The 249,368-nt window shown below is 34.4% G+C and overlaps 1 protein-coding gene and 1 long non-coding RNA gene across 3 annotated transcripts; one reads left to right on the forward strand and one right to left on the reverse strand.

Moving 5' to 3' along the window:
* Positions 1–53,067: 53,067 nt before the first annotated feature.
* LOC141405345 (uncharacterized) lies at positions 53,068–221,048 on the reverse strand. Of its 2 annotated transcripts, none has more exons than XR_012413185.1 (6): positions 220,893–221,048; positions 220,021–220,455; positions 146,879–146,930; positions 106,608–106,643; positions 53,509–53,933; positions 53,068–53,426 (listed from the first exon to the last, which is right to left on the reverse strand). It is a non-coding gene; the product is annotated as an uncharacterized lncRNA (long non-coding RNA). The 2 variants fall into 2 exon arrangements; XR_012413186.1 differs by having other exon boundaries at positions 53,129–53,451; positions 220,893–221,032.
* Positions 221,049–240,648: 19,600 nt separating this feature from the next.
* On the forward strand, positions 240,649–242,130 carry LOC141386646 (uncharacterized). Its single transcript, XM_073955563.1, has one exon. It carries the CDS (start codon positions 240,649–240,651, stop codon positions 242,128–242,130), a length of 1,482 nt encoding a protein of 493 aa, XP_073811664.1.
* Positions 242,131–249,368: the final 7,238 nt, after the last annotated feature.

The raw sequence follows: 249,368 nt of genomic DNA on the forward strand, positions 1-249,368 counted from the left end.
AAACAAAATCGACCGATTACGAAAAGCCTTCATATATGGGATGGACCCATTGAGGGGCCTCCTAGGCAAAATCTGTGGGGGGTAGGAATATTTGGCGTATGCAGCTATTTAGAGCATTAGGTTGGCTTCCAGAAAGTGCTGATAACTAATCATTTGATTTGATTTTGTTTAACTTTCTACAATCAAATGATTAGCTATCAGCACTTTCTAGTAGCCGACCCAATCCTCTAAATAGCTGCATACGCCAAATATTCCTACCCCCCACAGATTTCGCCTAGGAGGCCCCTCAATGGGTCCATCCCATATATGAAGGCATTTCGTAATCGGTCGATTTTGTTTAACTTTCTACAATCAAATGATTAGTTATCAGCACTTTCTAGTAGCCGACCCAATCCTCTAAATAGCTGCATACGCCAAATATTCCTACCCCCCACGGATTTCGCCTAGGAGGCCCCTCAATGGGTCCATCCCATATATGAAGGACTTTCATAATCGGTCGATTTTGTTTAACTTTCTACAATCAAGTGATTAGCTATCAGCACTTTCTAGTAGCCGACCCAATCCTCTAAATAGGTGCATACGCCAAATATTCCTACCCCCCACAGATTTCGCCTAGGAGGCACCTCAATGGGTCCATCCCATATATGAAGGCATTTCGTAATCGGTCGATTTTGTTTAACTTTCTACAATCAAATGATTAGTTATCAGCACTTTCTGGTAGCCAACCTAATGCTCTAAATAGCTGCATACGCCAAATATTCCTACCCCCCACAGATTTCGCCTAGGAGGCCCCTCAATGGGTCCATCCAATATATGAAGATATTTGGTCATAGGTCGATATTTCAAAATTTTCACAATTAAGCAATATGAACCAGTTTCATTTGAGGAAAGTGGACAAATTCAGCTGTCCAACGCTACTTTTCGTGTTTGCACATCTTTTCTAGATCCTGAGCAATATTCTGAAACATATACGTATACTTCAAAAACGATTTTGACAAAATCTATAATCCTCAAAAACGATTTTGTCAAAATCGTTTTTAGCAAGTTGTTCTTAAACTGTAATAAAATGTGTGAGAATGTGTCTTGGCTAAGTGTGGTTGTGGTAGTGGTGGTGGTTTTTCAAAATCGATTTTATCTTCACACCCATTTAGCGAGTGCCGTATCTAGCCAGACTGATGTTTTAAACATTTGGAAACAGTCGAACCTAAAATATTTAAAACAATTAGCCAGGAAAATTTTGGCTATACCCGTCAGCTCAGCAACGAGCGAGAGATTTTTTTCCACATCTGGAAATATTCTCAACGAAAGACGAACTAGACTTTTGAGCTCTAACTTGGACAAAATAATGTTTTTAAATAAGAATATGTAAATGTTTGTTTATAAGTAATTTTGTAATATGTATATTTTAGAACATATGCATTTTTTGAACAAATAAATGTACAACTATATCGATATATCTTTTTTTTTAATTTCGTGCGTGAGTGTGCGTGTTCGTGCCTTCTCGAAAAACGCCGTGTTTGTGCGTGAAAGTGCATAAAAATTTTGGTCCGTGTTCGTGCATGTTCGTGCCTAATTTTTTAGGCACGCGCCCATCTCTAATTGCGATATCTCTATTTTTTTACTACCTACGATGGGATTTTCAACATTCTTAGTCAGGCTTTACTTTTAGAAGGTCCTTAACCAAAGGTGTGATATCCGTCATTATTATTAAAATCGCAAAAATGAAAAGTTGGGTTCTATTAGCGACTATTGCGATATCTTCGTTGTTTGACCACCTACGACAAACTGTGTTACATCGTTGTAAAGGTGATATTTTCTACTTTCATTGCCAGGTTTTGCTTTTTGAACATCACTTATAGATGCTGAGATATTTCCTTTGGAATAAAATGTTGACTTTTTCTCCAAAATCAATAGGCTTCTTCCTCCGTGAGACCTCCATTAACCCTCGAAATTTCGTGGCGATCCGATCAAAATTGCGACATGTAGCGTGATTACAAAGTTTAGATGGACAGACGGACGGACATTAGCCAGATCGATTCAGCTCCTCGAGACATTCATTTTGGTACATATTAGTATGGGTCTACGACCATTATTTCGATGCGTTACACTACATAGTGGTGTAGGGTATATAAATAAGAGCGGGATGTATCTGGGTGGCCCTCCATTTGATACCACGCACCATACCCCCTAGACACAAGTTTTATATGATTAAGTCTCTTTGTTTAAGTTAGAAACCCTCTATCGTTATTTTCACTGCAAATCTGCCGGGAGCCTTTGTTCGCCAAGTTCGGAACGCAGATGGAGCTACCTTCCTTAGGTATTCTCGTCGAAAACTAAAAATAAGCGGGGTACCAGCACACTCAAAAGGAAATTGTAAATACTGTTCCCAAAAATAGGTTTTTAGATAAAATATCGCACTAAATTTTGGCCTTTGGCAGTAGATTACTGTGACGCTGTGTGGGCTACATAGTCAATATACATATCAAATTATGCGTTATGCGAGTACTTTAATCCTATGATTGGTTTTTTGCGCGTCCAAGTTAAATCAAGAATACAAAAAAACAACTAAAATCCGGCTTCAACATGTCGGCATCCATAAAAGGTGGATGTAGTGGAGATTTTGAAAAGTGATACATTAGAAGTGTAATCTTTATTTTGTATTTAGTTATTGGTAAACTACAATAGTTTGCGTAATATACTTTCATATATTTCTTACCCTTCAACACTACATTAACAATCTGATTTGAGTGATTTTAAAGCTAGAAAGATGTGGAATTAACAATAAAACTAATATTGAACAAAATGCAATGTAATAGAAGGTTAATTACAAAGATAAGAAAAGTAAAAAGTAGAGTCGCAAGTAGTTGCCAACTGAAAAGTCACTCCATATGACGTACATACGCACATAGACTAACACAAATGGTGCTGGTGCAAATCTCGTTTTAATGGTTCTGGTCAGCACAAATCATTGCAACTGTCATTTCATTTTTCCCTCTCCTTTATATTTTTCAACATTGGATATTGACACAGCAGTTTCAAGTATCATTTAACTATCACACAGAAGATTAGAAGTTGAAATGATTGTAAGTATGTATATACTAATATGTAACTAGAATGTGTGTTAATACCAAATTTTAGGACAGATCTTTTATGGTTTGTACTGAGAAAGTTTGGTTTAGTTTAGTAATATTTCTAAAATTATAACATTGAGAAAATTGGTGAACTAAGAAGCTAAGAATTCCAATGGTGACCTAAGAATTTCCAATGCCAAACTACAGTAATTAGATCTGAAAATGTAGCTAAAAACCTCGAAATACCCGAAATCGGGTGATACCGTTATACGGGGCTATTCCAAAACATGGACTCATTTATGTCTACACGTTATGTTTATATCCACCCTTTTTGGCAGATACGTTTTTGACCACAAACAAATTTGTACAATTTTTTTTAATTCGAGGACGAGTCCATACTCACTGAGATAATGACTGATGAGCACGATAACAAAGGAATTGAAGACTCGATTAGATCAAAACTTGATATAGCGTAGAAACTGACATCAAGTTCGAAGCGGAACTATATCGGTCAGCTCTTTCGGATATCTCTCCCACAATCGTTCAACATTTTTCGCTTTAGTGGAGTTTAAGACTGGTGAGAGGATAATTTTGAAAATCTTAACGCATGGAATCCTTGTAGTCTCGATTACAACGAAATATTGTGTCTCTAGAAAACCCATACATCTTAGGGTTATGGTTTTAAATCTCTAAAAATTCTATCGAAATTAACTAAAACAAGTAAAAAAGTATCAGTCGGCTTTGCCGACAGAGATATACCCTCAGCCTGGGCAAATGGAAACACTTTTTTCACAAAAAACTTATGTATTTAGGGGGTTTCAAAATTTTGGTCGTATGAACCGACAAAAATGTTGATTAGGATTAAAGTTAAAAAATTTTGCGGAAAAGGTACTTAAAGGAATGGACCGACATAGACCATGGGGGTGCCATTGGGGTTTTTACACCCTTCGGGCTGTTTTCTCAAGAAGTATGGACTTGCCCCTGAAACAACATTTACTATCGTAATTGAAGCAGCGAATGTAAGTTGCTTCAACAAAAATCAAAGTGATTCAATAGCAGGTCTTAAAGTGAACTTATCGAAAATTTTGTGGGGTAGGTACCTGAAGGAGTGGACCGATATGGCTTATCTACGAACTTAAAGTAAGTTTAGAAACAATATTACGAAGGCCAAATTTTGGCCGGAATCGGCATTTCCGTTCGAGAATTATCTTGCGCTTCCACCCATAAACATGGTGTCATAGGGTTTGTTTTTCAACTTTCAGGCTATTTTTTCAGGAAGTATGGACTTGCCTTGTACCTTCATATAGGGGACAGTGAATACAAGATGTTACAACAAAATCCAAGGCGATTCGAGAGCAGGTCCTAAACTGAACTTTCCCGAAATTTTGTGTGGGAGGTACTCGAAGGAGTTTACCGATTGAGTGCATATTGGAACCTCATCTAAGTCTGGTAGAAATTTCATAATGTGCAAAGTATGGACCAAATTGGTTACTCCCTTCAAGAGTTATCGTACGCACAAATTTTCCGAACATTTTCGAACTTTTGTGGGGGAGGTACCGGAAGGAGTGGACCGATATAATCCATCTTTGAACTTGAACTAAGTTTGGACAGAATATTACGAAAGCCAAATTTTGGACCGAATCGGCAGATCCGTTCGAGAGTTATCTTGCTCTCCAACCACTACACACGGTGTCATAGGGTTTTTTGGGACTTTCAGGCTATTTTTCAGGAAGTATGGACTTATGAAACTTACAGCGTCGTATAGAGGACAGCGAACACAACTTGCGTAAACTAAAATCAAAGCGATTCGAGACCAGGTCCTAAACTGAACTTTTCCGAAATTTTGTGTGGTAGGTACCCGAAGGAGTAGACCGATTGAGTCCATATTGGAACCTCATCTAAGTTTGGTAGAAATTACACGATGTGCAAAGTATGGACCAAATTGGTTATTCCCTTCGAGTTATCGTGCGCACAAGTTTTGCGACAATTTTTGAACATTTGTGGGGGAGGTACCTGAAGGAGTGGACCTATATGGCCCATCTTCGAACTTAAATCGAATCTGAACAAAATATTTCAATACCCAAAATTTGAACCGAATCGATTGATCCGTTCGAAAGTTATCGTACGCGCCAGCCTGCCAGACAGACAGACAGACAGACGGACGGACATTGCTAGATCTACTCAAAATTGTCTGAAACGGAAATCGTACAAACATACTTGGGGTCTAAAACCATTATTTCGATGAGGCACATATTTGGTCGTATCAAAGTGTAAATACCCTCTTTAGCCTAAAGGCTGAGGGTATAATCACTGACAAGCAACGTAAATCTGGAAAGGATTTACTTGCATTGTCCAAACATTGCACATTTTAATTTTTCTTGCAAACATAGAACTAATTTTAGGATAGACTATACCCGTCCATTTCTTTAAGTACCTTCCCCGTATAAATTTAAGGGTTAAATTCTGTAAATACAACTTCTCGAATCGTGTTGTTGTTTTTTAGCGCACATATTATTTTAAATGCGATAATGTATTTTGTCAATTTAAATTCTGTCCACCATATTAAACAATAACTAAATAAATAAAAAATCAGGAAATATGATAGTATACTAATAACGTTCATTTGGTCGAACCGACCACAGTCTACTTAACACAGTTTGACAACTGTTCACTGGCAAAACCAAAAGTTCTCTCATTATTGTTCAGTTGCTGAGTAATACTTCAAAAATTGTACTATAGAATATGATATATTGTTACCATGTATCTATAATATATCGTTTTCTTTCAAAATATGGTGACATGAATCATATCTTATCTATGCGTGATAGTTTTATCCACACTTCCTACTTCCCGGATTCTCGGATTGTTGATAAGAATTTGCAAACAAAACAGTCAAGCCCTCATTATACCCTACGCCACCATGTGGAAAGGGTATTATAAGTTTGTTTTGCTCAAAATGCATGTAACACCGCGAAATATTGTTCGTATACCCCTTGTGGTATACCAAAATTTCTATCTCGACGAGATAAAGTGATTTGAGATGTGGCCATTAAATATTGTAATCAAACTCCAGGCCGTAATTATGGTCCAAACTTCAAGAAATTTTATCTGCACCCAAAAACAAAATTTGTATACGACTTGTCGCAATTCTTGACCTGTCCCTTAATGCAGACTACATCAATGTAGAGGTAAGGTAATGGAACTACTGTCTGACATATACATGTGTGGGCTTTTTAGTGTGTTGGTTTGTTTGTAAAGAACTACATTTACCTTCCATTCTACAAAATATCGCAGTAATTGCACTATGCAACACTGAAAATGCAAACAACTTCTTGCATGCATTATTTGAAAATAATTATTGAGACTGTCAGATCCAGTTCGGATTTTATGGCCTTATCTAAACCGGGCTAAATCTACACTTTTTTGCATTTATCAGGCCTTTTCTCAGAAACGAATGGGAATTTGGCCTTGCTGTCTTTAGCAATATTTCAGCCCTTAACTAGCAGAACTTATCTTTTGAAGAAACCACATAAGAAAAACTCCATCTAGGGCATCAAAATCTATAAAATATAGAAAATTTTACATACATAATTGCTGAAATTCTGGTCAGTATCGGCTAAAATAATGGAAGTTGAACCAAGTAACCTTTTGCAAAAATCTTCCAAATAAAGTTCTCAACAATTCTTTAGAACGTTCTGAAACTCTAAAGTGTTTACTTCGTGTTGTTTCAGCGGTATTTTGCATCATATCTTTTACAACACGTATTTCAAACACAGTTCACACCAACAGTTTATTCTCGAATTTCGGATTTCACTACATTATTGGCAACGGCATAGAGGCATTTTACAACAATGGCATGTTCTGAAGAGTTGTATATTACATGCCAGGGAATATTTTTCCAAAAGAATATATTCAGAAAAATTAACGGTTTTGGAGATAAGGTGCGACATGTATAAAAATTGTGGAATTCTTGCATAAATGTTGAAATTTGAACCAATAAATGTAGTTTTTCGAGTTCATTATCTCTCCAAATATTTTATTCTTGTCCTTATTTACAAATTTGCTTCAGAGGTCAGAAGAAGATTCGCATTAGTTTCAGAGATATAGCCCAGAATTTCTTCAAAAACTCAATAATTAACCATGTTTAGATGGGGCCATAAAATCCCTGCTGGATCTGACACAACAAAACTCAACTAGGGTTTGCTGTCGTTTGTGTTTGTACTTTCAAAAAAATTCTCAGTTCGAATTGTTTGCACAAGATCACCTTGAAAATGTCGCACAGTGTTATAGTAGTTTTCAAATCAAGATAGAGAAATTCCCAGTATTTAAATTGATGCAAATTCCAATGATGTGCGGGGTCTTGATGTTTTTGTGAACAGTAATGTAATGCCTCGAAATATTGGTCTTTTTTATAGGTCCATTCGGTAAAAATCACCGAAAGCTATTTTTTAATGCAAATTTTAATTTTTTGAAGGAACCTGTATGTATCTTTTGTCAAAAGAGTTTGTCTGTCCATTATAAAATAAGTAAAAATTTTACGTTTCCAGTAATGACGTGTGCTATGTGCTATACCTCTGGTATGTTATCGTGTATATCAATTTATGTATGCCCTGACGCCTAAAACATTAGAGTTGTGTAGTTCCGGAACGAACTAGTTCCAAGGAACTATTCCGGACAAGGAACTATTGGAACTACATCCGGCTCTTTCGTTTGTATAGTTCCTTTAGTTCATATAGTTTCAGCCGTGCATATAATTCCATTCATTTGTATAATTCATTTTCTTTATTTAATAGCACACACACTTCGATCTTTCTTACAATAAACGTAAATCACATCCTCGTTACATCGCTGCAATTTATTTACTTTTATGTCAATTCATCCACCAAAAGATGAAAACAAAAAGAGAGATTCGTTAAACTACTTCACTCTCGGAAGGAAATAAAAAGAACGATGAAAGAGAAAGATTCATTGAACTATATCGGTCTCGGAACTATTTTGAACGAAGGAAATAGAAAGAACGATGAAAGAGAAAGATTCACTGAACTATATCGCTCTCAGAACTATTTGGAACTATATTAAGGAACTGTTTCCTTTTGGCAAAAGGATCTAGAAAGATCGATCCGCTTCTGGAACTAGATTGCCCAAATTTAAAAAACATGCATGTCGTAATCATATAAAAGAAATTCCGTGGAAAACTAGTGGCCAGAGATAATAGAGTCGGATATCACATGGTCGGTGCCGGCCGACTATAGCCCTTAATTTTTAAGCTATTTTAAGGATTTTAGTCACATTTTCTTATGGAATTCTCTGAAAATTCTTATTTTGTGTTTCCAAAGGGTAGAAAATGTCCCCATCAACAAATGTCAATATACACTCCGATTCATCTGAATAGAACAAACTAATTTTGTATACCGATAGAGGAATTGTAAATTAAATTTTTGTGGACATTTGGAGTATATAGTATACGAAATATTCAATACCTAACATCTTTCACATGTGCGTTATAACGGTAGTTTTTACTAGCTTTATGAAAAAATATGTATGTATATCTATTATCATGTTTTAATGATTCACCAGGATAGAACCACCCTGGTAAAATTTTACAAAAAATACTTATAATTATTAAAAAGGCCGTGAGTGTCCATTGTCATCAAAAATAGGCCAAAAAATATGTATTAGGGTCTTGGAATATGAGGAAGATCGAACCTAAGTGCTCAAAAAAGTATTCCTAGCAAGAAATCGTTAGAAACAAAATTTATGAAGCCAACATTATACACAATATTGTATTTAAAACGTTAAAGACCACATCAAATCACATTTTATAGGATTATAGGTACAAAACAAACCTCCAGTTTGAGCTATTTGGAAAGTTTTAAATACATTTTCCTACGGAATTGGCTCTGGCTTGGATGAATTTATTAAGGAGATGATTTATATTGGTTTCGTTCCACCCTACAATATTGATTGTAAATTGTAATTTTGGTTCCTAGAAGGTACAACATAGCCCTACACAAATCAGGTTTTAGTATAACCACCCTTATTACGGTTTGACCCAATTAAAGGTGGGTTTTTCTTACCACATTGGTTGTAAATTGCAACTTACAACGTTTAATGTGAGTTGTTGTTGTTTTTAAATACATAATTTGTATGACTGTGGCTTCAAAACCTCAGAGTTGAAGTTACACATTCAGTGTGGCATACATAAATTTCAAATACTCTCAAATAACTATATAATAGAAAAAATGTATATAAGAAATAAGAACGGCAAATAACAAACAATTTAAACATTTTGCTTTGAAAACTAGTAAGATTAGGGTCACATACGTTCACAATTTATGCAACACTACATGTTGACAACAATAGTATGTATTTACTACATATTGCTTGAAAAAGCACGGTAGCATACATTCATATCCCTTTCATCAATAAAAAATTATTCAATTGTAACAAAGTTTGTGGAAGCAATGTACAGTTTCATGTGCTGTGACACTGAGAAGGGACAAATGAAATCTCATTTAAAATATTCTATTGGAAATTATCTTAACGTTGTAAACTGAAAACATTTTTTCCCAATTTTTGTAACTGAACCGAAAACAATTTATATATAGGAGGGTGTGTTTGAAAATTGTATTTGGACATTGATGACAAAACTATGGCTGTAGTTTGTGTTTCAAAACAATTCATGCATTCTTGTTTGAGATTTGTTGATGACCTATCAAATAGTAGGTATTTTTCCCTTTTCTGTTGTCTTCCCTATGTAAAGATGTGAGGGTGGCAATAGGTTCGAAAACAAAACTACTTATCATCATACGTAGTTACGTTTGCACTATGATTACAATGTTGAGAATTGAAATAAGTACGAAAAAAACGTTTTAAACTTTTCTTGCATAAATGTATCCTGTCCATGCAGGGCTCAAATGCTTACACATAGATCGGTTGAAAAATACATTGGCTAATATTAGAGCTTTGCAGACAGTGCGATGGAACAAGGAGGACATTACAGGAATGCCTTTAGCTGCCACAAAAGAAGACATATTTCGCATATAGGCAAATTCTTCACATGAACAGGAGAATATTTTTGGTCGCTATGGAAGGCACTCACCGAGTGTGTTGGAAGACAATTCCAGGAAAAAAACTGGACACGACTAATTTTTTAGTGGCAGACAAGGCAGAATGAATTTGTTAGCGTCTAAATACAGTTGAATGACTGTCACACTGTTTGCACACCCACACGTAATTGTGTACATCACGTAAAATTTGTTTCCCAAAAACAGAATGCTACAACAGTTTTTTCTTCTTTCTGTAAAAACCCAACGGAAGCAACTCTAATACTCCTACCGAACGAACAAATTTCAAATCTAGGGGCAAAGTCCAAAGGAACGGAAGATGGAGAAATAAGGCAGAAACATTGTTTTCAAAGATGATGACATAGGAACTCTTACATTAAAATTGAACCTGCATTTGTAACATGAAAAAGTACGGACATCAAGTAGCTTCAGAACGAATCACAAATAAGTAGAAGTAGAAAAAAAACATGTGACGAACGACAACACGATGTAGCAATGAAGCTGGCTTAATGATAGTGGTAGTATTGGGCCAGTAGTAGACCCAGTGTTCAGTAAATTTACTCGGAAAATAAGGACACACATAACTAAAAAATTTGCGTTCCTTTTTTTGGTATGTGTGCATGTAATTCCGTCTGGTTTTTCATTTGTATGTACTTAAGTACAGAAAAGTCTTCGTCCTCTATGGGTATTTCGACCACCATCTCATGGGATTCATTCAACTGTCCACTCATGTGCTACCCAGTTATCTGTCCATACCAAATGGATATGCTTTACATCATCATCAACTGCATTGTTATCCTTGACGTTGTCTCAATCATCATAGTAATGGTTCATCAATATCAATGTGGGTACCACTTAAAATCCATTAGGGCTGACAGTATATTTGGATTAGGGATTTTATGGCATGAAATTTTTAGTACATTTTAAACAAGCTTTTAACGAAATCACAGATTTATACTCAAATATGTTATGGACCAGAATAAATTGAAGTTGTATGCACGAATGTCGGGTGGTTGTACAACCAGATTTAATTTGGAATAAACAGCAGTGTGAAAAGAAGTAAAACGGTATCATGTTTGTTTTAGCTAATTATTTCATACCGTCCCTAATCTAAAACACAAAACAAAAATAAAATCCACGTTTATTGGTCTGATGGCCATTTAAAAAATACTCTTTAAAAATCCGGGTTTATTTATTAAAAAAATCTTCAAAATCCACTGGTGGCGGTGGTGGATTATTTTAAATCCATGCATATCAAAAATATTCTTTAAAATACTCGTTTATTTATCTGAAGGCCCTTGAACAAATATTCTTTAGAAGTGCACATTTAATGGTCGTATATTGAAATAAGTAAAAAAGTGTCAGTCGGCTTTGCCGACAGATAGATACCTTCAGCCAATGTGAAGCGAAACTTTCACCTCCGGACAGATCTAATGTATTTGAGGTCTCTTTAGAATTTTGTGAACCTTTTTGGACATTTGAACTTGCCGACAAAAATGTGTATTAGGAATTAACTGCACTAAGACACAAATGTTGGACTTTCGTAGGGCAGATACCTTTAGGGAGGACCGATATGGGCCATTTTAGAAGTTAAACTAGAAGTTAAACAAAGTTTGGACCAAATTGGTTGCCCATTCAAGTGACATCGTCCTAGCATTTTAGTGACATTTTTTAAATATTTGGGAGAAGTACCGAAAGTTGTGGACCGGTATGGCCCATGAAACTAAGTTTGGATATAATATGACGAAAACCAAATGTTGGACCAAATCGGTTGAACAGTTCTAGAGTTATCGTGCTCTCCGACCGCCACATATGGAGACGTAGGGGTTTTTTACACCATTCGGGTTGTTTTCCCAGAAATATGGACTTGCCCCTGCAAAAACCTTTACCATCGTAATGCAAGTAGCGAATGCAAATCGCTTAACAAAAATCAAAGTGATTCGAGAGCAGGTCTTAAAGTGAACTTATCCGAAATTTTGTGTGTACCAGAAGGAGTAGACAAATATAGTCCATATTCGAACCTGATCTATATCTGGTAGATATATTAGGATGTGCAAAGTATGGATTTTGTCGGTCACTCCCTTCAAGAGTTACCGTACGAACAATTTTTCCAAACATTTTAGAACTTTTGGGGGGGGGGAGGTACCTGAAGGAGTAGACCGATATGGCTTATCTTCAAACATCTATACTTATAAAAGAGTTCAGTAATGATGACTCACTGACTCACTGACTCACTGACTGACTGATTCATAATCAACGCCCAGGCTAAACGGCTGGAGTTAGAATCTTGAAATTTTGAGGGAGTGTCACTCTTGGTCCCAAGGTGTCAGATAAGGCTGGATTTTTGGAAATTCGAACTAGAACGGTACGAAAAGTACTAAAAGGTACTAAATATGGTACCCTTAGTATTAGGCAAACGCGAAGAGCTAGAATTCTGAAATTTGGAATGAGGTTCACTTATGGAGAGTTAGAAAGGTGTACCAAAGGGTTTTTGGAAATTCGAACTATAAGTGTACGAAAAGTACTAAAAGTTACTAAATTTAGTACCATTTGGTATTACGTGAACGGATAGAGCTAAAATCTTGAAATTTGGAATGAAAATCAAGGTTTAGAAGATGAGTTGATATATGGAGGTGGTTTTGAAAATGTGTACTCATGTGTACGAATAGTACTAAATGGTACTAAATTTAGTACCATTTGGTATTACGTGAACGGATAGAGCTAAAATCTTGAAATTCGGAATGAAAATCAAGGTTTTGAAGATGAGTTGATATATGGAGGAGGTTTTGAAAATATGTACTCATGTGTACGAATAGTACTAAATGGTACTTATTTGGTACAATTTGATTTTGGGCGAACCGATAAAGTCGGAATTCTGAAATTTGGAATTACTATTACTGTTGGAGTGTAGGTTTGAGATATCGAGGTAGTTTTCGAAATTCGTACATATGGGTACGAAAGGTACTAAATAGTACCACATAAGGTACAATTTGGATTTGGGGGAACGGATGGAGCTGCAATTCTGAAATTTAGAATTAGGATTACAGTCGGAGTGTTGGATAGAGGTATTTTGGAAATTCGTACTTTTGGGTACGAAAAGTACTAAATGGTACCAAATTTGGTACAATATGAATTTAAGTGATCGGATAGAGCTGGAATAGTGAAATTTGGAATAAGATTACTATTGGAGTGTGGGATTGGGATACTTTTGGAAATTCGTACTTATGGCAACGAAAAGTACTAAAGTCGTACTTATGGGTACAAAAGGTACTGAGTGGTACTAAATTTGGTACAATAGGGATTTGGGTGAACGAATCGAGCTGGAAACCTGAAATTTGGAATTGAGATTACAGTTGGAGTGTAGGATTGGGGAAGTTTCGGAAATTCGTATTTATGTGTATGAAAAGTACTAAATGGTACTAAATTTGGTACAATGGGGATTTGGATGAACGAAAAGAGCTGGAATCTTCAATTTTGGAATTAAGATTACTGTTGGAGTGTAAGATTGAGATAAGTTTGGAAATTCGTACTTATGGGTGGTAAAAGTACTAAATAGTACTAAATTTGGATTTGGACGAACAGGAAGAGTTGGAATTCTGAAATTTGGAATTAAGATTACTGTTGGAGAGTAGAATTGAGGTGATTTTGGAAATTCGTGTTTATGTGTACGAAATGTACTAAATGGTACGAAATTTGGTACAGTTGAGATTTGGGTTAACATATAGAGCTGAAATCCTGAAATATGATATTACAATTACTGTTGGAGAATAGGAATAAATGAATGGTAGTTTTGGAAATTCGTGCTTATGGGATCAAAGAGTACAAAATGGTAGAATTTGCATTTGGAAGAACGGATTGAGCTGGAATCCTGAAATTTGGAATTAAGATTACTTTTGAAGTGTAGGATTGAGGTAGTGTGGGAAATTCGTAATTATTGATACGGAAAGCACTAAATGGTACAGAATTTAGTACAATTTGGGTTTGGGTGAACGGATAAAGCTTGATTCCTCAAATTTGGACTGAGGGTGAGAAAAGGGTTTTTATAAACTATGAGTGTACGAAAAGTACTAAATAATACTAAATTTAGTACAATTTGGATTAGGGTAAACGGATAGAGCTGGTATCCTTAAATTTGGAATTGATATTACTAGGAATAAAGTAGTTTTGCCAATTCGTACTTAGGGTACAAAAGGTACGAAATGGTACAATAGAGATTTAGGTAAACGGATAGAGCTGGAATCCTGAGATTTCTGTTGGAGTGTAGGATTGAGGTAGTTTTGGAAATTCGTACTTATGGGAACGAAAAGTTCTAAATGTTTCTAAATTTGGTACAATGGGGATTTGGGTGAACGAGCTGGAATCCCGAAATTTGGAACTGAGATTACTGTTGGAGTGTAAGATTGAAGTAGTTTCGGAAATTCGTACTTATGTGAACGAAAAGTACTAAATTTGGTACAACGGGGAATTGGAAGCCTGAAGTTTGGAATTGAGATTATTGTTGAAGTGTACGATTGAGGTAGTTTTGGAAATTTGTATTTATGGGTACTAAATGGTATAAATTTGGTACAATTTGGATTTGGGCTAACGTATAGAGTTGGAATCCTGATATTTGGAATTAGGATCACTGTACGAACAGTAATAATGGTACGAAATGTAGTACAATTTGGATATGGGTGAACGGATAGAGCTTATTTCCTCAAATTTTTACTGAGGGTCACTGATAAAGAGTAAAACAGATGTACCAAAGGGTTTTTGAAACTATGAGTGTGCGAAAAGTCTAAATGGTACTAGATTTGGTAAAATTTGAGTGAACAAATAGACCTGGAATCTTTAAACTTGGAATTGAGATTGCAGTTGGAGTGTAGGATAAAGGTAGTTTTGGAAATTAGTACTTATGGTGAGCGGATAGCGCTTGAGGCCTGAAATATGAAATTAGGATTACTGTTGGATTTTAGGACTGAGGTAGTTTTGGAAATTCATAATTATGGGTATGAAAAGTATTAAGTGGTACTAAATTTGGTACAATTTGCATTTGTGGGACGGATAGAGCTAGAATCCTTGGATTTGGTAAAACTACTGTTGGAGTGTGGGATTGAGACATGGAGGTAGTTTGTGAAATTCGAATTTTACCAACTGGTACTAAATAGTACAATTTTGATTTGAGTGCACGAATAAAGCTGGAATCCTGTTATTTGGAGTTAAGGTTACTGTTGAAGTGAATGATTGAGGTAGTTTTGATACAATTTTTTATTGGGCGAACGGATAGATGTGAAATCCTAAATATTTCGAAATAATATTACTGTTATTATTTGGTATTAATGTCAGTGTAGGATTGGTATATGTGGTTGCCAGGATGAGTGTTGGTGTGTAGCGTATATGGAGGTGGTTTAAAAAGTACGTGCATACCATATATACACGAAAAGTTCTAAATCGTTCTAAATTTGGTATCGGGTGTAGCGTCATACCATGAAAAGTACTAATTGCTACAAAATTTAGTACAATTTGCTTTTGTGTAAAGGGGTTTTTGGAAAGCCGTCCTAGAAAAGTACGAAAAATACTAAAGGGTACTAAATATGGAAGTTCGTACTTATGTGTACGATAATTACTAAATGATACTAAATTTGGTACAATTTGGATTTGAGTAAATGAATAGAGCTGGACACTTGAAATTTGGTATTAAGATTACTGTTCGACTGCAGGATTGAGGAAGTTTTGGAAATTCGTATATATGGGTAAGAGAAGTACTAAATGGTACTAATTATGGTACAATATGGATTTGGGGTGAAAGGATAGAGGTGGAATCCTGAAATTTGGAATTAATGTTGTTGTTATTTATTGTTGAACTGTAATATGGTCATTTATATTTGATGTATATTTCGGGTAAAGGTCAGTGAAAAGACGTTGTTTATGTTTAGTTTTAAATTTTTATTTTTATTCCAATATTTTGGTTGACTTCGTTAATTAATATAACTGTAGAAGTGTAGGATTCAGGTAGTTTTGGAAAGTCATACAATTTGGATTTGGGTGAATTAATAGAGCTGGAATCCTGAAATTTGGAATTACGATTACAGTTTACGATTACGAAGGGTAGAATTCAGGTAGTTTTGAAAAATCGTACTTATGGTTACAAAAAGTACTAAATTTGGTACAATATGGATTTAGGTGAACGGATAGCGGTAGAATCCTGCAATTTGAAATTATGATTATTGTAGGCCTGTTGAATTGAGGAAAGACAATTCGTACATATGGGTACGAAATTTCTAAATTTGGTACAATTTGGATTTGGTTTAACGAATAGGGCTTGAGTCTTGAAATTCGGAATTAAGATTACTGTTAAAGTGAAGGATTGAAAATCCGAAAATCTTACATATGGGTACGAAGAATACGAAATGGTACTAAGTTTGGTACAATTTGGAATTGCACGAACGGATACAGCTGGAATCTTGAGATTTGGAATTACGATTACTGTTATTATTTTGTATTAATACCAATGTAGGGTTGGGATATGTCGTCGAAATACGTACCATAAGTATACGAAAAGTACTTAATGGTACTCAATTTGTTGTTGGGTGTAGGGACAGTGCTGGAATCTGTATTTTTCGTATTTAGGGTGAGTATTGGCATGCAACGCTGGTCTCGCTGTTAATGTGTAAGGGTGATATACGGCTAATATTTTTGAAAATCAAATAAAGGGGTACGAAAAGTACTAAAATAAAAAAAATATTGATTAAAACTGGTATTAGTACAACAAAATTTTCAGTGTTCGTCATTTCCATATTATATATTGTTTATTTTTGTTTTATATCCTTTCCGCATACGAAGTAGCGGGCACTTTGCTAGTAAACTATGTTTGGACAAAATATTACGAAGGCCATATTTTGGTTGGTAAAAGTTTTTTTGCAACTTTCATGCTATTTTCTCAGGAAGTATGGGCTTGCCCCTGATGAAACTTGTACCGTCGTTTGGAGGGCAATGAATATAAGTTGCTAAGACAAAAATCAAAGCGATTCGAGAGATGGCCCAAAACTGAAGTTTTCCGAAATTTTGTGTGTGAGGTACCCGAAGGAGTGGACCTATTGAGACCATATTAGAACCTCATATTACTCTGGTAGAAAGTTTACGCTATACAAAGTATGGACCAAATCGTTAACTCCCTTCCAGAGTTATCGTGCGCACAAACTTTCCGAACATTTTCGAACTTTTGTTGGGGAGGTACCGGAAGGACTGGACCGATGTAGCTCATCTTCGATCTTAAAATAAGTTTGGGCAAAATATTACGAAAGCCAAAATTTGAACCGAATTGGTTCATCCGTTCGAGAGTTATCGTGCGCTCCAGCCAGCAGGACAGACAGACAAACAGACAGACAGACGGACGGACATGGTTAGATCGACTCCAAATTGTCTCAAACACATTTCGTCCAAACATACTTGGGGTCTAAAACCATTATTTCGATGACGCACATTTTCATCGTATCAAAGTGTATATACCCTCCTTAGCCTAAAGGCTGAGGGTATAAAAATAGTCTTTAAAAATCCAAGTTTATGTTGGTCTTTAAAAAATATTGTTTAAAAATCCACATTCATCATTACGGGGGCCCTCGAAAAAACATTCTTTGAAAATCCACATTTATTAATACGATGGCCCTTGTAAAATATTCTTTAAAAATCCATGTTTATTGATTGATTAAAAATCCAGGTTAATTAGTGCGATGGCCCATGAAAAAATATTCTTTAAAAATCCAGGTTAAATAGTGCGATGGCCCATGAAAAAATATTCTTTAAAAGTCCACGTTTATTGGTCCGACGACCCTTGAAAAACTATTCCTTAAAAAATCCACTTTTATTGTTCTGATGGCACTTGAAAATATATCCTTTAAAAATCCACGTTTATTGGTCTGGCCTTTGAAAAAATATTCTTTAAAAATTCATTAAAAAAATATTCTTTAAAAATCCACGTTTATTGGTCTGGCCTTTGAAAAAATATTCTTTAAAAATTCATTAAAAAAATATTCTTTAAAAAATCCACGTTTAATGGTTTGATGACCCGTGAAAAATATTCTTTCAAAATCCACTTTTGTTGGTCTGATGGCCCTTGAAAAAATATTCTTTAAAAAATACACGTTTTTTGGTCTGATGGCCCTTGAAAAAAATTATTTAACAATATACATGCTTGGGCTCATAGTTATTGAAAGAATATTTATTAAAGTTCAAAGTTCCTGTGTCTGAAAATATGTGAACTTTACATTTTTGAAAGTCTTATTTGTTATACATTAAACATTTCCGTAGCCTTAAATTTTTTAAAATTAACAATTTACTGACAAGTTTAGACAACATCGTATCTCTTATCACACAAAATATTATTATTCATTTTTAAAAACTTTCAAGATTAATATTACAAATCATCTCCTTTTTTACTTCTCTGTTGTTCAAACTCTTTTGAATTTGCATTTTAATATGTTCAGATGACTACGCTTTGATAACTCTTCTATCCTTAACCTTGCCTTTTGCTGTTGCGTTCTCTAACAAAAGTTACACTTACTTTTCTATGCATAGTTCTGAACACTTGCAGCAGGAAATCTTGGATGCATGTGCAAAGCCTTATCGACCAGACTTAACAACATTTAATTGACAAAACTATGCTTGTAAATACATTTTGCGAAAATCTTTTGGCAGTTGTCGGCTTCACTCTTGAGTGCGCCTTTTGGCAAGGAAATAATGATGAGTATAAAAAATAAAAGAATTTTACTATCAAGATTTCGTACTGTACAGACGGCTTTGGTTAACTTTAAATAGATTCTTGTTTTATCAGCCAATGCCAAACAAAGTCGATGAATGTCGAAAGGATAAACCAGCAAACACCTGTAAGGAATGCATTTTACGTAAGATAAGAACGTTTCAAAGTTCTTATAAAATGTTATTATTTTATATTTTAAGTATGCTATAGTCTATGAACAAAACACAAGAAAATGGGTTTAATTGATTAAACCCTTGGTAGAGGAAACAAAATTCACTTCAATTTAAAAATGGATATAATGTGACAAGTTTTTTTATAATAAATATTATAACAGTAAATAAGTAATAACACCACTTTTAGTGAATTTTAGCCTCCAAATTTAGTCAATCAGTGCACTTTAGTCAATATTGCACTACAACAGAACCTTGTTTTTGTAGATCAGTACTACAAAATTTTGAAATCTACAATGAAAAATGAAGGCTAGGGTGGTTTTTTGTCAAGACCACAACTCCGACTTATTATGATTTCCCATTCTTAAAGTCTCTCTATATGAAACCTGCTAATAAAGGTAAACATTTCGATGGAATGCTAACGGAAGGATGTCACCTCCAAGGTTGGAGAAGCACATAAACCATTCGGCTAGCGGAAGAATGTCACCTCAAAGTTTGGAGAAGCACCGAAACCATTCGGCTTCATGAACAAACGTAATACCAACATATACCCAGCGAAAAGTTTGCCTCCAAAGAGGCAGTTAAATGATATGTACAAGTGATTTGGAAGTGCATCAAATTATGCATTTTCATTCATGATTTTTACAAGGGAGTGACCCCGGAAAGAGGCACCCCATTTTAACTGACCCTTTGGCATTAAATTTTAACTGAATCTTTGGCACTGCACTTTAACTGACCCTTTGGCATTGCATTTTAACTGACCCTTTGGGGTAGAATAGGAGGCAGTCCAGAGCACGTGTTTTGAATAACAAAATAAAATGCATTTATTTTTTGTGTAAAACAAAAATATTCATAACTTTATTTAAATTAACACAAATTATGAAAATTCTCTATTGAATTCAATCGCAAACATGTGTGTTTCCTCCGCTCTTCATTTAATCCAAACTTAAGTGCTTTTGCTTCATCTGCTAAATGGGTTTGATATTGTCTTCCCATCGCCAGTTAAGATTTCGACATGTACTTCAACAGCACTCCATTGGGAAATTTTCTTCTCGTGAGTTACCGGAAAAATTTTCACCAATTAAATATTTAGTTTGTATTAAAAATTTTTGGAAATGTTAACACGATTATCTCTTGTTGGAAATATATTCCGCTGCGTGTAGAGATGTACAAACTGATTTATTTACATGTAGGGATCTCTAACAACTGCTAATAGAATGTAGTGAACGGAGTGCCTTTTTCACGACTCCATTTGCACTGCATCCGGATGCTGTTAAATTGTGAGGAATTGGAGTGCCTTTTTCACGACTCCGTTGAACTGCCTCCAGATGTTGTTAAAATGTGACAAATGGATGTGATTCTTTGGATTGCATCCAAATGCGGTTAAAATGTGAGGAATGGAGTGCCTTTTTCACGACTCCGTTTGAACTGTATAAAAACATGCCGTGAAAGAACTAGTCTACATTGCACTACTTCCAATTTATTTTGCTGGGTATAAAAAAATTTAAATAAAATTGAAAAAAAAAACAAGCAAGCAAAGGCTACAGTCGGACGGGGCCGACCATGTGATACCCTACACCACAACCTGTAGGAATTAGCTATGTGCAACCGCCTTGCACGCTGAATGTCCGGGTTTGATTTCCATCAAATTGTCTACGGTGACAAAATACCCCTTAGTAATGTTGGCGATATTTCCTGAGTATTTCAGCCATGAAAAACGTCTCTACAAGTGGCAACTTAGGACACGCCGTTCGGACTAGGCGATAAAAACTATGTCACATATCAATAACTTAATATGAATCCATTGATATAAGAGAAGCCTCCCTTGTCTTTACTGGGATATTTGTGGAAAAATATATAAATTTTACATTTCTAAAAATATTCGAAAATTGGAAAATTCAAATTGATTAGCCCCTCCTGCTACATCTTCAAATTGTCTTGAATATCAGGTTCCTTTTTGGAATACACCTAAAATAAATACATATACCATGAAATTTGGTATATTTGATAATTGGGAAAATTGCGAGTTTATTAAACATCTATCGTCCAAAAATGGTGCACTTGTACCTCACATATGCTTCGAAAATAGTTCATTGTGATATCAAAAATATATTTTATACCGGTAGAAATAACTAACAATGAATAGAAATTCAAAAACATGCATGTAAACAAATTTATAAATCCCAAAATTATTCATGTTCAATTATACAGTAAAGAAGATAGTATAAGTCAGCTGCGCTAACGGTGATATACCTTCAGCCTCTAAAAATATATTTAGTTTGTAACACGAGTTTGCTTCAAACTACGTGGAATCTGTAGGTATCGTAATATGGGGCTATACCAAATCAATTTTAGGAAGCTAACTTCTGAGTTTTGGAAAAGTTTGAGAATTATTTTTTCAGATTTGTAATTTTAGTTGGAGCCGGCAGGGGATTTTGGAACTTCTGGACTATAATCTCAGGAAGTATGACTTACCCCGGAAAAGGGACCAGAATAGGGACCGTAAAAAGAGCATTCTTCTTCAAAAAAGGAAATAATGATCAGATAGATCCGATACGGGTCCTCAAACTGCACTTTTCCCAAATTTTGTGTGGGAGATCCTCGAAGGACGGACCGATATAGTCCATATTCCGACCTGACACATGACTGGATGAAATAATCCGATGTGTAAAGTTTCGACCAATCAGAAAATCCCCTTGAGAGTTAACTTGCGGATTTGCGGCGCAAGTACAATCTGCTGAAGAATATTCAAAACGATTCGAGAGGACTCTTAAATTTCCCTTTTCCGAATTTTGTGTGGGAGGCACACTAATAACCGATATAGTCTTATCCGATCTATATCTGGAAGGAATAATAATATATGGAAAGTTTGGAGAAAATCGATTGCTCAGTTCGCCAGGTATCGTTGGGGGAGGTGTGGACCGACATAGCCTATATTCGAACTTAAACAAAGTTTGGGCAAAATATTACGTTGTATAAAATTTGGTTCTAATCGGTAGATATGTTCGAGAGTTATCGTGCGCACCAGCCAGTTAGACATTAAGAGAGACAGATGAACGGACAGCTCTAAATAGACTCCAAATTGTCTGATACGAATTTCGTCCAAATATACTTGGGGTCTAAAACCAATATTTCGTTGAGACACATATTTGGTCGTATTTTGTTTGTATCCCCTTTACCCTAAATCCTGAGGTATAAAATAGGCCCCATGTTGCAATATTTGTATAAAAATCCAATTTGACAACTGAACTAAAAATGTCTCTGTCATGATAGAGACAATTTGTAGCATGGGAGGAAATTGTGGTTCTCTGCACAAAACACATTATATATCAGGCACTAGGTGCGTTATCTAGCAGACACATTATTGCAATTTGCATCAGGGGAAAGGTCAGTAGTTATTATTCCATATGTAGGCTACTTTGCCGGTATATGCCCTCCAGGAATCAAAATATGAACCAAAAATAAAATTTGTATATTTTTCATACAAAAGTACTGGTGTATGTCATCCGCTAAATAATATCAGATCATCATGCAAAATTATAGGCATTTTTTCAGCGTAAACTCTTACCTCGTGCAAAATTTCGTGACTATTGAGCTATAATTGCGACCTCTAGCGGGTTTCTGATTACACTACAAACAAAAAACTGGATATATTAGGCTGTAACTCTGTTATCTGATCACGTACATCAACATAATTGACAGCAATTGAAAGGTGAAGAGATCGTCTTCCAGATATAACTCACGAGTGGGGAATGTGTCTTTCAGGAACAAAGATATAAGCTGTTTATTAAAAATTTTCACAATTTTCACACAAAAGTTGTGGTCCATTTAACCCTCTAAATATTATCTGATCGCCATCTCAAATTGCAAACTTCTTCTTTGTCATATACTCTTATCTTATTTAAAATTTCGAGCGATCGGACTATTATTGCGACCTACAGAGCAGCTACAAAATCGGATAAAAATTATGTTTTTGGTCCATTTCACCCGCTAAGTATTTCACGATCATCACCAATTAAAATAGCGATCTATTCTGATGTGAAACCGACCTCCATACCAAATTTCGTGACGATCGGTCCATAATTGCGGCCTGGAGTTTGATTACAATTTATAATGGACAGACGGACACACGGACGGACGGACGGACGGACGGACGGACGGACGGACACACATCTCAAAATCGCTTTATCTCGCCGAGATATGAAGATTGGTATACCACATTGGGGGTCTCCGACGAATATTTCGCGGTGTTACATGAATTTTTCCCAAAACAAACTTATAATACCCTTTCCACATAGTGGTGTAGGGTATAAAAACATAAACTTTACTACAAAACCTACGGAGTAGCATTTTTTTACCCAATTACATACCACGCGTGAAGATTTTCGCTTCATTTCGTTAACAAAAGGAACAAAACACTATCACTTGGAATTGCTATAATTTATAAAAATGTCATATCAAGGATATGCACAGAATTCTCACCTTTAAAAAAAGGGTAAAGAACAAAAAATCGAAACATGTTTGCTCCCTGTCTAAAGCTGAAAATCATGGAAACAAATGTTCGAGCAAACCTATGGAATACTTGTATGCATCAAATGTGAATAGCTTAATATTCGTTGAATATGAGTTTCCTTTTCACGGGAGCTTGCGACAGCGGATATACGTTAGTGACAATATGTTGTTGTTGGGTTTTTATATTTGATATTTCCGCTAACACCAATCATATGCTTTTGAGAGAGAAAAAACGAATTTACTATGAAACAAAGTAGAAGAAGGAGGAGTAAAAATAAACATTACGGGAGGCGATGAACATTTTTGAGTACGTAGAATACAATATAATAAAAGCTTATGTAATTGCAGTATGATTGCAATTAAATGCTCTAATGGCGGTCATCATGCATTTTCCTTCAATAATTGTGGATGACGATTTTCGTATTTTTAACACCACATTTATTGCTTAAAAATCCTTCTAAATGTCTGAAACTTATATATGCAAGTAGAACCAATATAAACAAAATATACATAAAGGATATTAAAAACACAACATTACCGGCAGAGGTAAAATTGGTGTTCGTTAGGACCTAAATTTTACTCTTTTATTTACTTTTATTATCTCGATAAACTTTGTTCTTTATTAAGAACAAAGTGTTTTCACATTCGGTATGAGTGCATACCTTCTGAATTGTGTGTAGCCAAACGCAATGCGCAGCAAGGCCTTCACTTTTAATAATTTTAAAAAATTGTTTGTATTAAAAGTGAGTTTTTATAATAAACATTTTTAAATTTTTTTCTTATATCTTTGTGTTTATTTCAGCTCGAGTCCATATTTTGTTGTATTCAAGTATTTGAATAACAACAAAATGTTTTACAGTGGATATGAAATTGATTAGTTGCGGGCGGAGGGTAGGGAATACTATAGTTTCAGTTGTCACCAAACAACTTCATCAGTTCCCTTTTCCGCCGACTCTGTATCGATAAACAGGTCAATAAGCCCATCCAGCAAATTAAACAAAATGAGAAAATTGCTGTATGGCCCTAAAGCTGATTACCCTACAATTTGAGTCGAACTAAAGAATTTCATATCCACCACTGTTTTTATGTCGTCTTTGCTTTGCAAAAAATGCGAACATATGAATGTTGCTTCAATAAGCGGGGGTAAAACAACGAGAAAGTTGTTGTTTTTGCATTACGCATTGATCAACAAGGCCGTGCTGATGCCTATTATTGTTGTTGGCGTTTTTTTTTTCTTATCTTAAAATTTCTATAGCTAAATTTCAATGCAGCCAATTAGTATTACCATTATGTAGAAGCATTGAAAGCTAAAATGTTCTACTTGTCCATATTTTTTAGGGCGGGGAAACGTAGGAGTACTTGAATATTATTTTCTATTTCGTTGCTTTCAATTTGTGGTTTTGTGCTGCAGCACAACATCCGGTTATAGTTTCTGTTTCTAACAGAGAATTTGCGAAGAGAGTGGTTACGTTTAAATAGAATATGTATATCTATAATGTGGTTTATATTTGTAGGTTTATATTTATTTGGTAATGGAAGCCTGATGGACACGATGCATTTTGTGGATACAATTGTGCTTATACTCTCAGCTGTATAACTGAAGAGGGTAAATATATTTTGAAAAGGATGTCTACAAGTTAGCAAGTGCAAATGTTTCTGAACTGGTGGGTGGCTGCTTGTTGCACCTCTTTGCCTAGTTCACAGAGACATACATATGTATGTATATACGTCAGTATTTCGGTTGCCGCTTCCGAGGTAGTTAAATTCGCTCCTTAACTCAAGTCTACTTCCTAGATTCTTTTTTAAAATTTTCGAACTTGACGTTTGCTCCTTCATTTTTTCATTTCTGATGATTTCTTATTGTTGTTCCGTTGAAGTTCACCATTTAAGGCAACTTGTAAATATATATTTTATCTCCGAAATTCATGCCTACGTGTACCACGGCACATTCCAGAAAATTTTATGAAAATGGGTTCGTTAGTTTTCGAGATATATCATATAAAAAGTCGGAACTTCGGGCCCCATCCAAGAACAATTGATGGCAACACATCCCCTGTTATCTCGTTAATTAATTTACAATTTGGAATCATAAAGTTAGAAAATATATCGTTTAAACAAACAATAGGCACATCCGAAATTCATTAACAAATATGTAGCCTATGTATTTCCACCGCGGCAAATTCCTTAACATTTTGTGAAAATTGCATGAAATTTGGTTCAGTAGGTTTGGATGTATAACGTATTCAAAAACGTGGGAGTGGTCGTGTATTTTGGCACCAAAAATGTACGTATGGTCGCAAAACAAACACACTGTCTCGCCAAATTAATGCTCAAATCGATATGGTCATAAGTTTTGCATATACAAGGTTTAAAAAACGAGGCATGGGGAAAAATACATTATCTCGGAAAACCTTGAACATTTCCTGCAAGTTTCATGAAAAACGCTTTAATAGTTTGGGAGATATAACACTGTTACAAAAAGTAGGGGTGGTCTGGCAACAAAGAAATACCTAGATTCTAAGATGCAACAACCATGTTTTCACATATTAAATTTAAAGCCGATACGCTCATCATTTTTCCAAATACAGCGTAATAAGATAAGAGCGTAAGGTTGATGACACAACCACCATTAAAATAAGTAAGTTTCAAACCGATAATTTTTTACAAAAAAAGTTCTACATTTCCTGAAAATTTCAAGAAATTCGTTTTAATAGATATATTTAAAAAATGGACATTAAGTTTGGTGTGGTCAATTTTCTTCCCATAAAAACCTATGCTGGATTATGACAAACATTTAGAAAAAAAATCTCAACTTAACTATCACTCCATTAAATGTTACCCCATTCGACTGTGCAATCGATGCTATGTATTTTAAATTACCTCAATTTTAAGCTGAGGACACAAATAAAATTTCAAATGTTTTTCGCAGTTAATATCTAATGTATACTTCCCAAACATACATCAAAATACCCAATTAAAACATATTTTATATTTACATTGTTTTGATAAAGTTAAAAACAGATACAGGAAATAGGATATGCACCTAAACTTTTGGGGATTGTGAGTTGTTCAAAAGGTTTTTTTTTGTTAAGAGCATAGAACTATTTCTAGAATCACAAAATAATTTTTATATATGTATAAACAACTGCACTACTATCAACAAACTTCTTTGCTGCTTCACAAAACACTAACAATCAAAAGGAAATATCCCAGAAAACTTGAATAATACACTGTGTGCATTCTAAAGTTAATTCATTGCTGGTATTTGTTGTTATTTTTCTGTCAGGTAGTTTGTTTTTGAATTTTCTATTATTTTGTTATTGTACAAAGTAGAATGAGATGTTGAAATAATATCACAAAACTAAATAAGGATGCGAATATACATAAATCTTTACAAAAATATGCAAATCTGATATTTTATTAAATAACTGGTTGTGTTAATAGCTACAACACGTATCCACTCCCTATGAAACAAGTAAAAAAGTATCAGTCAGCTTTGCTGACAGAGATATACCCACAGCCTGTGTATATTGAAACAATTTTTCCCAAAAACGTATGTATTTATGGGGTTTTAAAAATTTTTTTGATGTTGATTAGGATTAAAGATCAAAAGTTTTGCGGAGGAGATACTTAAAGGAATGGATTGACATTGACCATTATGGATGTGGGTCTCCAGCCCCTATATATGGTGGCATAGGGGGTTTTTACAACCATCAAGCTGCTTGCTCAAGAAGTATGGACTTGCCCTTGAAAAAAAATTTTACCATCGCAAAGTGATTCGATTGCAGGTCTTAAAGTGAACTTATCCGAAATTTTGTGTGGGAGGTACTGGATGGAGTGGACAAATGTAGTCCATATTTGAACCTGATCTATATCTGTATGTGTAAAGTATGGGCCAATTCGGCCACTCCCTTCAAGAGTTATCGTGCGCACAATTTTTCCGAAAATTTTTGAACTTTTGTGGGGAGGTACCAGAAGCAGTACGCCGATATGGCTTATCTTCGAACATAACTATGTTTGGACAAAATATTACTAAGGCCAAATTTTGGACTGAATCGGCAGATCCGTTAGAGAGTTATCTTGCGCTCCAACCAACTCGCACGGTGTCATATGGTTAAACTAAGTTTGGGCAAAATATTACGAATTTGAACCGAATCGATTCATCCGTTCGAGAGTTATCGTGCGCTCCAGCCAGCCAGCCAGACAGACCGATGGACGGACATTGCTTAATCGACTCCAAATTGTCTGAAACACATTTCGTCCAAACATACACGCAGAGAAAAAATATTGTTGGAACAATCATATTCAAAGAGCAAAATAGTGTATTTTAAAATTCTTAAAATATGTATTGTTGGCGCAACAATATATTTTGTGTCATCATGTTTCCTAATAAAATATATATGGTCAGATTTTTAAAATACACTATTTTGCTCTTAGAATATGATTGTTCCAACAATATATCTTCTCTGTGTGTACTTGGGGTCTAAAACCATTATTTCGATGAGGCACATTTTGCCCGTATGAAAGTGTATATACCCTCGTTAGCATAAATGCTGAGGGTATAAAAATGCTTTCTAACGATCGTCTTTAGAGAGTAAACGTTCCAAAGGCCTTTTTCAAACAGAAAACCATTCCAGTCTCCTATAGAGAGAAGGCTTTCTAAAGGTATCTATAGACAGACGACCTTTAAAAGGTCTTCCGTAGCCAGAAGACAGAAGGGCTTTTAAATGTCTTACGTCGACAGAAGGCTATCTAAAGATGTTAAATGGACACAAAATCTACCACGGATCTTTTTTTGACAGAATACCTTCCAAAACTCTTCTATGAACAGAAGACCTTGCAAAGATTTCTGGAGAGCTTCCAAGTGTCTTTCATATACAGAAGACCTTCAAAAAGTCTTCCATGGCCAGAAGACTGTCTAATGAGGCCCATTTCTGGCTTAATGGGTATGTAAGCAAGGAAAGTAGCCGCTTTTAGGTTAAGATAAACCAAAACAGATTCAATATGTGTCACTTCATTAAAAAACAACGATTCGTGTGGTTTGTCTGCTGGTAGAACCATCAGCCCACATTTTTTCAAAAATGATGTCGGTGAGAACGTAACCTTCAATAGCGACCATGATAGCCGACTATTTAATGCTTGAAAATGAAGCTCGTGATCTCGGCTACATTTTGGTTTCAACAAGACGACGCTTCTTCCACACATGACATCAATCAATGGATTTATAAAGAGAACACTTCAATGAGCAGATAATTTCAGGTTTTGGGATGGCCGATTGGCCACCAAGATCGTGTGATATCACACCGTTAGAGTTTTTCCTGTGGGGATATGTAATGTCTAAAGTGTATGCGGACAACCAAAATCACGCGTGTCATTCGTCTGTTACCAGTCGAAATGTTCGAACGATTCAGCTAAAATTGGACTCTACGGTCTGACCGTCAAATATACTTTCTGCCCATTTAATATACTTTCCATTTCATAGGAGTTCCAAACTCAAGCATGACATGGAAAACCTTTGATCATGCTGGACTATCAAATGCGACCTAATGTAGTGGAATTTGTGGATATTTTGGTATGTGTTCCGCCAACTGAACTTTGCTGCTGATCAGGTGATGCATACTCTTTAGCAGAGTTTGTACCGGCCCTGAACAGTTTCGTGGCCACATACAGCTCCTGCCGTTCAGATCTCACTTTTCCTTTGTTGTAGGTATTTAATAGTTTTGGACCATCGCACAGTGGATCCACCCATTGGCCAAAAATAAAAAACATAATTTTAAAATTTTGGTACAACATCTGGCAACACTGACAGCTAGGACATGGACCTTTTTAAAAATATATTAGTTTTTGTTTCATTCGAACGCGATCTTCTTAAGAATAGCTTCAAAAATCGGAACATTTGACTAATATTTTTTGTTGTGTGTACAACCTATGTTTTAAGCGCATGTAAATGTATTCACAATATCGCGAAACTAATACGTATACCAAAATATTATAGTGGATTTTGAAAAAGGAAGTAATAGCTTAATTTTCATTAAAAAATAGTGTTATAGCGTGTTGTGGAATCCTAGTTAGCTGCATATTTTCTTAGTGTGTTTTGTAATGCCAATTCGATCATATACTTAAATTTGACCTAAGGTTTTAGTCATGATGCCCACCAGTGCCCACCTCGGAAATAATTTTCCAAAGTAGGTCATGGGTTTAAGATTATTCAGTATTAAAATCAGCTGCCATCTAGTGTCAGACTATAAATGGTGGGTCGCTGACTAAAGCTACCCTAGAAGAGGTTTTCTATGGATATATTGGCGTATAACTCTGTTATCTGACCACGAACATTCACATAATTGGCATCAGTGGCAAGATGAAGAAATCTTCTTCCAAATTTGTCTTTCGTTGGAGGTACGTGCCTTCCAGGAAGAACGCTATAAGATCTATATTTAAAGATTTACCAATTTTCGGACAAAAATGTTGATTTTTTTAATCCAGTAAATTGTTTGGATTTTATGTTGTTTTGAAGATTGTTTTGTTTCCCCAAGTCTATTTTTGCATCATAAGATAATCGGGACCTTTGTTCATGTCATTTTGTATTAATAGCATAAATCAATTCTCACCGTATACCCCCTCCAGAGGGGAAAGAGGGGAGAATCTTACGCACATGGTTTCTTAAAACACTCTTCGCAGCAGCACAAAGCTGTAACCGGCACATTGGCTTGATTTTTACACTCTAAATATTTTTGGCCACTTTCTCCAAACAAGTGGATCCACTGTGCATCGTCTTATTAAATCTAAAATTGCTGTCTACAATTTTGTGTTGCTACTAAAAACTGGATCCCCGATATGTCAAGTTTGCGCCAGTAGCATTGATGCACTCATGATCGTATAATGTGTTTTACGAGTCTATAATGATACGTTGCTTAATTTGGTAATATGAAAAATGTTATCTTATGTATGTGAAAAATCTTTCAGAATACGCCACAATAATGTCAGTGACAAGTTAAGACGAATAAGACACCAAACACAGTCGATAGAGTTTCTGGGTGTCTTCCATTCCTACACCTTTTAGTCCATCAAATGGATACTTTACATGTCAATAATTCTCAATAGACAATAGCCAAGATACTTTTGACTATGTTGGTGTTAAACTCATATTTCAACTCGTCTTAACATTTTATAACATTTTGGAAAAACCCTAGATTTAGATGTCCTGATTTTAACTACATACAAAGAGTTATTTTTCCCTTAGAGTTTGAGCCTTGGTTTTCATATTTCACCACAAATCATCTTAAGGGATTAAAAACAAACTTTTACAGAAAAGTGCAGAATACGTGATTTGGTTGTTGCACATACTTTATGTATGTATGTACATATGTATGTTAACATGTACGTAAGTGTTTTGTGACACTTGTGTCAGATTTTGTGTTCTTTTTTCCTTTCTCTTTTCCTTTAATAACTAGGTAATGGTGATACTTTGTATAATCCGAAACCAGAGTTCTTTGGTTACATATTTAAATGTTTTCAGATTCTAGTTTCTAAATAAGCCCACAAAAAGTTAACTTTTACTTGAAACCGACATGATTGTTGAAAATTCTTGAAGTTTTCTGTACATGGAAATGGATTAAAAAGAAGGTTTAAATTATTACGAAATTACGAAATGCAAAATTGAAAATCACATGCATAAATGGTTGATGTGAAAAGTTAAGAAAACACTGGATAGGTTTTGTTATTCCAAATACATTTATTATGCTGATTGGGTCTAAAATTTTGTCTTCTATGTTGTCTAAATTTAGTTTAAGTTCGAAATTTGGCCATACCTGTCCACGCCCCCACAAAAATTAAAATATTTTGGCTTAAATGGTGCACACGGTCAATCTAAAATGGGGTAACAGATTTGGTCCAAACTTAACAGAGAATATCGGTCCATTCTTTCGAGTACCTCCTACATACAATTTCGGAAATATGCAGTTTTATCGCATCGCTTAGATATTTTTGCAACAACTTGTAGTCGCTTTCCCCATTACGAAAGGGTATAACGATGGTATACGAAGTCTGATCAAAAATCGTATTGTTTTATTTTCAATTTTTTAAATTTTAAAAATATTAATTTTTTTATTATTTTTTATTGCTTTCTGAGCAAAAACCACGTCGCCTGGACATCGCTCAGGATTTTTTAAATATAGACACCGACGATCCGGATTTCCACAAAAAGGTCATAACTGGTGACGAATATCCGATTTGAGATCTTAAACTTTCTTCCAAATGGACGTCAATCCTAGAGGGTCTATATCGGACAACATCTTTGGATACCTCCCTCACAAAAGTTCAATATTTCGCATTAGTGCTGTTTAAGACAAACATGTTTAAATGCATGCTTATCCACTTTCAAGCGGCGGGAAAGGCTTTTAGACTCCGAGAGTCAGAATCGTGGCGGAGTTCACACTTCCAACATGTGAAATTTCTCGATTTATATAAATGATCTTTTCGACTGCATATCGTATATAGATGGCCATATGTACGCAGACGACTTGCAACTGGTCGCTTGTGGATTAAATAATTCAGATGTGTATTTTCAGTATTTGGTTAATGCTGAATTGGAAAAAAATAATGAATGGAGTGAACAAAACATTATATTTCTATCCGAAATTTACAGCAAAATGTATTTAATAATTCACTATCTGAACCCGAATGCGCTTTGCTACCCCGACTAAAATAAAATATAAAGGAATGACTATAATTATATTAACTTAAAGGTTAATATTAATTAAATATTTAAATACAGAATATACGAATGCGTTTTCAGTACGTTATGTGCTGTGAAGGATTTTATAAGGTACTAGCAAATGCCCGCTACTTCGTATGCGGAAAGGGCATAAAATATATATGAACAATATTTAATATGGAAGTGGTGAACGCTGACGATTCTGTTGTATTAAAACCTATTTTTAATACCAACATTTAATCGATTTAATTCCTTTAATCAGTGACCTTTATTCAAAATTCCAAGATTCCTGCTCTATCCGTACTAAATTAAAGTAAGTACTAAAATTAAGTACCATTTAGTACTTTTCGTACACTTATAGTTCGAATTTCCAAAAACCTTTCTTTGTTACTCTCCATCAGTGACCCCTCATTCCAAATTTCAGGATTCCAACCCTATCCGTCCACCCGAATCCAAATTGTACTAAATTTAGTATCATTTAGTACTGTTGTTAATCTCCATCCGTAACTCTCATTCCAAATTTCAGGATTCCAGCTCAATCCGTTCACCCAAATCCAAATTGTACTAAATTTAGTACCATTTAGTACTTTTTGTGCGCTTATAGTTCGAATTTTCTAAAACCTTTCTTTGTTACTTTCCATCAGTGACCCCCATTCCAAATGTTTGTATTCCAGTCCTATCCGTTCACCCAAATCCAAATTGTACTAAATTTAGTACCATTTAGTACTTTTCGTACCCTTGTAGTTCGAATTTCCAAAAACCCTTTGGTACATCTTTCTAAATCTCCATCAGTTACCCTCATTCCAAATTTCAGAATTCTAGCTCTTCCCGTTTGCCTAATACCAAGGGTACCATATTTAGTACCTTTTAGTACTTTTCGTACACTTCTAAGTCGAATTTCCAAAAACCCAGCCTTATCTCACCCCTACACACCAACAGCAACCTACACCCAAAATTTCAAGTTTCTAGCTTCAGCCGTTTCGTTTGGGCGGTGATGAATCAGTCAGTCAATCAGTCAGTCACTCACCTCACTACTCTTTTATATATATAGATATCGCAGGATGTAACACTCCTTTTATATCCTTTCCGACTATAAGTACTCCTATGTAGGTCACATTTAAAAAATGTTTATACTCTTACACTCCTGAGTAAACTCTCCCCTTTAAAGGAGAGAATTAAATTAGAAACAACACTAAGTTTGGGCACCATATTTTTGATGGCACTTGTAATTTATTTAATTCATGTGATTAATTTCTTCCATATATATGGGATCTATATTTAAATCTGAACCGATTCCGATACAATTTGGTAAATCTATTTCTAGGCCAAATTTCGTCGCATATTCAAACATTTTTTGAAATCAGATATATGTAGCGTTTTTGATGCATTAAAAACTTGAAATCGTTCGAAAATATATATGGGAGCTATATCTAAATCTGAACCGATTTCCATATATATACTTTTTTAATCCGAGTAGTAGTAAAGTAGAAACATGAAATATTCCATAGTTTTCACCATAACATTTAATGAGTTTAATGACCCTCAACCTAATATTGATTCAAATATACAATATTCGATATTATCATATCAAGGGGATGGCTGCTCTACCTGACCCCAACCCCTTTTTGGAAGAGATAGAGTATACTTGCTTCCCACTTATTTTTTACAAAATTTGGAAAATTGAAAAATAAATATATTCCCATTGGAAATCAACATTTTTAAGTGGTACCTTTACTTCTGATGCTATATCGCAGTATCAACGCGGAATTTCAAAAAATATTATAGGTCATTATGGAGTACATTTCCCATGTGACCACCCATTTACTTTTTATTTTGTGATATTATAGACTATACCATGGTATAATTCTAAATACGATAAAAAGGAAATATTAATTTTAATAATTTGATCCTATGGCGTTACTTCTCCGCCATTGCCGACCCGCATTTTGTGCTCGAGTCACATTAGATTGGTTTGACCATAACCTCTAATAATTTTAAAGTCTTTGAAGCCTAAAGTTACTCAAATAGATGATATTTGATATTAGCAGCTCAAAGAGAGAACTGCTCCCTGAGTCCCAACCCGTTTGTTTTGTAAGAGACGACGCACAGTGTTCCCGCTTCCATACAAAAGTGGACAAAAAAAGGAGGAGTTGACCTAGGTTGATGAATTTTTGCACAAGTACTTATAAGGGCATATGAATGTAAAATTCCAACTTTGGTACATATCGGTTCAGATTTGGATATAGCCCCCATATCTATCTTTCCCCGATTTTGCTATAACTCGATCAATTTTGATCGTATAGCCTTCAAATTTAATATGTAATATCCAAATCTGAACCGATTTTTGCTAAAATCGGTGTAGTTATTCAGGGGCTTAAGAAAATAACACGTATTAAATTTGAAGGCTATTCGATCAAAATTGAACAAGTTGTAGCAAAATCGGGAAAAGATATATATGGGGCTACATAAAATCTGAACCGATATATCTCAGAAGATTGCAGGGATGGGCTGAATGTTTGTACACATTTCGCTTCGGTAGAGATGTCCAATCAATAGCCAAGGTGGCAATAGGTGGCAATCAAAACATATATAGTCTACGAAATATTAAGAATTTATATTTTTTTTATCAAATTTAAATTTTTAATTCTTGATAACGCTACTTTGCGCATGTGTAGTTGATGTCAACTTTTTGTACTAAAATTTTATATTTATAGCCCACCCATCAAATCCCCATCCAGAACTTTTAATATTATCAACAAACTTTTCAGAAAATGTTATTTTAAATGTCGTCTAATTTTCATATGATTATCGCTTTAGATTACCTGGGAAATATTTTCCATATTTAAAGAGCTATAACTTCATTATGGATGCACATATCGACAAAATTCTTTCAGATTCGTTGTATCGGATGTGTTTACTGTAAGATAAAAACATAAACATATGTAAAAGTTAACATCACATTTGTTTATTTTTGTCCACGCGGCAACACTTTGCGACGTGTACAACTTCACACATAATTTGACAAAATTTTGGCACAGTATCTGTTACCATTCTAAAGATATCAGCTTAGCAAATCGAAATTTTTAAAAGGTACCTCAACTTATGATGCTATATCTCCGCATCAGCGCCGAAATTTAAAACTTATCATAGCCTATGTTATTTTCAGTCGATGCTGTAATATACTCTCAAAATTTCAAGAAATTCGGTCAGCGGTTTAGAGTTATTAAGGCACAAAAAACAAACGTACAAACATTTTTCTGTTTTATATTTAGATCAATATTAATTTTAAAAATAAGTTTTTTAAGATACTTATGATTAGTTATAAGAAAAATATTGTAATTAAAAATATAATACTAATGTCTCTATTTTATTCCTGCATAATCGATCTGGCCATGCAAGGCTTTTGATTAATGCATATAAATAAAAATGAAATGAAAATCTTATATACATGAAAGACAGCTAGATTAAATGTCAGGTGTTGCGTAAGCGATTATTTGCCCATCTTTTTCAGGTTTGGCCCTTAATCTAGTATCTTTTCAAGTAGTAATACATGGACTACAGCCCATGAACAATCTAGCAATAAATACATATGGTTGCACCTGCTCTTGCTCGAACAGTACAATCGTAGAACGACCTTCCTCCTCTCACTCGAAAAGTTAGGGATGAAAATACCGATGGCACTTATAAAGGGTTACTGCAGAGTGATATCTCTAACTTTGTAATGTCTTTCAAATAGACAAGATTAATAGAAACACAACTGTTGTGGTCAAAGTCCAAGTTATAATAATTCTTTATTTTTGTTTACAAATGAGAACGATATTCAATAACAGCAACTGTTATACAAACCAGTTGTGTTTGATTGCAGTTCATAAACAAAGAGTAAAAGAGAATAGGAGAGTAAGTGAGAGTGTACTAAACAGTGATAATACAGTGGGTGTTGCATATAATAGAATAGACAGTAGGTACTTGATATATGTAATACTCTACATGCTCCTCCTAAAGTTGTTATATACATAATCAAATTCAAATATTTAATTTAAAAAAAAAAAATTAAATGACAATTTTACAAAAAGAAAAGAAAAATTAAATGAATATTTACATGAAGAAGAATAACATTTTTTTTTTTTTGAATAAAAGTATTGAAAAACGATGGTTTAAGTTTTTTTAACGACTTTACCTCCTGCTCGTGGTCTGAGATTTCTTGTAGTGTGTGAAGTATCTTCAGTTGTTGATGGAGGTGTGACTATAGCATTGTTGTCGTTGTTGTTATTTGACGGAATCATGATGTTGTTGGATTGTTGTTGTTGTACAGGTTGACCTCTGATTTGATCTAAGTGACGTTTGATGATGTTGTTGTTGTGACTTAATGTGCACGAGTACGATTGAGGTCCAAGTTGATGTGTAATTGTAGCTTGTGTCCAACTAGGTTTATTAGGATTTCGGTAATCTCGAACCATAACCTTTTGACCTTCGCGAAAAGTTGTGTTGCGATTTCCTTTATGATGAAAGATGTTTTTCTCTTGCGAACGCATTATTTTTTCTTTTATGGCAGGGGGTTTGAGTTTGCTGAATCTAGTTTTGAGCTCTCTTCCGAAAAATATTTTTGCTGGTGACTCACCAGTGCTGCAGTGGATCATATTCCGATAATCCATTAAGAATCGGCATAAAATTTGATCAATATTGGCATCTTTGTTTTGATCCAAATTTGCATAAATAGATTTTTTAAAGGTTTTGACAAAATTTTCGGCTTGTCCATTTGTGGATGGATGTCCAGGCGCAGTTAAACTGTGTTTAATTCCATTTAAGGATAAAAATGTCTGAAAATCAGATGAAGTGAATTGTGATCCATTATCACTAACAAGGGTGTCCACTAATCCGTACCTGGAAAACAGTTCTCTTAGTTTTCTTATTGTAAAAGAAGATGTTATATCTTTAGTTTTAAAGACTTCGACAAATTTCGAATACGAATCGATGACAATCAAAAAATGAAAGTTCTTAATTGGACCAGCAAAATCGACATGGATACGTTTCCATACTGAACCACAAGGCTCCCAGGGTATTAAAATGCCTTTCTCAGGGCTGGGCTGCAATTTTTGACAGGATAAACAGTTTTTTATAAGACTTTCTATGTCTTTATCAATACCTGGCCACCATATGTACGATCTAGCCAAGGCTTTTGTTTTGACTATTCCTAAATGTGAGGAATGTAAATCTTCCAAAATTTTGGATCTTAATTTTTGAGGAACAACTGTTCTGTAGCCCCATAGAACACAACCATACTCTACAGTTAGTTCAATATACTTTTCACGAAATGTTGAAAATATGGGATCTTTTAAACTTAGAAGTGTCCCGTCCATAATACTGGCTGCAACCTTCGATAAAATTGGGTCTCTTCGGGTTTCCCGGCTGATATCTTTGAAATTCAACGGAAATTCTTTTTGTGATTCAACAAAATTGATGTAAGAGTTTTCATTATGATCACTCTCAAAATTTATTTGAGGTAATCTGGATATGGAATCAGCTTCATTCTTACATCCTTTCACATATTCAATGGTATAATTAAAACCAGAAAGAATCAAGGGCCAACGCTGCATTCTCGCTGACGCCATTGTTGGTAACCCTTTGTTACTTCCAAAAATTGTTAAAAGTGGACGATGATCAGTCTTCAAAATGAACGTATTTCCAATCAAATATTGTTTAAGTTTTGTAACACAAAACACAATAGCAAGGGCTTCCTTTTCCAAAGTGCTATAATTCTTTTCACTTTTGGTTAAAGCTCGTGAAACAAACGAAATTGGTTTACAACCATCGGAAAATTTATGTGATAGAACACCAGCAACAGCATTATTCGACGCATCAGTAGTCAAAATCAGCGGCAATTTAGGGTTAAAGTGGACCAGAACCTGATCAGATGTAACTTCATGTTTAATTTTATCATATGCCTCTTGACATTTGTCAGACCATAAAAACGGAACATCCTTACTCAATAAAGTATACAGGGGAGACATAATATTTGCAAAATTATTGATGAATTTTGAATAATAATTTGCCATTCCAACAAAAGCTCTGACTTCGGAAATATTGCAGGGTATAGGTGCAGACATAATGCTTGAAATCCTTTCATCATTTTTACGCAATCCATTTCTATCAATATTAAATCCCAAATAGGAAATTTCATTTCGGAAAAAGGTAGACTTTTTAATGTTAAGTTTCAACCCCGAAGACTGTAGCTTTTCTAAAACACGCCTTAATGTCAAAATATGCTCACTCATATTCTTTCCAGTGATAGTTATGTCGTCTTGATACACCACAACATACGGTATATCTCTTAACAAGTTTTCAATTGTCTTTTGAAAAATTGCTGCCGCTGTTTTTACGCCAAAAGGTAAACGTTTTACTTTTAAAGTTCCAATGTGTGTACTCCATGCACACAAAAGTTGAGAATCATCATCGAGAACAAGCTGATTATAAGCATTCGAAAGATCTAGCTTTGTAAAAACTTCACCACCTTCCAATGAAGCAAAAATTTCATCAATCCTAGGTAGAGGATACTTGAAATCGACCAAAAACTTGTTTAACGTGACCTTATAATCACCGCAAATCCTCAAATCACCATTCGGTTTCAAAATAGGAACAAGGGGAGTACCCCAATCCGAGTTATCTACCAGTTCTAAAACATCTGAAGCAATTAAATGACGTAATTGCTTTTCAACCTTCTCTTTCCAAGCCAGTGGCAATGGTCTTGGTTTACAAAATACTGGTACTGCGTCATCAAAAACTTTTAGCGAAATCGTACATCCTTTAAACTTTCCCAATTTATCATCAAAAACCTCATGAAATTCACTCTTCAACTGATTGACAATTGTCATGTTCATTTCAGGGACTTGAATGTTGTTAACTTGTAACAGCTCAAAATTAAAAGCTCGTAAAAACGATCGACCAAGCAACGGAGGATTTTTTGAATCAACAACAACAACTACAACTGATTTGGTATTACCTTGATATGTCACATCTGCATTATATTCACCAGCCAATTTCAGCTTAACACCATTGTAATCAACATATGGTACCTTACACGATCTCAATTTCCTCTTAATTCCGTTCTCTTCCAAAAAAGATATCGGCAACAACGTACATGGTGCACCTGTATCACACACTGCCTTCAGTTCCACACCATCAACAACAACATTCAGAGAATACACATCACCATTTTCCTTCTCAGCCACACTAAAAATGGAATAATTGAAAACATTATTATAATCATGATCATCACTATCAACATCATTAACTTCATTCGATACATAATTAATACTCTTTTTCTTGTTGTAGCAGACCGATGCCAAATGACCAATTTTTCCACAAGAATGACACTTGCTCTCTTTATATTTGCATGATTGAGAGCTATGATTTCTCCAGCCACAATGAGAACATGCATATTTCTTGCCACCATCACTTTTGCTGTCTCTGCTATTGTTGTTGCGTCTGCTGTTACGACCACCATCTCTATTACTGCTGCCGCCACCACTATCTCTATTACCGCTGCTAGCGCTGCCGCTGCCTCTGCCACTACCACCACCACCATAACCACAATTATGTTTTGCAAACTTTTGACCATGAACTAAATTCACAGTGCATTGACTTTTCTCCTCTGCCTTTGTCATATGCTTCGTCTCTAAAATCATCGCCTTTCTTAATGCACTTTGTACTGTTAGGGTTTCATCTTCTTCACACAAACGCTCAAATATAAAATTTGGCAAACCCATAACAAATTGGTTAAGAACAAACGCATCCAGACTTACACCAAATTTGCAATTGAGGGCTAATGTTTTCACACGGGCATACCATTCAGCAACCGACTCATTTTCTCCCTTAGTAGACAAATGAAACCTCTTCCGTTCACTAAATATAATGGTTGGTGGGGTATATTGTGTATCCAAAATCTCACACAGATCCTTATATGACTTGGATACTGGAGATTCCGGACTGCATAAACTATGCAAAACTCTGTACGGCACGGTACCAACTGATTTCAGCAAAATTGATTTTTTTGTGTTCTCATCCGAACAATTTATTTCACAAAAATGAATGTCCAGTCTCTCCTTCCACACATTCCACGACTCCAAATTAGGATTAAATTCCGGCACATTTGATGATTGGAGGACTGTTACTGGAGCAACATTAAAACTTTGGTTGGCAGTTTCTTCCATCTTAGGAGGCATTCACTTGTTGTTGTTTTATAAAATTTCCTTAAATTTCAGCAAAACTGATTGTTGTTGTTGTTTTTATTTATTTCCACAAAATGGATTGATATTCACTTATTATGTGTATTTACACAAACAACAACTTTAAACTTTTTTCCTCGTCGCCAATGTAATGTCTTTCAAATAGACAAGATTAATAGAAACACAACTGTTGTGGTCAAAGTCCAAGTTATAATAATTCTTTATTTTTGTTTACAAATGAGAACGATATTCAATAACAGCAACTGTTATACAAACCAGTTGTGTTTGATTGCAGTTCATAAACAAAGAGTAAAAGAGAATAGGAGAGTAAGTGAGAGTGTACTAAACAGTGATAATACAGTGGGTGTTGCATATAATAGAATAGACAGTAGGTACTTGATATATGTAATACTCTACAAACTTCAAGTTGGGATGACAGTGACAATAACTTCTGCAGGCTATGTGAAGGTGCAGAAGAGATAGAGACTGTCGAACATCTATTTTGTAGGTGACCCTTGTTGCGAATACTAGGTAAAAATGTGATTCATACTCTCGCCTTCCTATCTAATATAACTTTAACATTGCCAAAGGTCTGTAACTACTAAAATGTTTTCTTCGATCAACAACACTGCTACACTCTAACCCAACGGCCAATATCCACAAACCTTATCATCATCACTGCCTCATCTCTACATCATCTTCAATTCATCGAGCAATAACTCTTAGTGCTCTATCGCTACCTTTACCTGATAATCATCTTTACCACATTTCACTAAGTTCAAAACTTTTTTACTTCACCATCGCCATAACATCATTTTTACCATTTTTAACCCATCCTGAATAAACACAATTAACGATCAGTCTTCGAGTGAAGAAGTCGGTGTCCGGACATAACTCCCAAAATGATTTTGGGATTTGTTCTTAATTTATTAATTATTTCTTTGCTTAATTTTGAAATTTATAGTTATACATTTTTTTAAATTTTAGAGTAGAAGTTAGAATGTAAGCGGAATTATACATTTGAGAAAGCCTAAGTGCCAACCAATACCGAAGTATCCACAAAATCCTCCTGATTTCATAAAATTAGTTAAAAACGAAATTATGCCCGAAATTATGTAAGTAGCAGTTAGGAGAAGTTTTAAATTGTAAAAATATTTGTTAAGAAAATCACGCTATTTATTCAAAAATATTTTCGTTTTTCAGAAAGTATTTGAATATTTGTACACACACTTTTCATCTTCTTAAATTGTGAACATATTTTTCTAAAAAATCGCGCGATTTTTTTCAAAAATATTTTCGACTTTTTACCTCCTTAAATTGTGAAAATATTTTTGAATACTTTTACAAAAACTTTTTATTTTCTTAAATTGTGAAAATATTTTTGTAAAAAATCGCGAATATTTTTATAAAAACTTTTTATCTTCTTAAATTGTGCAAATATTTTTGTAAAAAATCGCGCGATTTTTTACTATTTTTGCCTTCGGCGCACAGTGTGTCCAAAATGGTTTTTTTTGTGTCAAAAATCTATATTTTCTAAACGGATAAAGATAGAGCTGTGAAATTTGGAGGAGATGTTGATCAGACATGGATCTTTTATTCCACCTGGTAACAAGTCATTCGTTCAACGTCTTCTATAGAATTTGAATGAATAAAAAAAGGTTTTTCGAAATTTTAAAGTTTGTGTAATATAGATACATTTAAATAAGAATTGATAATTTCTTAGAGTTATTTAAAACACGTTTTTGAGTTATAGAGACATAAAACGCTATATTCTCAAATACAGAATTGTGTTTTAAGAACATAAAATAATTCAAGTAATATGCATACTATAACAAAAATTTAACTAATTAAATTCATGGAGGAATATTTACTTAGCGTAAAAATGGTAATATTTCGGTGTTTAAATTATGTTTTTTTGTTTATGGGTGCTATTCAAAAGCGTGGGACTATGTTAACGATAGCTGATTTACATACCGCAGCTGATCGTCAGTATCGCAAACTGAGGGCCATTATCAATGAATAGTCATTGTTGTCATAAATAAAAGAATGTCAACAGTAAAACTATTTTCATCATTTCATTTTGTTAAATATTAGCAAATTATATTTGCAAATATTAAACAATATATAATTCGGTCGGAAAATGTATCTTTGAACTCCAAAATACCAAAAATCGGGGGTACCGTTATATGAGAGTTCTATAATAAAGTGGACCTATGCCCACAATATTGTGTGTGCAAGTTTATTGACCACTAGGAACCCTAAATGCAAAATTGTAGCAACTTCGATTCGAAAATGTATTTAAAATACCTGAAATCGGGCGGTTCCCTTATATGGGGGTTACACCAAAACGTGGACCTATATATACAATTTTTAGTAAGGAGATAGTTTACTCATAGGAAACGTTATATTTAAATTTTTGCTAGATCGGTTGATTATTGTAGGTAATATCCTCAAAACACGTAAGATCGGGTGGTAACGTTATAAAGGGCCTATTTTCCGGCGTCGCAATTTCTATATTGAAAAATTGATAGTCCGAGAGCTCCTCTATATTTGGGTACCATTACAACAGTGGAGCCCCGTAGAACTTTTTAGTTATATCCCATTAAAAAAGAACTTTTTAAAAATATACACGTAAAAATGTTTAAAACAAATCAGGTTATTATACAGAACGGGAACACAAATACATTTACCTCTAAGCACAGTTTAATTCGTCAGGTTTCGTATTACACTGTGCAACATTTTTAAGGTGATCTTGTGCAAACAATTCGAGCTGAGGATTTTTGAAAGTACAGACCCAAACGACAAGAAATCCTAGTTAAGTTTTGTTGTGTCAGATCCAGCTCGGATTTTATGGCCCCATCTAAACATGGTTAAATATTGAGTTTTTAAAGAAATTAGGGGCTATATCTCTGAAACCAATGCGAATCTTCTTCTGACCTCTGAAGCAAATTTGTAGATAAGGACAAGAATAAAATATCTGGAGAAATAATGAACTCGAAAAACTACATTTATTGCATCAAATTTCAAAATATATGCAAAAATTCCACAATTTTTATACATTTCGCACCGTATCTCCAAAACCGTTAATTTTTTCTTAATATTTTCTTTTGGAAAAATATTCCCTGGAATGTTATACACAACACTTCAGAACATGTCATTGTTGTAAAATGCCTCTATGCTGTTGTTTTTAGTACAGTTTTCAACGACGATTTAATAAAAATGTCAATAATGTAGTGAAATCCGAAATGCGAGAATAAACTGTTGGTGTGAACTGTATTTGAAATACGTGTTGTAAAAGATATGATGCAAAATACCGCTGAAACAACATGAAGTAAGCATTTTAGAGTTTCAGAATGTTCTAAAGAATTGTTGTTTGGAAGATTTTTGCAAAAGGTTACTTGGTTCAACTCCCAATAGTTTAGCCGATACTGACCAGAATTTCAGCAATTATGTAAAATTTTCTATATTTTATAGATTTTGATGCCCTAGATGGAGTTTTTCTTATATGGTTTTTTCTAAAGATAAGTTCTACTAGTTTAGGGCTACAATATTGCTAACGACAGCAAGGCCAAATACCTATTCGTTTCTGAGATAAAGGCCTGATAAATGCAAAAAAGTATAGATTTAGCCCGGTTTAGATAAGGCCATAAAATCCGAACTGGATCTGACAGGACAAAACCCTACTAGGGTTTTTGTAGTCTAAATATGTACTTTCAAAAAATCCACACTAGAAGTTGTTTGCATTTTCAGTGTTGCATAGTGTTATCGGATAGTAAAAAGATCCATTAAAAAATTCCAATAACTCGTGATAATATGGTCCTCACAAAATCGACGAATTTCCTTGCGTATTTGTTTTAACGAAAATAAGATTATGTTATAGGTACCGTTACTTCAATTATAACGGTACAACTAACGAAATTTTTCTTTTTATTTTTTAGCTAGCATGTTTTCTATCCCTTCATATACAATTTTTGGGAATTTTCGACAATTTGTTTTTTGCATTTTTGGCACAAAATATAAAATTTGGACACACTGTACGGCGCTTTTCGTTTTTCAGAAAGTATTTGAATATTTTTACAATAACTTTTTATTTTCTTAAATTGCGAAAATAATTTTGTAAAAAATCGCGCGATTTTTTTCAAAAATATTTTCTGCTGCGGCGCTTTCCGTTTTTCAGAATGTATTTGAATATTTTTTACAAAAAACTTTTTATCTTCTTAAACTGTGAAAATATTTTTGTAAAAAATCGCGCGATTTTTTCAAAAATATTTTCGCCTGCGGAGCTTTTCGTGTTTCAGAAAGTATTTGAATATTTTTGCAAAAAAATTTTATTTTCTTAAGTTGTAAAAATATTTTTGTAAAAAATCGCGCGATTTTTTTCAAAAATATTTTCGCCTGCGGCGCTTTTCGTTTTTCAGAAAGTATTTAAATATTTTTAAAAAAAAAATTTTTGTCTTCTTAAATTGTAAAAATATTTTTGTAAAAACTCGCGCTATTTTTTAAAAATATTTTCGCCAGCGGCGCTTATCTTTTTTCAGAAAGTATCTGCGAATTTTAACAAAAACTTTTTATTTTCCTGTAGGCAGCATTTTTCGTTTAGATTTGAAGGCAAATTTATATTCAAAATTTTGAAAATTTCGATTTGAGATGGCTACTATTTATTTTGTACTTAACTTTCTTAAAAATTTTAAATCAATTATAAATAATTTTATGAAATGAAAAATGTATATGAACTTAAAGTTAATTTTTTATTTTTTTCTTATACATTTGAAATAAAAATTGTATTTAAATAAAAATCACTTAAATTTTAAAAACGGACATAACTCCCATTGGGACTTATGTCCGCAAAGGGGGTCGGACATAGCTCCCAAAAAATTTGGGAGTTATGTCCGCAAACCAAGGCGGACATAAGTCCCAAAATCGTTTTGGGAGTTATGTCACGGCACCGAAGAAGTCACCTATTAAATAGTTGCGCATGCTCGACCTAAACATTTAAACATGTTGCACCTGCTCTTGCTCCAACTTTAACAAATGTTTCACACTGTATTGACAAATTTTAAAAAATAAGTAAAAATAGTGATCGTTCGAAATAGAACTTAAAATTGTTGTAATTTTTAGTAGTTTTATACGAAGAAGTTTCAAGAAATTCGAACAGTGCAATCGTTGATAAAAATTGATTTAAAATCGAGAAAATTGCATCCAAGCCCACTATTCAATTTCTTAAGATAGCTGATAAAACAACACAACATAAACAAGTAAAAAAGCATTAAGTTCGGCCGGGCCGAACTTTTCATACCCTCCACCATAAAATATTCATTCCTGTCCCCAACTTTAAGTGAGTACGTTAAAATGTCAGATAATGTACATAAAATGCTTCATTCGGGAGGCCCTTTTTTATGGTGCCTATATCTAACTGTTGACAATTTTTGGTGGGCTAGAAATTGGGAGGTACTGTTATATAGGGGTTATAATAAAACATGGGCCTATGTTGACAGTTTTTGATGGGAGCCTTTAATGTCAAATAACTCCTAATTCGGTTAAAAAATTTAGCTAGAATCCTCAAAATATCGAAAATCGGTACATAAGGTGGGAACTTCAAATGTCATTAACAGCTAGTTCGGAGGTATCTGGGCTATACGAAAATATGAACTTAAATGAACAATTTTTGTTGCAGAATTTTTGTTGACTTTTAAATTTCAAATTACAGAAAGTTCGTCCAAAAAATAAAGCTAAGGTACGGAAAATCGGGAGGTTTGTTTTGGGGCTATACAAAAACATGGACCTACATTCGGTTAAACATTTTAAGTAAAATCCTCAAAGTACCGAAAATCGGGAAGTATCGTTATATTGGGGCTATGTTGAAAATTGTTGATGCAGATGTGTGGTGACCACTACAACCTTCAAATGTCAAATTACAGTTAGTTCTGTTAAAAATTGTAGCTAAAATTGCCAAATTACTGAAAATTGGGAGGTACCGTTACATGGGAGCTATATCCGAACATGGACCTATGTTGACAATTTTTGATGGAGAGGTGTTGTAACTACTAAGAACTTCAAATGTCAAATTACTGCTAGTTCGGTTTAATATTGTAGCTAAAATCATCAAATTACTGAAAATCGGAGGTACCGTTATATGGGGGCTTTCTTGTCAATTTTTGGTGGAGAGGTGTGGTGACCAAATGTTCAAATTACAGATAATTCGGTTAAAACTTGTTGGTAAAATTCTCAAAACACCTGAAATCGGGCGGTAACGTTATATGGGGGCTATTCCAAAACATGGACCTATGTCCACTAGTTATATAAGTTTATTGACATTTAAGAACCCTAAATGTCAATTGATAGCTAAATCGGTCTGAAAATGTAGATAAAAACGTCACAATACCGTAAATCGGGGGTACTGTTATATGGGGGCTATACCAAAACGTGGACCTAGGTCCCCAACTTTTGTTATATAGGTTTAGTTACACTTAAGAACCCTAAATGTCAAATTATAGCTATATCGGTCTGAAAATGTAGCTAAAAACGTCAAAATACCGTAAATCGGGAGGTACCGTTATATGGGGGCTATACCAAAACGTGGACCTATGTCCACAACTTTTGTTATATAAGTTTATTGATACTTAAGAACCCTAAATGTCATATTATAGCTAAATCGGTCAAAAAATGTAGCAAAAAACGTCAAAATACCGCAAATCGGGGGTACCGTTATATGGAGGCTATACCAAAACGTGGACCTATGTCCACAAGTTTTGTTATATATGTTTACTAACACTTAAGAACCCTAAATGTCAAATTATAGCAAAATCGGTCTGAAAATGTAGCTAAACCGTCAAAATACCGTAAATCGGGGGGTACCGTTATATGTGGGCTATACCAAAACGTGGACCTATGTCCACAACTTCTAATATATAAGTTTATTAACACTTAAGAACCCTAAATGTCAAATAATAGCTATATCGGTCTGATAATGTAGCTAAAAACGTCAAAATACCGTATATCGGGAGGTACCGTTATATGGGGGCTATACCAAAACGTGGACCTATGTCCACAACTTTTGTTATATAAGTTTATTGATACCTAAGAACCCTAAATGTCAAATTATAGCTAAATCGGTCTAAAAATGTAGCTAAAAACGTCAAAATACCGCAAATCGGGGGGTACCGTTATATGGGGGCTATGTCCACAAGTTTTGTTATATAAGTTTATTGATACTTAAGAACATTAAATGTCAAATTATAGCTAAATCGGTCTAAAAATGTAGCAAAAAACGTCAAAATACCGCAAATCGGAGGGTACCGTTATATGGGGGCTATACCAAAACGTGGACCTATGTCCACAACTTTTGTTATATAAGTTTATTGATACTTAAAAACCCTAAATGTCAAATTATAGCTAAAGCGGTCGGAAAATGTAGCTAAAAACGTCGAAATACCGCAAATCGGGGGGTACCGTTATATGGGGGCTATACCAAAACGTGGACCTATGTCCGCAAGTTTTGTTATATATGTTTACCGACACTTAAGAACCCTAAATATCAAATTATAGCCAAATCGGTCTGAAAATGTAGCTAAAAACGTCAAAATACCGTAAATCGGGGGGTACCGTTATATGGGGGCTATACCAAAACGTGGACCGATATAGCCCATCATCGAACTTGACCAGCCTGCAAACAAAAGACGCATTTTCCCAAAATTTCAGCGTCCTATCTCCATTTTTGTGGATGCTAGAGTGATTACCACAGACGGACGGACGGACGGACGTGCTCAGATCGACTTAGAATTTTACCCTGATCAAGAATATATATACTTTATAGGGTCGCAAATGAGTATTTCAATGCGTTACAAACGGAAAAACAAACTTAATATACCCTCCATGCTATGGTGGAGGGTATAAAAACATTTCTTTTTTCAAATTGGACCAATATTAGAGAAGTTATGAGTATTTCTTTGCATACAGTTTTTACAGAATTTCTCAACAAAAAAATCTGAAAATATACAGAAATATTTTGCTGATGAACAGTGTCATCTTGAAAAAGTGTCCGATTTCACCCAGAAATCCTCATATACTTCATGTAGTATTAATGTCTTAACGAATTGTATTTGAAAATTATAAGCAGCCGTATTGAACTTTCTCTGCATTGAAAATCTCGTGTATTGGTTTAACAGGTCTTTTCATTCAAGTACATTGCCCTTTTAACGCTTTCATGTTATTGACTTGCAGTACATGTTAACGAAGTTTTTTTCATGCTGCCAACTTTTGCCACAAGTTTTCAAAACAAAAAAATTGTACGGATATGATGTGTCAAAAGTTACTCTGATAGGCTGAAAGTTTTTCATTTTTCTTGGCGTTTTTATTAGGAATCGTAGTTGCCAAATGGAAATGTGGAGGCATTATTAAATGGTATTTGTATAAAAATATGTTACTGAGTAGAATGCTTTCGATCAGAGAAGGGCAGATCTCGCCGCACAATTGGTTGTTATGTTAGAAAGATATTCCAGTGAGTTAATTTCCATTTATGTTGTTTAGTGTGTTCTAAAAATATTGACGGCAAAGTTATAAACAATTGACAGCCACAAAATGTGTATAAATAGAGCCAGAACTCAATGGATTTAACTCCCACAATAGTAATACAAATAATATATTCTCGTGTATTCCAATACAGAAACATTGATAAATTAAAATATTCTGCACCTCTCTGCATTGTTTCTTGAACTGTTTGTTTACATAACATTTTTGTGTGGAAAAGAATAAGTTATCAGTTACAAATTTCTACTTTTTGTGTTGTTCAACTTTCTGTGGCTTTACGTACTCTGCAGAGTAGAATCACATCAACATCAACAACACTATGTTTTCGAGTAAATAAATGACGGAATGACAAAGCGGATATGGAACATTGATGTCTTTCGAGTGCAGAACCACACTTTTTCATGGTAACACATATGTACATACATACACACTCACAGATTAAATCTATTCCTAATTTTATCTTCAGCTACAACTTGCAGACCTATCAAGCTCGAAATAGTTTGTCCGTTTTTTATTTCTTTTTGGGTGTGAATGTAAGACAAAATAATTTATAAAGGCCATTTCACTAAATGGGGCTGTTTGAAAATGCAATGGTGTTTAAATTAATATAACCCCAATCAAGAATATATGAATATAATACATTATGAATGTAGAGCTAAAAATATGAGACACGTGTATTGGCGTTTTTAAAGTTTACATCGGAAAGTAACCAAAGTAGGAGGGGCAAGTTCCGCCCATTTCTAGTTTTTTTTTTTTTTTTGAAACATTCATGTTAAGATATCTTGGATTCCTTGCATTTTAGGTACATAGTGTCTTTGGCAACTTTACAGAGGAGAATATGGGGAATACTTTTGTTTTAACCCTCAAGCAGTTCACCCAAGGGGTCTTTTTGGTCCTTTTTTCGAAAATCTTTCAAAAACTCCTTTAAAATGTGATCATATCAAATCCAAATCATCCAAAAAAATTTCATCAAAAAAATTGGGAATTTTTTTCATCTTTTTAAGAAGAATATTTTTGCCTTTGACGTAAAATCTCTAAAATGTTGGTTTGAGGGACAATTTTGAATAAACTCAGATGAAGTCCGACTTTAACCCTAAAACGAGTTTTTCATTTTTAGAGATTTCTGGCGATTAGATAAGATTTACAGGTTTAGTGTATTCTGAGACCTATAGTAACATCCCAGCAAAATGTTCGGTGTCAAAGATGCCATTCAATCATGGGTGTAAGTGATCTGGCATGTCATCTTTTTACCATCTTCATCGATGAATTTTATATGAGTGTGGACCCAAAAGATGCTATTCATTTTTGGATCCAAAGCATATCATTTACGCCAATGCTTTGAAATGTCATTTTCACTAATGCTTTGGCATGCCATTTCCACCAATGCTTTGGTATGTCATTATCACCAATCCATTGCAATGGCATTATCATTACGACGAGAGTTTTAACAACGTTAGTTGTGATTTCGAGTCCCCGACAACGTCAAGCCTATTGTAAATAATTAATCTTATATACAGTATAGTCTCGATAATCCGGACACCACATGTTTTAGTAAGGTAAACGAATTCATATTAAGCAAATATCACGGGTTGCGACCATTTTTAGCAGATTTCCTTGTTACCATATTTACTTCTTAATGTTACTCCTCCAGCGTAATTTAGATAACCTTTCCTGTGTATTTTTGTAGTCTGAAACTTCTCTACAGTTTGTGTACTGGTATATTTATTAATATTTTATTCAAGGATGTAAACATTGTTGTCCATGTGCACATACACTGTGTGTAATTTTTTGAGTATTTTTGAGTATATTCTGACACCGCAGCGTGATAGAAAACCAAAAATAAGAAGATACGTGTCCCCGCGTTTTTCCCTATCACTTCAACTTTCGCGGACCCAAGGCCTTGGTGTCAAAATGGATCATTTTGTCAAGCACATATCTTCTAAACCGCTAAGAGTTTTTATTTACTCGTAGAGGAAAAGTTGTAGCTCTCGTCTTAAAGAATAATAATTGTGAGCATATAAAATCCATTCAACCTCACCTTCAAAGTCAAAATCGTCAAAGTCAAATTTCCCATTTTAATTTTTTTTCGGATTTTAGTCTACAGATATCAAAACGATCAAAATTGAAGCAAACAACCAACTAGAAAAAATGTTCCTTAGATCTTAGTCAACAACTTTCAAGAGCATACGATCTCTGTGAAACGGTTCTTAATGGTCAAAATAGCAAATCAAATTCGATTTTTATCCTCTTTTCTCGGTTCTTACTCCATAGATACTAAATTCAAGAAAACATTTGAACACAATAATGTAGCAAAGATATCAGCAAACAACTTTCTGGAACATACGAAATGTCTACTACCAGTCCTTAAATGTGGAAATAGCCAAAAACTTTTGAAAATATTCGATTTTTACCGAACAGCCCAACAATTAAGTATACAATCAACTTCAAAAATATACCTAAGATTTCAGTAAACAACTTTCTAGACAATAAAAAAATTCTAGCAACGGTTTTAGACAGTTCTAGGTAAAATATCGTTGGAATAAATTACACAGTTCCAAGGGACTTTCTTACTAATCGGAGGAACACTCAACATGGATTTTTAAGGAATCTTGGCTACCCCACACTAGGTTTCAAATACTGTTGCTTATCATAGTCAGCTATCGATGGTTGAAGGATAGAAAAATCATTCGACAGTTTCAAATAGTTAATTCCATATTGATTGTATAACTGAGTCAACAGTGGCTAGCCCAAAACGACGAGATGTGGACCGAAAACTTTGAAAAACTTAATTTTTCTTATTTATGCAACAATTGCTATTGCTAAGAAAGAAAACGTCACTAAAATAAATAAAAAATTAATGCCTAAGATAGGAAAAAAATGTTGATGTCCGGATTATCGAGGTACAAAAAATATGAGATGTCCGCGTCTGCAATGTAAATAGTTTTAGTGTGCGGATTACCACGCTGTCCGGATTTACGAGTGTCCGGATTATCAAGACTATACTGTATTTAGAAAAATCTGTATAAATAAAAACGCAAAATTCATCTCTATGGGATCGATGGACTGGGTTCAAATGCTGATGAAAAGATGGGATCTTTCGCGACTTCCTTTTTATTGGTTCAAATGCTACTGAAAAGATTGGATCTTTCACGACTTCGTTTGAACCAATGAAAAAGGTGCCATGAAATCACGTCATCGCATGGCGAACAATTTTGTAGAATATTTGGATTTGGTATGATGACATTTTAAAGGAGTTTTTAAAAGATTTTCGAAAGAAGGACCAAAAGACCCCTTTGGTGAACCGCATGAGGGTTAACATTTTTACTTTACTCTGTAAAGTTACCAAAGACAATATATACCTAAAATGCAAGGATTCCAAGATATCTTAACTCGAATATTTCGTTAAAACTAGAAAATTTGGTGACTTTCCGATGTAAACTTTAAAAACACCGATACACGTGTCACATATTTTTAGCTCTACTTTCATATTCTACGCGGTTTTTTCATCATTTTGAAAAAAAATGAATTTTGTTGCACAGTGTTATTAAAAACGTTTGACGGACTTAAAGAAATGATTAATTTACCAAAGTATTTACCAATTTGGTCTGCACAAACTGTGTCCAAAGATCCTAATTATAAACTGTTAATATGGATATGAATTATTTCATAGGCGTATTTGAACCAATGTCCAGAACGAAAGTTTTTAAAGAGTGTATACTTATGTAAATGCGAATTCATTGTAATATAAGTTAGGGTGAATATATTTGGTAAAACTGTGGAAAATTAAAAAGGTTGTACGATCAAACCAAAGACCATACATCGATGCCGATCACTGCCTTCATGTAGGAAAGCTACGAAACCGATTGAAGATAACGAAGAGTATGACAGATCACAATACGAATGCTTCCATTACTTGTAATGTAGATCATTATTTCGAATGGACTACTTACACGTTTTAGCATATAAACCTTCCTTATGAACCCAAGATTATAGATTGAATCCATTATGGCTAAATTTTTATTCAATTTTATTTCAGGAGAAAAATAAAACACTTTTTTATATTTCATGAAAATCAGTTTTTATTATTTTTTTTTAATATTTTTGTTTCTTCAGACTTTATATTTTTAAAATCCAATTTCTGAATTTATTCTTCAATAAAATGACATTGAAATTAATCATTTTTGTGTGAAATCGTTACATTCTAAATAGAAATAAGGCAAACAAATTAAAAATTCCAATTTTCTCAATCTCCTTTACACAAACTTCACATTTGACTTGACAACACCGTAGGAACTTGCCGTGGCATCACTCTCGCACCACAATAATTTTGACATTGTAATCTCGACTGCAGCACAGAAAACCACAGCCATCTTAACCAAACGGTGAGTTTTTACAATTCGGTCATGAATTCCTTTGAAAGAGAAGAAGAAAACACGCTACAAATAATACGGTTTTTTTTGCATATAGAAAGGATTTTTAAATGATACACTTACCATGCCATTGTCGTTGTTTGTTACTCCAACAACAATCTGGATTGATCGGACATATATTCTGGACCGCCCATTTCTCTCTACAATTGGTCTTTTAATTTTTGTAGCTGCATAAATCGAGCAATCATTAGTTGTGTCAACGATCATGATCACTTCGTCTAACTATCAACAATTGCCAATGTTATCTTTTTCGATCTCTTTGGCATTATTTGTTTCAGCTTCTTTTTCTTTTTTCTATCACATCATAATTATTGTTACAAACGACCAATGCGCTGTTAGGTATTTGAATTGTTGCCATCTCTTGATTGTCCATCGCCATAATTATTCGAAACACAGAGACATAAACCACCCACTGCACATTTCCTCTATGTATCCAAGTAGTTCAGCATTTTAACGTTCGCTTTCTTCGCGTAATTGTATGAGGAAATCTGTAATAAAAAGAAATGTTAAACTTACTGTTATTCAATTTTACACATGTTACGTAAAAACTATGGAAAACAAAGACATTAGTTTACAATTCTCATTCTTATGCAAAAAATGAGGAAACTTGATGTTTTGGAAATCCAATAAAATAAAAGCACTTTATAAATTGTATCCAATTCTCTGGAAATTGAAAAGATTATTTGAGTATTCTAATTTTTTTTAATCCTCTGTAAGCCATAATTGAAGATCGTTTTATTTGTTTTATTAATGATATTTCAATATTATTGCAATATTATTTCAATATAAAGACTTTCTTGTCTTCTAAAAGTGGTCCCGTTGTTCTTCTATGGGAACAACTTCAGAGTTTCTATAAGAAGATCTTCTGGTCTTCTATGAAAATAACTTCTGAGATAATCTTCTAACATTCTGTATGAGAATATGAGAGGATCTTGCTTTCCATCAGAAGATCGTGTGGTCTTCTATGAGAAGAAGGAGATAACTATAAGAAGGCCCTCAGAATTTCTATGGGAGACCTTCTGCTCCTGGAGTCTAAGAAACATTTATTCTTCCATGGGAATTCACTTGGTCTTCTACGAGAAGGTATTCTGCTCCTCTATGAGAAGGTCTTCTGGTCAAGTATGGGAAAACCTTAATGTCTTATTGTGGCTTCCTATGAGCAGACCTTGTGTTCTCCTATTAGAAGACGTTCTGATATCCCTTGAGAAGAAGTTCTGTTCATCTGTACGAACACCTTGAAGTCTAACTGGTCCTTTTCGCTTTGTTTGAGAGAACCTAGTGGAGCGTTATGAGAAAACCTTCTGGTAGCCTAGTCTATTATGGGAAGATTTTTGGTCCTCTTCTGTGATTACTTGTTCAGACCTTCCATGGACTTCAATGGTAACATATTAACATCGTTATTGTGATCGCAATTGGCTAGGGTTTAGGAAAATAGGATATTGCATGAACTCAATCTGTTTTAATGGCAATGATGGACAAGGCAACGACTCATTTACGGCGGTGCTCATAACTTTCACCTGTTAAAATACTTGTAGTTTCAAATGGTGCATTTTGTAAAACAGTTCCATGCGCAGTTATCCCTTAATACTGTGATTTTTGTTTTCTACAAAAAAAATTAAATACTGTGTTTTACGATCCTGTATTTTAAAATACAGTCGAAATCGCTTATAACGTCGGTCAAGGGACCGGCCAAAATAGGACGCTATGAGCGATAGTCGTTATAAACGATATTTATAAAAGAGGTAACATTATATTATGTATAGTGACTTTTTGGTATAAATACGTTGTTTTATCAAGTAAATAAATAAAATCAATTAAATTTTTTACATTTTCTTTCTATATACATACCTAAGTATAAATGACTAAAAACAAAATAATAAATAACGATACTAAATTCATTCTTCAGCAGATATATCACCTTAAAATAGGATATGATTCTATTTCTAATAGTCTGTTATACCAGTTTGTGCTTTCGAGTTCTGACATTAATTTAAAATTTAACTCAGATTTTGAAAGGGTTTCCAAAACACATTTTTGTTTGTAACATCTTCTGAGTAAATAAATTGTTGAAAAGTTTCTAAATCTAGACACGCCTCTGACACTGACGGCATTTGAAATTCTGTCTCTGTAGTATCCGCAATTTCTTTGTTAGGCTTGCCTCCACCTAAAACTTCTAACATTATGTCGTGACATTGGGTGGCAAAAATTCAAACTTAATTGACTTGAGACCGCCATCTTCGAGCATGTTGTGCATAAGTTTGGTATTTTGTTGTTGCTTGAGTTTGAAAAAATATACATAAAAAAATTATTGAGAGAAAAATTTCTTGTTCGTATGAATTGACGTTATAACCGATAGCAAAATTCAGATATTTCACAAAAAGCCGACGTTACAACCGATATGACGTTATAAGCGATGACGTTATAAGCGATATTATTTTGTGTGGAATATAAAGGGCAGAAATTCGGGACTTTTGGATTTCGTCGCTATAAGCGATATAACGTTATAAACGACGACGTTATAAGCGATTTCGACTGTAAATTAATTTGAAATTGTTGGCAGGAAATCGTGGTTATTTTTTACTTTCACTTAAAATAACGGTATTACGACTAATTTATTTTCCCGTCTTCATAACAATATTAATTAAAATCGATATATAGGATATGGACATCATTTTTAATGTTTTAGCATCTACATCTGTGTTTCTATTCTGCGAATATGTACTTGTTTTTTGGCCCACCCATACTTCCTCTTGTTTGCTGATGCATACTGTGCGTATACTTTATTTTTATTTCCTTTTAGTTTTACCCCTCAATAATATTCAAACGCCACAGGGTCATTACGAATGCATGACATGCATGGCGTAAACACAGTTTGTTTCACAGTTTGTGCTAAAGTACAGAGGAGCGAAATTACAATTTTATACAGAACTAGCAAAATACCCGCTACTTTGTATGCGGAAAAGGAATAATATACAAATAAACAATATTTAATATGGAGAACACTGAGAATTTTGATGTACTAATACCTATTTGAATTAATATTTAATTTCCTTCAAGTACCGCTCGTACAAGTTTTGTTCGAATTTAAAAAAAGACCTCTATACTTCAACAGCGGCCTACATTTTAAATTCCAATCCATGCTTTATTAGAACGGTATGGGTATTTTAAAGATTTAATCCACATTTTCAAACCTAATTTTGGAATTTGTGATATAAAAATGTAGAATACCATTATTCAGAAAATGTTACCCTAACAGTTAATTTTTGAGATATTTTATTTTAGGCCTTTTTTCTCAGGATGTAAAAATATTCAGTACATTATTTAGAAACCGAATCGTTTTAACTTAGAAACAATAGTACATTATACTGTACAATTTTTAAAATCCAGGACCTTAGCTCAAACGTTCCAGTTTTAGCTCTACTTGTTCACCCAATGTCAATGGTATTACATGTAGAAACCTTTCATACATTTAAAGGCTGATTTAAATAAATTTTCTGATCCAATCTCAACGGTGATCCTCATAACAAATTTTATTTATCGATTCACATAATACCAGTGCCTCAATATTTAGTATTATTTAATACTTCTAGTACACTTATTGTACGACCACCTCTACCAATGAATCTGACAAATCAATAATATATCAGAATTTCACTTCTATTCCTTAACCCAATACCAAATTTATTGCAATTTTGTACTTTTCACGCACTAATATAATATACATTAGTACGCATTTCCAAAACTTCCTCTCTATCTCCACTCTAAACGTCAACTGCTATGCTAATACCAAATTTCACAATTTCAGCTCTACGCCTTAGCACAATAACAATTTGGACCAAATTCTGTGCCACTTAGTAGTTTAGTATTGTACGTATATCCACAACCACATCCATATCTCAACCCTACATACCAACAGCGGCTATAATACCAAATTTCCTAATTCCACCTCTATTCATGATACCATTAATACTTTTAGTATGAAAGTACGAATTTCAATAACTATCTCCAATCCGTTCTCCCAAATCCAAATTCTACCAAATTTAGTACCATTTAGTACTTTTCGTACACATAAGTACGAATTTCCAAAACTACCTCAATCCTATACTGCAACAGTAAACATAACTCCAAATTTCAGGATTCCAGCTCTATCCGTGCAACCAAATCCAAATTGTACCAAATTTAGTACTTTTCGTACACATAAGTACGAATTTCCAAAACTACCCCATATATCAATCCTACACTTCAATAGTAATTTCAATTCCAAATTTCAGGTTTCCAGCTCTATCCTTTCACCCAAATACAAAGTGTACCAAATTTAGTACCATTTAGTACTTTTCGTTCTCATAAGTACGAATTTCCAAAACTACCTCAATCCTATACTACAACAGTAAACATAACTCCAAATTTAAGGATTCCAGCTCTTTCCGTTCTCCCAAATCCAAATTGTACCAAATTTAGTACTTTTCGTACACATAAGTACGAATTTCCAAACCTACCTCAATCCTATACTCCAACAGTAACCGTAACTTGAAATTTCAGGATTCCAGCTGTTTCCGTTCTCCCAAATCCAAATTGTACCAAATTTAGTACTTTTCGTACACATAAGTACGAATTTCCAAACCTACCTCAATCCTATACTCCAACAGTAACCGTAACTTGAAATTTCAGGATTCCAGCTGTTTCCGTTCTCCCAAATCCAAATTGTACCAAATTTAGTAACTTTTCGTACACTTATAGGTCGAATTTCCAAAAACCCTTTGGTACATCTTTCTAACTCTCCATCAGTTACCCTCATTCCAAATTTCAGAATTCTAGCTCTTCCCGTCTGCCTAATACAAAGGGTACCATATTTAGTACCTTTTAGTACTTTTCGTACCCTTCTAGGTCGAATTTCCAAAAACCCAGCCTTATCTCACCCCTACACACCGACAGCAACCCACAGTAAAAATTTCAGCTTTCTAGCTTCAGCTGTTTCGTCTGGGCGATGATATGTCAGTCACTCACTCAGTCACTCACTCAGTCACTCAGTCACTCACTAAGCTCTTTTATATATATAGATTAAATTTCACAGTCTTATAAAACATAAATATTTAATTAAAACTTTAGTTTAGTACAAATAAAACGGACAAAACAACAACAATAATAATACCAACACAAAACAGAAGCACGAACAAAATTTAATACAACTTCCTACTTTTTTTTTAGCAAAATAAACATCTGCATTGCAATTAGATAAACAACGCAATTTTCTGTTTTTATTTAGTTTTAAGGCAAACCAAAAAAATAACAAAACACAATCAACAGCGGCAGAATTAACATGAAAAATACACAACAATAACCATAATAGTGACCGAAACAACAACAACAACTAAAATGTGCATAAAGTAACTAAACTTATTTTTAGTAGAAAGTTATCTGGATTGACTCCAGCAGCAACAGCATTGTATCTAGGAATAAGTTTGTAATTGTGCTATTTAAGTTCTTTGGCTTATTCAACTACTTATATAGCAATTACTTGTAGAACTGAAGGCATATGAACTTCAATTAAAGTAATAACTATGCAATTGAGGGCTATATTAGGAATTTAACCATAAAAACTTTTTTCAAATTAAGTTTTTTTTTAGTTTTAGTTATTACCGATACCGTTAAAAGTTAATGAACTTATTTAATTTGGTTAATTAGAAAAATTGGTAACATGGCTAAATCGGTTCAAAATTATTTGAAATTTATATTGTTCTGCTTATTACAGCAAAAACCAAACATACAACCGTGTCAGTGTTTCTCAATTAAAACATTGGTGGCACTTTTATTGGGACAGCTGCTGCCATTTTGTTGTTTTTAGTAGTCTGGCTTAATCGCATTGTTGTTCTTTAGTTTTATTTTTATAAAACAATAAATTTATTAGTGGAGAAAAATTGGCATTGTTCGCCATGGGTAAGACAAGGAAGACTATAGTTTCGATCCAATGACACATAACTTTCTTGTTTTGCAAAACTTACGTTGAGTTTGTATGAGGTCGCCTAGGAAAAAATTATTATTGAGGTTTTTTTTGGTGACTCTTATATTTCGTACCGCTAGTTGGTGTTTGGGTATAAAAAGTCGTATGTTGAATAAGTTATTTAAAATTCAAGAAAGATAGGGCTATATTCGGACAGGATCGACCATGTGGTATCCTACACCAAAGACGTAGTCAGATATGCATATCCAGACCATTTCTGGGGCCCAATGGACAAATTTAAACGTTTGTTAAGTTGGTGTCCTACACCACATCCTCTGGGCACTGTTTTCTAAGGAATTTATTTCATATGATTGTAACACGTTAAGCTATTGATAAAATTATTAATCGATATTTTGCACCATTAATTATTGATACAATTTGTATCAAAAGAGAGACCAAGGGTTGGTTTTCAAGTTTCGTTTTCGTAATTTGTCGGAATATGGTACCAGAATTAAAAATTTGGACCAAAAATTAAATTTGGATATTTTCCCACAATTTATTATTTTTATTATTTACTTATTAAACGATTGACATTTTCCTCTTACTTCGTGCAAAAATGTGTCAGTATTAAAAGATTACTGCGAGCTGTAGCATGATTATGGTTACATTAATTAAAACTGTGGGATCCCTGTACATACTACGCTGTAACTATGTTATCTGGCCACGTACAGCAGCATAATTGGCATAAATGAAAATGTCAGGATATCCTCCTCTATCTTGGAACTTATCTTGCACGAATAAAGATACAGCCATTATATTAAAAACTTTTCTTATTTTCACACAAAACTGTTGGTTTCACCCGCTAAATATTATCTGGTCATTATGTTAAATTGCAGGCTTCTTCTTTCTCGTAAACTCAAACCTTACTTAAAAGTTCGCGTAAATCAGACCATCACTGCAACCTACAGAGTCGCTACAATATCGTATAACAATTTTGTTTTTCGTCCATTTTACCCCTTAAATATTTCACGACCACCACCAAAAATTATTCATTCTATTCTGGTGGGAATCCGACCGCCTTGCAGTTTCCATGACCATATTTGCGGCTTGGAGTTTGAGTACAATTCTTAATGGACTAACGGACCGACACACATCTACAAATCGCTTTACCTCGACGAGACATGAATATTAGTATACCAAAAAAGAGGGTCTACAATGAATATTTCGCGGTGGTTACATGAATTTTCGAAAAAAAAACAAACTTATAATGATGTAGTGTATAAAAATGTTATTTCTTTCTCTAGAAATTTGCCAAAATTACATATCTTCCAAAATGGGGAAAAATTGTCGTCTTTAGGAGCAGGCCGCGCCCACACCTTCCAATTTTTTGGCCTACTTTTTTGGTTTCCGTAGTTTTAATATGTTTACTATCGAATCTCATAAAGAAATTAATAGCTAACGAGAAACTTTGCGTCGTTGTAATTTGTGTCAACTTAAAAAACCAGGAATTTCTTCTGATTCCGACATTTTATAGCATGGCAGGTAAATGCAGTTCTACAAACAAAGCAAAACGATAAAGCAACCCTTTTATATGTTAGGGGTAGTTTACACTATATGTAAATGTCATATGACATGAAATTTTACATCGTTATATATTCGCTAATATGTATAATATTGGAGATTTTCCTTGCGCCATTTACTCGTCCACACCAGCAAAAATGTAAAAAACTTACTTCTCCACATTGCCTCCGTGGGTAAATATGGAATGTTTTTATTTCGTGTCATATGACATTGATGGATAGTGTAAACTACCTCTTAGACAGTAGTTTCGTACTTTAACCACTACCTTGATATAATTTGCATCAAAGGAGAGGCAAACATTTGTTTTTTTTTAAGTAAATAAAAATGATCTTTACGGACAAAGAATATCTAAAATCATTTTTCGAAAACCTTTTTAAATAAACCTCGTAGCCTTTATTTATAGAGAAAAAAAATTTATTCCACAAAGTTTGCACTATCATAACCTTATTTATTTGTTGTTTTAATGACAACCTCTTCTATAGTCACAGCAAGTATTTTCAACGACCAAAATAGTTTCGTTTGCCTATAGAAAGAATTGAAATTAGATACAACCTACACAATAAATATTTGTTGTGACATTTTGCGATACTTCATGGCATCAAATAGTGCCAAATGATGCCATTTATTTGCCTTAATCATCGAACCATTTTGAGGAAATGAAACATGTGTGTGGGAATTCTGTTGCCCGCTGTGTTGTGTTTGGCCACACAAAAAAGTTTTCATCACGGTATTATTGTATCAAATCTATGTTCATCCTCCATGTTTATTGGAATAATGGTATTTTTCGGTTTGGAGAATGGTGAATATGTATAAGAAATTACCCATATTATATTAAAAATTCATGTCAGTAGAGTTGCTCTGGAGTGTCCTAATGGAATCAAGAGGCAACAACGCGTTTTGACTTTCATGCAAAAACCAAAAAACAAGAATGTAATACCCATTAAACAATTCACATTGGCAGGAAACACGATCAGCACTAGCATCAACACAAAACGAAATGTATTTCACATTCGAAATGGCGCAAACAGAAATCAGAGCAGTGCGGAATGCCGTTTTTTTTTGTATTTTTTTAAGAATTCATTTAACTTTTAAGGTATGAAACGAAACGCTACAAAGTTTCTGCTACTTAACGCCCAAGTAGGCTTAAATCCATTTCGAAACTCTTGTTTTGTGTATATTTTGAATGAAAAATAGCGTAAAACATAAATAAAATAAGTCCCAGTTATGTTTTCGCAGATGCAAAATAAATTAAATTAATATACACTCCACGTCAGTAGAATAGAACACCTACATTTCTGTTAATGTTAGTTTATTTATCCCGAAGATAATGAATCTACGCTTTTAATCTTGTGGGGATTTAAAGTCTATGATGTTCCGTATCAAACACAGAAAAAATTAAGTTTCTAGTTCTTCGCGAAATGATTTTCTGATCATTTTTCCGATAGTACTATGAAAAATAGGCATTTATTTTTGGTCATCAGGATAGAACAGTCATTTTATTTTCCCGATTTTTTAAGATATTAACTCCGAATTTCCCTTCAGTCGATAAAGCAAGGCTTTCTAATCATTTTTCATCAAAGAAAACCTATAAATAAATCCGCGAACACCGAAATAACAGCGGTAAGGGGTTTAAATTGACAGATATTTGAAACATCTCGGAATATCAATAGGAGTCGCGCAGTTATGTCATATTTCTTCACAATAAGATAGAATATGACACAGACAACCTCGACGGATACAATCGAGTGCTTCGGATGCTGATAAGATGGAACATTTTCAAAATAATTATGAAAAACGTCAAAATTTCTTATAAAAACCCTGATGTTTTGTTCAATAAAACGGGTTTTCCGCGAACAAGTCTGCCGTTCAACGGTTTGGAAATATGCTCCAGATTTAGAAGAAGATAATCTGATACGAAAACAACCGTTATTTTAATACAATTAGAGACATTTTAGTACTTTTTAAAACAACATACGAAACCTAAAATCTCAATTTCCATGACTGTGTTTTTCCGCGAAAACGGGGCTTTTACATTTGCGAAAAAAAAACTACAAATTCGTAAAATCCGGTATGGAGAGCATTACCTGGTCCATTTATATTGGAGCATAATACTGTTGAGAACAGTCGCGGACACCGAAATAAGAACACATATAAAATTCAAAGTCTAAAGGATGTGTTCAATTTGAAAATGTGCTAAAATTTTCCTCAGTGTATTAAAATAGCCGTTGTTTTGATATCAGATTATTTTCCTCTAAATGTGGAGCATATTACCAAACCTTTAAACGGCAGACTTGTTCGCGGAAAAACCATTTTATTGAACAAAACATCAGGGTTTTTATAAGAAATTTTGACGTTTTTCATAATTATTTTGAAAATGTTCCATCTTATCAGCATCCGAAGCACTCGATTGTATCCGTCGAGGTTGTCTGTGTCATATTCTATCTTATTGTGAAGACATATGACATAACTGCGCGACTCCTATTGATATTCCGAGATGTTTCAAATATCTGTCAATTTAAACCCCTTACCGCTGTTATTTCGGTGTTCGCGGAATTATTTATAGGTTTTCTTTAATGAAAAATGATTAGAAAGCCTTGGTTTATCGACTGAAGGGAAATTCGGCGTTAATATCTCAAAAAATCGGGAAAATAAAATGACTGTTCTATCCTGATGACCAAAAATAAATGTCTATTTTTCATAGTACTATCGGAAAAATGATCAGAAAATCATTTCGCCAAGAACTAGAAACTTAATTTTTTCTGTGTTTGATACGGAACATCATAGACTTTAAATCCCCACAAGATTAAAAACGCAGATTCATTATCTTCGGAATAAATAAACTAACATTAACAGAAATGTAGGTGTTCTATTCTACTGACGTGGAGTGTATTTATATGAAATTTCTGTAAGAATACTTATGGTATTGATGCTACCAAGTTAAGCATTTTGCAACCTTTATGGAATTAGAGTAGGTCAGTTGTGCGTATAAGTATTTTATTATAAGAATCATACGCCACACCGTGTGAATTGCGTTGCCAAAAACTGGTGAAATTTTTACATTTTTATACCCTATACCACAATGTGGAAAAGGGTATTATATGTTTGTTTTGGTAAAAATTTATGTAACACCGCGAAATATTCGTCGGAGACGCCCAATGTGGTATACCATTTTTCATATCTCGACGAGATAAAGCGATTTTGTGATGTGTGTCCGTCCGTCAGTCCGTCCGTCCGTCCATCCGTCTGTCCATTATAAATTGTAAACACGCTCCAGGCCGCAATTATGGACCGATCGTCACGAAATTTTGTGTGGAGGTCGGGTTCAGATCAGAATAGATCCCTATTCTTATTTGTGATGATCGTGAAATATTTAGCGGGTGAAATGGACCAAAAACATAATATTTATCCAATTTTGTAGCGGTTCTGTAGGTCTCAATAATAGTCCGATCAACGCCTAATTTTAAATAAGGTAAGAGTATATCACAAAGGAGAAGCTTGCAATTTGAGATGGCGATCGGATAATATTTAGAGGGTTAAATGGACCAAAACTTTTGTGTGAAAATTGTGATAAAATTTTAATATACAGCTTATATCTTAATTCCTGGAAGTGACATTCCGGACAAGTGAGATATACTTGAAAGTGGAACGCTTGACTTTTCAATTGATGCCAATTATGTTGGTGTGCATGATCAGATAACAGAGTTACAGCCTAATATATCCCGTTATTTGTTTGTAGTGTAATAATAAACCTGCTAGAAGTCGCAATTATACATCAATAGTCACGAAATTTTGCACCGGGTATGAGCATAGGTCGAAAAAGATGCCTATAATTTAGAATGATGATCTGATATTCATTAGCGGGTGAAATGGACCATTACTTTTATATGAAAAATATAAATATTTTATTTTTGGTCGATATTTTAATTCCTTGAGGACATATATATTTCGTAAAGTAGCCCACATATGGAAAAAAACTACTGACCTTTCCTCTGATGTAAATTGCAATAAAGTGTTTGCTAGATAACGGGCCTACTGTCTAATATATATTGGGTTCTGTGTAGAGAACCACATTTTTATACCATGCTACATATTGTCTCTCCAATAGTTTATGTAACATCACGAAATATTCGTCCTAGACCCCTTATTTGGTATGCCAAAATTCATATCTCGACGAGATAAAGCGATTTAGCGGTGTGTGTCCGTCCATTAAAAATTGTAAACAAGCTTAAGGCAATTTGAACTTCAATAACAAATTTTTTAAGGAGATTGTGTTCGGGCCAGAATAGAAATGATTAGTTTTTGGTGATGATCGTGAAATGTTCAGGGGGTGAAATGGACCAAAAACAAAATTTTAACCAATTTTATAGCGGCTCTGTAGGTCAAAGTAATAACCCGCAAAATTTTAAACAAAGTTTGAGTTTATGATGAAGAAGAAGCGTACAAACCAACGTGAAGATCAGATAATACTTAGCGGGTTAAATGGACTGAAACTTTTGTGTGAAATTGGTAAAAATTTCAATAACGTAGCGGTTAAACAACGGATGTAGTAGTACTACATAAGTGGGTTTCATTACATTTTAGTTTGTGTGAACTAAATTTTCCTTTCCTGCTACAAAAATGTCTTTGTCATGCTAGATAACTTTTTGGTTTTGGTCATAAGTATTATACATTACATCTCTGATATTTGATAATTAAATTTTCACAATCATTGAAAAGAAGTTCCGTGGAGAGCGATTGTCCAGAGATAGTGGTATAGGGTATCCCATGGTCGGCTCCGTCCGACTATAGACTTTTGTTACTTGTTTTTATTTTATGAAAGTCTCCATCATTACACAAAATATACATTATTGTCTTGCGGGAGAAAAGTTTTTGTAAACTGACATCCCTAATTGTTCCGTACGACATTTGTCAACTATCAGATACAGTTTGAACGGATTCTTCTGGTCCGTGCTCAGATATAAGTATTTTATTATAAGAATCATATGCCACACCGTGTGAAATGCGTTGCCAAAAACTGTTGAAATTTTTTTAATTTTATGAAAGTCTCCATTATTACACAAAATATACATTATTGTCTTGCGGGAGAAAGGTTTTTGTAAACTGACATCCCATATTGTTCCGTACGACATTTGTCAACTATCAGATACAGTTTGAACGGATTCTTCTGGTCCGTGCTCAAATAGAGAATAAACCTAGGCCCTGCTCCGTTTGACACAGTCTTATTCACCATAAATCGTGAAGTGTATACCATAAATCGGTATTCAGCTGTATAAATTCAGTTTTGTGGGAGTCCATGGAAGGCAAAAATATCATTGGTGTTTTTTGGTCAATTCGCTTTTTTTAATTTATAACGGCAAATGTAGTGATAAACAGGGTTTCTTAAACTGTCATCTTTATATAGACACTAGCTGAACCCGGTGCGCTTTGCTGCCCCGACTACGATAAAATATAATGGAATGCCATACTTATATTAACGTTTTTAATATTTTAACGAATAAATATAGGAGACATGAATGCGTTATATACCTATTCAGGGTTGTTATGGAGCTACTATGGTATTTTTGTATGTTTCAGGAGGTAACACTCTTCCGAAAGCCTTTCCGCCAATAAGTATCCCTAATGATTTAGATATATATCATAATAAAACATACCTCTTAAGAAGTCTCTCAAAGATATGATACTTAATAGCTGTAGCCTTGGTCAATTCCTTCCCAACTATAATTACTTGTGTAAATAATGATGACTTCTACTGACTGCTAAGTCTTCAAAATTTCATTGAAATTGAACATATGTAACAAAAACATGAAATCGACCGAAAATATGTATGGGAGCTATATTCCTATATGAACCGATATCGATATAATTTGTCAAATTTATTTTTAGACCAAATCCCGTCTCTCATTCCAAATTTCATTGAAATTGAACATACATAGCGTGTTTTGTGCATAAAATACAGAAAATCAGCAGAAAATATATATGGGAGTTATATTCAAATCTGAACCGATTTCGATATAATTTGGCACATTTATGTCTACACCAAAACCCGTTACGCATTTCAATTTTCAGCGAAATTGGACATATATAGCGAGTTTGGTGCATAAAATACAGGAAATCGGCCGAAAATATATACAGGAGCTACATCCAAATCTAAACCGATTTCGATATAATTTGGCACATTTATTTCTAGACCAAGTTCTGTAACACATTCCAAATTTCAGCGAAATTGGACATATATAACGTGCTTGGTGCATAAAAAATAGGAAATCGGCCGAAAATATATATAAGAGCTATATCCAAACCTGAACCGATCACGATATAATTTAACACATTTATTTCTAGAACAAATTCCGTCAGACCCTCTAAATTTCAGCGAAATTGGAGCGTGTTTGGTGCATAAAATGTGGAAAATCGGCCGAAAATATATATTGGAGCTATATCCAAATCTGAACCGATTTCAATATAATTCGGCACATTTATGTCTAGACCAAATTCCGTTACACATTCCAAATTTCAGCGAAATTGGACATATATAGCGTGTTTGGTGCATAAAATGCGGAAAATCGGCCGAAAATATATATGGGAGCTATATCCAAATCTGAACCGATTTTTATATAATTTGTCACATTTATTTCTAGACCAAGTTCTGTAACACATTCCAAATTTCAGCGAATTTAGACATATACAGCGTGTTTGGTGCATCAAATTCGAAATTCGGCCGAAAATATATATGGGAGCTATATCCAAATCTGAACCGATTTCGATATAATTTGGCACATTTATTTCTAGACCAAGTTCTGTAACTCATTCCAAATTTCAGCGAATTTGGACACATATAGCGTGTTTGGTGCCTCAAATACATGAAATCGACAGAAAGTATATATAGGAACTATATCCAAATCTGAACCGATTTCGATAAAAATTGGCACATATATTTCTAGGCCAAGTTCTGTAACACATTCCAAATTTCAGCGAATTTGGACATATATAGCGTGTTTGGTGCATCAAATGCGGAAAATCGGCCGAAAATATATATGGGAGCTATATCCAAATCTGAACCGATTTCGATACAAATTGGCACATATATTTCTAGGCCAATATCCATCGCACAGTCTAAATTTCAGCGAAATTGGACATATATAGCGTGTTTGGCGCATAAAGTAAGGAAATCGTCCGAAAATATATGTGTATGGGAGCTATATCCAAATCTGAACCGATTTCGATATAATTTGTCACATTTATTTCTAGACCAAGTTCTGTAACACATTCCAAATTTCAGCGAATTTGGACATATATAGCGTGTTTGGTGCATCAAATTCGGAAAATCGGCCGAAAATATATATGGGAGCTATATCCAAATCTGAACCGATTTCGATATAAATTGGCACATATATTTCGAGGCCAAGTTCTGTAACTCATTCTAAATTTCAGCGAAATTGGACATATATAGCGTGTTTGGTGCATAAAATGCGGAAAATCGGCCGAAAATATATATGGGAGCTATATCCAAATCTGAACCGATTTCGATATAATTTGGCACATTTATTTCTAGACCAAGTTCTGTAACTCATTTCAAATTTCAGCGAATTTGGACATATATAGCGTGTTTGGTGCCTCAAATACCTGAAATCGGCAGAAAGTATATATAGGAACTATATCCAAATCTGAACCGATTTCGATATAAATTGGCACATATATTTCTTGGCCAAGTTCTGTAACACATTCCAAATTTCAGCGAATTTGGACATATATAGCGTGTTTGGTGCATCAAATGCGGAAAATCGGCCGAAAATATATATGGGAGCTATATCCAAATCTGAACCGATTTCGATATAAATTGTCACATTTATTTCTAGACCAAGTTGTGTAACACATTCCAAATTTCCGCGAATTTGGACATATATAGCGTGTTTGGTGCATCAAATTCGGAAAATCGGCCGAAAATATATATGGGAGCTATATCCAAATCTGAACCGATTTCGATATAATTTGGCACATTTATTTCTAGACCAAGTTCTGTAACTCATTCTAAATTTCAGCGAAATTGGACATATATAGCGTGTTTGGTGCATAAAATGCGGAAAATCGGCCGAAAATATATATGGGAGCTATATCCAAATCTGAACCGATTTCGATATAATTTGGCACATTTATTTCTAGACCAAGTTCTGTAACTCATTTCAAATTTCAGCGCATTTGGACATATATAGCGTGTTTGGTGCCTCAAATACCTGAAATCGGCAGAAAGTATATATAGGAACTATAACCAAATCTGAACCGATTTCGATATAAATTGGCACATATATTTCTAAGCCAAGTTCTGTAACACATTCCAAATTTCAGCGAATTTGGACATATATAGCGTGTTTGGTGCATCAAATGCGGAAAATCGGCCGAAAATATATATGGGAGCTATATCCAAATCTGAACCGATTTCGATATAAAATGGCACATATATTTCTAGGCCAATATCCAACAACGGTCTAAATTTCAGCGAAATTGGGCATATATAGCGTGTTTGGCGCATAAAATAAGGAAATCGTCCGAAAATATATGTGTATGGGAGCCAAATCTGAACCGATTTGAATATAATTTGGTAAATTTATTTCTACGTCAAATTCCGTCACACATACAAAATTTGGAGATTGTATCTGTAATAGTTTCAAAGATATTTGCATACAAAAACTAAATTTTTTGGAGGTACCTTCGGTTTTGATGGTATATCTCCAGATCAACGCGAAATTTCAAAAAATGATATAGCCTATTTTCATTCCAGGCCATGTAGCAATGTACCCTAAACATTTCAGTAAGATCTGTTTAGCGGTTTTCGAGTCTATAAGGCACAAACAAACAAACAAACAAACAAACGTACAAACAAATTTCAATTTTATATATATAGATAACTTCTTTTTTCATAGGTTTTATATCATTATTGTTTCTTCCTAAGTGTCAAAAACGCTTTACTAAACATATTTTTTTCGTACTCTAGGCTGTCTTCTCAGTAGCCGAGTTTTGGTAGAGGGTATAAGAAGTTCAGCCCGGCCAAACTTAACGCAGTTTTACTTATTCTTCTTGGTTTAGGTGGGGGCATGCAAATGAAAACCAATTTCAAACTACATCAATAGTTTGAGAGAAAAATAAGTAAAAGAGGGTTATAGCGGGAGAGGGCCGACCATGTTATATTTGACATTTGACATTTCTTTTGGAAAGTTTGACATACGACCATGTTTTGGGTTGTTTTCAGTGGCTTGATTGATACACCTCCAAAACATGGCTTTTGAACGCTTTTACAGCATCTTCCTGCGACGAAAATGGTTGACCACGCCTTTTTCCTTGATGTGCTGGAATCACATGAAGTCATTGGGGGCTGTACGGCGCATGTCCCATCAATTCCACGTTTTGCTCGGTCAAACAGGCGCTGGTTTGAATCGATGTGTGAGAGCTCGCATTGTCATGATGCAGAATGAATCGCTTTTTCTTGTTCGTTTTTCGAATTTCTCAGGAGACTTCAGGCAAACAAATTGCAGTGTAACACTCCGAATTAACTGCCCTACGCATCTCAAACCGTATAGTCGCCGCACGGTTAGTTTTACCGAAGAAACAGGGAACCATTTGCTTCGATGGTCTTCTTCCATGAACATCTTTCGCTAGATTGGGTTCGCTTTCGAAGGTCCAAATGGTCGATTCCTGCTTTGTTTCGGGCTCCTAAGCATAGATCCAAGATTCGTCGTCTGTGACGATCTTATAAATGTCATTAGAAGCACCGCGAACGTTTTCATACACAATTTTTTTGCACAAATCCACAAAAGCCTTTTTTGAGCGATTGACCAATTTTGCAAGACCCACGAGAAAAATCCATTTTTGCGGCCAGGTGTTCATGCAATATCAAATCTTAGTTGGTGGAAGAAATGTCTCTATCTCTCGGTATATAACATGGCGATCTGCCATTATCCGTTCACGCACGACTTAATTTTTTTCTGGCAAAACGGCCGATTTTGGGCGACCATCACGACCTTCGTTTTTTGCAAGTGTCAGCCTAGATTGAATTCATTACGCCAGTTTTTCATAGTGATATAGGATGGCCCTTTATTCACATACACACTTTCATTTCGATCGATGCGCTCTTGCCGTGACTATCCATGTCGAAATGTGTGAACACTTATAGGACGAAAATGTTCACAAGTAAATTCCATTTTTTTACAAAATGATTTTTTCAATTCACTGTAAACAACGCAACACATGGTCGTATGTCAAACTGTCCTGATTACGTTTAAGCTAAAAACTGTAAAACTTTCAAAAAAAGTCAAATGAGCCAGAAGGTTTTTAGTGCCCCTCGTAGGCTACTCCACTACCCCTGGGCAAAAGTTTTTCACGGAATATGATTGCGACATATTTCAGCTGTCCCGTCATACATACGTAAGTTTATAGACATGATAACATACCAGAGATATAGCACAGCGTCTTTGCTGGAAACGTAAGATTTTAATTTCCTCTTTATATAATGTACAATTGGACCTTTTATGACTACATATCATTAAAAACATATTAAAAGACTTTTGGTAATAGTTTTTGGTAACCGATCAATGAAAAAAGACCAATATCTCGAGGTATTACATTACTTTTTTCAAAGCTAGCACATAAAGTCCAAGACCCCGTACATCATTGTAATTTGCATAAATTTAAAAACCTGGGAATTTTTCCGTCATGATTGCGACATTTTGTAGCATGAAAACTAAATGTAGTTCTGTACAAAATAATCAAAACAATAAACGATACCACTTATACGGTATGCAGTAGTTCAGTCATCCAATCACTACATTGATGTATTTTTCATCAAGGGAGAGGTAGAGAGCTGATTTTCAAGTTTCGTTTTCGTAATTTGCCGGAATATATATTCTCTAAGAAATAATATATAGACCAAAAATTAAATTTGGACCCCGCTAAATTATTGGCATATTCCCTGACCAAAATTCTTACCTCGCGCAAACATTTGTCAGCATTAAACTATAACTGCAAACTCTAGCGTGCTTAGGTTACACTACACAATTAAAACTGTGGGATCCCTGTATATACTAGACTGTTACTCTATTATTTGAGTACCTACATCAGCATAATTGGAATCTATGAAAAGGTCGAGAGATCGTCTTCCTAAAATGACTCACGTGGGTGAAAGGGGTCTACCAAGAATAAAGATATAAGATATATATTAAAATAATTACCAATTTTCACACAAAAGTTTTCGTCCATTTTAGCAGCTAAATAGTATCTGATCATCGTGTTAAAGTACAAGCTTCTTCTCTGTCTGTCACTCAAAACTTATTTAATATTTCGCGCTAATCGGACAATTATAGCGACATACAGAGCAACTACAAAATCGGATAAAAATTTTGATTTTGGTCCATTTCAACCCCTAAATATTTCACGATCATCACCAATAAGAATGTCTATTCTAGACCGACCTCCATATAAAATTTCGTGACGATAGGTCCATAATTGCGGCCTGGAGTTTAATTACAATTTTTAGTGGACGGACGGACACACATCTTTAATCGCTTTATCTCTTCGAGATATGAATTTTGGTATACATGTGGGGACTGGGACGAATATTTGCGGTGTTACATGAATTTTCGGAAAAACTAACTTATGTGGAGTAGGGTATAAATACCACCAGCTATCGTTGATACATAAATCTTTATTCATATTACAAAGCATTATGTTAACTAGCGTCACATGAGGAAAAAATATGGCTCAAGGTTTCCGTCATAATATTTTTTATCTTATGATATGTTTCCACAGTTTTCTTCCACGAAATGTAATACGTATTTATCCCACATACGTGCATTATTAACTTCCTTAGATCTTACACACACAAGACTATGTGCATATATTTTGAACATATGTAGCTCATATTTATCGCAATTTACTTTGTAAACATCCTTTACACGTAAAATTTATGCTTAAATAAGGATCTCACGAGGATATTTACATCCTTTGACTTGGGTAGACGGAAGACAATTATAGTAAGAAGATGGTTGTCAACGTCAGCAGTCACTGACATATCATCTTAACAAGGTGTCAAGTAGGTTAGTTTGTTATTTTTAAATTTTTTCTGCGTTTTACTTTTAATCTTTATTATTAGGATTAGAGACTCAGTCTAACATTATTAAATGAGGAAACATATGAAAACGGAGAAGGGTAGAAAAAATTAAAGTAAGGTAAAGAAAAGTAATTTCACTCCAAACAAGTTTACAAATGATGTATGTTTCATATAATAGAGTTGTTGAAAATGTTGCCTTTATTCGTGTCCAACATCGTATTATTTCAAAATTGCTACACACTTCAGAGATTACTCTAAATCCATGGTTAATTTGTTAGTTTTTACAGGAGTACAGGTGTTACACCTTTATATATGCGCATAACCTAGATAATCCATGAAATAGGATTTTGCTAATGTATCATTTCTTCTCACTTTCTTTTCTATCTTGTAATAGGCTTTACTTCTTTTTATCGTCTATGGTGTCTTTCATACGATTCCATATGCTTTTGATTGCTGTTTTTGGTCTTTAAAATGTTCAGTATTATTGTTTTTATTTTGATTATATTTTGAGGAAGATTGCGATGTTAACAAGCGGAAGAAGGGCCCACACTAACCAGCAAACATACAAAATTACGTATATATGTACGTCAGCCTCGGTATAATTGCAAGGAAACATTATGGTTTATAATTAAACGAACGAAGAGATGAAGACAAGTAGATGATGTCGTGATAAATGGAATTTGACATAGCAATTGCTTGCATGAAACGCTTGTCGAAATGGGAAAGCAGTTTTCATTGTGGCTGAAAAAATATACACGACAAGGATATAAGTTCTTATTATTTTGGTAACGTAATGACGGAAATATTTCCCTTTTGATATTAAAAAATGAAAGTACCTTTTAAAAGTCTGGCCTAAAAGTCAACCTTGTTCATTTATATTTTGGAATGTAAAAAGGGCGCACTATGTGATATCCTGGCACAATTTTGTGTTTTTGAAATAAGTGAGAACATAAACATTAACCCTCACAGTTTTACAATGTTGAGCAATGTTGTAGTTCTTTGCCTTTATATGCTCGTCATTATTTCAATTTCCTAGCCTAGGTACCAATGCCATTTACAATATTTATTCTCTGATGTTTTTTGTTTAATTTCCAAAGAAATTCAACATTTAATTATTTTAACAAAGACAAGGACTTTTAATATTTATCTGTAACTTTATTGGGGTTCTCTTAAAAAATTTCAAACGCACTTTCATCATCAGTAGACATCGGATTTTAGCATGTTTTTTATTTCTTATCCGATTGGACTCAATTTTGGATCTAGGCGTTTTGAGGGTCAATTTTTCGATATTTGGGGTCATATCAAAAATATGCAAAAAATATGCAAAATATATGCAAAAAATATGCAAAATATATGCAAAAAATATGCAAAATATGCCAAAAATATGCTAAATAGGCAAGTGTTTTTTTGACGAAAATCGTCAATTAAATTTGGAAAATCATCAAAAAAGGATTCTAAATTAAGTTTTGTGCCGTTTAACATAGTTTTTTGCAGATTATTATGTTATTGAGACTCTCCAGATGTTCCGCCGCAGCAATAAATCTGGACTAATAAGACTTAAATCAGTTTTCACAAGGTGAGAAAATGTCAAATAACCAGCATTCCTATTACAACATAAGTTGCTTCCTATACAAATGTAGGTAATGGAAAAACTCAATCAGAAATGTGAAAATCAACGTGTCCAAATATAGTGATAGTTTCTACTCGGCCAAAATTGTCTAGCAGAAAAACAAAGGAGCTAGAATTAGTCATCGCAATTTTTGTTTAGATAAAAGCGGAATTTTTTTTTGTTTTTGGAAAAAGGGTTCGTTTTTTAGCACAAAATGGGAAAAAGTACTGGAGTAATATTTACGATTCCAGGTTCTGGAATATAACTATAATTAGAAATATACGATTTTTATATCCACATGTTAAATTTGAATATACTTTATAGCGTTTAGTCCTTTATTCAGTATATGTGGTCAAAATGCTTCTTTGGAATAATATTCTAACTGCCGCTTTAATATTGATGACATGGTTTTAGTTTAATGCACTAAAAATACATAATTTTATATGTATATTGTACGCATACAACCGCTTAAGGCAGAATTGGTAAATGTTCACTCCTCGGCGAAAAGTAATGCATTATTGTTATACCCATCCACGATGAATAATAAGCAGAATGAGGAACACCCAATGATTAGTGCAAAATAACATCACTCAGAAAAACCACACAATAGCGTGGTAGTGGTAAAATAAGTCAAAAACCTTCGAATTATCTTTAACATGACAAAACCACTCACATATTTCTGCTAGAAAAGCATTTGGAATGCTAAAAAATATAGTTCATTCATTCCTGCTATAGGAAAACAATTTAGATAACACAGTCGAAAAGTCATAACCCTTTTGTATATACAATTAATTAACTTATATCTGACCGTGTACTCGATAATTTGTACTAATCATTACAAATGCTTCGAATTTTGACAGTTGTTTAATAGAGAAGTTGCTGTAAAAATTGTTTCAGCAACATTTAGTAAAAATTATCGAGTACAAGTATATAACACCTTTTACAACACCTTAGTCTTGTTGTCTAGGATATAAATAAATATATTTAGAAAAATATTCTCCGCAATATTGTCATTAAAGTTGCCAAAGGCACTATACACCTAAAAGGCAAAGATTTCAAGGAATCTTAATTTCCAAAACAAAATGAAATTTCACATCTGTCCCGTGTTTTGCTTACATCCTGATGTAAACTTTAAAAAGTCATATTTCCAGCTATTCTTTAACAATCTGATTGGCTTTTCTGTAATTTGGTAAAATTGAGCCTTGTTGCATGGTAAATTGGTAAAAAGTAAGGAAAGGAACAAATACGGGCAATGCCAATAAAAATGTCCGGATTGTCTTATAGAAAAATCTCACTATTTTTTACACGTAGAGCACTTTTAACTTCTTTATTTAATTGCTAAGTCTGGAGTTTCCCCCATTGGCTTAACTTCATCACTTTCCTCTTTGCAGAGAAAAATGTTTACAAAACGCACTGACAGCTTGCAAAATATACTGATCGCTACCAATATCATGATTTCATCCCGGCGAAGGGAATTATCAATTGGCTTTTCAGTTTTTGAAATGATGATTTTTTAGTGAAAACCTGAACTCTTTAAGCATCGAGTATTCTCATGTTAATGAGAATGATGCTCACTTTTCGGCTTTCCCAAAAAAACACCAGAACAAAATATTTGCAAGCTGACAGCACGATTCAACTAAGAAATCATCGATTTCTGTTAAGTTGAAATAACATCAACACAGTTACCTGTGAGTATGTCGTTGGAATTTTATTTACAAAATTCCGTTCTTCAACTAAAACAAAACAAACAAAAAACAGCGAAGGCACGCGCAAAACGGAATTTTGTAAATAAAATTCCAACGACATACTCACAGGTAACTGTGTTGATGTTATTTCAACTTAACAGAAATCGATGATTTCTTAGTTGAATCGTGCTGTCAGCTTGCAAATATTTTGTTCTGGTGTTTTTTTGGGAAAGCCGAAAAGTGAGCATCATTCTCATTAACATGAGAATACTCGATGCTTAAAGAGTTCAGGTTTTCACTAAAAAATCATCATTTCAAAAACTGAAAAGCCAATTGACAATTCCCTTCGCCGGGATGAAATCATGATATTGGTAGCGATCAGTATATTTTGCAAGCTGTCAGCAAAGACATAAATACAACAAGATAAGACATTTCTTTTGCTATCATTCTTCAGTGAATGGTTTTTGAATTTAACATAATGTTATGTTACGATATGGTGATATAACATTTTTTTCTTTTATACATTTTTACGTATTTAACCGAATTTACCGATCCAATTGACATGGAATTATTCTTGAATAGATCCTTGAATTCATATATTTCGTTTCTGATGCCATTACGTGAAATGTTCCTCCTTGGTTGCGATTTTGAATTAACTGCAACCTGTTAAGGGGAATGTTTCTATACAAAGTTTCGTAAACATTTTTTTGTTGCATGCATTTTGTCAGGTCTTTATTACTTTATGTCTTTGCTGTCAGTGCGTTTTGTAAACATTTTTCTCTGCAAAGAGGAAAGTGATGAAGTTAAGCCAATGGGGGAAACTCCAGACTTAGCAATCATATGATTGAATCTTCAACTAAAACAAAACAAACTTCTTTATTTAATTTAAAAGTTGGCAATTAGAATTTAAAAAAGTATTATTAAATAACTACCACGAGTGATTTAATCATAGAAAATAATTTATTTTCTATACTATTCGTTAATCCGGACAATTTGATAATTCGGATACCGTCGAAACCTGTGGTGTAGGGATTATCGAGATTATACTGTATATATGTGGGCAATATCCAAATCTGAATCGATTCTTACCAAAATAAACAGGGATCGCGCTAGGGCCAAAAAATCTCCAATTTTTATGCGAAATAGTCTATAAATGTGACCTGTACTTTGTTTTCAAAAAGACATGGCCAGATGGATAAGTGCCAATCTATGCAGATCAGCAGAAGGAACTGTGGGTCTATTTCGTTTCCTTTTGCATGTTGCAAACTCATTCACTAAGACATAATACTCTTAGGGCCATTATTACATGTGTTCTTTTACTATCTGATGGATTTGAAAACGCAAAATAAACCAATTTGGAGGCATTAAAAATATAATTTTTACATTGAAAGTTAATTTTAAGAAGTTCCTCCTTGAAATTCAATGATCACTTTTAACTTTAAGTTAACCGGAACGCTATAAATCTGTTCGGTAAATCCAATCTATAACAAAAGAATACTTATAATAATGGGGGTATGGGTATTAAAATATAGTTATCAGAGCAATCATGAATAAAAATTCCGTGCGGAATTTGTTTCAATTCCACAATTTTTTATTTCCATATTTATGCCCAAAAAGGGAATATTTTTGTCATTCGGCTAGAATATTCCATAATAAAGCGAATCTAGTAGTTTTCAATTTTTAACAAATATTGATTTTAAAATAATTGAGCTACAAATTAAGACTACACTTTCTAAAATTATTATCCGTGAGGAAAATTCAGAGATTCATGATTGCCCTGTATATGTTTTTATATGTTGTATGTTTTTAGTAAAATATGAAAGATTTTATGTAGTCTTAATTTCTAGCTCATTTGTTATTCTGTCAGACAATTTTGGCCGAGCAGAAACTATCAACATATTTGGATACGTTCATTTTGACATTTCTGATTGAGTTTTTGAACAAATTTGTATTAGAAAGCAACTTATATTGTAATAAGAAGGCTGGGTTATAGGAAATTTTCTAATAGGCCGTTTACATATAAAAGGGTTAACCCAGTGAGTCTGGGTTTCAAATGTCATTTCCATTGTGTATACTTCAAATAAATCCTCATAAAGAAGGTTAACCCTGCAAAAAACTATAATCTAAACGCCGTATTAGTCTTTTAGTCAAGATTTATTGCTGTGGCGGAATAATAATTAATAACATAATAATATGCTAAGAAATCGACGTTTAACGACAATAAACTTAATTTGAAACACTTTTTAATGACTTTCAAGATTTAATTTGACGATTTTCGTCAAAAAAATTAGTTGCATATTTTGCATATTTTTTGCATATTCTGCATATTTTTTGCATATTTTGCATATTTTTTGCATATTTTGCATATTTTTTGCATATTTTGCATATTTTGTGCATATGCAAAATATGCAAATATGCAAAAAAATAAAAAATATGAGCCTGTCATTGCATTCAGTTTTCTTCAAAACGAATTTTGGTCCAATCAGAATTTTCGTATCTTTATTAATAAAAAATATGCAAATATGCAAAATCCGATGTCTAATCATCAGATATAAACTTTAAGAAAGCCATATTTAAAAGGAACACAGTAAACTTTTATATCTTAATTTAATTTAGTTTTTAAGATTTGCAAATTTTCTCGAAGTATATACATACCGTGCATATAACAAAAGTGTCATCGAATAAATTACCAAACCGTACTCCAAACACATTTCCGTTTGTACAGAATTTCCTCAAAAGCACTAACTAAAATGTGAAAAATGAAATCCGTAGATTTTTCCACCCTCTGTAATTTGTTGGATTAGTATTCTAATCAGATTTTACATGTTACATAAAATCATTTTAATGGGGTACACAGGTACGCTATTTAACTGAAGAAGAGCACTTTCTTTTAAACAGGTTTTAATACCAATGAGACGTCCACATTTTTTACCCATTCAGAAACCGAAATACCATGTTACAGTCATTTCATTTGGACGATGACTTTTCAACCTTCAAACTTTCATATTGGGAATATACCAAACAACGATTTTCCGAAATACCAAGTAACAGTCGCTACAGTGACATCGAGCGGTATCGCTGTACCTTCCAATCTAGGAAACCACAATACCTCTTTTATGGGGTCTATATAAAAACATAGATATGTATCGATCATTCGCAGCGGAAACATTTTGTACTCCCAACGAAAATTAAAAATCTAATTTCAGCCATTTTGGTAAGAAAATGTAGCAAAAACCTTCAAAGAACCGAAAATAAGGAGATACCGTTCTGTGGGGGCTATATCAAACCGTAGACCCATACCAAAAATTCTCCGCAGGAATGTTATATCCACAACGCAGACTATATACTGAATCCTTTTCCTCTAGGATATTTTGGTTAAATATTGAAAACAACAAAAAACAGCGGTACCATTCTATGGGAGCATTGACAAAATAAAGTTTTATATCCTAACAAAAACTAAGTACTAAATTCCAGCTATTTCGATGGGATATTGAGACAACAAACTTCAAATTACTCCGAAAATTTTCAGGTGGAAATTTTAATACTCCCAACGAAGACCAATTACCAACTTTCAGCATTTTCGGTGGGGAATAGGGACCACAACCTTCAAAATATTGAATATCGGCAGGGAACCTAAAATTTCAAATGACGTGTAGTTGAGTCAAAAAATGTTGCCAAAAAGCCTCAAAATACCGAATATCGGGAGGCGCCGTTATATGTGGCTATACAAAATCCTAGACCTAAGTTTACAATTACACCACCGTAGTGCAATGGTATGCACACCCGCCTGCACGCAGAAGGTCGTGGGATCGATCCCCGGCCAGGCAACATCAAAATTTTCAACGGTGGCAAAATGCCCCTCAGTAATGTTGGCGACATTTCCTGAGTATTTGAGCCATGTAAAACTTATCTATAAAGAGGTGTCGTAAGACACGCCGTTCGGACTCGGCGATAAAAGGTAGGTCCCATATCATTGAGCTAATATGAATCGGGGTGCACTCATTGATATGAGAGAAGTCTCCCTTGTCCCGTCTGGGATGTTTGTGGAACAATTATATATATATATATATATATATATATATATACTAGCTTAACCCGGTGCGCTTCGCTACCCCGACTAAGTGAAAAATAAATGAATGATTCCTACGTAGGTCACATTTACAAATTGTATATACTCTAACACTCCTGAGTCCACTCTCTCCTTTAAATAAGATAATTAAATTAGGAACAACACTAAAATTGAGTACCTTAAGTTTGAGGATACTTGTAATTTATTCAGCCTATTGGGACATCTTAAATTACTCTTAGGATAACTGCTTCTGTTATTGATAATTTTTACTCCAATATTGATATAGATATGTCAATAATGATACAAATTTCATTGAAATGGAACGTATATATCAAATCAAATACATAAAATCGGCCGAAAATATACATGGGAGCTATATCTAAATCTGAACCGATTTCGAAGTATTTTGGCACAATTATTTCTAGGCCAAATTCAGTCGCACATTACGAATGTCATTGAAATCGGACATATACAGCGTGATTGGTGCATAAAATAAATGAAATCGGCCGAAAATATATATGGGCGCTACATCCAAATCTGAACCGATTTCGATATAATTTTGAACATCTATTTCCAGACCAATATTCGTCATAAATTCCAAATGTCATTGAAATCGTACATATACAGCGTTTTTGGTGCAGTAAGTTCATCAAATCGGACGAAAATATATATGGGAGCTATACCTAAATCTAAACCGATTTCGATATCATTTGGCACATATATTTCTAGGCTAATATCCGTCACACGTTAAAAATTTCATTGAAATCAGACATATATAGCGTGTTTGGAGCATCAAATACATGAAATCGGCCGAAAATATATATGAGCGCTATATCCAAATCTGAACCGATTTCGATATAATTTGGCACATTTATTTCTAGACCAAGTTCTGTAACACATTCCAAATTTCAGTGAATTTGGACATATATAGTGTGTTTGGTGCATCAAATATATGAAATCGGCAGAAAATATATATAGGAGCTATATCCAAATCCGAACCGATTTCTATATAAATTGGCACATATATTTCTAGGCCAATATCCATCACACATTCTAAATTTCAGCGAAATTAGACATATATAGCGTGTTTGGTGCATAAAATATAGAAATCGGCCGAAAATGTATTTATATGGGAGCTATATCCAAATCTGAACCAAACTCGATATAATTTGGCACATTTATTTCTAAAACAAATTCCGCCACACATTCCAAATTTCATTGAAATTGGACATATATAGCATGTTTGGTACATAAAATAAGGAAATCGGCCGAAAATATATATGAGCGCTATATACAAATCTGAACCGATTTCGATATAATTTGGCACATGTATTTCTAGACCAAGTTCCGTCACACGTTCCAAATTTTATTGAAATTGGATATAAATACGGTGTTTGGTGCCTCAAAAAAATATATAGAGGAGCTATATCCAAATCTGAACCGATTTCGATATATATTGGCACATATATTTCTAGGCCAACATCCATCACACATTTCAAATTTCAGCGCAATTGGATATATATAGCGTGCTTGGTGCATAAAATACAGGAAATCGGCCGAAAATATATATGGGAGCTATATTCAAATCTGAACCGATTTCGATATAATTCGGCACATTTATATCTAGACCAAATTCCGTTACACATTCAAAATTTCAGCGAAATTGTACATATATAGCGTGTTTGGTGCATCAAATGCGGAACATGGAAGCTATATCCATATCTGAACCGATTTCGATATAATTTGGCACATTTATTTTTAGACCAAGTTCTGTAACACAATCCAAATTTCAGCGCATTTGGACATATATAGTGTGTTTGGTGCATCAAATACATGAAATCGGCAGAAAATATATATAGGAGCTATATCCAAATCTGAACCGATTTCAAAATAAATTGGCACATATATTTCTAGGCCAATATCCATAACACATTTTAAATTTCAGCGAAATTGGACACATATAGCGTGTTTGGTGCATAAAATAAGGAAATCGGCCGAAAATATATGTAGATGGGAGCTATATCCAAATCTGAACCAAACTCGATATAATTTGGCACATTTATTTCTATAACAAATTCCGCCACACATTTCAAATTTCATTGAAATTGGACATAAATAGCATGTTTGGTACATAAAATAAGGAAATCGGCCGAAAATATATGTATGTGGGAGCTATATCCAAATCTGAACCGATTTGAATATAATTTGGTAAATTTATTGCTACATCAAATTCCGTCACACATACAAAATTTGGAGATTGCATCGGTTATAGTTCTAAAGATATTTGCCTACAAAATCGAAATTTTTTGGAGGTACTTCCGGTTTTGATGCTATATCTCCAGATCAACGTGAAATTTCAAAAAATGATATAGCCTATTTTCGTTCCAGGCCATGTAGCAGTGTACCCTAAACATTTCAGTAAGATCTGTTCAGCGGTTTTCGAGTCTATAAGGCACAAACAAACAAACAAACAAACAAACGTACAAACAAATTTCAATTTTATATATATAGATATAATTAATTCTCTTTCGAGTTGAGCTTATTAGACCTATTATATACATTGACAAATTAAGAGTCTACCGAAGTCCCACACATTCAACCTTTACGCTACGTTTCACGGTTGGTTAAGCCGATCTTCAGGCGTATTGAATGTTGTTTTTGTGGCAGACGAAGGCAAAGCTTGGGAACTAGTATATATATCGCACTTCATTAGATAAATGTATATGGAAAAACAAAAATTTTTTAAAATCGATGAATCCGACTTTCACCCTTTCATAATTCGCGAACTGTTAACATATTCTATATAGTATGATATACATTCTTTAAACTGAAGTGTTTTAAGAGGAATCCCATAAGGTCGACCATTAAAATTAATTTACGTGGAAGCTGTGTTGGCATCAATGTAAAAAAATAGGTAAATATGGGTTGAAGCCAACAAGTTTTTTTATGCTCCCTTCCGATTTTAGGCTTAACCTTACATTTTATAGACATATGCCCAAAGAAAGACTCAAAGAATACTTCATGGGCAATATGATACTAGTGTATCATTTTTCGATATATCCACTGCATCCACCTAAAATTGATGCTGACATTTTGAAGCCAGAATTTCGGGGTTTTTTGAATTGTTTTAATAATTCGGACGCGCAACAAGATAATATTCAAAACTCACATTAGGATTATAAAACTCGTGATTCTACGTCGTTTAATGCATATCTCATGAGTGTGCTCCTTACAGCATCCTAGTAATTGGAGTCTAAAGGCCAATATTTGATGCGTGATTTTTTTTAAAAAACCTATTTTTTGCGTTTAAAATTTACAAGTGCCATTCAATTTCCTCTGTACCCCGCGTGAATTTAGTTTTTTTACGCGACGGATCTAATGAGACCTTCCGCGATCGAATCCATCCACTAAAACCGCGGATATAAATACCCTGAAAATAGGAAAAGCAGCAAAAAATTATTTCGACAAATCCGCGTACTAAACCGCGATTTTCTTGAAATTTTTTTACGTAAATGGAATCCTTTATACGCGATTATAATATTTGCGAAAACGCGTGTCATAAATTACAGAGATTCGCGTGTAATATGGGTTTTTCACCAAAAATTGAATGTGGAGGCACATCCGCGGTTCTTGAAGAATCTAATTAAAATTGGTATATTTGGACGTATTTTTGATAGGCGCTGACGAAACCGGATGCGCATCAAAATCGTATGCACATTGCGCGACTTTTACCAACTTTAAGGTTTTTTGCAGTGTATGATGCAACTGGTGGCACACAATGGCCCCTGAGTGAAACATCGAAATATGCATAAATTTTGACAGAGATTGATTCGCTGTATCCAAAAACGGATGCGCATCAACCGACTTTAACTAATTCGCGAATAACAGGCTTTTTAATTATAATATTAATTGAATGATTGTAATTTCAATATTACTCTTAATTTCCTACCCTTATAAGTTATCATAGTAATCAGTTAAACTCTCGCGATGGTAAACCATATGTTTTGATGAAGTTTTAACTGTATACATTCATTATTCTATGGGATTTTAGCAAAATAGTTGGAGAACTCCCAAATATTTTTTTCTAATTTTTAGAATCAAACCAAAAAAATATTTGCAACAATATTTTCCAACAATAAGTGTTTCTCTTTTGTTGTTGCTATAATATGCAATTTATGTACCCAATCTCTATAAATTTGGTATCATATTTTTCTACGCATTGTCTAGATTCCGCATATATTCTTTAATTTATTTTTGAGGGTTTGTACGGATTCTGGGACAGGATAATTTGGATTTACTTCAAAATTTTTTTATTATTTGTTGACTTTCCGCGAAAATAATAATAAATTTAATAACTATTTAAACATCTACGAATAGATATGGACTGCTGTTAACGATTTATGCATACATTTTCTCATAACAACAAAAAAGATATTTTTAAATATTTTTTCTTTATATGAGAATAAAAACCGCTATAACTTTTGCGCGCATTGGTCAATTTCGTGAACGCGAGCAGATTTGAAACCGGATTTTTTTTTCTTTACCTCTGTACCAAAAATCGTAGATGTGCTCGTAAAAAAATTTTTTATTTTTTTTCAAATGGAATTGTAAAGGAATTTTGCTATTCGCCATATGCGAAATTATGTCAGTTAATTGAAACTCCAAATTTTTCCTATAGTCCTGCTTGGTAATCCCACGTAGCGTAACGTAGCGTAATGGTTGAATGTGTGGGACTTCGGTAGACTCTTAATTATTCAATGTATATAATAGGTCTAATAAGCTCAACTCGAAAGAGAATTAATTAAATATCACTATAAATGACCTTCGCCTTAATAAGGCAAAAATAAAAAATAATTTCAGCATGAGCCAGGCTGGGATTCGAACCTGCGTCTCCGACAACTGAGTGTCAAAGTTGCCAACGTCTTAGCGTTCTGAGCCACCATCAACTTGTCAAAACTTTAGTAGACAATAATTGATGATCAAAAATCTTCTGATATAGGAGAGCAATACTAATGACGTAGGAATAAAACTTACCATAGTATTTGTGAACATTGAAAAATGGGATTACCAAGCAGGACTATAGGAAAAGTTTGGAGTTTCAATTAACTGACATAATTTCGCATATACATTTATCTAATGAAGTGCGATATATATACTAGTGCCCAAGCTTTGCCTTCGTCTGCCACAAAAACAACATTCAATACGCCTGAAGATCGGCTTAACCAACCGTGAAACGTAGCGTAATGGTTGAATGTGTGGGACTTCGGTAGACTCTTAATTTTTCAATGTATATAATGGTCTAATAAGCTCAAATCGAAAGAGAATTAATTAAATATCACTATAAATGACCTTCGCCTTAATAAGGCAAAAAGAAAAAAAATATATATATATGGTAATATTCAAAAAAGTTTTACAATCGTTGAAGTTGAGGTTCACCATTTAATAAGTCGCGAACTGTTAATATATTTTATGCAATATGAATATAGTTATATTAATTGAAGGGTTTTAGCCGGGGTCGCATAAAATGAACCATAACAAATAATCTATGTGGAAGCTGTGTTGGTGGTTATATTAAAAAATGGGTAAAAATGTGTTGAAGTTTACAAGTTTTTTAGTGTTCTTTCTTGATTTCTGGTCAAACCATGGAAAATTCAGAGCTAAGCTCAAAGAAAGAATTGAAGAATACCCCTTGGGCAACATGGTTCTAATGTATGACTTTTCGATATATACACTGCATCCCCCTAAAATCGACGCTGACATTTTGAAGTTTTGAAATCTGGGTTTTTTGAATTGTTCTTATAATTGGAGGGCGCAACCAGATAATAACACAGACTATTTATTGGATTGTAGAACTCGTGATTCCACGTCGTTTGATGTATATCTCATGAGTGTGCTTCATACAGCTCCCTAGTAATAGGAGTCCAAAGTCGAAATTTTGGTGCGTAAATTTTCTTTAAAAACCTATTTTTTGGCTTCCAAATTTACAGCTGTGACTCAGGTACTCTTGAACCCCGCGTGATTTTAGTTTTTTTACGCGCCGGATCTAATGAAACCTTCCGCTTTCAAATCCATCCACTAAAACGGCGGTTATAGATACCTTGAAAGTTTGAAATTCTGCAAAATTATATCTTGATGATTCCGCGCATTGAACCTCGATTTTCTTTAGTTATTTTTACATAAATGGAATCCTTTATATGCGATTATATTATTTTCCAAAACCGTGTGGCACAAATTACCGAGATTCTGGAGTAATATTCGTATTTCGTATAAAATAGAATTTGGTAGCACATCCGCGGTTCATGAAAAATTTGTTTAAAATTTGTTATAATGACGTATTTTTTATAGGCGGTCACTGAAATTGGATGCGCCTTATAATCTTATGTACATCGCGCAATTTTTACCCACATAAAGGTTTTTTGAACAGTAAGATGCAGCTGACGGCACACATTGGCCGCTGAATGAAAAGTGGAAAAATCGCTACATATTGACAGAGATGCACTCGCTGTATCTGAAAAGCGCATGCGCCTTAACTGATTTTAACAAATTCGCGAATTATACGTTTTTTAACTTTTGTGTTTTTTCTTTGGTTGTAATTTCAATGTAACTTTCTATTTCATAATCCTATGGTTTATCAAAGTAAGCAAATACACTTTCGGGGTTGTCATCGCATTTTCCCTGAAGAAGTTTCAGCGAAGTCCGTCAGTCCTTGCATCGAAATTTAGCGAAATAGTAGAATAACTCCCAAAAATGTTTTTTCTATTTTTCGTATTATACAAAAAAATATATTTTTGAAATTATATTCCAACAATAAGTTTTCGTCATTTGTTGTTGCTGTAATATGGCAGTTATAAATCCTATCGTTAAAATGTTGGTCTCATATTTTTCTACGCGATGTCTAGAATCTGTACGTATTTTTAATTTATTTTTTTTGAGTTTTATTTGGACTTTAAATTAGAATAAATTAAATTTACTCCAAGAGTTTTTCAGTATTTCTTTATTTTCCGCGAAAATAGAAATACATTTAGTAAATATTTAGGCATCTATGGATAGATATTAAATGCTGTTAACGCTTTATATATACATTTTCTTATTACAGCAAAAATGGAATTTTTAAATATTTGTTCTTTATAAGGCAATAAAACCCCTCATAACTTTGGAGCACAGCATCCAATTTTGTGAACGCGAACAGAGTTAAAACCACGACTTTGTTCTTAATCTATGTTCCAAAAATTGCGGATGTGCTCGCAAAAAATTTTTTAACATTTCTTCCAATGGAATTGCAAAATAAATTTGAAATTTACCATATATATGTATATAAGTTTACAATTTTTGGTCAAGACCTTTCGTGACTGCAGGGAACCTCAAATGTCAAATTACCGCTAGTTCAATTAAAAATTGTAGGTAAATTCTTTGGAAACTTCAAGTGTAAATTACACTGTGCAACAAAATGGAGCTCAAAGTCTGGGGGGTGGAAAATTCCTATTGGAGATGAAAGCCCTTGTTGAGTATATACAGAACCCCGAAGGACAGATTCGCCGTGAGTCAAACTTTCGCGATATGGCGTGGTGAATATTTTGCTGGAGACCCTAAAAGCCATCTGGAATCAGCGTTATATCCTTGTTCGCTTATATTTAAGATGACATGTCTTCAGTCAAATCAAATGAGGATTTTTTTCGTAGAACATTTCGACCATCTAACTCGCTTCCTTCAGTGTCCTTTTCGTCCTTTATTTCAAGAACCGTAATAAAAGTGGTACAAGAAGACATTTTTCCGCTTCGAAATATTCTACAAAAATGTGGCTCGGAAGATTTTAGGTACGGTTCCCAAAGACATAAAATCGATAAAATCTTGTTTAAGCGGTTGTTTTTCACTTTTACCCGAATCTTGCTCAGACAGCCCTATATCTATTTATTTCAATATATTATTGTTAACCTATTGGTGACCGAGAATTCTTGGAGTCATTTAAACTGTTGCATCTCGTTTTGCTAAGCACGTTAATTTAATAATTTTTTGGAATAAAGATCCGGATATCCGAATTATGGAACCGGTTATTCTGATATTAAAACCGAATTTTTATCCGGGTTTTATGAACCGATTAACCGTATATGTATATCATTAGAAACCTATTAAAATTGTCAATCAGATATGATTAATATGCATTAGACATTTTAAGTGGTTTTGGTGCCGGAACAAAAAAACCGTATTTTCGAACCGTTTCTTAACGTTTGTGAGGATACATTTCTGTGCGTGAAAAAAATTATGATCATGACCTGGGCGGTGGAAAATTCGTTTTGGAGGTGAAAGCTCTTTGTGAGGACATACAGAATCCTGAAGGACAGATCCGCCGTGAGTCCAACATTTGAGTTATGGCGGGTTGAATTCTGGAATGGTGACCCATTATTGCAAGTGAAAAAAGTTACGTGACCCATTATTGCAAGTGTAAAAAGTTAAGTAACTGAATTTCAAGTGGGTTTAGGGTTCTACTGGGACAATATGTGCTATGTCGGCGTAAGATTATTTTCGTGATATGCCCTAGCCAAATCGGATGAATTTTTTAAGTATATTTTTATACCTTTTTCAACAACAAGGACATAAACAACAAGCCAGGATAAGAGTAAGACACAAAATATTCTACAGAAATCGTCTTAAATCGATTTGACTTAGCACATACTGTCCCAGTAGAACCCTAAACCCACTTGAAATTCAGTTACGTAACTGTTTACACTTGCAATATGGGTCATCATCCCAGAATTCAACCCGCCATAACTCAAAGGTTGGACTCACGGCGGATCTACCCTTCAGGATTCTGTATGTCCTCACCAAGAGCTTTCACCTCCAAAAAGAATTTTCCACCCCCCAGGCCATGATCATAAATTTTTTTCACGCACAGAAATGTATCCTCACAAACGTTAAGAAACGGTTCGAAAATACGATTTTTTTGTTCCAGCACCAAAGCCGCTTAAAATGTATAATGCATATTAATCATATCTGATTGACTATTTTAATAGCTTTCTAATGATATACATATACGGTTAATCGGTTCATAAAAACCGGATAAAAATTCGGTTTTAATATCAGAATAACCGGTTCCATAATTCGGATATCCGGATCTTTATTCCAAAAAATTATTAAATTAACGTGCTTAGCAAAACGAGATGCAACAGTTTTAATGACTCCGAGAATTCTCGGTCATCAATAGGTTAACAATAATATATTGAAATAAATAGATATAGGGCTGTCTGAGCAAGATTCGGGTAAAAGTGAAAAACAACCGCTTAAACAAGATTTTATCGATTTTATGTCTTTGGGAACAGTACCTAAAATCTTCCGAGCCACATTTTTGTAGAATATTTCGAAGCGGAAAAATGCCATCTTGTACCACTTTTATTACGGTTCTTGAAATAAAGGACGAAAAGGACATTGAAGGAAGCGAGTTAGAAGGTCGAAATGTTCTACGAAAAAAATCCTCATTTGATTTGTCTGAAGACATGTCATCTTAAATATAAGCTTAAACAACAGCGAACAAAGATATAACGCTGATTTCAGATGGCTTTTAGGGTCTCCAGCAAAATATTCATCACGCCATATCGCGAAAGTTCGACTCACGGCGAACCTGTCCTTCGGGGTTCTGTATATACTCAACAAGGGCTTTCATCTCCAATAGGAATTTTCCACCCCCCAAAATTTCGGTTCACAGTGTTATGGTTGAGAAGTTTTGTGAGCAGTGGGAACCTAAACCAAATTACTGGTTGTTCGGTCAACAAATGTAGCTCAAAACCTCCAAATACCGAAAAATGGGAGGTATCGTTATATTGGAGCTATACAAAAATATTTACCTATGTTGACAGTTTTTGGTGGATATATATTGTGACCACTGGGAACCTCAAATGTTACATTACAAGTAGGTCGGTACAAAATTATAGCTAACATCCGCACAATACCGAAAATAGGGACGTACCCTTATGTGGGAGATATACCAAAGCATTAACCTATGTTAGCAATTTTTAGTGGAGAAGTTGTGTGAGTTCTTTCAAAAAATGTATCTTAAATCCTTAAAATACCGAAAATCGAGAGATATCGTTATATGGGGGCAATACCAAAGCATAAACCTATGTTGGCAATTTGTAATGGAGAAGTCTTGAGAGTTCTGTAAAAACGTTGCTAAAAACCTCAAAATACCGAAAATCAGGAGGTACCGTTATATGTGGGATATACCATAACATGGGCCGATATAGTCCATCTTCGAACTTGACCTGGCTATGGAAAAAAGAAACTCGGCTGCAAAAATATAGCGTTGTAGCTCAATTATTGCGGTCGTTAGAGTGATTACCACAGACGGACATGGCCAAATCTACTCAGAATTTTGTCCTGATCAAGAATATATATAATTTATATGGTTGCAAATGATTATTTCAATGCGTTACAAACGCAAGCTTATGTATGGATCAGAAGCATAGGTACAGTCACAATTGCTAATAACGTCGGTCAAGGGACCGACCAAAATCGGACGCTATAAGCGACAGTCGTTATAAACGATATTTATAAAAGAGGTGAAATTATATTATGTATAGTGACTTTTGGGTATAAATACGTTGTTTTATTAAGTAAGTAAATAAATTCAATTAAATTTTTCATTCTATATACATACACTAGCTGAACCCGGTGTGCTTCGCTACCCCGACTAAGATAATATACGAAGGAATGACTATATTTTTATTAACATTTAATGTTACCAATTTTTTAATATTTTAAATTATTTTATTCATGGTAATATTTTTTTCCAAGTGCATATTCCATCTATGGTATTGATTATTTTTACTTCAATAATGATTTAGATATGCCATAAGTAAAATATATGCTTTGTTCCACTACTACGATAACATTATAGTTATCGGAAAAAATATTACAAATTAGTAGACTCTTGCAGTTTTGGAACAGACCAACAGTTTCTGTTTCCTATTCACCCATTCACCTAATTACTTCGATGACAATGTGTTCGGGTTAATGCCTTTAGCATTGGTTAAGTCATTCCCAAATATAATTGCACGCTTATTATAATTACGATTTCTTTTGACTTCGAAGTTTTTACCTTTAATAATGCAATTGTTAAAAGGACAACTTCGAATGATTCCTCAGAAATAGTGATCAACAAATACAATATTGAAGATTAGTGTCCCCTCGCGGTACCTACCACTGCAACTTCCGCTTTGCCTATTGCAGAAGTTAAGAAGTTAAAACCGATCTAATAGTGCTGATTCATAAAATATTGCATTTAATATTTGGGTTCTTTGAGAGTCATTGCTTCCCCCGAATCTGCCCGTCCAATTTTTTCGTGTCTATATACATATATCAACATAAAATTGCTCTAACCAACATTGACATTTCTCACTCTTATATTGAGTCAAATATAAGATCCTGTAGGGGACCTTCGCCATATGATAAACCGCTTACCATACCCGGAAGCGACATTGTAGAAATAGAAATCCGCGAAGTACCACGCACCTAACTATATATATGCTACGATCGATTCGCTGGTGGGTTAGTTCAGCATCTCGAAGCTAATAATAATCGAAAACTAATCGAAGCTAATAATAATCACTTACAATTTAGATCAATCTCACGTTTTTTAAACTATTTTTCGCATAAGTTTACACACGATTGTTTGAATAAAATGGAAACTAAAATCTATTAAAATAAAAATTGACATAGAGATAAATGAAAAAGTCAATCGCAGCTGGTGCTTATAGAATGTTCGTTGATACTACATAATGCAAACACGAAAGCGCGGTAGAAATATGCGGAGAAATATAGTTTAATTTTGCATATTTCTCGCGGATTTTCTGCCATGAAATTATTTCGTAAACTAAATTTCAAACCGATACGTTCTTATTTTTTGCAAATATTAAGTTTTTACAAAACAACATCTCTTCACCCCGCCTCTCCGAAGTTCAAAGAAATCTGTAACTTATTTTCACCATCCGCCATCCCCGCATATTCCTTGAAATTTTCAGGATAATCGTTTTTGTCGTTTTTGAGTCTATACAGAACATGGCCATGATACGGAACAAATATCGATTTTTACGTATACCAAGAAAAATATGAATATCATCTAAAAATTTAACTGTTTCAAAAAATAAAATATGTCTAATCCTTCCTTGGATTAATACAAACATTTTAAAACAAACGCGAGACAAATCAGTAGTAGATTGTTCGAGGTTTTTAATTCACGTACGCCATTTGAGTTTTATATAACAGAAGAAGATTTCATAACACATTCCAAATTTAAAATACATTAAATCGTCCGAAAATATGTTAGGGAGCTCTATTCTAATCTGAACCGATTTCAATATAACTTGGCATACTTCTTTCTATACCAAATTTCGTCACACATTCAAAATTTTAATGATATTGGACATACATTGCGTGTTTGACAGCTATATACAAATCTGAATCGATTTCAATATAACTTGCTATGGTAAATTTCAAATTTCTTTTGCAATTCCATTGGAAGAAATGTTAAAAAATTTTTGCGAGCACATCCGCAATTTTTGGCACATAGAATTAAAAAAAAATTGGATGCTGCTCTCCAAAGTTATGGGGGGTTTTATTACCTTATAAAGAAAAAATATTTAAAAATTCCATTTTTGCTGTAATAAGAAAATGTATATATAAAACGTTAACAGCATTTAATATCTGTCCGTAGATGCCTTAATATTTACTAAATGTATTTCTATTTTCGCGGAAAATCAAAAAATACTGAAAAAATCGTGGAGTATATTTAATTTATTCTAGTTTAGAGTCCAAATAAAACCCGAAAAAATAAATTAAAAATACATACAGATTCTAGACAACGCGTAGAAAAATATGAGACCAAAATTTTAAAGATAGAATTTAGAACAGCCATATTACAGCAACAACAAAACACGAAAACGTATTTTTGGAATATTATTTCAAAAATATATTTTTTGTTAAATACGAAAAATAGAAAAAAACATTTTTGGGAGTTATTCTACTCTTTCGCTAAATTTCGATGCAAGGACTGACGGACTTTGCTGAAACTTCTTCAGGGAAAATGCGATGACAAACCCGAAAGTGTATTTGCATACTTTGATAAACAATAGGATTATGAAATAGAAAGTAATATTGAAATTACAACCAAAGAAAAAACGGATAATTCGCGAATTCGTTAAAATCAGTTAAGTTAAGTGCATCTCTATCAATACGTAGAGATTTTTCCACTTTTCACTCCGCGGCCAAAGTGTGCCTTCAGCTGCATCTTACTGTTCAAAAAGCATTTATGTGGGAAAAATTGGGCGATGTACATAAGATTATAAGGCGCATACGATTTCAGTGACCGCATATAAAAAATACGTCATTATAACAAATTTTAAACAAATTCGTCAAGAACCGCGGATGTGCTACCAAATTCTATTTTATACGAAATTCGAATATTACTCCAGAATCTCGGTAATTTATGCCACACGGTTTTGGAAAATAATAAAATCGCGTAAAAAGGATTCCATTTATGTAAAAATAACCAAAGAAAATCGCGGTTCAATGCGCGGAATCATCAAAATATAATTTTGCAGAATATAATTTTCCGAGGTTCAAGGGTGAGTCACAGTTGTAAATTTTGAAGCCAAAAAATAGGTTTTTTAGGAAAATTTACGCACCAAAATTTCGACTTTCGAAACCTATTACTAAGAAGCTGTATGGAGCACACTTATGAGATATACATCAAACGACGTGGAATCACGAGTTCTACAATCCAATAAATAGTTTGGGTTATTATCTAATTGCGCCCTCCAATTATAAGAAAAATTCAAAAAACACAGATTTCGAAACTTCGAAATGTTAGCATCGATTTTAGGGGGATGCAGTGTATAAATCGAAAAGTCATACATTAGAATCATGTTACCCAAGGGCTGTTATCCAATTCTTTCTTTGAGTTCAGGTCTGAATTTTCCGTGGTTTGACCAGAAATCAAGAAAGAACACAAAAAAACTTGTAAACTTCAACACATTTTTACCTTTTTTTTAATATTGCCACCAACACAGCTTCCACATAAATTATTTGTTATGGTTCATTTTATGCCACCCCAGCTAAAACACTTCAATTAATATAAATGTATTCATATTGTATAAAATATATTGACAGTTCGCGACTTATTAAATGGTGAACCTCAACTTCAACGATTGTAAAATATTTTTGAATATTACCATATACACAACTTTTACATTTTTTGGAGATACCTCCGATCCCGATGCTATATCTCCAGATCAACGTGGAATTTCAATGATTTATATATTCAATGCCACTTTCAAGCGACGCAGCATTATTCTCTGAAAATCCTTCTTCAAAATAGATTTTTGCAAATTTTCGCGGATTTTTCGCGATATTTCAAAAATAAAATACGTCAGATCCTTCCTTGGATAAATACGAACATTTTGAGACAATTTTGTCTGACAATCTTTCTTCAAAATATATTTTTGCAAATTCTCGCGAATTTTTCGCGATATTTCAAAAATAAAATACATCAGATCTTTCCTTGGATAAATACGAATATTTTGAGACAATATCCTCTGACAATCTTTCTTTAAAATATTTTTTTGCAAATTTTCGCGGATTCTTCGCGATATCTCAAAAATAAAATACGTCAGATCCTTCCTTGGATAAAAGCGAACATTTTAAGATAAACGCGAAACAAATCGGTTGTAAATTGTTCGAGTTTTTGATTCACGTACGAACGTCATTTGAGTTTTATATATACACTAGCTGAACCCGGTGCGCTTTGCTTCCCCGACTACGATAAAATATAATGGAATGCATAATTATATTAAAGTTTTTAATATTTTAATGAATAAATATAGGAGATATGAGGGCGTTATATATCTATTCAGGGTTGTTATGGAGCTACTATAGTATTTTTGTATGTTTCAGGAGTAACACTCCTCCGAAAGCCTTTCCGCCTATAAGTATTCCTAATGATTTAGATATATCATAATAAAACATAAATCTTAAGAGGTCTCCCAAAGATATGATACTTAATAGCTCTAGCCTTGGTCAATTCCTTCCCAACTATAAGTTGTTGTGTAAATAATGATAACTTCTATGTCTTCAAAATTTCATTGAAATTGAACATACGTAACAAAAACATGAAATCGACCGAAAATATATATGGGAGCTATATTCCTATATGAACCGATCTGGATATAATTTGTCAAATTCATTTTTAGACCATTCATTGAAATTTAACATACATAGCGTGTTTTGTGCATAAAATACAGAAAATCAGCAGAAAATATATATGGGAGCTATAGTCAAATCTGAACCGATTTCGATATAATTTGTCCCATTTATTTCTAGAACGAATTCCGTCACGCTTTCCAAATTTCAGTGAAATTGGACATATATAGTGTGTCCAAATCTTAACCGGTCTCGATATAATTTGGCACATTTATTTTTGGAACAAATTCCGTCAGACATCCCAAAGATCAGCGACATTGGACACATATAGCGTGTTTGATGCATCAAATACAGAAAATCGGCCGAAAATATATACAGGAGCAATATCCAAATCAGAACCGATTTCGATATAATTTGGCACATTTATGTCTAGACCAAATCCCGTTACGCATTCCAAATTTCAGCGAAATTGGACATATATAGCGAGTATGGTGCATAAAATACAGGAAATCGGCCGAAAATATATACGGGAGCTACATATATCCAAATCTAACCGATTTCGAGATAATTTGGCACATTTATTTCTAAACCAAGTTCTGTAACACATTCCAAATTTCAGCGAAAATGGACATATATATCGTGCTTGGTGCATAAAATACAGCAAATCGGCCGAAAATATATATTCGAGCTATATTCAAATCTGAACCGATCTCTATATAATTTAGCACGTTTATTTCTAGAACAAATTCCGTCAGACCCTCCAAATTTCAGCGAAATTGAACATATACAGCGTGTTTGGTGCATCAAATGCGGAAAATCGGCCGAAAATATATATGGAAGCTATATCCAAATATGAACCGATTTGAATATAATTAGGCACATTTATTTCTATACCAAGTTCTGTAACACATTCCAAATTTCAGTGAATTTGGAAATATATAGCGTGTTTGGTGCATCAAATTCGGAAAATCGGCCGAAAATATATATGGGAGCAACATCCAAATCTGAACCAATTTCGATATAATTTGGCACATGTGATTCTAGATCAATTTTAGTCACACGTTCCAAATTTTATTGAAATTGGATATAAATAGCGTGTTTGGTGCCTCAAATACATGAAATCGGCAGAAAATATATATAGGAACTATATCCAAATCTGAACCGATTTCGATATAAATTGGCACATATATTTCTAGTCCAATATCCATTACACATTCTAAATTTCAGCGAAATTGGACATATATATCGTGTTTGGTGCATAAAATAAGGAAATCGGCCGAAAATATATGTATATGGAAGCTATATCCAAATCTGAACCGATTTTGATATAATTCGGCACGTTTTTTTCCAGACCAAGTTCCGTCACTCATTCTAAATTTCAGCGAAATTGGACATATATATCGTGTTTGGTGCATAAAATAAGGAAATCGGCCGAAAATATATGTATGTGAGAGCTATATCCAAATCTGAACCGATTTGAATATAATTAGGTAAATTTATTTCTACATCAAATTCCGTCACACATACAAAATTTGGAGATTGTATCTGTAATAGTTCTAAAGATATTTGCATACAAAATCTAAATTTTTAGGAGGTACCTCCGGTTTTGATGCTATATCTCCAGATCAACGCGAAATTTCAAAAAATTATATAGCCTATTTTCATTCCAGGCCATGTAGCAATGTACCCTAAACATTTCAGTAAGATCTGTTCAGCGGTTTTCGAGTCTATAAGGCACAAATAAACGAACAAACAAACAAACAAACGTACAAACAAATTTCAATTTTATATATATAGATACGTATAAATTATTTAAAAACAAAATAATAAAAAATAACGATATTCAATTTATTATTCAGCAGATATATTACGTGAATATAGTTTACGGATCTATTTAAAATAGACCGTTATTTTAGTTTGGGATTTTGAATTCCAAAATATGTTTTAAATTTAACTCAGATCTGAGTTTAGAAAGGGTTTACAAAACCTATTACTTGCTTGTAACATTTTCTGACTAAAAAAATTTTGAAAAATTTCTAAAGCTAGACACGCCTCTGACCCTGACGGTAATTGTAATTCTGGTTCTGTAGTATCCTCAATTTCTTCTTTAGAATTGCCTTTGCGTATGTTTGGTATTTTATTGTTGTTTGATATACAAACAAAATATTGAGAGAATTTTTTTTCTTCGTATGGTTCGACGTTAGCAAAATTCAAATATTTCGCAAAAATCCGACGTTACAACAGATATGACGTTATAAGCGATAACGTTTTAAGCGATATTTATTTGTGTGGATTTCGTCGTTATAAATTTTTGTAGGATTCGTTTTTTAGACACAACAATGAACTGGTAAAGTTTTTTCATCGATTGGAAAATAATTGTGGCCTGTAGAGCGATTTCCTGAACATTCGCCTTTGGCCCCTACACAAGGTATTATGGAAGTGAAGATCGAAGGGGGCAAAGGTTATCGTTTACCGATCATCAAAAACTTACTTATGTAGACATCTTTTTTAGCCACAATAATGAACTGGTAAAGTTTTTTCATCGATTGGACCACAAATGCGGCCTTTACAGCATTTTCGTGAAAATTGACCTTTAGTTCCATACAAATTATTATTGAAACAAAGATCCCCCCGTGGGCACGGGCTAACGTTAAGCGTTCGCCATAAAATTGCATATATAAAGTTTTTGAATCAAATGGAAAAAACTTAGGGGGTAGGCGTTTCAATTTTGTCATTTTTGAGCAGCCCTAATGCACACACATACATATATAGGTACAAGACATATGTACATATGTGAATTTTCTTGGCGACATTTTAATAAAACGTTATTGGGAAATTATCTCGTTAGTCGACCACTTGAGCAGTGTGGTAGGATGCAATCTATTCAAATGTGAGGTATCAATAACCACACATGTGTATGTCACTAAGTCATATACATAATTATTACGGCTCTGTCAGTTGCATTATCATTGCAAATCCGAGGTGATACACTCCTATTATAGCCCAAAAACTTATCACCAAAATAATTGGAACATTTGATTTTTTTTCTCTATGATCAACAAATTTTGGTTTTTGTTATAGCTGTACTATTTTACCCTGTCATTATTGTCGTTTCATTTCAAGTGATGTGTATGTGATGAGGGCGATGTCAAAAAATATAGTCAAATAGTTCTCGTCCTTCCTTCAATGCGGTCATATAACAATCTATTTGATATTTGGGTCAGTTTGTGGCCAAATTTGGCGCAGTGGGAGTAGGAGTGGTCTGTTGCTCTGTTGGAATGTAGCGAATGGTGGTATTATGTTTTGTACTGACAAAAAAGAAAAATGCCGCATAGACATGTGCGACATATGAAAGCTTGCTTAAATTTGTCAGAGTGAAGATTAGGCCGGGGCGATTTGTGTGGAAGGAAAAAAAAAACCTTAATAGGCCCTTCGCGTTTCTGATTCCTGGGATTGAAATGAGCAAAAAAGTCTACTGGACCATATGTCTACGATGAAAATCCTCCCGATTTTGACTTTAAGTTTTTTATCTACGTTTTTTTTGACATCTTGGCATATAACAGCCAAACCATTGAGATTTTCGAGCCAACACAAAGACAAAAATTGTTGCCAAGGTAGTAATTAAGAACTCTCTAATACATCGCTAAATCATTGGAACACTTTTTCAGGCAGTTTTGATCTTGCAAAAAATAAGATATGCCCGCTTAAATTTGAAAATATAAGAAACCCAGATTTTCACTACTTTTACCGTTATAAAACAAGTAAGCAAAGGCAATAGTCGGACGGGGCCGACCATGTGATACCCTACACCACAACCTGTAGGAATTAGCTATGTGCAACAGCCTTACACGCTGAATGTCCAGGTTCGATTCCCACCTAATTGTCTACGGTGGAAAAATACTCCTTAGTAATGTTGGCGATATTTCCTGAGTATTTCAGCCATGAAAAACGTCTCTACAAGTGGCAACTTAGGACACGCCGTTCGGACTCGGCGATCAAAACTAGGTCACATGTCAATAACATAATATGAATCCATTGATATAATAGAAACCTCTCTTGTCTTTACTGGGATGTTTGTGGAAAAATATATAAATTATACATATCTAAAAAACATTCGAAAATTGGAAAATTCACATTGATTAGCCCCTCCTGCTACATCTTCATCATCTTCATTCATCATCAGGTTCCTTTTTGGAATATATAATAAATAAATATATATACCATGCAATTTGGAATATTTGCGAGTTTATTGAAGATCTATCGTCAATTCGTCAATTATGCACTTGTACCTCACATATGCTTCGAAAATAGTTCATTGTGGGCTTATATTGTGATATCTAAAATATATTTTATACCGGTAGAAATAACTAACAATGAATCAAAATTCAAAAATGTTGCATGCAAACAAATTTATAAATCCCAAAATTATTCATATTCAATTATACAGCAAAGAAGATAGTATAAGTCAGCTGCGCTAACGGTGATATACCTTCAGCCTCTAAAAATATATTTATTTTATAACACGAGTTTGCTTCAAAACACGTAGAATCTGTAGGTATCGCAATATGGGGCTATACCAAATCAATTTCAGTAAGCTAAATTCTGAGTTTTGGAAATATTTTAGAATTATTTTTTCAGATTTGTAATTTTAGTTGAAGCCGGCAGGGGTATTTTCAACTTCTGGACTGTTATCTCAGGAAGTATGACTTACCCCGGGAAGGGGACCAGAATAGGGATCGTAAAAAGAACCTTCTTCAAAAAAAAAAATAATAATAATAATAATCAAATATAGATATAGTCCATATTCCGACTTGACACATGAGTGGATGAAATAATACGATGTGTAAAGTTTCGACCAATCAGAAAATCCCCTTGAGAGTTAACTTGCGGATTTGCGGCGCAAGTACAATCTGCTGAAAAAAAATCAAAACGATTCGAGAGGACTCTTAAATTTCCCTTTTCCCAATTTTGTGTGGGAGGTACCCTAAGGACCAAGATATAGAAGGAACAATAACATATGGAAAGTTTGGAGCAAATCGATTGCTCACTTCGCCAGTTATCGTTCACACAATTTTTCGAAAACAATTTTGAACTTTTTTGGCGTAGGTGTGGACCAACATAGCCTACATTCGAACTTCAACAAAGTTTGGGCAAAATATTACATTGTATAATATTTGGTTCTAATCGGTAGATCCGTTCAAGAGTTATCGTGCGCACCAGCCAGCTAGACATTGAGAGAGACATATGAACAAACAGCGCTAAATAGACTCCAAATTGTCTGAAACCAATTTCCACCAAATATACTTGCGGTCTAAAACCAATATTTCTATGTTTGTATCTCCTAAATCCTGAGGTATAAAATAGGTGGCGAGGCGACCCCATGTTGCAATATTTGTATAAAAATCCAATTTGACAACTGAACTGAGGAAATTGTGGTTCTCTACACAAAACACATTATATATAAGGCAGTAGGTGCGTTATTTAGCAGACACATTATTGCAATTGTCATCAGGGGAAAGATCAGTAGTTATTTTTCCATATGTAGGCTACTTTGCCGGTATATGCCCTCCAGGAATGAAAAAATGGACCAAAAATAAAATTTGTATATTTTTCATACAAAACTAATGCTCTATGTCAACCGTCAAAAAATATAAGATCATCATTCAAATTTATAGACATTTTCTTCAACCTAAACTCTTACCTTGTGCAAAATTTCGAGACTATTGAGCTATAATTGCGACCTCTAGAGTGTTAATTACTACACTACAAACAAAAAACTGGATATATTAGGCTGTAACTGTGTTATCTGATCACGTACATCAACATAATTGACATCAATTGAAAGGTCAAGAGATCGTCTTCCAAATATAACTCACGAGTGGGGAATGTGTCTTTCAGGAACAAAGATATAAGCTGTTTATTAAAAATTTTCACAATTTTCACACAAAAGTTGTCTGATCGCCATCTCAAATTGCAAGGTTCTTCTCTGTCATATACTCTTACCTTTTTTAAAGGAGTCTCCGACGAATATTTCGCGGTGTTACATGAATTTTTCCCAAAACAAACTTATAATACCCTTTCCACATAGTGGTGTAGGGTATAAAAATAAAACGAAGTGACCCAAACGAAGTAAAGGCATTTTCGTTGTCCATGGATCCCAACACGATAGAATTTTGCATCAGAACGCTTGAATATTTTTCTGGTCAACTTTTGTAGCACAGGGCCATTTATCGACATCCGAAAAGTTTGCACCTTCTCAAGGCCAAAACTGCCTGAAGGAGCGTTCCAATGCTTTTGCGATGTATTACAGAGTTCTTAATCACTGTCTTGGCTGGAAAAAAACTTAAAGTCAAAATCGGGAGGCTCGATTTTCGCAGTAGACCTATGGTCTAGTGGACTTTGCTCAGTTCAATCCCAGGAATCAGAATCGCGAAGAGCTCATTATGATCTTCAAATCGCCCCGGCCTAGTGAAGATATTAAATATTCCATTTGTAGCAATCAAAAGCGAACAGCATAAAGGAGTTCTTTGCCATGCATATGTATTAAAATTAAGATAGTTTTTTGGTTTTTTTCTTATTTTGTAGTTGATTGAATTTTGTTGATTGAGAATGTGCATCAACCACGGGTACGTATAGGTACGAAGTTACATAAAGATAAGTTCGACCATGAGTATGAGGTTTGATGGTACCGGCATACAAGGAATGTAGCTATGTTTGATGAGAATATATATTTATTCATTGACCACATATCACAGAGTATTGCATAAGAATGAATAAGAATCCATGTTTCTGTTTGGTCAATACAAGGTTTCCATAGTCAATGAAATTTTAAAAAAATGATAATCTTATAGATATTTTTAATACATTTTACTCGAAGTGATACCGAAATATATTGCATTTTACTTCGGTGCGTGATTGATCCCAGGTTGGCTTCTCTCCTTCAGATCTGCCGAACAAACCTCGTTAAGACACTCGCAGAGGGCGACAAAGTGCGCTTACAGAGGACCAAAAAGTGAGCTCGAGACCGACTACAGAAAAGAAATCAGAGAGGTATCTATATCAAAGAGACGGAAACAATAACCTTCTCCGATCCTTCAGGCGGAAGTCGGAACGATTGCAGAGTGTCTGAACTACTCTAACGCTATCACGAAGCCAATCCCCGTAAACATCCTAACTTACAGCAAAACAACAATTGAAACTATAACAAACAAGACAGTTAAATTAAAAGATGTCTTGGAGTGTAAAAACTCAATTAACGACTAGTCCCATCATGATTCGGTGAACATTATAACTCTTTGCCAAATAAACCTTCAAGAAAATAATGTCCACATACCCCCTGTAATAATAAAACCCTACGGGGAAAACAAAGGACCTACTTTAATGAGTAAATGTACCATTATTAGACTGACAGACACCCTTACAAGACACATGTGTTGAGAATAGTGAATGGAGAGCATGCGGAGAGGACAACGCGACTGTCGCGACGGAGCGTTGGAACACTATATCTGTCATTGCCCAGCTTTCGCGACCCTAAGAACCCACCTCCTGGGAAACAATACAATACAAGAACTACACCAAGGTAGGGAAAATCATTTGGGATTTTTGCCCAATAATTTTATATCGACTACCCTATGTCAGTCTACTCCTTTTGGTGCCCAACCTAAAAATGGCAAGATACCATGAACCATGAACTTCGATAGCAAACTGATCCACTTACATCTCTTTTTTAACTCTTCACATATTTTACTGAAATAATTCCAACAGCCACTTTCCGTCAACATCAAATTTCCACATCCATCGCTAAATTCCCAATGTATACCCTATTTGAAAACGTAAACCTCGTTAATCCGCTTTTATGCACTGCTAACAACTATTAATTTGTATGTAAATTTTTCGCTTTAAAAATCATTAATATTTTAATTTCAAAATTATGTGTGTGTGTAATTTATATTGCTTAAGGCCCGCCCTCCCATGGCGGTAGCCATTTCTTATGGGGAAAAACGTAAACATAGCTGGCAACAACACACCACATACGCCATCATATATACATACATACATAAATACTCACAATCCTTCATTGTATATTTTTATAAACTGGGCACAAAGAAAACTATAACAACAAACACCTACACACACTCACTAACACTTGCACTTGAACACTTCGCAAAATAAAGACACATGCATGTGCAGATGAAAGAATACAGGCGGGCTGCAATATATATTTCTAAACAACAGTAGTTCACACTGACATCGTTATACGATATTGCCACCAACATCCAGGCGGCCTAAAAAAGAACACTAAACTAATACCACAAAAATTCCAAAATAGGCTCTCTTTTTAAATTGACGATTTATTTTGGAAAGCTTTGCCATATGTTAAAATGAATATGATTCTTCCCGTTTTTAAATTCCACAGTTATTTCATTTATTTTTCTTTCACTCGTTTGGGGCAAGGATAATTGAAAGCGGCATAACGCACACGCAAACACACCAATAAAATTGTGACCGTCTTTTTTTGTTTATGTGTGAAACACGACGAAGAGAAAGAGAGAGAGCACCGAAACGGAATGTGTTATTTATAGAATATCCGGCAATAGACTGAAGTAAAAACCATGGCGCACGTCTATGCCAAGCGATGTTATCAGTCCTTGGCATCGGACTGATAATAACGTAGTGTCAAGTATATGCTGCTGACGTCATAACAATAGAAAACTACAAAACAAAAACATAAGTTTTTCTCAAATTGAGAGCGATTCAATGCAGTTGAAAAGTATAAAGAGAATCGTCATAGTGAAAAAGGAACATGTTATGGTGAAATAAGAGAATGTAAGGGAACTAAAGAGTACTCGTGTGGTGAAATTTGAATAAGGATACAAGGTTATATGCAGAGTTGCCGTTGTTGTTGGGTATTTTATAACAAAAGTGGTCTTAAAACTGAACGCAAACGAAGGTGTTAATAACTCTTTTTTATAACAACAGAAATTTATAAAATCACAACAATATCAAACAAATAATCAAACCGAAACACGTCAAATTTTTTGGATTTAGAAATTTACAAATATTTTAAGTTTTCAGTGGTCACAGAGTTTGACACATCTTTCATACCAGGACCGCATTTTTATGAAATTAAAAAAAAAACAACAACAAAAGCATTAGTCGACTTTGCCTACAGATATATACGCTCAGCCTGTGTGAATTGAAACTTTCAACTATTGATATTATCCCCAATAGTTACGTATTAGAGGGTTTTCAGATTTTGTGGTCGTTTTTTGGAAGCTCAAAGGTGTTGCGGAGGTAACTAAAGGAATATGCCGACATAGTCTATTTTGGAAGTCATTCCTTTCAATAGCTATAGCGCCCAAAAGTGATTTACGTGTATTACCGTATAACTTAGAGGTTTTGGACCACTACCTAATGAGGCATGGACTTGCCCACGAGAAACATAATATCGCTGTAAACAGGACCAAAAGGAGTAACATCGGTATACATTTCCAGAGCATCTTCGAACAGACCCTAAACTGCACTTAAACAAAAATATGGAACTTTTGTGAGAAATATTACGATGTGCAAAGTATGGACCAACTCGATTACTGTCTTCAATAGTTATCGTGCTCACAATTTCAGTGAAAAGTATTGAACTTTTCTGGGGGGTACCCGATGGAGTGGGACTATATGGCCCGTCCTCACACTTAAACTAAGTATGCGCAAAATTTATTTCGGCTGATCGTGCCCTCCAGCGACTACACATAGTGCCATATGAGTTTTTTACAGCTTTACGGCTACTTTCTCAGGAAGTATGGACTTGCTCCTGAAAGAAAACCTATACCATGGTAATGGGGGCAGAAAATAAAAGTTGTTCCAGCAAAAATCAAAGGGATTGGAGAGAGAGAGATTTTCGATGTGGAGTGCATCGATCAAATGTAATCTTTGTATGTCGATAAAGGACCATCCTATAGCACTATGAAAAAACAGTTTAATGAATTCAGTCGTGGCAGACACTCTCTAAAAAAAGAAGATGGTGGTACACTACAATTTGTTTGCCTGAAACATGAGAATACGAATCATTGTGTACCCTGCCTAGGCGCCCAAGGACTTCATTTGATTCCCGAACATGAAGAAAACAATATATACTTCAAGCTGACGATTGATGTTTGGGCTAGGATCGAAACTAGTCTTCGCTGCCTTACCCCTTGGCTAACAATGCCAAGCTTTCTCCACTAATAAATTAGTTGTTTTAAAATATTAAAACAAACAGACTATTTTGAAGAAAAAGCAAAAAAAAAAAAAACAAATATTTTTTAGAAATACTGTTAACGATTTATTCATATATTTTCTAATTACAACTAAAATTGATTTCTTAGTCACTTTTTCTACAAAAGTGATAAAGAACCCCATAACTTTTGGGCGCAGCATCAAATTAGGTAAACGCGAACACAATTGAAAACCATTATTTTTTTCATAAACATTTTTAAATTTGTTTTCAATAAAATTGTTAAAGAAATTTGAAAATTACCATATTTTCCTATACCATAACTGCTGAGGGTATAAAAACACGACATTTCAAATTGGAGAAGTAAAGCAACAAATAGAGAAGAATGGAAATGGATTCTAAGTTCGACTTATAGGACAAATATTCTGTAGAAGGCCAATAAATATTGATGAAGAAGATCGTGATGAAAAGGACTGTTACATGTTTTATAGAAGATAAGCTGGTCTTAAAATCAAAAAATTTAAAATGTTATTATTCGAAAATAGTATTATCAACGATGTTTCTTTCTTGTTAAAAAATCTCGTTAATTGCCAACAATTACCAATACACTTATATCGAAGTCGTATAATAGAATACAACAATGATACGTTTAAAATTATCTACTTATTTCAATTAAGAATAAGGAATTCTATTTATGTCATCCAACAGCAAAAATTTAATATTGTTCTTTTGTAGTTATTTTTTGGTTTAAACATATTTTATGTCATATTTGTATTAAATATATGCTTACCAATATACACTAACTGTATCAAATAATAGCGAAGTCCTGAAAGCGAAAAGAGAGCAATTAGTTGAAATATTGCAAATGAAATATCATAACATACAAATCTATTAACAAACTGAACTGTACATTTAGTGCAAGTGAATTGAATTTGCAAACGTAGTCTTAACTTAACTTAAAACCATTGGTTGTATTTACCAGCCAATTCGTCGGTGTCATGCTTAAGTGTTCCATACGCCATTTTTTACTTTTTGAGATACAGATGGTTTCTAGGGTTTTCGGGTATGCTCTTTCTGAATATCTAGTCGGCTTTCTTCTATCTGCTCTAGTTTCCGAAATATCCACGCCTCGACGGGAAAGCATAAACTTTTTTCAGTTATGAAATTAATATTTTAAAAAAATAGGTAAAAAAACTTTTTAAGTTAAACGGTTTTATGTTAAACATACATTGCAATGTTTAAGATTAATGTACTAAAAACCAAAAAATAATAAAATAGATACAGTCGTGGGAATTATAAACATATGCATATACTAGACTAAAATAAAACCGTGGGGCACGTCAATTGTCTACAATCGTTGATTAAAATGTTTGTTACACTATAATTAGGCAGTTGTTCAACCGACAACGATGGACGTGTGATAAGTAGGGCTAGAATGTGGAAACAAGCTAGCAAGCTCGATTATAAGCGAGTTTTAGGGTTTCATAGTGGTGAGCGAGTAGTACTTTGTCGATTAAAGACAAACTACTAGCAGTGAAACGCTTCCTCGCCAGGCAGCAGTGTGAATGTGCAACGATAAACTAGTTGAAACATCTCTTTTATTTACATGGAGTGTATAACTATTGGAATTTCCATGAGCAAGAAAATAGTAAGTAATTTCCTCACCGTCTGCGGGCCAACTGCCTAACGACGAATTAAACGATTCTTCTATCGCACATTAAGTCGATAATTTGTAGACAATTGACGTGCCCCACGGTTTTATTTTAGTCTAGTCTATGCATATGTTTATAATTCCCACGACTGTATCTATTTTATTACTCTTTTGGTTTTTAGTACATTTATCTTAAACATTGCAATGTGTGTTTAACATAAAACCGTTTAACTTAAAAAGTTTTTTTACCTATTTTTATTTTCTAGTTTTTAGTTTTTATTTCGCATTCTGTTTAATTCATTTAGTGCTTCATTATTGCAAGGTTTCTTGCCCGTTAGTTTATTGCAGTCCAACTCCTCTATACGTAGTCCCTGCAAAGATCTTACTCTACTAAGAGCCACGTAGGCTGGACCTTCTTCAAACAGTTTCGCACCTAAGTATACGACTGCGTGATCCACAGTGCTGCCCTGCATTTTATGTATTGTAGAAGCCCATGATAGTATTAAAGGCAACATTCTTCTTTCAGCAGTCCCGTAATTGTACTTAGCTAGAAACTGTATGGCTTTCGGGTGCATAAAATGTACTGTATAGTGCACTGTATTCTTTTTGTCAAGCCCTTTTATTTGATACCCATATTAGAGGGATTGATAAAAAATTGTTGTCAGCCATTTGGTAGCGGCGGCCATCTTAGATTTCAATTTTGCATAGTAAATTGTATTCTAATTGTTGAGACCTTTCATTTGATACCCATGTTTATGGGATTGATAAAACCTAAGTTATCCGCCATTTTGTAGAGGCCGCAATCTTGGATTTTAATTTTATATAGTACATTGTATTCTACTGGTTGAGCACTTTCATTTGATACCCATATTGATGGGATTGATAAAACCTACGTTAACCGCCATTTTGTAGCGGCCGCCATCTTGGATTTCAATTTTTTATAGTATATTGTATTCTGCTTGTTGAGCCCTTTCATTTGATACCCATATTGATGGGATTGATAAAACCTACGTTATCCGCCATTTTGTAGCGGCCGCCATCTTGAATTTATAATGATAATGAATAAACATAATTGTATTGTCACCAAAATCCAAAGTGTATACAAAATTTCAGATTAATCGGTTGACAGTAAGAGGGTGAAATTTGAATTACTAAATTTGACCCAAGAATAAATAATAAATAAAACAAACGGGGTAAGCTAAATAAAACCTTTTAAAAACTTCCAAGTGTAAAAACACATTTCAACAATCAGAATTTTAATTTTCGATTTAGAAGTATTTAATTTATTGAGGCGAAGATGAAAAAATTTTTTGTCACTTTGTTCCATGTGATTTACAGTATTTCACATTTGTATCATAAGCAGAGATGGCCTGTCGGAAACTGTGACGTATATGACATACATTTCCGACGTATAATACATACGTCAGAAACGTCTTAAACCTACCCAAAAAACATAGGTTTATGACAGAATTAAAACATTTACATCGACAAATTATTTATTTCAACCTTATTTGATCTTTTTTCTTGAATTTTTAAGACTATGTCTTATCAGGCTAAAAGGTCATTCTTTAGTGAAAATACAGATTATTTATTTAATTTTCTTATCCGACGTTTCGCTGGTATTTGCCAGATTCTTCAGGGATAATAATTTATTAAATAGTTAATCTTTTGTCAAGTTTTACATTTAATTGTATAAATTTGAAGGTTTTTTAAACAACACAACAAATAAACTATTAAATAATTGCAAAAATAATAAAAAATTAATGTAAATATTTTAATTATTATCCCTGAAGAAGCTGGCAAATACCAGCGAAACGTCGGATCAGAAAATGAAATAAATAATCTGTATTTTCACTGAAGAATGACCTTTTATTTCAAGTAAAACATTTATAATTTCAACAATATTTGTTTTTAATCCAATTCAATAACATTTTATATTTTCTTGAGATCTTATTTTATTTCAACAAAAAGAACAACACATTTAAAAGATATTAATTTCATTGATTTTGCTTCCATTGAAAGTGTCTTTTATTCCTTGAAATAGAAAAAATATTAACATTTCATATTTCTGTAATGTACTGTTCACATGATATGAAAGATGGAGTTTGAATTGGGCTATATCGTTAAATTAAATCGTTAAATTTCAAACTTTTTGAATATTCTTGTAATATAATTGAATATATATTTGTTATTTTAATATTCATATGTATAGGACACAATACATTTATAACAACGGGTGGGAATTATTTTACAAATTTAATTTCATATTAAATAAATGTCCAATTTTTTGTACAACCACTACAATACATTGCAACTGACACATGCTAAACAATCTTGAATAGCAAAATATTTACTAAAAATTGAAAAAATATCAGTCGGCTTTGCCGACAGAGATATACACTCAACCCGTGCGAGTTCAAACCTTCATCAACTAAAATCCTTCTCCCCAATAATTAAGTATTAGGGAGGTTGTGGCCAATTTGGGCGTATGAACTAAAGCTCGCTAATAATGTGGAGGAGGTACCTGAAGAAATGGGTCGACATACTCCATTTTGAAGTAGATCTTAGGAGTAATTTCAGTCGTTCACCGTATAACTTAAAGGTTTTGTGGCAGTATGTCAGGAAGCATGTACTTACCCAGGAAAAACATAATACCGCTATAAAAAGGAGCAAAAAGAGTAGCATCGGTATAATTGTCCAAATGCTCTTGGAACAGATCCTGAACTGTACTTAAAAAAAATTTGAACTTTTGTGTGGAAGGAACCAAAAGAGAGGGCCTATATGGACCATTTTCAAAGTTAAACTACAATTGGACAAAATATTAGGAGATCCAAAGTTTGGTTGATCGAGAGTTATCGTGCTCTCCAGCCACTACATATGGTGCCATAGGTGTTTTTACGCCCTTCGGCCTGTTTTTTCAAGAAGTATGGACTTGCTTCTGAAAAACTTTTACTGTCGTAATTGAGACAGCGAATGCAAGTTGCTTCAACAAAAATCAAAGTTATTCGAGAGCAGGTCTTAAAGTGAACTTATCCGAAATGTTGTTTCGGAGGTAACCGAAGGAGTGGACAAATATAACCCATATTCGATCTTGATCTATGTATATCTGGAAGATATATTATATATTAGGATGTGTAAACTATGGACCAAATTGTACCCACCCTTCAAGAGTTGTTGTGAACACAATTTTCCGACCATTTTTTAACCTTTGTGGGGGTGGTACCTGAAGGAGTGGACCGACTTGGTTTATCTTCGAACTTAAACTAAGTTTCGACAAATATTACGAATGTCAAATTTTGGACCGAATAGGGAGATCCGTTCGAGAGTTATCTTGCACTGCAAATACTACACACGGTGCCAGAGGGTTTTTTTTCATCTTTCAGGCTATTTTCTCAGGAAGTATGGACTTGCCCCTGATGAAACTTGTACCATCGTATAGGGGGCATTGAATACTCTTTGTTACAACAGAAATCAAAGCGATTCGAGAGGTGGTCCTAAACTGAACATTTCCAAAATTTTGTGTGGGAGGTACCAGAAGAAATGGACCAATTGAATCCATATTGGAATTTCATATAAGACTGGTATAAATTTCATGATGTGCAACGCATGAACCAAATCTGTTACTCCCTTCAGGAGTTAACGTGGACACAAATTTTCCGAACATTTTCGAATTTTGTGGGGGAGGTACCGGAAGATGTGGACCGATATAACCCATCTTCGAACTTAAACTATATATTGTGGGCAAAATATTACGCAAGCGACATTTTGGACCGAATCAGTTGATCCGTTCAAGAATTATCGTACGCTTAAACCAGACAGACGGATCAACTCAAAATTGTCTGAAACGGATTTCGTCCAATCAGTTGATCCGTTCAATAATTATCGTACGCTTAAGCCAGACAGACGGAGTGACGGATCAACTCAAAATTGTCTGAAAGGGATTTCGTCCAAACATACTTGGTGTCTAAAACCATTATTTCAATAAGGCACATTTTTTCCGTATGAAATTGTATATACCCTCGTTAGCATAAATGCTGAGGGTATAAAAAGGGTTAAATATAATTAAAATTTGCAAATATAACACCAAATAACCCTTATAGTAGAGGTAATAAATGTGTAACAATAATTTTAATTAGAAATTATATAGAGAACGTAGAAATTGTTAGGTTTATGACGTAAACGACTTTTTATACGTTTCATACAGGTATGTGACGTTTCCGACGTTTACGACTTTACGACCGTAGAAAACCCAAAAAATCGTCAAACAGACCATCTCTGGTCATAAGTGCGGATATGGAACAAATAGACAAAAATTCTTTTTTAAAAAAAATATCTATAACTTTTATATTCTAATACATATTCCTCTAAATTTTTGCAAATATGTTCTATACACTATTATTAATATTTCAAGTCAAAAATGTAAACATTTGCTTTAGCTAGCTCCACACAGTTGTGACGTAAAACATTAAAATGCGATTATCTCAAAACAGGAAAATGGCGTATGGAACACTAAAGCATGGCACCGACGAATTATTAACTTATTTTATAGTTAACTATAAAAATAAGGAATTTTTATACCCTCCACCATAGGATGGGGGTATATTAAGTTTGTCACTACGCTTGTAACTACTCGAAATAATCATTGTAGACCCCACAAACTATATATATTCTTGATTAGCGTGCAATTCTACATCGATAAAGCCATGTCCGTCCGTCTGTGGAAATCACTCTAGCGTCCGAACGGATTGACGTAGGTGGATGAAATTTTGGGAAAATCTATTATTTTTACGTATATAGCCCCCATACAAAATGACGCGTGACGCGTCGTCGTTTTAAGGAATTTTTAAGATATTCGTCCCATTTTACCACCGAATTGGTTGTAATTTGGTCAAAAAACATTCCTACCAAAGTTGGTTTATATAGGTCCACGGTTTGGTATAACCCCCATATAACGCCCCATATAAAGTACGCGTCATTTTAATATATTTTGAATGTATTAGTCCCATTTTACAACAGAACCACGTTTTGATATAGCCCCTATAGGACGATATCTCCCGATTTTCGGTATTTTGAGGGTTTTGGCCTCATTATCACACCGAGATGGCTGAAATTTGGTATTTAGTCTTCGTTGGGGGTATAAACTTTCCCCCAGAAATTTATAGGTATAGGTCCACGCCATCATATTGCCCCTTCCGATTTTCGGTATTTTGAAGGTTGTGGCCACATTAATCCACCGAAATGGCTGAAATTTGTGGTGGAGGGTATAAAAAGTTCGGCCCGACCGAATTTAACGCTTTTCCTACTTGATAATTTTCAATTTCATTACTTGTATAATTTCAAACTTCTACCAACACTATTTTATACTATACTAGCTGAACCCGGTGCGCTTTGCTGCCCCGACTACGATAAAATATAATGGAATGCATAATTATATTAAAGTTTTTAATATTTTAATGAATAAATATAGGAGATATGAGGGCGTTATATATCTATTCAGGGTTGTTATGGAGCTACTATAGTATTTTTGTATGTTTCAGGAGTAACACTCCTCCGAAAGCCTTTCCGCCTATAAGTATTCCTAATGATTTAGATATATCATAATAAAACATAAATCTTAAGAGGTCTCCCAAAGATATGATACTTAATAGCTCTAGCCTTGGACAATTCCTTCCCAACTATAAGTTGTTGTGTAAATAATGATAACTTCTATGTCTTCAAAATTTCATTGAAATTGAACATACGTAACAAAAACATGAAATCGACCGAAAATATATATGGGAGCTATATTCCTATATGAACCGATCTGGATATAATTTGTCAAATTCATTTTTAGACCATTCATTGAAATTTAACATACATAGCGTGTTTTGTGCATAAAATACAGAAAATCAGCAGAAAATATATATGGGAGCTATAGTCAAATCTGAACCGATTTCGATATAATTTGTCCCATTTATTTCTAGAACGAATTCCGTCACGCTTTCCAAATTTCAGTGAAATTGGACATATATAGTGTGTCCAAATCTTAACCGGTCTCGATATAATTTGGCACATTTATTTTTGGAACAAATTCCGTCAGACATCCCAAAGATCAGCGACATTGGACACATATAGCGTGTTTGATTCATCAAATACAGAAAATCGGCCGAAAATATATACAGGAGCAATATCCAAATCAGAACCGATTTCGATATAATTTGGCACATTTATGTCTAGACCAAATCCCGTTACGCATTCCAAATTTCAGCGAAATTGGACATATATAGCGAGTATGGTGCATAAAATACAGGAAATCGGCCGAAAATATATACGGGAGCTACATATATCCAAATCTAACCGATTTCGAGATAATTTGGCACATTTATTTCTAAACCAAGTTCTGTAACACATTCCAAATTTCAGCGAAAATGGACATATATATCGTGCTTGGTGCATAAAATACAGCAAATCGGCCGAAAATATATATTCGAGCTATATTCAAATCTGAACCGATCTCTATATAATTTAGCACGTTTATTTCTAGAACAAATTCCGTCAGACCCTCCAAATTTCAGCGAAATTGAACATATACAGCGTGTTTGGTGCATCAAATGCGGAAAATCGGCCGAAAATATATATGGAAGCTATATCCAAATATGAACCGATGTCGATATAATTCGGCACATTTATGTCTAGACCAAATTCCGTTACACATTCCAAATTTCAGCGAAATTGGACATATATAGCGTGTTTGGTGCATCAAATGCGGAAAGTCGGCCGAAAATATATATGGGAGCTATATCCAAATCTGAACCGATTTGAATATAATTAGGCACATTTATTTCTATACCAAGTTCTGTAACACATTCCAAATTTCAGTGAATTTGGACATATATAGCGTGTTTGGTGCATCAAATTCGGAAAATCGGCCGAAAATATATATAGGAGCAACATCCAAATCTGAACCAATTTCGATATAATTTGGCACATGTGATTCTAGATCAATTTTAGTCACACGTTCCAAATTTTATTGAAATTGGATATAAATAGCGTGTTTGGTGCCTCAAATACATGAAATCGGCAGAAAATATATATAGGAACTATATCCAAATCTGAACCGATTTCGATATAAAATGGCACATATATTTCTAGTCCAATATCCATTACACATTCTAAATTTCAGCGAAATTGGACATATATATCGTGTTTGGTGCATAAAATAAGGAAATCGGCCGAAAATATATGTATATGGAAGCTATATCCAAATCTGAACCGATTTTGATATAATTCGGCACGTTTTTTTCCAGACCAAGTTCCGTCACTCATTCTAAATTTCTGCGAAATTGGACATATATATCGTGTTTGGTGCATAAAATAAGGAAATCGGCCGAAAATATATGTATGTGAGAGCTATATCCAAATCTGAACCGATTTGAATATAATTAGGTAAATTTATTTCTACATCAAATTCCGTCACACATACAAAATTTGGAGATTGTATCTGTAATAGTTCTAAAGATATTTGCATACAAAATCTAAATTTTTAGGAGGTACCTCCGGTTTTGATGCTATATCTCCAGATCAACGCGAAATTTCAAAAAATTATATTGCCTATTTTCATTCCAGGCCATGTAGCAATGTACCCTAAACATTTCAGTAAGATCTGTTCAGCGGTTTTCGAGTCTATAAGGCACAAACAAACGAACAAACAAACAAACAAACGTACAAACAAATTTCAATTTTATATATATAGATGTCTATATGTCTTATTAGAAACTGAATATGCCACAATCATCTATTACTTTTCTGATTTTCTGTAGTTGCATACATTCTTTACCCCATTTTAACTATAAACTCTCTACACGTTTCGATTATACATTTTTTATTGCAAAGCACTTAACATATTTTTGAAAAAAAAAAACTATTCATTTTGACGCCAGCATATTTGTTGACTTACATTTGTATTTTTTAGCACAAAAGTAGAAAAATAAAAACAACAGATATGAAAATAATATTTCAACTATTGTTACAAGTATGATGTACCATTTCATTTCTAACATATTATGGCGTCGTACAATGGAAGGATATTATTTGAATAAAGGAGGGTTGTAGAAAAGGTTGAGACTCCAATCCTAAGTAATGACATTTTAAATTTTTGGGAATGAATATCACCAATTTTGTATTATGACAGCGTCAAAGTTATGAGTTATTCATTTATATACACTTCCATACGGGCAAAATTTGCCTCATCGAAATATTGGTTTTAGACCCAAGTATGTTTGGACAAAATCCGTTCCAGACAATTCAGAGTTGATTTAGCGATGTCCGTCCATCTGTCTGGCTGGAGCGCACGATAACTCTCGAAAGGACCAACCGATTCGGTCTGAAATTTGGTGTTCAAAAGTTCAAAAATTTTTGGTCCTGTTTACAGCCATATTATGTTTTCCGTGGACAGGTCCATACTTCCTGGTATACTAATCCAAAAGTTATACGATGACCCACTGAAATGACAACTGGGCGCGATATCTATCAACTACACGCAGAAAAATTTATGTTAGAAATATGTTTGGGACCGGTTGCAAACAAATATATGTTTGGATCCAAACATAATATGTTTGTGTCCTAACAAATATATGTTTGCAACATTTTGTAACATATCTCAATTTGATATGTTTGGGTAAAACATATTTTTTATGTTAGAACATTTTTTTCATGGGTGGAGAGAGAGGATGTTTGTCAACGAGAGTAATAACAGTGCTCTCGCGGCTGTGGAATGCTTCTTTATAATGAAGAGTTGTGTGTATTGTATAATAGAAGACGTAGAAGCGAAGAAGGGGGCTTTGGTGGCATGTATGCGTCAAACTCGTGTGTTTCTTGTTTTGTTGTTAACCAAATTAGCAGGAGAAGAAGAAAAGAAGAAATAATATGAATTATATTTATTTTCTTTCTTCAGTGTTTTAGATGCCTTTGTAGAGCCAAGACGGTAAAGTGATTGAATAAATCAGTGTTTTGTTTTTCTTAAAGAAATTGTGCTTTTTAGCAAATTAAATGCCCAATACATTTTATAATTGATTCGGAAAGTTGAATGGAATTATTTTATTGGACAAGGAAGAAATCGCATTTAATATTGGTAATTATATACATATTTATGTATATTTGAAATATGGCATATCCATATTTATTTATTACATTACATAATCATTTGATTCTGGATGCCGATTCCCCGCTGATGATTTTAACTATGAGGACAATTTGTTTTATTTCACAACTAAGGAGAAGCGTTCAACTACGTTTCTATATATTTTTCCTTTTTAAAAGTGTGCCTTTTTACAAATTATTTCAATCAGTTTTTCTTTTATTAAAGTGTGTTATGTATTTCTTTGGAATTTTGTATGTACCTATGTGTTTGTTGTTCTTTTGCCTTTTAATAAAAACCCTCAACATTTGTGTGTATACTATAGTGAGAGCCAGTGAGTTCTTACTGAGAGCAAGTGAGCACACATTTCAAAGTGTTTTACATTCAATTTTACGCTCCCTTGCTCTCAGTAAGCGCCCACTGGTGCATGTGTTTGTTTTTTTTTTGTGCCTTTTGGGTTTGTATTTTTTTGCACCCAAACATTTAAAATGTTTGCATCCAAACATAAAATTGTTTCCACCCAAACATATCTTTGTTTGCACCCAAACATATATATCTTTGCACCCAAACATAAATATCTTTGCACCCAAACATATATTTGTTTCCACCCAAACATATATTTGTTTGTAGACCCAAACATATATTATGTTTGGGACTGTTGCAAACATATATATGTTTGCTGCACTATATGTTTGGGACATATGTTAGAGAGGCTGTTTTTTTTTGCGTGTAGATATGACTCCCAAAATAAGATCCAGTTCCATAATGGGCTATGTCGGTCCATTCCGTCATGTAACTCCTTTTGAACACTTTTGAAATTTAGTCCTAATCCACATGTTTGTCGGCAAGTTCAAATGCCCACAAAGGTCCACAAAATTCTGAAAAGACCCTAAATAAATTCGATCTGTCCGCAGATGAAAGTTTAATTTCACATAGGCTGAGAGTATATCTCTTTTTTACTTGTTATCTATAAAATGGAGAGTATAATTAACTTTGTTATTACGTTGGTAACACAACGAAAAATTACTTAAATACAACTGGTGGTGGAAGGTATAAAAAGTTCGGCCCGGCCGAAGTTAACTCCGTCTTTACTAGTCTTTATTGTAGGATTCTTATTTCATATTCATATATACATAGTCCTGGTTTGGTGCATATCAATAAAAGTGGACAATGTTAAAGAAGATTATCAAAACTTTAAATCTGTACTAGTTTTGAAAATATACTTGATCAAATGTCGGAGGTACAACAAAAACGTTTTGAATATCTCTGTTTTTCTTATACGTAGGAGTATTTCAACAGAAAAAATGATTCTGAAATTAGACATTTGAGCTTTAAATCGATAAAATTGTCATTTTAGATTTTAAAGCGAAAACATTTAATAAAAATCTGTCTATCAGTTGCAAAATTAGTTATTATCTACAATTTTAAAATTTGTAATAAATGAATATTCCAGTAATTTGAGAGCTCGAAGAGATATCAAGTGTAAAACAATAAAATTTATTATAATTGTGACAAATTAACTTGTTATTCTAACGCCTATATGAAACCACAAACGTTTAGTATAATACACAACCTTTGTATTTGTTGTCCAAAAGTACAAAGTGACAGATAGGCCACGCCCAAAAGGTTTGTTTTAATTAAAACACTTAAATGAATGAATTAAATTCTAATTAGGGGTCTAATAACAACGAATGATTAATTTGTGGTTTAACCATTGAATAATGTTGTTCATTAAAGGTAGGCCGAAAGAATATTGAAACCTCAACCGTTTTCAAGGTTATAAGAAACAATTATAGTTTAAGATTTAATTTCTTTAAATAAAACACTAACATTTTCCTGTTACGACAAGAGTTTCCTTTTTCTGTTTTGTTCTGTTATTCTACTTTTATCATTTCAAACTTAAAGTCGTAAACTTATCTTGTGGAAAACCCAAGGTAAAGAAAATAATGAAATGAAGAAAACAAGGGGCCATTATGATATTAATTCCTGGTATTTTCCTCCGTTGCTCTTCATCCATTTTCATTTAAATTTCCATTATAATTACCAAATTTCAAGCAGAGCACAGTGACAATTGCAGGATGTGTTTTGCTTAAAGAATATTTATCTGATTTTTTTAAATAGGAACCTGGAGACATTACATCCAATGAGGTAAGGAAAAAAATATAAGAGATGATAAGACTGTCACTTTAAGTCTTCGCATTTTTGAAATACATATTCAATAACTCTTTTCTATTGGTGGTTCTTGAAAGAATGGACCGATTCAGTCCTTATTCTCACTTTTTCGCAGATTGAAAGATATCTTATATCTGGAACATATGGATTATTAATATCGAGAGTCGGGGTGGTGCTTGCCAAACATTTTGTTGGCGGCCATGCGGTTTTTGTAGTTGTCAGGTCAATGTATCAGGAAGTATAAACTTTCCTACGAAAAAATACGTTTTTTAAATAGGAAGCACAAGGACTACTTGTAACAAAAATGTCAAAATCATCCACGAACAACACTTTTACGAATATGTTAGAACTTTCGTAGGGCAGCTATCAGAGGTAATGGACCGAACCTGATAAATTTTTTTCAAGGTGCAAAGCTTGATGATATCGTCGTGCCATAATGCAATTGTCAGGTTACCCAGGAATCGCATTTGGTTTTAACATATTTGGGCATAAACACTTTTAGCGCAGTCTTCGGAATTTATGAGTTTGGCACTGCACGCTGACACGCCGTGATAACACTTTTTTCATATGTTTTGCAAAGACGTGGGTTCAAACCCCAGCCAGGCTCAAGCTGATTTATATTTATTTGAAAATTTTTCCTATTACGGGGAATTTCATTTTAATATTAATTTTAATTAACAACTTAAGGCTTTTTGAAAGTGAATAAGGAACCCACGTCCTTGAAAAACATATGAAAACAGTGTTATCACGGCGTGTTAGCGTTCAGAGCCAACCTCATAACTTCCGAAGAACGTGCTAAGAGCGTATGTGGTGGAAGGCATGCAGGTTGAATGAGAAAAAAACTCATCACTGTAAGAAAAAACAAACTTGCATATAAGAAATGAAAAGTTCGATGACAGAGAAGCTGCACCAAAACCGATATGCCTGATGAGCTGCTACCAACAGAGTAACCGGTCACATAATGGTGGTTGTGTGGGTTCGAATCTTCGGTTTTCCTTTTTCACTTATAAAAAACTTTTTGGTCATTAAGCTCGACTCCAACGAGAAATTAATTAAAGTTAATATTAAAATGATCTTAGCCCTAATAGAAAAAATTTCAAATATGTTAAATTGTTTTGTTTTTAAATTAAAAGTCGAAATATGCACGGGCCTTAACGCTTGTATATAAACAAATGCCTGCTAAGCGCTCACAATCTCCTGCGGTTGTCGTCCGGAATTTGAGACTTTAACAGATGTCAACCCCAGTTGAGAGTACAAAATCTTCTTTGTCATACCTATAACATTTTTAAACGCTATAAAATGATGATAGGTGATGTATGTATGTGAATTCGGCCACGATTTGGGACTCTAACTAAACCTTTGGCAGAAGCAAAAACCGGCTATGTGTAAACATAATTTCGAAACATTGTGGGAGTTTTGTCCACAAATATACAGAGGCACAACCCTCAGCAAATTTTGGGAGTAACTTCCGAAATGATCACTGAACATTTTTAATACAAAATAGTGGGAATATTGTATATTTGTTTTTTTTAAGTTTCTAACAAAATAGTTTGTTAGAAGTTGTAAAGGTAATAAAAAACTTCTATTGGAATTTTCTGTAATTTCTTCTCCTCGCTTCTATCCGAGGCATTCGTATTTATTTTTATGCTTATAAATTTTGTAGAGTATGGCTAAAATCACTTAAATGCAAAAATATAAATAAAAGAATATTTTAATTATTTTTTTCATTCCTTTTTTATTTCTTCAATTCGTTGTGGCCCTAAAGGTCTCAACATTAGTGTTAATGTCAGATGTAACAGCATGGTAGACAATGTAGATTATATTTCACTAGCTAACCAAGCTATTTGAATTTACTACATTGTTTTTTTTTTTTTTTCTTTTCTTTTCTTAGTCGTGTTTTTTTCTCTTTAACACGGCCAGACCGAAAGCGGTATGGGTTAGCCACTATACGAGTATATGTGTTGAATTAGGCCGCAAGTGGTACGTACTTTCATACCACCGATATAAATTTACATATTTCTGTGTTGTGGGTGTTCTTACATATTTGACAGTGTGAAGATTATTGTAATACTCCCACATTCATGCATATACATTTGCCTTTGGTAAATTTGTACCAGTAAGCTACTTAAGGTTGAGAAATTCGAAAGATTTACTAAGGCACCCTAAACAGTTGTTATTTTGATAAAATCCACATTCCCAATATAAAGTCTTATAAGTCAAACGAAATTAAATTAATTTATAAATGACGCACTTTAACATGTAGTAATTTAAAGAGTTTAAACGGCAGTTGAAGTTATTGTTATTGTTGAAGTTACTTGTCCGCCAAGGAAATATTCATATTTATGTTTAATATTCTATTTTTTCAACACAAAAACTTCCGTTTTCTTATGGTGAGTCCTAAAAAAACAAGGGTGGGTTTAGTGCTGTAATATTTCACACCTTTGTATACAAATTATTATTATATACATCATATTTAGAAAACCGCTTATAATTTTTATAAGAAAATATTGACATAAATTTTCTAAAACTGTTAATGAATTCTTGGCACGCTAAATAAGGTTAATTTGTAACATAATGCAAACAAGGATTCCTTGAATCAAATTTAAATGGAAGGTGCTTACACCTAGGATGTTTTTGCGGATTCTGAAACTACAATGTTCATAGATGAAAAAAACCAAAAAAACAAAAAAATCTCCGGAGCGCTTTTTAAATAAATCGCGATTCAAGTTGACATTTTTAGGGGTTGTTTAGGTTTTCACGATTTTGTTTAGAAACCGCAATTCCTATCAAGATGAGACTGAAAAAAATGTTGTAGCTATGCAAATTTTCTACAAGATTGACTTTTACGGTATTTTCGTAGGTTTTATCATTTTTGAGATATTGAAGTTCAAATTGGGACAATTCAAATTCAATTCAATTCGGTATCGTCTCCTTATAAAACAATGCCATGATTGCAATTTCCCCATCATACCAGTGTTCATTGGTTTCTCATAATTTAAGTGAAACATTTAAAAATAAATGCTATTTCATTGTATATGTCCTATAGACCAACAAATTAATTGCTATATTCCGTTTTTGGTGACGTAGGGGGTGGAAGATGCCATAAAACGTGGATTTAGCCGTTGGGTTTAGTAACTCACACCTAATAAATAACCGCTCTACTAAGAAAAACAGACGAATGAACCTTCCTAAAGTAGCGACTCCCTCAATATTTATGGACCATGCTCGGCAAATCTGCACGTCGAATGGTTAGACTCTTTAAAGAGAATTTGGGGTTTAAGCACTGGCAGATGTAATGGAAAAATCCAAGGACATATTCCCTACTTTCAGGAAATGGAATTGAATACTCGTAGAGGCAGCAACACTATTAGGCGAGGCACTGTATTGTAGCTTTCACGAAATTAGACGTTTGTTGAATGTGGGGTTGCAGTTAGCCGAAGACTGCAACATCTAGTCTCCAGAACACAGGAATTAAGTAGTCGATTGGCCTTTTATCGAAAGAGAAAAAGAAACAAGTCCAGAACACCTACATATATTACTAGCGGACCCGGCGAACTTCGTCTCGCTATTAAGAAATAAAATTTCATACAAAAACTCAATTTTCGATTTTTCCAATTTTCCGACTTTTCCAGAGAGATTTTCCAAAGACCTTCTCCTCGAAAATACAAATAACTGACAAAAAATTTTACAGAAATCGGCCTAGCCGTTCTCATTTTATGAATTACTATACATTTTTTACACCATTTTTATATATATAAGATAACTCTTATATATGCTATTTGATTTATTATTTTTAAATGGAATATTCAAAATTCGAATGAAACCTTAAACGCAACTTTTGAATGATGGTATAATTTGCATTAATCTTTTTTCATGTGATTTTAATTAATTTAATTAATCGAGCTTTTATGACCTAAGGAGATTACATTGAAAAATGTATATCTAGCGAAGTCTTACACACATGAACCGCTATGCGACGATCGTTTCGTTAGCTGGTTAGGCTAACATCCTCAGGCATATTAGATGTTGTTGTTGCTAAATTTCAAATTGAAGCTTTTTATTTCCAAAGACGACTCATTTGTCTCCCTTCTATTCCAGAAATCAATTTTTCAATGTTACATTCATATTACAGCCAATGTTTTTTTTTCCACCCTAGACTGTATATGTCTTTCACATCGAAAGATTTTTTAAGTGGATTGTGGTTTAGAACGCTAGGACGTCATCAACATTGTCTGTTAGTTGGTGACGACCCAGGTTCGAATACCAGCCGGGCTCAGCTGAAGTTTTATTTTTAAGTTTTTGCCTTTCTAGGGGCGAAGGCCATTATTTGTGAGATTTTAGTTAATTTAATTAATCGAGCTTTTATGACCTAAGGAGATTACATTGAAAAATTGATATCTAGAGAAGTCCTACACACACATGCACCGCTAAGCGACGATCGTTTCGTTAGCTGGTTAGGCTATCTTCAGGCATATTAGATGTTGTTGTTGCTAGACAATTTTTGCAGGACGTGACTTCAAACCCCCGTATACGGAGAGAATTTGGTAAATTTAGTGGATTTAAATTGTCAAATCCATTACAGAGTACATATCCATCAATAATATCAAATGTCAATATTTCATTGTAGTCAGGACATCTAGACCACTAACACTGCACTGCTTTACACTACATTAGCGAAAATTGACATGAGTTTTTATTCAATGTGGGAAAAATTCTGGTATATACGGGGGATAGAATCGATGGTTATCGATAGTTTTAATGGAAGTACCGAAACTATCAAATGTTGCGTATATCGATAGTTTTCTATAATAGTTTACTATGGGTATCCATCTTTCAGAATAGACCCCTATAGTTATTGGTGATGATCGTCAAATATTTAGTGGGTGATATGGACCAAAAACAATATGTTTATCCAATTTTGCAGTGGCTCTGTAGATCACAATAGTAGTCTGATCAGCGCGAAGTTTTATGTAAGGTTAAACAAATAAGTAGCTTGTAATTTAGCGTGATGATCAGATAATATTTAGCGGGTTAAATGGACCATAACTTTTGTTAGAATATTGGTAACGTTTTTAGTATAATGACTTTAACTTTACTCCTGGAAGATATGTTCCACACATGTAAATTATATTCAGAAGAGGAACTCTAGACCTTTCCATTGAAGCCAATTATGTTGATGTACATGGTCAGATAACAGCCTTAATTGTGGGAAGTGTAAACATAATCAAGTTAGATATCGCAGATATATTTTAATACTGACAACATTTTGAACGAGATAAGAGGTTTGGTCAAGGAAAATGCCAATAACTTTGGATAGTATTTAGCGGGTGAAATTGACTATAATTTGTTGTCGAAAAAATATCTAACCCTAGTTTTTGGTGCATATTTAATTTTCTGTTTGTCATATTCCAAAAAATTAGGAACGTGAAACTTGAAAACCTTCTTTTGACGTCTCTATTGATGAAGATTATGTCAATGTAAATATTAGATGATGGAATTACTGCCTAACACATACATAAGTAGGTTCCTTCATCGTTTTGGTTTGTATGTAAAGAACTATATTTAGTTTCCATGCTACAGAATATCGCAATCATTATAGAAAAGTTTTTCAATCATGCTAGAGAAATTCCATTTTTTACATTTTGCAAATTACAAAGCTTTACGAGGTTTTGAAATTTTTGTTGTACCTTTGGTAAAAAGTAATGTAATAATGATCGATTCACACGGAATTTTAAAGGGGAATTAAAAGACCTAACATTCCAGGGTATGATAAGCTTATGTTAGTATATTCTGTAATTTCTTCCGCTTGCTTGTATCCGATGCATTCGTATTGCTAAATTCACATAAGTGCTAAAGAATACATCTATATCTATATATATAAAACTAGCTGAACCCGGTGCGCTTTGCTGCCCCGACTACGATAAAATATAATGGAATGCATAATTATATTAAAGTTTTTAATATTTTAATGAATAAATATAGGAGATATGAGGGCGTTATATATCTATTCAGGGTTGTTATGGAGCTACTATAGTATTTTTGTATGTTTCAGGAGTAACACTCCTCCGAAAGCCTTTCCGCCTATAAGTATTCCTAATGATTTAGATATATCATAATAAAACATAAATCTTAAGAGGTCTCCCAAAGATATGATACTTAATAGCTCTAGCCTTGGACAATTCCTTCCCAACTATAAGTTGTTGTGTAAATAATGATAACTTCTACTGACTGCTATGTCTTCAAAATTTCATTGAAATTGAACATACGTAACAAAAACATGAAATCGACCGAAAAAATATATGGGAGCTATATTCCTATATGAACCGATCTGGATATAATTTGTCAAATTCATTTTTAGACCATTCATTGAAATTTAACATACATAGCGTGTTTTGTGCATAAAATACAGAAAATCAGCAGAAAATATATATGGGAGCTATAGTCAAATCTGAACCGATTTCGATATAATTTGTCCCATTTATTTCTAGAACGAATTCCGTCACGCTTTCCAAATTTCAGTGAAATTGGACATATATAGTGTGTCCAAATCTTAACCGGTCTCGATATAATTTGGCACATTTATTTTTGGAACAAATTCCGTCAGACATCCCAAAGATCAGCGACATTGGACACATATAGCGTGTTTGATGCATCAAATACAGAAAATCGGCCGAAAATATATACAGGAGCAATATCCAAATCAGAACCGATTTCGATATAATTTGGCACATTTATGTCTAGACCAAATCCCGTTACGCATTCCAAATTTCAGCGAAATTGGACATATATAGCGAGTATGGTGCATAAAATACAGGAAATCGGCCGAAAATATATACGGGAGCTACATATATCCAAATCTAACCGATTTCGAGATAATTTGGCACATTTATTTCTAAACCAAGTTCTGTAACACATTCCAAATTTCAGCGAAAATGGACATATATATCGTGCTTGGTGCATAAAATACAGCAAATCGGCCGAAAATATATATTCGAGCTATATTCAAATCTGAACCGATCTCTATATAATTTAGCACGTTTATTTCTAGAACAAATTCCGTCAGACCCTCCAAATTTCAGCGAAATTGAACATATACAGCGTGTTTGGTGCATCAAATGCGGAAAATCGGCCGAAAATATATATGGAAGCTATATCCAAATATGAACCGATGTCGATATAATTCGGCACATTTATGTCTAGACCAAATTCCGTTACACATTCCAAATTTCAGCGAAATTGGACATATATAGCGTGTTTGGTGCATCAAATGCGGAAAGTCGGCCGAAAATATATATGGGAGCTATATCCAAATCTGAACCGATTTGAATATAATTAGGCACATTTATTTCTATACCAAGTTCTGTAACACATTCCAAATTTCAGTGAATTTGGACATATATAGCGTGTTTGGTGCATCAAATTCGGAAAATCGGCCGAAAATATATATGGGAGCAACATCCAAATCTGAACCAATTTCGATATAATTTGGCACATGTGATTCTAGATCAATTTTAGTCACACGTTCCAAATTTTATTGAAATTGGATATAAATAGCGTGTTTGGTGCCTCAAATACATGAAATCGGCAGAAAATATATATAGGAACTATATCCAAATCTGAACCGATTTCGATATAAATTGGCACATATATTTCTAGTCCAATATCCATTACACATTCTAAATTTCAGCGAAATTGGACATATATATCGTGTTTGGTGCATAAAATAAGGAAATCGGCCGAAAATATATGTATATGGAAGCTATATCCAAATCTGAACCGATTTTGATATAATTCGGCACGTTTTTTTCCAGACCAAGTTCCGTCACTCATTCTAAATTTCAGCGAAATTGGACATATATATCGTGTTTGGTGCATAAAATAAGGAAATCGGCCGAAAATATATGTATGTGAGAGCTATATCCAAATCTGAACCGATTTGAATATAATTAGGTAAATTTATTTCTACATCAAATTCCGTCACACATACAAAATTTGGAGATTGTATCTGTAATAGTTCTAAAGATATTTGCATACAAAATCTAAATTTTTAGGAGGTACCTCCGGTTTTGATGCTATATCTCCAGATCAACGCGAAATTTCAAAAAATTATATAGCCTATTTTCATTCCAGGCCATGTAGCAATGTACCCTAAACATTTCAGTAAGATCTGTTCAGCGGTTTTCGAGTCTATAAGGCACAAACAAACGAACAAACAAACAAACGTACAAACAAATTTCAATCTATATATGGCGAATAACAAAATTCCTTTACAATTCCATTTGCAAAAAATTAAAAATTTTTTTTGCGAGCACATCTACTATTTTTGGTATAGAGGTAAAAGAAAAAAATCCGGTTTCAAATCTACTCGCGTTCACGAAATTGGCCAATGCGCGCAAAAGTTATAGCGGTTTTTATTCTCATATAAAGAAAAAATATTTAAAAATATCTTTTTTGTTGTTATGAGAAAATGTATGCATAAATCGTTAACAGCATTCCATATCTATTCGTGGATGTTTAAAAAGTTATTAAATTTATTATTATTTTCGCGGAAAATCAACAAATAATAAAAAATTTTGAAGTAAATCCAAATTATCCTTTCCCAGAATCCGTACAAACCCTCAAAAAATAAATTAAAAAATATATGCGGAATCTAGACAATGCGTAGAAAAATATGATACCAAATTTATGGAGATTGGGTACATAAATTGCATATTATAGCAACAACAAAAGAGAAAAACTTATTGTTGGAAAATATTGTTGCAAATATTTTTTTGGTTTGATTCTAAAAATTCGAAAAAAATATTTGGGAGTTCTCCAACTATTTTGCTAAAATCCCATAGAATAATGAATGTATACTGTTAAAACTTCATCAAAAAATATGGTTTACAATCGCGAGAGTTTAACTGATTACTGTGATAACTTATATGTGTAGGAAATTAAGAATAATATTGAAATTACAATCATTCAATTAATATTAAAATTAAAAAGCCCGTTATTCGCGAGTTAGTTAAAGTCGGTTGATGCGCATTCGTTTCTGGATACAGCGAATCAATCTCTTTCAAAATTTATGCATATTTCGATGTTTCACTCAGGGGCCATTGTGTGCCGCCAGTTGCATCATACACTGCAAAAAACCTTAAAGTTGGTAAAAGTCGCGCAATGTGCATACGATTTTGATGCGCATCCGGTTTCATCAGCGCCTATCAAAAATACGTCAAAATATAACAATTTTAATTAGATTCTTCAAGAACCGCGGATGTGCCTCCATATTCAATTTATTGTGAAAGACCCATATTACTCGCGTATCTCTTTTCTTTTATGACACGCGTTTTCGCAAATATTATAATCGCAAGTAAAGGATTCCATTTATGTAGAAAATTTTAAAGAAAATCGCGGTTTAGTACGCGGATTTGTCAAAATATATTTTTGCTGATTTTCCGATTTTCAAGGTATCTATATCCGCGGTTTTAGTAGATGGACTCTATCGCGGAAGGCTTCATTAGAACCGTCGCGTAAAAAAACTAAATTCACGCGGGTTTCAAAGGAAATGGAATGACAGTTGTAAATTTTACACGCAAAAAATAGGTTTTGTAAGAAAATTCACACATCAAATTTTGGCCTTTCGACTCCAATTACTAGGATGCTGTAAGAAGCACACTCATGAGATATGCATCAAACGACGTAGAATCACGAGTTCTATAACCGTGTTAAGAGTTTGGAATATTATCTTCTTGCGCGTCCGGATTATTAAAAAAATTCAAAAAACCCCGAAATTCCGGCTTCAAAATGTCAGCATCAATTTTAGGTGGATGCAGTGGATATATCGAAAAATCATACACTACAATCTTGTTGCCCATGGAGTATTCTGTGATTCTTTCTTTAGGGATATGTCTATAAAATGTAAGGTTAAGCCAAAAATCGTATGGGAAAATAAAAAAACTTGTTGGCTTCAACCCATTTTTACTCATTTTTCTACATTGATGCCAACACAGCTTCCACGAAAATTAATTTTAATGGTCGACATTATGGGATCCCTCCTAAAACACTTCATTTTAAAGAATTGTAGTCATACTTTATATAATAAATTAACAGTTCGCGAATTCTGATAGGGTGAAACTCGGATTCATCGATTGCAAAACATTTTTGTTATTCGCCATATATAAAATTGAAATTTGTTTGTACGTTTGTTTGTTTGTTTGTTTGTTTGTGCCTTATAGACTCGAAAACCGCTGAACAGATCTTACTGAAATGTTTAGGGTACACTGCTACATGGCCTGGAACGAAAATAGGCTATATCATTTTTTGAAATTTCACGTTGATCTGGAGATATAGCATCAAAACCGGAAGTACCTCCAAAAAATTTCGATTTTGTAGGCAAATATCTTTAGAACTATAACCGATGCAATCTCCAAATTTTGTATGTGTGACGGAATTTGATGTAGCAATAAATTTACCAAATTATATTCAAATCGGTTCAGATTTGGATATAGCTCCCACATACATATATTTTCGGCCGATTTCCTTATTTTATGTACCAAACATGCTATTTATGTCCAATTTCAATGAAATTTGAAATGTGTGGCGGAATTTGTTATAGAAATAAATGTGCCAAATTATATCGAGTTTGGTTCAGATTTGGATATAGCTCCCATCTACATATATTTTCGGCCGATTTCCTTATTTTATGCACCAAACACGCTATATGTGTCCAATTTCGCTGAAATTTAAAATGTGTTATGGATATTGGCCTAGAAATATATGTGCCAATTTATTTTGAAATCGGTTCAGATTTGGATATAGCTCCTATATATATTTTCTGCCGATTTCATGTATTTGATGCACCAAACACACTATATATGTCCAAATGCGCTGAAATTTGGATTGTGTTACAGAACTTGGTCTAAAAATAAATGTGCCAAATTATATCGAAATCGGTTCAGATATGGATATAGCTTCCATGTTCCGCATTTGATGCACCAAACACGCTATATATGTACAATTTCGCTGAAATTTTGAATGTGTAACGGAATTTGGTCTAGATATAAATGTGCCGAATTATATCGAAATCGGTTCAGATTTGAATATAGCTCCCATATATATTTTCGGCCGATTTCCTGTATTTTATGCACCAAGCACGCTATATATATCCAATTGCGCTGAAATTTGAAATGTGTGATGGATGTTGGCCTAGAAATATATGTGCCAATATATATCGAAATCGGTTCAGATTTGGATATAGCTCCTCTATATATTTTTTTGAGGCACCAAACACCGTATTTATATCCAATTTCAATAAAATTTGGAACGTGTGACGGAACTTGGTCTAGAAATACATGTGCCAAATTATATCGAAATCGGTTCAGATTTGTATATAGCGCTCATATATATTTTCGGCCGATTTCCTTATTTTATGTACCAAACATGCTATATATGTCCAATTTCAATGAAATTTGGAATGTGTGGCGGAATTTGTTTTAGAAATAAATGTGCCAAATTATATCGAGTTTGGTTCAGATTTGGATATAGCTCCCATATAAATACATTTTCGGCCGATTTCTATATTTTATGCACCAAACACGCTATATATGTCTAATTTCGCTGAAATTTAGAATGTGTGATGGATATTGGCCTAGAAATATATGTACATACATATGTTCCCACAACATCCCTGAAGGGACAAGGGAGACTTCTCTCATATCAATGAGTGCACGCCGATTCATATTGGCTCAATGATATGGGACCTACTTTTTATTGCCGAGTCCGAACGGCGTGTCTTACGACACCACTTGTAGAGAAGTTTTTCATGGCTTAAATACTCAGGAAATGTCGCCGGCATTACTGAGGGGAATTTTGCCACCGTTGAAAATTTGATGTTGCTTGGTCTGGGATTCGAACCGCAGACCTTCTGAGTGCAAGGCGGACGTGCTAACCATTGCACCACGGTGGCCCCCGAAATATATGTGCCAATTTATATAGAAATCGGTTCGGATTTGGATATAGCTCCTATATATATTTTCTGCCGATTTCATATATTTGATGCACCAAACACACTATATATGTCCAAATTCACTGAAATTTGGAATGTGTTACAGAACTTGGTCTAGAAATAAATGTGCCAAATTATATCGAAATCGGTTCAGATTTGGATATAGCGCTCATATATATTTTCGGCCGATTTCATGTATTTGATGCTCCAAACACGCTATATATGTCTGATTTCAATGAAATTTTTAACGTGTGACGGATATTAGCCTAGAAATATATGTGCCAAATGATATCGAAATCGGTTTAGATTTAGGTATAGCTCCCATATATATTTTCGTCCGATTTGATGAACTTACTGCACCAAAAACGCTGTATATGTACGATTTCAATGACATTTGGAATTTATGACGAATATTGGTCTGGAAATAGATGTTCAAAATTATATCGAAATCGGTTCAGATTTGGATGTAGCGCCCATATATATTTTCGGCCGATTTCATTTATTTTATGCACCAATCACGCTGTATATGTCCGATTTCAATGACATTCGTAATGTGCGACTGAATTTGGCCTAGAAATAATTGTGCCAAAATACTTCGAAATCGGTTCAGATTTAGATATAGCTCCCATGTATATTTTCGGCCGATTTTATGTATTTGATTTGATATATACGTTCCATTTCAATGAAATTTGTATCATTATTGACATATCTATATCAATATTGGAGTAAAAATTATCAATAACAGAAGCAGTTATCCTAAGAGTAATTTAAGATGTCCCAATAGGCTGAATAAATTACAAGTATCCTCAAACTTAAGGTACTCAATTTTAGTGTTGTTCCTAATTTAATTATCTTATTTAAAGGAGAGAGTGGACTCAGGAGTGTTAGAGTATATACAATTTGTAAATGTGACCTACGTAGGAATCATTCATTTATTTTTCACTTAGTCGGGGTAGCGAAGCGCACCGGGTTAAGCTAGTTTTATATATATAGAAGATTGAAATTTGTTTGTACGTTTGTTTGTTTGTTTGTTCGTTTGTTTGTGCCTTATAGACTCGAAAACCGCTGAACAGATCTTACTGAAATGTTTAGGGTACATTGCTACATGGCCTGGAATGAAAATAGGCTATATCATTTTTTGAAATTTCGCGTTGATCTGGAGATATAGCATCAAAACCGGAGGTACCTCCTAAAAATTTAGATTTTGTATGCAAATATCTTTAGAACTATTACAGATACAATCTCCAAATTTTGTATGTGTGACGGAATTTGATGTAGAAATAAATTTACCTAATTATATTCAAATCGGTTCAGATTTGGATATAGCTCTCACATACATATATTTTCGGCCGATTTCCTTATTTTATGCACCAAACACGATATATATGTCCAATTTCGCTGAAATTTAGAATGAGTGACGGAACTTGGTCTGGAAAAAAACGTGCCGAATTATATCAAAATCGGTTCAGATTTGGATATAGCTTCCATATACATATATTTTCGGCCGATTTCCTTATTTTATGCACCAAACACGATATATATGTCCAATTTCGCTGAAATTTAGAATGTGTAATGGATATTGGACTAGAAATATATGTGCCAATTTATATCGAAATCGGTTCAGATTTGGATATAGTTCCTATATATATTTTCTGCCGATTTCATGTATTTGAGGCACCAAACACGCTATTTATATCCAATTTCAATAAAATTTGGAACGTGTGACTAAAATTGATCTAGAATCACATGTGCCAAATTATATCGAAATTGGTTCAGATTTGGATGTTGCTCCCATATATATTTTCGGCCGATTTTCCGAATTTGATGCACCAAACAGGCTATATATGTCCAAATTCACTGAAATTTGGAATGTGTTACAGAACTTGGTATAGAAATAAATGTGCCTAATTATATTCAAATCGGTTCAGATTTGGATATAGCTCCCATATATATTTTCGGCCGACTTTCCGCATTTGATGCACCAAACACGCTATATATGTCCAATTTCGCTGAAATTTGGAATGTGTAACGGAATTTGGTCTAGACATAAATGTGCCGAATTATATCGACATCGGTTCATATTTGGATATAGCTTCCATATATATTTTCGGCCGATTTTCCGCATTTGATGCACCAAACACGCTGTATATGTTCAATTTCGCTGAAATTTGGAGGGTCTGACGGAATTTGTTCTAGAAATAAACGTGCTAAATTATATAGAGATCGGTTCAGATTTGAATATAGCTCGAATATATATTTTCGGCCGATTTGCTGTATTTTATGCACCAAGCACGATATATATGTCCATTTTCGCTGAAATTTGGAATGTGTTACAGAACTTGGTTTAGAAATAAATGTGCCAAATTATCTCGAAATCGGTTAGATTTGGATATATGTAGCTCCCGTATATATTTTCGGCCGATTTCCTGTATTTTATGCACCATACTCGCTATATATGTCCAATTTCGCTGAAATTTGGAATGCGTAACGGGATTTGGTCTAGACATAAATGTGCCAAATTATATCGAAATCGGTTCTGATTTGGATATTGCTCCTGTATATATTTTCGGCCGATTTTCTGTATTTGATGCATCAAACACGCTATATGTGTCCAATGTCGCTGATCTTTGGGATGTCTGACGGAATTTGTTCCAAAAATAAATGCGCCAAATTATATCGAGACCGGTTAAGATTTGGACACACTATATATGTCCAATTTCACTGAAATTTGGAAAGCGTGACGGAATTCGTTCTAGAAATAAATGGGACAAATTATATCGAAATCGGTTCAGATTTGACTATAGCTCCCATATATATTTTCTGCTGATTTTCTGTATTTTATGCACAAAACACGCTATGTATGTTAAATTTCAATGAATGGTCTAAAAATGAATTTGACAAATTATATCCAGATCGGTTCATATAGGAATATAGCTCCCATATATATTTTCGGTCGATTTCATGTTTTTGTTACGTATGTTCAATTTCAATGAAATTTTGAAGACATAGCAGTCAGTAGAAGTTATCATTATTTACACAACAACTTATAGTTGGGAAGGAATTGTCCAAGGCTAGAGCTATTAAGTATCATATCTTTGGGAGACCTCTTAAGATTTATGTTTTATTATGATATATCTAAATCATTAGGAATACTTATAGGCGGAAAGGCTTTCGGAGGAGTGTTACTCCTGAAACATACAAAAATACTATAGTAGCTCCATAACAACCCTGAATAGATATATAACGCCCTCATATCTCCTATATTTATTCATTAAAATATTAAAAACTTTAATATAATTATGCATTCCATTATATTTTATCGTAGTCGGGGCAGCAAAGCGCACCGGGTTCAGCTAGTGTATATATAAAATTGAAATTTGTTTGTCTGTTTGTTTGTTTGTTTGTTTGTGCCTTATAGACTCGAAAACCGCTGAACAGATCCTACTGAAATGTTAAGGGTACATTGCTACATGGCCTGGAATGAAAATAGGCTATATAATTTTTTGAAATTTCGCGTTGATCTGGAGATATAGCATCAAAACCGGAGGCACCTCCAAAAAATTTAGATTTTGTATGCAAATATCTTTAGAACTATTACAGATACAATCTCCAAATTTTGTATGTGTGACGGAATTTGGTGTAGAAATAAATTTACTAAATTTTATTCAAATCGGTTCAGATTTGGATATAGCTCCCACATACATATATTTTCGGCCGATTTCCTTATTTTGTGTACCAAACATGCTAAACACACAACACAAATTTCCAATTTCAATGAAATTTGGAATGTGTGGCGGAATTTGTTTTAGAAATAAATGTGCCAAATTATATCGAGTTTGGTTCAGATTTGGATATAGCTCCCATCTACATATATATTCGGCCGATTTCTTTTTTATCCACCAAACACGCTATATATGTCAAATTTCGCTGAAATTTAGAATGTGCGATGGATATTGGCCTAGAAATATATGTGCAAATTTATTTTGAAATCGGTTCAGATTTGTATATAGCTCCTATATATATTTTTTGCCGATTTCATGTATTTGATGCACCAAACACACTATATATGTCCAAATTCACTGAAATTTGGAATGTGTTACAGAACTTGGTCTAGAAATAAATGTGCCAAATTATATTGAAATCGGTTCAGATTTGGATATAGCTCCCACATATATTTTCGGCAGATTTTCTGCATTTGATGCACCAAACACGCTATATATGTCCAATTTCGCTGAAATTTGGAATTTGTAACGGAATTTCGTCTAGACATAAATGTGCCTAATTATATCGAAATCGGTTCAGATTTGGATATAGCTCCAATATATATTTTCGGCCGATTTTCCACATTTGATGCACCAAACATGCTATATATGCCCAATTTCGCTGAAATTTGGAGGGTCTGACGGAATTTGTTCTAGAAATAAATGTGTTAAAGTATATCGAGATCGGTTCAGATTTGAATATAGCTCCCATATATATTTTCGGCCGATTTCCTGTATTTTATGCGCCAAGCACGCTATATATATCCAATTGCGCTGAAATTTGAAATGTGTGATGGATATTGGCATAGAAATATATGTGCCAATTTATATAGAAATCGGTTCAGATTTGGATATAGCTCCTATATATATTTTCTGCCGATTTCATGTATTTGAGGCATCAAACACGGTATTTATATCCAATTTCAATAAAATTTGGAACGTGTGACTGAACTTTGTCTAGAAATACATGTGCCAAATTATATCGAAATCGGTTCAGGTTTGGATATTGCTCCTATATATATTTTCGGCCGATTTCCTTATTTTATGTACCAAACATGCTATTTATGTCCAATTTCAATGAAATTTGGAATATGTGTCGGAATTTGTTGTAGAAATAAATGTGCCAAATTATATTGAGTTTGGTTCAGATTTGGATATAGCTCCCATATACCTACATTTTCGGCCGATTTCTTTATTTTATTCACCAAACACGCTATATATGTCTAATTTCGCTGAAATTTAGAATGTGTGATGGATATTGGCCTAGAAATATATGTGCCAATTTATATGGAAATCGGTTCGGATTTGGATATAGCTCCTATATATACTTTCTACCGATTTCATGTGTTTGAAACACAAAACACGATATTTGTATCCAATTTCAATAAAATTTGAAACGTGCGACTGAACTTGGTCTAGAAATAAATGTGCCAAATTATATCGAAATCGGTTCAGATTTGGATATAGCTCCAATATATATTTTCGGGCGATTTGCCACATTTGATGCACCAAACATGCTATATATGCCTAATTTCGCTGAAATTTGGAGGGTCTGACGGAATTTGTTCTAGAAATAAATGTGCTAAATTATATCGAGATCGGTTCAGATTTGAATATAGCTCCCATATATATTATCGGCCGATTTCCTGTATTTTATGCACCAAACACGCTATTATGTCCAATTTCGTTGAAATTTGGAATATGTGACGGATATTGGCCTAGAAATAGATGTTCCAAATTATATCGAAATCGGTTCAGATTTGGATATAGCGCTCATATATATTTTCGGCCGATTTCATGTATTTGATGCTCCAAACACGCTATATATGTCTGATTTCAATGAAATTTTTAACGTGTGACGAATATTAGCCTAGAAATATATGTGCCGAATGATATCGAAATCGGTTTAGATTTAGGTATAGCTCCCATATATATTTTCGTCCGATTTGATGAACTTAATGCACCAAAAACGCTGTATATGTACGATTTCAATGACATTTGAAATTTATGACGAATATTGGCCTGGAAATAGATGTTCAAAATTATATCGAAATCGGTTCAGATTTGGATATAGCGCCCATATATATTTTCGGCCGATTTCATTTATTTGATGCACCAATCACGCTGTATATGTCCGATTTCAATGACATTCGTAATGTGCGACGGAATTTGGCCTAAAAATAATTGTGCCAAAATATTTCGAAATCGGTTCAGATTTAGATATAGCTCCCATGTATATTTTCGGCCGATTTCATGTATTTGATTTGATATATATGTACGTCCTATTTCAATGAAATTTGTATCATTATTGACATATCTCTATCAATATTGGAGTAAAAATTATCAATAACAGAAGCAGTTACCCTAAGAATAATTTAAGATGTCCCAATAGGCTGAATAAATTACAAGTATCCTCAAACTTAAGGTACTCAATTTTAGTGTTGTTCCTAATTTAATTATCTTCTCCAAAGGAGAGAGTGGACTCAGGAGTGTTAGAGTATAAAAAATTTGTAAATGTGACCTACGTAGGACTCATTCATTTATTTTTCACTTAGTCGGGGTAGCGAAGCGCACCGGGTTAAGCTAGTAAAAAATAAAATTTCACATCAAACCTTAAACGTATTTTTTGCGCAATTTGTATAAATAAGGGTATATTTATTTGTTCACCAATCTACTTATCTTCATCCGTTTATTAGCATATCCTAGAGAATTATTACTTTACAATTTATGGGCTATTCTTTTGAGGGGAAAATACCCAACCAACTTCAGTTTCTCCTTTTTATTTATTAGCTGAATTTCTAGATACAATATCTGCATATACAGTACGAATTGTGATGGTATATCATTATTGTAAAAAAATTCGAATTTCAATTAAATATAATTCAAACAGGTTGCAGGTTGTTTGAATAATATTTCATTGAAATTCGAATTTTGTTTACAATAATGATATTTGTACCATCACAAAGGTATACTGTATGTACATACATATATTTATCTAGAAATTCAACTAAAAAAAGCATACATATGATTGTATGTATGGGTGACGTAGGGGATGAATGATACCAAGCAATGGTCTTGACTGGCTTTAACATGGCAAAGCCCAGGATCTATCTTGGTCCCTCTTTCATCTCAAGTGGACACTGACCTCCCCGTGGTGTCACCTGGGGAACTGCCTTTAACACCCGTTAAAGGTAGTGAGCTAACATGTGCCGCGCGTTCACCCATAAGAACGTTAAAAACTTGGGTTTGGGCGTCGGGTTAGTAACCCTCCCCTAGAAATTCAACTAAAAAAAGCATACATATGATTGTATGTATGGGTGACGTAGGGGATGAATGATACCAAGCAATGGTCTTGACTGTCTTTAACATGGCAAAGCCCAGGATTTATCTTGGTCCCTCTTTCATCTCAAGTGGACACTGACCTCCCCGTGGTGTCACCTGGGGAACTGCCTTTAACACCCGTTAAAGGTAGTGAGCTAACATGTGCCGCGCGTTCACCCATAAGAACGTTAAAAACTTGGGTTTGGGCGTCGGGTTAGTAACCCTCCCCTAGAAAAAACATCCTACTATGAAAAAACGAAAGAAAAGAAAAACAAACCCCTCTAAAGTTGACGAACCCCGCAAACGTTTTAAGGACCATGATCTGCGAATCTGGACCTGGAATGTTCGCACTCTTTATAGAGAAGGTGCAGTCTTCGCATTGGCAGACGTACTTGAAAAGTACAAGGCCGATATTACTGCCATACAGGAAATACGATGGATTGGGAAAGGCGTCACAACAACACCTAAAGGTGACGCACTGTATTATAGCTGCCATGACGTAAAGCATGAATTTGGTTGCGGATTCGTAGTTAGTCGGAGACTAAAACATCTGGTATCCAGCTTCACCCCAGTGAATGAAAGACTTGCTGCAATTCGAATAAAAGCTAAATTCTTCAACATCAGCTTTATTTGTGCTCATGCTCCCACTGAAGAAAAGGACGAACAGACCAAAGATATATTTTACGAGCGCTTAGAAGAAACATATGACCGTTGCCCTGCCCATGACATTAAAATCATTCTAGGCGATTTTAATGCCAAAATTGGAAAGGAGAATATCTTTGGCCCAACAGTCGGGAAATTCAGTCTCCACAGTGAAACATCTGACAATGGTATGAGGCTGATAGACTTTGCAGCTGCAAAAAACATGGTAGTTAGCAGTACCAGATTTAATCATCTCGATATTCATAAGGGCACCTGGCTGTCCCCAGATCAAAGAACAAGTAATCAAATTGATCATGTTGTGATAGATGGAAGGCATTCATCCAGCGTGTTGGATGTACGATCGTTCCGAGGCGCAAACATTGATTCGGACCACTATCTTGTTGCAGCAAAGGTACGTACCCGTCTAAACGTTGCAAATAAAGCACGAACAGACACAACGCGGAAGTTGGACATCGATAGGCTGCAAACACAACAGATAGCCACAGCATATTCCACTCAACTAGCCCAATTGCTTAACGCGAGCACTCCTTGTCCCGATAACATAACAACACAATGGCAAAATATTGCCCACTCCATGCAAACAGCCGCAAAATCCATACTTGGATTCCAGAGACCTCCACAAAGGAATTCATGGTATGACCAGGAGTGCCGTGCTGCTACCGAAGATAAAAATGCGGCATATAGAGCTACTTTACAATCAGTAGCAACGCGTAGCGCACGAGAGAGATATCGGGAGAAAAGGAGAGAAGAGAAACGTCTTTTCCGCAAGAAAAAGAGAGAGATGGAAAAGCGGGAGTGTGAAAAAATCGAGATGTACAAGAGCCAGAATGAAGTCCGAAAATTCTACCAAAGAGTGAAACATCAAACAGATGGCTTTGGTACAGGCACATCCTCCTGTAGAGACCAGCAAGGTAATCTGGTAACAGATACAGATAGCGTGCTCAGGATATGGAAGGAACATTTCTCCAATCTGCTGGTGTCCAATAGTGGCGAAGACGATGATACCGCAGATCCAATCCCAGAAGATGGTATAGAATGTATACCACCCGGCCAAGATGAGGTAAAAACAGCAATCAACCGGCTGAAGAATAATAAAGCAGCAGGAGCCGATGGCTTACCAGCCGTGCTGTTTAAAACCGGAGGCGACGCGCTGATAATGTGTATGCATCAGCTAGTTAGCACCATCTGGCAGGAAGAACGCGTACCCGACGATTGGAACCTGAGCATCCTATGTCCCGTCCACAAAAAAGGAGATAAGACTGTATGCTCCAATTATAGGGGCATAAGTCTACTCCCTATTGCCTATAAGATAGTGTCAGGGATACTGTGCGAACGAATAAAGCCTATGGTCAACGAGATAATTGGACCATACCAATGTGGCTTTAGACCTGGCAAGTCCACCATTGACCAGATATTTACCCTGCGGCAAATCCTAGAGAAGACCCAAGAGATGCAGATCGACACATTTCATCTTTTTGTCGATTATAAAGCAGCATTCGACAGTCCCCTCCGATCAAAGGTATTCCATGCAATGTCTGAATTTGGTATTCCCGCAAAGCTCATCCGGCTTTGTAAGATGACTCTAACTGATACTAGGTCCTCAGTTAAAATTGGAAAGAACCTCTCCGAAGAATTTTGTACCAAAAGAGGTTTCAGACAAGGAGACAGCCTTTCGTGTGACCTATTCAACATTTTGCTGGAAAAGGTAATACGAGATGCAAATGTCAAAAGAAATGGCACAATTTACACCAATAGCCACATGTTACTTGCCTATGCTGATGACATAGACATCATGGGACGATCAGTAAAGGAAGTAACTGATACCTTTAGGAAGGTCGAAGCAGAATCTGCGAAAGTGGGTCTGGCGGTAAACGGCGAAAAGACCAAATTGATGGTGTCGATGCGCAAAGCGTCCATAGAGCTCGGACCAACCGTAGAAGTTGGTACCTACAATTTTGAGGTAGTTAAAGACTTCGTCTACCTCGGCACTGCCATAAACACAACAAACAACATCAGTTGTGAAATAAGAAGAAGAATTGTATTGGCCAACAGATGCTACTATGGATTAAGTAAGCAATTTAAAAACAAAGCCACATCTCGTCAAACAAAAATAACACTATACAAAACGCTGATACTACCCGTGCTAATGTATGGCTCCGAAGCATGGGTACTTGCGCAAGCAGATAAGGCAGTGCTTGGTGTGTTTGAGAGGAAAATTCTCCGAAAGATCTACGGGCCGATTTGCGTTGACGGTGAATATAGACGTCGTATGAACCACGAGCTATATAAGCTATACAAAGACATGCATATAGTTAAACGTATCGAGATGCAACGATTGCGTTGGCTAGGCCATATCATGAGAATGAGCGATGATGAACCCGCTAAAAAGGCGTATGAATACATGCCACATGGCGGTGCACGCAGAATCGGCAGGCCTAAGCTTCGATGGAGCAAGCAAGTGGATGAAGAAATGGAAAGGCGCGGTATTCCAAAAAGTCAAGCGAAAAACAGAGAGGAATGGAGATCTTTTCTTAGTTCGGTCTATAGAACAAATGTTCTGTAATGGGCCAACTAAGTAAGTAAGTAAGTATGATTGTATGTATGGATTGTGTAAAAAATATGATTCCTACCCGTTTTTGATATACCATGTCATATGTGTGTAAACAAAAGACCTTTTGATCGTATTATAGCACAAAGGATAAGAAAAATCCCCTATAAGCTGTACCACAACAAAAGAAAAACAAAAAAATTTATGATTTTTTAAGGTTTATTAGAAAAATTTCAAACTTCAATTTAAAGATTGGCTCTATTTAAGGACAAATATTTATAGGTTTCCTATCAGATGTATTATTTCGTGAATACAAATGATAATCATATATAATCATAAACAAAAGGAAGTTATGGAAGGGGAAATATATTATTAACATTACCAAACGTACATTATAGAAAAACAGGAAATTTAAAAGTTCTATAATAGACAAAAGTCCCTTTGAATTTGTTCTACAGACAGATGGTGTTCTTTCACTTCTAAAAATCTTCTATAGATATAAGACCATCTAAAAGTCTTCTGTGGGCAGAGAACTTTCCAGAAGTATATGGCCAGGAAAGCATCTGAAGCTCTTCAATAAAGTTTTTCTGAACACTTTCCCAGCTCGGTGTCCTCTATTACTTTCTCGATGACTTTCTTAAGGTGTATTTATGGCCTGAATATCCTCTCTGGTTTTCTTCATACCAATGGCCTTCATAAGGTCCTCTATAGATAGAATACATTCTTAATGTTTTCTATAGATAGACAACCTTCTAAAAGTCTTCCATAGACAGATCTTCTTAGGGTATTTTATGGACAGACGACATTTTAAAGGTCTTCTAGCGACAGAATAATCTCTACAGATCATTTGAAAATATTCTGTACACAGAAAACCTTAGAAAGATTTTCTATATAAAGATGACCTAAAAACCTTCTATAGATCGAAAAACTTCTAAATGTTTTCTATAGACAGGAGAATTTCCCTAGGTTCTCTATAGACAGAAGACATTCTTAACGTCTTCTACAAACAGAAGACCTTTGAAAAGTCTTCTCTAGACAGAAGACTTTCAAGGGTCTTCTATTGACAGAAGACCTTCTAAAGGTCTTCTATTGATATAATACCTTCTTAAGGTCTTTTATAGACAGCGGACCTTTATAAGGTCTTCTATAAATATAAGTCTACCTAAAGGTTTCTATAGCCAGAAAGCTTTGAAAGGTATTTTATAGATCGAAGACCTTCCAAAGGTCTTCTATAGACAGAATACCTTCTTAATGTCTTCTGTAGACAGAAGACATTTTTAAGGTCTCTATAGACAGAAGCCCATTTAAGGGATTCTATAGACAGAAGGCCTCTACAAGGTCTACACAGAAAACCATCGAAAGGTCTTCTATGCATAGAGACCTTCTATAGGTCTTCTATAAACAGAAGACCTGCTAAAGTTCTACTATAGACAGAGTGCTTTTTAATGGTATTCTATTTCGGAATACCTCGTAAAGATCTTCTGTTGACAGAAGACCTTGACTAGAATGATCTTCTAGTAAGGTATTGTATAGACAAAAGTTCATCTTAAGTGTTTTATAGACAGAAAGCCTTTAAAAGGTCTACATAGAGGACCTTCTAAAGGTCTTCTATAGATAGAATGCCTTCTAAATGTCTTCTATTGACAGAAGACCTTCTAAAGGTCTTCTACAGATAGACGACCTTCTAAAGATTTTATATTGACAGAGGACTTCCTAAAGGTCTTCTATAGACATAGGACCTTTGAATGGTCTTCTAGTAAGGGCTTGTATAGACAAAAGTCCATCTTAAGGTTTTTATAGACAGAAAGCCTTTAAAATGTCTACACAGAAGACCTTCATAAGGTCTTCTATAGACAGAAGACCTTCTAAAGGTCCTCTATAGATAGAAGACCTTTTAAAGGTCCTCTATAGATAGAAGACCTTTTAAAGGTCCTCTATAGATAGAAGACCTTTTAAAGGTGTTCTATAGATAGAAAACCTTTTAAAGGTCTTCTATAGATAGAAGACCTTCTAACGTCCTTCTAAAGGTCTTCTATAGTTAGAAGAGCTTCTAAAGGTCTTCTATAGATAGAAGACCTTCTAAAGGTCTTCTATAGATTGAAGGCCTGCTAAAGGTCTTCTATAGATAGAAGACCTTATAAAGATCTTCTATAGATAGAAGACCTTATAAAGATCTTCTATAGATAGAAGACCTTTTAAAGGTCTTCTATAGATAGAAGGCTTTCTAAAGGACTTCTACAGATAGAAATGTAGGACTTTTAATGGTCTTCTAGATAGAAGACCTTCTAAATGTCTTCTATAGATAGAAGACCTTCTAAAGGTCTTCTAGAGACATATGACTTTTTAATGGACTTCTAGTAACGGAAGACCTTCTAAACGTATTCTATTGACAGAAGACCTTCTAAAGGTTTTCTATAGACAGACGACTTTCTTAAGGTGTTTTGAAGGTAGAAGATCTGCAAAGGCCTTCTAAAGACAGAGGACTTTCTAAAGGTCTTCTATTGACGGAAGACCTTCTAAAGGTTTTCTTAGGACCGAAGGCCTTCTAAAGGTCTTCTATAGACAGATGATCTTTTAAATATCTTCTATAGAGACAAGACTAGAGAAAAAGCTTTCTATGGGTGTTCCCTTTTTTCTGCATATACCTTCTAACGGTCTTGTATGAAAAGAGAATAACGTATAACGGTTTTCTATAGACAGATCCTCTATCTTCTATCACTCTGAGTGATAGAAGATCTGTCTATAGAAATGACAATATTGGTCCGATATTTTCCGGTATGTAAATATGTCGAATATTTTTAATTAAGTAATGTCAATTTTCAATTATGTTATTTGTGCCATTTCAACATATCCTTTCAGAAATGCCATCTGTTTCTGCGTAAGCATCATTTTGTATTTTAAATGAATCCAATTGACTGAAGCAAATTAACAGATGTTATCACATGAATTGCTTGTCCTCGCCTAACCTACTTCACCTTATGGCGGCTGTTACAACAAAATGTCATTGACATAGTTAGCCTAGTGTGGTTAACTGGCTGGCTGGTTGGCTCACTGACGGGTTGTATTCAGTTTTTCTATTTCATTCCATATATGACACATTTACATGTAAACGGTCCAGTTGTTTGTAATGCTCTTAAGTTAGCTTCAAGGGAGAAGAAAAACACTCTTTCAATGAATCACATTAGAACGTAGCTACATAGATATTCATTTTTACTACTAAAAGCGAGTGTGTGGTTGGGTGTGTATGTGCATCTTGTTGTATGTACAAAGATGACTGTTTATATTAAAAAATCACATTGGGGTTTGGAAGGCGTAAAGGATAACGATTTCTTAGGTTTTATTTTCTTCGGTTTTCTACTTTTATACGTGTTCGTCTTTGTTTTGCAGGGTATGTGGAACACTTTCAATTGAAAACATATTTATATAAAAACAATATTATAATAATAGTCTTATAATCTATTTTCTATGCATCCTTATGACACACTGTGACACTTTGGCCACATCAAACAATGCGGTGAAAGCATTGACATACATGTTGTAAAAATTATGCAAATAACAACAATCTCCGCTCTTATGTAAAATACTTTTATTGTAATGTGTAAAACAATAAATATTTTAAAATAATCCAATGTAAATATCAATCGAACGAAGCTGAGTATGCTATTTAATAAAATCTTATATATAACAAGTAAGAAAGGGCTATAGTCGGACGGGCCGACCATGTGATACCCTACACAAATTCATCTTGGCATTAGTTTTCCACGGAATAGATTTCATATGATTGCGACACGTTATGTGTTATATTCTTTGTTTCATATTGGACAGACGGTCCCTTTTGGCAACAAATACATACATATTTCATCAAAAAATTAATTTTAAAACAAGTAGAGAAGTTCTTCATGGCTGAAGTACTCATGAAACGTCGCCTTCTTATCCATAGGGGAGTTGCCAACGCCGAATATTTTGATGTCCTGGTCACTGATTGAACTGAAGAAATTCCGAGTGCAAGGCGGACGTGCATACCACTGCACCTTGTTGGCTTGACGCTTTCGAGGCATTCCCTTACTTTAAGACCCTGAACTGCATTGTTGGTTTTCAAGTTTCGTTTTCATAATTTCTATATAAATTGGATTTGAATACGAATGAATTACTAAGTTTACACAAAACACATAAAACCAAATATAATAAACCGTTAACACTTCATATCTTGCATAAGTCGGGAAAAATTGGGGTTGAAAAAATGTTGTAGGGGGGTCTATTCCAGTGAGCGGCAGTGTATCAAAATGGTCCTAAGGGCTTTATGTAGTCAAACGCTCCTTAAGACATTGGGCTTTCAGGTGTTGTGATATATTCCCTTGTGATATATTTCCTATAGCATTTTTGTATCGAGAAAAAAAATCTCTTATGATCTAAACTGGTCGTAAGAAAATGTAAATTCACGTTAAGGCGCGTATAACGTGCGTATGGGAGTTAGATATGTTCCTTTTAATTCGACCTCATATGCACCATTGCACTGAAAACAAATCCAATAATGGTCATTTTCCAAATAGTATCGGTTACCAAAAGTAGTTCTTGCTTTAAAAAGAAATGTAATATCCTTGTTTATATATCTGCATATCTATTTAGGTTGTCATCAAATACAAAAAAGTTTGCATTTAGTTTTAGAACAATTTCCAAAATGTAATATGAAAATATACGACACTGCACGGCAGGACTTCGAGTTTTGGTAGTTGGAAAAGTTTTCTTTCAAATAAATTGTGTTATATTACTTTCCTTCAGTTACACTTTGGTTACTTTAAGAAAGTGTTTTTGTGTGTTGATTTGTGGTGATAGTTCATTTGTTTAGGAACTACAGTTATAGTATTTTGTTTCTGCCTCATGGCATACCAGCTGACCCCAATGTAGTTTTTTGTAGTAATGTTTTCTCTCTTTTCGTTGGTCGTATGTAATGATGATGGAGGTGGTTCCATATTTTTCTGCGTTTTGATGAAGATGTTATTGTGCCTTCTTAGATTTTAAGTTGGTAATGGGAAAAAGTTGTAAACGAACCCATCACCCAAATACCAGTGATATTAGAAGTAAAGGAAATGTAAATGGAAAAGAAAAATGTTCTTTCAACGTAACGAAATATAGCTGTAAAACTTGAATCTATTTTATGATGATTTATTTTTGAAAGTAGATAAATAAAACATCTGCTTCGGCAATGTAGGTGTAGGTCTAAAAAATGACTTTGCAGAAAAAATTAAGTTTGTGGAATTCCTTTGGTTGGTTCATAATAGAAGACAAGCGTTCAAGCAATGTTTATGTAGGAAACAACAAAATTTAGTCGCCTTGTTGTGAAAAATGATGGTATAATCATTTGCTGTTGTTTAATAAATAAAGTCTGCTTCGAAGGTTCTCTGTGACAAATATTTCTATGAACAACATTTCCCCCACACTTACAAACTTAATAACGCCATTCAAATTTGAGTCATTGGAATACATACGACGACGTTATGTTTAGGCTTTCCACAAACTTATTGAGTGATTTAAAATTATAATATACCAAATTATTTACATTTTCCCAGCTAAACGAAAATGAAGTGAACATTTGTTGGCATAACTATATTAACAGCGTAAAATCACAGTTTTTGTTTATCTTTAATTATAAATGCAATCACGCTAAAGTAAACATCCGATCCCCTTAAATTTATGATGAGGGTAAACTTTAACTTTTATTCCCGCTACATATTCTTCTTTGTCCCCCTGTAGCAATTTAAATACACTTTGGCAGTCATCATAGTTGGAATTGTAAGAAGTTATTAAAAAGGAATAGCGAACACAAAGAAAACAAAACAAACTTACCAAAATTATTTCGTTTTCATTATCCACCAGAGTCTATACCGGAAGCATGAATCTGTAATTGAAGGGAAGGAAATTTCTTAAGGTGAATTAACTGTAATAACAAATAAGTAAAATAATATTAAAGTCACTGGAAAAAGTTGACACAACTAACAGTGGATATGTCTAAAAATCTGAATAATCAATAATGTGATATGCAGTCAACTTCGCTAAAACGAATAATTCTCGGAATAAACTTGTTTTAAAAAGTAAACAATTAAGAGAGGTTTATATTCGCACGGAACCGTTCATGTTACACCATAAACTGCTATGCCTGGGCATGATTTTTTATTTAATCTTTTTAATCCACCGATCTTGAATACATGCGTTGATGTACAAGTTAAAATATAGATGTACATTGATGTACTTGTTAAAATATATATATCTCACATATGTTCCCACAATATCACCAAAGAGACAAGGGAGACTTCTCTCATATCACTGAGTGCACGCCGATTTATATTGGCTCAATAATATGGGAGCTACTTTTTATCGCCGAGTCCGAGCGCCGTGTCTTACGACACCACTTTTAGACAAATTTTTCATTGCTGAAATACTCAGGAAATGTAAACAAACATTACGCTGAGGGGATTTGCCACCACGGACAAGTTATAACAGTTATGATAGTTTCCCAACATACCATTCAGTCTGATTTTATAAAATTTACGAAAAACAATTCGTATAAATACATTCTACAATTACACGGATAACTAATAATTAGCATACACATTCATTATTTTCAAGAGAATCAAGTTTCGTTTATTCTCCAGTGGCTACACAAGAATTTAAAATTCAAATATGATGTTTTGTTCGAATAATGTTGGTTTGTTGGGTTGTCTTGTGTAATGGAAAAAATGTGTGTATTAATCTAACATTTATTAGATTTGCAGCAAATCGTTTATTCCCTTCGAGATTTATAGGAACTAGTAATTTTTGTTAGTGACCGTAGGTTTTAAAGTTTTTGGGTAATTACGTATCTCAGGACGTAAAAATGCTGCAATTTTACGATAAATGTTGACATTTTGTGTGGTAGGTACTTGAAAGAGTCGTGCTATATAATATATATTCAAATCAGATTTATGTGTGGACTATCAGGTATGTAATGGAAACCGATTTCGAGCTCAAAACGAGTCAAAAACGGCTGTAGGTGTGATGCATGTACATATTCCGATTTCGAATTGTTTTCGATATCGGTTTCATATTCCAATTCCATTGGGTTCTAAAGAAAACTTGATCAAAACAACGTGTGATGCAACCCGATAATCGTTTGTTTTTCTCGTTTTGAAAACGGTCATATTGTTGTGGTCGATTTATAAACCTGAACGGATATCAATATATTTGTCTTACTCTTGTGTTTATTATGTATATTCCAAAATCAGTCTCACATTCCAAATATCATCGAAATTGGACAGACATAGCGTGTTTGGTATTTTACGTGAGAAAATCCAAAACAAACAAAAAATAAATAAATCGGTCTTATTTGTTGCGATCAGACGGACAGACATTCATTAATCAACTCAGGATGTGATTATTTGCATATGCGTAAAGGGAAATATAGGCATATTCATTTCCATATTTGTTGAAGTTTGTTCGGCTGTAGGTCTCTATTTAATAAAACAAAGTAACATTTGTTTTATTGTCGACATCGACATCATCAGGAACATTTTTTGGTATTATTCAGCTAGCAAACAATTTTCAGCCTTTGTCACTGGTGGTGTTGAGTGCAAATAAAACAAATGTAACTTTGTTTTATTAAACCGAGACCTACAGCCGAACAAACTACAACGAATATAAAAAAGATCAAAGGTCGACAAAAACATAATCAGTATATTCATTTCCTATTGCATGTTACCTACAAATGCACAAAGGGGCGTTAACCACAGGGTGGTATAGGGTCCAAATAAGAAGTTTTATACAAAGCTTTCGGGGGTGGATTTCCATCTACAAAATTATATTTTTTAATCAAGACATTCAGCAATGATCATTAGATCTAAAGACAAATTGTTGAAGTTTTCTGGTAGATTCAGATCAGGAGGCTTTTCTCATATCAAAAAGTGTAGCCCGATACCGGTATGAAAATTCAGCTAAAAACGTAAAAATATCTGAAATCGGGCGGTATTGTTATATGAAGGCTACACCAAATTTCTTGATCACTTGGAACCCTAAATGGCAAATTATAGTCAATTCTGCCAAAAAATGTAGCAAAAATCGTAAAATCGTTCTTACTTTTAATGCTATGTAGGAGGTACGTGAAGGGATATGTAGACATATTCCTCCTTGAAACTTATCCTAAGTCGGAAAATCATTCTTTCCGGTGGGTACGGTCAATGAAGTTGGTCAACGGTAATTATATTAGGAAGTAAGGAGTTGTCACGAGACACTATAGCGTTATAAACAGGACCACACTACATTCCTAAAACTTTCACAAGGATCTTCGAAAACCCCTAATTCGAGCTCAGAGCTATTTTAGTTGGTCATCACAAGAGTGTAATTAGGACCAAGCGGACAATATTCGGCAAAAAATTCAAACCAATCTTTTGAACAGCTTAATCTACCTTTGGTAAAAATTCCAAAACACTTCTTAAACGCAATTAATGAGATTGACTGAAAATTGTCTGAACAGATTTTGTTGTAACATATATACATATATTAGGTCTAGGCAAATTTCTGATCATGACAATATGTTTGTACCCTCTTTACTCATAAGGAGTACTATTGCTTTAATAATGGAGAAATAACACCTCTCGAAGATATGGGTACTATTTTTCGGCAACCTTCATATTTCATAAATTGTTTGTATAACGGTCATTTTAGCAGGTAAATCGTTGAAATATTAGGTGTTTGCAGTAGCTTATGTTCAATTGTTCGTTAGTCAGTATTTTCAGTCCATCTGTAATGTGATAAATTTGATTTTTATTATTTTCAAACACACAATTTTAATTACTCAAATTTTAACGGAATTCCTCAGCAGGAAGTACTGTACACAACATATCATCAATCTCTCGATAACACAATAACAATGTTAATCACATCCTCTGTGTACTTGTTCTTAGTTTGACATCTACTTAACCTTACCTTTCTTGACTGCGGCGTGGTTTAGCAACATTCTTTTCTTCCGCAACCATCAGAGAGTAAACTTGAAAAATTCTTCTATTAATGATTAAATCATCCATAAACTTAAATAACTTTAAAAAAATATATATTTCCAAAATTTTGAAATTCAATTTACCTGAGGTAAGACAATTTCAAAACCAGTTAGTGAAAAAGTGGTAAAATGCTGAAATATTGCTCTTTGTTATTTTTGCTTGCCAGGCCGCTATTCTAACGACGATATTAATTTTAACACCTCGTGCTGTAAATTGTTACAAAGCAATTTCTATCGCTTAAGTGCATTCATAAAAAGTCCTACATTAATCTTGAAGAAAGCTTCTGCAAATAGTGGAGAACCGCCAGATTGTGCCGTATAAAGTACTTGGGCTACGTGCCCAAGCACCCCACAATATTAGTGCTCTGTGACATACCATCCAAATTACCAACTTTCAAAACCGCCATTCTGAAGTCAACCTGCTTTGGTCCAGTATATCGGCCCATATATAATGCCATTTTACAAGAGTATCATCCCAAAGCAGACGAAATAACTACACACTCAACACGTAATTTTTAAATGGTTTATCAGACGGAGTTTATCTGGTAATTAGCAACATCAAATAGCCATCAGCGTCTCCAACTAACCTATTAGCATCCCGAAAAGAATTGGTACCAACCTGATGGGTCAAAATGGACTACCTATAAACTTCATCAGCATTTCCTAGACTGCAACCTTATACATCAATAAGCAGCCTTAATATCAATAAGTCAACTTCAGCGATAATTAAGTTTAGCTATAAGAGTTAGATCATTATATCTAATGTACATAATCATCATAGCAAAGCAAAATTTACTTCCACCCACATAACAAACAGCGCCAGCAGAGGACGAGGCCTCATCCCGCAGCGGCAGCATCAATAGCGTAATTGGTGAGTTTAAATGATCATTACACACAAGTTTTTATACCCTCAGCCTTTAGGCTATGAAGGGTATATGGTAAAATTCAAATTTCCTTTACAATTCCATCGAGAAAAAAATTAAAAAAATTTTGACAAGCACATTCACGATTTTTGTTACATGGGTTAAGAAAAAAATGGTAGTTTCAAATATGTTCGCGTTCACAAAATTGGATGCTGCGCCCAAAAGTTATGGGGGGTTTTATTCCCTTATAAAGAAAAAATATTTAAAAATTCCCTTTGTATTGCAATACCAAAATGTATATATAAATCGGTAACAACATTTAATATCTATCCGTAGACGCCTATATATTAGCTAAATTTATTTTCATTTTCGCGGAAAATCAAAAAATAATGAAGGAATCTTGGAGTAAATTTTATTTATTCTTACTCAGAGTCCATAAAAATCTCTAAAAAATAAATTAAAAATACGTACAGAATCTTGACAATGTCCAGAGAAATGTGAGACCAAAATTTTATTGATTAAGATTTTAAATTGCATATTGCAGCTACAACAAAAGACAAAAGTTTATTGTTGGAACATTATTTCAAGAATATATTTTTTGGTTTAATACAAAAAATTTGAGAAAATTTTTTGGAGTTATTCTACTATTTCGCTAAATTTCCTAACAAAACCTGAATTATTTTGCTAAAACCTCTTCAAGGAAAATAGTTTATCATCGTGAAAGTATATTTGCATAGTGTGATAAGCAATAGAATTAGGAAATAAAGAGTGATATTGATATTACAATCAAAGAAAAAACATAAAAGTTAAAAACCGTATAACGCGCGAAATAGTTAAAATCAGTTGAGGCGCATGTGCTTTTCGCATAGAGCGAGTGCATCTCTGTCAATATGTTTGCATTTTTCCATGTTTCATTTAACCGCAAAAGTGTGCCATCAGTTGCATCTTACTACACCAAAATGCTACATGTGGGTAAAAATAACGCGATGTTCATATGATTATAAGGCGCATCCGATTTCAGTGACCCCCTGTTAAAAATACGTCAATAAGACAAATTTTATACAGATTCGTCAAGAACCGCGGATGTGCTACCTGATTCTATTTTTGGTTAAATATGAATACTACTCCCGAATCTCTGAAATTCATGACACACCTTTTTCACAAATATTATAATCGCGTATAAAGGATTCCATTTATGTAAAAAAATTTAAGGGCAATCGCGGTTAAGTATGCGTATTAGTCAAAATAAAATTTTGCTTATTTTCCTATTTTCAGGGTATCTATATCAGCGGTTTTAGTGGATGGATTCGATCGCGGTAGGGCTCATTGAATCCGGCGCGGAAAAAAACTAAAATCACGCGGGGTTCAAGGGTACCTGAGTCATAGTTGTAAATTTTGAAGCCAAAAAATAGGTTTTTAAAGAAAAATTACGCACCTAAAATTCGACTTTGGACTCCTATTACTAGGGAGCTGTGGGGAGCACACTCATGTGATATACATCGAACGACGTGGAATCGCGAGTTCTACATTCCTATAGCTAGTTTGGATTATTATCTAGTTGCACCCTCTAGTTATAAGAAAAATTCGAAAAACACTGAAATCAAAACTTCAAAATGTCAGCATCGATTTTAGGGGGATGCAGTGTATATATCGAAAAGTCATACACTAGAACCATGTTGCCAAAGGGGTATTCTTTAGTTCTCTTTTTGAGCACAGGTTTGAGTTTTGCGTGGCTTGGCCAGAAATCAAGAAAGAACACAAAAAAAACTTGTATACTTCAACACATTTTTCCCATTTTTTTATATTACCACCAACGCAGCTTCCACGAAAATTAATTGTTATGGCCCATATTATGAGATCGTGGCTAAAACACTTCAATTAATATAAATATATTCATATTTTATAAAATATATTAACAGTTCGCGACTTATTAAATGGTGAACCTCAACTTCAACGATTGTAAAACTTTCTTGAATATTACCATATGTCCTCAAGGAATTAAAATATCGACCAAAAATAAAATTTTTATATTTTTCATACAAAAGTAATGGTCCATTTCACCCGCTAAAGAATATCAGATCATCATTCAAAATTGTAGGCATCTTTTTCGACCTATACTCTTACCCGGTGCAAAATTTCGTGACTATTGATGTATAATTGCGACTTCTAGCGAGTTTATTATTACACTACAAACAAACAACGGAATATATTAGGCTGTAACTCTGTTATCTGATCATGCACACCAACATAGTTGGCATCAATTGAAAGGTCAAGCGTTCCACTTTCAAGTATATCTCACTTGTCCGGAATGTCACTTCCAGTAATTAAGATATAAGCTGTATATTAAAAATTTTCACAATTTTCACACAAAAATTTTGGTCCATTTAACCCTCTAAACATTATCCGATCGCCATCTCAAATCGCAAGCTTCTCCTTTGTGATATACTCTTACCTTATTTAAAATTACGCGTTGATCGGACTATTATTGAGACCTACAGAGCCGCTAGAAAATTGGATAAATATTATGTTTTTGGTCCATTTCACCCGCTAAATATTTCACGATCATCACCAATAAGAATAGGGATCTATTCTGATCTGAACCCGACCTCCATACAAAATTTCGTGGCGATCGGTCCATAATTGCGGCCTGGAGCGTGTTTACAATTTATAATGGACAGACGGACCGACGGACACACATCTCAAAATCGCTTTATCTCGTCGAGATATGAAGATTGGTATACCACATTGGGGGTTTCCGACGAATATTTCGCGGTGTTACATGAATTTTTACCAAAACAAACTTATAATACCCTTTTTCACATTGTGGTATAGGGTATAAATAATAATTTGGTCCACATGTTAAATTCTGGGGCCTATTCCGAGAAATTACGAAAACAAAATTTAAAAATCAACTGTTTATTACGGCTTTGTTGGTAATTATATCAATGTAAAGAACTCCATTTACCTTCCATGCTATAAAATGTCGAAATCATGATAGAACAATATTCAAATCATGATAGATAAATTCCAAGTTTTTTTTTTTAAAGTTGATGCAAATTGCAACGCCGTACGGGGTTTTAATGTTTTTGTGCTAACTTTGGTAAGATACAAATCGCCCAAAATCTATTTTTAAATGTCTTTTGATATTTTTTGCTTTTTAGTACAAAAAGTTCCGGCTGCCCATTATAAAATAAGAAAATTACCCCTATCATTTCCAGTAATAATATGTATGTATGTGCAATATATCTGAGATGTTATCATGTATGTATATGAACTTATGTTTGTATTATCGGACGGCAAAAATAGATTACGTGGAAAACTGATCATGTCCAAGGGTAGAGGGTTAGGGTATCACATGGTCGGCCCCGTCCTACTATAGCCCTTTCTTACTAGTTTTTTTTTATCAGCAAGTCATTCTTGCGGACCCTTTTACAACGGTACAATTTTTTTCGAGGTCAATTCCATATCTTCTGAGATAATGGCCTAAAAGCTCCAAGAAACTCTGTCGGCACCAACTAAAATGGCAAATCAGCAGTTAACTTTCGCAGAGAGTTTTTGATTGGTCCAAACGTCACATATCGTTCAATCCTTAGGGTACCTCCCACACTAGATTTTAGAAAAATGCAGTTTGAGAACTTGTCTCGGATCTATTTGAAATTTTTTCAGCCGTTGCAAAGGTACAATTTTTTCCTTAGTAAATCCATACTACGTCAGATAATGACCCACAAGCTCCAAAAAATTCCTTCGGCACAAACAATGTATCGACAAATTTCACGTATTTTGGAGCAAACTCGTGATACAAAATCAATATATTTTATATACGGGATAAATATTATGTTTGCTTTTTTGGTTCATATCCATACCCCTTATTGTCAGCAATTCATAAACAGCGTATTATGTACCATATGGAGTGTCCTTTATCATAATGTAAGGAATGGTTTACCTAAGCAGGATAAGGCAATATATTTCGAAAACACAACATTAAAAATCAGTTAAGAGTATAAACCTCAGAACTTGACAGCTATGTGTGTATGCTTACTCAGCAAACTGAGCAATGTTTTTTTTGTCACACAATAGTCTTTTAAGTAGGGGGTGCTTTGTTGTAATCAACATTGAAACAATGAATTTTTATTGCAGGAAACTTTGTAAAAATAACAATATTAACAACATTTTTTGAGGGGGTTCATGAAAGAATCATGGTACAAGTGTGTGTATGTGTTTTTATAATGCTCTTAATTTGAATGGACTCTGATAAATTTAAATGACACCCGGTAGCTTTATCCAGGGCTTAAATGCTGTAACAGGCAACAACCAATGCTTAAATTACCCACCCACTGTATGGATAAACTCAAGAAGAAAAAATCTAATAAAACCTGTTCACCACAACAAACAGGCAGACAGGCAAACCGACAGACTGTAGAACAGAGGCAAACATTTAACCCTTAATGTTGGCATAAATGATAAAGGTTTAAACACAATGTCAACTACCAATGCCACTTTTGCACACAACGGAGAATAAAGGCAGCCAACACCTCCACCAACACCCCCAAAATATGATTGTGGGTGTGCGCTTGAACTGAGACGGCACATGTCCGCTCTAGAAACTGTGTGTTTTTGCCAACCAATCGGTCAACTGGGTATGGGGAAGCTAACAGTATTACAATGTAAACAAAAATGTTTTAAAATAATAAATATTTTAAAAGTTTTAAAAACTTATGTAAGGATCAATAGTAGAAGAGTTTGAATACTAAGTAAGCTAAAGGCTCAGCCGCTATGTTCTCCAAAATATTTCTATAATAAGGAAGAAGAAGAGTAACCGCCTTAATACTGACGATTCCCACAACCGTTTTAAGAACAAAGATGCACCTCGAATAAACTCATGTTGAACAGAAGACGTTCACTTTTCGTACTTTCGCAGGGAATAATAATTATCATGAAACCAGAAATAAACTAAGAATTGAATTTATTTCAAATGGTTCAAAAATTACCTTTTTATACCCTCCACCATAGTATGGAGGGTATATTAAGTTTGTCATTCCGTTTATAACACATCGAACTAATCATTTGCGACCCTATAAAGTATATATATTCTTGATCAGGATAAAATTCTAAGACGATCTAACCATGTCCGTCTGTCCGTCTGTTATAATCACTCTAGCGTCCGCAATAATTGAGATAGAGCGCTGAAATTGCACCCGAGGGTCTTTTTTCCATAGGCAGGTCAAGTTCGAAGATGGGCTATATCGGTCCACTCTTTGGTATAGCACCCATATAACGGTTCCTCCGGATTTGAGGTATTTTGACGTTCTTCGCCACATTTGCAGACCTAATTAACTAGAATTTGGCACTTAGGGTTCCTAGTGATCAACAAACTTATATCCCAAAGGATATGTGCATAGGTCCATGTTTTGGTATAGTCCCCATATAACGGTACCTCCCGATTTTCGGTATTTTGAGAATTTTAGCCACAATTTTTAACCGAACTATCTGCAATTTGACATTTGAGGTTCTCAGTGGTCATGAAACATCTCTACGAAACATCGTCAATATAGGTCCATGTTTTGGTATAGCCCCCTTATATCGGTACCTCCCGATTTTCGGTATTTTGGAAATTTAGCTACAATGTTTAACCGAACTGCCTGTAATTTGCCATTTGAGGTTCTCAGTGGTCATGAAACATCTCCACCAAACATCGTCAACATAGGTCCATGTTTTAGTATGGCCCCCTTATAACCGTACCTCCCGATTTTCGGTATTTTGAGCATTTTAGTTACAATTTTTAATTGAACTATCTGCAATGTGACATTTGAGGTTCTCAGTGGTCATGAAACATCTCCACGAAACATCGTCAACATAGGTCCGAGTTTTGGTATAGCCCCCATATATCGGTACCTCCCGATTTTCGGTATTTTGCAGAGAAGTGCACAAGTAGCTGATTTTGACACTCATAAGCCACATGCTGAAAAACAAGCGTATGTGCGGCTTGCTACTCTAAAAAATAAATGCAAGTGTTGCTTGCCATTCTCAAAATATGTACGAGTGTGGCTAGTCACTCAAAAAATATGTTATTTAAAAATGGATATTTTTTGACACTTGCGTATGCTTTGCCAAGTAGTTTTAAATACGCAATAAAAATTTCTGTCTTAATTTTTGCTCATTGCACATCAAGAATTGTTTTCAACCCTTGTAATTCAACCGATTGTCTCGTGCTCTCCGAGAGAATGAGAGCTAAGATCACTGATTTTCAAACGTTAAAAGAACATGCAAAAACACACTTAGCATTCCAAGCAAATAAAGAAAAGCATACACAAACGAAACAACAACAAATAAAATTACAATTGTTTATTTTTTGCAGTGTTGTGTGTGTGCTTCCACTTGATAAGTCACTTGACAAACTATCTACGATTGCGAGTTTTGTAACAGTGCAAAATATGATGAATACTTGTTTTACTTATTACGCACAAGCAACGGTCTTGATGCGTCGCAAGTATTTTTGGTGGTGGTGGAAAAAATACCGAGTGCGAGAAAACACATGCGTTAAAATAGCAAAAGGCCCAAAAAACTTGTGCGTGCTCAATTGGCTTACGGGGCCAAGTAACTCATTGATGATCTCTGGTATTTTGACAATTTTAGCTACAATTTTTAACCGAACTAGCTGTAATTTGCCATTTGAGGTTCTCAGTGGTCATGAAACATCTCCACCAAACATCGTCAACATAGGTCCATGTTTTGGTATAGCCCCCATATAACGGTACCTCCCGATTTTCGGTATTTTGAGAATTTTAGCTACAGTTTTTAACCGAAATAGCTGTAATTTGACATTTGAAGTTCTCAGTGGTCATAAAACATCTCCAACGAAACATCGTCAACATAGGTCCATGTTTCGGTATAGCCCCCATATAACGGTATCTCCCGATTTTCGGTATTTTAAGAATTTTAGCTGCAATTTTTAACCGAACTAGCTGTAATGATAGGTATATCGAGAATTTTTGCTACAATTTTGTCTGTTCAAAAATAATCGTCAATATAGGACCATGTTTTGATATATCCTCCCATATAACTGTACCTCCCGATTTTCGGGAATTTTCAGTGGTCACGAAATTTCTTCACTAAAATTCGTCAACATGGGTCCATTTTTGAGGGTCTACATTGTTTTGATGAAACTACCCTCAATTTGACTCTTGAAGTTCCCTGCAGCTATAAAATTTTTCCGCCAAAAAATGTAAAGATAGGTTGACTCTTTGATATAGCCCCGAAGGTGGCACCCTTCACCTAGCTGAACACATTTTTTTTAGAATAGATAAGATAACACTGTGCAACAAAATGGAGGTGAAAGTCTGGGGCATGGAAAATTCCTCTTTGAATTTTGAGTTGGTGAGTTTATTATGAATCCCGAAGGACAGATCCCCCGTGAGTCGAACTTCCGCGCTATGGCGTGATGAAATTTTTGTTAGAGACCCTGTGGGCCTTTAGGTATTAGCGTTATATCTTTGTTCACTGTTGCTTAAGTGCTCTACAAAAACAACAAACAAAGATATAATGCTAATTCATGATGGTTTACAGGGTCTCTTGCAAAAACTTCATCACGCCATAACGCGGAAGTTCGACTCAAGGCGCATCTGTCCTTCGGGGTTTTTAATATACACACACCAAGGGCTTTCATCTCCAAAAGGAATTATCTCTGCCCCAACATTTGTGTTCACAGTGTAATTTAAGGACCCTAATTGTGAAAGGACCCTAATTATTCCATTTTAATTAAGACTATTTGATGGTGGAGGGTATAAAAAGTTCGGCCGGGCCGAACTTAACGACTTTTTACTTGTTTGTGTAAATTACTTTCCAATATTATTACGTATTTTCTGACGGAGAAGCTATAGTCTTCGAACTTTGGTCTATCTTTATGCTTTCTTTCCTTATTTCTGATTAAAATATACTTCTTAAAATCCCCAACATCAATTTTATTTCGATGTACTGTACACTCAACCCTGTAGAAATATACACCTTACATATCCTGACAGGTCCATTCATTTGGTTCGTTGGCAGTGTATTTTAATGTTTCAAATGCTAAGTAGAATATGCCAAAATAAAACAAATCGTGTATCTGTGTATACGGAGCAGGCAAAGCAAGCAGGAACAAAAAAATGTAATCTCTTACGATTATGTCCTCCACATGCAGGGTAAAACACAGGCACACATGTACGTACATATAAAACATAAAGTGTACCAGTTGGCTGGGTGTTAGCATAGTTCATAAAGTGTCACAGCGAGGACATCGTATTTCATGCATAGAAGAAATGAAACATATTTACTGCCAGAAAACGAAATATTTCAGTGATTTTGACCGGGCACAGTTTAGTTGCAAGACAACAACAAAAATTGTGTTAGGTGGTGTTGTAGAGTACAGCACTCTTCTGCCTCTTGTTTGCCTTTAGATTTACATACATTTTCGGTATAACTTTGAACACAGCAAAACGCAAAAAAAAAAAAATAACGGCAATGCATTATAATGTAAGAATGTACATACACTTGCACACTTGCATGAAAACATTAATGATGCTATATGAGATTATAATCCTTTGGAACAAAAATTTTTATATGAAAAACTTTAACCTATGTTTGGTTGAAGGCTTTAATATGATTTGTGTCAGTTGGCTAAATAACATTGGGAAATTAATTTTTGTATTGCAAAAAATTGTCCAATATGAACTCTATCAGTCCTCTCCTTAGGATACCCCCACACAAAATTTCGGAAAAGTTTAGCTTAGGTCCTGCACTCGAATCGCGTTAATCTTTGTTTTAACAACTTGTATCTGATGCCCCCATTACGACGGTACAAGTTTTATCAGGGGCAAGTTCATACTTTCTGAGAAAAATAGCCCGAAAGATGTAAAAATCCCCATGGCACCATGTGTAGTGCTCGGAGTGCACGATAACTCTCGAACGGTTCTGCAGATTCGGTCTAAAATTTGACCGTCGTAATATTGGCTGTGGTCCTCTTTACAGCAATATCATGTTTTCCGTGGTCTAATTCATGCTTCCTTGTATACTGGTCCAAATGTCTAGTGGGTGTGATATCTATCGAAAATATATGACTCCCAAAATACGATCCACTTTCATAATGGACTATGTCGGTCCATTCCTTCAAGTACCTCCTCCGCAACACTTTTGAACTTTAATCCTAATCCACGTTTTTGTCTGTAAGTTCAAATGTTAAAAATTCTGAAAAGACCCCAAATACATTCAATCTGATACTTTTTTACTTGTTATTCCCTAAGAACATTCTCCAACTTAATGTGGAAAAGATCACACAGGATATCTCCTTGTTTGAAACCTTTTTTGGTCCCTTAACTGTTCGGACATTATTTTGAAAATTGTATACATCGGTCAACGTGTTAAAAGTTTTACCCACGGTTTCTGTTAGAGGTAGAAAACCATATAGACAATTGTCAATGTAGTTTCTTTTTCGGTATATTCCCCACGGTTTTAGCAACAGCTTTCAATTGAAATTGTTGAACATAATGCCTTTTCTACATGTTATATTTCCCTCAGTTATTTCACGTACTACATGGTGCTATCGACTTCTGACTTTCCTATATGTCACATTCTATTCCTATGTGGAGTTCTCTGATACTCAAGTAATTTACTATTGCCCTGGGCCACCCACCGCGTACGTCCCTTGATATATGTACTTTAGACTAAAAGCACGATGAATATAACATTGTTATTTTTCTTCGTTAATACAAAATTACATTGGGCTTTCTGGTGCAAAATAAATGCCCTATGAATTAATTATCTTACTCTCATGTTTGAACGAAAACTCTAGCATCGAACATTTTGCAGTCTGGTTTCAAATAATCTTGCTTCTCGCAAAATAGACATATCCTAGAAGGCATGCGCTCCTAAAACGGCTTTAAAAATATAATATATTACTTGCAAAAATTAAGAAAGAATTTTTTATCGGTTTAAGTACTTTATATAATCTGGTATTAATATAAAAATTCTAAATAAGCATTTATCCCTTACGAAGAAGAAACTGAGAACTGGAAGTGAAATGATGACGACTTTCCATTATATTCTTGATGACAACCCTTGCCAGATTACCATTATGACATACATATATTGAAAATTTATGGCGTTGATTTGTGCTGTCGTTTTCAGTTTTAGCAATCCATCATCATAAATTTCATTGATAGAATCATCTATCAATTGCAAGCATTTCTTGGACTGATATATCCTAACGCTCTTCCTTTTTTGTATTTTTGCATCTTCGTTTTCATTTCCGTTTTTCGTAATTGATGTGCATTTACTTCAACATGCGAATGCTATAGTTTTTATATACTGTGAAAATGTTATTTTTGTTGTTGTTTGGTGACAACTGAAACTATAGTATTCCCTACCCTCCGCCAGCAACTAATCAATTTCATATCCACTGTAAAGCATTTTGTTGTTATTCAAATACTTGAATACAACAAAATATGGACTCAAGCTGAAATAAACACAAAGATGTAAAATTCTGCAGTCCAACAATAAAAAACGCCAACAACAATAATAGGCATCAGCACGGCCTTGTTGATCAATGCGTAATGCAAAAACAACAACTTTCTCGTTGTTTTACCCCCGCTTATTGAAGCAACATTCCTATGTTCGTATTCTTTGCAAAGCAAAGACGACATAAAAACAGTGGTGGATATGAAATTCTTTAGTTCGACTCAAATTGTAGGGTAATCAGTTTTAGGGCCATATAGCAAATTTCTCATTTTGTTTAATTTGCTGGATGGGCTTATTGACCTGTTTATCGATACAGAGTCGGCGGAAAAGGGAACTGATGAAGTTGTTTGGTGACAACTGAAACTATAGTATTCCCTACCCTCCGCCCGCAACTAATCAATTTCATATCCACTGTAAAACATTTTGTTGTTATTCAAATACTTGAATACAACAAAATATGGACTCAAGCTGAAATAAACACAAAGATGTAAAATTCTGCAGTCCAACAACAATAATAGGCATCAGCACGGCCTTGTTGATCAATGCGTAATGCAAAAACAACAACTTTCTCGTTGTTTTACCCCCGCTTATTGAAGCAACATTCCTATGTTCGTATTCTTTGCAAAGCAAAGACGACATAAAAACTGTGGTGGATATGAAATTCTTTAGTTCGACTCAAATTGTAGGGTAATCAGTTTTAGGGCCATATAGCAAATTTCTCATTTTGTTTAATTTGCTGGATGGGCTTATTGACCTGTTTATCGATACAGAGTCGGCGGAAAAGGGAACTGATGAAGTTGTTTGGTGACAACTGAAACTATAGTATTCCCTACCCTCCGCCCGCAACTAATCAAATTCATATCCACTGTAAAACATTTTGTTGTTATTCAAATACTTGAATACAACAAAATATGGACTCAAGCTGAAATAAACACAAAGTTATTTTTTTAAGAACAAATATTTATATTAACAAGTAAAAAAGTATCAGTCAGCTTTGCTGACAGAGATATACCCTCAGCCTGTGTATATTGAAAAATTTTTTTACCAAAAACGTATGAGGGTTTTAAAAATTTTGGATGTATGAACCGACAAAAATGTTGATTAGGATTAAATATCAACAGTTTTGCGAAGGAGATACTTAAAGGAATGGATCGACATTGACCATTATGGAAGTGGATCTCCAGCCACTACATATGGCTGTTCGCTCAAAAAGTATGGACTTGCCCCCGAAAAAAATTTTACCATCGTAATTGAGGCAGCGAATGCAAGCTGCTTCAACAAAAACCAAAGTGATTTCATTGTAGGTCTTAAAGTGAACTTATCCAAAATTTTGTGTGGGAGGTACCGGATGGAGTGGACAAATATACTCCATATTTGAACCTGATCTATATCTGGTAGATATATTAGGATGTGTAAAGTATAGACCAATTCGGCCACTCCCTTCAAGAGTTACCGTACGAATTTTTCCGAACATTTTGGAACTTTTGTGGACCGATATGGCTTATCTTCAAACTTAAACTATGTTTGGACAAAATATTACTAAGGCCAAATTTTGGACCGAATCGGCAGATCCGTTCCAGAGTTATCTTGCGCTCCACACGGTGTCATAGGGGTTTTTTTGCAACTTTCAGGCTATTTTCTGAGGAAGTGTGGACTTGCCCCTGATGAAACTTGTACCTTCGTATGGAGGGCAGTGAATATAAGTTGCTAAAACAAAAATCAAAGAGATTCGAGAGATGGCCCTAAACTGAACTTTTCCGAAATTTTGTGTGGGAGATACCCGAAGGAGTGGACCTATTGAGACCATATTGGAACCTCATATTACTCTGGTAGAAAGTTTACGCTATACAAAGTATGGACCAAATCTGTCACTCCCTTCAAGAGTTATCGTGCGCACAAACTTTCCGAACATTTTCGAACTTTTGTGGGGGAGGTACCGGAAGGAGTGGACCGATGTAGCTCATCTTCGAACTTAAACTAAGTTTGGGCAAAATATTACGAAAGCCAAAATTTGAACCGAATCGGTTCATCCGTTCGAGAGTTATCGTGCGCTCCAGCCAGCAGGACAGACAGACAGACGGACGGACATGGCTAGATCGACTCCAAATTGTCTGAAACACATTTCGTCCAAACATACTTGGGGTCTAAAGCCATTATTTCGATGAGGCACATTTTCATCGTATCAAAGTGTATATTCCCTCCTTAGCCTAAAGGCTGAGGGTATAAAAAGTGAGTACTACCAACTGAAGCGACCATACATCACTAGGGTCGTGATTTTATATTGTCACAGGTAATAACAGAGAAATGAAAAATAATAATAATTAATAACACCTTAAATGCGAGCGAGTCGAGACATAGTCCCCAAACCACATAACAGCTATATAAATTGAAAATGTGGTCAAGTTAAGACCGCTATAGAATTCTCTAGACGTCTATAATAAACGACAGCCCATTTTGAAGCGAACCGGTTCAACATCTTCAGAATATTTACACTTCTAAAAAAGATATGCACATACCTGAATCTATATTAAATTTTCCAGGGATTCCCTATCGCATAAGAAACGCGGATCTATGTACTGTACCTATGTACCTAACTAGAAACATATTCTGCAAAAAATGCATTCCGAATATTTAAATGTTTCGATAATTTCGATAAACAACATGTGCAAAAATAAACTTTAATTACTTACATTAAAATTACCATTTACATTGCCCTCACTCTACGTTTGCCGTTGGTCCTTCAAAATTAGAGGAAAAAAACCACAACAAGGGGAATATTTTTCATTTGCTGGATTATTTCACTTTATGGCACTTTGTATTTCAATCTTGATGGAGATTTTATGATATTTTCCATCTCTTGATGGATTCGGACATAAAATAAGCTTAAAATCCGACTACTGCTCAAGTGAAAGTAGATATTGGATGGTAAATGTCATGTGGTCTACCCACAATAACCCTAAAAGGACCTCTGCATCAGACATAGTACAATAATACTATGTAATGATACCTACCAACACCAGAACTAAAACCCAAAACAAATGATATGTAACCATACTTTTGTATTTGTTGTTGCTTTTTTATTCTATTTTATGAACGAACCTAGAATTTTAAGTACGTGCCTGGTAGAAAATAGCATAATGGAGAAAAAACCAAATTTTAAGACCCTAAGTTTGTGTGTAGAGAAAAAGGAAGACAATAGGTAAGATGGTGTTAACAGATTTTAAAACACTTGGCAAATCATATGAAGGCATGTATAGGTTAAGTATGAGTATTTGTATTTTATAATGAAGAGCAATAATTTCTAAGTTAAAGTAATTATGGCTGATCCGTATTGGTAAAAACTAAAAGTTAAAAAGTCAGAGATAGAGATTTCCTGGGATCCGTAAATGCCACATTATAACTAATTCGGCCAGAAAACGTAACTAGAACTACAAAAAACTGAAATCGGGAGGTCACCGTGGTGCAATGTTATGCAGAGCCGCCTTGCCGGGTTCAATTCTTAGGTCAAACAACATTAAAACTTTCAACGGTAGTAAAATACTTACTTACTTAGCTGGCCCATTACAGAACATTTGTTCCATAGGCCGAACTAAGAAAAGATCTCCATTCCTCTCTATGTGTTGCTTCGCACTCTGGAATACCGCGCCTTTTCATATCATCATCCACTTGTTTGCGCCATCTATTCCTTGGCCTGCCAATTCTGCGTGCACCGCCATGTGGCATGTATTCATACGCCTTTTTAGCGGGTTCATCATCGCTCATTCTTATGATATGGCCTAGCCAACGCAATCGCTGCATCTCGATACGTTTAACAATATTGATGTCGTTGTATAGCAGATACAGCTCGTGGTTCATGCGACGTCGATATTCGCCGTCAACGCAGATTGGTCCGTAGATCTTTCGAAGAATTTTTCTCTCAAACACACCAAGCACTGCCATGTCTGCTTGCGCAAGTACCCAGGCATCGGAGCCATACATCAGCACGGGTAGTATAAGTGTTTTGTAGAGCGTTGTTTCTTTTGACGAGATGTGGCTTTGTTTTTAAACTGCTTACTTTTTATTTCACAACTGATGTCGTTTGTTGTGTTTACGGAGGTGCCGAGGTAGACGAAGTCTTTTACTACCTCAATATTATAGGAACCAACTTCCACAGTAGGTCCGAGCTCAATGGACGCATTGCGCGTCGACACCATCAACTTGGTCTTCCCACCGTTTACCGTCGATCTGCATCTCTTGGGTCTTCTCCAGGATTTGCCGCAGGGTAAATATCTGGTCAATGGTGGACTTGCCAGGTCTAAAACGGCATTGGTATGGTCCAATTATCTCGTTGGCCATAGGCTTTAGTCGTTCGCACAATATCCCTGACACGATCTTGTAGGCAATAGGGAGTAGACTTATGCCTTTATAGTTAGACCATACAGTCTTATCTCCCTTCTTGTGGACGGGGCACAGGATACTCAGGTTCCAATCGTCGGGTACTCGTTCTTCCTGCCAGATTTATTGCTGTCCATACCTCATCTTGGCTGGGCGGTATACATTCAATACCATCTTCTGGGATTGGGACTGTGGTATCTTCGTCGTCTTCGCTGCTATTGGATACCAACAGATTTGAACAATGTTCTTTCCAAATCCAAATTACCTTGCTGGTCTCTACAGGAGGATGTGCCTGTACCAAAGCCATCAGTTTGATGCTTGACTCTTTGGTAGAATTTTCGGACTTTATTCTGGCTCCTGTACATCTCCATTTGTTTACACTCCAGCTTTTCCATCTCTCTCTTTTTCCTGCGGAAAATACGATTCTCCTCTCTCCTTTTCTCCCTGTATCTCTCTCGTGCGCTACGCGTTGCTACGGATTGTAAAGTAGCCCTATATGCCGCATTTTTCTCTTCGGTGGCAGCACGACACTCCTGATCGTACCATGGATTCCTTAGTGGAGGTCTCTGGTATCCAAGTATGGATTTTGCGGCTGTTTGCATGGAATGGGCAATGCTTTGCCATTGCGCTGATATGTTATCGGGATGAGGAGTGCTTTGATTAAGCAATTGGGCTAGTTGAGTGGAATATGCTGTGGCTATCTGTTGTGTTTGCAGCTTACCGATGTCAAACTTTCGTGTTGTGTCTGTTCGTGCTTTGTTTGCTACGTTTAAGCGAGTGCGTGCCTTTGCTGCAACAAGGTAGTGGTCCGAATCAATGTTTGCGCCTCGGAACGATCGTACATCCAACACGCTGGATGAATGTCTTCCATCTATCACAACATGATCAATTTGATTTCTTGTTTTCTGATCTGGAGACAGCCAGGTGCCCTTATGAATATCGAGATGATTAAATCTGGTACTGCTAACTACCATGTTTTTTGCAGCTGCAAAGTCTATCAGCCTCATACCATTGTCAGATGTTTCACTGTGGAGACTGAATTTCTCGACTGTTGGGCCAAAGATATTCTCCTTTCCAATTTTGGCATTAAAATCGCCTAGAATGATTTTAATGTCATGGGCAGGGCAACGGTCATATGTTTCTTCTAAGCGCTCGTAAAATATATCTTTGGTCTGTTCGTCCATTTCTTCAGTGGGAGCATGAGCGCAAATAAAACTGATGTTGAAGAATTTAGCTTTTATTCGAATTGCAGCAAGTCTTTCATTCACTGGGGTGAAGCTTGATACCACATGTTTTAGCTTCCGACTAACTACGAATCCGCAACCAAACTCATGTTTTACGTCATGGCTGCTATAATACAGTGCGTCACCTTTAGGTGTTGTTGTGACGCCTTTTCCAATCCATCGTATTTTTTGTATGGCAGTAATATCGGCCTTGTACTTTTCAAGTACGTCTGCCAATGCGAAGACTGCACCTTCCCTATAAAGAGTGCGAACATTCCAGGTGTAGATTCGCAGATCATGGTCCTTAAAATGTTTACGGGGTTCGTCAACTTTATAGGGGTTTGTTTTTCTTGTCTTTCGTTTTTTCATAGTAGGATGTTTTTTCTAGGGGAGGGTTACTAACCCGACGCCCAAACCCAAGTTTTTAACGTTCTTATGGGTGAACGCGCGGCACATGTTAGCTCACTACCTTTAACGGGTGTTAAAGGCAGTTCCGCAGGTGACACCACGAGGAGGTCAGTGTTCACTTGGGATGAAACAGGGACTAAGATAAATCCGGTCAGGACCGTTCCTTGGTATCTTCCATCCCCTACCACTCAGTGCAAAGCTGGCGACATTTCCTGAGTATTTCAGCCATGTAATACTTCTCTACATGTGACATAAGACACAACGCCGTTCGAACTCGACGATAAACTTTAAGTCCCTTATCATTGAGCTAATATGAATTGGTGTGTACCCATTGTTATGAGAGAAGCCTTCCTTGTCCCTTGTGCATGTTTGTGTAACAATTATTATGTATTTTCTGTGTAATATTAACTTATTCTACCCTGTTCATGTTTCCCTTTGGTATCATTTTTATTGTTTAGCAGTTTTATGAATCAATCTGGATACGGTTTATGGAAATGAAGAGTTGTTTAATTTCTTCCCCTGACTAACATTACTCGATGAAATTGGATGTTTTCCAACACAGAAAATAAAAACATTTGTCTTCTTTAATGTATCTACATTTAAATTCACAATTTACGTCATTTCCTTCAGCAATTGAGGTGGGTGCGTTATCCTGTTTGGATGAGTCCATAAATATCAGCACTCAAACGGCAGAGTTCCAAATTTACGAACTAACTGACTGACACACACGCACACTCATATGCTCTTCCCCAAAAAGTAGAAGCCAGTTTTATCTGCCAGTGGCAATTCCAAAATATACATAAAGTTGAACCCATTTACCAGCTCCTTTGGACAAATGCATAAATGAGTTAGTAGTTGTGGACTGATGTACGACTAGGGTTATTGAGGTCGTAATATATATACCTACATACATACACATGGGAAACCACACATATATATGTTCTCATAGACTCCAGTACCAACCACATTTGGTCTAACATAAACAAACGACGGCTACGACACCATGTTTAAAATGTTCACCACATATTTTGGCACTACACTCAAGAACACTTTCTTCAGCAACAACTTTAATGTTGTTGGAGCTGGGCAAGATTTATAGGTGTTGTGTGTTTTGTGGGTTAACAAGAAATACAAAGCCTATGCCTCTTCGCCATATGGTCTCGGGTGTGTTCACAAGAGGTTGGGTTAAAAACAAAAAAAAACACACACACATACTATTAACCATAATGGTGATACAAACCTAAGAACATCACTGTTTACACCGAGTGTCACTTTGAAGAAAAATAAATATTGAAAATATTCCGAAAAAAGTGGGTCACGTTTCATGGAATATATGTATGTATGTATTTTGCATAATACAGGTGTGTTACTTTGCTGGAAACACTGACTTCCTTTCCTGCGTCACTATTCCACTTACATCAATTTTGGTGTGTTTTGTTATGTCTTCTATGGCAACATTAAGTGAATTTGTTCTTTTTTGGGGCTAGGAACGTTTGTCATTACACTTTGATGAAGTTGGTTTTTTGGAGAAATTTATTAAAATGGGGTTGTACATCTCAATGTTGTAGAAAAGTACAATCTAAATGTCAATGACAAAGTCTTATTGATATATTGCTCATGATTAAGACATGTAAGAAGTGATTGTGTGGGCAATGCTCCGATAGAATAACTTAATCCTTCTAACATGTCTATCAACATTTTATTTTCCATTTGGGAATTTGAATGGAAATTTGAGTTAAGCATAAATAATATTATATATATGAAATGAATTTCTTTAATTTCATGAAATATTTATGAACCATTAGTGTGAGATCGTAAAAACAGATAAAATACGTAGGCAGTGATAATGGGCAGAGCACAAATTGAATGATCTTATTCTAAAATATGGCCAGTTTTTGTTTATTAATGAAACAGGTGCCCAAAATTCTTCATCAAAATCGTTATGTCCACCAGTCGTTAGTAAAGAGCTATTAAAAAAATTACTCCCTATTGGTTATAGTTTTTTTTTCTTACAGTGTTATGGAGAACTGGAAAATATAACAAGTAAAAAAGTATCAGTCGCCTTTCCCTAAATACATTCGATCTGTCCGTAGATGAAAGTTTCAATTCACATAGGGTATATCTCTGCCTTATGTGAATTGAAACTTTCATCTACGGACAGATCGAATGTATTTAGGGTCTTTTCAGATTTTTTGCCCCTTTCTGGAGAATTGCACTTGCCGACAAAAATGTTGTTTAGTATTAAAGTTCAGAAATGTTGCGGAGGTAGTACTAAAGGAATGAACCGACATAGTCCATTATGTAAGTGGATCTTACTTTGCGAAAGATTTCGCCCCCAATAGTCATTTCAGTGGGTCATCGTATAACTTTTGGACCAGTATGCCAGGAAGAATGGACCTGTCTACGGATAACATAATATCGCTCTAAACAGGGCCAAAATTAAAAACATCGGTATACATTTCCAAAGGATCTTCGAACAGACCCTAACTGCACTTAGACACAAATGATGAACTTTTGTGGGGGAGGAGATTGAGTCCATATTGAAACCTCATCTAAGGCAGAGTATGGACCAAATCGGCTATTTCCTTCAAGAGTTATAGTATGCACAAATTTTCCGAACGTTTTCGAACTTTTGTGGCGGAGGTACCGGAAGGAGTGGTGCAAGTTGCTTCAACAAAAATCAAACTGATTCGAGAGCAGGTCTTTAAGTTATTTTATTCGAAATTAAGTATGGGAGGTACCCGCAGTAGTGGACAAATATAGTTCATATTCGAACCTGATCTGTATCTGGTAGATATATTAGGATGTGTTAAGTATAGGCCAAATCGGTCACTCCCTGCAAGAGTAATCGTGAGCAAAAATTTTCCGAACATTTTCGAACTTTTGTGAGGGAGATACCTGAAGGAGTGGACCGATATGGCTTATTTGCTATCTTAAACTAAGTTTGTACAAAATATTAAGAAGGCAGATCCGTTCGAGAGTTATCTTGCGCTCCAGCCACTACACACTGTGTTATAGAGGTTTCTTGCAACTTTTGGGCTATTTTCTCAAGAAGTATGGACTTCCCCATGATGCAACTTGTACCCTCGTATGGGGGCATTGAATACAAGTTGTTACAGCAACAATCAAAGCGATTTTAGAGCAGGTCCTAAACTGAACTTTTTCGAAATTTTGTGTCGGAGGTACCCGAAGAATTGGACCGATTGAGTCCATATTGAAACCTCATCTAAGGCTGGTAGAAATTTCACGATGTGCTATGTATGGGCCAAATCGGTTATTTCCTTCAAGAGTTATTGTGAGCACAACTTTTCCGAGCATTTTTGAACTACTGTGGGGGAGGTACCGGAAGAAGTGGACCGATATAACACATTTTCGAACATAAACTAAGTTTGGACAGAATTTTACGAAAGCCAAATTTTAAACTTTTGGATATTGATGAAATTTATAAAATTTTTTTCAGAGAAAATATTTATTAGAATTTATTTTGTGAGTTAAAAATGTTCCTTCTTATCAGAATCCGAAGCACTCGATTGTGTCCGTCTTATTCTATCTTATTGTGAAGAAATATGACATAACTGTGTGACTCCTGCAGATATTCCGAGATCAATTTAAGCCTTTTACGCTGTAACTTCGGTGTCCGCGGAATTATTTAGAGATTTTCTTTGGTCAAAAATTATTAGAAAGCCCTGCTTTATCGAATGAAAGAAAATTCAGCGTTAATATTTCAACAATTCCCATCAAAAAACATGATTGTCCTATCCTAATGACCAAAAATAAATACCTATTTTTCGTAGTACTATCGGAAAAATGATCAGAAAATCATTTTACGAAAAGCTAGAAAAACATTTATTTCTGTGTTTGATACGGGACATCATAGACTTTAAACCTGTATAATATTAAAAACATATATTCATTAGCTTTAAGATAAATTCACAGCAATATAGGTGCCTTTTTCTACTGGTGTGGAGTGTATGTTAGATTTTGTTGAAAGTAATTGATAAAAAACAAATGATACTAATTGCAAAATCAATTTATGTAAATTAAACAAATGCTAGAATATATTTTTTATATCCTCTTTCTATGGTTAACATTCAATCCCTATTGTATCCTGCATTCGTATGATCCTAATCGTTATTTAATTGCATAAATTTCGATTACATTTAGAATAGATATCTGCATCAATCGAAAGGAAAGGATTTTTTTGAATAATTTATCAACCATAAAAATGATTTATTGTCTACGCCTAGTGACAGTCACATAGATGGACATTCACATGGTTGTTGTAACAAAACATGTTTGGAAGTAAATATGACACACATACGGCATGATTACCGTTTGGTTGAGATTGATGGCTTAGTTTTGTGGCAAAGACAAAACTATATTAAATAGTAGAGGTTGGTTGATGTTCTCAAATCAAAATAAATAATGAAAACATCCAAACTGCTGGTTTTATTTTAGATATTAATTCGAGTGAATTGCAAATAATGGAAGAACTTGCCGTTGTTTTCCTACAGTGTTAGAAAAAATGCAAACAACTAAGTGGACACAAAATATTTGGATTAAAATCAACTAAATTTATTTTGAACAAACCGAATTGAAATTGAAAAAAGTTTAAGTGATTCACGAAAAGTGACAATTTTCATAGTGTAACTACAACTATCTTCCATCAAATATTTTGCAAATATTTATAATGTACAATTAAACACGTATGAATATGCCATTTGCTGTACACATTCCAAGTATTTAAGGCACCGGTAAACCCTTCCTTATACCCTCAGCATTTATGCTATACACCTTCATACGGACAAATCGTGCCTCATAGAAATAATGGTTTTAGACCCCAAGTAAGTTTGGATGAAATTCGTTTCAGACAATTCGGAGTTGATTTAGCCATGTCCGTCTGTCTGTCTGACTGGATGGAGCGCACGATAACTCTCGAACGGATCAACCGATTCGGTCCAAAATGTGGCTTTCGTATATTTTGTCCAAACTTTAATTTCGAATATGGATTATATTTCTCCACTCCTTCGGGTACCTCCCACACAAAATTTCGGATAAGCTCACTTTAAGACCTGCTTTCGAATCACTTTGATTTTTGTCGAAGCAACTTGCATTCGTTGCATCAATTACGACGGTAAAAGTTTTTTCAGTGGCAAGTCCATACTTATTGGGAAAGCAGCCCGAAAGATGTAAAAACCCCTATGACACCATATGTAGTAGCTGGAGAGCACTATAACTCTCGAACTAATCAAGCGATTTGGTCCAAAATTTGGATTTCATCATATTTTGTTCAAACTTAGTTTCAGTTCGAAGACGGGCAATACCGGTACACAACTTCCAGTACTTCCTCACAATATTTAAAATGTTACTAAACAACCAATTTGGTCCAAATTTTGGATTTCCTTCTTAGGGTAGCTCCCTGACAATAGTTGAACATTTGTGCTTAAGTGCAGATTAGGGTTTGTTCGAGATCTTTGGAAATGTATACCGATGCTATTCATTGCGGTTTTGTTTAAAGCGATATTATGTTTTCCGTTGACAAGTCTCTGCTTCCTGGCATATTGGCCTAAAAGTTATACGATCACCAACTCAAAAGACTAGTGGGCGCGATATCTACCGAAAATATATGACTCCCAAAATTAGATCCACTTCCATAATGGACCAAGTCCATGCATTCCGTTAAGTACCTTCTCCGCAACACACGAAGTATCCTAATCCACATTTTTATCGGCAAGCTTAAATGTCCAAAAAAGGCAAAAAATTCTGAAAAGACCCTAAATACTTTCGATTTGTCCGTAGACGAAAGTTTAAATTTTATATCTCTGCCGGCAAAGCCGACTGATACTTTTTTACTTATTTTATATAAAAATACTATTTTAAAAATTCCAATTTTATTTTGTAATTAAGAAATACATATATGCTTTAAGAATGAAGATGTTTATTTACGTAATGTTCCTACCTTTTTCGGAGGACTTTATTCAATACATTTTCCAACCTTTGATATTAAAATTATCACATATTTTGTAAAGTTGAGTTTACCTGAAAGTATAAGTATAAAAAAGAGACATTATTAAGAAGTTCAGCAAAAATACATACTCTTAAATTGTTTAATATGTTCTTAAATATAATTTTAAAATTTACTTATTCTAAGATTTGTATATGTAAACGTAAGTATACATAAACCCATATGTTTTGAAGATTTATTTTAATTTTTATAATTACAGAGTTAATCAAAAAATGCGGAAATAGCAACTTCTTCCCTTTCAGCAACATTATCATCCGTAGAATGTAAGGTACTATTTAGCTTAAACTTATATATACAAACCAAACTGGCGGGGTTGTGGTCGTGGATATTTCTTGTCGTTGCATCCCTCTGCTTCGAGAAACATAAACTGTGGAAAGTTTGGGAAAACGTAAAGGCTTATGTTTTCGTTCTCATTATATTTTCACAACTACAAACGTCGAAGTTCACATGAATAACATTTACGAAGAAACTTTGAAAATATTCTTGTTTATGCGAAAAGTTAACTGTTAACCATTTTATTTATAAAACACCAAATTTCCCACAGGACTGTGAATATTTATCACTCATAGTTACTAAATTTAAACGCTTTTAAATAATATACCGGGAATTAGGATGCTGTTAAGATAAATCCTGTCCATTCGGTGTGAAATTTGTGGTTGTTCTATCTCTACCGGAAGTACAACAAGTAAAAAAGTATCAGTCGTCTTTGCCGACAGAGATATACCCTCAGCCTATGTGAATTGGAACTTTCATCTACGGGCAGATCGAATGCATTTAGGGTCTTTTCAGAATTTTGTGGCACTTTTTGGACATTTGAACTTGCCGACAAAAATATTAATTAGGATTAAAGGTCAAAAGTTTTGCGAAGAAGGGAATGGACCAACATAGTGCATTACGGAAGTGGATCTTTTTTTGAGAGTCATGTCTTTTCGATAGATATCGCGCCCACTAGACATTTCAGTGTTGGACCAGTATGCCAGGAAGCATGGAATTGTCCACGGAAAACCTAATATGGCTGTACATCATCGGTATAAATTTCCAGAGGATCTCCGAACAGACCCATAACTGCACCTGGACACAAATGTTGAACTTTTGTGGGGGAGGTATCCTAAGGAGAGGACCGATGTGGCCCATTTTAGAAGTTAAACTAAGTTTGGACAAAATATGACGAAGACCAAATTTTGGACCAAATCGCTCTGTCAGTTCGAGATTTATTGTGTTCTCCAACTACTACATATGGTGCCATAGGGGTTTTTTACAACTTTCGGGCTGTTTTCCCAAGAAGTATGGACTTGCCATTGAAAAAACTTTTACCGTTGTAATTGAGACAGCGATTGCAGGTTGATTCAACAGAAATCAGAGTTAGTCAAGAGCAGGTCTTAAAGTGAACTTATCCGAAATTTTGTGTGGGAGGTACCCGAAGGAATGGGCAAATACAGTCCATATTCAAACCTGATCTAATCGGTCCGTCCCTTCAAGAGTTATCGTGCGCATAATTTTTCCGAACATTTTTGAACATTTGTGGGGGAGGTACCTGAAGGAGTGAACCGATATGGCTTAGCTTCGAACTTATTGGAACCTCATCTAAGTTTGGTAGAAATTTCACGTCCAAAGTTTGCACATACTTTGGACCAAATCGGTTACTCCCTTCAAAAGTTATCGTGCGCACAAATATTCCGAACATTTTCGAACTTTTGTGGGAGAGGTACCGGATGGAGTGGACCGATATAACCCATCTTCGAACTTAAACTATGTTTGGACAAAATACTGCGAGAGCCAAATTTTGGACCAAATCGGTTCATCCGTTCGAGAGTTATCGTGCGCACCAGCCAGACAGACAGACGGACGGACGGACGGACATTGCTAAATCGACTCCAAATTGTCTTAAACACATTTCGTCCAAACATACCATTATTTCGATGAGGAACATTTTGCCCGTATGAAACTGTATATGGGAAATGTTGCCAATTGTTTCATATTCCATTTCCAAAAAATTTATTTTTTTTCTTTTCGCGCTACATTAACGATTTTTGGTACATAGGTTAAGAAGAATTTCCCCAGAACAAATCCGCTCGCTAGCAAATTTTTGGTTGTTGCGGGCAAATGTTATCGCGGTTTTACTTCTGCTTTTAAGAAAAAGTTATTATAAAAACGCTAATTATTTTATTGAGCACAATTGTCACTAAAAAGTTATCACGAAGTGGCGTCATTAAGTAGATTGCATAATATTTGTAAATTGTTACTCAGCATTCGCGGAATTTACAAAAAATTGACAAAATTTTAAATGTAATCGAATTTTTTGAAAATATAGGTCCATTTACCCGTCAAAAATTACAAAAAACGTAACAGTTTTAAAGAAAGACTTCACGGGGAATCAGATAAGACCAAGCTTATAATCATCGGGATAGTAGTAAGGATATTATAGCCAAAATAAGCACATATTTGTGTTACAGAAAACAAATTTTGGTTTGGAATAATACTTTTCACATGCATTCTAGAGTTGAAAATATTGGAAAAATTCTATAGGAGTACTTCTTTTTTTTTTCTTGGGACTCCCAAGAAAATGGGCGGATTTTGCTTTATCTACATTCACATAGAAGGTTTCCCATTGAGGAAAGGTATCGGGTTGTTGAAATAAATCATTAGATTTTTTAAACGGAAATAGAGTTCAAATAAACCGCTTTAACTTATATGCATTATTAAAATATGTGTAAATCGCGTAATTATCAAAATCGTTTTGTCCGCATGTGATTTTCATGTACAGCAAGACCATATCTTTTAATTTGTATATATTTTTCGAAATATAATTTGGACGCTAAGATGTAGCATCGTCTGCATCTTAGCATTAAAAAACCTATAAAACATCGCTAATTTGCGCAAAGTTCATACAATTTCGTTCCGCATCCGGTTTTAGTGTCACCATGAAAATCTGCATGGATATATACCTATTTCAAGGCAATCAGTCAAGAACCGTGGATGTAGCATCACACACTATTTTTGGGATAAAATGAATGTAATTCCCTTATCACTGAAGGTTTTAAATCTCTGTTTCCGCAAAATGGAAGATGCTGCACTAGTTTTTTCATAGAAGTGCAAGCGGCCGATAAAATGCTCGATATTTTCAAAAACAATATTTCCTACCTTAGAATTTCTCCTATCTCGCGTTTTCGTAGATGGATTTTAGCGAATAATGATTTATTAGATCCGCAACGTAAAAATCCAAAATTTGCAATCATGCACGAGTAAATCGAATGCCAATTGTACAATTTAGACCCGAAATATATGATTTTTAGAAATTTGTTCGCACAAAATTTTCGTATTTGGATACAGATTTCTCTGAAGCTGTGTAGGCTACATTCCCGACACATATATCAAATAAATCAGAATCGTGAGTTCTTCATTCCTATATATGATTTTTTGAAAAGCCTGTTTGCGGAACGAAATTATAAGAAAATTTCCAAAAACTCTTAAAATCTGGCTTCGAAATCTCAGCATCATTTAATGGTAGACGCAGATCAAATTTTGAGAAGTTATACATTAGTGGGATGCTCCTTATTTAGTTGGCTTCTACTTTGACTTTGACAGGAAAATCGGGAAAATGTGGTTTAATCACAAATCGAGAGAAAACAAAAAAAGTCACGTTGGCTTCTACATATTTTTTAACATTAATATAGCCACAGCTTCCACGCAAATCAACTTTGAAGGCCAATATTTTTTGTCAAGTCTAAAAACATTTCATTTTATCCGAAAGCATTTAATTTGTATAATATTCAACCACATTTCGCGAGTTATTAAAGTCTAAACCTTGGCTTCAGATATGTTAAATTTTCAAAAATATTGTCCATATACCCTAGTTAGCATAAATGTTGAGAGTATAAAAATGTACTTACACTCCACATCAGTAGAATAGGACACCTATATTACAGCATATTTATCCCAAAGCGAATTAATCTATATTTTAATCTTGTACAGATTTAAAGTCTATGGTGTTCCGTATCAAACACAAAACCATGAAGATCAAGATAGGACAATCATATTATTTTCGCGAATTGTTAAAATATTAACGCCGAGTTTTCTTACAGTCAATAAAGCAGGGCATTCTAATCATTTTCACCACAGAAAACCTCTAAGTAATTCCGCGGACACCGATATTACAGCGTAAAAGGGCTTACATTGACTGATGGTTGAAACATCTCGCAATATTAGTAGGAGTCGCGCAATTATGTCATATATCATCACAATAAGATAGAATATGACACAGTCAACCTCGACGGATACAATCGAGAGCTTCCGCTGATGATTAGATGGAACTTTAAAAAAAATTATGAAAAACTTTAGCAGTTCTTCTAAAAATCTTTGATGTTTTGGTCAATAAAATGATTTTTCCGCGAACAAGTCGGACGTTTAAAGGTGTGGAATTATGCTCCACATTTAGTGAAGATAATACGGCGACATCGTATTATTAATACGCTTTGAAAATATTAACACATTTATCGAATTGAATACACCCATTGGAATTTAAATGTAATATGTGTTTTTATTTCGACGACCATGAATATTCTTGATTTTATAATGTTCTAATATGAATGGACCATCTCGTGCTCTTCATAACGGATTTTACGATTATAGTAGTTTTTTTGTAACTGTCGGAAAAGTCCTGTTTTCGCGGAAAAGCACAGTGAAGGAAATTGAGGTTTTTGAGTTGTATTTTGTTTTTGAAAGGCACTAATATGGCGTTAAAAAGTGGTTGTATTCATATCAGATTACCTTACTTTGAATGTGAAGCCTATTTCCAAACCTTTAAGTCATTTTATTGAGCAACACATCGAGGTTTTTAGAAGAAAATTTGTTGTTTTTCATAATTTTTTAAAAAAATTCCATCTTATCAGCATCCCAAGCATTCGATTGTATCCTTCGAGGTTGCATTTGTCTTATTCTATCTTATTGTGAAAAATATCAAATATCTGTCAATTTAAGCCCTTTTACGCTGTAATTTTGATGTCCACGGAATTATTTAGATGTTTTCTTTGGTCAAAAATGATTAGAAAGTCCTGCTTTATTGACTGAAAGAAAATTCGTCGTTAATATCTCAACAAATAAAAAAAAAAACGTTATTGTCCTATCTTAATGACCGAAATAAATACCTATTTTTCATAGTACTATCGGAAAAATGATCAGAAAATAATTGTACGAAAAGCTAGAAAAAAATTTTTTCTGTGTTTGATACGGAACATCATATACTTTAAATCCGTATAAGATTTTAAACATATATTCATTCGCTTTGGGATAAATAAGCTAACATTCAATATAGGTGTCTTCTTCTACTGACGTGGAGTGTATGTTAGATTTTGTTGAATGTAATTGATAAAAAATAAATGACACTAATTCCAAAATCAATTTATGTAAATTCAACAAATACCATATATATCTTGTATATCCCCTTGCTATGGCTTACATTCATTCCCTATTGTATCCTGCATTCGCATGATCCTAATCGTTATTTAATTGCATAAATTTCGATTACATTTAGAATAGATATCTGCATCAATCGAGCATCATATGGAAAGGATTTTTTTGAATAATTTATCAACCATAAAAATGATTTATTGTCTACTAAATTGTTTACTATATTTTTAAATACGATTTTAATATGTACTTATTCTAAGATTCGCATATGTAAACGTAAGTATACATAAACCCATATGTTCTAAATGTTTATTTTAATTTTTATATTTACATAACTAATCAAGAAATGCGGAAACGCAACCTCTACCCTTTCGCCACCATTATCATCCGTAGAATGTAAGATACTATTTAACTTAAACTCGTATATATAGAAAACAAATTTTTAGAGGTTGTTCAATATTTACCGGAAGTTTCCAAAAAAAAAAAAAAAATAATAATAATAATAGTAATAATAGTGAATAAGTAACACTGTGACACAAAACGAAACTCAAAGTATGGGGGGATGGTAGAAAATTCCTTTTGGAGATGAAAGCCCTTGGTGGGTATATTAAGACCCCAAAAGGAAATGTTCGCCAAAGGTCAAGTTTCTAAGATATCGCATGATGAAATTTTTGATTTACCACTATAATGTCTGAAAAAAGAGCTTTATATAATTGTTTGGCGTTATGGTAGCGCTGTTTTGAGGTTACACTTTTTCAGTCAAATCGAATGGCGAATCTTTTCGTAGAATATTTCATTCTTGTAACTCAGTTCCTTTAATGTCCTTTCGGTCCTTTATTTCTTGAACCGTAGTAAAAGTACCACAAGGTGAGATTTTTCAACATCCAAATATTCTACAAAAATGTTGCTCAGAAGATTTTACGTACGGTTCTCATTGGCAACTCATCAATATTGCCCAGTTTTCAATGTCGTTTTTGACATTTATTTGGTCTTGGTTCAGAAAAAAAGCTATGTTTTGTTGTTCTCTATATTCGTTATTGGTTACACTAAGCAACACGAAAATTATTAATATTCTATTATTAACCATATTGTAACAACCAACTACAATGTAGCAAAGACATCAGTAAGCAACTTTTTGGAACTTGCGGTTCGGTATCTGTGGAATCGGAGAAAAAAGTATAACAATTGAATATTTTCAAAAGTTGTTTGCTATTTTCACCTTTAAGAACCATTTATAGACATTTCGCATGTTCCAGAAAGTTGTTTACTGATGTCTTCGCTACAGTTATGTAGTTAGTTGTTTTGAACGGTTTAGTATCTGTGGACCAGAACCAGAGAAAATAGTATAAAAATTCCATTTGCTTTGCTATTTTGACCTTTAAGACCGCCTATACAGAGTTCATATGTTCTAAAAAGATGTTTATTGCGATCTGAGGTACATATTTGTATTTGGTTGTTTGCTTCAAATTTGATCGGTTTGATATCTGTAGACCAAGTAAGAAAGTATCAGTCAGCTGTGCTGACGGAGATATACCACCCAAAAAAAAAAAAAAAAAATACCAAACACAATAAGTGTGCCGCATATAAAATTACGTTAAACCAAGTTTGGAAGAAATTGTTGAAAAATTTTAGACTGTTCGAGATACTAATTTCGGTTATTGCAAAATAATGGCTTCCTACATTCTATATGATTACTGAGGTCCCATAACTTTGGTGAAAAATATGTATGAAAGAATTAAGAAATGATAGTTTGCAATATGTTTTAATAAAATTCAAGTTGTTTATGCATCTTAAATATATTAACAAAATATGTACGTAATCTAAACATCGCGAAGATTCAATGAAAATGACTTTTTGTAGTAGCCGTTTTCGCCGATCTAGTGGATGGATTTTCACGACTTATGATTTATATGATGCGGACCGCCAAAAAAAACTAAAATATCGCGGGGTACCAGGAAACTTAAAAGTATATCGTAAATACTGTACCCAAAAAATAGTTTTTTTTAGAAAAAAACGTCGCACTAAATTTTGGCCTTTGGCAATAGATTACTGTGATGCTGTGTGAGCTACATAGCCTATAAACATATGAAATTATGCGTAATAGCGAGTACTTTAATTCTATGATTGGTTATTTGAAATACCAGAGTGGGCGTTCAAGTTAAATCAAAAATAAAAAACACCTAAAATCCGGCTTCAAAATGTCACCATCCATAAAAGGTGAATGCAGTGGAAATTTTGAAAAGTGATACATTAGAAGTGTAATCTTCATTTTGTATTCTTTTACTTTGGACAGATGTCCGCCATTTGAACGGTTTAACCAGCAATCGAATAGCAATGTAAAAAACCTCGGTAGCTTCAACGTGTTTTGCTTATGTCATAACATACACACAAATTATTTTTTTTTGCTAAATTTTTGAGCTTTATTCAAAAACACTTAATTTGATCCAGTAATAGTTATAGTTACTGGTAAACTACAATAGTTCGCGTATTATAATAGTACAAACCTTGGCTTCATTTTTGTCCTTTACTCGTATACCCTTTCTAGCCTAAAGGCTGAGGGTATAAACATTTAAAATAATTTTGACCTTGGCGATTTTGACCTTGCAGATGAAGTTTGATGGATTTTATGTTTTCGCAACTTTTGTTCGATAAGACAAGAGCTACAACTTTGCTTTTAAGAGTAAATCAAATTTCTTAATGGTTTGGAAGATATGATTCTGACAAAATGATCACGTTCGACATCAAGCCACAAACCTTTGGAGTCCTATAACCGTGAAAGTTGAGTCTAGCACACTGCTGTGTCAGAATATGGTTGTGTTATTTATTGGTATGTAGATATATCAATTTGTTTTTGGTTATGTAGATATCTGTAGTGCGATTCTCTAACTCATTTTTTGAGTTAGCGACAAATGTCGGTAAAATTAAAATGCTTATAATTTCTGTAATAAACGATATTATTCGGTAAGTAAGCGACCAATAAACATGTTGTTTATTGCAAGAGCTATTGTGGGGAAATATTTCAGAAGCACCCCAGCAGTGCGATTCTGCAACTCATTTTTTGAGTTACCGACAAACATCGTTAACATTAAAACGCAAAATTATGAATGAACAATACAAAAACAGTCAGTACATTGTCTCAATTTGAACTTATATATCTCAAAAACGGTAAAACCTACGAAAATATTATATAGATCAATCTTGTGGAGAATTTTCACAGCTACAACAACTTCTTTAGGCCCCTTTACATAGGACTCGCGGTTTTCAAGCAAAATCGTGAGAACATGAAGAACCCCTAAAAATGTGATCTTAAATCGCGATTTATTTGAAAATCCCTCTGGCGATTTTTTTGTTTCTTGATATTTCTCATCTATGAACATTATAGTTTCAGAATCTGCACAAACTTCCCAGGTGTAAACGCCTTCCATTTAAAATTAGTTAAGGCGCACCGTGTGGACTCTTTATCCAAATAGATATCACAAACATAAATATAATCATGTTTGTGATATCGATTTGGATACATACAATACATATATAACACAATTGACAATTAACATGATGTGACAATGAGTATGATGTGGGCTATGCTGTATGTTCAGTGTGCCATGTCTGCCGATATGACAATTAATATGAAAGACAACAATAATTATATCTCAAAAGTACTATAGAAATATGTATCTACACGACAACAATCATAAATGAGATGAAAAATCTCTTATGACATAATAAATACAATTACGACAACAAATGAATCTCGACCAACAGAAAGAATTATAATTACCGATGATGAAATCATGAATGCAAAACAGGGAGAAAATAACAACAAACAAATAAAAACATAAGAAATCATCTTAAATTGTATTTATGTTGTCATAATATGATTCATATTCTTAACAACTACAAACGATTCAAGTTGTATTCCACGGTCGATGAATTTTTGGATGAATGAATGAATCAATTTGGATGAATGAACGGTACCGTTGTATGGTTTCCATATAAATGTTGTAAAAAAGTAAAATATTAATCAAAGTGAATTGAGAGAAGAAAGAATAAGTGATAATACTTGCAAAATGATGTCGAAGACATACATTGAAGATTTTGATGATGCACAGTGGATGCATTTTTATGAAAACAGCGATCAAAACATATTTTCAATTTGGTCACAACATTATAATAGGGACGCAATAAATATAATGTGCGGGTAAGTCCATGTATTGGTACATACCCTATACAACGTATCTCCCAAATTCGATGTATTTCATTGGTTTTCTTTCGGTATCAATGTTGATTGTCTTGTGATTTGACATTTTGAATTCTCACTTCATAGATTCTTTAAACTATCACCAATATAGAAAATGAATTAGAAGTGGGCATGGGTGACCAACGTCCAATGACTCCTAAAATACAAATTTAATTTGGATATTCTATACAGTTATGATTACTAAAATTTTAACGTATTTTATTTTTAGTATTTTTCTTTGGAATCGATGTATTGTGTGTTAAATTTTCCACTTGACTTTCATTTTTTCAATTGTGGACAATGACTGCTACCACTGTATGAGGGTAATCCAATCTAACGTTACTTTGGCTGTCTTTTTTATTCAGTTAAATGTCGGTACTTCTTTTGAAAGCATTTTAAATCTTCTTTGTGTTGTCATTGGTACTAATTACAAAAGCTGTATTTACACAACGTATAATAAATAATATAACTTCAAATGGAAAGGCCATTGACTCATTTAAATAAAGTTATCCCGTGACAAATTTAATGGGTTACAAGAAAAAGGTCAGTATTCAGGTGAGTTGGATGGAGGACGTAAATAAATCCTTCTTTACATTGCTAAACTAAATAATTATGGTTGCTTGGACTATATAATATTCGAATAAAAAATGGATTCCGCCCAAACATCCCAGAAAGGATGTGTTGAGAAGCTTCTTTGATATGAAGGTGTACACCCGGATACCTGAATTGCTCGCAGATTGCTGATCATGAAATGATGAGAAGACAAGCACTATATAGTGAATTCAAAACACGATATATGTACGAGTAGGTACTTCTATTTATTTACAATAAAGAGATATCAATATTAATAAAATTGATCTGGCTATCAACTAATATTCTTATACTACCAGAACATCGGAAAAATATACTATGTAAATTGCGACATCTAGTGTGATTATGGTACACTACGAAAATTATTCCAATAGTGGGAATAGAATTGTAGTCTAGAAGTCCATTATGCTACCACATATGATCTGTACAAAGACGCCTCTTATGCCTCACGAGATAAACGAAATATACATAGGTCACATTCTTATTGGGTTCTGGTCCACTACGCCCCTTGATAAATTCAATGTAAGTATGATCATGTTTTTATAATCCTCTGGTCTTGGAAGGCTCTTAAACGTTACGCGGTAAACAAACTATCGATCACTTCCTTGTTCAGGCCCATGACGGCTCTTGAACTGCACGCGGGGAACTAAATATAAAACACTTCCTGATAACATTTACGTCGGTTCTTGAACTTCACAAGCTAAACTTTTTACGTCCGCTTTTTTGCTTACGATCAGGCCCTGAATGACTCTTGAACTCTACGAGGTTTGGTATCCACTTATGACGATACACTCCAACTTTTATCTCTTGGCACACTCTTGCGTTAATTATTATTTTCGCATACAACTACTCCGTCTCTTGTATGGGGCTTTACCGCACTTCACATTTGATTTAAGTGTCCACTTCCTGCACCCGCAAATACCTATTTCATTAAGATCCACCAAGAAAAGCGGAGGTAGTACCACACATAATTTTTGCGATTAAATTTTAAGAAAAGTTGTTTTATCCTACACCACTCTGTGGGGACGGTATTGCACGTTGATTTTGGCTTTATATTAGAGCTGGCAAACCATCGATATTCTCAACATTAGATATTTTCGATATAATGTTTTAAAATATCGATTGCTATCGATATTATCGTTAAGTTGTCAACACCATTAATTTGGAGATGAAAATGGCGGAAATGTCAATGCTTTTCTTGACATTTTGCACAAGTAGTTCACAGAAATGTAGAGGAAAATAAACAATTGTTTTTGTTTTATAAAAATATTAAAAAAAAATGAATTTTACTTTTCCGAAAAATGTGTACGTGCAACTACGGACTTACTTTCTCACACACACAAAACCGAAAAGCAGCGAAATTTCTATTTATTTCAATGAATTTTAGGTTGGGGATTTTTGTTCCGATAATATCGATGGACAAAACTATCTATCGATATTTAATTTTAAAAAATAATCGATTTTATCGATAGTGCCATCGATTTTTTGCTAGCTCTACTTTATATACATGCATATGTATACTAAAATGAATGTCTCAAAAATTGAGACTATCTGTTATCGGTCTGTCTGTCAATCTAGAACTAATATGCTGTTTATATTAGAGCTTTTTGCAGGGTTAACCTTCTTTATGAGGATTTGTTTGAAATATAAGCAATGGAATTGACATTTAAAACCCAGTCGGTTTGTTAAATCCGGTTATATATAAACGGGGTATAAAACTAAATATTAAAATTTGTCATTTCGTTTGCAACACATCGAAGTATACGTCGGATTCAATATAAATTATATACATATATTCTTGATTAGCTTTAAAATCTATGTCGATATAATCATGTCCGTCTGCTTGCCTGCCTTTCCGTCCGTCCATCTGTCTGTTGAAATCATGATATGGATCATGATATAGCTCACAATATTTAAGATATAGGTTTATAATTTGGTACAGAAGTTTCTATTAATCCTGGGATATTTAGGATGTTTGGTATTGTAAATGGGCTACATCGGTTTACGTTTTGATATAGCCTCTGTTGGACGGTACTTAATATATTAAGCTGTTACATCCTATTATCGTTAACTGAATTCGCACCCCTTGCGATGATGCAAAAAAAAAAAATCGAAAAGTTTCAATGGATTCGCGAAAAATTAAATTTGTTAAATAATTTCACGTATTAACAACCATATTTTTGAAACAATAGCGCTTATACTTACAAAAAAATATATATACAAAATTATAGCAGCATCCAGACATTTTGAGGAATAAAATGAAACCTAAGTCATGAAGTTTGGAGCTATAGTATTCATGTTATTTGCAAAAATACAAAGAAAATATGACTAAAAAAATTAAAATCATGTCATTCTAATTTTATTATACCCTATACCACAATGTGGAAAAGGGTATTATAAGTTTGTTTTGGTAAAAATTCATGTAACACCGTGAAATATTCGTCGGAGACCCCCAATGTGGTATACCAATCTTCATATCTCGACGAGATAAAGCGATTTTGAGATGTGTGTCTGTCCGTCCGTCCGTCTGTCCATTATAAATTGTAAATACGCTCCAGGCCGCAATTATGGACCGATCGTCAAGAAATTTTGTATGGAGGTCGGGTTCAGATCAGAATAGACCCCTATTCTTATTGGTGATGATCGTGAAATATTTAGCGGGTGAAATGGACCAAAAGCATAATATTTACCCAATTTTCTAGCGGCTCTGAAGGTCTCAATAATAGTCCGATCAACGCGTAATTTTAAATAAGGTAAGAGTATATCACAAAGGAGAAGCTTGAAATGGACCATTACTTTTGTATGAAAAATATAAAAATTTTATTTTTGGTCGATATTTTAATTCCTTGAGGACATATGGTAAATTTCAAATTTCCTTTACAATTACATAGAAAAAAAAATTAAAAACTTTTTTGGCGAGCACATCCGCCATTTTTGGTACATGGGTTAAGAAAAAAATCGTGGTTTCAAATCTGTTCGCGTTCACAAAATTGGATGCTGCACTCAAAAGTTATATGCGGTTTTACTCTCTTGTAAAGAAAAGATATTTAAAAATTCCTATTGAGTTGTAATAAGAACATGTATATATGAATCGTTAGCAGAATGTGATATCTATCCGTAGATGCTAAAATAGTTGCTAAATTTATTTTTATTTTCGCGGTAAATCAAAAAATATTGAAAAAATCTTGGAATAAATTTTATTTATTCTAAATCAAAGTCCAAAAAATCTCTAAAAAAATAATTTAAAAATACGTACAGAATCTAGACAACGCGTAGAAAAATGTGAGACCAAAATTATAAAGATCGCGTTTATAACTTGCATATTACAGCAACAACAAAGAACGGAAACTTATTGTTGGAAATTATTTCAAAAATATTTTTTTGGTTAAATACGAAAAATTTGAAAAATAAATGTTGGGAGTTATTCTATTATTTCGCTAAATTTCGATCCAAATCCTGAAGTATTTTGCTTAAACTTCTACGAGAAAAGTAATTAGTCATCGTGAAAGTATATTTGCTTTCTGTGATAAGCTATAGAAATAAGAAGTAGAGAGTAATATTGAAATTACAACTAAAGAAAAAACACAAAAATTAAAAGGCGTGTAATTCGCGAATCCGTTGAAATCAGTTGGGGTGCATGTGCTTTTCGGATACAGGGAGTCCATGTCTATCAATATGCATGGATTTTCACATGTTTCATTCAGCGGCCAAAGTGTGCCATCAGTTGCATCTTACTATTCACAAAACCTTCAAGTGGGCAAAAATTACGCGATGTGCATATGATTATAAGGTGCATCCGATTTCAATGGCCCCCTATTAAAAATACGTCAATATAAATTATTTTAGACAGATTCGTCAAGAACTGCGGATGTGCCACCACATTCTATTTTGGGATAAATAGGGATATTACTCCCGAATCTTTGTAATTTGTGACACACCTTTTTGGCAAATATAATAATCGCGTATAAAGGATTACATTTATGTAAAAATAATCAAAGAAAATCGCGGTTAAATTCGCGTAATTGTCAAAATATATTTTTGAAGATTTTCCTACTTTCAAGGTATCTATATCCGGCGTTTTAGTGGATGGATTTGACCGCGGAAGAGCTCATTAGATCCGGCACGTAAAAAAACTAAAATCACGCAGGGTTCAGGGGTACCTGTACGACAGTTGTAAATTTTAAAGCCAAAAAATAGGTTTTTTCAGAAAATTTACGGACCAAATTTTCGCCTTTGGACTTCTATTACTAGGAAGCTGTACGGAGCACACTCATGAGATATACATCGAACGACGTGGAATCGCGAGTTCTACAATCCTATAAACTAGTTTCGATTATTATCTAGTTGCACCATCTAATTATAAAAAAAATTCGAAAAACACTGAAATCAAAACTTCAAAATGTCAGCATCGATTTTAGGGGGATACAGTGTATATATCGAAAAGTCATACACTAGAACCATATTGCCTAAGGGGTATTCTTTAGTTCTTTCTTTGAGCATAGGTTTGAATTTTCCGTGGTTTGGCCAGAAATCAAGAAAGAACACAAAAAAACTTGTAAACTTCAACACATTTTTCCCATTATTTTATATAACCACCAGCGCAGCTTCCACGAAAATTATTTGTTATGGTCCATATTATGAGATCGTAGCTAAAACACTTCAATATATATAAATGTATTCATATTTTATAAAATATATTAACAGTTCGCGACTTATTAAATGGTGAACCTCAACTTCAACGATTGTAAAACTTTTTTGAATATTACCATATATATTTCGCAAATTAGTCTACATATGAAAAAAACTACTGACCTTTCCTCTGATGTAAATAATGGGTTCTGTGTACAGAACCACATTTTTATCCCATGCTACATATTGTCTCTCCAAAAGTTTATGTAACACCACGAAATATTCGTCCTAGACCCCTTATTTGGTATGCCAAAATTCATATCTCGACGAGATAAAGCGATTTAGCGATGTGTGTCCGTCCATTAAAAATTGTAAACAAGCTTAAGGCCGCAATTATGGACCGATTGTAACGAATTTTTTAAGGAGGTTGGGTTCGGGCCAGAATAGAAATGATTTTTGGTGATGATCGTGAAATGTTCAGGAGATGAAATGGACCAAAAACAAAATTTTAACCAAAATAATAACCCGCAAAATTTTAAACAAAGTTTGAGTTTATGATGAAGAAGCGTACAAACCAACGTGAAGATCAGATAATACTTAGCGGGTTAAATGGACTGAAACTTTTGTGTGAAATTGGTAAAAATTTCAATAACATAGCGGTTAAACAACGGAAGTAGTAGTACTACATAAGTGGGTTTCATTACATTTTACGTGAACTAAATTTTCCTTTCCTGCTACAAAAATGTCTTTGTCATGCTAGATAACTTTTTGGTTTTGGTCATAAGTATTATACATTACATCTCTGATATTTGATAATTAAATTTTCACAATCATTGAAAAGAAGTTCCGTGGAGAGCGATTGTCCAGGGATAGTGGTATAGGGTATCCCATGGTCGGCTCCGTCCGACTATAGACTTTTCTTACTTTTTTTTCTAATCGAACCAAAAAATATATTAGGAATAATATTTTAACAATAAGTTTTTTCTCAATTTTTATAATTTTGGTTTCACATTTTTTACGCGTTGTCTAAATTCTGTATGTATTTTTAATTTAGTTTTAGATGCTTCTACGGATTCTGAGGTAGCATAATTTCGATTTGCTCCCAGATTATTTTAATTTTTTAGATTTTCCGCGAAAATAAAAACAAATTTTAGAAATAATGGCGCATCTACGGATTGATGCCAAATGCTGTTACCGATACATGCAAACATTTTTTCCATGCTACAAGTAAAAATTTAAAATATTTTTTCTTTATAAGAAAATAAAAACGAGAAACGAGATTTTTTTCCTTAACCTCTATACCAAAAAACGTAGATGTGCTGGCCAAAACTTTTTTAATTTTTTTCAAATTTTCAATGAAACTTTTAATTTTTTCAATGAAACTTTTGTGTGAAATTGGTAAAAATTTCAATAACATAGCGGTTAAACAACGGAAGTAGTAGTACTACATAAGTGGGTTTCATTACATTTTACGTGAACTAAATTTTCCTTTCCTGCTACAAAAATGTCTTTGTCATGCTAGATAACTTTTTGGTTTTGGTCATAAGTATTATACATTACATCTCTGATATTTGATAATTAAATTTTCACAATCATTGAAAAGAAGTTCCGTGGAGAGCGATTGTCCAGGGATAGTGGTATAGGGTATCCCATGGTCGGCTCCGTCCGACTATAGACTTTTCTTACTTTTTTTTCTAATCGAACCAAAAAATATATTAGGAATAATATTTTAACAATAAGTTTTTTCTCAATTTTTATAATTTTGGTTTCACATTTTTTACGCGTTGTCTAAATTCTGTATGTATTTTTAATTTAGTTTTAGATGCTTCTACGGATTCTGAGGTAGCATAATTTCGATTTGCTCCCAGATTATTTTAATTTTTTAGATTTTCCGCGAAAATAAAAACAAATTTTAGAAATAATGGCGCATCTACGGATTGATGCCAAATGCTGTTACCGATACATGCAAACATTTTTTCCATGCTACAAGTAAAAATTTAAAATATTTTTTCTTTATAAGAAAATAAAAACGAGAAACGAGATTTTTTTCCTTAACCTCTATACCAAAAAACGTAGATGTGCTGGCCAAAACTTTTTTAATTTTTTTCAAATGGAATTGTAAGGGAAATTTGGTTTTTACCGTATACTTTCGGCCGATTTCACGTATTTGCTGCATCAAGCACCCTATAAATGTCTGATTTCGATGACATTTGAAATGTGCGACAGAATTCTCTCTAATATTAAATGTTCCGAAATCGGTTTAGATTTGGATATACCTACCTACCATATATAATTTCGGCCTATTTAACGTATTTGCTGCACCAAACACGCCATAAATGTCTGATTTACATGAAGTTTGGAATGTGTGGCTGAATTCGTTCTAGAAATAAATGCGGCAAATTTTATCGAAATTGGTCCAGATTTGAATATAGCTCCTACATATATTTTCGGCCGATTTGAGGCATTTGATACACCAAACACCCTATCTATATCTGTTCAAATTTGAAGAAATTTGGAATGTGTTACGGATTTTGGCCTAGACGGATTTTTGGCCTAGTGTGCCGTACTATATCGAAATCGGTTAACATTTAGATATAGCTCCCATATATTTTACATATTCACAGTGGTATCATATAGTAGGCTTCGCCCGACTTTACTGTTTTTTTTTTTTTAATTTATATTGAATGTGATCGCTAATATTTAAAGATTTAAATTGTAGATTGAATGTGCAGTGGAGAGGGAGATTTAAAATTGGGAAGAACATGTAATGGCTGGATAAATATAGAAAAACTACATACATATGTATACATAGTACATAAAAAGTGATCAAATGTTCCTTCACATTTTATGTAGGATAAGTGTAGAAAAACTACATACATTTGTATATAATGTACATACATGCAAAGTGATCAAATGTCCCTTCACATTTTCCCACTATCAAACTTTGTATTACCGTGCAAGATTCTTATTGTCTGTACTATTTATTTTGGGGTAAAATAAAAATTAACTCAAATTAAACACAATAAATCAATTCACAACTTTTTCCACTTTATATTTTAATGAAGGCCTTAAATAATGGACCCTCTTACTTTTTGATTAATATGAGACACTCTTACTTATTTCAATTTCTTAACCATAATAACTGTTAATAAATAAAAACATGGTGTTTTATGGTAACTTTTCATAAAAGTAACAACTCCTTCGCCTTAAAAAAAAAAAAACAACCACAGCTGTAACTCGACAACTACAGCCACCGACTGCTGAATATGTCGCATGTCGGAAATTCATGAAATATGCCTTTCCTGCTGGGCGATACAAAACTTGATAATTGATATGCAACCACCACCAACTTTCTGTGAATTACTTTATACAGGTTAAGAGAAAAATGATTGTTCGCGAATGACCGGGACAATGTCAGGGTGTCTACTCCTTGTTTTTATTTGTTGCTGATGTTGTTGTATTTTCATTTCTATAAATGTTACTCATTATCTATTTATCAAATTCAAAGAAAAGCACATTTTTCTAGGCACGTTTGCATGTAAAAATTCCTCCCCATACCCTGCAAGCAAAAACTATCGCGGAAGTGACTTAGGCGTGTCGCCCAGGGCGATGAAAACTGTCGCGGCGATAGTCGCAGAAGTCACCCAGAAGTGACCTCCGTTGTGAAGAAATGAACCACGCCGGCGTGTCGCCTTGGAAGTCACTCCAGCGACACTTCTAGAAGATCATTTCCGCGATAGTTCTAGAAGTTAAAAAAAATATTTTTTTTCTATTTATTTTGATTTATTTTTTTATTTTTTTTGATTTTATATATTTTTTTTTTTCATTTTTCTTCTCTTTTAGAGAAATTATTCTTTGCAATTTCGGCCTACATTAATTTTGTCATTTTAAAAATGTGATGTTTTTTTGCCTGACTTGGGAAGCGAACCCGGACCTTCGGAGTGCAAAGCGAGTATGCTTATCACTGCACCACCGCCTCATATAATCATCAGATAGAAAATGTTCTATATATGTTCAAATGTGTTGAATTAATAAGTAAATGTAAACAATCGCCTTGGAAGTCACTCAGAAGTCACTCCGAAGTGTCGGCATACGCGATATAACGTAATAACAATAAGGCTATGGAAATTGTTTGTGTAATTCACCAACGATCTTCCTTGGCGTGTCTCCGGAGTGACTTCTTAGGCGAGGGAGTGCGAAACTCACTTCCAATTGCTGGCAGGGTAATGTCGTGTCCCTTCTTTGTTTGCCACTTGTTACATGCGTATGTTGTTTGTATCCCTTGAGAAATTGTAACGCTGTTGCGCTAATGAACTTCTGCATACATTTACAGGCATTGTGTGTTCCGATTTCGATAATAAATGTGTGTGTTCTCCGTTATGTTACAACTCCCTGCCAGCAATTGGAAGTGAGTTTCGCACTCCCTCGCCTAAGAAGTCACTCCGGAGACACGCCAAGGAAGATCGTTGGTGAATTACACAAACAATTTCCATAGCCTTATTGTTATTACGTTATATCGCGTATGCCGACACTTCGGAGTGACTTCTGAGTGACTTCCAAGGCGATTGTTTACATTTACTTATTAATTCAACACATTTGAACATATATAGAACATTTTCTATCTGATGATTATATGAGGCGGTGGTGCAGTGATAAGCATACTCGCTTTGCACTCCGAAGGTCCGGGTTCGCTTCCCAAGTCAGGCAAAAAAACATCACATTTTTAAAATGACAAAATTAATGTAGGCCGAAATTGCAAAGAATAATTTCTCTAAAAGAGAAGAAAAATGAAAAAAAAAAAAATATATAAAATCAAAAAAAATAAAAAAATAAATCAAAATAAATAGAAAAAAAATATTTTTTTTTAACTTCTAGAACTATCGCGGAAATGATCTTCTAGAAGTGTCGCTGGAGTGACTTCCAAGGCGACACGCCGGCGTGGTTCATTTCTTCACAACGGAGGTCACTTCTGGGTGACTTCTGCGACTATCGCCGCGACAGTTTTCATCGCCCTGGGCGACACGCCTAAGTCACTTCCGCGATAGTTTTTGCTTGCAGGGCTATGATAAATAAAGTGGGAATTCATTAAGGTTAAGCGGGAAGAATGTAAAGAAGTATATACGTATGTACATATATATTATAAACATATACACCTTTAAAATCTTCAGAAGTATTGAACAAGAGTGTCATTACATGATATGTTTGTTAGCTATAGAGTTCATTCTATACTGTTGGTCCCAATTTACATTAGGCGAGTTTACTTGCGGCAATTGTCAGTTTGTGGGTGAGAGAGGGTGTTGAGAGGCAAAGGGTTACCATATACCTCACCTCTCTCTCCATCAAACTGACAATTGCCGCAAGTAAACTCGCCTAATGTAAATTGGGACTTGTTTTTGGAAAAAAGTTTACAATGCCGCAAAATAATTAAGGTATACTCTCTTTAAAATATTGAAGCTATAAAAGTTTTTAAGTGAATTATTGTAAGTTCAAATTTTAATATCTATATCTATATCTATATATATATAAAATTCTCCTGTCACGGTGTTCGGCTTTGAACTCCTCCGAAACGGCTGGACCGAATTTGATGAAATTTTGTATACGGAATTTGTAGGTCTGAGAATAGGTTTTTAACTACTTTTTATAGTGGTCAGTGGAGTGACCAGAGTACCTCCCACACAAATTTGTTTTAATAAAACGTGAAATCGAAGATATTTTTCAACCTATTGTTTAAAAATTGTTTGCAATGCTATGGTAATTATTGCCCTGACCCTGAATGGTCATCGCGGAAGTGAAATATCGCGGTCCACAATTTTTTTTTTCAAAAATGTATAATTGCTGATAATATCCTTAATGTTAGTACGCGTGTCTTTAAAAGCGCTATAAACACTGGCTTCAATAAGTTAGACATTGCGGTCAACTTCACAATTTTCACAGTAAAATTCCGATAATTTGAAATGGCACTTGACCAAAATTCCAAAACAATCGATTGGGAAATCAGCCAAAGATCTTCAAAATATCGAAATAACAGTATTCAATGCAAATTCTCATAGTATAACGGGAAGAAGTGGTCTCGGGTGACCTCCCCCACAGCTGTTTTGACCATTGGTAAACATGATATTGGTATTGTGGTCTACATCATTAGTTGTTGTGTTGGTAGTAGAAATCCGTTGTAGAAAAAAGTTGTAGTTGTAAATGTTTATACCGGGACCTCAAAAACGGGGCAGCAACGCGGACCGGGTCAGCTAGTTTTATATAAAAAGATAGATAGCCTTAGAGTTTCGGTCCTATCGATATTAACGTAATTTTTTTTTTGTCATTGGTGGTGTTTATGACTCGAACTATCTTAATTCAATCTCAAAGTGAGCAATAAACTTTTGTTTTAGCCATTGTCCTAAACTCTACAGATGTTACATTTTTTGAACATAAATCCACACAAAATAAAATATAATAACGACAACAACAGCAACGATGCTACAATAAAATTCACATTCATCATCTGATGATATCAAAATTTCAATTGTCCCTACATCTTCCTTAAGAGATTTTCTTTACTTGTAACAGAGCCAAGAGCGTCGTTGAAAACGAGCCAAACTCAAATCACAATTGTAAATATGAATATGAATTTATACATTTATTTATAATACCCTCTGAAAAGGGAAAAATGCAAACTTTCTCTTATTGTATTATCCTACATAGATGCATATACATACATACATGCGGTATGCATTCACATAGACTCACAGCAGATTTCATTTTGTATATATTGCGTTTGTGTCTTTCAGATATTTAATTTTATGTTAACTGAAGCATTGAATACAAAATGACTTGTTGTCTGATGACAGTTTGGCAACAAAAGAACGATTTTTGATTTGCAACAGACGTGGAGAAGAAGCAGCAGCAAGAAGTGTGACAATACAATTACCAAAAACAAGAATATACAAATGCTTTCTTGCATATGGATGTACCTACATACACATAAATTGATGCACATATGCAATATAATATTTTGAATTTTAGGAAAGTGGAAAAAATTATTAAATTGAAAAAATATGCAACAATTGTGTGACACATTTTTTATGCACGATATTTATATAGCCTCCTTGGTAGCAATGGAGTTTCGTATTATAATATATATAATAAATAAGTAAAAATGTAGTTAAGCTCGGCCGGGCCGAACCACCACTGCATTGAAGTAAATATGAACATATAGTAACTATTAAAGTCTTTCTCTACGTTATGTATAATTCGTTGGAGGGACTATTATCTTAACTGATGATAATCACTTTATACTGATAATTTTCTATGTGGAGGGTTTCTACACATTGAAATTACAAAATACCCCGGTATAACGTCTTCAGAAGGAAAATACTGCAGTACTATATAAAAGTAAAATAGCTCATCATTGTTCTTTATATCCTCTGACTAAATATAATACCAAATTACAGCAATCTCGGTTCAAAAACTTGACAAAAACATTTATGTATATATAATATGTATGTATATGGACAGTTCCAATATGTATATGGATAGTTCCAATTAACAACTAATTCCGTAGGAAAATGTGACTAAAATTTTCAAGAAATTTTAAATTGGGTGGTACTATTACATGAATTCCTTACCAAAACGTGGACGTAAGCTGTCTGATTTTTTGCAAAGAAAGATTTGTACCTATTATAATGTTTTGTACCCTTGATTTAATCTTTCAAAATATCGAAAATCCGTGAGTACCGTTCTATGATGACTATATAAAGACCTATACCGACAAAAGTGAAAAGGTTAAAACCCTCAACGAAGACTACCAAATACCAAATTTCAGTCATTTCGATGGGAAGTTGAGGCCAAAACTTTTAAAATACCGAAAATCAGGTGGAAAGTTTTATACACCCAAAGAGGACTAAATACCAAATTCTAGCCAGTTTAGTGGTACATATATTGAGGGTAAAACCATCAAAATACCGAAAGTCAGGAGGATCCGTTCTATGGGGGCTATATGAAGACATGTACATATAGCGACACATTTCAGAAGAGTAAATACCACATTTCAGCCATATCGGTGGGATATTGAGGCTAAAACCTTGAAAATACCGAAAATCGTATCCCCCGATTTTCTATGGAGGCTATATGAAAACGTGGACCTATATCGACAAATTTCGGGTGGAAAGTTTTATATCCCCGACCAACTCTAAGTACCAAATGTCTGCCGATTCGGTGGAATAATGCGGCTTAAACCTTCAAAATACCGAAAAACGGGAGGTATCTTACTATGGGGGCTATGGGAAGACGTGAACCTACATCGACAAATTTTTGGTGGAAAGTTTTATAACCCAAACGAAGACTAAATACCAAATGTCAGCCATTTCAGTGCGATATTTGGGCTAAATTAAAAAATAAAAACGAAAATCAGGAGGCACTATGGGGGCTATATCAAAACGTGTACCGATAAAGCCCATTTTTAATAACAAACATCCTAGTAGTAATAGAAACTTTCATACTAAATTATGAAGACCTATCTTAAAAATTGCGAGCTGTATTTTCATTTCGACAGACAGACAGACGGACGGACGGAAATGGCTATTTCGACTTAGAATATTAGGCTGATCAAAAATATAAAAATATAGGGTCTCCAAAGAATAGTTCGATGTGTTACGGAATGACGAATTTAATAATTATAATGGAGAGTATAAAAACCTGAAATCGGTGTTACGTGGACCTATGTTAATAATTTTTGTTGGCGATGTTTTTGACCAATGGGAACCTCAACAAGTAAAAAAGCGTTAAGTTCGGCCGGGCCGAACTTTTCATACCCTCCACCATAAAATATTCTGAACTAAAATGGAATAATTAGTTTTCATTCCTTCATTCGGGAGGCCCTTTTTATGGTGCCTATATCTAACTATGTATGTTGACAATTTTTGGTGGGCGAGAAATTGGGAGGTACCGTTATGTAGGGGTTATAATAAAACATGGACCTATGTTGACAGTTTTTGATGGGAGCCTTTAATGTCAAATTACTCCTAATTCGGTTAAAAATTGTAGCTAGAATCCTCAAAATACCGAAAATCGGTACATAACGTGGGAACTTCAAATGTCATTAACAGCTAGTTCGGAGGTATGTGGGCTATACGAAAATATGAACTTAAATGAACAATTTTTGTTGGCTTTTAAATTTCAAATTACAGAAAGTTCGTCCAAAAAATAAAGCTAAGGTACGGAAAATCGGGAGATTTGTTTTGGGGCTATACCAAAACATGGAACTACGTGGTTAAACATTTTCAATAAAATCCTCAAAGTACCGAAAATCGGGAAGTATCGTTATATTGGGGCTATGTTGAAAATTGTTGATGCAGATGTGTCAAATTACAGTTAGTTCGGTTAAAAATTGTAGCTAAAATTGCCAATTACTGAAAATTGTATGGGAGCTATATCCGAACAAGGACCTATGTTGACAATTTTTTATGGAGAGTTGTTGTGACCACTAAGAACTTCAAATGTCAAATTACTGCTAGTTCGGTTGAATATTGTAGCTAAAATTATCAAATTGTTGAAAATCGGGAGGTACTTTTATATGGGAGCTTTATCAATACATCGACCTTTCTTGACAATTTTTGGTGGAGAGGTGTGGTGACCACTAAGAATTTCAAATGTTCAAATTACAGATAATTCGGTTAAAACTTGTAGGTAAAATTCTCAAAATACCGAAAATCCGTTATATGGGGATACCGAAACCCGTTATACCGAGGTACCGTTATATACCAAAACATGGACCTACGTTCATAATTATTTCGAATATAAGTTTTTTGGTCACTAAGAACCCTAAATATCAAATTATAGCTAATTCGGTCTAAAAATGTGAATTTAAACGTCAAAATACCTGACATCGGGCGGTAACGTTATATGGGGGCTATTCCAAAACATGGACCTATGTCCACTAGTTATATAAGTTTATTGACATTTAAGAACCCCAAATGTCAATTTATTGCTAAATCGGTCTGAAAATGTAAATAAAAACGTCAAAATACCCTAAATCGGGGGTACCCTTATATGGGGGCTATACCAAAACGTGGACCTATGTCCACAACTTTTGTTATATAAGTTTATTTACACTTAAGACCCCTAAATGTCAAATTATAGCTTAATCGACCTCAAATGTAGCTAAAAAAGTCAAAATACCGTAAATCGGGGGTACCGTTATATGAGGGCTATACCAAAACGTGGACCTATGTCCAAAAGTTTTGTTATATAAGTTTATTGACACTTAAGAACCCTAAATGTCAAATTATAGCTACATCGGTCTGAAAATGTAGCTAAAAACGTCAAAATACCGTAAATCGGGGGTACCGTTATATGAGGGCTATTCCAAAACGTGGACCTATGTCCAAAAGTTTTGTTATATAAGTTTATTGACGCTTAAGAGCCCTAAATGTCAAATTATAGCTAAATCGGTTTGAAAATGTAGCTAAAAACGCCAAATACCGTAAATCGGGGGGTACCGTTATATGGGGGCTATACCGAAACGTGGACCTATGTCCACAACTTTTGTTATATAAGTTTACTGACACTTAAGAACCCTAAATGTCCAATGATACCTAAATCGGTCTGAAAATGTAGCTAAAAACGGCAAAATACCGTAAATCGGGGGGTACCGTTATATGGGGGCTATACCAAAACGTAGACCTATGTCCACAACTTTTATTATATAAGTTTATTGACACTTAAGAACCCTAAATGTCAATATATAGTTACATCGGTCTGAAAATGTAGCAAAAAATGTCAAAATATCGTAAATCGGGGGGTACCGTTATATGGGGGCTATATCAAAACGTGGACCTATGTCCACAACTTTTGTTATATAAGTTTATTGACACATAAGAACCCTAAATGTCAAATTATAGCTAAATCGGTCTGAAAATGTAGCTAAAAACGGCAAAATCCCGTAAATCGGGGTATACCGTTATATGGGGGCTATACCAAAACGTGGACCGATATAGCCCATCATCGAACTTGACCTTCCTGCAAACCAAAGACGCATTTCCCCAAAATTTCAGCGTTCTATCTCCATTTTTGTGGATGCTAGAGTGATTACCACAGATGGACGGACGGACGGACGTGCACAGATCGACTCAGAATTTTACCCTGATCAAGAATATATATATATATATATATATATATATATATATATATATATATATATATATATATATATATATATATAACATACAAAACACACATATGAATAACAAAGCATAATGTTAATTAATAAGATATCAGCATGACATGAAATATAAATTTGATACACCTTCCAACAAATTAAAAAGTTGTAACAATTTGGTTTTAAAATTATGTGGTGAAAATGATGCCGGTTAGGACTTCATCGTCAATGGCGAACGTTATTGCGCCGTGATAACCGAATATTTGATGTCTGAAATTGAAGCTCGTCATCTCGGCAACATTCGGTTTCAACAAAACGGCGCCACTTCCCACACATCCCATCAATCAATGGATTTATTGAAAGAACACTTGGGTGAGCACGTTTTGCACCAGTCGATTGACCACCAAGATCGTAAAGTCAATATTGTATGCGGATAAAGGCGCTTCTATCCCGGTCTTGGGGAAAACATCAATCGTGTCATGCCATTCGAAAATCTTGAACGAGTAATTGAAAATTGGACTCAACGGATGGACCGTCTAAGATGTAGCCTCGGCCAATATTGTTGCACATAATCTGCAAAAAATAAATTTCATCGAATGTTCTTTCAAATTATTATAAACGTTCCCCATTCAATTTGATTTTTCTGTATTTTTTTAAGAAAATTGGAACCTGTAGCAGCAAACTTTTGTTTTAGCCATTGTCCAAAATCACAGTCCTTGAGCTCGAGAGATGTTACAGTTTTTGAACATAAATCTATACAAAATAAAATAATAATAACGACAACAACAGCAACGATGCAACAATAAAATTCACATTCATCATCTAATGTTATAAAAATTTCAATTGTCCTAACAGCTTCCTTATGAAATTTTCTTTACTTGTAACAGAGCCAAAAGAGTCGTTGAAAACGAGACAAATTCAAATCACAATTGTAAATATAAATTCATATTCACATTCTCCTTCCGAAAAGGGAAAAATGCAAACTTTCTCGTATTTTATTATGCTACATAGATACATATACATTTATGAGGTATGCATTCACATAGACTCACAGCAGATTTCAATTTAAATATATTGTATATGTGTCTTTCAGATATTTTATTTCATGTTAACTGAAGCATTGAACACAAAATGACTTGTTGTCTTATGACAATTTGGCAATAAAAGTACGATTTTTGATTTGCAACAGATGTGAAGAAATAACAGCAGCAAAAAGTTTGACAATACAATTACCAAAAACAAGAATGAATATACAAATTTACAAAAAATTACAAAATACCACGTGACATCCTCTTCAGAAGGAAAATATTGCAACAATCTTTAAAAGAGCTCATCGTTGTTCTTTCTATCCTGTGACTAAATACAATACCAAATTACAGCAAACTCGGTTCGAAAATTTGGCAAAAAAAGTCGAAATACATAAAATTGCCAATACCGGTCCATGGTGGTTAGACTAAAACCCACATATATGTATATGCATAGTTTTTTTGCGGGTAAGTTTTTTATCTTCTGGGAACACAAAATTCCAATTAACAACTAATTCCGTAGGAAAATGTGACTGAAATCTTCAAAAAATCTTTAATTGGTTAGTACTCTTACATGAGGCCTTTGCCAAAACGCGGACGTACGCTGTCTGATTTTTTGCAAAGAACGTCTTGTACATGTTATAATGTTTTGTACCCTTGGCTAAGTCTTTCAAAATATCGAAAATCCGTGAGTACCGTTCCATGGGGGCTATATAAAAACCTATACCGAAAAATTTTTGGTGAAAAGGTTCAAACTCCCAACGAAGACCACATATCAAATGTCAGCCATTTCGGTGGGATGTTGAGGCCGAAAGCATTACAATACCGAAAATCGGAAGCTACCGTTCTATGGGGGCTACATAAAGACGTGTACATATACCGACAAATTTCAGGTGGAAAGTTGTTACCACCAAAGAAGACTAAATACCACATTTAAGCCATTCCGGTGGGATATTGAGGCAAAATCCTTCAAAATACCGAAAATCGGTAGGAGTCTTTCTATAAGCGCTATATGAAAGGTGGAAAGTTGTATATCCTCGACCAAGCCTAAGTACCAAATATCAGCAATTTCGGTAGAATAATGCGGCTAAAACTTTCAAAATACCTAAAATCGAGGATACCGTTCTATGGGGCCTCTATGAAAACATGGTCCTATATCGACAAATTTCGTATGAAATGTTTTATAACCCTAACGAAGACTAAATACCATATGTCAGCCATTTCGGTATGATCTTGAGGCTATATCCTTCAAAAAACCGAAAATCTAGAGGTACCGTTCTACGTGGGCTATATCAAAATGTAAACCGATATAGCCCATTTTCAATACCAAACATTCTAGCGGTAATAGCAACTTTTATATCAAATTATGAAGCTCTATCTTAAAAATTGATATAACTAGATCTTGATTTCAACAGACAGACGGACGGAAGTAACTATTTCGACTTAGAATGGTTCGATGGCAAACCCAGCAAAATGTTCGATGCCAAGGATGCTATTGAATCATGGGTGCAAGTGATCTGGCATGTCATATTTTTAGCATTTTCACTCATGAATTTTATATGAGCGTGATCACCATAAGATGACATTCATTTTCGGATCTTAAGATGACATTCATTGTCAAATCCTAAGCATGTCATTTTGACCAATGCTTTGACATGTCATTTTCACCAACCCTTTGGCATGACATTTTCATGTCTTGTTTGGAAAATAAAAAATTCTGTATTTAAATATGATTTTCCTGACAAACCAAACTCTTTATTAATTCAAACTAATTCATGAAATAACTAGAACTAATTTATCAGCATAAAGTTTACACCGAAAATTTCAATTTAATCACCGCCGCTGTACCACAACATAGTTTACTTCGTCCACTATCAGCCACTGATTTTGTTTCATCTTACAAAAGCTTTTCTATAATCTTCTCATCACCAGTTCAGATTTCGACATGGACTTCAACAGCACTCCTTTAAGATTTTCTAGTTCGTAAACCTACATTTAATTTGGAATTTTGTAATTTTATAACAAAAATTTTGGAAATGTATACTCTTTTGTTTTGATGTCGCTACTTGTAGGGATGTCCAAATCGACTTGTTTGTTTGTATAGTGATCTGTACAAATGATTCAAATGCTGATCAAAAGATCGGATCTTTCACGACTTGCTTTGAACCAATGCAAATCAACATAGAATGAAAAAAAATAACCACTGGACCCCCTTTTGTAAAAACAAGTAGGAAAAGCGTTAAGTTCGGTCGGGCCGAACTTTTTATACCCTTCAGCCATTTCGGTGGATTAATGTGGCCACAACCTTCAAAATACCGAAAATCAAAATGTACCGTTCTATGGGGGCTATATGATGGCGTGGACCTATACCTAAAAATTTCCCAACGAAGACTAAATACCAAATTTCAGCCATCTCGGTGTGATAATGAGGCCAAAACCTTCAAAATACCGAAAATCGGGAGATGTCGTCCTATGGGGGCTATATCAAAACGTGGACCTATATAAACACGTTACGGTGTAAATGTTTCTTAGCTTCTGGAAATACAAAATACAAAGTTACAACCGATTCTGTTGTCAAATCGGACTAATACATTCAAAATATATTAAAATGTCGCGTACTTTATATGGGGCGTTATATGGGGGCTATACCAAAACGTAGACCTATATAAATAAACTTTGGTAGGATTGTTTTTTGGCCTCTGTACACACAAAATACCAATTTACAACCAATACGGTGGTAAAATGGGACAAATATCTTAAAAATTCCTTAAAACGACGACGCGTCATTTTGTATGGAGGCTACACGAAAGCGTGGACCTACATAGCCCGCTTTCAAGTCAAGTCCTACGTACATATAATAGATTTTCCCAAAATGTCATCCACCTACGTCAATCCGTTCGGACGCTAGAGTGATTTCCACAGACGGACGGACATGGCTATATCGATGTAGAATTGCACGCTGATCAAGAATATATATAGTTTGTGAGGTCTACAATGATTGTTTCGAGTAGTTACAAACGTGCTCAATTTTTGCCAGATCTAGCATGATTTGAAGTGTTTTATTGCTTCATATACTCAAAAAACTTTTTGTAGAATTAAACCAAACCCGTAGAAAATGAGCTGTAACTCGTAGAGTTTAAGAGATATTGGCATGCAAATTTGACTCAAGATAAAGCAGAAGTCGTAAAAATAACTCAGAAAACGCATTTTTTTTGTTATGAACTTTTTTGATTAGATGGGCGATATATACTTTAAGTGATCGCAAATAAATATTTCCATGAGTTACAAACAGAAAAACAAACTGAATACTATGGTGGAGGGTATAAGCGCAGGATAACACTATGCAACACTGAAAATGCAAACAACTTCTAGTATTAATTTTTTGAAAGTACATATTTAGACTACAAAAACCCTAGTTGGGTTTTGTCCTGTCAGATCCAGTTCGGATTTTATGGCCTCATCTAAACCGGGCTAAATCTACACTTTTTTGCATTTATCAGGCCTTTATCTCAGAAACGAATAGGAATTTGACCTTGCTGTCTTTAGCAATATTGTAGCCATAAACTAGTAGAACTTATCTTTTGAAGAAACCACATAAGAAAAACTCCATCTAGGGCATCAAAATCTATAAAATATAGAAAATTTTACATAATTGCTGAAATTCTGGTCAGTATCGGCTAAACTATTGGGAGTTGAACCAAGTAACCTTTTGCAAAAATCTTCCAAATAAAGTTCTCAACAATTCTTTAGAACGTTCTGAAACTCTAAAATGCTGACTTCATGTTGTTTCAGCGGTATTTTGCATCATATCTTTTACAACAAGTATTTTAAACACAGTTCACACCAACAGTTTATTCTCGCATTTCGGATTTCACTACATTATTGACATTTTTATTAAATCGTCGTTGAGAAATGTACTGAAAACAACGGGACAGAGGCATTTTACAACAATGACATGTTCTGAAGAGTTGTGTATTACATTCCAGGGAATATTTTTCCAAAAGAAAATATTCATAAAAAATTAACGGTTTTGGAGATACGGTGCGAAATGTATAAAAATTGTGGTATTTTTGCATATATTTTGAAATTTGAGGCAATAAATGTAGTTTTTCGAGTTCATTATTTCTCCAAATATTGTTTTCTTGTCCTTATCTACAAATTTGCTTCAGAGGTCAGAAGAAGATTCGCATTGGTTTCAGAGATATAGCCCCGAATTTCTTTAAAAACTCAATATTTAACCATGTTTAGATGGGGCCATAAAATCCGAGCTGGATCTGACACAACAAAACCCAACTAGGGTTTCTTGTCGTTTGGGTCTGTATTTTCAAAAAATCCAGAGTTCGAATTGTTTGCACAAGATCACCTTAAAAATGTTGCACAGTGTAACAAAAGCCATGACATATAGGAGTGAGAATGAAGTCCGAAAATGTTGTCAAGGAGCTAATTATAAATTTAATTTATTTTATATAAATAGATTCGCTACACCTTTAATAGTTTAGTTGTCGGCTAAGTCGACTGATGGTTTGCTTGTTTTCCACTAAAAACAAGTCACTCTCACAACTAAGTTAATTCCATGAAAATATCAAATTTGTCTTTCTAATAATAATTTCACAGCGAAATATTTTATTTTTTCTGCTTTTGGCTTTTTACCAAGATTAACTTCTTCGAACATAATAAAACTTTTTCTTAAAAAAGGACGAAATGTTGCAGAATCCTATTCAAAAAGTAATACATTATGTTGCACTATGACTGCAACCAAACTGAGGATGAATATGAAAATTAAATTCAATTGATATGAATGAGATCCCAGTGCATGAATTCATAGTTGTGGCGACATCCTCCAAGGAAAACATTGTGGTTTCTTTCATGATGATGTGAAAGAAAATTGTTTACAGCAACATACACATACATACATACATATGTATGTACATTTAACTAGTGCGAGTGTATGAACCAGGCAGGAGAATGATTAATCACATACAAATAAAAGTACATCAATCCCAAGACATTATGAGTGAGGAATGAATATTCTTGTCAGATTTCATAGTCTACGTTTTTGTGTTGGATTTTGTGTACGTATAATTTAATTTTCTTCAATAGCAGAGTTGTAAAAGAAAATATCAAATCGTCATAGATTGGCGAAGAGCAAAACGAAATAGTTTATCTTACTTCATAAGGAATAATTTTCTAAGGTAGAAATTTGACGTCAATTGGTTTTTAAATTGTCAACTGTTCCTTCAGTACCCAACTAAAAGTTACCGCAAGGAAAATAGTCTAATGTAAATCTGGACTTACATAACTGATAATTTTTAAAAAAAATTGTTCGTTCTAAAAGACTATCTGTAAGAGTTTATTGTGGCTCTATTTTCCAATTGAATAGAGTATTAAATTGTTGGTAGAAGCTACTACAGCTCCGTTACCATGTGAATCAAAATATTCCATCGTAAAACTCCATAGTCATTTGTCGTGTTTCAGCACCTAATTCCCCAATATATTTGCTACAACCCGCTGAGATGAAACACACGCCACAGCGAAAAGGAATGAAACGCCACGTGAAAAAAGGATTGGAAACACCATCACAACCACTACAGCCATGTTATGGTAGATGGAAACCACAGTAAAGAGAATAATAAAAATAGCAACAACTGTGTACTATTGAAAGAAATATATATAACAGCAACCCTTAAAGATAAATAAGATGTATGCGAATACACGTGCACATTCACACGTTATAGTCCCAAGCCAGACAGATAGACAACGTAAATTTTGCGTGTATGTTTTTGTTTGTACATTCAATGACAGCTCTACCGTAATGAAACTCGAAAAAAATATCACGCAAAAGGTAGGATAGAAATTGTGTAACTGAAAGGTAGAAACTTAGAAGCAGAATTCGTATAAGAAATGGATAGTAAAAATAACAGGTTTCTAAGTAGAACAAAATAATGTTTATACCCTCCACCATAATATGAAGGATATAACCAAATTTGTAATTCCGTTTGTAACACATCGAAATATTCATCGGAGACCCTATAAAGAATATGTATATATTCTTGATCAGGGTAAAATTCTAAGTCGATATAACCATGTCCATCTGTCCGTCTGTTGAAATCAAGATACAGCTCGCAATTTTTAAGATAGAGCTTCGTAATTTGGTAGAGGTGTTTCTATTACTCCTAGGGTGTTTGGTATAGCAAATGGGCACTCAGAGAAAAGAAATGGTTGATCCAACAATATTAGAAGAGCAAAATATGTATTGTAAAGATATTGTTAGATTCCACATGTAGTATTGTAAGTCCAACAATTGTTTTTGTCATATCCCACAATAGTTGTTGTCTTATCCAACAATAGTTTTTTGTCTGCTGGACAATATTATTCTCTTTTCTTCGACACTTTTATCCTCTTCTCTCGGTATTCAATACTGTGGTGAAAATAAAGCAATTTTGGTGAGTTTTGTTTGTATGAGTTTCCCTTATCTTTGTATTTTTATTATATCTTTGTTCTTTTTTTGTGTATGTTCACCATGAGATTCTTGTTTTTATTTCTTTCTCCTTTCTCATTCTTCCTTGTGTTTTGATAGTCGAGTTACACCGCAAGAAGTGTTTTTTTGGTCGCAATTTGTATTTTCTTTTCATATTTGTTGTGGTTTTATGGTATTCCTTATGTTGTGGTAGGTGTTTGAAGGATGAGCGCAATGGAGTAGTTATGTTTCTTCATTCAATTTGTTGTATTTTTAGTTGGCCTGGCAAAACTTGGCCATTTATAGTGTTTGTCAATGCTCATAATTTTATACGTGACTTTTATATCAAAGTTATGTGGAAAGTGTATACGAAAATTATACACGATCAAATCAAAAATGTCAGTAACAGCTTTTCTGGGCTAACAATAGTTTTTGTAAAAATTCTAGGTTATGATAGTTTCTACCATAGGTATTGTCAATGATTTTTACAATATTGAGGAATTTCGGAAGTTGTTTTTGTTTTGTATGTTTGGAGCAAACGATGGTATTTTTATACCCTCAGCATTTATGCTAATGAGGGTATATACACTTTCATACGGGCAAAATGTGCCTCATCGAAATAATGGTTTTAGACCCCAAGTATGTTTGGACCAAATGTGTTTCAGACAATTTGGAGTCGATTGAGCAATGTCCGTCCGTCTGTCTGTCTGGCTGGCTGGAGCGCACGATAACTCTCGAACGGATCTACCGATTCGATCCAAAATTTGGCTTTCGTAATATTTTGTCCAAACTTAGTTTAAGTTCGAAGATGGGCTATATCGGTCCACTCCTTCCGGTACCTCCCCCACAAAAGTTCGAAAATGTTCGGAAAATTTGTGCGTACGATAACTCTTGAAGGAGATAACCGATTTGATCCATACTTTGCACATCGTGAAATTTCTACTAAACTTAGATGAGGTTCCAAAATGAACTCAATCGGTCCACTCCTTCGGGTACCTCCCACACAAAATTTCAGATAAGTTCAGATTAGGACCTGCTCAGATTAGGACCTGCCTCGAATCGCTTTGATTTGTGTTGCAACAACTTGTATTCATTGCCCCCCATAAGACGGTACAAGTTTCATCAGGGGCAAGTCCATACTTCCTGAGAAAATAGCCTGAATGATGCAAAAAGCCCCTATAACACCGTGTGTAGTGGATGGAGCGCAAGATAACTCTCGAACGGATCTGTCGATTCGGTCCAAAATTTGGCTTTTGTAATACTTTGTCCAAAAATAGTTTCAATTCGAAGATAAGGCATATCGGTCGACTCCATCAGGTACCTCCACCACAAAAGTTAAAAAATGTTCGGAACAATTGTGCGCACGATAACTCTTGAAGGGAGTGACCGATGTAATCCAAACTTTGCACATCCTAATATATCTACCAGATATAGATCAGGTTCGAATATGTACTATATTTGGCTACTCCTTCTGGTACCTCTCGCACACAATTTCGGGTAAATTCATTTTAAGACCTGCTCTCGAATCACTTTGATTTGTGTTGAAGCGATTTGCATTCGCTACCTCCATTACGACGGTAAAAGTTTTTTCAGGCGCAAGTCCATATTTCTTAGGAAAACAGCCCGAAAGATGTAAAAAATCCCTATGTCACCATATGTGGCTGTCGGAGAGCACGATAATTCTCGAACTGTTCAACCGATTTGGTCGAACATTTAGTCTTCGTCATACTATATCCAAACTTAGTTTCATGGGGCAATACCGGTCCACAACTTCCGGGACTTCTCCCCAATATTTAAAAAATGTCACTAAAATGCTAGTACGATATAACATGAATGGGGCAACCAATTTGGTCCAAACTTTGGATCTCCTAATGTTTTGTCAAAACTTCTAAAATGGTCCATACCCTCCCTAAGGGTACCTCCCTCACAAAGTTTCAACATTTGTGTCTTAGTGCAGTTAATTCCTAATCCAAATGTTTGTCGGCAAGTTCAAATGTCCAAAAAGGGACACAAAATTCTGAAGAGACCTTAAATACATTCGATCTGTCCGTAGGTGAAAGTTTCACTTCACATTGGCTGAGGGTATATATCTGTCGGCAAAGCCGACTGACACTTTTTTACTTGTTGGATTTGCAATTGGAATGCTTGAACAAAACAAATGAATTGTTGGAACAAAAATAGATATTGTTGTTCCAACAAAAGCGAAAAATATTTTTTCCCTGCGTGTAGAACGGTACAACCCGATTTTCGGTATTTTGAAGGTTTTAGCTTCATTATAGCACAGAAATGGCTGAAATTTATTACTTAGTCTTCGTTGGGGGTATACAAATTTCCCCAGAATTTTGTCGGTATAGGTCTACGCCTTCATATAGCTCCCATAGAACGGTACCTCCCGAATATCGGTATTTTGAAGTTTCTGGCATCAATATTCCACCGAAGCGACTGAAATTTGTTATTTAGCCTTCATTTGGGGAAAAAAACTTTCCATATGAAATATGACGGTATATGTAGGTCCACGCCTTCATACAGCCCCCGTAGAACAATAACTCCCGATTTTCGGTATTTTGAAGGTTGTGGCATCAATATTCCTGCGAAATGGCTGAAATTTGGGACTTAGTCTTCATTGGGAGTGTAAAACTTTCCCCGAGAATTTTGCCGGTATAGGTCCCCGCCTTCATATAGCCCCCATAGAACGGTACCTCTGGATTTCCGGTATTTTGAAGTTTGTGGCATCAATATTCCACCGAAATTGTAAAAATTTGGTATTTAGTAATCTTTTGGGTTGCAAAATTTTCCATATTAAATATGTCGGCATAGGTTCACGCTTTCATATAGCCCCCATAGAAAAATACCTCCCTATTTTGGACATTTTGAAGGTTGTGGGCTCAATATTCCTCCGAAAAGGCTTTTAAATTTGGTATACTGTCTTCGTTGGGAGTATAAAAATGTCCCCTTTATATAGCCTCCATAGAACGGTACCTTCGGATTTCCTGTATTTCGCAATTTGTGGCATCAATATTCCACCGAAAGTGTTGAAATTTGGTATTTAGTTTTCTTTTGGGTTGCAAAAGTTTCCATATGAAATTTGTCGGTATAGGTCCACGCCATCATATAGCCACCATAGAACAATACCTCCCGATTTGCGGTATTTTGCAGGTTGCGGTCTCAATATTTTCCGAAATGGCTGAAATTTGGTTTTTATCCTTCGTTGGGGGTATAGAACTTTCCCCCAGACATTTTTCGGTACTGGTTAATGCCAGAAATTTGATGGTATAGATCGAAGATGTCATATAGCCCCCAAGGAACGGTATTTCCCGAATTTCGGTATTTTAAAATTGCTAAAATTTGGTATTTACTCTTCTTCATAAACAAAAGGATACTAATTGTTCCATTTTACTTCAATACACCTCGTGTTTGAGAGTATAACATGTTCGACCCGGCAGAACTTAAAGCCGTTCTTACTATTTATGCCCTACACCACTATGTGGAAAGGGTATTATAAGTTTGTTTTGGTAAAAATTCATGTAACACCGCGAAATATTCGTCGGAGACCCCCAATGTGATATACCAATCTTCATATCACGGCGAGATAAACCGAGGCCGCAATTATGGACTGATCGAAAATTTGGTATGGAGGTCGGTTTCACATCAGAATAGATCACTATTTTAATAGGGGATGATCGTGAAATATTTAGCGAGTGAAATGGACCAAAAACATAATTTTTATCCGATTTTGTAGCTGCTCTGTAGGTCGCAATAATAGTCTGATCGCCGTGAAATTTTAAAGACAAAGAAGAAGCTTGCAATTTGAGATCGCGATCAGATAATATTTAGAGGGTTAAATGGACCACAACATTTGTGTGAAAATTGTGAAAATTTTTAATATACAGCTTATATCTTTTTTTCCCGGAAGAAACATTCCGTTTTTGCATTACATGGTGTCCTAACGTTTTAATTGTCCAATTGGATTTTTATGCATACATTGCAGCATGGGTCGGTTGCCAGGTTTTGGCAAAACGATTCCCCAGATTGCAAAATCAAATTTTCAACGGTGGCAAAATATCCTTCAATAAGGTTTGCGATATTTTCTGAGTATTTCAGCCATATAAAACTTCTCTACAAGTGGTGTCTTAAGGCACGCCGTTCGGACACGGAGATAAGCTGTGGGTCCCATATCATTGAGCGAATATGAATCGGGGTACACTGACTCATTGATATGAGATAAGTTGCCATTGTCCCTTCTGAGATGTTTGTAAAACAATTATTATATTATTATTTAAGCTTGGTGTGATACGGTACCAGAATCAACAAAGTTATTTCTTACAAAGAAAATTTGATTTGTGAAAAAGCTTATTCCCAGTGGTAAATGTGTAGGGTATCATATGGTCGGCCCCGTCCGGCTATAGCCTTGGCTTACTTGTTTTATATATAATTGTTCCACAAACTTCCCAGGCGGGACATAGGAGACTTCTCTCATATCAATGAGTGCACCCCGATTCATATTAGATCAATGATATGGGACCTACACTTTATCGGCTAGTCCGAACGGCGTGTCCTAAAACACCACTTGTAGAGAAGAGTAGTGTAGAGTTTTACATGGCTGAAATACTCAGGAAATGTCGCTAACATTACTATAGGGTATTTTGTCACCGTTGAAAATTTGATGTTGCCCACGAAGAGCCCACGACCTTCTGCGTGCAAGGCGGGTGTGCATACCATTGTATCACGGTGGCACCCGGTTATTGCTTTATCAAAATAATTTTAATTTTTTTTTCTACGATTGTCAATATGACATTATTTTTATCGGCAAAAATCAATTTAAAATTAATACGATTTTGTTTTTTTTTTTTTGTTGTGAAATGATTACAATTTTTTTCTGTGTATTGCAAATGACATTGTGTTGTAATATTCCATCACGAGGTCCTGGTAATTTTTATAAACTACCAAACATAGTTAAGGCCATTGAGATATACACGTAAAACTGTTTGCAGTAGCCTATAGGCAATATTTTATGCATTTTTTGCAGTGTCCTTGTACCTTAATGTAGTTAGCAGACAGAAACGACCTTCAAAGATTTTCTTTACTCCACTCTAATTTGTTTTTGATTTGAAAGAAGCATATTTTTTTTAAATATTAACTAACAGTCAAACAATGTTAATATGTATAATAGTTCTGTCGATTAGCGATTAGTTGTACAACAAGTTCCAAACCAGTAAATATCAAATTTTTCTGGGGTGATTAAAACTGCTCAGTAACATGCTGGTCATGAATTTCGGCTGGGTATAAGTTCCCTATGAACTGGAGTCGTACTGTATACATTGCCCTAATATTAGAATTGATATCAGATAAATATTCCTATTGTCCCTTCGGGAATGTTTGTGGGAAATAGTTTTTCTCTTGTTAATGGTAATAAAATATTTTTATCTTAAAAATTAAAACACATTTGGAGATTAAGAAGCATATTAGTTTTGCGCCTTTCGGTCACAAGGAATCCCTTATAACAAACATCTACTGTTGATGACTATGGTGTTTTTATTGCATTCAACTTGCTCAAAGGCAATGAAGAATATTTTTAGGCCTTGATTTAGTTTTAGTTATCCTTGACATACACATCCTGGGATGAATGTGTGCATGAGTTTTCTTTTTTTTTTATTTTGAGTTTCCTTGGTAGTTGCACTATCGAAGGAAACCAACTGGTGAATAAAGAAACGAGTGTCCTCTCGTTTGCATGATTTAATATTACAATTGTAGACCATGAAGCTATGTTGAAGGCATGCAACTATAGATGCAAGCATGTGTATTTGACAACACAAGGCATAAGGCAAGAAAAAAATAAATAAAATTGAAAAAAAAACACCATAGAAAAGAACTTGACTTCAAGCAAAGAAAAACGTTGAGTTTTTTTATCAACGGTTGAAAACAAAACGTTTACTTTTTGTACACCTCTAGACAAAAAAGTTTCAGTACGCAATTCTGTAAGTGGAAAGAAAATAATTTTAAAATAATGAGAAAAATATATATTTACTTTATTTGGATGCTTGTGTCACTAAAAAAACTCACTGTAATAGTTCCGACGAGATGAAGTTTTTATCCTGTTCATAACGGAGAAATACTTGGTATTTGGAGGAAAGATGATTTTAAATCAGCTGTTGAGAGTGGAAAAAATCTATAGTAATTCTTTCCTGTTGAGGATTTATATTCGTTTTGCTCATCAAATTTGCTAAACAACTTTATTAATTAAATTTTGGAGTTTATTCCGTTTTTTGGCGTATAATAGTTATATAAAGCAAATCTGAATCAAAGTCCGTAACATATTCTAATTTCAAAATTGGACAGACCTAGAGTATGTGGTGCATCATCGGGCGAAAATATATGCAGGACGTATATCCAAATCAGAACCGATTTCAATATCATTTAGGATGTCATCAGTTCCCTTGTTTCTTGCTTGTGGATATTCTCCACCGAAATTATTTTTCAATAACTTCTCCAACAAAAAACTTTTTATACGAAAACATCAATCGTCGGCACGAAATATAAGAGTACCCAAATGAAAAATTTAAGAGAGAAGTTTTTCTTAGGCTTATATAATCATATAACCCCAACGAAAGTGTTTACAAAACAAGACAAACCCTCTCTAATAAATTTGTTTTTCTTAAAATATTAAAGCAACAGCAATGGAATGAAGCCAGCCTATTTTGAAAAAAAAAAAAAAAATAAAATTGTAACCGGATTTTTACTAGAAAAAATAGTAGTTAGAATTAAAACCGCCATATCTTTTGCAGGCATCCAACAAATTTGGTAACAAAAAAATTTGAAGCGATGAATTTTTTCTTAATCAATTATAACAATGTAACAAAAAAAATTTGGAGATTTGAATTGGGAAACTTGATTTTAAACAGTTTTTTCGATATGTTTATATCAAATCGAAGCCCTGTAGTGCGATTCTCTAACTCATTTTTTGAGTCATCGACAACAATCAGTAAAATTTAAATGCAAAATTATGAACGAAAATTCAAATTAAAATTGACAACACTATTTCTATCGGTAGAACCTTACGACTACTTTTTATTGGCCGCTAACTTACCGAATACTATACCTAATTACTAAAATTATAAGCATTTTATTTTACAGATTTTTATCGGTAACTCAAAAAAGAGTCCAATAAAAACAATAATTAAATAGAAACCGCTTACACCTGAGACGTTTTTGCGGATTTTGAAACAGCAATGCTCATAGATGAGAAAAATCCAAAAACAAGAAAAACTAACTTGGGGAATTTTTAAATAAATCGCGGTCAAAGCTCACATTTTTAGGTTTATTTTAGGTTTTCGCGATTTTGCATGGAAACCGCACGTCATAAAGACAATTTTGTAGCTGTAAAAATTCTCCAGAGGATTGGCCGATATGATTTGTACACATTTTTAGTTTTTATACCCTCCACCATATTATGGAGGGTATGTATATTAAGTTTGTTTTTCCATTTGTAACGCATTGAAATACTCATTTGCGACCCTATAAAGTATATATATTCTTGATCAGGGTAAAATTCCAAGTCGATCTGAGCACGTCCGTCCGTCCATCCGTCTGTGGTAATCACTCTAGCATCCACAAAAATGGAGATAGAACGCTGAAATTTTGGGAAAATGCGTCTTTTGTTTGCAGGCAGGTTCAAGTTCGATGATGGGCTATATCGGTCCACGTTTTGGTATAGCCCCCATATAACGGTACCCCCCGATTTACGGTATTTTGACGTTTTTAGCTACATTTTCAGACCGATTTGGCTATAATTTGACACTTAGGGTTCTTAAGTGTTAATAAACTTATATATTAGAAGTTGTGGACATAGGTCCACGTTTTGGTATGGCCCCCATATAACGGTACCCCCCGATTTACGGTATTTTGACGGTTTTAGCTACATTTTCAGACCGACTTAGCTATATTTTGACATTTAGGGTTCTTAAGTATCAATAAACTTATATAACAAAAGCTATAATTTGACATTTAGGTATAATTTGACATTTAGGGTTCTTAAATGTCAATAAACTTATATAACAAAAGTTGTGGACATAGGTCCACGTTTTGGTATAGCCCCCATATAACGGTACCCCCCGATTTACGGTATTTTGACGGTTTTAGCTACATTTTCAGACCGACTTAGCTATATTTTGACATTTAGGGTTCTTAAGTGTCAATAAACATATATAAGAAAACTTGTGGACATAGGTCCACGTTTTGGTATAGCCCCCATATAACGGTACCCCCCGATTTGCGGTATTTTGACGTTTTTAGCTACATTTTTAGACCGATTTAGCTATAATTTGACATTTAGGGTTCTTAAGTATCAATAAACTTATATAACAAAAGCTATAATTTGACATTTAGGTATAATTTGACATTTAGGGTTCTTAAGTGTTAATAAACTTATATATTCGAAGTTGTGGACATAGGTCCACGTTTTGGTATAGCCCCCATATAACGGTACCCACCGATTTGCGGTATTTTGACGGTTTTAGATACATTTTCAGACCGACTTAGCTATATTTTGACATTTAGGGTTCTTAAGTGTCAATAAACATATATAACAAAACTTGTGGACATAGGTCCACGTTTTGGTATAGCCCCCATATAACGGTACCCCCGATTTGCGGTATTTTGACGTTTTTAGCTACATTATCAGACCGATGTAGCTTTAATTTGACATTTAGGGTTCTTAAGTGTTCATAAACTCATACATTCGAAGTTGTGGACATAGGTCCACGTCTTGGTATAGCCCACATATAACGGTACCCCCCGATTTGCGGTATTTTGACGTTTTTAGCTACATTTTCAGACCGATGTAGCTATAATTTGACATTTAGGGTTCTTAAATGTCAATAAGCTTATATAACAAAAGTTGTGGACATAGTTCCACGTTTTGGTATAGCCCCCATATAACGGTACCCCCCGATTTACGGTATTTTGACGGTTTTAGCTACATTTTCAGACCGACTTAGCTATATTTTGACATTTAGGGTTCTTAAGTGTCATTAAACTTATTTAACAAAACTTGTGGACATAGGTTCACGTTTTGGTATAGCCCCCATATAACGGTACCCCCCGATTTGCGGTATTTTGACGTTTGTAGCTACATTTTCAGACCGATTTAGCTATAATTTGACATTTAGGGTTCTTAAGTGTCAATAAACTTATATAACAAAAGTTGTGGACATAGGTCCACGTTTTGGTATAGCCCCCATATAACGGTACCCCCCGATTTACGGTATTTTGACGTTTTTAGCTACATTTTTAGACCGATGAAGCTATAATTTGACATTTGAAGTTCTTAAATGTCAATAAACTTATGTGACAAAACTTGTGGACATAGGTCCACGTTTTGGTATAGCCCCCATATAACGGTACCCCCGATTTACGGCATTTTGACGTTTTTATCTACATTTTCAGACCGATTTAGCTATCAATTGACATTTAGGGTTCTTAAATGTCAATAAACTTATATAACTAGTGGACATAGGTCCATGGTTTGGAATAGCCCCCATATAACGTTACCGCCCGATTTCAGGTATTTTGAGAATTTTACCAACAAGTTTTAACCGAATTATCTGTAATTTGAACATTTGACATTTGAAATTCTTAGTGGTCACCACACCTCTCCACCAAAAATTGTCACGAAAGCCCCCATATAACGGTACCTCCCGATTTTCAGTAATTTGATGATTTTAGCTACAATATTAAGCCGAACTAGCAGCAATTTGACATTTGAAGTTCTTAGTGGTCACAACTCCTCTCCATCAAAAATGTTCATGTTCGGATATAGCTCCCATGTTACGGTACCTCCCAATTTTCAGTAATTTGGCAATTTTAGCTACAATTTTTAACAGAGCTAACTGTAATTTGACATTTGAAGGTTGTAGTGGTCACCACACATCTGCATCAACAATTTTCAACATAGCCCCAATATAACGATACTTCCCGATTTTCGGTACTTTGAGGATTTTACTTAAAATGTTTAACCGAACGTAGGTCCATGTTTTTGTATAGCCCCAAAACAAACCTCCCGATTTTCCGTACCTTAGCTTTATTTTTTGGACGAATTTTCTGTAATCTAAAATTTAAAAGTCAACAAAAATTGTTCATTTAAGTTCATATTTTCGTATAGCCCAGATACCTCCGAACTAGCTGTTTGAAGTTTCCACGTTATGTACCGATTTTCGATATTTTGAGGATTCTAGCTAAATTTTTTAACCGAATTAGGAGTTATTTGACATTAAAGGCTCCCATCAAAAACTGTCAACATAGGCCCATGTTTTATTATAACCCCTATATAACAGTACCTCCCAATTTCTAGCCCACCAAAAATTGTCAACAGTTAGATATAGGCACCATAAAAAGGGCCTCCCGAATGAAGCATTTTATGTACAGATATGGCCAAAATAATAAGTACAAACATAAGTATGCATATTTTTCGTTCAATTCAGAAAATGTATTCACTGTAAGACAATGTTCAGTTTAAATTTAAGTTTTGCAACATAAATGACACTTAAAAAATAAATTTTGCGTAGATCTTCAAGATAAACAAAGTTCTAAATGCGATATTAAGAAAAAAGTCATACAAATTGATGGACAAAATAATAAGTACATTTTGGAAATCATTAATTAATATTAGTATATTCAATTGTTTTAGGATAGATTGTAATTTAGGATGTTTATATTATTAATATTTGTTGCTTCCACCTTTATTTTGACCTACTTTTTGTATTCCTTTTGGCATATTGCTTAGAAGTTTGCTGTAATTTTCAAAAGTTATTTAATACCAAACTTTTTGAATAAAATTCCAAATTTGATGTTTATTTTGGAACGATTGTGTACCAATGCGCTATTTTAAGTGTCCGCAAAGGTTTACTATTGCATTCATGTCCGATTACTGCATAGGCGAGTCAAGTTACTTCATTATATTGTCCTGGAACCCATCCTTGACATATAGGTATGCATTTTTTGGACCGTAATTCTGTTGAAAAATCCATATAAAAAACTAATTTTTTTCTGTTAGTAGCAACAATGTGTTGACCAATATGATTTTGTATTGAAAATGGATCCCAGGATCTGTAATGTCATATATTGGATAAAGACCATACCAGGAAAAAATAATCAGTCTCACACCATTAGGTGGCTACCTCCGTGTTTAATTGGTTTTTGTAACTATTGTATGAAATTCCTCTCCCTTGAGATTGAAATTCATCTTGCCGTAATTGTTACCGAATAAATTTATTTTATTCATATTTATTTCAATGCTCTAGAGAAAATTTCGCCAATTTTGTCCATGTAAGTTTTTCCCGACCAACCCATATCATTGTTAGCTAAGGAAGACCTCGTCAACAAAATTTTTTTCCGAAACATTTGAACGCCTTTTGTTAATTATTCTGGTAATTTGGTAGCCCCTAGTATTCTCCGAGCTATTCGGGTGAATATAACATTACCTATGCCAACAGTAATTACCCAAGATGGGTTTAATAGGTCTCTAAAGCGAGAGCAACAATGGGTCTATCGACTGTTTATTGTTGCATTTTTAGGCCTACACCGTATTTCTTCAGTTTCATTTTGGTTTCAATGTGTTTTAGAAGAAACCCAACGGCTTTTCCAGGGATTTGGCTATTATCGAAAATTTTTTCCCTCATTTCTTAATTTTGACGCCAATCTCCCCTCTCCAGTGTAATAGTGCTCATTTCGTCCCATCCACTAATTAATTTTTATTTTATTTTTGTCTAATATTATTAGCACAGCTAAATTACTAACCAACCTTTATTAAAATTTACTCGGTTATTGGTAAATAATAAAAAATCCAAAATGTACTTATTTTTTTGGCCAACAAAATTTTGAACTTTTAGAAAAAAGTGGTACAAAAACAAAATATTACCAATTTTTTGCGTTTTTATGCTTTTTGCATCATTGATTACGAATAGAAGTTTCGAAATGTAAAACAGTTCACATCTTTTTTGAGAAAAAACTGATTGTGGAGCACACAATCAAACATAAACTATGATGTACTTATTATTTTGGCCATATGTGTACATTATCTGACATTTTAACGTACTCACTTAAAGTTGGGGACAGGAATGAATATTTTATGGTGGAGGGTATGAAAAGTTCGGCCCTGCCGAACTTAATGCTTTTTTACTTGTTTATTGTTAGTATTTCACGATTTGCTTGAAAACGCTAAGTCTTATCGATATGGGACTAGAGAAAATCTTATAGCTGTGAAAATTCTCTATAAGATTGGTAATTGATAATATTTTTTTCTAGGATATACCACTTCTTAGACATATAAGTTTAAGTTGGGAAAATGCTGTCATGGCTTTGTTTTATAAGGAGATGACTGTAAGTTGTCAAAATTTGAACTTCTATATCTCAAAAATGGTAAAACCTACGAAAACATAATAAAGGACAATCTTGTAGAGAATTTTCTCTGCTATAACATTTTCTTAAGTGCCATTTTGATAGGTTTGCGGTTTCCCAGCAAAATCTTGAAAACTTAAAAAAAATACAAATGTGAACTTTGATCGCGATTTATTTAAAAAGCGCTCCAGTTTTTTTGTTTTTTGATTTTTCTCATCAATGAACATCGTAGTTTTAGAATCCGCAAAAACTTCCCAGGTGTAAGTACCTTCCATTTAAAGTTGGTCAAGATCACCTTGAAATGTGTTCACATCTACTCCTAATAGGTTAAATTTCTCTGAAATAAAATTATTAGTGATTACTTCGTTCCGTACTCTTTAAGAATGGCTTCAAATAATAGCGTCGATTAATAGTTGATATGTGATTTTTATAAGCTGTTTTTTCGTCGTCAAAGCCGACGGAAGCTTTTTTAATTGTTAATTATCAATATAAATACGATTAGTAGTGTATTCTCTTCATATCTCGCACAATCTTCTTCATTAAGATGCTTTATTAAATAAATAGTACCTTAAAATCAAAATAATTGAAAATTATCTCTACGTAGGACGAAACATTGAAGATAGGTATATCTTTAATGTTTAATTTTATTTTATGCACACATTAACCTAATAATTCAAAAGATTATCTCAAACTTACCTTGAAATTGTGTTATATCCTAATCCACTTATTGTTATCAAATGGGAAGATATGTTGTGAAATGTTTAAGCAGAAACTTCCATTCAAATTGCGCAGAACATGTTTAACTTTCTTTTTTACTTTAATAATTTTCAAGATTTTCTTCCTTTATACACGCAAACACAGACACAATGTTAATTATTCGTATTAATACCACTCACTTTAGAATATACAATCAGATATCAAAAAGTGCTGTTGTTGCTACTTCAGCATCAAATTTTTGTTTTGTTTTCATTCAGCACTGGAATACATTTTGGAAAATTTGTATGGATTTTCACACACCAATACAGACACCAGGGAAAACTGAGCTTTGTTGTTATTTTTGTTCTTTTTACTTCATAGCAGACAGCATTGTTGACTAAGCACAAAAATTACAAAACGGTAGATTTCGCATTTCTGGAAAGAATAAATGAATTTCAATTAAACATTCTGCTCTCCGCATGAATTTCAAATCAAATAACATTTTTTCGTTTCACTGTAGCTGTTGATGTTTGTTTCCACAGCAAATACGTTTGGGAGTAAAAACATAAAACAACAAGAACGCTGAAACAAAAACACTTTTGCTGTTGCTTTTGTTTTGTGAAGAGCACTAAACAAAATTGTTTTCCACAGAGGAAAACAAAACAGAAAAAAAACAAAAATCACAAAAACACAGTAAAAGTTTTCAACGCTGAAGTGCACCACAAAACAAACAACAAATGCTAACATCATTCACAAACACACATATATAAATACAATGGCTGCTTATTTTTGCAATTTTCACTTCTTGGGAAATAATATGTAACTTTTCCAATATTAAGTAGACATTTCTTTTTATTTGATTTTTCACTCACACTTGTTCAATAATTGTCATACCATAAAACTCTCAGAAAATTCAATCTCTTATTACACAAAAAAAAAATATATTTATTTTTTTCTTTTCAGTTGTTCATTTTCCGTTAATTTACGCGTATTTTAGGTATAACTCGCCAAACGTAACTCGCAAAACTGTTTTCATTAAACTCACCATTATTATCACAAACCCTAAGCCACTGGATACGCTGTATGAAAGGCAAAATGACACTTTGTAGAGAATACTAACCGAAGAGGCACAAAATATGAGAGAGATTTTTCGCTCAACCACCCAAAACCCAAGTGTAGAGTTTTCCAAAAATCCCCCGCAGAAGTAACTGGGCAAGCGTACAAAAGTAAAGCTCAGAGAGTGATTAATAATACAACAAACAAAAAGCCACCCGCCATGCCCTTATATGTACGATGATAATATTCCCGCACACACAAGCGAATGTGTATGAGAGTCAATAGCCCGACACCCACCCAAAACGAAGAAAACAAAAAACATGATGAAAACACCACTATCACCCCAAGACCACTCGTAAGCTGAATTTCATTCAACGCACCTTAGAACGCATATAAAGCACACAAACTTTATTCTCTTTTTGGGTAACGATATACATTTATGTCTGTGTGGCAGCAATCCACCACACCCCATACAGCACCACCTCCCCAACACTAGACCACAATTAAAAACATAAACAAGCAACATGACACTCGAATTACTTGAATCAATGAGAGCACAAATTTTAGTAAACACAGAGTCACTAAATTGCTCAGTTACTTCTCTTGCAACCTAAGCAATGAATCTGTATTTCCACAAATGAGTGTGACGCAATGAAGGTTAGTTAACAAGGTTTGGGTGGATGTGTCATCAACATACATTACTGTCCATAGTGTTGAAAATGTTATTGTTCAAACATAAACAATCCACAAACAACTACATACTACATTTCTAATTGGAATTTTCCCGTCTTGATTTCGTCTTTTCTCTCTTTTAACCACTTCCGAATCAACCCTCGTCAACCAAAAGCATTCAATTAAAACCAGAGGTTGTTATTCTCCGAACTCCGAAAACATGATTTATTCATTACAATTGTTGCTTTTCTTAACAGAATGTTACTAACAGAGTATGGTAAGGCATAGGTAAATCACTGTTATTACTTACTTACATATGTACATATGTATGTTACTATAGCAACCACACACTATGAGATGCAGAAGTAAGTATTGCGATGGTCAAAACAGATACAGTATATCAAGTAAATGTTTTTATACCCTCCACCATAATACGGAGGGTATAATTAAAATTTGTCGTTCCGTTTGTAATACATCGAAATATTCTTAGGATACTCTATAAAGTATTATACCCTACACCACTGTGGTAAGAGGTATTATGCCTTTGTGCATTTATATGTAACTTACAATAGTAAGCGAGATAGACCCATAATTCCGGGATATATGTACATACAGTGTTGCGCATATCAAAAGCAACAAATCCAGGATTTCGCATTAATTCAAATTTTTGGATCCGTTACAATTTTTTAAAATGTAATATTTTGTGTCCAGTTGTTCTTTGTTATGTACAGAGAGCTTTCAACAGCAGCAATATTGACTGATCCTTGAGAATGGGGAGTGCAAAACAAAACCAACAAAGGAATATTATTGAAAATTGTACTCTTATCGGTTTTAATTAGCTGTACTTTTGACTTAATTTTTTTGTTTTGGGGCATGTTAGTGTATTTTTGAAAAAATTGCATTTGTTATCCTAAAAAAGGTTGCCATCTCCTACCACTTTTCCTATGGTCTGGGGCAAATATCATAATACCCTCAAATCAAAATGTTTCCCTTATATAACAAGTAACAAAGTATCAGACGGCTTTGCCGGCAGAGATATACCCTCAGCCTATGTAAATTGAAACTTTCATCTACGGACAGGTCGAATTTATTTAGGGTCTTTTCAGAAGTTTGTGAACCTTTTTGGACTTTTGAACTTGCCGACAAAAATGTGGGGTAGGATCAGTTCAAAAGTGTTGCGGAGGAGGTACTTTAAGGAATGGACCGACATAGTTCATAATCTAAGTGGATCTTATTTTGTTAGTCCTATTTTTTCGATAGATATCGTATTACATTTGGACCACTATGTCAGGAAGCATGGACTTGTCCACGGAGAACATAATATTGCTGTAAACTGGACCACATCGGAAAGCATCGGTATACATTTCCATTTTCGAACAGACCCAAACTGCATTTAGACACAAATGTTGAACTTTTGTGGGGGAGTTACCCTAAGGAGATGACCGATATGGGCATTTTTAGAAGTTAAACTAAATTTGGACGAAATATTAGGAGATCCAAAGTTTGGACCAAGTTGGTTATGGGTTATCGTGCATAACATTTTAGTGACATTTTACATATTAAAAGGAAGTACCGGAAGTTTTGAACTGGTATTGCCCATCTTCGAGCTGAAACTAAGTTTGGACAAAATATGACGAAGGCCTAATTTTGGGCCAAATCGGTTGATCAGTTCGAGAGTTATCGGGCTCTCCCACAATTTCATATAGTGCCATAGGGGGGTTTTACACCTTTCGGGCTGCTTTCTCAAGAAGTGTGGACTTTCCCCTGAAAAAAATTTTTACAGTCGTAATTGAGGCAGCGAATGCAAGATGCTTCAACAAAAATCAAAGTTATTTGAGAGCATGTCTTAAATATAAAAATATAAAATTTTCCGAACATTATTTAACTTTTGTGGGAGAGGTAAAGAGTGAACCGATGTGGCTTATCTTAGAACATAAACTAAGTTTAGGTAAAATATTACGAAGGCCTAGTTGTGGACCCTATCGGCAGATCCGTTCGAGAGTTATGTTGCGCCCCAACCACTACACACTGTGTCATAGGGGTTTTTGTACCTTTCAAACTATTTTCTCAGAAAGTATGGACTTGCCCCTGATGAAATTTGTACTGTCGTATGGAGGGCAGTGAATACAAGTTGTTACAACAAAAATCAAAGCGAGTCGATAGCAGGCCCTAAACATAACTTTTTCTGAAATTTTGTATGGGAGGCACCTGAAGGAGTAGACCGATTGAGTCCATATTGGAACCACATTTAAGTCTCACGATCTGCAAAGTATGGACCAAATCGGTTACTCCCTTCAAAAGTTGTCGTGCGCACAAATTTTCCGAACATTTTCGAACTTTTGTGGGGGAGGTACCGGAAGGAGTGGACCGATATAACCCGTCTTCGAACTTAAACTAAGTTTGGACAAAATGTTACGAAAGCCAAGCTTTGGGCATAATCGGTTGATCCGGTCGAGAGTTATCGTGCGCTCAAGCCAGACAGACAGACGGACATGGCTAAATCAACTCCGTCAACTCTGAAACACATTTCGTCCTATTATACTTGGGGTCTAAAACCATTTTTTCAATGAGGCACATTTTGTACGTACGAAAGTGTAAGCATAAATGCTGAGGGTATAAAAATTTAAATTGTAAAATATTCATTCGGAAAATGGTTAAGTATCAACCGTTCTTATGATTGCCGAATACTGAAATAGTTAAACAACCGACTATTGGTAAACATAATACATCCTGGTTTAAACCCCTTGAGGCCCTCGGCACGTTGGGTAAACTAAAAACGTTGGGTAAACTTTAAATATAATGCGAATAGGAACTTCCAAGAATTAGTTGAAGCTCTTATTTCCGAAATACGTCCTTTATCAGTTCGCAGAAGAAGTTTTGAAAACAATTTGAAAAGTTATACAGTTACCAACTCAAACAACACCCCGGCCAAGAAACCATTGTTTCAACCAATATTGGGTAAAATCACAGTTTATACAGTTGGCCATTCAGAGTTCTGTTAACAACATTTGACAACAAACATAATAGATTTTACATTATTATGATTTTAGTTCCTTTGTATTTTAAATCACAATAATGTTTTTGACATCAAACATAATAGTCAGCTGGGCTTATTGGCCGACCTTATACTAGACCTTGGGTAAAATGAAGTCATAAGGCTAAATAAGGTTTTTTTATATTTTTGTTATTAAATCTTATTTTTAACATAATTTATTAAAAAAACCAAAAAACTCATATGTGGTCGTTTAAACCGTATAAACATTGAATTTTCATTCATTATCCTCTTTTTGGTATGATAATTGTTTCTTGGCCTGTGTATGGTTTTTCAAATTCTTTTCAAAACCTTTTCTGCGAACGAATCTAGAGCGTATATCGGAAATAAGAGCCCCAACAAGCTCTTGGAGTTCCTATAAGCATTATTTTTAACCACAATGTGCCGATGGTCTCAAGAGGTTTACACCAGGATTTATTGTTTTACCAATATTCGGTTGTTTAACTTTTTTATTATTCGGCAAACATAAGAAAGGTTGATACTAAACCACTATCCGAGCGAATATTTAGCAATTTAAAATTTTATATAAGGGCAAATTTTTGATTTAAGGGTATTATGATATTTCCCCTAGAGCATGGGAAAAATGGTAGGAGATGGCAATCCTGTTAGGACAACAAACGCAAATTTTTCAAAAAATTTAAGTGAAAAGTTCAGTTAATTAAAATCGATAAGACTACTTAATAACCCCTTAGAAAATCGAGTCTTCGAAGACATATTCGTGCACGATTCGTTAACGAAATTTCCGAAATTGTCATGAACGACAAGTTGAATGACAATGTCTTGCAGTGTGTCTTGGCAAAGAACCCAAGAAATTTTTCAAAAAAGCGAACTTTTAAATTTATTATCACTTTTATGACGAATAGGTGACAATTTGCAAGACATTGTCTTTAAAACTGTCATCAACGACTATCTGCAAGACAGTGTCATGTACATTGTCACCGACGACAACTTCGCTTACCCTGTCGCCCAAGTTGTCGTGCATGAATAGGCGGACACTTGTGTGAAAATGTCGTCAACAATCCCAAAGGGCTGTCTGCAAAGAGTCGTGAACGAATTGGGTATGTCGTGCACGATTCATCAATGTTGCCTCGAAGACACTTTCTATTGGGAATATTCCGTTGTTGCTTTTGTGTTGCATTCCCCATTCTTAAGGTTCAGTCAATATTGTTGTTATCCCATCCAACTACAAAGTACGCAAACGCTGTCCGATTTCGATGAAGTTTGAAACGTCTGAAGGTCTAGAAATTAGTTCGCCAAATTATATTGAAATCGGTTCAGATTTGGATATATATATTTCCGCCCGATTTTATGTGTTTGGTGCTCCAATCACGCTACATATGTCCGATTTTGATGAAATTTGAAATGTTTGACGGGATTCGGCCTGGAAATACGTTGGCCAAATTATTAATCGGTTCAGATTCGGATATAGCTCTCATATATATTTTCACCCGATTTGAGGTATTTGTTGCACCAAACACGCAAATTCTGTCCGATTTTCATGAATCTAGAAACGTGTGAACGAATTAAGTCTTGAAATAAGTTTGCCAAGTTATGTTGAAATCGATTCTGATTTCGATAGAGCTCCAATACATTTTCGCCCGATTTTATATATTTGATGCACCGATAACGCAGTGTGGGTATCTCCAATTTTGATTAAAATTGGAATGTGTGACATAATTGTGACAAAAGATAAGGTAACAAAATTTGATTTTAATCGATTCAGAGTTATATATAGCTCCCATAAATATCTTTATATAACACTTAATTGTCGTTTGTTGGTAATTGAATCAGTTGAAAACGGCTGGAGCGATTTGGATAATTTTTTGTGGAAATGTTAGTCATAGTCCAGTTTGGGTTTTTATGCAAAAAAAAATTGGCCACGCCCTCTTTTCCGCCCACTTTTATAAATATGTTATATCTACGAAACTACACAATAGATTTTCCTGAAATTTTCAGGGAACGTAGAGTGATGGCCCCCGGTTGAAATAGGCTACATATTTGGTTGAATTTCGGATCGGGCGGGATACCTCCCTATGCCCTATTTTTGTAAAAATGCAATATTTGCAACAATTACAAATGTATCGCTTTGAAAATTAATTTCCGAGTCAATGGCGATTGTGTTTCCGACCTTACGTGCTTATTTGGGGCATTAAAACTGGACAACGCCAACTTTTTTAAATATGTTATATCTACGAAACTACTGAATCGATTTTCCTAAAACTTTCAGCGAATGTACACGGTTGGTCCCCGATAAAAATAGGCTACATATTTTTTGATTTTCGGATCGGGTAAAAATGCAATATTTGCAACAAATCGAATGTATCGGTTTGGGGATTTATTTGCGAGTCAATGGCGATTGTGTCTCAAACCTTACGTACTTATTTTGGGACTTAAGATCCGACCACGCTCACTTTCTAATTAGGTTATATCTACAAAACTACTGAAGGGATTTTCACGAAAATCGCGATTTGTCTAAACTTTTAAATTTTTATAAATAAAATCAACTATCGTTCGTTGGTAATGGCATCAGTTGAGAATGGCTGGACCTATTTTCAACTTGGAATTTTATGCAAAGAAAATTTGACCATGCCCACTTTTACGCCCAGGTTTTTCAATTTTAAATTTTTATCATTTCTACAAGAACTGAAATTGCCAGGGAATGTACAGAGATGACCCCCGCTAAAAATAGGCTACAAATTCAGTTGAATTTCGGAAAGGGCGGGCTACTTCCCCTATACACTACTTTTTAAAAATGTTATATTTACAATAATTACGAATGTTTCTATTTGGAAGTTAATTTGCGAGACAATTGTGGTTGTGTCTCCGATCTTACCTACTTTTTTAGGAACCAAAGACTTGACCATACCCACTTTTTAAAATATGTTACATCTACAAAACTACTGAACCGATTTTCCTGAAAATGTCAGGGAATCTACAGGCATATTTTCTTGAATTTTGAAGAGGCATATTTAAAAAAACGCCTTACCTTTATGAATAAAAATCAAATGCTGTCATAACGCAACTTAGGTTTTTTGGAAAGAAATGTTTACCACGCCCCCGAAAACAGGTTACATATTTTATTGAATTCCCTAGGGGGCGGGGTACCTCCCTTATGCGATATTTAAAAAAACGTTATATTTGCAAAAATTATGTACATACATATGTATCGGAATAAAAATTTACGGTTTAATCTACAATCTAGGTACTTCTTTGGGGCCTATAGGCACGACCACGCCTGTTTTTTAATATGTCATAACTCCAATACTACTGAAGGGATTTCCATAAAATTTGTAGCAAAAGCTCAATGTTTGCCGTTGTTATGTATATTTTCTAAATGAAGAGGTGGGGCACCTTTCCCATGCCTTTCTGTTAAACGCTATATGTATAAGCCACACTCATGATTATATCGGTTTCAGCATACATTTTGGTAGGCAATGAAGTTGCGTGCACCCTAGGTACATATTTGGAGCAAAAATACCGGACCAGGCCCACTTTTTTAATATGTTATATCTGATGACCACGCCGACTCATTTCAAAATATTATTTTTCCAAAACTACTGAACCTAATTTTCAGAAAATGTTCAGGAATGTCCCGTGGTCCGAAATGCTATATATTTTTAGACGAATTTCGGGGCCTATTATTTTATAATCGCTATATTTGCCAAAAGAGTGCATCAGGTTGCAAATTAGTTTTAGAGACAACGGTGGTTGCGCCCCCGCTCAAGAAAAACTATATATGTACTTGAATGGTGTACTTAAATGGTGAGGTTCAACGGTCCATCAGCCATGAAAAGCTAAAGCATATAAGTCTAAATAAGCGGGAGAATTCGATTTAACCATTTTTTAACTTTTATAATTGGGATAAAGACAGGGACATGGACGATATTAAATCCTTAAAGGCACAAATTGGCGAAAAATCCGACAAAGTCCGTAACAGAAAAGAAAGGTTACAGACAAAATCTGTTGATAAATTTAAAATCCTTCTCGGTTTGACAATGGACCAAAGAAGTGAGGTAGAAAATACCTATTTTTGGATTGTCAAGCATAAAGTCGATAAAAAGTTGTCATTAAAACTCATTACGACGGGCCAGCAACGCGGACCGGGGTCTGCTAGTTTTATTATAAAATTCGGGCAGAGAGCAAGCGGTCTATAGCAATACTGACCTATTAAAATTTTTTAAATATATAATAAGAGATATTTAAGTTTTTAAGATATAAATCGGTCCGATTACATGTGTATGTGCATCTTCTTTCACATTTAACTAACTCAAAAAGCGATATATATACCGGAAACATGAAAGGCGTCCAATAAATCTATTGTTTATCCTCCAAATAAGCCATGAAGTGAAGGTGGAGATAAGTACTTTCATTACTGAAGAGAAATTGCATAGTGTCTCTTTCCATGTTCTATACATTAGAGTTATGACTTGTTGAAATTTTTTCACAAAAATGATTTCCTGTAGTGAGAATGAATGAACTTTTGCCTATTAATGCATAAAATAACATCAGTCCATTATATTATACAAAAAGGTTCCGAACAAACCACTTTAATCTTTTTGTGGAAAACTTTTATGAAATGAAAGACAAAATCTCAAAAAATTATTTCCTGTTGCACGAATGAATGACTTTTTGCCTATAAATGACGAAAATAACTTTTATTCCATTTAAATTTAAAAAAGTCCCGCACAAACCACTTTTATTTCTTATTATATATGAAATAAAGTTATCTATATATATAAAATTGAAATTTGTTTGTCTGTTTGTTTGTTTGTTTGTGCCTTATAGACTCGAAAACCGCTGAACAGATCTTACTGAAATGTTTAGGGTACATTGCTACATGGCCTGGAATGAAAATAGGCTATATCATTTTTTGAAATTTCGCGTTGATCTGGAGATATAGCATCAAAACCGGAGGTACCTCCAAAAAATTTAGATTTTGTATGCAAATATCTTTAGAACTATTACAGATACAATCTCCAAATTTTGTATGTGTGACGGAATTTGATGTAGAAATAAATTTACTACATTATATTCAAATCGGTTCAGATTTGGATAAAGCTCCCACATACATATATTTTCGGCCGATTTCCTTATTTTATGTACCAAACATGCTATTCATGTCCAATTTCAATGAAATTTGGATTGTGTGGCGGAATTTGTTTTAGAAATAAATGTGCCAAATTATATCGAGTTTGGTTCAGATTTGGATATAGCTCCCATCTACATATATTTTCGGCCGATTTCCTTATTTTATGCACCAAGCACGCTATATATGTCCAAATTCGCTGAAATTTAGAATGTGTGATGGATATTGGCCTAGAAATATACACTCCACGTCAGTAGAATAGAACACATAAATTTTTGTTAATGTTAGATTATTTATCCTAAAACCAAAGAATCTACGTTTCTAGTCTTATACAGATTTAAAGTCTACGATGTTCCGTATCAAACACAGAAAAAATTATGTTTTTAGCTCTTCGCGAATTGATTTTCTGATCAATTTTCCGATAGTACTATGAAAAATAAGCATTTATTTTTGGTCATCAGGATAGAACAGTCACTTAATTTTCGCGATTTTTTGAGATATTAACACCGAATTTTCTTTCAGTCGAAAAGCTAAGGCCTTTTAATCATTTTCGCCAAAGAAAACCTATAAATTATTCCGCGGACCGCGAAATAACAGCGTTAAAGGGTTTAAATTGACAGATAATTGAAACATCTCGGAATATCAATAGGTGTAGCGTGTTTATGTCATATTTCTTCACAATAAGATAGAATATAACACAGACAACTTCGACGGGTACAATCAAGTGCTTCGGATGCTGCTAACATGGAACATTTTCAAAATAATTATGAAAAACGTCAACATTTCTTATAAAGACCTTGATGTTTTGTTCAATAAAATGATTTTTCCGCGAACAAGTCTGCCGTTTAAAGGTTTGGAAATATGCTCCGCATTTAAAGGGAGCTAATCTGATGTTAAAACAACCGCTATTTTATACACTGAGGGAAATTTTAGCACATTTTTCAAATTGAACACACCCTTTGGACTTTGAATTTTATATGTGTTCTTATTTCTGTGTCCGCGACTGTTTTCAACAGTGTTATGTTCCAATATAAATGGACCAGGTTATGCTCTCCACACCGGATTTTACGATTTAGTAATTTTTTTAATTGAACTCTCATATGTAAAGCCCCGTTTTCGCGGGAAAACACAATCATGGAAATTGAGATTTTAGGTTCCGTATGTTGCTTTTAAAAAATACTAAAATTTCCCTCAGTGTATAAAATAGCGGTTGTTTTAACATCAGATTAGCTCCCTTTAAATGCGGAGCATATTTCCAAACCTTTAAACGGCAGACTTGTTCGCGGAAAAATCATTTTATTGAACAAAACATCAAGGTCTTTATAATAAATTTTGAAGTTTTTCATAATTATTTTGAGAATGTTCCATGTTAGCAGCATCCGAAGCACTCGATTGTACCCGTCGAGGTTGTCTGTGTTATATTCTATCTTATTGTGAAGAAATATGACATAAACACGCTACACCTATTGATATTCCGATATGTTTCAATTATCTGTCAATTTAAACCCTTTTACGCTCTTATTTCGGGGTCCGCGGAATAATTTATAGGTTTTCTTTGGAGAAAATGATTAAAAGGCCTTGCCTTATTGACTGAAAGAAAATTCGGCGTTAATATCTCAAAAATTCGCGAAATTTAAGTGACTGTTCTATCCTGATGACCAAAAATAAATGCTTGTTTTTCGTAGCCCTATCTGAAAATTGATCAGAAAATCATTTCGCGAAGAGCTAGAAACATAATATTTACCGTTTTTGATACGGAACATCATAGACTTTAAATCCCTACAAGACTAAAAACGTAGATTCATTCGCTTCGGGATAAATAAGCTAATATTAATAAAAATTTAGGTGTTCTATTCTACTGACGTGGAGTGTATGTGCCAATTTGTTTTGAAATCGGTTCAGATTTGGATAGAGCTCCTATATATATTTTTTGCCGATTTCATGTATTTGATGCACCAAACACACTATATATGTCCAAATTCACTGAAATTTGGAATGTGTAACGGAATTTGGTCTAGACATAAATGTGCCGAGTTATATCGAAATCGGTTCAGATTTAGATGTAGCTCCCATATATATTTTCGGCCGATTTTCCGCATTTGATGCACCAAACACGCTATATATGTAGTCGGGGCAGCAAAGCGCACCGGGTTCAGCTAGTATAATATATAATGATATAGATGTTATAATGCGTTCATAAAATTAGTGCGAAACAAACGGTAATGTCATTTTGGTTATGTTGTGTGCCCCTATGCCTTGTTTTCAGTTAAATATCTCCTTACAGTGATTTCAAAAAATTGTCAAAAATTGTGAAAAATAAAAATAATAATTAAGATTTTATGTAATCTTATGTACAAACTCATTATGCTATGATATGATACAGGACATTGTAAAACAGTCATAACCCTAGTATACATATTTGCAGTGGTGCAGGGTACAGTTTGGTCGGCTCCGCCTGACTTTGATCTTCTCCTTACTTGTTTTTTTCTGGTTTTGAACGACCCTCACGACAACGGTTTTTATGGAGTGTCAGCCACGATTGAATTTATTAAACCAGTTATTCATAGTGCTATAAGCTGATTCTTTATCTACATATAAAGATTTAATTCGATTGATGCACTCTTGCCGTAATTATCAACATCGAAAGTGGTAAAAAATGATCGGACGAAACTGTTCACAAGTAAATTATATTATTTTGCAAAAAGATTTTTTCAAAAATTTACGTATTTTGAGGATTTTTGCAACATCATCTCAACAAACTACATGGAATTTGATATTTGGGGTTCCCAGTAATCACAAAACATCTTCACCAAAAGTTATCAACATAGGTCAATGTATTGATTGATATAGCCCACATATGACAGTACCTCCGAATATTAGGTATTTTGAGGATTTTGGCTAAAATTGTCAACATAGGTCCACGTTTTGTTTTAGCCTCCATTTAAAGGTACTTCCTATTTTAGGTATTTTGAGGATTTTGGCTAAATTTTTGGATGTCCTGTGGCATTTATGGTTTCCAGTGGTTAAAAGCTCCCATGTGGTATTTTTATTTATTTTGTTTATTTATTTAAATATTTATTATAATTAAAAATTATAATAACTTATAGCTAAAAGCACTAGCGACTACGGCTATCGGCTAGCCATGTGGTATAACTCCCATGTAACAGTGCTGACCGAATAATTTAAAATTTGGTATTTAAGATTTTTCTATCACGTGTCAGAATATGAATAATTTTCCATAGCTCAAAAATTACACACAATATATCTAAAGAAGGATTAAAACTATACCTATGATATACATGTCACGCACCCCAAGTTTTGTTATCTGCTTTTAATTAAGTATAACCATCACATATTGTAATTATATTAGACATAGGCGTATTAATAATAGCGGTAATTCGAACGTTTACATTCGATTTTTTAGAAAGTATTTTCAATGTTAGTGCAATTATTTCAGTTTTTGTTTCACTATTGTGTTGGTGTTTCGATGTACATCCCAGCTAACAATTTTTTCCGAGGGCTCTGATTTCCGATTTTTTTCCGAAATTTTTATACCCTTAGCCTTTAGGCTAAAGAGGGTATTTACACTTTGATACGACCTAAAATGTGCCTCATCGAAATAATGGTTTTAGACCCCAAGTATGTTTGTACGATATCCGTTTCAGACAATTTTGAGTACATTTAGCAATGTCCGTCCGTCTGTCTGTCTGTCCGTCTGTCTGGCTGGCTGGTGCGCACGATAACTCTCGAACGGATCAATCGATTCGGTTCAAATTTTGGGTATCGAATTATTTTGTCCAGATTCGATTTAAGTTCGAAGATGGGCCATATAGGTCCACTCCTTCAGGTACCTCAACCACAAATGTTGAAAAATTGTCGCAAAACTTGTGCGCACGATAACTCTTGTAGGGAGTAACCGATTTGGTCCATACTTTGCGCATCGTGTAATTTCTACCAAACTTAGATGAGGTTTCAATATGGACTCAATCGGTCCACTCCTTCGGGTACCTCCCACACAAAATTTCGGAAAAGTTCAATTTAGGACCTGGTCTCGAATCGCTTTGATTTTTGTTTACGCAAGTTGTATTCGCTGTCCTCTATACGACGCTGTAAGTTTCATTAGGGGCAAGTCCATACTTCCTGAGGAAATAGCCTGAAAGTTACAAAAAGCCCTATGACACCGTGTGTAATGGTTGGAGCGCAAGATAACCCTCGAACGGATCTGCCGATTCGGTCCAAAATGTGGCTTTCGTAATATTTTGTCCAAACTTAGTTCAAGTTCAAAGATGGATTATATCGGTCCACTCCTTCCGGTACCTCCCCCACAAAAGTTCGAAAATGTTCGGAAAATTTGTGCGTACGATAACTCTTGAAGGAAGTTACCGATTTGGTCATTACTTTGCACATTATGAAATTTCTACCAGACTTAGATGAGGTTGCAATATGGACTCAATCGGTAAACTCCTTCGAGTACCTCCCACACAAAATTTCGGAAAAGTTCAGTTTAGGACCTTCTCACGAATCGCCTTGGTTTTTGTTGTAACATCTTGTATTCACTGTCCCCTATACGAAGGTACAAGTTTCCTCAGGGGCAAGTCCATACTTCCTGAAAAATAGCCTGAAAGTTGAAAAACAAACCCTATGACACCATGTTTATGGGTGGAAGCGCAAGATAATTCTCGAACAGAAATGCCGATTCCGGCCAAAATTTGGAAACAACTTAGTTTAAGTTCGTAGATAAGCCATATCGGTCCACTCCTTCAGGTACCTACCCCAAAAAAGTTCAAAAATATTCGGAACAATTGTGCGCACGATAACTCTTGATGGGAGTGACCGATTTGGTCCATACTTTACACATTCTCATAATATCTACCAGATATAGATCAGGTTCGAATATGGACTATATTTGTCCACTCCATCCCGTACCTCCCACACAAAATTTTGGATAAGTTCACTTTAAGACCTGCTATTGAATCACTTTGATTTTTGTTGAAGCAACTTACATTCGCTGCCTCAATTACGATGGTAAAAGTTATTTCAGGGGCAAGTCCATACTTCTTGAGAAAACAGCCCGAAGGGTGTAAAATACATAAGTTTTTTGTGAAAAAAACTTTCAATTTGCACAGGCTGAGGGTATATCTCTGTCGGCAAAGCCGACTGATACTTTTTCACTTGTCTGAATATTTTTTTAGATATTTGTCGATTTCTCTAATATTTTTCTAGAAATTGTACCGATTTTCCAAAATTTTTTTTTTTGAGAATCTCTGCACATTTTCTGAAGAACCTTAAGAATCTCGTTCCGAATTCGTTCCGATTTCTAATCGATTTTCTAAGGAATCTTTTTGTTCGATTGTTGTCGAAAAACAAAGTGATTTTTTTATAAAATTCGCATATACAGTTTTTGAAATGTTTTAATATAAATGCAACATATAATAATTCAAGCTAGTGTTGATAGCTGTAACATACTCGTGTACATTCTTCTACTATTAATCACAAAATGATAACAAGAGGGAAAATCATTAGGACGTTTGAAATTAGAATCATCCATAAATAGGGAATTAAAAGAGAATTGTTTCTGAGTTGGGGATTTGTTCTGTGTTGTGTGTCAATATCAAATGCGTCAGCGGCCAAGAATTTCATCAGATTTTTTCCAGAAAATCTAATCTTTTCTTCGAATTTTTCAAGAATTTCTTTCCGAATTCGGACCGATTTTCTTCAAAAAATCTAAATTTTCCACCGAATTTTCCAGAATTTTTTTCCGAATTCCTCATAATGAAAAATAATATCCCAGCTAACATTTTGTTCCGAATTCGTTGCGAAACTCTAATATTTTGTTAGAATTTTCTTAGAAAATTCTTTCCGATTTCGATGGACACGACCATACAACTTTTGTACCGAATTCGGAAAGAATTCGGCATCAGAATCTGCAACTTGTGCAGAGATTCTGGCCGAATTCGCAAAGAATTCGGAACAAAATGTTAGCTGGGATATTATTTTTCATTATGAGGAACTTTAATTTTTTACTATTTCTTTTGTCTGCAACAGTGTCATTGCGTTTCGTGCGAAATTTGGGGATTTTGAGGTGTAAGCACAAGCCAGCAAAGGTGCTGTTTCCTTTAAGACACAGCGCATTCAGAGCAACAATTACTAACATTGGTATTGATACCCAACCGCAATAATTACAATTGTCTTGTATGAAGATATTGGGCATTCTAAACCACACTAATTGCATGTCGGCAACAGGCAATATCTCCATAAATCTGAAAATGGGTTTAAATGAATTCCTAACTAATGCAGTATACATGTATCCATGGTGCCTAAAGTTCTGTGATAGAGGTTGGTTTTGTGGTTTACTAATTGTGCCCAATAGCCTTGCTGTGGTGTACTACGCTATAAGATTATCCCAAAATGTATGTGTATGTATATAGTGATGCTCTTTGCCTGACCTTTGTTATCCTAAACTAGTTTGGTCAAAGTTTTGTCAGGATGTGAAATATTTACAAATTGCTTGTGGAAAATAAATGCCACTCTTTATTACACCTAAGCGATGGTTAAGTACACAAATGTCTTAAGTGTGTTTGTGTTGCCATTGTCATGGTGAGGAAAATAATATTTGGCGAGCGAGTTTAAATTGACAATACAAAATTGATTAGTATAATCTTGCATACCAGAGTTGTGGTGCAAATAAATTGGGATGAAATATGGGAGCTCATTAATTGTGATTACGCTATTTATTACAGTTTTCTAAAAACATATCGTATTTCAAAAGCTCAATGACATGCATCTGCTTCGTAAAATTGATTAAAATCGATTTTAAAATGATGACGAAAATCTTCAAAATACCACTAATCAGGAAAATGTTTGCAAATGCCAAATGATACATTTCGTACAAAATCCAAATTTGGATACCAGAGGCCTCCATTAAGAAACTATAGTATGACCAGAAGTGTTTGCTTCTACCGAAGAAAACAATACAGCCCAGGAAACCAAATTTTAGATGTCCAAAGCCTCTGAAAAATGTCGGAAAAATTGTAAGAATCTTCGTTCCGAATTCGGTCTGATATCTAATCGATTTTCTAAGGAACTTTTTGTTTGTTTGATATCGAAATTAAAGTGATGTGTTATAAAATTCGCATATAAAATTTTTAAATATAAATTCAATATATAATATTTCATGCTAGAGTTGATAGCCTCAACATCCGTTCACATTGTTCTACTATTAACCACAAAATGATAACAACAGTAAAAATCATTAGAACATTTGCACTTAGAATTTTTCATAAATAGTATTACAAAAATGTCTCTGAGTGGGGTTTTTCTTCGTGGTGTATAAATAAAAAAAAGCGTAGGTAAAAAAGCTTTTTTACTTTTTAATTTTCATATGACAGGAATGAAAAAATGCTTTCCGAATTCCCGAGGCCTATCTTCCCATTTTTGACCGAATTCGGAACAAAATGCCGGAAGAAACATTAGATTTCCTTCCGAAGTTTCGGTCCAAAAACATGTCAACCACCAAATATAGAGTTCTTACAGAACCGAAACCGGAGGCATCAGAGTTTCGGAACAATTTCAGTGCTCTTTTCTGTTTTGGATCCGGCATCGGAAGTAGCGTCCGAATTTCGAACTGATCTCGTTATGATTGGTTGGCTGGGTGGATACCGGGTGCATCGGAATTTGGGTAAATTTACTGCGCATCAGACTTAGAACATGTATACCACCGTCAAAAAATATATTTAAGAAAGTGCTTTATGTTGGATACATAAAAAAGATATAAAAAATTAAAAAAAAATAAAATTTAATAAGGGAACTTGTTTCCAAGGCGAAGCATAATGTGGTGGCAATGTTATTTCTGAAGATAAAAATTTATTTTACGTTTATATTGCTTTGCAATATTGCAAAAACTATAAATCAAAACTAAAAATATGCAATATGCTTAGCAGCACGTTTTTTTTTATAATTTTCCAAATGTGTTGTTTGTTGTTATCCTTTGAAAATTATTAAAAATCTTCAGTGCAAAAATAAAATTTAGTTGCAAACCATATTGCCGATGCTGTTTCGTCTGGTGCAATTGTGATAAACAGTGTTTTGAGATTAATACAGATATGTATGTACACACATTAGAGTGACCTAAAACAAGTAAAAAAGTATTAGTCGGCTTTGCCGACAGAGATATACCCCAGCAAATGTGAATTGAAACTTTCATCTAAGCACTGATCGAATGTATTTAGGGTCTTTTCAGAATTTTGTAGCCCTTTTTGGAAATTTTAACTTACCGACAAAAATTTGGATTATGATTAAAGTTCAAAAATGTTGCGGAGGAGGTACTTAAAGGTATGGACCGAAATAGTCCATTATGGACTAAATTTTGACAAAATATTAGGAGATCAAAAATTTGGACCAAATTGGTTGCCCCGTTCAAGAGATATCGTGCATACCATTTGAGTGACATTTTTAAATATTGGGGGAGGTACCAGAAGGTGTAGACAAATATGGCTCATCTTCGAACTGAAACTAAGTTTGGACAAAATATGACGAAGACAAAATTTTGGACAAAATCGGTTGATCAGTTCGAGAGTTATCGTGCTCTCCAACCACTACATATGGTGCAATAGTGGGTTTTTTACACCTTTCCGGCTGTCTTCTCAAGAAGTATGGACATGCCCCTGAAAAAACTTTTACCGTTGTAATTTACGCAGCGAATGCAAGTTGCTTCAACAGAAATCAAAGTGATTCGAGATCAGGTCTTAAAGTGAACTTATCCAAAGTGATTCGAGATCAGGTCCTAAAGTGAACTTATCCGAAATTTTGTGTTGGAGGTACCTGAAGGAGTGGACAAATATAGCCCATATTCGAACCTGATCTATATCTGGTAGATATAATAGTATATTTAAAATATGGACCAAATCGATCACTCCTTTCTAGAGTTATCGCTCACACAATTTTTCCGAACATTTTTGAACTTTTGTGGGGAGGTACCTGAAGGAGTGAACCGATATTGCTTATCTTCGTACTTAAACTAAATTTGGACAAAATATTACGAAAGCTAAATTGTTGACCGAATCGTTTGATCCGTTCGAGAGTTATCTTGCGCTCCAACCCTTACACACGGTGACACAGGTTTTTTTTTGCAACTTTCAGGCTATTTTCTCAGGAAGTATGGATTTGCCCCTGATTAAACTTGTACCGTCGTATGGGGGGCAGTGAATACAATATGTTACAACAAATATTAAAGCTATTCTAGAACAGATCCTAAACTGAACTTTTCCGAAGTTTTGTGTGGGAGGTACCTGAAGGAGTGGACCGATTGATTCGATATTGGAACCTCATCTAAGTCTAGTAGAAATTTAACGATGTGCAAAGTATGGACCAAATCGGTTACTTCTTTCAGGAGTTATAGTGCGTAAAATTTTTCCAAACAATTTCAAGCTTTTGTAGGGGAGTTACCGGAAGGAGTGGATCGATATAACCCATCTTCGAACTTAAACTAAGTTTGGGCAAAATAGTACGAAAGCCAAATTTTGGACCGAATCGGTTGATCCGTTCGAGAGTTTTCCTGCGCACCACCCAGAAAGTAGTTTCCGATATGTCTTGACATAACATGATTTTCGAAACTGTATTCCTAAATTGCAATAAATTTTACATCAAATATAGAACGAAATTTGCTATTTTTACGACGCATAAAACAAAAATGTCTGTACTTTACCTTAGCCCGGATTACGTTTCGTTGCAATTCCAACAGCTGGCAACATTTATTTTAATATGAGACCAAGAATATTGTTGCAGAAGGACTGCTATTAGCTATTTTCATCCAAAATTTGGAATAAATTTCCATAGATAATCATATCTATTAATTTTTTTTTAAATATTTCCAATGCAAATTTTATAATAGAAATATCGTAATTTTTCTACAGCAAAGGCATTGCAAAAGACGAAAAGAACACAAATTAGTGGTATTTTGCTTTAAAAATCCTGAAATAGCCTAAATATATGGTGTTTCGAAGTGTACGAATACGAAATTTGCTATCTATGTCCTTACGCTGTTTATTTAATGAACGGCAACCCAATATATCGACATGGTGTATAACTAACCGGAAACTGTAGCACTCATCTATGCTTCCCCTAAGAGATGCACTGGGGTATCTATCTGCACGAACTTGGACCAAAGATAATTTAAGTCCCCTAGTACAATCTTAATGTCAATATCAATGCAGTGGTGTGTTTGGTGTGTAAGGGGATTAACAAGAGGCCGATGTTTAAAAAATATGCTTTTAACAGAATTGGATATGGGGTAATGTACATTTGTGGGGAATGGGGATCTTCGCAGATGTGTACTCCGGTACGGAAAGTCTCTGATCGTCACTCACTTGGGAGTGTCCAGAGATGACTCATTTGTCGAATTTTCCAAGCAGCTCACTACTTCCGATTTTATATCAAGTATTCCCTGGTAATATCGAACAGACAACCGTTTGTTGATAGCTAGAGTGAGAAGGCGACCCTGCCTAGAGGGTTTGTTGGCAATCCTAACGCTAGGATCGGACGCTGTGGCCCAATCAGCCGCACGTCTTAAACAAAATCGATTACAGAAACTAATACAAAAATGAAAACGAACTATAATCCCCCCAACCCGTTGACGACTTTTGGACCACGAACAAGGATTAGAATTGGACAATGGAATGTTAAAACGCTTCGAGAAACCTCAAGATTGGCTCAATTAGAAGACCAATTCCAAAAATTAAATCTAGTCATCTTGGGAATCAGCGAGATGCGATGGTGTGGAAAAGATGAAACAACATCAGCAAATGGAAATCTGATATTGCACAGTGGCAAGAAAGAGAGGAGCGAACATGGCGTTGGCTTCATAATATCGAAAGACATGAAGCAATCTCTAAAAGAGTGGAAACCAATTTCAGAACGCATCATAACAGCAAGATTTTTTACAAAAATAAGAAAGTGTCTACACATAATACAATGCTACGCCCCAACGGAAGATGCTGAACCCACTCTGAAAAATGACTTTTATGACCAACTAACCGCAACAATACGGAATGTTCCAAACCGCGATATTCTTATATTGATGGGTGATTTTAATGCTAAAATCGGTAGCGACAATACAGGCCTATCTCATATTATGGGCAAACACGGAATGGGCATAAAAAACGACAATGGAGAAAGATTGATAGAATTCTGCCAAACATTCGACATGGTGATTGGAGGTTCATTATTTCCACATAAAGAAATTCATAAGTACACATGGACATCTCCGAATGGTAGTACAAAAAATCAAATAGATCATATTTGTATCCGAAGAAAATGGAGAGGGTCCTTAAATGACGTGCGCTCAAAAAGCGGCGCAGATATAGATAGTGACCATGAACTTGTGGTGGCAACAGTTAGACTAAAACTAAAAAAGAACTACCGAAAAGTAACTGAAAAAAAGAACAAACGATTAGATGTAGAACAACTAAGGGATATACCAAAAAGAAATAGAGTAGCAAATCTGTTAAGAGAAAGCATCACACCAAACCCGAGGTCATGGGAAGACGCCCACAAAACCTTAAAGGATATAACCGATGAAGAAATCGGAATAAAACAAAAAGAAAAACGAAAGATCTGGATAACAAACGAGACATGGCAACTTATCAAAGAGAGAAACTCGCTTAAGGAAAAGAAATTACACAACCCGTCATTATCAACACAATATAAAAACGTTGCCAAAGCAGTCAAAACCTCAGCCAGGAGAGACAAAAGAAAATATTTTAAAAACCTTGCGGAAGATGCAGAAGCCGCTGCAGGCTCTAACAACATGCGATCATTACACCAACTCATTGGGCGTTTGGCGAACACTTATACATCCCGTACAGCAATAGTTAAAGATGACGGCGGCAATCTAATCACATGCGTCGAAGGCCAAACAAAAAGATGGCGCGAGCACTTTATACGTGTAAGTAATGTGGATACACCAGAGTCACAAGAAAATATTGAACAAAGCCAAATAGAAACCGCTCCTAACTCTGGCATATCAACCGAAACTCCAAGCATTGAAGAGGTGATACACTCTATTGTCAAACTAAAAAGGAACAAGGCACCTGGAGAGGACGGAATTCCTCCAGAACTGCTACAAACAAACCCAGCAGCAGCAGCAGCAATTTTACATCCCCATCTTCAAGCTGCATGGACAAACGAAAGTCTCCCAATCTCATGGACCGAAGGTGCGATAATAAAACTGCCGAAAAAAATGATCTGACCAATTGCGACAATTGGAGAGGTATAACTCTCCTTAACACCATATATAAGATTTTAGCACTGGTCATAAACAATAGATTAGATCCCATCGAAAAACTTTTAAGAGATGAGTAAGCTGGATTCCCTCCACATAGAAACTGCCTGGACCAAACTAACACTTTAAGAATAATTATCGAACAGTCCATTGAGTTCCGAACGCCATTGTACCTAGTGTTCATAGACTTTAGAAAAGCCTTTGACACAATCTCCCGTAGTGCCATATGGAATGCACTAAAAACTAAAGGGGTGCCAGAAAAGATTATATCAATAATAGAGGCAATGTATTCCAACGCATATTTACATGTACGTCACAAGGGCTTAAAGAGTGAACCCTTTACCACAAATGCTGGCGTAAAACAAGGATGCCCACTATCTCCATTGTTATTCGCGGTGGTATTGGACGAAATTATGCTAAAGTTAGAAAAGAAAAAACGCGGTATCGTCTGGAGTTTCAAAAAAAGACTGGAAGATTTGGATTTTGCGGACGACATATGCCTACTTTCGCATAATTTCCATGATATGCAAGGAAAACTGGACGAATTAGTCGCACTGGCAGCGAAAGCAGGTCTTGGAATCAACATAGAAAAGACTCTTGCGATGAGAATTAACTACAGCACAGATGCACCGTTCAAAATTTGTAATAAAAATGTAAGATACGTGGAAAGCTTCTGCTGTTTGGGCTGTATAATGTCAGTAACAAATGGAGTAGAAGACGATGTCTGCAACAGACTAAACAAGGCAAGATCTGCATTCGGACGCCTGAGCAAAACCTGGCGCTCAACGCAAATCTCAAAAAACACGAAACTTCGAATTTTCAACTCCTGTGTGAAATCTACCCTCTTGTATGGAAGCGAAACGTGGCTTATGAACAACAACATAAACCAGCGGATACAAGTATTTGTGAACAAATGTCTACGAATAATATGCAGAATATTTTGGCCAAAGACCATATCAAACGAGGACCTGCTCAGGATAACTAGACAAGAACCGATGGCGCGACAAATATGCAGACGAAAATGGAATTGGATTGGCCATACCCTCAGAAAGAACGAGGAGAGTATCCCAAGAATGGCTCTTGAATGGAATCCCCAAGGAAGCAGAAGGCCAGGTCGACCGAAAATGACGTGGCGAAGAACTATTTTGAATGAACTAAAAACCATAAATAAATCTTATGATGATATAAAAATGATATGTAATGATAGGATAGGTTGGAATAATCTTGTAGAAGCACTATGTTCCCAAGTGGAATAAATAAATAAAGGAAAAAAAAAAATGTACATTTGTATACGCTACACCATACTATGGTGTGTGCGTTTATATGTAACATGCAAAAGAAAGCGAACATAGAATCAATTTCTGTGTCGATTTATGCATGTCAGCCAGTCTGTCCATTAATTTTTGTAATAAAAGTACAGGTCGCATTTATGGTCCGATTTAAATAAAAATTGAGGAAGATATTTTTTTTTTGCCAGAGGACTAACGCTATTTATCTTGGGAAAAATCGGTTCAGATTTGGATATAGATCCCATAAATATTTACGCCTGATTTTTGGTATGAAGAAATTTCAAATGTGTGACAGAATTTGGTCTAGAAAAAAGTTTGCCAAATTATATGGAAATCGGTTCAGATTTGGATATAGGTCCCATATATATTTTCGCTCGAGTTTAAGTATTTGGTGCACCAATCACGCTACGCATGTTCAATTTAGATGAAATTTTAAATGTGTGACGGAATTTGGTCCAGAAACAAGTCTGGAAAAAATGTCGCCAAATTATTTTGAAATTGCTAGAAGCTCCATCTCTACAGCAGCACAATTGTAGTGCAACTAAATAAAAAAATTGAAATTTTTTTGGCCCCACCGACTTTGATCCTTTCCTTACTGGTTGTTTTATATGGCGGTTTTTAGATATATAAAGTCTTGAACAACCTAAAAATAGTAGATACCAACTTCCATAATTGGTCTGCAGTGCGCATTTAATTTTCTGCTGCATATGATTTTACTTTTTAGCACCCTTAATACTGTGACAAAATCGTGCTATAAAATATTCACATTCGCTCGTTCATAACTCTGAAAGGATTGTTCTTCGCATGTTTACTGAAGTGAAACACGTTTATTATGCGTGACTTTTAGCAATTTAATGTTATTAGTGCAGCATCTGAAGAAACGGAATGAAAATTAACACGAACCACAAATACTGCTACTGCACATACACACTCAGCATCTAGGCATGTATCTGCATCAAGTGATATGCTTTACAAACAGGATACTCGTATAAAAGTGATATATTTTTGTGATACACTTAAAGTAAAACCACAATATGCTTCGTGGCAAGATGATCATTTATATGTGTAGGGAATGATACATTACGAAAATTGTCAATACTACATACACACACGAATAAATTAAAGAGTGCCGTGGAATTGCAATCCATGCATCTGTTATAATCTCCTTAAAATCTAGCAATTCGGAAAACACTATGCAACACTGAAAATGTAAACAACTTCTAGTATGCTTTTTTGAATGTACATATTGAGACTACAAAAATCCTAGTTGGGTTTTGCCCTGTCGTATCCAGTTCAGATTTTATGGCTTCATCTAAACCGGGCTAATTTTTTTGCATTTATTGGGCCTTTATCTTAGCAACCTATAGGAATTTTGCCTTACTGTCGTTAGCAATATTGTAGTTCTGAACTAGCATACCACATAAGAAAAACGAAATCTACAGCATCAAAATCGATAAAATTCAGAAAAGTTTACATAATTTCTGGAATTCTGGCCGGTAGCAGCTAAACTCTTGGGAGTTGAACCAAGTAACCTTTTGCAAAAATCTTCCAAATAATGTTCTAAACAATTCTTCAGAACACTCTGAAGCTGTAAAATGCGTATTTCATCGGTTTTTTGTACCATATATTTTACAACACGTGTTTCAAACACTGTTCACACGAGTCAAGAACTTTTAAAATAAAAGACTTTTTAATTCGTTTTTAATAGTTTTATTTTAAACAAAAAATACGTTCATTTGTCGATAGCTGTAATAAGACAAAACTTAAGAACTAGGTGTACACAAATTTTATAATACTGTTAAGTACTAACACCAGACACGGTGCGCCTTAACTAATTATAAATGAAAGGTGCTTACACCTGGAAAGTTTTTGCGGATTCTGAAAATTTAATGTTCATAGATGAGAAAAATCCAAAAACGAAAAAAATCGCTGGAGGGATTTTCAAATAAATCGCGGTCAAAGTTTAAATTTTTAGCGCTTTATTATGTTTTCACGATCTAGCTCGGAAACCGCAAGCCCTATCGAAATGGGATTAGAGCAAATCTTATAGCAGTGAAAATTCTCTACAATATTGACCTTAATGTTATTTTCGTAGGTTTTACCATTTATTGAGATATAGAAGTTCAAATTGGGACAATGCACACTCGACTCCTTATAAAACAATGAAGGGTGCAACTTAATTAACATTTCATGAAAACCGCTTACACCTGGGAAGTTTTTGCGGATTCTGAGACAGCAATGTTAATAGATGAGAAAAATCCAAAAACAAGAAAAAATCGCTGGAGGAATTTTAAAATAAATCGCGGTCAAACTTCACATTCTTAGGTTTGTTTTAGGTTTTCATGATTTAAAAATCCCTTCAGCGATTTTTTCTTGTTTTTGGATTTTTCTTATATATGAACATTGCTGTTTCAGAACCCGCAAAAACTTTCCAGGTGTAAGCGGTTTTCATTGAATGTTAGTTAAGGTGCACCCTTCATGTCATCGTTTTATAAGGAGTCGATACAGTCAGTGCATTGTCCCAATTTGAACTTTTATATCTCAAAAATGCTAAAACCCACGAAAACAACATTAAGATTTGCTCTAATCCCATTTCGATAGGGCTTGCGGTTTCCGAGCAAGATCGTGAAAACATCATAAAGCCCTAAAAATTTGAACTTTGACCGCGATTTATTTGAAAATCGATTTGGCGATTTTTTTCTCGTTTTTTTGATTTTTCTCATCTATGAACATTGTAGTTTCAGAATCCGCATAAGCTTCCCAGGTGTAAGCACCTTTCATTTAAAATTAGTTATGGCGCACCGTGTAGAATTTAGGATAAAGTAGATTAGATAAAAACGTAGAATGAAGTATTATTGATAATGAAAATAAGGTAAAAAGATAAAAGAATAAAACTAAGCTAAATAAAATTAGGGAATAACTATTAATAGGTTTGGAGAGAAAATGGTGGTGGTCACGTGCAGTTTATTCTCGCATTTGGGATTTCAACACATTATGGACATTTTTATTAAATTGTCGTTGCAAAATATACTAAAAACAACCTGAGGCATTTTACAACAATGGCATGTTCTGAAAGGTTTTGTATTTCATTCCAGCGAATATTTTTCAAAAGAAAACATTAACAGTTTGGAGATATGGTGCGAAATGTATACAAATAATGGAATCCTTAGATATTGTTACGAATGTTACTGATAGGTTTAAGTTAATTTAGTTTAATTTCCGTTAATTTAAAAATTTGAATTGTAACGTAAAGTTTTATTACGCAATTACTTTATTTAAGCAACAACAACTACCATGTAGAATTCTCTTCATCATTCTAGTTCTTACTTTACCTTTCATTAATGTGCTTTTGTTTTTTGCCATAATCATTTAACTATCGTTTATTTGCCATTTCTTATTTCTTGCATTATTTCTTGCATTTGTTTGTTGTTGTAATAACGTCATTTGTGTGCTTGTCCACTTGTATTTGTCTCCTCCCATGTATGTGAGTATGGTTGTTCGCTTAGTGCGAATGTGCGTCTGTGTGTTCGCTGCACAGATTCGAGGTGTTGCCAGATGTTCTGGATAATTCTAGACCAAGGAGATTTTGGTAATAAATACAGGTTGGAACGGCAACATTGAGTTAGTTGTGTTTTGAGCGTTAACCTGAACAGATCGGTTAAAGAAGAGCTGCGTGCTAACTAGAGACAAGCTGTGTGCTTAGTAATTAAAGTCGGTTCCGAGTAAGTGTAATAAAGTAAATAAAGCATTGTAGAAACGTAATCTAAAACGAACCCTGTTTTATTTGGTACAAATCGTACTGGGAAATAAAACAACGTATACACGGAGATTAGTTAAATCTAATTCCGTAACAATATATTACAAAATTTCTCCATGTCCCAAATTCTTGCTCTTTTATACAAATTTGCTTCAGCGGTCAGTTGAAGATTAGCATTGGTTTCAGAGATATAGCCACGAATTTCCTTTAACCAGTTAACCATATTTAGATGGGACCATAAAATCCACGCTGGATCTGACAAAACAAAACCCAACGAGGGTTTTTGGTCGTTTCGATTTGTACTTTAAAAAAATCCCCTCTTGAAATTGATTGTACAAGATGACTATAAAAATGTTGCACAGTGTAACCATAATATTTTCAAAATCTATTGGTCTTTGATTTGCAGAAAAGGACAAGTTCAAAATTATACATACATATAGTATGGAGGGTATAACAAAATTCTGAGTTGATACAGCCATGTCCGTCTGTTATTATTACTCTAGCGTCCACAATATTTGAGCTATAACGCAATATGTTTGCATCAGGTTGTTTTTGAAATAGTCAGGTCAAGTTCGACCTACGTTTTGGTATAGCCACCATATAACGGTTCCTTCGGATTTTCTGTTATGTGGATTTTAGCTAAGATTTTTAACCAAACTAGCTGTAACTTGACATTCAAGGTTCTTAGTGGTCACAGCACTTCTCCATAAATATCTGTTTTGGTATATAAAATTTTGCTAAATTTTTTAACCTAACTAGCTGTAAATTGACTTTTGAGGTTACCTGTGGTCACGAAACTTCTTCACTAAAATCGTCAACATAAGTTCAAGTTTTGGTATAACCCCATATAACGGTACCTCCCATTTTCGATATTTTCAGGGTTAAGCTAAATTTTTTAACCAAACTAGCTGTAGATTGACATTTGAGGTTACCTGTGGTCACAAAACTTCTTCCCTAAAATCGTCAACATAGGTTTTGGTACAGCAACAGCAATAACAGTACGAACCGACTTTCGGTATTTTGTGGGTTTTGGCTACAATTTCTATCCGAACTAGATGCTATTTAAAATTTCAAGTTCCCTGCGGTCACGAAACTTCTCCATCAAAAATCGTCAGCATAGGTCCATGTTTTTGTTTCGGTAATTTGAGTGTTTAAGCTGCATTTTTTAACCGAACTAGCTATAATTGGACATTTAAAACTCTCAGTTCTCGCGAAACTTCTTCACTATGTACATGTTTTGGTGTTGCCCCCATATAACAGTACCACCTAAGTTTCGGTATTTTCGAGGTTTAGCTACAATTTTTAACCGAACTGGATGTAATTTTACATTTGAGGTTTCCTGCGGTCACGAAACTTCTCCATCAAAAAGTCGGCAACCGAACTACTTTTAATTTGACATTTAAGGCTCTCAGTTGTCGCGAAACTTCTTCACTAAAAATCGTCAGCATAGGTCCATGTTTTGGTATAGCTCCCATATAGTGGTACTTCCCGATTTTCGGTAATTTGAGATCTTAGCTATTTTTCTAACCGAACTAGCTGTAATTAGACATTTGAGGTTCTCAGTGGTCACAGCACTTCTCCACCAAACATTTTCTTATAACTATGTTTTGGTATAGTCCCATATAATGGTACCTGTGCCCTGGGGGACCGGTGATTTTTAGACATTTTTGTATATTTTACTCACAAAACATCAAACTTTGTCAGTTGAAAATTTTGTCAAATTTTGTCCGTAAGAATTAATTGATTAATTCTTCTTATCCTCTCTGATCAGGAACAAGTCGAAAAGGACAAAAGAGCATACTCCTACATAAATACATGCATTTATTTTTTTATTATTTTTATTAAATTCATGTCTGGTTTACATAAAATTTGTATATAAAGAAATCGTTTAAAAATCTTACATCTATCTTATATTATCATTTAAGGCAAAAGATGACAAAAAACCTTCAATAAAATATGAAAATGAATTTATCTTACAAATCCATCAATTTATTACATTAATCAAAAATTTATATATTTTGCTTTGTTATTTGCTACTTTTATTTCCTTTTTACAACGTTTGCCTTTACACACAATTGTCATGCATAAATTAATTTGTTTGCTGCTTCCCAAAACCACAATAAAAGTCAAAACATTTCAATTCCGAAGGGTGTGGCGTG

This window comes from Musca autumnalis, unplaced genomic scaffold, assembly GCF_047663935.1.
Source record: "Musca autumnalis isolate F117 unplaced genomic scaffold, ASM4766393v1 scaffold_5, whole genome shotgun sequence".
NCBI classification, from domain to species: Eukaryota; Metazoa; Arthropoda; class Insecta; order Diptera; family Muscidae; genus Musca; species Musca autumnalis.

Coding starts and splice junctions, on each gene's coding strand:
- LOC141386646 (XM_073955563.1), top strand. CDS start 240,649: ATGCGATGGTGTGGAAAAGATGAAACAACATCAGCAAATGGAAATCTG.